Below are 288358 nucleotides of genomic sequence, written 5' to 3' on the forward strand. Positions count from 1 at the left end.
AATACTTTTATTTATAAGGAGCAAATTTTAAGGCCAGCATATGAAGTAATCACTATGAGCCTGCAGCTCAGGCTGCACTGCTCAACGCTTCTAGTCAAGCAGTTTTTCTATTCTTGGCTCTATGTGATGACCGTGGGGGCAAATATCCCTAATATGGTCATGCACACAGCACCCTCACCTACCTGTCGTTAAAGCTTGTGCTTCGAGGGCAGTCATTGAGAATAAAGTTTAAAGAAAGGATCGAGGGAATGGCACATTTCAGACATTAAATCAGACAATATGAACTGGGTAAAAAAAAAACTGTGAATGAGGCAAAGCTACTCTAGCAGTTTCCAATAACAAAAACACTGAAGTAGAAATGAACATAATGGCACCCCTATAAGGAAAGAATCTGAATGTCCCGAGAGAGAAAAAAAGCTTGAGTCAGAGTTTATAAATGTGCGGCTTTCACTTCTCTTTGAAGTAGTTAAAAACCAGCCTGCAATTAATTTTTGCTCAGTAAAGTTTCGGTAATCTCTAAAAAGCCAAAACCTCAAAGCAAAAGACTTTTGATACACTTGCCATCTACAAGATAGCTTTGCTTCTTTCAGAACTGACCTAGGCGATAAAGCTGTGTAACACTGTGATTTGACACTGCCCTGTTTTTGTTTCTAAAAGGTCTACACTCACTGTTCACTTTAAATTGAGCTCATATATTTTGACTTTATGTGAACATTATTCCTTTGTTGTTGCAGCAGTGCACTATCGGGATCTGAGAGAGTTAGTGAAGTTGGAAACTCCATTAGCAGGAGCCACTGATGAAAACCCATCAAAGGCTCAGCAATTGCGATTGAGGTCAGGGGAAAGACCTGGCAGTGAAACCACACAAAGCCATAAAGCCTAAGGTAGCTGCCGCTCATCGAGCATCAGCACTTGAGGAAGAATAACTGTGTCGTTGTCTGCAGACCTGTTGAATTAAAGGGGGCATTAACTGCTGCTTCCACTGCATTATTGATGGAGAGCTCCATTCCCGAGGCCATAATGCCTCCTATTTTTTCCCTTGCAATTTTCTGGTAGACATCTCACTGTCTTCAAACACACTTTCGTGCCGAAAGAGAGCGAGGGTTCAGGCAGAGTGCTTGCACTGTTCCCCGCAGGTTGCTTTTATTTTAAGCTCAACCACCACAATCAGTGTTGAACCACGAAGCCTCCACAACTGAAAATAATCGCAGCATGACAAGCATGGGATGATTGGGGTTATGCAAGGTGCCACCTACAGTAACAAGACCTAAAAAGGTAGTCAGGCTTCCTTAGAGAGGTTGCAAATCACATGACAGCTCAAGTGCAGCAGATATCCGTTTCTCCCTGTGTTTTGACCTCAAAGAGACAAAACCAGAGACTGTTATTAGATTTTGATGCCAAATTCTCACTAACTGGAATTTACCTCATGAGTCACCTCAGCTCCCACCTACAGTACATTTGTTGTAGAGCTCCCTAACAAAGGCTCACACTGCTGGCTTTATCTGCTCTCTCACAGCTTGAGACACCTTACCTCCCGGCTGACCTCATCCTGTCATATGATTTAATGAGCGAAGCGGTGTCACAAACCACAGTGGCAGAGGTGTGACAGGATAGGTCTATACAATGCATAGAAGATTAATGAGGCCATCTCCTCCTTCAGTGTGTGTGAGAAACGCAGCTTGAGGAGGAAAGAAACTTGATGACTTTAGAAATTATAAGATATAAATGACGCACACAGAATCAAAATAACAGCTCCTCTATTTATAGTCAGTTATGAAGCGATGCGAAGCCTGTCTCTGGTCTACATACACTATCTGCGTTGAATTTTATAGCTCAGCAGTGATAATGGTATGACATTTTTCTTGTACACTATCCATGGGTTTTTGTGTGTAGTGCCCTTTGATTTTACTTGCACAAGTGTGCTTTTGCGTTGGTGTTTATGGAGTTTTCTGTGAAGTAGATGGCTTTGGCTTCATGATGATAACACTCTCGAAGGGCGGTCCAAAATCAATCAAATACAAGTCCAAATGCTTGCATCCCATCTCCTACAGGCTATTTCAAAGGTTGGTATTGATTATTCCACCCATTCTTGCCATTCAGGAGGGGCAGACGAAAGAGCATGCTTGAGAAATGGAGAGATGATAATGAAATTAAAGGAGGGGAGGCTTTTGTAGCCCGGACAGTAATGCATGGGGAGAGTGGAAGCTGAATGTCAAAGACACAAAAATGTGTTATCGTAAACTCGATGAGTATTCACGAGCCTAATTCATGTCATAATGCTGAAGTTCTTCAGAGTGGCTGGTTCGCACAAATTGTATGTGTGGGTGGTGTGTTTGGGTAGGGTAAGGGAAGGGGTTTTGGTAAGAGGGGAGTCTTTTTTTGTGAGAACTGAGGAGGCTCTTCATCTTGTTCTTATCCTCTGATTCTATTTTGGTCTTTTTAAGAAAGAAGAAATCTTCTAGGTTACAACAAAAGATGGTGTTCATGTGTTTAACAGAGGTGTGAAAAACCCTTCAGCACACAGCTGTCTTCCTTTTTTTGTGTTCACTTGCATTTAGTGGCTCTAATGAAGGTTTTAGTAGCTTTTTCACCCTCTTTTTTTTTAAAGAATAAAAGGAAGAACATAAGAAAGGAAGTCAGGTGACATCGCAGGACAACATCAGACCTTAAAGGAGGAGAATTTAATTTTCCTATTTTTTTAAATTAATTTATTCACAGCTCTGAAACTCATGGAAGCACGAAAAGTGGATAAATAATAAATTCTTCAGAGTTATCATTAATAAAAGTATCGAGTGCTTAAATTGCCATCATTGAGGCCTACTGGCACCACTGTTTATAAGATGTTAGGGAGCTTATTGCCATTTCTTCATAACTGAATAGGTTGCGATCTTATTTTTAAATATTAACGATGCCGGGGAGTCTATATTAAAATAAAAGTATTAAAATATATGTAATACTTCTTCACTTCAAAACATTTTCACACAGTCCCTAAATCTTTTCTTGGGTCCACCCACTGACCCACAAAATAGCTCAAAGCGCTTCTTCTAAAATCATGCGGCATGATAAACTGGCCTCTTTGATTTGGTTGTGTCGCATTATGAAAGATGCTGTACTATAAAAACATCCTTTCGATAAAACATCTTAAATAAACCAATCAGCATAAAAAGCTGCAAACAAATGGCTGCAAGTGGCACTGGCGTAATTAGTGACTTATCTGATTCAGTTTTGATTTCACTGCTGTAGTTTGCGCGCTGCTGCTGCATTCAAGAGGGCACGACCATCCAGTTACCAACGTCTGAAGCTTTCTGATAAAGGTCCTCCGTCGCCACCGGAGACTACGATCCAACAGAACCGCTGGATGGCGCTAAAACACCAGCGCTGCATCAGGAGGCTCCACACGCGCTGTGATGAATCCGGCTGCTCTCATCACTCGGACAGCTCAGATCCATTTCTCCAACTGCGAGAAAACGTTGCCAAACACCCATCTGCAACCAGTATGTTGAAGGGGGATTGTAAAAATCCACTGCATCCCTGAATTCAGAAAGTATGAGTGACGGTCCGGCGTATTGTCCAGCTGCCGTGGAGCTCTGGCGGATGGGAAGTTGTGAGTCAGAGGCGGAGGACCAGTAACTTTTATAGACTTTCAAGTCCACCGCCTCCAAGTAGCCGGCAGCCCCACTTTAGACTCATTTCTCTCAGGGATTGTGCGTCTGGAGAGCTTAACATTAGACCAGTGTTTTAGGTTATGTGTTGTCCAGGGCGTCTTGTAGCGACAAGGAAATGCCATTTGCCTAAAGAAGAGGCTTCCGTTTTTTTGTGGCTGGCAATGGAGAATAAATGAAAGGGACATTTCCCGGGATTAACTGAGAGAACAACGGCAGGTAGGTTGGAATTAGAGTTTATAATTTGTTATTCCTATCTGTGGAAGTGGATACTATATATGTATATTTATATATCTATATGTATATCTATCTATCTCTATATATATGATTGCAATTAATATTCTGAATTTCTAATGCTTAACAACTCATGTGCGACTGTGAAACGGCAGCAAAATCTACGATTGACTAGGCTCATTGATAAAACTATCCATTCTTTCCGCTATGATAAATAGCTTTTTACAAATCATCAGGCAGCAATGGGGTACTGGAAACTCATGACTTTAGGTGGCGTACAGGTGTAGCCGCAGGCTGGCAAATGTTCAACTTTATGTTCTCAAGATTCAGTGAATATTAGATGTGGGCATCAACATGAATCCATCACTGACAGTTCCGATTGGACAAAAAAGTTTCCCCTCTGAGAGATCTGCCCATGTGCACAAAGGCACGAAAGGAACTCCCTTCTATGTGGAAATGCATGCAAGCAACATGCTTCTGTTTTAAGTCAGTGACGTCTGTGCTCTCATCTGCCTGCAGACAAATAGAATATCTATCTATCTATCTATCTATCTATCTATCTATCTATCTATCTATCTATCTATCTATCTATCTATCTATCTGTCTGGTTCCCCCAAATCTCCATATTCCACATCACTGGTACCTTGGCAAAGGTAACTCTAAAACAACTCTTTGCAGTGCAAAGTTAAATGTACAGCTGAATTCACAGGAGGTGCAAGTGTGCTTCCCTTTAACCCCAACATAAGAGAAAAGCAGCTCCAGCTATAAACAGCTTGTTTGTGACTTCAGCAAAGTACAGTGGTGTTATCTCATTGTATTATATTGCAAACACGCAGAAGGAGTCCCTAATGAGAATTGGCTCATGTGTTTGGTGTCAGCTGTTGCACGCAGACTGTAGATATTTATTATTATGCCTGCACGCCACTGTGAATATATTCCTTTCTTCCAGCCTTGACTTTCCACTCTCCCTCTCCTAATTTGTTTCATAAGCTCTCCTTTTTTTTTTTAAATCCACCTCAGTCTATCTACTTGTTCACCTCGTTCTTTCATTTGCCCTTCATCCTCTTGACAAGTGTTGTGTGGTCAGCTTTTTTTATTCTTCCCCTCAATTAGTGCTATCATCGCATTTCATCCTGCAGAATATGGGGATGGTAATAACCTTACACTCCTATTGCGGGGTGATACAATTCTGCTGTGATTAATTGAAGTCCCCTCAGAGAGTCAGAGGAGGTGTAGATCTTCCCTTTCACACTTGCTGACAGGCAACCCATTATATTGTTTTATAGATCGCCGTCAGTAGCCCTTGAAGCTGCCTGCGGCCCACTGTTGTTCTGGAGGGTTTTATTGTGCAGTGTTATTGGCTGGTAATGCTGACAGGCAGAGCAAAGGCCACCATGGGATTAAGGGAGATGGGATCCCTGTGACAGTTCCACTGTATTTGACAGTAAACTGGAAACTTGGAAGAAAAAAGATTTGCTCGCTCTGCAGTGGTAGTTGTAAAAAAGAAAGAAGGAGAAGATGAAGAAAAAAAAGTGGGGATTTGTTATGGAGTCACGTTCACCATAACATTGGCTTACTTCACATCTGCACAGAGTACTCTAACAAGTGGTGAAACAAAAACGTGCCATTGGTATGCAACAAAACACACTTTAGTAATGCCAAATAAGTAGCTTGTACAGGTAAGACAGATTAGCCTGCAATTTCTGTAAAGCTACCATTACACAGACATTGCAACAAACAACAGTGCCTGGAAAAGGCAGAGTATAGACTGAGGCTTGGAGAGAGTACTTGATATGCATGAGCCACCAGGTGATTTCCAGAGGAAGAGAACACCATGGATAAGAGGCTTGTGTCTAGTTTTAAGGAGCCACCCCAGGCAGTATTTGTGTTCTCTGCCAGCTTCCTGCTCACTCTGTCAGATCAATAGGGCATAATAGAAGAGTGTGGATTGTGTTTGCAGGCATGAGACAAAATAATACAAGCACTGTATTGTTTTTTCACCTCGTACATGTGTTGTGTAGTTGTACAATTAAGATTGCCTGTTTGTACTGCACGTCTTCCATTTTTTTTGCATTTCCTGATGTTTGAGCATGTCAAGTGTGTCTGCATGTGCAAGTTACATATACATTTGACAGCCCAGTGCTTTGACACAGAGAGCATTGCAGAGCAGCACCATGACTTAACCATAAAATCTGGGGTATTGCATCATTTCAGACATTCTGTATTCACCACCAGCCCTGCAGATTTGGTTTAGCGGAACAATAAAAAGTCAGCCATCTATCTACATGATTACACCCGATTTCAGCACCTCAAGATTCGGTGCTCAGTGGTGTTCATAGGCTAATGTGTTTAGAAAGCACAGTTTGTTCCACCTCTCAAAGCGCCAGCTCGAGCTGCTGGGGTGAATCCATCGGGTGTTTAAAGGGAAATTCAAAGCCCCACCATAGCGAACGAAATGCAGCATTGTGACGCTTGCATGCAGCTCTGTCATGTACAGCGGAGGAGGAGGAGGACAAGAGGACAGCACATCCCATGTTTTATAGATGCCATTTAAAGGCGCATGCCTGGGATGGGCTGGCTGAAATGAACTGTAACCACAGACTAAACACCAAGACAATAAACTAACAAATTGGTTTTCTGGAAGCCAGCAGTGTCCCACTCACTCGCCTGGGCTGATGTGTGGCGAGCTGTTTTGTTTTTTTTTCGTTTTTTTTCCTGAGAGATTAGGCTGTGAGCACAACTCCATCTCTTATTTATTCATGCTGATTTGCTGTGTGCATGTTTGGCTGTGGGTGTGTGTGTGAAAGGGAGACGGGGAGCAAGAGAGCGCGCGTGTGTGTGCAGTTGAAGTGTAGCGGTGTTTGTAAAAAAGTGGGTGTTTTCCGGAGAATTTATATGAATGGTGTGTGTGTGGGGGCACATTGTGCTTGTGTGTACAGGCTTCAGCATCGCCTACTGCTTGATTAAAATTGTGTTGTGCGTGTTGTGAGGTCATTGCATTATATCAGCTCCCTCTGTTGTTTGTTCAGTGTACATGACTGAAGTAGAGACACTCATGAGGTTCATCTGACAGTCTCGGAAAAGCTAGATCCACTTGTCATCTGTTTAAATAAATTTTTTAAACTTTGAGATTGAATCATTTGATAGATTTTTTTGGCATCACTGGTTTCTGTCTGGATACATCTAGGTATTCAATTTCACGATTTGGATATATTTTTTGTTCATAACTATTAAACAAAAATCTGCACCATGTCAGCTTGGGTGCCTTTCATCCCTCTCACTCACAGCAGGAACCATCAGGCTTGACTTCATGTTATTATTTCTTTGTAGCTAGAATAGCACCTTGAGAAAAATTTATAGACAGTTGTTATTAAAAAGTTAGATAAAAATCATGTTTGGTTATTTCTTAAAAATCTCGTGCAGCTTTGAATCGTTTGAAAACTGTATTACATCCACAAAGTTTTACAGAACAGAAGTTCGACACCCTGAAAGAGCTCTGCTGTGACAAACAACAGTGATCTTTTCCTCTATAAGATAACTACAGTTTCCCACCTCCCCTGTCAATAATATCAGCACAAAAACTGTTTGCCAGGAGTTTCATTATGTGGGTTTCTATGGCTGAGCAGGTAGGTTAGTACTTTTGTTCATGTAGTGTACGCTCCCTAACTTTGGTAGATTAAATCATTCACTTCTTCAGTGACTCCTGCAGCTATGCCACATAAGACTTTGTATACAGTATAGCAGGTGGACATTTTTTCTCATTAAAACTCATTCTGTGAAGATCCAGAGAGAGACATTTTTTAAAGAATTAAATATACATTTTCACAGTTGAATGCCTTTTTAAATATTTAATAAAATTGAAAAAAGTAATTAAAGTCCTAATCTACAGTACTGTATATTACTGCTTTGTGATTTGAGTTCTTTCTCCCCCTGCAAAATTTCTGCTCTGAGAGTGGCAATACTCTCGCTGTACTGTTCAGTGAGTGACATGCTGCTGTTTCTAAGTGGTCATTTTACCCATAAAGCTGAAATCACAGCACAGCCATAATCTTTATCTTATAGGTAATTTGGTGATTTTGTGAGATGGTGCTGTGGTTATAAAATCTGCCTGTGCTGCCTGATTCTTCACATATGCTGCTGCTGAAGGTCCAGAGCACAGAAACCAGTCAGGATGGCCCGGTATTGGAACAGCCTTACACTGTTGGGAGAGCTCTGTTATAGCTTTAGGCTACGTCCACACGAGCCCGGATAGATTCGAAAACGTCCACACTAGCGTTTTCAGTCGTTTTCACAGAGTTGTGCGTCCACATTGAAGCGGCCGAAAACGCTTACGTTCCAGTCCTGCGCATGCGCAAAAGTGAGTGAGAATTAAAGAATTTGAAGAAAAGCTATCTGAAGCATGTACAAACTGATATTAATCTTTTTTAGCGCTGTCAAAATTCAAAAGAACTGCTGTATAATGCACTCCGCTATCTTTGTTTAATTGGTCACATGACTGCATCACATGACTTTTTTTTTTTTTTTTTTTTTTTTTTTTTGCCTGTCCCGTTTGGCTCTTTTGCCATCAGAATTATTGTCTAAAGGCAAAGAAAGATGCCCAACGGATTTACTTTACCAAACTGACCATCCCAGCCTTGCCGTAATGGTCCATTTGATTCACCTTTTATTGTTTATTTTATTTTCATTTGCTGAATACGGGACAGACTTTACTGGGAGAAAGAAAAGGGGAGAAAGAAACAGGGAAAGAAAAACAGCTGAGAAGAGGGACGGGGAAAAAAGGGCAAAAAACAAAAACCAACAGAGCAAGCAGACAAAAAAATACATATATCGATCACATGACTAAAATGCGTCATCGTTTTAGAAAGTCTGCGTTTTTGAGTGTCCACACTGCCACGGGACAGCTCCGCTTTGAAATGTATGCGTTTTCGAGAGCGTTTCCAAAACGCTGCGTATTTCCTTGAGGAAAACGCCGTCTCAGTGTGGACGGGAGGCCAAAACGAAGAGAAAACGTAGTGTGGACATAGCCTTAGTCACCCCCAGCTATGGTGTCCCATCTTTGTATCATTAAAACAAAGGAAAACATCAAGTAGAGGTAGTTTTTGGAAAATTTAGCTGCAAATCTCAAGATGTATTTGAATAAAACACATGTACTGTTTATGATATGTTGAAGCTGACAATGAAGCTTTTGAGAGAACTAACATTTTAGACTTTTGCATCTTGTTCATTTAACTGTTAAAGTTTTTGGGGAGTTTTCATACCTTGTTTGATCATCTTTATCCCCTCTCACATTCATCTGGTCAAGTTGAAAACTGCTGGTGTTAATTACTTACGTATGACACTTTTAAATGGATTCTTTCAACATGGAACCAGCGCAGTCTCCTGACAGCTTGTTGTACATGGATTTTCTAAGACCCAATGGTTCTGTCCACTCAGTGAAGACGCTCAGTATAGAGCAGAGGTAATACATAACTCTGCCTGGTTAATTCTCCAGCTGACTCTCAAAGTCTTGAAGACACTGAGGACAATTAGGTTTGAATGGATCAGAGCCTCAAAAGAGAAATTCACTCTTCCATGGAGGTGGTTTTCAGCTTTGCCGGCCATCAGACTTTTCTACCAACAATCCTTTCTTTCGCTCTCATCCTTTATTCCTCCTTTTTGACGGCTCTTCTGTTGGTAGGTAGATTTTGGCAGCTCTCACTCACAGTATTCTGCCATTGTGCCTACATCTCATCAACGTCCTCCTGAGTACAGCAACAAAAAAACTAAATTCTCCAAGCCTTCAACCATCCACCTAGTGAAAAGGTTGGGGAATTGCAGATTTGAGAAGCCCAAATCCTAAATTGTGGTTCCTAGGGGAGAAAGGGTGCTATCATTTTTTTGTTGGCAGACACTTTTCTCTTGGCAGACTCTTGTGGCGCCTGAGGGTCCATAGCAGTATGTTTTTTTCCTCTCATATTTTGTATGGTGTTACTGTCAAGCTCCAAATCATGCCTGTAATCATTAGTCTACAATCTGGGTAAAAATTGCAATTATAGGGTGTCGTTTCTAGGCATGTTATTTTTATTTTATTTTTGTGGCGAGAGAACAGGATCATGGCAACCCTGTTGTTATTAAGACTAAAGAAATCAGACTCAAAAAAGAGACAATTAATGGCAAAGGTCTCTACATGTGCATCATGCGGGAAGGCTGATTTAGGCTTTCTTTTCCTAAATTCAAAGTTTCCTGCTCTGGTTTTCTTACATGAATCTAGCGCTCACTCTTTCTTTTTCTCCTTCCCCTCATTATGTAAAAATGAGATTTTGTGACCTGACATGAAGTCCAGTCAGGTTTTTCCGCCATGAGAGCCCAACAGCGGAAGAGGTGAGGACTTCTTCAAAGCAGGCTTCTATTTTCAGAATGCCCTTAAAGGTATTGTGCAGAAGCCAGCAGCCAAACCTTGGTGTCATGAACAAAATGAAATGTGGGTACTTGTGTTTTCTTTGCACTATGACAGAATTAGCTCAGAGGTAACTCCAGTTCATGTTCCTCTTTCATCCATTCAAACACGCCTCCTCTTTCAGTCAGTTATGTACGTGAACAATAAATACTTACTTCACATTTCATTTTTAATTATTCTTTTGCAGTTTCACCTTTCAGTTGCATTTGGGTAACCGATGACTAATGAATGAAGCAGACTTGTGTATGTGTGAGAGAGGAAATGGGGAACGTTTTGAAGCATGAGCCAGGATTGTCAGGCGGGGGGTCAGATGGGCTTATTAGCGCTTCTCCAGGTGGTGGGAGACAAAACAATTACCTGTAAAAACTGTTACGTAAAAGCCAGACTTTGAAAATGTTTGAAAATGATATAGCAATGATTAACTGTTTTCATTAACTGAAGAAATTAGAATTTAGAAGAAATTGTAAAGGCATGGATGACAAAATTGTGAGAAAGTACACCCACTACTGTTTGAATACCTGAGCTTAACAGATACTTTATCCGCTCTTCATTTAAAGCTAACTTTTAATGTAACCTTCACATGTACTGCAGCTTCCTCATTTAAAGCGGTAATGACAAGCATCGTTTTTATTCATCTGATATAGCTGAAGCTGCTGCATACACAGTATCTTGACAGTGTGGAGGAATATTTCATTGTAGAGTTAAATATTTGAAGTTCAGTGCTATTTGGCACCAACTGTTTCATTTTACTGTTGAAGTGTCAGACCTGAATATCGGTACCCGCTACCACATTTCTGAGATTGTGTCATTGCTTCATTACTTTTACAAACTCTGCATGTGTGGGCATCCCAATTCTTTGACTGAACTCTTCGTTTTTGTTTTGACAGAGCTTTCAGCAGTCAGCTTTAAAAGTACAAAAATTGAGCCACTTATCTTCCAATGATTTTATTTTCTAATTTGGCTACAGTTTGAATCATTTTTTCAACATATAATTTGTTTCTTTGTTTCTTTGATGCTATTAAAGCTTCATTATTGTTACTTCTTTACTTTTCCCCCTCAGTTTTTTTTTTTAAGGAAAATGACATAATACATATGTTTCTTTTCAAATCAAGCTCTTGTAGTCTAATAAAATTTAGATTAGACTATGTATAATAATGTAGGCTCCATTTAATCAGTAGTTTCAGTAGTCATGAAACAGAAAACATTTGCCTTCCAAGTAATATGTTGGCTGCAGGAGTGAGGCACAGCTTATTAATATGGACCCCTAATATGGACTACTGCATCAATCTGCTGGTGACCAAAGCAATCACAAGTAGCAGTTCCTGCTTTGCAACTGATTTTTTTCAAGGCAGCGGTTGTTGACAGCTTATCGCCCACGGGTCTCTAGGCCTGCGTGACTGGACCCTTAAGGATTCATAAATAAAAATATGAAATGAAATTCATGGCATCACTTGCTATGAAGTAACTGACATCTCTGATCATCTCAGGGCTACATACCCTGTTGTTAAATATTACTGTACACTAGTTTTTGCTCACAGATTTGTATTAAATGTTTCTGTTTTTCACAGTGCCTGTGCCATGGCTTGTTACCTTGTTGGTTTGTAAAAGGTCTGTGGAGATGACAGGCAGGCACAAAGAGACACTGTTGCAATGTTACATGAATTGATCTCTTCTGTCTTCTCTCTTATTCTTGATTACAGAAATGTAATTACTGCTACTGTGACACATGACTTTCTTAAAGTGTAAGGCTCTGCCCATGTGACCTCAGACATACATGTTGTTATGTAGACAAACAGATGCTCAATTTGAAGAATTCTGAATTGAATTTAGAATCTGTGATTGATGATTTTAAGATTTTAAGCTTAAGTGGCAGCCATAATAATAATAATAATAATACTAATAATGGGGATATAATATACATGTCCTGTGTGAAGCAATGGGAAATTTAGAGAAGCCCTCTGTAAAATCAGAAATCAAATAGAAATTAGTCTTACCCTGGTGACAGTGTAAACAAACCATCATATGCATTAAAAAACAGTGAAGGGAATTTATGAGCATCCGTAAACAATTTTATGTTCTTTGTTCTGCCAGAGAATCTCTTGGGCAGTACTATTCTGAAGTGTACACCCACATTCTGCCATAAAATAACAGAGTAAACTTCCAGAAAGGCTGGTTAATCAGTGCGCTAACTTGACTCTAAAGTTCGTACTTCTGTTTGGATTCTAGAAATAAGCATGTTTGCATGTGGATTCCATTTCCGGTCGAAAAATCACATTAAATGTTGAGAAAACTCACAAAATCTAAATTGAGTAAAAACATCACTGATCTTATTCCTGTTTTTAAGGGATTCAACTGGATACAAGAATTTGTAATGATGGGCCTTGTACCATTTTAGAAAAAGTGCCACGATGCTGCCCAGACCCTTTGTGTCTGTGTGAAGATTCAAGCTTAGGGTCTCTTGTAGATTCATTCATTTCATCCACCCATTTTCTCAGTCGCTTATCCAATTTTGTGTCACAGGAGGTGCTGGAGCCTTTCCCAGCTGACTTTGGATGAGAGGCGGGGTACATCAGTCTATCACAGCACCAACTCTATCTCTTGTAGATTCTCTTATCGTTTTCCTCTTGTGGCCACTCTTGTATCTGTACTGCACATGGACGCTTTCCTGCAATACAGTTCTCATGCTTAGATGGATGTTCCTTTTCTACACCAGTATCAATTTTCAAATACAAGGCAGAATTATAAAGGATGGATTGAAAATGCATTTTATTTCCTCTCCCTGTATGTTCTCCTTGCACTCTGTCTTTCCTTCAAATACACACTATCGCATTCACATGCACACACAATAACTGCTTCACTGCAGTGTGTGGGGTGACTAATTTCTCCTGGGCTTTGGACTTAGGCGTGAGAGAGAGAGAGAGAGGGTGAGAAGGAGAAAATGAAAGAGAGGAGAAGCAGTGGTCCACTGGCAGCTCAGAAGAAGCCGCCCACACCCAACAAGCCTGATACCACCTCTTGTGTCATCCCTTGGCTGACAGTCTGTCTGTTCTGCCTCATAAACCAGTGCATGCCCAGAGCACCCTAAATGCGTATAGCCTCTATGGGACCATATCAATTTGATCACTGTTTACTCCCCAGCTTCACATACTGGAGACAAATCACAATCAATGCACAAGACAAATTGAAATCTAAGTGTGCAGTTTTTGCATCCAATTTGAGCTATCTCTGCTGGATTCTGTAGAGTGGAACGGCTGCCAATCACTAGGGCTTTGTTTACTCTCTGTGTCCTGCTGACAACTGGCTGGTACAAAATATCAGCTGCTGTAATGTCACACACTGTGCCTTTGTACAGTTTGATAAACACTGAACTGAAATAGGCCATATGGCACTAAAAATACGTGATGCATGTTGTGCACATACAGTTATAAGAGAAAACAACAGCGCTGTAACGCTAATAGTCATTTAGATTTATTTTCGATTTATCACCAGAGAAAGCTTTTTAGAAACTGTGTGTTTAAAAAGATTTTTTTTATGTTCAAAGAATCTAAAGTAGCTCAAAGAAAATGAAGTGGTTTAATGAGTTGCAACGAGTAATTGTCCAGATCTGCAATGAATGAGTGAGATTGGAGAAAATCTGAGCAGCAGTTCAACAGGAACATTACTAGAAAGATTTTCCTCAGATATGGAAATATTACTGAGGTTTAGTACCCTTTCTAACCCCCGTATGTTTTATTAACTTTTTTTGCTTTGCAACCAAAACCCATTTATTAACCACTGTCATGAAGCCGAGTTGATATTTTAATCAGTGTATCTCTATTGGTCCACAATTGGTACATTCCTCTAGCGGTTGCCTCATGGATCTGGAAATGTGACGATGGGCAGCAAAAAGAAAGAAAACCTGGCTCTCATTTTATTTTTCAGGACTTTATCTACTCGGCTGTTCAGGCACAGAACCTCCTGGGATAGGATGCTGTTGTCTGCCTTTAGTACTGTGTGGTCTCCCGTTAGGTCTTCAAAGAACTCTCCACTCACTATTTGTCCCCTCACTGCTGATGAGCTCTCAAGAGTTAGATAAAATTTGTGTATCACATCTGATCAGTACCCACCCCAAGACACACATATGTGCTCGATTTGGGCAAAAAGAAGACCAGGAATATATTTTTTTCACCTGGTTGATAAATGAAGCAGCACCTAAAGCATTGAACTCAATCTCCACACTTGCAAAGCTAGAGTTGTGTTATATGTAACATACGCTTATTTCACTCAACTGGTGACGTGACTTGGGAGCTTTACTCCTGACAATGAACACCTTCCTGCTTCGCGATCAGAGACGTAATGGAGATATTTTTGCTGTAATTCCCGTTTCAACTTGTACGTCTCTTTACACCTCTTCCACTGGTCCTAATTTATTTAAACATTTAAAACAGGGACCTCAATTATTCACGTCCCCCAGCCGTCTGTGGCCCTGCCATGGGCTCCTGTGGCACCTCGGTGAAAAGTGTGTCTGGATGGACACATTCCCAGGCTGCTCATTAATTGATGCCTCAGTTGAGACCAGAGGGCTAATGCTCTCTTGCTCCTGTTCTCTTGCTTTCTCTGCCGATCCAGCATGTCGTCTCATCCCTCTCTGACACGCAGGGTGGGAGAGGTGTTCTCAGACAGTGTGATGTCATGCAGTCGTTGTAAAAAGGTTCAAAGGGTGCTTTCACCCCACTGGACCGTTAAGAGGAAAGACTGTGTTGGACAAGGCTTTAGATCTGAAGGAAAAATTCAGTTCACTCAGCAGGAGTCAAGACTGGTGTAAGTGGACAATGTACTTTTTTTTTTTTTACCTCTTTTTTTCTGTCCTTCCCACATGCTTCCATCTTCTAAGTCTTGCGCTTGTTTAGTTTCTATGAAGCTATGTCCTGTATTCTCATTCAGCTGAGTGTGTGGGTGATGTTTCCATCCTTTGCCTAATTTAAAGAGCAGTCTGCAGCAGAAGGGAAGGTTCAAGGGGGTCATTATACTAAACATTTGCCCCAGAGACAATAAAAAGTGTAGGCTAAAACAAAATGAAAAGTTGGGCAATTACGAACTGCAAAAATCATAGAAGACTGTATTTTTTGTATTCATTAAATGGAAAGGCTACAGTAAGAATTGGCTTCGGGCCAAGCAAGAGTTTATTATCTTTTTCATTCCTAAATGTGTAACAATCTATATTTGCCCTGAACCGAGACATTTTTGCCTTGTGAGCCAATCAGTTACTCTCAGATATCTTTATTATCTACATACTGGAGTGCCAGTAGCCAAATTTTTTAAGCTCAAGTTCAACCTGGAAGATTGTCCAGTCTTGAATGCACAGCAGACACAGTTTAATTAAACATGTACAATGTGTTGACTCACTGTAGCTGTTCATTCTGAGCTTTAATCAACTTGTACGGTCACAATCAAATAACTTTTTCTTTTAACAAGGTTGCTATGTCCCTAGTTTTTACCAAAAAGAGTTATAAGCAGTGCAGACTTTTGAATCTTTTAAAGCTGAAAATACTCAGGTGGCGTTCATCGTTAATTAAAATTGGTTATAATATTTTTATTTGATTTATTTTTGCTCAAGAGTCAGGGTCAGATGTTTAAACAGCATTCACTCAGGATTTTAATTACAGTAAGAAAGCTGATCTTTTAAACATATTTCATAAAGGTGCATCAGTAAGACTTATTTTTGTTAAGCTCTTCATTACACATTTTTAGATTAAACTAGACTAGATCGTATTCAGAGTTCTAGAAAAGTAGTTTATGATTAGTTCTATCACATTTTTAAATGAGATATTCTTTTAGAGAACAGCCTCCTCCCATCCATGCAGGACCTAATTGGTGCAACTTCTTTCTCTGAAAAATGTGTTAACTGCTTAATTTGTAAACAAAAGTTTGAAAGAGCGGGTTCTATATGTGAGACATCTCTGTACGAGCTTTTGTAACTGTAACTCTTCATTCACTCAAATATTTCCTACAACTGCCTACAAACTTCAACCTGAGAATTAGCTCTGCTTTCAGTTGTCAAACTCTTTTAAGTGTTAAATGATTGTCTTTAGCAGTACTGCTGGCTGCTGCTGTTTAAATTTTCATTAATAAAAGCCATGTCGACATTGTGTAGTATTACTACAGTCTGTCACATGCAACACACGCTTCTGGTGCTTGTTCAAGTTAACGATGGTAACAACAAATCCTATTTACATAGTTCACTATTCACTGAAAACACAAATCTCTTCAACAAAGATGCATCAGTGCGAAACACTGCCAATGTCAGTGCCACTACTAATTAAGGTTTGTTAAATGTACTACCTCCATGACACTGCATATTTCTGCTTAACTTCTATTTGTAAAATTAGTAGTTGTTGCTCCTAAAAGCCTTTGAAAAACTGTGGCTATTTTTTACCTGCCACAGAAAGTTAAAGACAAGTTTTCACTTGGATGAAGAGGATTCGAAGGCAGGGCACTCAGAGTAAAGTAACGTCCAAAATACAGTCTTTAATCCAGACAGAGATCAAACATGGAGAGGCAGTCAGGGAGAGAAAGACAGGTGAAAAGGAAAGGTCCAAAAATAAGTATAATATAAATCAGGAAGAAATAATGAACAGGGAAACATAGGAGAAGCAGGAAAATGCAAAGATATGCCTAGAATGATTACCAATTGCATTCAACATACACAAATTGACAAGTTAGAAGTGAAAAGCAGAACATAAAGATAAAGACTAATAGGAAAAAGGTGTGGCTTGGAAAACACGGGTGACTGTATTGAGGGCGGGGCAAACAATCACAAATTACTCAAGAGAAACCAATGATGACAGGATCAGTGCTCCCTGCTGTATTATTTTGCATTATTATAAAAATATCCCCTTCAAACTTGATACATTTAGAGGTCTGGACAAAGTATCTGATGAAGTCCTTTGACACTTGGTTACATTTATGAGTTACAAACCCTCTGGTGATGTTTTTCCCTTATGTATTGTTTTTTTTAACTATGTTTTCTAGAGGCCAGAAAAGATCAAACTTTATGTAAGAATTATGTGATGTAAAAAAGCACTGAGCTTTTAGGTTTTATTATTACTCCAGGTTCTGATTTCTGTGTTTAAGTGTATTTCCTGCTTTGATTTCTTTTTTCTAGTAGATTGCAAACTTTATTTCCTGTAACATCTTTGACTCCTGCTTTTAGGTTAAGGTTATGCCAGGGCAGAATTTCAGTTCTGTATCCTTTGTCTTAGTTTAGTTGTGTTTTATTTTCACTCTATTTCCTCTCTGTTTTTCTGTGTTCACAACGTTATCCTCTGGTGTTCCCTTGTCTCTGTCTTCATCTTTAGTGTGAGTCTTCCTGCTTTCATGTTCAGTATGTCGTCTTCTACTTATCCAATTCAGGGATGCAGTAATAGTATCCCAGCTGTCATTTGGCGAGAGGTGGGGTACATTGTAGTGAGACTGCCAGTGTGTCATAGGGCTAGCACAAAGAAAATGACAACCACTCACTGGTTTTTAACTTTTGGGCTAGCCAGAGAGAATCCATGCAGGCATGGGGAGAACATGCAAACTCCACACACTGGGTTTGAATCTAGCCAGCTGGTGGAATCACGCCCAGGATTTTCTTGCTGTGAAGTGACAGTGCTAACTGGTGTCATACTCGTTAAATGCTGGTACTCATGTCTGTCTCAATGACATTTGACTATTTTACAGTTTTACTTTGATTTTTTGATTTTCTTTCATTTCCTGTCTCCCTTAATGATTGTCTTAACCCTCCCTGATTGTCTTCACCTGTGTCCCCATAGCTTCCAGTTTGTCATTCCTTAATCATCAATCTGTGTATAATTAAGTTCTGGCTTTTTGTACAATATCTGTTATGCCTTGTTACACTTGCTTGCATGCATTTACCTTTTGGACTTTTTTATTGCCTAAATAAAAGGCTCCTCTTTTTAATTATATATTTTGCTTGCAGTGCCCTGCATTTGGGTCTTCTCCACTTTTGACCTTGACATTTTTAATTTACTTCAGTATCCATATGCGCTTCATCTGTAGTTCAGATTTTTCTAAAATGCTTTTTCCTTGAGGATTTTTTTTTGTTTTCATTGCTAATGTTTGACCTTGAGAGCGAGCTGCAGAAAATCAAGAGTCTTGAATCTTAAGTGCTTCTTTTTTTCTTGAAACACAAAGCCTGGAATACAGGGGCCTGTCATGGATGCCTGAGTGGCCAGCCTGACCACTGTATTAGAACTGTGCAAGAAATCAATGCAGGAAATATAGAGGCAATTATTTTGTCTCCCACATTCGCTGACAAAGTAGCAGCTAAGCGAGCCAAGAAGAAAATACAGAATTAAAGAGAAGAAAATAAATATGTCTGCTGTGGGGGTTTGTGGTTGTGTGAAGAGCATGTGGGTGATTTTCCTGTGTACTTGTGCAGAGCAGCAGTAATTAATGAGGACTGTGAATATTATTGATTTGTTGAAACTTGTACAGATATTTTTTCATGCATGTGGTAGTTTTGGAATGGCATCAAAGTCAAGTTCACGATTTTTGAGGTCAGAGTACTGTAGGTATTTTTTGTCTATCCCTGCGATGCTTGAAAAGCCAATGCTCCACATCTAGCTCTTTTGGGTATATGAATCATGCACAGGATGTGCTCATTCCAATAAAGATCATTTAGTCTCAGACAAGGCCACAATGTAGAAAACAGAACACTTCTTTGTTATCATCTTTGGGCATAAGTCAGTGTTGGTAGCATACTTTATATGCTTCATGTACAGGGTTTGCATTAAAAAAAAGGATTTAGGTGAAATGACTGTGACCCATGGGGATATTTAACATATCATTGTCCACCCACCGTAACTCACACCTTTACAACAGTAAGTTGGAACTCTTGAGCTGTATACGTGAAGTTTGTGCTACTTCTTCTGTGCTGAGGAGATTAAAGGGATGAGAGAAACACCAGGGAGTTTATTTTCTACTCCTAGAAGAGTGAAAAGAAGTTTATGCAGGCTTTACCACCAAGACAGCACTGACTCACTGTTAACTTTGTTCACATATAAGCAATGATCTGTTATAATTACATATGCGTGGATTTTAGCTGAGTGAGTTCAAGTGGTTGTCTGCCTTTCTGTGTTGGCCCTGTGACAGACTGGCAACTTGTCCAGGGTTAAATTTAAATTCATGGTTATGTATATTTACCCCTTTGAGCTGTTTTTAAGCATGTAAAGACGGTTAGTTTTAGCAGTATGATAATAATTAAACAGTTAAACATAATTAAAGATAATTAAACTAATTAAACACGTATCACTTATGTCTAAAATGCATCTTAAAATAAACCTTAACCAATGCTTAGACTTGACATGGTGCCAATATAGACCTGTTCCTGATGGGCTGGGTTCATGTCAGAAGACAGCAGTGCAATACCGCACATTTAGATGGTTAACAGACTTATTAAAAAGTTACTGAATTATTTTCATCTTGTAAACAGCACCCGTCTGCGGCTACAATTAAATCTGATCAATATTGTGAGTTTTAATTTATGAGTTCGACTCAGTGCCATAAAATCTTCTTCATCCGTCTCTTTTATAGTTCAAAATGAATCCCTTATTGATTCCATATTTCATTTCTGTCATTAACTTTGTGAGTTCTGGCATTTGCTCCTTAATCGGAGCTCGAACTTCATTACGCTCTGAGGTCTCTCGCGCAAAGCTTCCCAGTCTCTTATTTTCCCGTCAAATGAGGTGTGCAAAGATCAGCTGTAAGCCATCAGGAACAGAGGCTAAATGGAAGGGTAATATACTCCTCCTTATGCAAAGATGCACAGCTGCCATCTATGTATTAGCACTTGGGAATAACTCAAACCTCATAATCCTCGGGATAATTAAAAAGACCACTTTTCCCCCTGTATTGCGTATTATCTGCAAATGAGGTCTATGAGAAGTGAGAGACAGACTGGGGTTGGAGAGAAGGAGCTGATAGCTTGATGGTTAACAGTTTGTGCAGCTTCCACAGAATTAATGGTGTGAGAATTGACAGTGATTCTTTATTAACATATGGCATATCTCAGCCAGAAACCCCCTTGGGCACCACTGGGACTACAGAGTTGGATATGGACTTAGACATTTGCATTACATTGAGGTTTGTGAAGACATCTCCCCTCATAGCTCTGGAGTGAAGCCAGAGAAGACATGACTGAAGATATTCTGTGACACAGCTGTAAGCATCCGACAGGACATCATCCTGTCAGGACAGGAATAAATGTTCACTGAAAAGAGAAAAAAATGAACGGGCCCGGCTCTCTGGCTCTTTCATCTGTAAAGAAAAAAGGAAAGACTAAAGCTCGCTGCAAGGATCTTAGACTATGTGTCTCTTGCTCGTTCTCGTTTTTGGTATATGCTACCCAGTGAACAGAAGGCAACATGTTCTTCAAGTGTGTCAGTGTGTCATAGATGAACAATTTCAAATTTCAGCTACATCGTGATAAAAACCCTCCTTAGCATCAGAGATAGACTGTGCATTTTTAGATAGAATTCTGTATGTGAAATCACAGCATTCAAATCAGTGTATGTAACATTTTTGTACAACATGAATTTAAATTTGTAATTCTGACCATTGGTTTTCTGCATTTCCCCCATGTTTTTCCACGTTACAGCTTGTATCAGCATAACTCACTGTTACTGTAGTTCACATGGGACAGCAAAGTGATCCATAATTAGCAATTATGTTAGGCATAGATTCTGCAATTGGTCTGTCAGGTTAATGTGTCTCCAGAAACACTTCTGTTTTGTTTAATGAGATTTTCTTTTTCTTTTTCTATTGTGTTTTATTCAACTTCTTTCATGTTTCATTCTATTTCCATTATGTTTTATTCAACTTCTGGTGTGTTTTAGGGGATGTTGTTTTGTTTCTACTTCTATTCAACTTCCTTTATGTTTTATTCTATTTCTGCTCACACAGACTGACACAGTTCAGCAAAAGCAGTTTGTTTTAAAAACCCCAAAAACATCTCTTCTTTACACAGATGTTTTACCAAATATGTACCATTGCCTGCAAATTTTGTTCAGCTTCTATCTAAACATTTCAAAGTGTTTCTCCACAAATAATTGTAGTCCCAGTAGTAGGTAATATCATTTTGATTTGTAGTACTCTTCTACAATAACGCAGATAAAGAAGTAGCAATAAACATTCTGTTTTGTAATTACGCTTGTCTATTACATTGTAGGTGCTCATATAGCAAAAATGGCCTTGAAAGGGTTAAAAATGTTAAATATTGAAAAAAGGGCAAACAGAGCAGAGCTCCATAAGTGAGTGATAATTAATGATACAGTAGGTATATTCAAGACCATATTACAGCAAAAAAAGAACAAGATGTTGTTAATAATTACTGAAATTTGTCTGGGACTATGAATACATCACATAATTCTAGGATATCCTCTCACATCTTTAAAACAAAGACATAAATACAGCAAAATTTACTCCCTCTCCAAAGCGCCACATTCGTTTGTTGTTATTGATGACGTTGTCAGATGGAAAGTAAGCTAGAAGTGAACTCTTGTCCATATTTATTCATTTATTTTTTAGCTGTGAAACTCAATACCCATTGAACACAGAGTTCATCACTGATGCAACGTTTGCTGTAGAAGTTGCTCTCAGAGCAGAAAGCTGCTCTTTTAACCTTTATAGCTACTGTGTAAATAGTATTTTCTATTTGTTTACTGGTTCCTTATATAAAGTACCCATAGAATAGATTCATATGTCTACTGCATTGTTGTAGGGATATAATAATGCCACAAAAAAACCCACAACATAATTTCAGAGCCAGATTTCTTCTTTGTGAGCTTTTGTCTGAAATTACTAGAAAACTGGAGAAAACATCTCTCTTTGAGTCTTTTGCTGGCAGTACCATAATGCAGTGAAGCATTTGCAGGTGTTAAAAAAATAACGCCCTTTCAGAAAGATCTGAAAAGAAAATCTCATTCAAATTGTTCCACTCAAAAAGCGACTGGTCTTCTTTAAGTTTCATGAAGAAATTTCACCTGTCATCCAAGAAGCTTCTTCAGTTCTGATTATCAGTTATTTTAGTAGTTGAGTGCTCTATCGATTATTGAGAAATTGGATATGAAATAATTTTGCCTTATTAATGAGCAAAAATAAATATTCAAAAGAGAAAAAAACACAGGTATTTCAAAATGAACTGCTCATTGGTTTCCTTTTTAGAATTGATAATGTTTTAATAATTTAACTGGATACAATTGAAATTGATTTTTTAAAAAAAAAACAAATTTTGAGATCTGTGATCTCAAATACAGTAATGTCAAATAAAATAAGGTATACATGCAGTCTAAACTAAGGCATCCAATAAAATTGCCTATATTCTGTCTTCTTGGGAGGCTTTCTGACATTAATAGGAGGCAAAAAGAGTTCTGACAGTGTTGTATCAGCTGGATGACGTAGATTTGGTGCTTCTTTGCTTGTTTAAGTGTGCAAGTGAATGAGTGCCTTTAAAGGAGAAAGTGGTGGCTGCAATGAAGGGAAGTGAGCGTATCAGTATCCTGAAGTCTGCCCTGTGCTCTGATGCCACGTTTTTGTGCTGCTGAGAACAGGCGTTATGATGCTGCAGATGTTAATTAATATTAAGAATAATTCGATGTCCAGCCTAAGAACCATCAGCTCAGTGGCTCAAAGTTTTTCAGTCCCATCTACATTTTTATTGGTCTGTAATTAATTAAAAAAAAAAATGAATACATTTTCATAAATATTATATTTGATAATATTTCACTTTAAATCTGAAATTATGTTATGATATAAATATGGTCTTGTACAATCCATATGCCCCTTTAGACTCACCCCTGTATGTTGCAGGTGTTGCAACTCACAGCGATAGAAAGTGGGATGGCTTTTTCCAAGTGAAGGTTTTAATGGTGATTACAGAAATGGCCGACTGGTGTTTTGGACACCAGATAAATGTTTTCTTTCACTCTAGCTGAGGTCACTGCGTCTTTGATCTTTGCGGAGTGTGTAGACGGATCCGCGCTCCACGTTGAACTGTGCCAGCTTCATCTGCACTGCTGCTCTTCTGTTATCAGTGGTTTTGTTAAAAAGCTGGGTGCTGCTTGGGCCTAATGTTGTAATACTTTTTATTCACATGTTAGCACTTTACTTAGCTTCATTTTTAAGATGAGAAAGTTGCTACTTGACCTTCACAAATTCTGCGTGGACATGATTGTGTAAGCTAGAATTCAGTTAGTATCAATCTCTTATGTCTGAATAGGGACTTTGAAACAAACAGGCAGGAAACCTAACCATAATGCCCTGGTCCCTTTATAAAATTACAAATAGATTATGTTAAGTTTTAGGTTGTGCAACACGGTAGTTAGCAATGCTGCCTCACAGCAAGAAGGTCCTGTGCTAGAATTCACCATCTGCCTGGGGCTTTACCGTTCTCCCCGTTGCATGTCCTCCTTGTGTCCGGCTTCCTGCCACAGTCCAAAGACATGCAGTTAGTGCGGTTAGGTTAATTATAAATGATAAATTAGCCATAGGTTTGAATATGAGTGCAAATGGTTGTCTGACTCTGTGTGTTAGCCCTGCCAACCTGTCCCGGGTGCACCCTGCCTCTTACCCCAAGGTAGCTGGGATAGGCTCCAGCCTCCCTGCAACCCTGAACTAGATAAGCAGAAGAGAACGGATGGACGGATGGAAGTTTTGAGGTTTAGATTTTGTCACAGTAGAAGATAGGGAAAGGTACGGCATTTTCCCATCTCCTTTCTTTATGCTAAGCTAAGCTACCTGGCTCCAGCTTCATGGGCATATGTGAGAGTGGTACTGATCTCATCAAATGATTGATGTGATTCACATTAATTGTAATAAAAACACTGAAGATATGTGCCGCTCTTTTCATAGTTCATGAGGAAACTGTGAAACAAATTATTTAAATATTAATTAAAAAAATGTGGCTGTGCTTTGAGCTATATTTTTCATCTGTGTCACTGAAATCACTGAAGCGCGTTTAAACTTGTGTTTGTTGGTCGCAGCTTGGCCGTACATTAAAGCATACCACACGATTTTCTTGTCCGCTCCAGTGCAGCTTGGTTCACATATTGAGCAACCCAAGTGCAGACAGTTGGTCAGATTTTGTTGGACTTCATGTGCTCTGTGACCAATGGGCCTGTGGCTCTCAGCGAGTTCAGCCTGGTCGACCTCTGAAGATATCCTCGGCCATTTCTAAAACACATGACAGCTGCACATGCATCATTTGGCTCCATGTGGGTTACTGTGGAGAAAAAAATTAGGTTATATATATTTTTTCTCTTTCCAAATGGCTGTCAGGTTTTGATATGAACACTTCCCTTGTGTGCGCCAGTATACTCTGTGTGCATTTTTATATAGGAAAACCTCTGTGTGTATGTGTGTAATGCTGTATTCTGGTGTTATATGGTTGGCGGACGATGGTGCTTTGGAGCAGATGTGGCATTTAAATGGCCTTCTTTTTGGGAAGCAGGTGGCTGAGTGTGATAGATCATAGATGTCATCTCTGGCTCTGCTATTGTTCTGTATTAGCACTACCAGAATGAGCTCCCACCTTTGATGCTTCAGAGACGCACACATGCATGTACCCAGACGTAGAGCTGTGCTTGCAGACCCATGTGCATTATCCTCATGATCAAACTTTTAAATTCACGTGTGCACACAGACGCTCATTTTTCTGCGACGGGTAAGAGACTTTGATAAAGGAGTAGTATTTCAGTGCCAAAGTCCCACGGCGCCATCATGTTAGACCTTTCCTCTTTTCTAATGACCTGTAAAAGTCTGCCAACACCAAGAGCCAAAGTGCAATATAGTTTCATGTTAAAAATGTCCTAACTGGATGAACACAGCGCGAGACACATGACTTTCATCTGCTATCATTTGCCTTCCAGAATGCACCTATAGCACCAAAATGACTTAAGTCAACTGTAACAAATGAAACTAAGCGATTATAATTATGGTTGGATCTGATTCTATAATGATGTGTATATCTGTGTGCGCTCTCCTCGGGCTCTGTTCCGTTTCTCTTCTCACGCTGCTGCTCTTTATTCCCGGGGAGGAAAGAGGGCGTTTCGAACGAGCCCACAGCAAACAGGACTAAAAATAATGACTCTGTGGCTCTGTTTGAGCTTTGCTGCTCTTTGCCTTCCCCTCAGGAGTTGCTCTCTAAATACACACAGCGCTGAAGCCACGGTGCAGCTCTGGGCTGTCTGTATGCCTCCTTATTTTCTTAAAATATCCAAAAGCCTTATTGATCTGGCCCCCGTCAGTCTTAGATGCATGAGATCCCTCCACTGCCATTTTCAAAATAAAACTTGCGTGTCTGTGAATGTCTTGTTTTCTCCCGCTTTGGAAGCACTGAAGAAAAAAATCAAACAGAGAGCCGGGTGCAAGCAGTGGGAAAAGTGTGCTAAATTATTGTTATTATTAGCCTGTAATGACATCATCTCTCCGAGGGATCGTGAGCAGCGTTTGTGAGCAGTCTTTCCAAAAACAAGTGATTTCTTGTGCTGCTTCTGCATGTTCTGACAGCACTCCCCAATGCTCAATTAATTTTAATCAAATGTTTACAATTCACTAACAGCTTGGAATTCTGTTTGTAATAATGATGCAAAATAAAACTTATTTGAAATGATTGCCCCAAACAAACATTAATTAGTTTGCTGTATGAGGTGATGTATTCATGCTGTCCAATCGCAGGCAGCGAGAGAAGCAGCAGGATGTGTGGATAATTGAGCTCCCACTGTTCATTCTGTCTGTCGCTATAGATCTTTGTCCCATACATTGATTTCTTTTTTCTTTTAGATTCATCGCACTACATCTTTTTTTCCCTCCTCTGTCTGTCTCGCTACTTCATTTCCCACGTGTCTGTCTGTTTCTAAAATATATTAACTTGCCATTTTCACCCTGGCTCCTGCCCCTGTCTCTTGATCCCTATACCCTCTCATCCCTTACAACCCTATATTTCCTAGCCTTCCTCCTCCACTCTCTCTTCTTCATTTTCTGCCTCACTTCCCGTGCTTCTTGACTTCCTCTTTGCTTAGTCAGCCTCCCTCTGCGCCCTCTTGAGTATCACTCCTCCAGCTTCTCCCACCTGTCTTCTATGAAAGGAACCACACATGGCCTCTCTCATCTTTGCTTGAGTGTGTTTTCTGTTCACAGGTGTCTAAAACACTTTGACCCGGGGTCTAGTTACCTGGCGTGAAGCTAATTTGGTGTTCACAGGTGCAACACCCAACTCTCCACATAAATGAATAAAATATTGAGATATAAAATGCTGACATAGACCTCTTGGCTTTCTTATCAGCTTACTGCTGTGCTTTTGTGTTTAAGTAAAGGTTTTGAATAGGTACGACTACAGCTTAGAGGCTTTACTTCCTGAAAGGTGAATGTTCAGATGTTTTCCTCTAAGCTATATGTAATGTTCTCTTTTCAGAGATAGTTCGGCTGATAAAGATCAATGCGCTCTCACTCCGAGGTATAGAATACTGCTGTTCTATCAGATGCCGCTGGTGTTGCAGAGATACGCACGAGGTGTTGTTTGCCTTGATGCGCTGGCTATAGGAATATTTGGACTCCAACAGATAACGGCTACTTTTTAAAGAGCAAGAAAGTCGAGTAGAGGCTGGAGTGGTGGCGGTGGCTGCCAAGTCCCAAGTTTGGAGAGTATGGCTCTTCTCTTAATTAGAACTTGTTCTGTTAGTTTTGTTTACACTTTTAATTAGAAATCCTTGGTTTAAGTTAGGAACTTGTTGGTTTAGGAAAAAGTTGTGGTTCAGGACAAAAATATGACACTTCACAACACATTTACCCAGTGCATTAAATGTGATGCCAAGGGGACCTTCACAAGCATCTGTATGTGACGAGCTGGGTGTGAGACTTGTCTCACTGTTACATCACAGCATCAATGCCAAAAGGCATCTTGTGACTAACTGTCAGGTGTTAGCAGCAGTATTTGATACTGTGGCCGAGAGACAGGACTGCACAGTCTAATAACTTGAGTGGAGAAGGAAGTGGTTTGTCTTTTGAGTTAACCCTGATGAGCTGCCGTAAGTTCATGAATCTTTACTGAGGAAACAAACAAGCCTTTACTCACTCAAACCAAAGAGGATACATTTACATTGAAATAAGACAAAGTAGGTTTTTTTAACGTTCTAATTTGTTTTAGTTAATACAATTTAAATGTGAAAGCTACATCTTTTGACCCACATTTATCCAAAACCTCAGTTTGCTGGTGAGTTTGCAAAATTCACAAATATCCCCGTTGATACTTTTGTAGAACATTTCTCCAGCTTGTTGGGGAAAAAAATTGAGGAGTATAGGACAAAGATCACACTTTTACTGCTGAACTGAACGTGTCTTTTCAGCGTCGGGTTGCATGTGTAGGTGGAGAGAGCTCAAGCATGGTGCTCGCATAATAAGGGCACAAAAAGCTAGTGTGTGTGTGCGTGTCGCCCTCTTTTGTTTTTTATTTTTTTTAGAAAAAGTGGCAGTCGCACTGTCTGGTCAAGCCAACACTTGTCTTGTGGATCCACTCCATGCAGGCTAATAAGCTGGTGGACACTGCTTGCAGAGCCACTTGCAGTGGTTATGTGTTGACAAATCTAAAGAGAACCTTTTGTTCTTTCATTCTGAGTGACTTACACCTACAGCAAATCTGATATTTACTGTTATTGTTACATAATTTTGAGTTTTCTGCTTCCACGCTTGTTTGTAGCTGCAAATATCTAAATGTCACGTCACTTCCATTTTCCTTGGAAAGAAGGAAAATAAACCAGCAAATAACGAACCCAGAAATGTTGCAAAAATGATGCCTTCCAAGGAGCTTTTTACCATCACTTATAGATGCTGAATTCATTAAAGAACCTTTTTCAGTATCCTGCACCCTTGGAAAATGCTTTAAAAGTTTGAATAATGACTAGAATTATTATTATAATGGTAAAAAAATTTGATACTGTACAAATCTACACTAAAAGAGCTATACCATACACTGGGAATTTTTTGGTGAGATTTAATTAACTGTAAATAATAACTGAAGCAGTGGTTTACTCTCAATAGTTTACATGTACAGTTGCATATGATCTGATAGTTACTATAAATTGACTAAATTGTTACTAAGAATGACCAAATGTTTAATGGTCTATGTTGTGTCTGTTAAAAGAAGTCATAAATAAGGCATATGCATGACTGCACCTTTTTTCAGCACTATTATTTCACTATTATTATTTACCTTTAATGCAGTATACTGCATGCTTTAAATTGTGCATTACTATGCCCGTTGGACGGTGATGTTAAGTTTATCTGGGGCAAGCTCTTTACCTTGATTGTAAACTAATATTCTCTTCTAAAATGCTTTTGGAATTGGCTTAATTAGTCGTGGATGTGTGTGCGTCATTGTCATGAACAGCAAACATCTCTACACTAGTGCTAACAGCCTCTACTTGGGGTGATATAATGTTCACCTTTTTGCACCAGACTGGTTGGAGGTTGCAGATCATGAAGGCAGCAATTGGCTCCACTGCTACACTGGCTGGGTCTCAGAGGAGCTGTGTGGACACAAAGAGGAAACTGCTGCAGCATTTCCACCCCCAACACAGTTTATACATTATTGAGTTTTTCCATATTAATAAATCTTTTTTTGATCTTTGAGGTGACCCCCTGTTTCCATCTGTTGGTCAGTTTCCTCTACATAAAAAAGTAAAAACCTGCTAAATATTGATGCAGTATCAGCGTCACCTCATGGATGTGTGATGAAGTGGATTATTGAATTGGTGAGGCATGCTGAGCCTAAAGTCAGACTTTTGTCAGAGTGCTGGCTCTCTTTTTACCTGGCTAAATCAACTTGGTAACTTAGCTGAACACAAAGCCTGGTTGAGAGCAGGTTAAGTTCAGAGCTTTCATTTAAAATTTGCCACGTCGTCGCAGATTTTTTTCAGTGTACTTCAAGTGTTATATAAATTTTGTGCTGGAGGAAAACATTTTATTTATGCAACTTGTTAAATCATACCTTAAAACGCCACTGAATAAAGACTGGCTGTTAAGTTTTAGCCAAATTATCAAGAAGTTCAGTTGATGAAATTGATAATTGATTTCTTTGACTCCTTTATTAGATTATGGAAGAGTGTCAGAACTGAACACACTCAGTAAACTGTTTAAATGTATCAAGTTAAAATATCAGAGGTCTAATAAACAGCAGCGCAGTGAGTGCACCGAGCAGTAAAATAAATATATCAACTCGAATTGATATATTTGTTTTACTGCTCTGTGAACTTGTGATGACCAAATGAGAAGATCAATGATTTTTAGTAGCATTGCTGTCTTGTTTTGTTTGTACCACTGGTATTGTATTCTTGTTGGGATATATTTATGATCTATTTTTTTATTCTTGTGTTTGTGTAGGTTTGTATCACCCAGAAACATGATTATTAAACTTGCTACCATGATGAAATTCACATTTAGCTTGCTGGGTCTGTAGACTGTTGTGCGTTATCATTCTTGCATGTGAATATGCAAGACAATCATCACTTTTTAATGTCTTTTTAAGGAGCTGCACTCAATCGTCGGCTATTTTCAGCTTTTTTAATAACATTGTAGCTTTTTATGTGAGATTTAATATAGTAAGCTGTGCTGCAAACACATGGAAAAATGTAAACATCTGTTTGAAAATACATTTTTGAACCAGTGGCTCTCTGCACAGAATGTACAAACATTAAAACTCAGTCAGAACAGCCGGGACAAAGCAATCACGTCACACCATTGATTGTGTGATTGCAATATTAGCCTCGTCGACAGCTGTACTCGCTATGCCTTAACTAGCAGGAGGTAAATATTGCACTCCTTTGGGGGCTGATTGAATATGTTTATTTAATTTCTGTCCAGAAGCCAGAGAGGCAGCCGGATGTCTGATTACCTCAACCAGTACCACAAAGTATTCCTCTAAGGTTGAGAGATTTGGAGAACTGTGTGACCTCAGACACACAGGGCAGGAGCAGAAATAGGAATGCAGAGCAGTTGTACTGTGATCGTATAGATGTTATGCTTCCTTTGGCTTTGATCTTTTTTGCGGCATAATGAATCTTCTTCACGTCACTTGTAATGTGAATGCCTCCTCCAGGTGATTCACCGCCCCAGATCAGACTTTCTCTCAGTGCTCTCTCAAGCAAGACCAGCTCCCTTCAACAGATCCTTCACACAGACGATAGGCTGACAATAAAAGCAGATATTCATGCCCCGGCATAGCATTTTGTCAAAAGATAAAAGCTTTCCTTCCCTCTATCTCCCTTTTCATCAATACAGAAGAACACAGTGTGGAGGCATAGCCCCATTTTCTTCAACACTCGGAATATCTTTGCAGTGCAATGTGGAGGGTGTCATTTGTAATGAATAGCCCTGAGGTAATTAGAAACATGCTTCTCTTCCAGGAGAAAAACAAGATTGTGTAAAAGTTATGATGAATAAAAGAAAAAAAAAGGATGAAAGAGGGATGGGCCCTCCTGGCTGAGAAACAGATGCCAGGGCTGTATTGTTGATAACTCTCTGCTGTTTGGCAGAGGACACAGGGGGCTTCTGTCAATTCATTAAGCAGTCTATGAAGGAGGCTTCACACTGTCTCCAGCAGCACTCAAAACACTGCCTACTTGTCTTGTCACTCATGAGCATGTTTGGGTGATAACAGGGTGTTTGTGTGTTTTGGCATGCTTGTGTGTGTATTATGTCTGTGTTTGCACAGACTTTGAATCTCAGAAACTCGATAGAAAATGAATCACTGTAATTAAGGACCGACGCTTTTTTTCAGCCCTACAAAATGTATTTATATCCTTCTCATTTGCTTTATGTAGTACATTTAGAAGGAGTTCTATCATCCGTCTTTATCAGTTTTTTCTCCCTCGTCAGTGTAGGAAATGGGATGTTGTTGCACTGCACAACTGAATGGGGACAGTTTAGATGTAAAAAGTCTGCATAGCCCTGTTAGGATGAAAGGTATTTGTGCTTTAAAAATTAGATCAAGATAAAAGATCACGATTTCACCTTTAATAGGACCTGTAACCTGTACCGCCTAATTGAAAAACAAATTGTACAATAACCTGTTTGCATAAATATTGCACACCCTTAAATGAAGGCTTTTAAAAATCCATTCAGACTTTGTGGGTAGCAGCCTATTAGCATGGCAATATTAAGTTATGCTCACTTTTCTTGCAAAAATGCTTCAAATCTAAAAGTTTTTAGGGCTGGGCCTTTCCAAAAACTCGACGTTCTTCTGGTGAAGCCATTCTTTTGTTAACCTGAATGTATGTTGTTGAGCTGAAAGGTGAAATTCCTCGTATTTGTTGACCTTCTAGCAGTCACCTGAAGGTGTTTTGAAAAAAAAGTGAAAAAATTGATTGGAATTTGGAAACCCCCATCTTGTTTATTTCCTAAGTTCCAAAAGAATAAAAACAACCCCAAAGCATGATGTCACCACCCCCATATTTTTCTTTTGATGATGTGCTGTTTTTGCACCAAATCCTCTTTGGAATTATGACTAAAAACTTCAGCCTTGGTCTCATCATACACTAACACGTTCCTGCATGCTTTTGGTAGACTCACTGTGTTGTTGTAAAATTTAGATGATTTTATTTTTTCCTTTATAACAAAAGTTTCTGTTATGCCACCCTATCACATAGCCCAGATGCATTAAAAATACAAAGATTGTTGTCACATGTAGTTCTTGCCAGAAATCGCTGCAGCTTCTTTAATGTGTTTCATCAATTTTGGGGGGACATCCAGTTCTTGATAATGTCACTGTGTAATGTCACCATATCTTCCTCCACTTGTTGATGACAGTTCTATATCTATCTTTGCACCCTTCTCCTGGTTGATATCTTTCAGCAATGAGAGCCTTTTGATGCTTTGTTAGCTTTTTGCTGACAAAGATTCGCTGTAAGATGCCACTAAGTAAATGTCATGTGAATCCTACTAGATTTTCTGAAAAACACTACATGCACAGTTATAAGAGGGTGTGCACACCCACACGACCCCTGTTATTTGAGTTGTTTTGTAAATTAATTAATTGATTAATTTTTAATAGGTAAGAGTTCAGTTGAAAGGTCCCATTAACAAAATTGGCAAAAGTTATGAAATTATATATAACACCAAAATATAAGAAAACTCAAAAAACACTTGGTCAAACGACCCAGGATTGTGACAACTGTGGAGCTGTACCACTAAAAGCCGTTTTGTTTATATCATGCAGTTACACAACAATATGCTTTACACAACAATATACAGTATAAAAGGGTAAATACATTTTTCCAACATCTAAGGAGGCTCTTTAGCAGCTAAATGCCCGAATATGTGCAGTTGCTAGGGACTAGGGATCTTTGTCTAGCTGTTAAGGATAGCCAGTGAATGCCACACATATTGAATAATTTTGTGAATTCCTTTAGTGTTTTTTTTTTTTTCAAACATAATTTATTCACCCCAGGATGCAGGACCCTTTTGCCTCACAGCAAAAGGGTCCTGCGTTTGAATACACAGGCTGACTGGAGCCTTTCTGTATTGAGTTTGCACGTTCTCCCTCTGCCTGTATGGGATCTTTCTGGGTGCTCCAGCTTCCTCCCACAGGTTAGTTGGTGATTCTAAATGTGCCGTCGGTGTGGATCAGACCTGTTCAGGGTGTACCCTACCTTGCACCCTGTGACGGCTAGGATAGGCTCCAGTTTCCCCTGTGACCCAAAGTTGGACATATCATTTCACACCATCCACCAATGACGCAATAGCCCTGTCCCTTACCATTTCACATAATGACATGTGAAATGTGCCAGAAGCAGCATGCTATTTATATGCAATTCCAGGATATCATGTAGGTCTGCTGCTTGGTGATGTGATTGTAGAGTATAATTGATTTATTACTAGTTATTAGTTATTTCCACAGATAACAGCCACCCAAACATGATTTTATGAGAGTAGAAAATACTGTAAATTAGAGTCTGGACTGCTCAGCAGTGAGACGAAAGCTCTGTAAAGCTGACAAAAACTTGAGATTTTGGTGATAATTTTATGTAGATTCATTACTCTGAGCAGCACCTTTCACATTATATCCACACTGTCATTTGACAAACTCCACCAAGGGTTTAAATGCATCAGTGTGTCCAGCCTGCTGCTTTGAGCTGTCATGTTGTGAGACACATTGATCCCACGTCACTTAAATGCAACATGCTTCACCCACACTGACAAGGGGAGGAGAGGTAGTCAACGCTGACTGTCATAGATGGGAAAAGCAAGATACAGACACCTATAGAGAATTCAGTATTCCCCATTTTGAATGCTGAATCAGGTTCCTTGGGAAAAAAGATGGCGGACTTGATCTGAGAATAATCTTGCTGTTAGCTCGGTCCTGTACACATGTTTGGAATCTGCACAGCTGTCTGTCAGGGCTCCCCAATTGAAACCTACTGTCCTCGGAGTCCTGGTGAATCCAGTAATATATGCTTGTGTTTCTCCCGTTCCTGCATTTTCATGTGTATTCTCATGAGTGCATTTGTATGATAAGCCTGAAGGAGGCAGATTAGATATGTGAGAAAAATGTCATCATCGCACACCAGATGCCTGTGTGTTGGAAGCTGCCGTTTTCTATCCTGTGTATTTCAGCCAAGTTTGTGTCTCTGAGCGAGTCTGCAGGTGACGATCATGTGCAACCACACAAACGTGTACGCCTAGTTATTAAAGGACACTTGACTTCTACTTCCCCCCGAATCAGGATGTCCAGTCCCCATTAGTGCCTTTGTTTAACTGTCTGCGGGAAGTTAAAGACTGGCTATTACAAAACTGTCTAACTCTAAATGAAAATAAAACGGAAATTATTGTTTTTGATAGTCCCATTTCCCTGGACCAGCTAGCTAATACACTGGGGTCCTATGCCAGCCATCTCTCTTATACCGTTAGAAATCTTGGAGTGGTCCTGGACAGCTCACTCAAAGTAGACAAACAAGTGTCCTCAGTTGTGAAAACGAGTTTTTACCAGCTACATCAAATCTCCAAGGCAAAGTCCTATATTCCACATAAAGACCTTGAAAAGCTTATCCATGCCTTCATTACTTCGAGACTAGACTATTGCATTTCTCTGTACATGGGCCTCCAATTCTCTCTCCTCCAGCATTTGCAATTACTTCAAAATGCCACAGCACGCCTCTTAACTGGCATCAGAAGGTATGATCACATCAAGCCTGTTCTTGCCAATCTACACTGGCTCCCTGTTAAATACCATAACGTTTTAAAAATCCTTTTGTATACTTTGAAAATTTTAAATAACCTGGCGCCCAGTTACCTAACAGACCTTCTCGACGTGTATAGCCCCAAGCGAGCGCTCAGATCCTCTAAACAACTGCTCTTAGTGCAACAAAGGCCCCAACGAAAGACTAGAGGGGACTGAGCTTTTGAAATTGCTGCACCCAAACTCTGGAATAATCTTTCTATCGATGTCCGCATGTCAGATTCCATTCAATCGTTTAAATCACGCTTAAAATCACCTGTTCCATCTAGCTTTATTAGTTAGCAAATTAGTTTGGACTTTGACCTGGTGGGCATTTGTGCTATGTAACTGTAACTGTCACAGTAACTGTAACTATAATTGTTTTTAACTGTTTTTGTTGCCTTTGTTGTAATCTGCTTTGCTACCTTGTGTGAAGCAGTTTGATGGACACTGCCCTTTTTAAATGTGCTATAGAAATAAAATATTGATTGATTGATTTTGTTTTAGAAACATGTTATGTTTTGTATATCATGCCTTCTAAATTTAAGATCATTAAAATTACAGTATCAGTTTGGACTCTATAAAGTAGCATCATACATTATGGACACTTAGATAAAGTGACTTTTACCCTTTGTTAGCTAAACCAGTAACAGTGGCAAATGAAGTGGCTTTGCTTAAAAGTCATACATTAAATGCTAGCCTTCTGTACCCGCAAAAGCTCCCTTGCATATATACAGCAAAAATCTACTGCTCAGATTTTAGGTGGTGTTTAGTTATGATTATTTTGAGGACCATTTCAGAACCTTAAGCCTGTTTTTACAAAACTGGAAAAGCTAGCCTGTTTGCAATTTCACCTTTTTGTCTTGCTTTACAATTTCATGATATTTAGTGGATGAAAAGAGCTCATTTCTAGCTTCTAGCACTTGTTTCACATTTGGACTTTTGTGATGATGCACACCCAGGTCTACATGGAACAGTCATTAATAATAGACCATACCTTCAACCTTAACTCTACACAGAGGCATGACGCAGCTTCTTTGCAGCCATATCTTTGTTTTGCCTTTCTCTCCTGCTGACGTTCAGTTTTATTTGAAAGCTTTCTTCATCTTGATCTTGACTTAACTTCCACAGCTCCTCTTAACTGCCATTTTCTAATGACATTTCAGACAGTGGAAATGGTAAGCTGGAAGCGCTTTGATATCTTTTATTGACCTTCCCCTGCTTTGTAGGCATCAGTTCGGTTTATTATCAGATGCTCAGTCAGCTGCTGAGAGAAGCCCATTGTTATTGGAGAGCATTCTTAACCTCCCTTAAAATGGAACTTCTATGGAAATAGAGGTTATGAAGACACATAGATGTGAAAATATATATTGGGGAAAAAGATATCTGGCAGATATATTAAGCCTCAAAAACACACAACCGTTTTCTTTTGGCCAAGACAGCAGTGAACATATGGTGGATGAAACAATCAAGTGCATGTCCACAGGAGAAATGATGTTATGAAAAAATATCAGTCTTGTAAAAACAAGCCACATTCCCAAACGGAGCATGCATTCTACTTTATTTGTTGTAATCTCAGTTTTTTTTCCTCTCGGGTCTGAGCATCTGAGTGGCAAGGCTGCAGTCCTGTTTGTATCATGTTTGTGCTTGTCTGTTAGGTGACACATTTCAGTTGGCCTTTGTATTGCAGCATAAGAGAGCTGAGCATGACTCAATATGACAAGCCTCTCAGGATGGAGGATGATGTCAACAGCGAATTGCTATTCAGCTTCTTGACTCAGAGATGACCAGTAAACGTGCCAGGAATCTGTGACTTACTGGATTTCCTTTGGTAAATGAATACAGGCAGGTGGTATTGTAGCAGTTGCTGTATGTTTTTCTTATAAAAAGCAGGTGCCACAGTAATTTACTCCAGTAGCATTGCCTGATTTATGGATATTTTGCATCAAGCTGCTAAGTATAACCTTAAATAGACATTTCAAACCTATTTCATCCAGATTGTTCTGGTATGAGCTTTCCAGTTTTGGTGACACCAGCTGTAGAAAGAGATATGTGTTCTCTGGAATATAATGGAAATAGCTAGCCTTTCAATGCTTAAAGCACTAAAAAAATAAATTTGAAAACCACATGAGCAATGCTTTTTTTTTTTTTCAAAAAATCTGAGACTGATGAAACGATCCATAAACCTTGTTGCAAGTAGTTTCATGTAGGGACTATTTTCTCTTTTATCAAAATACACTGTACAATCGTATTGCTGAGCAGAAGGGATTACAAGGGGCTACACAGCATGGCAGGACATTGATTGTGTTCCCCTCAGCCGAGCTCTAATATTAAATAGCTGAATGCTCCTTTTGGAAAGCTGAGTCTAAATTAGAGACTGATTATTTTTGTATTTGTTTCAAATTTGCTTCCTGTCCCATTATGTCAGTCATCATCTTTGTTATTTTGTTCAGAATCAGTAGTTAGTTTGCTTTTACATACAAATGTGCTTTAGGTCGTGAATTGTGACTATTATTTTGTTGATGCACTTTCAGAAGTGCATAATATTTATTTGCTCCTCTTTTTTAAGAATTGTGTGTTGTTTTAGAGACTAATTAAATTCAAGGACAGCAGGAAAGAAATACTGAAGCAGAAACATGCACATTTAAAATGAGCTTTGATTTTCAAGTATTGCTAGAATACTTTGTTCTTCAAAGAAGGCAAACCTGCTCTCTGCCTGTACGTTATTTGGTTTTACATAAGAAATCTTGTATGCATATTTTATAATAATGCAGTCAGATTATTCTCTTGATCCATGCTAATTCTTTGTGGGCTTTTGCTTTTCTCAGAATAAAAAAGGGGTCATTTTCACTGTTTTTCCTCTTTCTTATCTGCACTTCTGCTGCAAAACAGTAGTGCAGAAAAGAGGCTTATTTTTGTAAGCTGCACTGTACTCGTCGGTGTCTGGAAGGTGATACCGTACTCGCAGGTAGCTGAACAGACAGCTGCCAGGGAGGAAGGAGGCCGAGAAGAAGGAGAAAAGGATGAGAAGAAAAGGGCAGAGGATACAAGGGCAAAAAGGAGATGAGAGCAGAGGAGAAGCAAGGAAATGAGGAGGAAAAAAAATCCTTGGAGTCAGCAGTCAGCAACATGTCAACTGCTCTCCACAATTCTCTGAACACACACACAAAGGGCAAGCAGGTAGTCAGTTACAGTAACGCACCTTGTGTTTTTTCTGTCAAACACACACTGTAAAGAAAAGCAGACTCCTCTGAAGTGCTGTCCTATGAGCTGCACTTTGGTGCATCTGTTAAAAAAATAAAGCAATACACCAACTAATTGGTAAGTAAGCTCATGGATCAACTTAAGGTTTAGTGTTGGTTAGCAGCAAGAATGTGTCTGTGTGTGTGATTTTAGGATGCTGTGGTGCATATGCTTACGCTGCTGAGATTATGCTAAGCAAGCTTATACAATCCACTTAGCATACAGGCTGTAATAAAGTATTAACATGCACAGTCACAGGCTAAATAAATCCTGGATTAAAAAAAGTGATGAAATTGCGACGACTATTTTAGTCACACAATGAAAGGTTGATCAAAGAGGAATCAGAAAACAAAGAGAGGGTTTTGGTTTTCTGTAATGAATCACAGTACTGATATAAAACAGCAGGTTTTAAGCTGCGTGAGCGAGGTACCCAGTTTTGCTTGCATTGCCCATTGATCTAAGATGCTGTGTATCTATGAAAAAAAGAAATATAAGGATAATCATACCAGACAATGTGAATGTCCTTCGATAAAAATAGGAAGATCTATTTTCACTTCATGGAGCATCTCATCATAATGCTCTGACGAAGACTATGATGCGTGCCATCTTTATCTTCGTCTGCATCAAGACATACTTTTAGAAAAACTGTCAATCATTCGAGCAATATATTAAAGCAACATTAAAAAAAATGCAAGTACAACACGCGTTCATTAACTTTCCATCAGCTCACATCAGCTGTCATTATTTATAATTAATATTATAAATACATGTATCAGTAGAATTTAAGTCAAAACTCACTGTCTCCTAAGGTCCTCTTTCAGTTACTTTTGTTATGTGAAAAACAAAAGTAACTAAAAGTAAAAAGTACAACCTTACCGCTTTCATAGGAATTATGCAGATAAGTAGCAACCAAGGGCTTCTAATCAAATGAACTTGTTGCACTGATCACCAGCAGGAGTGACCACCTCTACAACGCTGATCTGGAGCGTTTAGTATGTGTTAACATAATCTGCACAGGAGTGGACCTTCTGGCAAATTCACCCCAAGGTGACGCCTAGAAAAAAATAAAGAAGAAGCGCTCTATGTCAGGTAGCTTTACATGTTAAAATTTATGATAGTAAAATTAGAAAAATACTAAACAAGTGTGGCTTGTTATGAAGGGTTGCCAGGAGAAAGTGTCTTCTCTCTTAACATAATGACTCTATGGCTTACGGTGTTTTTATACTATATGAGTTTGACATCACATGTATCTGTGGCGCTTTGGCCGATCGTACAACTCGATTTTTGTAACCTGGCACGTTGCATCATGGCCACTGCAGCTAAAGTAATAACATGTGTGTGATGTTTTCATAGGCATTTTAATTAGATTCCAGTACAGAAATGTAGAGATATACAGATATACACAAGTGTTTGAAAAGTTGAGACTTTGTGGAAGAAAATTTTCAAAAAAGTCTTTGCTTCTCCTATATCAGCAGTTGTGTGGCGGAAATGTCTGAGTGGCAACACCTGTTGTTCAGGAGAATACTGCAGTGGCTTCCTGCGCCTTAATGGCAGGCATGAATACAAGTGACTGAGTGATGACGTCATGGAACAATGTTCTTTGGACTGACGGGTTCAATTTGAGATGACTGGCCGTTATGCATAGCACTGTGTTTGATGAACACAACATCCCAGCACAAACGCCTCATGCAAACTGTCAAACACAGTGATGGAGGAGTGACGATTTCTTGCAGTTATTGAGTCACCCATGTCCTTGTATAACAAAGTATTTTAGAGTACTCTAGAGCTACTGTAAATCTTGGATGAAATTGGGTCATGCAACAGAACAATGATTCCAAGCACAGCAGCAACTACAACAGAATGGGTGAAAAAGAAAAGAATCAAGGTGTTGCAGTGACCCCGAGAAAGTCCAGAATTCAACCTGATTGAAATGCTGTGGTGAGATCTTAAGCGAGCTGTGTGTACATGAATGCCAGCAAACCTCAAACAATGTTGTAAAGAAGAAAGGTCAAAATTCCTTCACAGTGATATGAGAGGCTGCTAAAGGTGTCTCTGCAAATTATTGAATCATGGGATATACTAAGTTTTTCATAGGACTGCATAGATTTTATCTTATTGTATATTTTATTCTATTTTATTCTACTGTATATAGTATTTTATTCTATTCTGTACAGTTGTGTACTGTATTTATTCTTATTTTATTTTATTCTAATTTTTGCTTCATAACTTTTGCACTGTCCACTTCCTGCTGTGACAAAACAAATTTCCCACGTGTGGGACTAATAAAGGTTATCTTATCTTATCTTATCTTATCTTATATCTGTGAAAAAAAAATGTTTGATAAGACTTTCAGTGTCACATTGCCCATTTCCTAGGAGTGGTATATTTACCTTTAAAAATTCTCAGTAATTTTTTTTTTTTTAATTTGAAGGTCATTGATAACAAGCCTGATTAAAATAGTAATTTCTACCTGTAGAATTTATAAATTTTGTTACTGAAACAACTCATAGAACTAGGCTACTTCAGTTCAATGAATTGGTCTCTGGAGGACTTTTTAGTTTTGTAGTTGGGAGGGTTTGAGTGTGTGTGGGGGGGGGGGGGGGGGGGGCAGCTAATGGGCACTAAGCTATTATGGCACATTCATGAGTAACTGATCAGCAATGTAAAATCCATGGTAATTTAAAAAAAAAATCTTGTGTAGCGCTTTTAATGTTTTACTACTGTGTTTGATTTTACTATTATAGTTACAGTTAAGAAAAATGGAAGTTTTTACACAATGATGTGCTTCTTGATTTTGTATGTAACGGCGGGTATAATTTTCTCAATAGATTTTGATGTGTGACAAACACGCCCAGATTTCTCTTTTTTTTGTAAATCAGAATTTGATCTACTGGGTCTAATGTATTTTAAAAAGCTTAAGTAATATATTTATGCTCTTTTGGCTCATGCTCCTTACTGCTCCATAATGCATCACTTCATACCTTAAATGTTTGTGTATCAATTTTGGGAAGTCAGCAAAAAAGAAACCCTCTCTAAATATGTTTATGGTGCTTTAGTGCAGCGGTCCCCAACCCCCGGGCCACGAACCGAGTCGTTTGATACCGGGCCATGAGATTTGATGCTCAGGTGGGAAATTTATGGTTTTCAGGGTTTTTAATCGGGTTTTATCGTTAACTCTGCACAAAAAAGGGTTGGGGACCACTGCTTTAGTGTTTAATATTCATAAAAACGTAAATATTTGTGTGTATATACTCTGTGTATGCGTGCACATTATTAATAGTAGTTGTTTTAGTGCAGAATTAATTGAAACAAGGCTAACTATGTTTGATACAATGGCTTTTAGAAGTCCAGAGAATCCAGGTACAGCAACACATAAATCAATTAGAGGATGTGAAACATGTGAAACAGCCTTCCCCTCTGCTCTCGCCTACCCTGAGCTATACCATTTTCTCTGTAAACACTGTAAAACTGGACTGATTAAACCCCCTTTGCTAAAACCCATCTGTTGGGCCAATCAGCCCTTACCTAATGAATGAACCAGTCGGTGTCCCAGAGCTGTGTTTAATCCAGCAGCTTATACTGAAGAGCACAAGTAGAGTGGTACTTCTCTGCCACCACTGGCCAGACAGATGCGTTTTGAGAGTAGTGGTTTGAGGAATTAGTGAGAATCATGCACAGATCTGAGCCAGAGCGTACTCATGATTTTGGGTTTAATAGCTGGTGTTATCCTTCCCAGCCTTCACTGACGCATGTTCAGTGTTTGCCTCCAGGGGGCCTGCTGAATATATGGTACACTAAGTGGAAAAGAGTGTTAAGTGTGGCTAAAAAGGAAAGAGGGGAATAGGAAGCAGGAGAAAGGATGAAATCAGCCACTGCAGCGTGGGCAGTGTTGTTCATAGTCATGGTGCAGGCTAAGGTAATATTTTAATGGGCAGCATTCAATAGGTCATCACCAGAGCCCCCTGCTGAGCCATTTCAGCTCTCAGGTCAAAGGATATTAGAAAAAAAATGCTCATAACACTTTAAGAGCATCTTGGTTGACAGAAACAATCAACATACTATTCTTTTGATGAACAGAGCTTTCTGTCATGATGAGGCAGGAAACGGACCCAGACTTGAAGAACAGAAGACTGACCTTTATTTAGGTGCCATCAGCAGCAAATCTCAGTGACGGTGAAGACAGAGATGTAATGACTCCAAGAATAACTACAGCAAAACACAAGGGCAGACAAACACTACTACATGACAAAGAACTAAAGAAAACTGAGGGCTTAAATACACACGAGGTAATCAGGGAAAAACACACAGATGGGGAAAACAAGGTGCAGGTGAACAGAATCAATTAACCAGCAACAGGGAAGCAAAACTGAACTCAACACACACAGGACAAGGGACTATTAAAATAAAACAGGAAACTAACACTGACACAAAGATTAATATACGTGAACTTGACACAAAGACAAAACTGACTAAACATGGGAAATATCACAGAACACAGACTAGGCATGGTGAACATAGGAGGACAGGAAAAACCTAATAACTAACAAGAGCAGAATGAAAACACAACCAAGGCAAAGGTAATATCCAAACATGAAATGGAAACTATCAAACAGAAAACACTGGGTACAAAACCCAGGATCATGACTCTTTCCTTTTCTTTAACTCTTGTGTTTATTGTTCTTATCTATGATAGTTTCATAACCGCTGCACCCTGGCCCTGGGGATTGAACGCCGGTGTACCCGTTTACAATAGAATTTAGTGTCTCATACAAAAGAAGAAAATAAGCATTGCTTTAGCTGATCCTTACTGCTAGACCTCCAAGACTCTGCACTGAAACAGAAAAATGTATTTCAGAGATGTTAGATGTCTGTTTTACCTATTTTATGTACGTGCTTCTTATAGTTTAAGAGCACAATTCATGTCAACCAGTCTAGCTGGTTTCCCGAGTATTTTTTAAAGCTGCTTGACATACTAGTGATCACAAAGACATATTTTAATGTCCCGTGCGGGCAGTAGTCGCTGCAAAGCTAGGATTCAACAGATTTCTTGGTCAGAAAGCATCCATAAATCATCTTCTTCCTCGCTCAGATGAGAGGAAAAAGGCAAGAAATGAGCAAAAGGAAAAAAAGAGAAAATAATAAAAGAGATTGTCTACACGTATGTTGTAGAGAGGCTCTCTGTCCTTGATCTGGAGATTAATTTTTCATTTACAGAATAAAGTACAAAGCTAAGGAAAAGCCTTCAAAGAGTCTCAGTGAAACTGATAACACAGCACATATCAACATTCACCTGACGTTAGGTAGAATGTCATTATAATATGTGCTGTGCTACCGTTTCAGGCCAAACGCAATGAAAGCAGTTTTCAACCTTGGGGCCTTGAGCTCGCCTTCCAGGCTGGCAACCATGCTGCCAATTATTTCCCCACAATGTCAAGGTTGCATGCTTCTCACATTTTGAGCACCTCTCCTTGCTAATATCTGCCTATGAAGCTACAAGAATTGAATAACACTGGATTTAATTTCCATCCCTTTAATGTTGGATTTAAAATTTTTCGTCTCGGTCTGATTGGCACTCGAGGCATTAGAGAAAATGTCTTTTGTAAAGTGGTGTCATACAGTGTCCGAGCTGTAGGATTAGACTGCGCAGTGATAAGTGAGCAGGCAGGAGCTAATTAAGTCTTGCTTATGCCTCCGAATACAGTTTCATATATCAATAATTCTGTATGACCTCGGCCACTGGAGACCAGGGATTGTTGGCTCAGGCGCTGAACACTCACTTACATATAGGATGATGTAATAGATTTCACTTTGTCCATTAACAGATCATTTGACACTGTAATTAAAAACAGCTCGCAGTGATAAATTAATCAATTCCCCCGAGTGTGTTTGTAAGATAAGCTGAGAGCACTTTTTTTCTCTCAGGAAAACAGAAGGTACGAGCGGTATTTGGATACTTTGGACAGGAAATTGACGACGGCTGTGATTCAGTTGGCACTGCAGCTGAATGAAATGGGTGAGGTGAAGCAAGACGGCCGAGCTAGCGTGTTTGTTATTCCAACACTTTTCTTGTGCACATGCCCACTTATACACCTAAGGTTGTTTATGGGAGGATTTTATTAAAAACCTGCACCTAATTTAATACATCTAGGTAATTATTTAAAATGTATGCATGACCGGAGGAGCTGTGTATTATTTTTGCTTATTACTGAGAGACTGAAGTAGCACGTTGAATGGCTAGCTAATCAAAAACATCTTTTATTCACTGTCAGCTTGACGTGAAGCAAAAGTGCAGCTAAATATTTCAAGAGATTAAAACATAGAAAGTATAACAAGCATCAAACACATGAGACTTTCAAGGAAGTACTGCATACCTCTGTCACTACGAGCAACATCATCTGGTACCTCACACTGCAAATAGGTGCACCAAATGGACAACTCCGGGGCTTATGCTGCACCATTAGCTCAATAACAAGAGACATGCTCAGAGAGGAATTCAGCATCCCTAAATGGTTGCAGTTCGCACACCGATGTGCTTCCAAGGAAGATCAGCTAAAGTGCATGCTTGCATCAATCTGTACGGTTCTAATGCCACTTGGAAAGGTGCAGTTTTTTTTAGCAGCAATCTGTGATATTTTTTGGCAAATTTGTAGCTTTATCATCTTGATCTGGCATTTATATGAAATGTATATCTCACAATAAATAATCCTAACATTTTAAAGGTAGTATTTATGCTATAAGTCAAGTCTGTGTTTCACTTGAAACATATCAGCCATCAGTGGTTCAGTTTTTCAAATTGCATTCAAGATGCTGTGCAAATTTTATACAGAATAGACGTTGAATGCTTCCTAAGAGCTTGTTTTGAATAGAAATGAGGGAAAAAAATCAAGTATATGATTCTTTACTGTAATAAAGTTTTAGCAAGTTCCAATTTATATATGGCACTTTCACTGAAATCTGTAATTGTATGCAACATTCTCAATCTGAAGTCAGTGGAGACACAGCATCATTGCTCCTGTGACTATAGGTGAAAAAAATAAAATGGTAAACTCTATTCCCACTTGCAATTGTCTGTGCACTCACCAAAAATGCGTCCTCATTTATACTTTAAATTAGCTTGCATAAATAGGCTGAAGTGTGCCCGGAAAACACAAACACGAGACTCCCTGCAGGAAAGGCACAAAGGAGCAGCACAGAACAAAATCTTTTGAAGGGACTCTAAAAGGGAATTAAGCAGGCCTGTCAAAAAATTAAACTGGCTCTAGTTTGAAAGGGGATTCTTTTAGCTCCTCTCTTTTGCCTCTTCTGCCGTTTCTTTTCTCAGAATCCATGGGGCCCTGCCAAGACACTGCAGTCCACACTGCAGATCTTTCTGCCATGGAGGAAAACCTCACACCGTCTGTTAATACGACACACTGTGTCACAAAAACAACAATTAACTCATGTTTTTCTCAATCCTGAATTTAAAGACGGATTTATAGCTTGTTATAAAAAACTGTTATTATAGTCAGAAGTTAAAATTGCTTTGCAATTATCCACAATGGGTCATCACAGCAGTTTAGTCAGAAGCAGGATCCCCAGATTTAGATTTAGATATGTTCTGATAATATATATATATATATGTGTGTGTATATACATTCAGCAGTCAGATATAATCTCATTGCTTTATCGCAGCTGGCTGTTTTGTTGTGGTGGCTCTGTAAGAACTTAAATTTTCAGTTGACTTTTCTAATTAATAGTATCAACATATAGGAATAAAGATTTCCCCATGTGTCAGAAGTCTCTGCTGCCTGGGTCTGGGTGTAAACAAGTTGTCAAATTTTGGGGGAAAATTTGCCATGATCATGGATTATTGAGTCCACTGTGTATAAGTGAAGGATGCTAGAAGAGACACTTAATTTTAATGATGGGACTGACAAAACAAAACTTGTATTCTGTGTAGAGCAGTAAAGCAGCAAGGCTATAGCCAATGCCTAATTTAATAATGTAAATACTGTTCCTTGTGCATATATATATATATGAGAAATGTGTCTACATCAAGATGATGCCAGCTGAAAGCTGAAATGAAAAAAAGAAGGATCTATCTTTTTAAAGACTGAGACAGGCGCCCTCTACTGATTTCAAAAGCTGAAGGTTATTTAAACTCTTTACTATTTACTAACCTGCAAAAGATTCCCAAACACGTTTCCAACTCCAACTGCTACCAGCATTTTCATACTCTCCAAACCAATTTAGAGAAAATAGTAGCAAGATTTGAGGCTACAACACTAAGAAATACTGGCTCTATATTTGATCTCTCCTGATTTGTACGATCTATTCATTATACTTTATTCACTAATCATAGCTGACATTATTTTTTCTAAGCTTATTGAACCATACTCTGCACATTTATTTGATTTAACCATAATGAACAATGACAGCCCTCACCAAACCCAAATAATAAAAAAAAGGAAGCACAGAGCAGCACGTAGCTAACGTTTGTGTATGACTGTCAGGAAGACACAGCAGCGGAGCTTTGTATAGAGTAAAACTAAAGTTCTAAATTGCTCTGAGAATTAGCTTGTCCAAACATGTCAGAGGACTCAGTTAGACATCCAATTACTGCCACTGCTCTCCCAGGGCTATCGGCTGGAACAACTTTTATTAACTACTCTCTTATGAAAAATGAATCCAAACAGTCTGTAAATCCTCACTAGATTGGTAAGGGGTCGGGGTTGACGTCTAATCCCATTCGAAAGGTTTGTTCATATTCATGATGGGAGTCACGACAGCCTGTGTGGAACCTTCAGCTTAAAAGAAGAATTAGACAAGTGGCGGCTGCATGAAAACATGCAATAGAGCATGTCTCAGTGCATTTCAGCTTAGATGTCGTAAGTGTCAGTAAAAGCCTCTCACTGAACATTGTAGTACATAAAATATCCATAGGAACTGGATCCACCCCTTCTGTTTTCTTCTTCCAGTCAGACAGTGATTAGATCAGCGTTACACAATGCCAGTGTGTGCTTGAAACCCCCTACAGATGCAAATTTTGCTTTGTTTTTATTGCCTTCTCATCCTTGTTGTTTCCTTGTTGTCTGGTGTTTAGTTCTCCTTAAGCGACATACTTGCATGGGCAGTGTCTTACTCTGCTCAGATTAAGCAGCCTTGTTTTATTTCATACCGTGTGACTGGGCTTCTCTTTACGCTTGCTTTTCTCCTTTCCCACACGTTGCACTGCGCGTCTATTATTTATGAATGCATGCAAAGCTACTTCTACTGAAGCAAATAGAATGGGAACCCTGCATCACTCCAGAGTAAATAATGCATTTGGCACAAACTTGCAGTCTTTTAAAAGTAGTGGTGGACTTCTAGGTAGGGGAGCACAGTGTCGTCTTGGAACCCAATGTATGCTGGCCCATCTCCCAAAAAGCTGCCCTATGGAGTCTCTGGCACCTACTCTGCTGCCCTAAAGAGCATCTAATTAGGTGCACTACAGTAGTTCCAAGTCATTCTTTTGACTCTACACTTATTATGATTCAGAGCACAGTCCAGCAGCAGAAGACTCATTATTTAAGTGCTAGTATGACTGGTAAGGGTGACTTGTTTTCCTAAAAAGAGCTGCTCTGCTCTCAGTCTTTCCGTAAACATGGCAATTCAGCTAAATCTTGCCTCTGAGAACAACAAAACAAAACAGGAGAAAACCATCACTTTCCTTATAGATGACCAAAAACTGATTATTCTGTAATGAATTCCAAAGCTATCACATCTGGTCAGCATTTATACAGAGGAACGTCTGCGCTTCCATTCACTCTGCCAGTATCTCACTTTATTAGAATCTTATTTCCTCTTACAGCTCATCTCTGGAATTGAAAACTGACCTATTTAAGACTCGGCACAGTACTGTAACTGCTGAAGTGCACTGTGTACCTCTCTGAATAAAAAAGGTGACATCATGAAACTGTCATTTCTCTGACACATACACACCAGTCACTTTTATATTGGTGCTGAATGTAGGACAGAAAATCTTTGGTTTCACCACGTCTGAGCAAAATGGAGCCACACAAGGGAAGGTTTGGTGGGAGGAGAGGAAGTTAAATCAGATTATATGTAATAAAAAATTCTGTACCATGAATTTCTGTACAAAATACACAAACAAAACCTGTAGTTCCATCAGGCAAGGATAACAATCATACTTATTATAATGACTCACCTCCTGCTTGATGATTAAATAAGCAAAATAAAACAAATTGCAACAGCTCAGAAGCAGGCTAAACAGTTTTTAGACGGTCTCTTACTCATACATTTTTGCAGCAACTTGGCAGAGAGACATGGTAGATTACAATATTTTACAACCTGCTTTATGTAAATCCATATATGACTGCACAGAGTACAGTTAGATTTCATTCACAGATTTGTAAATGAAAATGAATGCATCTTCAGTCAGTTGTAAAGGTGGACTTTACACTCATAGGGCACTTTATGACCTACACCTTTTATTTTGCTCATTAACCAAATACCTTATCAGCCATCAGCGATTCACTGCATTTAGGCAACCTGCTGAAGTTCAAACTGAGCATCAGAATGGAGAAGAAAAGTCCTTTTTTGGCATTGTTGTTGCTGCCAGACGGACAGGTCAGAGTATTTCAGAAACTGTTAATATGCTGAGATTTTCCCGCACCATCTCTAGGGTTTCCACACTTTGGAAAAAGAGAAAAACATCCAGTGAGAGGCAGTTTAGATATCAGAAGTCAGAGGAGAATGCCAAACTGTTTCAACTTGATATGAGAGCAAGAGTAACCCAAACAACCACTTGTCACAACCAAGTTAACAAGAAGAAGATCTCTGAATGCACAGCATGTTGAATCTCGAGCGAAATGGGCTACAGCAGCAGAATACCTCACTGGCTGGCACCCCTGTCAGCTAAGAACAGGGAAGTGAGGCGACAGTTTGCCCATGCTGACCAAAACTGGACAATTAAAGATTGGAAAGATGTTGCCTGGTCTGGTGAGTCTTGATTCCAGAAACATGCAATATTTCAACAGCTGCAACATACAGATTGTAGGGTCAAAATTTGGCTGCTGGTGGTGCAATGTTGGAGGATATTTTCTTGTCACATTGTGGGCCACTTAGTATCAACTAAACAATATAAATGCCACAGCCTACCCAATGTCACAGAGCTCAGATCAATCTCAACCTGGTCAATGAGTTCAGTGGGATAAAATGATCCCCAAAGTCACCCGATCTCAATCCATAGGAGTATCTTTGGAATATGGTGGAGTGGAAGATCCGGATCATGGCAAGTATGCAGTCCAAGCTGGTAGCAGCAGCGTGATGGACCTAATAGTGTATATTTAGATAAAGGTTCTCCAGCATCACTGAAAAGATGCAAAGGGAAAAAATGCCACTGCAAGTACCGTACTCCACATCTATTATATATATTATGCATTCTTGTAGATTTGATATAGATATTTAAGTGATATTGTCAGTTTGTCCTGCAAACAACAGAGCAGTTGTGATAGATCCAAAATGAAAAATAAGTCAAGAGGCATACAAATAAAACTGATATGTGCCCATTTCCTCAGTAATAAAGGTTTTGGTTTGAGGTTTGAATAAAACTCACCCCAGATACAGTAGCATTCAGCCAAGTACTCAAATGTTAACAATACAATATTTAGTATTGCATCTGGAAAAAATATGTAAGGCTGTGCATTTGAAGGTTAAAGAGGACTGCAGGGAACAATCAGAAAAGCATTTTGCTGATTGCTCTTTGTGGTGGTAAAATTCAGTTTTGTGCTAGAAATGATTCCCACTCCACTTACTCCTAAACATTGTTGGAGAGCAGCGTTAACTCCACACACAGAGATTGTTGGTCTGCTGGTTTATTGCCATCATTACTCATTTTATTTTGGCTTCATTTCTTGATAGTTCTTATCTGCTCAGTCAGTTGTTGGAGCTTAATTGTACGGGTATGAGGACCCGAGTGAATACTGTTTATTGTAGAGTGACTTATATTGCTTTAAAGCAGCAGGATAATTTTCTGCTTCAGCAGACACATTGTTGGATGAAATGTGAAAATAAAGCTTGAATATCCACTTAGCATTACTTTGATCTTATTACAGCTTATGGCTGGCTCACACATTCAGTTTATGTCAAAATACTTTTCACGGTTTTGAATATTCATTGAAGTTGGTAGTACACACAGTACCACATGCAGACACACGTGCACACACACACACACACACACACACACACACAGACACACACACACACAAAGCATTTTGTGACTAACTCAATATCAGATGTAACAACAGAGCTGCAACGGCAAAATAATTTAGAAAAATAACCAAGTAAATTTCACAAACCTGTCTTAGTGTTTAAAATGCAAATTACTCAAATGTATCCTCAAGATCATAAATTCTGTGAGAGAGACTGAGATAGCATTTATCCACATAATTTGTTTTTTGAATTGTGATTCGGATTTAGGTTTTGCATGTTATTAATTACTGGCAGCCCTACGAGTGTTTGTGACTCATACGAAGCTACAAATTAAAGGTTCAAATAACCAAAAATCAAAACTGTATTCTTCCATATTGTAACAAATAACCTGTGTTGTTTGAAATGAACCACAGATTACTGATAAATAATGCATTTTAAATGATTTACAAACTGTAGATTTAAAAACAGAAAACGCTTTAATTATATATACACTATTAATTAATAAATTACTGACAGGTAAATTGATAATGCCCTTAAACGTCTTTAGTCCTGAGATCAGAAATAGCTAATGACCTAAAGTTACATTCCATCAGTTAAGCACTTTAAAGTATGTTTATCACACATAGATTCACACACCAACTCATGTAGCTTGCGGTGGTGTCATGCACTAGGACGCACTACAGTGGACAACCTGCTGTAATAGCCACTATGGCTGTTTGACTGCATACTCCATCTACTGTTGAAAACAGAAGCTACTTTCAGCTGATCCTTTATCACAAGCAGTCACCACAGCGGGTAGCTCCACGTAATTAATTTGGAACACTTTTTATGCAACCCCAAAGGGGATATGTGTCTTCACCTGGAATTGAACCAGCAACCTTTTGCTTGCCAGGTGAATGTATAAACCCCTGATGTTACAAAAATCTTCTTCTTTTGGCTACTCCCTTTAGGATTTACCACAGAGGATTATCCAACTCCATCTCACCCTGTTCCTGAATCCTATTCTGTTACAGCATGAGCTCCCTCACTACATCAGTATATAATGCTGTAAAAATCATAATGTGATAACTCATTATGCCTGTTTATAAATGGTTAACAGTGGGTAAATAAGTGTCACGAGTAAATGATCTGATGATGAAACGCTTTGTTTACATCTTTCATCTTTAAGTAGTTTCAGGAGGATGTGCATCTCTGCTGCATACCAACAAGCACTGAATGGTGATTTATAAATATTAATGTAATTGTACAGTAAGTCAAGAATTTGTTTTGGAATTTTTTTAGCCCTCATTGTGATGCTTGACTGGAGATGTACAGTCTGCTGAATGCAGTTTGGTGCGTCATTTGCAAATGTTTTTGAGCAGAAAAGCAAATATAAGTTCTCTATGCTACTTCTGTTGTCCAAAGCCAGTGTGGCCTACTCTTCCTCTGCTCCCTCGTGCCTGTGCAATGTGATGATGCGGTAGGACAGCTATCTGATCCCTGCTGCGTTGTACCGTGTGTCCGGTGGCACAGAACATGCTGTGAGGACATAAGATGAGTCAGACGCAAGTAGACCTCACTGGACTACAATAGTGGAGGAGATGGAGAGATAGAAAAGGACAGGACTAGACACAGGGACTAGCCAACTGTGTCAGAGACTCCAGATACACTAAAACGACCTCTGCCTCTGCACCCTAGGGGATGTTTTCCAGCAGGTCGGAGCCTAATGTTGGCTTCTGGAACTAAGTACACGGCCTCCTCTGGACTGCTGCTTCCAAAATAACACCACACTAAGCCCAGCGGGGAGTAAATGCTGGAACAAGGCCACACTCCTCCACCCCTTTACCGCTGTTTTTCATAACTCCAATTTTCTCTGTCAGCATTAGGCACAATGGGAGCCTGCAAGTCACAGAGTCTGATTGTGGTGAGTTGCTGAACCAGAAATAACTATGAAAATCAAGTTTATACACAGCAGAATTGAAAATCTCTAGCTTCCTCTATCTTTCTAGCTTCAAAACATAGATTCATGGCCATGACTGTAGGGCAGTTTGCTCACCAGATATCTAGGAGCCATTCTTAGATAGTGCAGGTGTTATAATCTTCAAATACTGCTGCAGTTGTTTCTGGATGCAGAATGGGGCAAGCTTTACTGGACTAGTATAAAAATACAACGTGCTGCACAGTCTTTACTATGTGTTATCTGAACTTTTGTTGTCACATACTTCAAAATGCTACTTTTTTCTTCTTAAACTATGTTTATAGTTATATGTTGTGTTTAAAAATGGGCAGTCATTTAGAACAAAGGAGCAAAATGTAATGCAGAAACATGAGCATACAGAAAAGTGACTGTTTTGACAGTTACATACTGCTGTTAAGAATCATTATAGACCTGCACCCCAGATAAAAGTCACCAACAGTGACAGGAAGTCTAGACTCACAGTACACAGTGCAGCAGAGGGTTGATGATGAGTCCAGTTGAGATGCCCAGGATAACTAGGATGATGGGAGAAAGGAGTGATGTGTGATAGATGGCTCTTAAGGCAGATGGCAGATTAGAATGAGTTTAAAGAACATCGACAACAAGGCTCAAAGAAAGTGAGCAGATAAATCACTGGACAAGAATACTAATGTTGAAATTGGAAATAAGATAATTTTAACAGCATGTGAGCCACTCATATAGTTTCACTGATGCAGAATAGATTTGGCACAGTTTTAACTGTGTAAAGTTGGAAATATATATTCATTATCTTTACCAAAAAATAATGACTACTTAAAAAATTTTCTTGGCTCTGGGTGTCTATTTGTTGAATTTCTTTAGTAGGAGACAGAGACATTCGTCTTATCTCTGTAGATGTTCAGTTGGCACTCTGGACTGAGCCATTAGTGGAGCTATAAAGGTTTACTATGCATGTGCAAAGGGCTCGATGGAGTTGGGACTTTTTAAACTTTAAACATTTTTAATCACATTTGGCTGGTGACTCTGTGTGTGGTGTTGTTATGACCTTCTGACCATTGAAATAAAAGCTATTGCTGTCTCTTTAGTCCCACATTTAGATAGGGTCTTCAAAATGACTACCTAAATAAGTGTCTGGATAAAGCTGCTGGGTGACAAGACCTTCTTGTAGACTTGCTTCTAGAAGCACTTTGAGAACAAATCTTCTTATTAAACCTGCCTTGATAAAGGCTCAGTTTTGCATGGATTCTGCCAGTGTATAAGAAGCTTGTGGACAGCTCTGTGCACCAGGGATTTCTTTTTAACACAAAAGCTACAACCCTTGCATCTGATGCTTCTGATTAACTTACTCTCCCTGTTAACAGATTTACATAAAAACATGCAGAAAAACCTATAAAATTAAATAATGAGAAAATGTGAGATGGTGCTCTTCCACCTCCTGATATCCATACATGTTATTTTCTCTTTCATTTTTCTAAAGTGGAAATTAAACTCTTTGGTGTCTCTTTCTGTTTTCCTCGTCCGTTTGCCCGAGCTGCGCTAAGTACACAGCTATTAGTGACTGACACTATAGCAGGTGGATAACACTACATTAAATGGGTGAAACATTAAACTGTACTTAAGCTTCTTGAACCCACTGGGCCTAACAGCTTTTCTGGCAGATATCCTGGCATTCAGTTACTGGGTTTTTAAGTATACACTGTAAAAATATTTACGTAAGTGTAATTTTGTACTGCAAATTTGTATTTACAGTGGTCATGTTACCCCAAAAGCATGCCTTTTTATTTTTTTGATGTAAGACACTGTACCTTATGACATCTAAGGGGCTAAATCTAGGATGTTTGCTGGAAAGATGCTGTAGAAGACATTTTTTGTTATTCTGATAAGCATATAGTAGCATGTTGGTCAGGTCACACCTGAAACTGGAGGAGGATATTATGCTTATTTGAAAAAATATATAAAGAAAAAACTATGATGACATGATTTGGAGAAAGATTTCCTATATGTTAATATATATAGTCCATGTGTAGTTTATAGTTATTTTCATAGATATTGGTAATGTCCTTCAGTATTGCAGATAGTGAGAGTTAAAATGACATTGGCAGAAAAGAATTAAAACACGTATCACCGTCTTTTTTAATGAGCCCAAACCTGCAAGTTGAACACATCTTATTTTAAGATTTCACAGCCCCTCCTGGTGTTGTGTGATGCTGTTGTATTTACATACTTACATCATCTTGCACTTGACTGCCAACTGAGCCATATGCTGCCGTGTTAATTGTGCATTTGATTACATGCCCGAACTATTCCCTGAGAAGTTATAATTTTGTCAGGTAATCAGTCCTGCTGAGTTAAAGCTGTCACTGACAGCCTGTGTGATGCTCATCTGTCATTTCTCTTCCCATGGCGTTCAGTTGTACAACATGGAAATCTTTTTCTTCTTTCCAGTTATCTCTTGGATTGCTTGGGATTTGTGGGTGCAAAAAAACCCAAACAGAAACCACACATGCTTGGAGCAAATTCCATCACTTTATGGAAATGGCCATTCCCTCAATCCATTCATGTAGGGATTTAAGTAGCACGCTTTCCCCTTCATCCTGTCATTACAATCCTTTTGTTAAGCCGCGTTCCAGCAGCCTTTTGGATCATCAGCGTCTGTTTTTCTGCGTTTTAACTCATTATTATCGAGAGAGATGCTTAAATTAGGTATCTCGACGCAAGTAGCTAGAAAATAGCAGATCATCACAGACAGGCAATTCAGACATTAGAATTGCAGTAGCTTCCCTCAAATGTCACAACACTTGAAAATAATGACATAGTGTGTTTTACGTTTGCATCTTCTTGTTTCTATGTTGCTTAAATGACTGCAGAAGATCTGTTGTATAAGCTGCAGTCCAGCTGCCCGAGTGTTAAATTCAAATTGGCTGCCTTAAAATAAATTGAAAGATTTTGGTGTTTTGGTGCACTGAGCCACTTACTGCTAAGTGCTAACAATGATACATACTTTTCATACTGCAGTATAACATAAGTTTGCTGGGCTTATTGTTAACATAGATCACAATATTAATTTAATTCCAACATGAAATTTATCAGTTACAATGTTACCCTTACACAGCGATCCAGGTGAATACTTGACTATTATTCTGCATTGGGTCACATATTTTGTATTGTTTGATTTCAAGATTGCAACTTAGTGTATCTGAAAGTAAAAAAGAAACAGTTAACTTTTGAGTGCTGAAGTAAAAATCTTTTGTTTCATGTATGTTTTCTTTCTGTAAGTCTGATTAACAATTACTAAATCAGTTAATTAATTGACAGACTTCTAGTTTGATTTGTTTTACAGTTTGTCAGTTTTACATAAAAATATTGCTATGTTTAATTTTTTGTTTTTGCACAAAGACGTGTTCATACTTAGTTTTCTGTTAATTGTAGAAGATGCAGTTGACAGCCTAGTTTTGTGAAATAGCGCACGAGTGAAAGCAGGTATTCATATTATTGTAATACACTTTTGTTGATGTAGGTTTGGTATTTAACCTTTTAGGCCCCCAGGGGTTTTCTGAGCTTCCTGCTTGAAAATGAAATACCGAAAATAAATGAAGTATTTCTCTGCAATTACAAACTCTGTGTAAACAATCTTGGTATCAAAATAAAGCTAACACTTGTGAGATTTCATCAGAGGTGTAAATATTGCAGCCGGTGTTACTGTGTCAAAGTTACTGAGACTGGAACACAGAAAAGTAAGTGGATTTTTCCTCGCCTAATTTCTTTTTTCTTTTTTAGCATATAACCCTTTTAAAAATATGTTTTAGTTCACATTTTATTCCAGAAATTCAGTAACCAACATATCATCTGTGCAAAGATTTATGTTTCTAAAGTGAAGAAGTGAAAAATTACAGCACTGTTAATACATAAATATCCAGGCATTTTACAAGAAGTCCAATTTTGGCACACATTGGACACCATATGTCAGTTGAATTTTTTAGGTATTAAATAGCAGAAATGATTTAATTTCATTAACATGCCTAAAAATGCTTGTCTTTGAATATTTTTGAAGAAGTAACTACACATACACAGGTAATGGCCCCTTTCTGCAGGGCAGGTGAGTTTAATTTGTGGTGTCCTCGGGATTCCCATATGCTTGTTTGCCATTCACCTAGGGACCATTTTTGATTCGAGGACACCACAAGGGTTACATGTCCTCTGGCCCTTAAATTTCTGAGGAGCTGGAACTTTGGCTCCTTGTGGCTGATGTGCATAATTGACACCTCATTTTAATCGTTTGAGCCAATAGAATCACGGTAACGATGCCGCATTCACGTCACTTCAATCAGAAGTTGCAAGGCCAGACCCCACGTGGGCCCAAATTTACGACATGTGCCATCGATCCAGTCACGTGTCTTTAGCTGGGTCTAAAATGACGGTTGTTGACAATTTCTGTCTTAGGCGCTATGCTTTTTTGTGGTTTTCTTTTCTCTTTCAATGAATTTTGATCAGAGCGTGGTGAAACTTGATGTTTGAATTGGTAATAGCTCTGGAAGCTAACTTTTGTTGTGTTTGGTGGTTTATATGAGATTTTAGCTGGGATTCAGAGATTTCAGTGGATACTACACATGTCGGGACTTATATTTCTGACCCCATGTTATAACCAATTAAATGTGATCTCCTTCCTTTTGCCCCCGGTACCGGAGAGGTGTGGCTTAACTAGTTTTAATGCCATGTAATTATAACAAATACATTTCAAGTTCATCCCTTACCTAAATCTTAACCCTTCTGACCCATTTTCAGTGACTTCACACTGTAACCCTCCTCCAGTCACCCATGGGTCATGAAAGTGTGGAGGTGCTGTGTCTCTTCACTTTGTCCTCCTCCTACATGGCCTGCTCTTAGTGTGTGTGTGTGTGTGTGTGTGTGTGTGTGTGTGTGTGTGAGTGGTGAGTATGTCGATGTGTTTATGTGCTTGGTCTGTATATGTGTGGATGTGTGTTTCGTCTTTCTGCTTCTACTTTTCAAGCACAGTGTTCCAGCATTGTTACATTTCAAGCACCTACACCTGTCGGCTCTCACATACACACTGTGTGCTGTGTGCTCGGGGGTGGGACATAACTAATAAATAGTGTTGCCTGTGTGAGTTCTTATCCATCAAGATGGCGAAGATATTTTTTGCTCAGAGAACCTTGGTGATTTTAGAAGAGAGGGGAGATTTGGAAGATGTTGAAGAGGAAAAGTTTTTAGAGCAAGAGTCCTTTTGTCTTTATTGAACAGGACAATACAAACAGCAAACAGGAGGTTGGGGAATAGCACACAGAATACAGTTTGGGGTCAGACTCAAACCCAGTCCCCAGTAACGAGGACTCTAATGTTCAGCACAGGCGTCACCTGCTCAACCAGGTGATCTATTCAAAGTCGGACAGTTAGTTTGAAAAGAAGGATGAGATTGGCAGTCGGTCTGGTCCAAAACAAGCATGTCAGAAGCCAGCAAGTAATAAAATTAATGATCTCAAAAATTTGTGAAACTAAACACCTTCTTGCCCAGGAATTGAGCTACCCTGCATGACTGCCAGTGTGCCGCAGCCATAACCAACACAAATGGCAGCTTGTTAAGGATGTAAAATCTCATTCTGAACTTTCCATCCCAGATATCGTTTGAAAAATCATCTGTATCAGGTGATCCTTCCTGATCTAAATTTTGTTCTAGATTCAGGAACAACAGAAAGAAAAAAATGTAATGTAAGTAGGCCCAAGTGGACAGGAAGACACAGTATACTTCTTGCATGAAATACAACAAACAGCAAAAACATGCCCCTCATGTGTTGCATATGCTGACACAAACAAGCCATTTGGTGAATGGGACTGAAACTGTTCAATTCCTAATTAAATTAAAAGATGTAAACATCAGTAGTGGTCATTCATTTATATATTTTATTGTTAAGATAAATATGATTTTTCATCCATATCTTGGTTATGATTGATAATTCTTTTTTTATAATATTTTTTTTAATCACAAAAAACAAATAGCACTTTTATTCATGAATGTGGTCTAAAAAAGGGAAATTCCAAATATTAACCATATGTGGTTTGTAATGGCTGGAATGTATTTTACATACATTTTTTTTATTATTATTGTTGTATTGATTTACAAACAAACAAACAAAAAAAAAATCAATGTGGTGGTCCATGAGTAATCTAAACATAAAAACCACAGAAAGAAATTTTCTGTGAAATGTAAAATCACTTGACAAAAAGTGGAAAATGTGAAGACAGAACACACAAATGTGCCATAAACAATGTGTTATTTAATTGCAATTCCATAGGAACACCTAGTACTTAAATTTGCTGCTGGGAAATCTTATTAATAACCAAGCTTCATGATTTAGAAGTGCTTGATTGCATTTGTATTAGAAAACAAAATAAAAACTTAGCCTGGAGTAAAATGTACGTTTCCATGTGACTTATGATAACTTACATGTACTGTAGATGAAAAGCGTATTACTGTATGACATGCACTGAACTTAGTATTTGCTGTGTCTGGTTTAGCAGATTTTGCCATGTTTTCTGTGTCAGTATAAAAGCTGTTTATGTAATTGAGGGAAGGCTTAGCCGGAGGCATGACTACTGGAACGCAACCAGCTGTGTGTCATAATTAGATAAGAGGTAAACAAAAACGCCTAACATAAACAACAACACTGATTTTGTTTTGCCCTCCAACCGCAGCAGCCACCTCGAGCTCGTCCGCTCTGTCATGTATCAGCTGTAAACACACTTCTCTGTCTTAATGGTCACATTGACTCATTGCTGCACTAAGGCGATAGGTGCTTTAGGGTAAGTTTGTTGTGTGAAAGAGTGCGTCAGTGCATCTGTGTGTGTGTGTACATTTGTGTGTCCTTTGTGACTGTCCATCAGGCTATAATCAGAGAAATAGCTTTACTTCACAATGAGCAGCGTTGAGGATCCCTAATAGCAGAAGGAGCACTGGATCAAAGCAACAATTTTACTGCGGTTGCTATGCAACACAAAATTTGCCATCTACATGCAACATGCGTGTTTACTATCATATGGTTATCCTGATTTAATAAGGAAGATAATGTCATGAATTCACCAAGTTAATGTCTGACTTATAGAATGAGTTACTTGTTCAGTTTTGTATACTTGTAGAAAAACTATATCTAATTAGCATCTGATTCTTGAAGCCTTTGCGCACCATTTAAATTATTTCACTTTCTTGTGACCAGCTCTCACTCATTACAGCTCAGCACATTAAATCACATGGTTAGACAGGAAAAAAAACACAAACATATTCAAGACATTCATTCAAGACATAGAACAAGGTGAAAGGAAAACATTTTGCAACTAAAATAATTTCTTAAAATCAGACAGCAACAGTGTCGACTGCAGACTTATCGTTTCAGATGTTGAGGAATTCCCATAGAACTCTAACCTCCACAACTGAAAATCAAGACTGCAGGTCCTGAACAATCATCATCTTGTGAGGACTTTTGAATGGGCTGGGTGTTTATAGTGAGCTCTTGGTAATTATGGTTAAGCCACATAAAATATATTTTGATGTATGAATGATATTCATCCACATATCACTTAATTACTGTAGGCATGTGTATTTATTTATTTTTTTCATTTTTGTCATTTCTTGTTCTGGACAGAAATTATAGAGACAAGTTCAGCGTGCATGCACATTGTTCAGGAACTTCATTATAGATGAGTGTAATGTCATATTTCGTTGTTAAACACTGACTTGATGAAAGTCAAGTCATGATTGCAGACCAAAAGAAAAATCCCAAGGCAGACTCAGACTCATACCGCGATTTAATGCTTTAATGTGGAGGTAAGTAACGTTTAGGTAACAAAGACAATTCAGTTGGTAATCTGTGTTTTAATGAGTGGGCAGGCAGGTAAGTTTGCAAAGAGCTTACAGACTTTTGCTTGTCTGAGTCAAGATGGAGGATAGGGATGGGAGGCACTGTTCCGAGGCTTCGGAGCGTGTGTCGAGACATCCAGGAAAGCTTTTATGAAGCGCTCTCCGAGCCTTGCTTCTTTAAGGACAAGGGATGTCACTGATGATGGATGGATGGACATAATATGCCTGAAGTATATGAAGTATGCTACTACTATAATACTCACCAGTCATTTTTTTGTTTTTTTTACAAAGTGTTTGCTGTGTGCCAAGCAACTGGGATACAACAACACCTGATCTATGGGTTCATCTATGCAGTTGCATATATCCAAGCCTTTGCAGGCTTGCTGTGGGATACTTGTACACCCCTACCTCCTCAGTACCATGTGAAAGGGTTTTTGCCAAACCTGGAGAGGTTATTACCAAAGAGAAAAACCACCAGTGTGGAAAGAAAATATTATTTCTTAGTTTTTATCACTCCAGTATTCACAAGCACAATCCCTGTCCCATCATTTGAAAACACTGGAACACTTTTAACATAAATGTCTCGTGTCCTGTTGGATTTATTTAACACTGACTGTAATCATATGGACATTTATAGCCTTATGTTTGTTTTAATCAAAAACAAATCTGATTAAGGTGTTTTTATTCCTGTTTTTGGTAGTGATTATACACAGATACTGTTGTAAGACAGCTAAAAGGCCATGACAATAAGTTTTGAACAGCAAGGGGGGTTTGTGTGCAAATGAAGCGTTTCCTGAACCAAGTGGATGGAAAGCTTCAACGCTTCATGAGACTTCATCTGGCCATCAGCACTGGAGAGGTAAACTCCAGCATTCTGAATGCACAAGGTGCCAGTTAAACTGGAGGGCAGCATAACCAAGGAATTCCTGGGAGAGAAGGTGAGAAGGTGAACCAGACACAAGGAGATAATTCTAGAGAGTTAGGCTTAGACCCTGTCATTACCATGTATAGCTACCTAAACAATCTGGCAATAAGTGGGGGAAAAGTCTATCCTTAAGTATTACAGATGATGAGATAATGGCACTCAGGTGTGATGAAACAGCTGCTGCAGCCCCTGACCACGCCTACTGGAAACCCCAGTTACACAAACACCTGAGAGCTGGAGAGAAAGCAAGAGGCCACAGCAAAAACAGCAGGGAGGGGTACAGGGCTCTGTGGAGCAATAAGTGCTGGAAAGATTTCATGTTGCAGTTTGTTTAGGCTCAGGTAATGTTTTTTTAATAGACTTTTAAAAAAAATTGAAATAATCAATTCAGGTTTTTTCAGTTCCAGTACAATCTGCCGCGATCTCACCCTGTCCCTTGCATCTTCTTCTGCCACACCAATCCTCTTTGTGTCCTCCTTCACTGTAGCCAAGCTCCATATTCTTTATCCAGCATATCTTCGATACCTCCTCTGCGTATGTCCTCACTTTGTCTCCAAACTGCTCAACCTGATCTGTCTCTCTGATATAGTCATTTCTGGTGACTCCCAGTAAAAATCCTACAATTTTCAGTTCCACCACCCTGAGCTCGACTTCCTGCCTTTTTGTTAGTGTCACTGTTTCTTGCTCTTTCTAGTGTCACACTCTTGCTGCTGTCCTTCAATCACAAATCAACAAATATATAACAAATACCTTAAATAAGCAGACACTATAAGGGTTAAATATGTTTTGCTTTTCTATGCAGGCTTTTTGTTTATCATTGCTTAAAAACGTTTAAGCAGTAAAATTTACAGACCCCTGTGCTACAACTGATAATTGCGTACACTTTTTCAGACCCAGAAGCTACATGCATCTTTTATTTATAGGAGGTGTAACTATGTTACATATGCATGTTCTACAATGTTAAAACTGCAATGTAATATTTATTTTGGCTATAACTAAACAAAAACAAAACAAAAAACAAAACAAACAAACAACCCCCCCCCAGTGGTTCTAGTTACTTCATGTGTACCTGTGGGTTTAGTCTGCAGATGGTGAGTCATCCATCCACATGCACATTTTCCAAAACAAAAATACAAAAGATAACCATAATGCAACATAATGAATAATAATAATAATAAAAAAAATGACCAGCATGGTTTTATGCTGTTGCCTCACAGCATGAAGGTTTGAACCTTGCTGCGTGGAGTTTGCATGTTCTCCCTGTGCTCCCGTGGGTTTCCTCCGGTTGCTCCAGTTTCCTCCCACACTCAGAAAATATGATTGTTAGGTTAATTGGTGCTTTTAAATTGGCCATAGTTGGAGATGTATGAGTATGTGGTTATTTGTTGTGATAGATTCGTGACTTATCTGGGGTGTACTCTACCTTGGCCAATGGCCAGGGATCGCTGGCAAATACATTTTTATCATTGTATCATTGTGATAAAGACATCACAAAAGACTGCTGGAAAATAGTATTTAATTTTATTCACACATACCATGCATTTACGAGTGTATAGTTATTTGTATATTATCAGTAAAGTCGTGTGAAATAACACGTTTCAATTTTTTAATCAGTTGGCATTCAGTGTTTGGAGTCTCTGTCAGGAATGTACCAACCAAGCTTATTATTACTGCAGCCATAACTTATGAGATGAGGTGCAAAGGTTGGAAAAGACTTGTGGGGTGCATCCAAACTGATCAACACAACATGTGTATGTGTGTTTCCATCATGTAAAAATCTGCCTTAATGTGTCCCCAAAATAGTTTCACCCTGTTCAGGGCATTTTGTGATGAGCCACCTGGTCTCAGCGCCACATCAGTCAGGTGGAATAATTTTCTTGTTAACCAACTCCAATAAGCCACCTGAACACTACAGACGCAAGATGGAAATTGGAGTATAATGTGCTAAAATAGATTTAGATTTGGAATAAAACCTGACATCCTAGCAGCTCCAAACCAAAACTCTGCCGTCACAGACATTTCATTTTCATAAAGCACAGTGGCGTGCTCTCAAATTCCAATTATTTCTGGAGTTCAGCTGTCAGATCAGCTTTCTTGTTGGAACAAATCGCAAATAAGTAAAATAAGAGTAAGAGGCTGAAATGTTTAATGTGAGTCTAGTACTTTTTTTTTTTAGATAAACAGGGATGGAATAAATTGGTAAACTAACAGTGAGATGGAGTCCATTACAAGTGGTGTTTTTCTAGTAGTGATCCCTACTTTGCCCCAGCAGAGCAAAGAAGTGAAGACACATTTTTTAATCATGTTACCACTTCATCTGGTCTAATGTTGGAGGCGGTATGTGTTAGTGTTGCACCAAACGTCTGAGACTACAGGTGAAAATTAGTTTTCAGACTCTGTGGGAGTTAATTTAACTCGTCAGTCCCCGCCGAGCAAAGTAAAAGATCAAATCAAGCCCTTAAATTACAAAGGATGCAACGGTGTGTATCTGTTATTTAATGTCTTGTGGAAGTCACTCAAGTTCACATGGTATATCGGGTTGAGTGTGGAAGTCTGTGGAAAGCTGATTTAAATGCATTTAGCAACTCATTAAAAGTTAGGGGAATGCTACAGTTTTTTTGTACTTTAAAAAAAACTTTCATAATGGATTTTGTGTACACTTGGTACACAATATATAGTATTTAAAGGCACTGACAGGTACTTCAGCCCACCACGCAGTTAGTTCCTGATGTCACTTGTTTGCCTCACTTGAGATCCATGCAGGCTTCTTGTTTTTTGGTTTCACATAATCCCAATAACAGCAGACAGCAGCAACATAAACCTAAACCCCAGACTTCAAATAGTCCCTTGATGAATTTATGGGTGATATTACAGACACTGTGTCTATGTTTTTCTACAGTCTGTATGTGCTTATAACATCCTGATTGCATCAGCTGTCTGAGCCTGTACAGAATTAGAGTGCCGTGTTAAGATCTCACCAGCTCTGGCTGGCAGTACAAAGGCAGTCACAGTAAAACATCTCCCTCGTATGTGAGCCTCTGCCAGATAAGCAAGGGTTGATCTTTTTGCATGAAACCAAGCATTTTACTAATTTGAGTTGCTGCACTGGAACAGAGTTCAAAGCAGAGCTGTGATTTGCGGCTGCTTTCTCATGAGAGAGGAGGCCAGCTCTGTTGGCAGTAAGACGAGCCGCTGATTGTTCCACTCTCCATGGGCCTCTCAGATGAAGATGGAGAGTATTGCAGGACAACAATCATCTGAAAGTACACAAATTTTACTGAGCCGAGCATTGTAAGACAGACCACACAAATAGCAACACTCATAGATAGGAAGTAGGGAGAGAAGAGAGAAAAAAAGTACTTAATTTGTTGCTCCAGAACTGGTGTTATGAATTTTGTGAAATTATTACTGAATGCATCTGTTGCAATTTCATCCAAATTCTACATCTGCAGCTCCATATCATTGGACTGCATATCATTTGAGCTTTTGGTGAAATAAAACACTATAATTTAATACTTAAAAAAAAAACCCAGAGGTGTTCACAAGTGAATATGACTTTAAAATTATAGGCTCAGTCATACCAGGTAGTGACACAGCAAATTGATCTAGGCTTTGTTGCAGAGGCTTACAGAATTTATTGTTCTTACAAAATGACTATTTTCAGAGATATTTTATAATCTACTGCGGTTTTGAAGCTAATGGCTATTGCACAAAATGGACAAAAAGATTCTTAAGTTTGTTTGTTTGTTTCTTTCCCTTTATCACTTGTTATCGTGGAGTTCCCTCAGCTTATTCAGTTTTAAGGGAGTGGTATCAAACATATTGCATGTTGATGTCAGCATTAATATACTGAAGTGTATGGAAAGTAGTTCAATGAATGATAAAGAGGTTAAATGCTACTTTTTGTTTAGGTTTTAATTTCCTGAGATGTGGATGTTATGAGACATAATTTTAACATTGTACTTGCTCTTCTGAAAACATCTCAGGAAGCCCATCGGACGGTAAATGTAAACAGATGGTTCATTAAATATGAACATTTTTTTCAGAATTTCCATACAATAAAGGGAAAAGTGTAGTTCTCATTTTTCATGTTTTCATGCAGTGTAGCATGAGCACTAATGACTTTGAGATGCCTGCTTTAAGGTTATTGTGTACAAATCGGTGGTTTGGCAGTTAGCTGATACAGTTACTGATATTATCATCCTGGTTTCACAGATTCGAATGTCAATGCAAGTGTCATGTAATAAGTTGAAATGTGGTGGTAACGACAGCATAACCTTTGTGGAAATGTTGTAGATTTTACAGCTGTTTACCTGATTGTGTCCAAATTATTTTCCTTTACCAAACCAAACCTACTACAAAAATGAAAACTACTTGTCTGACTATTATAGAGAGGAAACCTCAGCACCAGTGAATTTCTTTGTCCAGGACTCTGCAGTCCTGTGAAAAATGAAGTAAACCCCATGATTTAAGAGCCAAGCAGATTTAAGTAATCATTTTCTTTATTACGATCAGTCTCTCACAGCATTACTGTTCTTTATAGCATTGCTTTATGTCACTGAGATTTGTAGGCATTAATTTGCATAGATCTCTCAAGAGGCACAGGAATTCATTTGGGTGAGATCTGGATTTTGATTGGACCATCGATTCTTTTTTTAGCCAATTTGTTGTGGATTTGCTTTTTTGTTGCTGATAATTGTCCTGTTGCATGACCAAGTTTCAGCTAGGCTTTAGCTGTTGGACAGATGACTTCCCATTTGACTCTTGAATACAGAGTACGGAGGAGTTCACAGTTTACTTAGTAACTGGAAGGTGTCCGGGTTCTGTGGCTGCAAAGCAAACCCAAACCCCTCCACCACTGTATTTGACTACCGGTACTTTGTGTTTCTGCTGATATGCTGTGCTTGATTTTCACCAAACATGCCACACTGTCAGACATAACCACTTATATCCCATCAGTCCAAAGAACATTGATTGAGAAGTCTTGTGGTTTGTTCATGAGCAACTTTGTAAACCTAAACTGTGCTATCTCCTTCTAGAGGTCTTTCTCTTGGCAGCCCTTCAAAACAAGATATACTTGTTTGATTTGTTTCAAATTGTACTGTCATGAACTTTTTGGAGCTGTTGGGTTGTTCTCACTTTCTCTGAGCATTGCACCATTTGACCTTTAGATAAATTTGCTGAGACGTCTGCACAATATTGTACAATTGTGTTAACACCACACCAGCAAACTGCCAAAACCTCTGTTTTTATAGATATGATATTAATTAATCAGTCCTGTGAAAACAGTTTCCCTGTTTTCATGTGACTGTGTGAATTTATTTAATAATAAATAAATACAAAGCAGTTGTGCTTGTTGTCTCCCACTACATGGAACCAATGGGAAAACAGCATACATTTACAAAAAACCAAGAAATAACTGAGCTTTGACCAGGTGTGCATATTTCCAACTGATCCAATGCTCATCAACACAACTCCATTCAAGAGAAATAATTTAATTTAGAATTTTCTGCATTTCAAACACATGAATAGATACTGGTAGACTGATTGTGTTTGTGTGTGTTGGTTTAGTTTGAGTTAATCCAGTTAAAACTCAGTAGATTCCACCTGTGACTGCCAAGTCATAGTTATGGGAATTTGTTGCCTTGAACTCAAAAGAGCCAGACTGTATATCTGGGTGTTCATATAATGCAAATATGGCTAACTCCTGATTTTGTTGTCCTGTTTTTCCAGAATGCAGGAGAGGGACCTACAGAGCATGTACGGAAGGGCGCTGCTGCTGACCGTCTGTATGGTGTCTCTCTGGGGACAGCTGACCAGTGCATCATCACATAGAAGCCACATAGGTACACTGCATGTCCTTCCATTCATTAGTTTCCCATTGACCAGTGGCTGAACATAGCCACTGGTCTTTCATAAATCATTTTCCATTCATACTATACAGAAACACACACACACACACACACACACACACACACACACACACACACACACACACACACACACATACAGCAGTATGTTCTGGGCAGGATGCCCAGAACAAATAAAGTCTGTTACTATGTCTGATCAACCTCTGTAGTGAAGAAACTCAGGAAAGCATATAGTCACTGTATTATCCCATTAAAAGCCAGCAAAATCTTGTGAAATGATTTTTTTTGAAAATAATGAGCTTGTTTGACTTCCAGATGGGCAGAAAAGCAAAAACCAGGAGCAGCAGACTGTGGCAAACACACCAGCAGGATACATATTTAAAGGCAATTCATGCTCAGTTAGAACAAAAACAAACACATGCTATCACTATGCTCACATTGTCCTTGAAATGTCTAGTTAAGTAGATTGTAATGATTATTGAGAGAAGCCAATAAATCCCCCTGGATAAACTTCTTTGTAATTTACTTCCCAGGGATTTATACCAGTACCTGTTAGGAATTATGCATGCATATTGTGTTATTAAATTTTTATTCTGAGCTGTGAATCATCACTTTAAGTTATTCTTTTACTTGCTATGATGCGCTAACATTTGCTCCCAAAAATGTAACACCTGATGTGTTGGGTGATGTGGAAGGATTACAGTTGAGTGCTTTCACTGGATCCATTCTGACCAAATTGGTACAACAGTCACAGCATGTCACACCCAATTCCTTATAGCTCAGTCACATGTTGTGGTCACATTTCACCTCAATGACTTTTTAAAAAGAAATTGATATGATTTGTTCAACTTTCTTGGCTTCTAAACAGCAAGGCAAAGATGTACTTTAAGGTTGTGTTTTCTGCACATTAAAATTCAACAGTTTAGCAGTCTTGTAAGTCAAGCATCAAATGGAAAAAAAAGTAATACCAGTACACTAAGTGCATGCATGCGTCTCGGTGTGTGTGTGTGTGTTTGAAGCAGAGGACAAGACCTTTCAAAGCGATTTCCCTTAATGGAGAGATGGCCTGATCCCTGGGCGTAACGGTAGAAACTGTGACTACACATTGAGATAATGAGCCTTATTCCACTGGAGGACAAACAGCACACAGTGGCTAGAGGGAAACAGCTCCATGTTAGCTGAAAACATATAACCAGCAAAACACTTTGATAGAGCCGAAACAGGATAGACTACACAAGGAGACTGTACATATTATATGTCACAAATGGATTGCACTACATTCCTTGTCTGTGTATGTTCAAATCAAATCAAAAACAGAGGCTGAAAAAGTTTCGACAGCAGATATAACTGTATGTCAACCTGTTTTTTGACTTTGCTATTGCTAGATTAATAATTTGATTTATCATTCACTTCTAGGCGCACGGAAAGCTATTGAATATTTTCTTGTTAACTTAAGGTATATGTTTTAGTAAAATGTAATCATTCAACTTTTTAAATCAGTATGGAGAGCTCCACCACATCTAACTTTGTGCTCCTGTGTCCTAAACCAGCATTATTCACATTTACTTATTTCACTATAACAGATTCAGTGTTCTATAAGACAAATTTCCATTACACAACCAGTGATACTGTATTGCATCTTAAATCATTTTTACTTTCTATTTTCACTTCATTGAATATAACTGCACCAACATCAACCAAACAATCAAACATAATAAAATAAAACTGATAAACATAATAAAAATATAATTTTTCCACTGTGAACACACAACATTCAAAACAAATACAATGTGAAATGTCTACATGATGTTCAAGAGTGGAAAGCAGTCTCTCCAGCTTTTCCTCAAGAAATATAAAATAAAATATGGAACATAAAAGATAAAATACAATATATGGACAAACGCTAGATGATTCACCTTTCCATACTCTTCTGTGTGCTTTGGCGTTTGACATTCTTTATTGTTTGAACAAAGACCCCTGGTACTCATAAAGAATTATTTACACATTGTGATATACAATAATGTGCTTTTAACTCTGTGACAGCAGTGTGGGACAGGGTTTTTCCTGGTTAATCATGACCATGCACAAAGGCCCATAAAGGAATGGTGCTCTGACTTTGACTGGTCTGCTCAGGCTGAGCTTACCTCACCCAACATCTTTCAGATAAACTGATACCGCAAGCCACGCATAATAACATAATTACATAGTGTATATAACCCGATCACCTCTCATTTCATGATTTTTCCTAAAATGGATATATTTACCATATAGTTAATTTTGAGGTGAATGGGGAATCTACAGACAGTCATTTTCACCCCAATAGAAAAATGCAATTGTAAAATGCTGCACTCAGCAGACCTGTTTACACACATTTTGATGTGAAGGCTGCTACAATATGAGCCAGAGCTAATGATATGTGACTGATAGATTAAATATGTAGGAAGGTATAATAAAGATAAAATAACAAATGATTATTTCCACTGCTCTGGCTGTGCAGAGCAGTTGGGGGAACCATAGATGAACTGAACAGAGAGTCCAGAGTGTGGAGAATTTACCCGAGCAAGCAAAGGGTGAACGCTGGAGCACAGCAGCAGAATTGGATGTGTTTTAGGTGATCTGTAATGATGATAATTATCTAAATCATTTCAACCTTAAAACTGAATCCTAAATGCTGACTTAGTCAAATATTTATTATAATTAGAAAAACTAGGTGACACTTAACAACTTAATTCCTTCAGGAAATTACTTCTTTGCCGTTGCTGGGGTCAAAATGTTCACATACTTGGGCCATGTTTCATATTGTTTCTGTTTTGGAGTGAGCATCAGGACAGCTCGCCTTTTCGCCTACTCGTGTAATAAACTAATCATTCGAATCAATATGTTCTGTATATATCTCTGTAGACTGACAGTAGAACACCAAATCCGACTAGTTTGAGCGCAAACATGCTGGATAAACCATTTAATCTTCAGGCTTACATTGAACTCTCATTGTTTTTGCATTTGTCACACTCATGTGGTTTGTGTGCTTATTCCTGTGATTTATTAGGAGAGAGAGAGAGGGCCAATGAAAGTAGTCTGGCCCTGTTCTGCCCGGGCTGCGCTGACACTTCTGTAATCACGTAGGCTGTCCCTGAGCTACAGAGGTCAAGCCAAGGTGGGCCCAATAAACAAACCTCTTTAGCCCTTCTGTTTACTGAGGTGGGGGCTTTGCCAAAGCAATTGAACCTTTCACCATTGCCTGACTGGAGCATGCTGAGCTTACAGCGTGCACACATAACCCCAGTAATAAGACCACTGCATCCCCCAAAGCACCATCTACATTCATTAGCCGGTCATGAAAGAGTGGAGAGGGAGAGGAAGGGCGAGAGAGGGCGCAAGAAGAAGAAGAGTGGTCCAGGGAGAGAGAGAGAGAACCAGCGCGATAACAACTACCTTTCAGCTTTACAATTTGTTTTGGTCCCATCGATAGGATTTAGACTGATGTTGTGGCCTGGTCAAATGGGAGCCTCATTACTCAGCTATTTAGATGCTTGGACACTTTTTTTTAACAGTAACTCACTCTGTCTCATTTAAAAAGCAGGAATGAAGCTCTTTGTGGATTGTTGGTCAGTGTCTGTGAGGGGAAATGTAGTAGAGAGGAAAACAGGCGTGAAAAACACATTTCCCACTGAGGCTGTGCGATGCAACTTGGCAGCAGCTCCCACTCGTCGAGAGAGGGAAAAGAAAACGCTCTAAGCAGTGCTGTTTACAGGTCGTAAACTTTGTTAGATTCTAAAATATCAAGCATTAAGCCACATGGCTCACGGATAACTACACAAATTGCAAAATGACTTTGGGGATCAGCTTTACACTCCGGTTCTATATTCACATGCACACAAGGGGCCATGCCGCCTTATTAATAAGATGAAACTGCACTGGCTCTCATTTGAATAGAGTAGAATATTTCCATATTTGCTTATGGTGGAGACTTTCTAAAAACTGCGTGATGCACTCTAATGGTTTGTTCTCGAGCTGATTTTTATGCTTTGGGGGATTTTTTTTGTATTCTATGCAAATTGGTTTCAACTTTTTTCACTCTTTCCCAAATTAATGGCAGAATCCAACAAAAAAGTTTTTGTTCCCCACACTGCCCCCATCAGAATAATTTCTGGAAAAAAGATATATTAGGATGTGTCACATTAATAAAAATTATGAATTAAAATATGCTTACTAGATAAATTAGACTTGTTTTCCTGTGCCAGCCTGGAGGGAAGGAAGACTATGAAAAAGAGCTTTTCATGCTTGATGGATCTTGATGAGAATCAGGCGGCAGCAGAGTGCTTTTTCTTAGTGTTTAAAGGCTTAGATCATTTTAGAAACTCAAAATAATATAATTTGTTACTATCCAACTTTGAATAGCCTTGGGGTAGATTTAGTCATTGTGTTTTGAAAAGTGATTTTTTTTTCTTCACAGTGGAAGAAATATTAAAATGAAATTGCTTGATTATTGAAAAAGTTTTTTTTTATCATGTGCATGTCTCTTTGGTTTATACTCATTTATGCTTCTCTCTGTATTCCCATTTTCACAGTCATCAAATAAGCAAAAAAACACTGAACGTGAAAATAAATATAAAGTTATCTTCCACTGTGGCTACTAATGAAGACTGCATGAAAAAGTGAATACAGTGTTGTAAAGATATTCGTATTCAAATATTCTTGATGAGATGAGGATTAGTCTTCTTAACTGTTAAATACCTCAAAATAGTAATATTCATGTTTATTATTAAACTTGGTCCCTTTGATATAAACACATTTTTGATCTTCCAAGTAACTTCACTAAGCTAACTTTAGAGCAGCATAATGTTAGTTTTGCAGATCTAAATTGTATTATTGTTCAATATCTTCAGCCCTAACAATGTGTTGATGCTATAGATTTATAAAAATATATAAAAAAGCCATAAATAAACAGTATCCTCCATAGACACACACACTCTCTCTCTGTGTCTTACACACACACTGACATACACTGACACACACACACACACACACACTTTATAATAAGAAGTGAAAACCTTACTCAAAGATGCACCCAGCTGCTTGAATGAAAAATGCTCACTGAGTGCAAGTTTTCATTGCCTGTGTGGCCTGCCGCATGTATAAATGTGTTTCTGTTCAGCTAGCATACTTTAAATTGTGATGACATAGTGCAAAAATTGTAATTGCATTTTAAGTCCCAGGAGACATTCTAAAAATGTCAAACACCCATGGATTAAAGATACAAATGAGTACAAATAAGAATAGCTATATTTAGTTTTACAGTGGTCGTAAATTTTATAACTGAAACATTTGGTAACATTTATTTTTCCACTTTTGGCTTAAAGGTTTTTTTAATGATTGTAAACTGACAGTGAGGGAAAGCCCTTTTAAAACTTGTAACTTGAAATAAAACATAAAAAATATATTTAAAAAAAACCATAAAAGTGGTCTATTAAATGTGATTAAAACCAGTGATCAAGGTGCGAGAGAAATATTTATGATTTTGGGAAAAAATAGTTTATTAAATTAACAAATTGCTGCTAATTTAGTTAAGTTTTTTGGTTTTTTGTTGTTTTGTTTTTGAGCTCCCCAATCCCAGAGTGGATTTGATTCTCCCACTTAAAACGAAAGACAAATATCAGGTTGAGTTAAACAGAATTTTTAGCCAAGACTGACGAATAGGCACACCAAAGTGCAGGTTTTCTTGGAGATTTCCAGAATGGGTCAAACAAAGCAAAAATAGTTAAACCTGTGCCAGTGTTAACTAGCACTGGCAAGTTAAAATATTACACAGCAGCGCTGCTTGACGCCAGTATTAGTCCTGCTCTTTCGCCAATTGGCTAATTGCTGTTTAATCCAGAGACTGCTATATTTTGTCATAATATCAATGGATTTTAAATAGAGGTCTTCTTGGGATTGATTTGAGTCTACCAAATGGACCAAGTGGATTTTTCTCTGTCATATTTTTTTAGAGACTTCATCATATGTATCTATTCCAATTTCCTGACTTGTATAAAGACCTGTAATGAAGTAAATTTACTGTATCTGGGTCTCTGTTGGTGTGTAGTAGTATTCATTAGCCTTCTCCACAGTCCACATAGCAGGTCAGTGTGGAACCCTTGCCCAGAGATAGCATGACATTATACGAAGCGGCTGAGGAACAGGTCATCCCCACCCTGGGGATGTGCGGGGATGCGGCAGTGGAGCATTTGTCCTGACATTTGGAGAGCAGGTGGACAACACAATGGTGGGGAGGTAGTAAGCAGAGGGAGATTGAGATGGAGATGTGGGGCTGTTTGAAATGCACTGTGGGGATGACGGGGGTCAGCTCGCCCCATCTCCCAGTGGCAGGTCCTGAGATTAGAAAACCATCAAACGTCCTCTGCTATACACATCTGAATGGCAGCTATAGATGAGCCGTGAGTGGCTGTGTGTGGCCTTGGTTTTATCCTCTGTGTGTGTGGTTGTGTAGCTGACAGAGGGGAACAAGGGGACACTGTATGTGCTGAGAGAATATCAATAGTTTTATTCACATACACAGAGGAATCAAAGTTCAAGCATGATAGTTGGGAATTGTAGCATTGTTACAGTAGTACAGGACATAGTGTTAAAGCACAATTTTTGGTTTTGCTTATGTGATTATCCTTATTGTCTGTTCTAAAAATATAAATGACGGATATACTATAAAATAAAACATTTTCCCCCAAATTCTGTTATAATCATCACAATTTACCATCAGGGTCTGACCTACCATAAAACCACTCAAACTACACTCTGAATCCACATATTGCTCACATCCAAGGGTCTGTGTAAAGTAAATTTGTTCAGTGCCCTCTCAGATGATGCCAAAATAACTGTTTAGACTGTAACCACCAATTCTATGTGTGAAAAGGCCTGCAAATTCAGATAACCTACAATGTGAAAAGAGCACCAAATGTGTTAGCTGTCTAAACATCTATTTTATAATACTTTACATAATTGTGAGTGTATAAAAAATACAGTTATGGTCAGAAGTTTACATACCCACGATAGCCCATTCAGAGTATTTAATGATTTCTTTGAACTGTTGTCTTCCTAAGGTGGGATGATTGTATAGCATACATCTTTATTGACTTTAAAAAACAAGAATTTATTTTGGTTTTTCTCTAATCCACAAGGTCAAGAGGGTCAAATGAATACAAATACTTAAAAATTGTACATTGTCATTTAACTTGATAAGATCTTCTCTAGCATAAAATGGTTTTGTGTTACAGCATTGATTATATTGACCAATACTCAGAACAGTGGGAAAGTCCAAGGAACTATGAACTGGAAACTGCTGGAACACCAATGTCACTGTTCACAATAAAGCAAATTTTTTATTGTCATAGACTGAGAGGGTACTGACAAAGAAAGAAGCCCCTGCTCCAAAATCAACACCTTTAAGCTCAACTTAAAGTCCACATGGACATTCAACATGACAATGATCTCCCGTAATTCAACCTATATTCAACCTATATTTAACCCATAACCAGTTTAACACTAGAACCACCAGTAGGGTTATAAATGACCCCCTTGGTTGTTCTAATGTTAAAATGAACCCAGGATGGCCAAATATCCAGCCAGAAATATGCCAGAAGCTTGTTGATAGTTCAAGGTGCAACTTGCTAAAGAACATAAGGAAATTCAAACTTGTTCACCCAATTCTTGATTTTTAAAGTCATTATAGATAGATAGATAGATAGATAGATAGATAGATAGATAGGAACTCACCCCCATTTTTACCTCAACACAGGTTTGTTTTGGTTCCCTCCCTTATTTGTTTGCATTCTCCACAGACCAGTTAGATGGGTTCATGAGTAGGACTCCATGGGGAAAAGATTGTCTCTGCAGAGAAAACACAATAGCTGTGGTGGTTCTGTGGCTGCCCATATAAATGTGGGAAAGACATGGCAATGCTAGAAATGTATTTAGGTTTGGCATCCTGACAATTTAACAGTTTACCAATAACGTTTAACACTTTCTAGTGGGTACTATCAATGATATTACATAGTACTGTGACAGTGTGTATGCAGATCATTACACTAATTTGTAATCTTGTTTGTCTGTTAATTCAGCAGACAAATGCTTGGTATGGCATTATTTGTCAGTAATAGCCGGGGAAATGTGGATAAACTGTTGGCTTGTTCACAACCTCTGTAATTGTCTCACTGAGCTGTTACAACATTCCATAGTCCCAACAATTAATTTGACGGAGAGCCAAAACAAAACAAATATAAAACACAACAATGCAACAAAACAACAAAAAAATTGTCCAAAGCTACAAAAATGAATAAGCTATACTAAAACAGAATCATAATTATTCTATATACTTTTACTACATTAGGGTTAATCCACATCTAGTCAATGGTTTCTAGAAAACAGTGTGTTCTCAAGACAACACTGACTGGCATAATAGGTCAGAGTAAAATTTGTCCCAGTGTTTTATTGCAGCAGAAAGGACACATACTGTGCCAAAATCAGATCCGCCAGAAGTCTTCCATCTCCATTCCCTCTCTAATTACAGCTCAAATGTAAACCCATTATCCCTCGCCACATTATGAGTTACCTCTAGCTATTCTGAAACTCAAAGAAATGAGGATTTTTGGATTTTGATAGAAATCGAAGGAGAGCCTGGTGATAACGATTTGAGCTGATGAATGCAATTAGTGAAGAAGTGCTAACAGCATGGTAGTAATTGGGCCTCACAAACTAAAAGCCTGCCCTTACCCAGCAATTAAAGCAACTCCCTTTAAAGTTAGTCAATTGTATTGCTGTTAATGGCCTATGCTTGGCTGAAGCTTAGCGTTAGGAGGCACAGACCCCTTTCATATTGGCAACAGCGCAGGTCCTTATCACAAGGTTTCTGTGCCGTGTTGAAATCTTAATGCGTCGAAGAATTTTTGAAGTGATTAATTTGTTTGTGATGGTGATTCCTTGCTCCACAGACTGTGTTTTATGAGAGGTTTGATGCATACTGCTACATAACATTAACTCTGAAATTAGTTACTTACAGTTTATATTTCATAAAGAAGAATAGTCCCATTGTTAAGCTTTTAACATATTGTAGTTAATGTGTGGGTAGCGTTGCTAAAATTAAATGAAGGAAAGGATAGCACCATGCTCATAACTCTGATGGTTTTTTATTTGCAATTACACAGCTTAATGTTTTAGCCCATATTGAATCCTTCAGTTTTTATACATTGTAAAAACTGGCATAATTAGTACAACATACCACACGTATAGGAGATGGGAATTAATGAGTTCACAGGGTGTTCTGGAGATAAAACTGTGAAATATAAGGGTAAAGGTTAAATAATAATTTGGTGCAGAGGTCAGACTTCGCCCAGCTGCATCATGAATTCTTTGTGATGTTCAGGCAGTTATGTTTTTTCCACTTGTTGAAAAAAAATAAATCTCTTCATCCTCCCAGTTTTTGTCAGTGAAGTCATAGCAGCACGTATACCAGAGTAAATCGCAGATTATTCACTAGTTTCTCTGATATGTGTTTTCAAAGGACATTGAAATACCAGTCATATGAGATGACGGTTCATATACACCAATCAGCCACATATAATCTGTTGCAAACCAGGTTCAGTAGCTTCTGGTACAGAACAGTTCACTATGTTCAGGGACAGCATCCTTATAAACCCGATGATCCAATCCAAAATCGACAGTAATAAGACGGATCTGTATCTCGGGTCAAAATGCTAGACATGAAAAGCAGTATGAGTATTTTAAAGGAGCAACTCTAGGCTATGAGATTATAACATATTAATACTTACTCTGAGTTATGTTTTTCAGAGTGGCTCACTCTGTAGAGTGTATCATAGTAGTTTAATAGTTTCAGAGGAGCAGACAGGAATGCCTAGTCATGAAGGAAACTGAAGCAGACAGGTGCAGCCGTACTGAAAGCAGGCTGAGATGTGTTAGTGCAGAACCAATCAGACAGAGGCAGGAGAGAAAGGAAACTGAAAAACACAGTACAGACTTTCCGTTTGTTGACATTTTGAGAGAAGGTTTTTAAATTCAAATGATGTACTTGCATAGAGCGGCATGACGTGCACACCTTTTCTATCTACTATGACAGTGCAACTTAAAGCTGTGTATCAAAAGCTAACACATATAACATTTCTGTAGTCTGAGCAGATTGCCTAGTAGTTTGAGGGGATTTGCAAATTCAGTTTTAACCACATCTATCTATCTTATCAAACACGTTTGATATTTACAACTGCACCGTTTCTATCATGTACTATGATTACAGACTTCAAAGAAAATGTTCCACTATCGAGTCTGTAGTGAACTCAAGCCAAAGAATCATAAATGAAAGTCTGCAAAACACAAAATACATAAATCTTTTTGGTATGGTCCTAGTTAGAGGTTATATAAAGAGAAATATTGGTTGATTAATTAAGAATCTCTCCTTAGAAAGCCCTAGGTGTGAACACCAGAATTCATAGAAGTTTAAGACAAATTGCCTGTAGTCAAGTCAGGTCAGTAATATTAAAGAGCAACAGTCAGAAGTAGCAGTCGGCGGCCCTTTGCTGCAACCTGTTTCAAAATATGAGTCATGTCTGTTTTTAAATTGGCATGTGCTATTATTTGAAGATGTCTGACAAGATGTCGGGAAAGTTTATTATCCTTTCTAAGAGCTAATTCCTTTTACTTAATGTTACAGATTTGCAGCTCCCAGTCATAAATTTAACACATTTCCCTTAAAAACCATCCCACGAAACCTCTTTTCCAAGCAGTTTGATAATATAAATCCTAACAAACACTTTATGAAACTCATCATCCATTCAGCTTGGGGTAGTTTCCTCTTTTCTTTTAAAGCAGTGCTATGCTAGGTCTGGTGGTTATTCACTAGAGGCTGGATACTGACTGAATAAAGTGAAATATAAGCTTCTGAAATGTAGTCTATCAATTGCTTGCCTCCATCTTCCGGCTGCGCTCCATGACTTTTCGCCTTCTGGCTCACATTTCCTCAGGAATGAAGTGCAGTGCTGAGTGTCCACATCGGACCATAAAAACAGCAACCGAGGCTGAGCATCAAGTTTATGTGAATGGACTGGAGCATAAAAAGTAATGGGTGGGACCATTGGAGTTCTTCTGAAATGGCTTTTTTAAAAGGTTTGTCGACATATTTTTCAGCAAGATGGTCTATTAAAAAGAGGAACATTTATATTGAGCTGTCAGTGGGTGGACGGGTCAGATGCTCCTTTAATAGTGTCCTCAGGCGGCCCGCAATTCAACAGGGGATCAGTGCCGGTGGCTGCCTCACCACTAACGAGATAATATTGTTTTCTAGGACAAGGTTTGATTTAGAGCAACTGGTTAAATATACCTCTCAGTTAGCAGCATTGTTAATGTAATTACATGACAGTTTGATTTAGAGCAGAATAATCTCTGATCCTCAGCTATGAATAACTGGAAACAAACCATTAGTCTTATTTTCAGACTGAGCTTGTTGCTCCACTTTTACCACAGGCTCCTATGTCTAATGAAGATGGATCTTTCTGCAGTAGAAATGATTGTGGTTCAGCCATTGTTATAGAAATGTACAATTTAACTGAGGTTACTCATCTCCTTTTTTTCCCCCTGAACCAATCCTCTGTTTCATGATGCTGTACCTGTCAGTCAGCTCTGAAAGGCATCAGTGGAATCTGCTCAACATGAAAAACATGGGAATCCAGTTGGAAAGCAGAGATGGCAGCCATTTAGAGCAGACATGACATCCACTTGACAGATAACCACCATGTGTGCATGTCAGATGAGAGACCACAGATAGGAGTAAAGGATCCCTGGCTTCTCTCTCGTCTGCCTCTGTGGAGTCCAAGAGACGTTTTTCATAGACAGCCAGTAATAATGCTTCTAGAAAAATCCAGGAATATTTATAATGTAATTATTGTAATGTTAAACATTATTGCTTTATAGGCCATGAATTAGGTTTTGAGATTGGGGATATAAACATTCTCCATTCAGAAACATCCAAGAGTTTTGTTCTTCTTTGAGTTTGGCTGCTCAGATGAAGACATAAAATACAACATTTTCTATGGATTTATTTTGATGTAAGAAATTAAATTCTGCCAAGAAGATCAGGTTTTCACAAGTACACTTATCTCTTCCTTTTGGATTCACAGCTTCAAAGTGATCTAAACTCCATGGATATCTCCTTTGGTAGAAAATGATGTTCCCAGTGACTGCAGTTTGTGCTTTCAGAAAAATATCCAGACTTTAAAATAGAAGATTCAAAAGTACAAAGTGAAATGGTGGAGTTTTAATTTTAAAAATGAAAGTATTTAAGTATTAGACAGGAGTAATCACAGAGGCCCCACTTCATTTATAGTAGTAGGATGAGGAAAGCATCTGGAAAGTGTTCCCTATAACAGCGGTCCCCAACATTTTTTGCACCACTGACCGGTTCATGTCCAACAATATTTTCACGGACCGGCCTTTAAGGTGTTGTGGATAAATACAACAAAATAAAACCAGTACCGGTAACAAAAAAAGAAGATTTATTACGAGTTAACCGAGTTAACGATAAAAACGCTGAACCCCCCCCCCCCCCCCCAATAAAAGCCAATAAAAACCATGAAAACCATAAATTTCACACCCAAGCCTCAACTCTTGCAGCCCGGTACCAAACGACTCATGGACCGGTACTGGTCCATGGCCCGGGGGTTGGGGACCGCTGCCCTGTGATACTCAGTCAAGTTCAAGTAAAGATTTGATTTTAGATCAATTTTGAAGCATAATGATAATAATAAGCCTGAAGAATGAGGTGGAAGCCACATATTACTTCAATATTTAATAAATCACCCAATCTTTCCCTGATTGTATACGTTTATGCACAAAGTAAACTAAACATTGGCCGAAAATGTGTTTGGCTTTGCTCTGATGCTTTTGAACATCTATGTGTGCATGACAAGCAATAGAAAAAAGATAAAAACTAAAAGGAGACACACTCATCAAAGCATTGCCACACAGAGATGCACAGGCGTCTTACTCACTCAGTCAGAATAACAGATACACACTCTTTTGGATGTGCCCTATGCTTTGTACACATTTTGACTGTTCACTTCTTTATTTGCTAAGCATATATTTGCAAATTCAGTGTGTAGATTTAAAAATAAAAATATTATACCACGCATATAAAGTCACTCATCTTGCAAGAAAAACCTCATAGAATTTTATTTCTGTGTTGTGATATCTCTGCTTTCTGTTCATTCTTAGTAGCACACAAAACAATTCACTAGGTAGCCTAAATCTGAATGAGAAAACAAAAAGTCTTTTTTTTTTAAAAGTTGAATCATAATTGTGACATCAGGTTATTTTTAAAGATTTTTTTTCCCTTTTCAAAGACCAAGACAACATAAAGACATTTAGCTGTTTCTGCTCATTAGACCAGACATGTGCAAATTTTTCCTAAACCTCGAACAATTTATTAGTCATTACAAATCTATTAGTCATATTACAAATCTCCGTCAGTCGCTTCAAAGCAAAGAGCATGAAAGCAAAAAAGCTTTTATGGTAATTAAACCTACATTTTGCAGTCGGAGCTATAACAAAATGCCAAATCCTAAAACACGTGAATTTAAAATTGTGCATGTTAAAATATTTTCTTAGGAAATAAAACCAAAAGTCCTAACTAAATGTTATGGAAGCAAATAGAGCTGACCAGAATGCACATAATTTAACTTTATTTTATAGGTTTCTAGATCTGAATAATCAGAGTGGCATACAGTGGTGTTATCCATAAATGCCAGACTGCTTTGATTGAAGTACCTGCAGTAGGTCACACAAGACAAAAAAAGCTTTGTATTCGATCATGAAATCTTAAGATCAAAAAAGGAACATACATGTAGCATTATATTTTAAATGTGCCAGAAAATCATGAAAGTAAGAAGAAGAATTTAATGGGTCTCTGGTGGTGTGTCTGAATATCCCTTATTACATTTCCAGTGGCTATACAGAGAATAAGTTATGGTGTAAAGACAACACTTTCTTTGCAGAAGGCTTTGACGCCGTGTATAAGTCTGTTTCTGTCTCTCTGCTGCTGCCACTGCTGTCCCTGGATTTAATAACTTCAGTAGCCTTTCACTTATAAGGCTGTATGATTCCTTGAGGGACTTCAATTGATCAGTCAGTGGTGGGCTCTTACACTGTGGCAGCTAGATGAATGGTACTGACATCGACTTCATCTAAACCACTAAAGCATACACTCTGGGAATGTGAGAGCCCACTCATCTGTTTCTATATTCTTTCTCTCTAACGATTGTCCTCAGTGAGTAGAAGATTAAATATAAAGGAAAATTCAGCTTTTTTTTTTTTTTTTTTTTTACAACAAAACTGTGCTTGGAGAATAAAGACAGATGAACAAGCAATACTAGCTTTTTTTAGTGACTATAGTCTCCGTGTTTCTCCCTTGTCATCTAATCTCAAAAGCACCATGTTGCAGATGATTATGATTAGCTTGGTTTTTGGTTTGGTTACTCTCACAAATGCTGAATATCAAACTGCAAGTGTTTTCCTTAAGAAGAAAATGATCTTTTTTTAATGTTCTTTTTATATTTCTTTTTATGTTGTCATAACATTTGGTTCCTCATCGTGTTCTTTTAATAAAAGACTAATAGAAATTGTCCAGACGTCTATCTGAACAACAAAAACAAAAAAATTAAAATCATTGCAGTCATCTCATACTCTAAAAATCAATGTGGCTGTTATTATAGCTTATTTAGTTTGTAAGCTCACATTGGACCTTGCTGGATCTGCTATGCTGTGGAGTTTGCTTCTCTAGTGCTGTTCATTTTAAACCTGCAGTAGTGATTTTTTTCGCTGCTTCAGTACAGAAAACCGCAAACAAAGCAGCGACAAAGACCAAAATATCGCATCTTTGTATGATGAGCATGTTAGCAAACTGTAGCTTCTTAATACAGCTGTATAACACACACTAACATTCATTATCTCTGCCTATCTCTCTGTTGTTCTTTTATATTTTTTTAATTAACACTTGTCTAGTGGGTAGTAGTTGAAAGTTAGCCACACTCAAAATAAAGACCCTGTTATTTACCGTTTTTAGCTCTGTTTTTGTCTCTCCCAGTTGGGAAATATCTCATTCTACTACAGACAGACATGTTGCAAATTAATGCATGATCACTACAGTGGCGGCTCTTAGGGGAACATCTTTTGGGTTCACTTGTCCTTGTAGAAGGAAGGGTCACTGCAGTACAATGTATAATGAAACATTTCTCTTCTAATTGGAGTGGGCTCTTTCAGGATGACAATTCCCCCATCAATATTGCATGAGGGGGTCACTGAATGATTTCATGAGTATGAAAATTATGTGAATTATATGATACGAACTGACAAGAGGGCTCTTCACCTCCTCAAAAAACAAATGAGGGAAATGATGCTGATGAGGGCGATGAAAATGAACCAACACTAGAACATAGTGTTCCCCATCAAAACACAAGATAAAAGAATACTTAGCAGAGGTGATTTTGGTGTTAAATGTCATCTTGACCAATGTTTGTCCCAAATATATAAGAATAGCATCCACAATGATAAAAAGTAGAATTTCTAGTTAAATTAAACTGATTCTGCCTCTCTCTCAGAGGTGAGTGTGTCTCTGCATCGTGCTGGGCCTGATTGTCAGCTCAGCAGGTTTACAGCATGGCAGAAATGAGTCGGTCTTTTCTGATATGGTAATCCAATTAAACACTGGTCTTGTGAGAGATCACTTCGTATTTCTCACCAGGCAATAGGAATGAATGTTTCATAAGTCAATACTTCAGTATGTCTCTGGTGTTTTTGATGCCACAATGACAGATTTTTTTTAATGTGGCTATTTCAATTGTTTTACCTGGATCTATTTTTAATGCCCACTCACATCTCCTTTTAATGAGTGTTTTGGCTGTGGGAAGCTGGTAGCTGTTGTCATTCGTACCCTCTGTTATACCTGGAAAATATGCTGCAGTTAGTTGTGTTCAGCATGTAGAGGCTTTTGAGTTGGCAAAAATGGGTTACCGGCCTTTGGAGCAAACAGTATGATTTGAATCATTATTAATTCATATGGTGTCTCTATTGTATGCCCCACAACCTCTAGTTTTTTTTTTTATGGCTGCTGCTGTTTCTGCGGTTGGGCCCTCTGGCCAGAACCTTACTCTGTTTTCAGTGTTTTGATCTGCCTCTACGTTTGCCAACTGAAAAAGGCTGACTAGCTGCACACTGCATGAGGCAAGATTGAAACAGAAAATACACACTGGATTTTTTTTTTGTTCCCTGTCCTTCTGTGGTGTAAGCCCACTAAAGCTTAATGTGCTTCATACCTTATTGAATAACAGAGATTATTTCTTGTCAAGTGTGGATCTTTTCACGTCACCAAGAAGATTTGATTTGATGTTAATTCAGCTTAACAATACTAGGGTCTGTCAAGTGCACTTGTTTGAACTGTACACTTGGAGTTTAGATAAGCAGGTTCTTACTCACTCTAGATGTATAATTGTTATATTAAAGCTAAAATTAACTTTATGAATTATGTATTTTCTTTTAAATGATATAAGCTCCTGTAACTACATAACTAATTTGATTTGATGGGTCATTAATAAATATCTCATTTTGTGCTATATATATATATATATCAGTGTTGTTGCTTTGATGTCGCTAAATGAGCATGAAAGCAGTGCGGCTAACGATGAAATCACCCATTTGGAATATTTTCCCACTTAAGGAGATGCCATTGATATTCAAGACTCTGTGGCGTGTCTTGTTTGTCAGTTCTTTGATGAATTGACCTCAAGCACCTTGAGGAACACTCAGTAGATTTCATTTTGTAAACAATACTCGATATAAGATAAGATAAGATAAGATAAGATAAGATAAGATAAGATGACCTTTATTAGTCCCACAGGTGGGAAATTTGTTTTGTTACAGCAAAGTGCAAAGTTATGTAGCAGAAATTAGAAAACACCGGAAAGCAATAAAATAAAATAAAATAAAATAAAATACCACATACAATAGAATAAAATAGAATAGAATAATATATACAATAGAATAAAATGGAAATACAAATACTATATACTATACTATATATATTGCATGACCTTTACTGTTTCTTTGACTGCGTGTTGATGCATTTTATGTTTATGCATTTAAATTTTTTACATTACAGGAGCTGTATGCAAAGAGATTCTGGAGGTTCAGCTCAAAAACCCTCAGTAATGGTGACTACAAAAGAAACAATAATATTTTTTTAAATGCTAACTATCATAAGATATTTTTCAAATGCTTGAAATATTTTCCTTTATTTTTGTTTATACTTGTCTCATACCTAATAATACAGTATACAGAGTTGTTAAATGACATTTGTCAGTTTCATGAGAGTTATGTTTTATATGTATTTTTATCTTGTCTTTATTTGTTATTGACAGTAGAGAGAAGGAGTGTGAAAGGAAATAAAAGTTCTAAGCTGGTATCAAAATAGAAATTTGTTACTGGCTCAAGGTGTGTTATATCGTAAGTGTCATGAGCTGGTTGTGTGGCAGGCAGAGAGAGGACCCAAAATGCAGGACTTGGCAGACAGGCTTAACTTAAGACAGAGCTTTATTTGCTGGCAACTGGCTGATTGAACAATATACTGTAACAAACAGAGTTAAACTGGAGTAAACTAACTGAAACCACAAACCCTGAGACGCACACACACATACACACAACATGAGAAGATGACAACGACGTGACAAGGAACAGAGGAAAACTAAGGACCTAAATACACAGGATATCGAGAGTCTGAGCAATGGGTGGAAAACACAGCTGGACAAAATCTGACCAATGAAACAAGGGAAGCAAAACTAAATGTAACGCACATGAAACGAGGGACTGTCAAAATAAGACAAAGTGACAAGCACACTGAGAGTCAGACAAAGACACGTGAGCTTGACAGTAGGACAGGGGATAACAGATATAGAAAGACATGATGGACTGGACACAAAAAGGGGAACAGACATGAAAGCAAGCAATAGCCAAACTAGAACATAAGAACCACACCTATGACAGGGTGAAGAGACAGAAAGAGAGGGAGAAGGACTGCTGAGGAGGACAGACAGAGAAAAGACTGAGAAACTGGACATGAAAGGGAACTAAATTAAACAAGAACTAAGAACTTAAATAACAAAAAAAAGAGGCTCCCTTAAAGTAAAGATCAGAATTTCAGTATTCTGCAAAAATGAACAACAAACTCAAAAACCTGGGTCAAAGCCCCAGGACCACGACAGTTTAAGTAAAAGATCTTATGGTCTTTAATTAAAAAAGAAACACCAACAATCACTCGGAAACAGTCGGGAGGAAACCCATTGACTAAGGGATGGTTCAGCATCACTTGATCCATCCCTAACTATAAGCTTTTTCAAAAAGGAAGGCTTTAAGCCGAATCTGAAAAATAGAGTGTCTGTCTCCTGTATCCAAACTGGGAACTGGTTCCATAGTGGGGGGGCCTGATAGCTGAAGGCATGTCTACCTATTCTGCTTTTGAAAGCTCACAAGTAAGCCTGCAGTCTGACACGAAGTACTCGGTTAGGATAATAAGGTACAGTGGAGGTTTTCGAGATATATTGGGGTCATTATTCAAGGCTATGTGCGAAGAGAACAATTTAAAATTTAATTCTGAATTTAACAGGGAGAAATATGGCGTCTCTTTCTTGTCCCAGTTAGTGCTGTCGCTGTAGCATTCTGGATCAGCTGAAAGTTATTCAAGGTGCTTTTAGAGCTTTTCACAGCACTTTTGGAAAAATGCTTACAAAAATTCTGCAACAAATAGAAACACCCTATTCCAGGATGTCATTCATAGTATTACCCCAGTTTAAGCTTTTGAACTTGTAAGAGATGATTCGATGCATTATGTGCCTCAGTTTTGCCTCTTCAAGAAGTATTTCTCCTTTTTGCAGTCTGTGAAGTCTTCCAGCCACCATTAAAATGTACACCACGTTCCTTTTTTTCATGTATTCTCTGTCGTGCTTCTATTACTGTATGTTGTGCTTGACTGACCAGGTGATCCTGATATAGCAAGTCATGCAGCTGACAGCAGGAACAGCGTGTTGTCCTGGACGCCTCCCCACCTGCATGTTAGATCAATTGTTTGATTGCTGTAGAAGCTGAAAGCAACCTGTTGCTTTCTCCTAACCCATGCGATCAGTTCTTTGGTAAGAACAACAGGAGAGCACTTACCTAGTGATTGCCAACAAGTTTTTTTTAGTAGAGAAATGAATATACAGCTCTGTTCCATAAGGTTCAGTTTGCAGTGCCATTTCTCAAGGGCTTTCTAAGCTATGACCTGATTTATTTTGGGTTGTAGGACAAATTGCAGTCTGCTTTTAATGTATATATGTGGCCTAAAAAGTGTATTTTTGCAGAAATCAGCAACACTCCAAATATAACTTTAATGTCAGATTGACCTTAGGACTAGTCAGTGGGCTTTTTTAAAGAATTATTATTACCTCAAATGTGTGCATATCATCATGTATGATCAGTTTTTCCATATTATTCATTCACGTCTCCTTATTCTTCACTGACTTTAGGTCAGTGTGACTGAGTTCTTGAATTAAACAGATAATGTTCTTATGTTCTATTTAGCTGTTTCAGAACACAAAAAACTTGCTTTTAAAAAGAAAATGCGAGAATGAAGCATGACTCATGAGGACATTTTATAAATAAAAACAGCGGCTGTGGTTCTCTTTTTCTTGCCTGCCTTTTGTCATTGTGTTAGCACTAAATAAATGAATAAAAATAAGTCAGAGCGAGTGGCCAACGTGACGGGGAAAATAAGAAAATTAGAAGAGTGCATCTGTCATCTCTTTCCTTTTTGCATCAGGGTATTCCTACTTTGCAAAGTCTCTTATTGTAAACTGAAATGGGCTCATAAAAAATGACGAGTTTACTCATGAAGAGTACTCTGAACTTCATAGTACAATAAGTGTGCAGTAGGTCAGTTTGAGTTTTTCAGCCTTTAAATAAATGTTTTTTGTGACTCTATTAATAATATGAAAATTATTCAAATTATCATCAGTATCTAAACTAGCCACAATTTGGGATTACAAGGAAGACACTAAAGGAAATGTTCATTCCGACTGAGTTTGTCAGTTGTGTTACTCACAGTCCAAATAATAGTTTTGTAAGATGACATTATTAAAGTAAAGGCTATACCAGCTTAATACCGTTAACTGATGAGATACATTCAGTCACCTGGCATTCATCTGAAATAAACATCACTTAAAACACTGAATGAGCTTTACCCTCTAAATGAGGCCACAGAGCTAGGTTTTCTCCTTGCCACCAAATTTACCAATACAATATAGTGTAGCTGATGCTAACACTAACTGACATAAGGAAATTTAGTCATCAGACTATATCATTTGTTCATAAAAATAAACAAATTCAGCTGATAAATAACCAAATAGTCATCACTATCTCAAGAGTGACTATACATCGGTTTAAGTTTCATGTTTTATGACCCACTGCTGATCCCAATGATGTTGCTGGAACACAACATAGCAACCTAGAAAAGCTTTATATTTGTTGTACTTATAATTCACAATTATTTAAATGTCACATCTAATTGTTCAACAATTGCAGTAAATTGTTTCCTCCATACTTTTGTGCAGGTTCTGGTTGAATTTTGGCATTAATCAATCAAGTTTCGATGAATATCATTGCAGAGGAGATTAGAGTGGTATTGACTGGCTGAAGGGTTGGGCCTTGTGCCAGCTCTCATTAGCGGTCTCTGTCCTTTCACCTCGGTTTGTCTCTCAGTTTTCCCTGCTGCTAATGTTTGTGCCTGCTGATTTAAACCGATGGCAGTCCTAAGTGCTTTAATAGAAATGTATTGATCACAGGGCTTGCTAGGCATTTATGTGGCTACATGGATATTTTCACACAGAAAAGACAACAGGCAACCTATTTTCTGCATGTATACATTGCATTTTATGTCTTTCATTCTGCTGTTTTACAGTAAAAAAAAAACACATAATCTTCATGTGAAACATTTGTGTTTCATGTAAGCAGTCTGAATTCGGCCTTAGCTTGAGACCTATCGCCTATTAGTACTTGGCTATTGCAAAAAGAGCTTAGTCCATTTAGGTCAGTCAACCTAAATTTTCACCCAAAGTCTTAAAGGTTTTAACTCCAAGTTTGTCTCTAGTTTTCCAGTTTTTGAAAAACTCTTTCTCTGGTATCATTATTTCCCAGGACTCCATGCCCACTATGTAGAAGCCATAGTAATCACACATTGTTGTTTCTTACTCAGCTGACCCCTACGACCTGCTCTCTGACCGCTCACCCCTTCCACACTGCATGGTGTTTTTAGAACGAGCCTCACAGTCAGTGACCTTGGTCAGCAGCTCCAGTTTTAATCAGTGGTTGTCTTCAGATGGGGAGTCCAAAGTAGCCGCTTTCTGTTTCCTTAACGAGTCTACAGTCCAATTCTCACTTGCAGCCTATGCTGTAGCTCTCACTTGCTTTGTTTCTTTTTACATCAGGGTGATTGCCACTTTATGAATGTGCCTGACCAGCACCTAAAGAAATTGGATACTAATTACCATTGCATGTTTAATAATATTAATAGCTAAGCTAGCTAGGTGGCCATCCTAATTCCCACTTAGTCATATATAAATCTGGTTTTATACGTAAAGTTTTACATATAAATCTTCCCCTGGACTGGTTCCTTACTATCTGTGAAAATATAAAATATGTAAAAACCAAAGTCACTTTCTCTCATAATATTTTACAAATTTTTATGTATACAGGGTGGGCCATTTATATGGATACACCGTAATAAAATGGGAATGGTTGGTGATATTAAAGTCCTGTTTGTGGCCCATTAGTATATGTGAGGGGGCAAACTCCTCAAGATGGGTGGTGACCATGGGAGCCATTTAGAAGTCGGCCATCTTGGATACAACTTTTGTTTTTTCAATAGGAAGAGGGCCATGTGACACATCAAACTTATTGGTAATGTCACAAGAAAATCAATGGTGCACTTGGTTTCAACGTAACTTTATTCTTTCATGAGTTATTTACAAGTTTCTCTTTGTTCACAGCCATTGACATGTCGAAGAAGTTAACACATGAGGAGCGGATCGAACTTGTGCTGATATCTGGTGAACGCAGTAACCGGGTCATTGCAGCAGATTTCAATGCAAGACACCCTACGAGACCACCCATCTCCCATGCTACAGTTAGCAAACTGCTTGCTAAGTTTCGTGAAACTGGTTCAGTGTTGGATTTGCCAAAATGTGGACGCAAGAAAACTGTCACTAATGAAGAAACATCAGTGGCTGTCCTAGCTTCATTCAGCAAGAGCCCACAGCGTAGCACTCGCCGCATGTCACTGGAGAGTGGCATTAGTCGAACATCCCTTCGGCGGATATTAGCTACTCACAAATGGCACCCTTACAAACTCCAGCTACTGCAGCATCTCAACGAGGATGACCCAGATCGGCGCACAGAATTTGCAGAATGGGCAAAACAAAAATTGGAACAGGACTCTCAGTTCACGCAGAAGATTTTGTTCAGTGATGAGGCAAACTTTTATGTGAATGGTGAAGTTAACAAACAAAACCACCGCTATTGGTCTGACACTAACCCACATTGGATGGATCCCTCCAAGACTGTTGGCATAACAAAAGTGATGGTTTGGTGTGGTATATGGGGTACAACGATAGTGGGTCCATTCTTCATCAATGGAAACCTCAAGGCCACTGGATATTTGAAATTGCTACATGATGATGTGTTTCCCTCTTTATGCACTGAAGCTGGCACGTTCCCTGAGTTTTTCCAGCAAGATGGTGCACCACCACATTATGGGTGCCAGGTCCGAGCATTCCTAGATGAACAGTTTCCTGGAAAGTGGATTGGTCGTCGTGGGCTAGTTGAATGGCCCCCAAGGTCTCCCGATCTGACCCTCTTAGACTTTTATCTTTGGGGTCATCTGAAGGCAATTGTCTATGGTGTGAAGTTACGAGATGTGCACCTGAAACTACGGATACTGGATGCCTGTGCTGGCATTTCTCCTGCGGTGTTGCTATCAGTGTGTGAAGAGTGGGAGAAGAGGGTTGCATTGACAATCCAACACAATGGGCAGTACATTGAACACATTTTATAAGTGGTCAGAAACTTGTAAATAACTCATGAAAGAATAAAGTTACGTTGAAACCAAGCACACCATTGTTTTTCTTGTGACATTACCAATAAGTTTGATGTGTCACATGGCCCTTTTCCTATTGAAAAAACAAAAGTTGTATCCAAGATGGCCGACTTCTAAATGGCCACCATGGTCACCACCCATCTTGAGGAGTTTGCCCCCTCACATATACTAATGTGCCACAAACAGGACTTTAATATCACCAACCATTCCCATTTTATTACGGTGTATCCATATAAATGGCCCACCCTGTAGAATAAACAACAAAACAACAATATTTGCTTTGTTATGCTGCCCCACTTTACAAAATAATAAGTCAGTTATAAAAGACTGGATTCTTGTAGTTGCTCTTCAAGTTGCACTGAACCTGTTTTGACCTTGATATTTATTTTATGCAATCTGCATATTGTGTTAACTCTTGTAGAGTGCGACTTTTAATAATTGTTGTGATGTCTGTTGCCCTCTTGGCCAGGTCATTCAAGAAAAAACCCCCAAACATTTTCTTTAATCACACTGAGTTTTTTACCTAGAGAAAAATGTCAGAGTGGAGATGCATACAGAAAAAAACTATATAAATGAAGCACATCAGAGTTCAGACAGGGTTTGAATGTGATATCTAGCCCTATCTTTGAGTTAATGCAATTATATTGTTTAAATGTAAGCCGTTATTAATCCATTATATACATTATATAAAATGTGTAATGACTAATCAGTTAATGCTCTATTTGTTTTCCCTCACAATAAGGTAATTTACAATGACTATCTTTCCCCATTACCCCTCTAGGGATCACCTATTGTCCGTGTGCATCTATCTCTTAACAAAGTTTGAATATTCTGACAAAGCTATTCCAACTTTTGAAATTAACTTTGACCGGGGGCGTGCTGGTGGCTTAAAGATAATCACATCAAGGGCATGCAGCCTGACCTGTTTTTGCATCAGTAAGTTTCTGCTCACTGAAAAGCACTTAATCGTCAATTGTTGTCTTGGCTTTTGTGGGAATGTGAATAGCACCTTATTGATTGGAAGCAAAATGTTTTTAATGTTGTAGATGAGATTTCAGGATTGCTAGCTAATGGGAAGATGGAAGCTCGCTGCAATTTATTTTCAAGAAGAGGCCCAAATTGGAAAATCTTTACAGACATAATTAAGGCTTATCTGATAGTATTGTCAGAACCTTTCAGATGCTGTTTTTATTTATTTATTTTACCTATGCAGCAGTGTTTGTTAGGTACCAAAACACAAACATGCACAGCATTGAGATGGGTCTATCCAGAAGAGTAATGAATGTAATGTAAAGAGCAGTATTGGTTTTTCATCAAAGCTAATGACAGTAAAAACAATGTCCTTGTAACTGGTATTGCATTTTTTTGCCATTATTTTGCCAAATAATTTAAAACTATGTCTTTTGTTGATGTTATATTATCAGTAAGATTAGGCTTACCCTAATGGAAGGTGTTACTTTTGTCCTCTGGTTGGGATTATGGGTCAGTGCATTGTGTGTGCCGCTCAAGGATATGGGTATGTGGACCAGTGGAGCTACATGAAGTTCAAAGTCAGGCTCCTCCACCTGGGGTATGACCTGGATATGAAGTAGCCATGGTGTTTTGGTGTTTCAAATAAGATTTCACTATAACAGATAATTGGTACTAGTGGGACTCTCCTTATAATAATATAGGCATGAAAGCACTCTGCTGGGGAAACATTGTGCAGTCTTCTATGGGCAAAACTCGTGTCCTGACAAAACATTAACAACAGTCTCTCTTGCACCTTTTCTCAGCACTATGCTTTATACTATCTTTTATACTGGATGACTACTTTCTCTTGATCTTTGCAGAACACTTGTTTTGTTGGAAAGAACTGTACAGTGGGTATTCATATTACTAATCCATGTAATCCAAGTAATCGAGAATTGTGGTTTGTAACGCTTGAAAATCAAAAATTTGTTAAATTATTAGAATATGCCATTCTGATCTTGAGTAAATCACTATTCAAACAATATAGCTGTCTCAGTCTAGTTCAATGAATGTAACCACAATCATAGGGAAGACTGGTGACTTCGCTGTTATCTGAATAACGATCATCAAAACACTCCACAGAGAGGGTAAGCCACAGAAGCTCAGTGCTGGAGAAGCTGGCTGTGCGACTGCTGGATTGAAGCATATTGATAAAAAGTTGAAAAGTGTGGTAGGAAAAGTTGCACAAACAACAGAAGCTGGTGTCAGACCATCAAGAGCCACCGCAAACAGATATCCTTAGGAAAGGGGCTACGACTGTCAGAGCTAATGTCAACCCACTCCTGAGCCAGAGTCAACATTGCTTATCTGAACTAAGTAGAAAAAGAACTGTGTCAGATGCCTTTTTGGCCCAATGTTATCTTTTCAGATTAAATTTTACATTTTATTGGAAATCCTTCTAACTGATCATTGGAGCTATTCTAAAAATTTAGGACACCGGATTTCTCATTTACATGAGCTATAAACCATGAGCATCAAAAGTAAAGCAAAAAGGACTTGAAATATTTTAATTTAGAGGTAACCAATAAAGAATCTATGAAATTTGAACTTTCTGAATTTAAAAAAAGTTTTTTTGAGCTGTACTATAATTTAGTAGCTGGGCAGTTGATGCCATATTACAAAAAGATGCCAGTGTACCTTGTTTATATTCATTTGGTTAGCTTTTGGGCATCTTTAAATTTCTTTGCTCTCTTGCAAAACTGATAAAACTTACATATCTGTACAGTAATATGAGAGTACCACCCGCAACTGGTTAGTTTAGTGTACCACAAATGCTGGAAATATGCTGCATTGTTTACCATGCTCATCCATCACCATAAAAAAGGGCACTTTAATTTATTTTTAGCCAGTCCCACTGCTGCCATAATTAGTCACAAATGTATATTTAAAATGATTCCCATCAACTGCACTGGAGTCTTCTGTATGATTAATTTTGTAAATGATACAGGAAAGGTAAGGACAATTAGATAATCTATATTAGAAAGTAACCTTTGCAAAGAATTACAGTTTTAGTGCAGCCACATGGGAATGGGGCAGAATATCAAAAACAAGGTTGGACATTCAGAGTGTAAAGGGAATAGAGGTTCAGTGGTTGAAAGTTTTAGCTCCATGCAAGACGGCCCTGAGTTTGTACCCTTCTGCTTGCACTTATTTTCTATGGGAGCTCCAGCTTCTCCCGCAATCACAACATGCGCTTCTCCTCTTGTGATCTTGACCAAAGTACTGGCTGAACAGATCTCCTAACACAATGCTCCTTTAAATGATTTAATGTAATTTTCAATGAATCCAAAAAATATATCAAGCATTTTCAGTGGGAGTCTCCCGCTGAAAACGCTACGTCCAGATGAACAGAATCAACTTTTGGAGATTTCCTTACCTGGATGATTGAGAATGCATCAAGACATATCAAGCATTATAAGAAAAACAAAAGACCCATATATTAAAAAATACAAACACTGTATATAAACTACCCATTTAGAGTCTTGGTATTTGTAGCTTTATTGTTGTGGTGAGAACTATTTCAGTTTGAAAAAGGCCGTCTCATACATTCTAACCAATGTGTATATTTGTGTTTCCAGTTCATGTGAAAGCAGGAACCTGTGAGGTAATTGCTGCACATCGATGCTGCAACAAGAACAAGATCGAAGAGCGATCCCAGACTGTCAAATGCTCCTGCTTCCCTGGACAGGTGGCAGGAACAACAAGAGCAGCTCCATCTTGTGTAGACGGTATGCCAAGCGTCTCATTACAGTTTTGGTGATGATTTGAGACCAAATTCTGATTAGGGTAGAAATGTGGCATGGTGTAAACCTGTCACACCTGTCACTGTGCCTCTGGTGCTTATTTCACTGATCGTTTGGCACAGGGAGTTTCTCGTGAAGCAAAAAATACAATGTTGAGATTGCTGTTGTATAACCCAAAGGCTTCATAATCTTCAAATCAAATCACTTACCAGTTCATTCACTCAGCTCTTTGTCTGCTTTTGAAGTTATATCAGACATGTTCAGTGGAGCAGACAGAAGGCCAGGTCATTTAAAATCATGTCAAAAGTGGCCTCAGTTACAGGTGAATCGATCCCTATCTCCTCTTTTCACTGTAATATCTCTGACAAGGCTTCCATATTTTGACAGTTCTCCCTTCACTTTAGAAATGTCAGGGAAAGCTGTTTCTACCCTATAGGCCTCCTTGAAGCAACAAAAAATCTTGACACATAAGCTTGCTGCACACTTTCGTTCTCCTCCTACATACAAACATTCATCCTCCACACACCTTAACACACCTGCTCACAACTCTCACTGGCTTGACATTGACCCATGCCCTGTAATTCAGGCCTGAAAACACTCCGGGGCAGGACTGACAGGTCTCCACCGCCAGCTAGAGATCAAAATGCTCTCGTTAATCACTGTGCTGTGTATAGAAGTCAAAGGCACTTGCTGTTACTTCAGCCAGAGCAGAAGAGAGCTGCATATTTAAACAGCATGGTGCTAATTGTTTTTTTATTTTCCTTTATTTCTGCTTTTATTTTACTCCCAGCATCCATAGTTGCACAGAAGTGGTGGTGCCAGATGCATCCCTGCATGGATGGAGAAGAGTGCAAAGTGCTGCCCGACCTCAAAGGATGGAGCTGCAGTACAGGAAACAAAGTTAAGACAACTAAGGTGTGTTAAGTTCTGTGTTTGAAAGTAAAAAGTGGGTTCGCTCCTTCATTCATTAAATTGCTAAAATCAACACAATAACACAGTGATAACAAAGTCACAGCCTAGAATAAAAGCTGTAAGAAAACGTGACCCTAAAATAACGGGGAAGTGCGAGGTGAAAGAAAGGAAGAAAACCTAAGAAAGCACTGAAAGTTTTTTTTTCATTAACTTCAGATGAATGAGATCAGAGTAGGCAGAGTAGAAGGCAGCAGGAGAGGAAGATGTGACTCACAGGGGAGAATCAGTGAAGTGTATCTTGAAGCGATCAGCTTCTGCACTGGAAGGGGGTGAGTTAAGTTCAGCAATCTATTTACTTTTAGACCTATTTTGTTGTCTAACTACAGTCAGTTTATTGTATTTTACTTAAGCTACTAATTTAGTTGCAGCATTTAGATAAGGTATTCGGCAATGCAGGTGGCTCTGGGGCAGACCAGGATGTATAGGGAAGCTGCTCGTTTGGACGATTTCTGTTTTCTGACTGTGTTCGATCATCCAAATTCTAGATAATGTTAGGAAAATTAGGTTGGTTTATGTGGACAAACTGCCTGGCTTGAGCTGCAGGAGGCAGGACACGGGATGATCACTCAAGTGTTGTTAAATACACCAGACAATTACATCCTCTTTTCCCACCTTGGCACAATCATTCAAACTTTGTAGGGAGCTGACAGGTTAAAATGTGTTTAATATATGATCCAACTGTGTCAGCCAGTTTAAAACTGTTTTGGACTGAAAATCTCAATCAGGCTTTCTGGAAAAGGCCTGGTTCCAAGTAAAGAAGGCAATAAAAATGCATGGTATTGTACACTGACTGGATATTTTATAAGGTACACCTTGCTGGTATCAGTCTGGACCCTCTATTGCTTTTGTGGCATAGATTTAACGAGGTGCAGGAAACGTTCCTCTGAGATTTTGGTCCATATCAACATAACAGCATCATACAGTTGCTGCAAATTTGTCAGCTGCACATTGCTGATGGAAATCCTTTCCTACACATACCAAATGTGCTCTGTTGGACTGAGATTTCGAGACTGTGGAAGCCATGAGTGCAGTTACTTTCCAGAAACCAGTTAGAGACGATTTGAAGTTGTTGTGTTATTAATCCTGTTGGAATTAGCCATCAGATGATGGGTACTACCATGTGAATTTTTCAGCAGAAATTGATAAAGAAGAAGAATTAATAAAGACCAGTTGCCCAATTTTAGTGAGTCTGTGTGAATTGCAGCCTCAGTAACCATTGCCTAGCTGACAGGAGTAACACTGATGTGGTCTTCTGCTGCTGATGGAGGTCACATACTTCAAGGTTCAATGCTGTTGTACATTCAGAGATTTGTTCTACTACTAGTGTCAATTCTTCTCTGACATCCAGCATTAACACGGCATGTCTGCCTAAAGAACTGCTATTCCCTGGATCTTTTCAGTTTTTGCACCATTCACTGTAAATTCCAGTGATGGTCGTACAGGAAAATCCCAGTAGATCACCAGTTTCTGAATTACTCAGGGCAGCCTGTCTCACACCAAGAACCATGTCACATTCAAAGTCACTTAAATGAACTTTCTTTGTACTTTTGATGCTTGGTTTGAGTCAAAAGTGGGAAGAAAGGTCCCCTTTTCTTCCCATTGAGATGTCAGCAGGTCATCTTCACCATGTCTACATGTGATTGACTGAATAGTTATTTATGTTAAGACGGAGTTGAACAGGTGTACCTAATAAAGTTTTCCATTAGTGTATACATTTGCTGAACACATAGTAGATGTCAAATTAAGAAATGAAGAATACAACACATTCATATACTGATGATAGGTATGTTATTGGACTGATATAGAGATATGATATAGAGCTACATCATAACAATGCATATAAATAGAGATAATGCATTCAGTGCCTTCACCGTGTTCTTAAACAACTTTGGAGATGAGCTGAGATAAATATAGCATATACTGTATATTTTATTATGGCTTCAGTTTATTTTATATGTAGCTCCTGTTAAGCAACATTCAAAAGTAATACGTATTTAATCAGAACTAATTGTTGTAATATTAGTCACAATTGGTTTCTTTTAACTTTTTCTGTCAGAATGTAATTTCTTGGGGATTTAAGAGATAATCTGACATATTTAAATAGCACTTGATGAATTACAATTATTAAATCATGAAATGAGCTCAGGGTTTTAATCACAAGTTGACATCTAGGCTTGTTTTAAGACAGCCAGACTGCAAAATATTTAGTGTCAAAATGATTACTGAATATTCATTTTGTGCTTCATTAATATATGCAATAAGACATTTGTCTTTTTTCTGCATGCGTAATTTCACACTCAAAGAAATTAAATCATTACAGGCTGAAAGTCAGATATAATCTTTTATATGACTAGAATAAATATAGAAATACAATTATCATGAGAGTCTGCACTGTCAGTTGGTAGTTGACTACTTTGTAAGCAAAAAACAATTATCATATCTGTAATAGACAATGTGATTGTACACCACTGAGGTCACTGATACAAGATGGAAACTGCAGCCTCTGATGAACGAAATGTTTCGCATGACTGATCAGATTCGTATACCATGTAGCCATCTCATCCTCAAGGTTTCTGCATTAAGGTTAAGTGAGGGGAGGCTTGAATCACAGCCTGCCTTTGAATAGGCTTGCATTTGACTTCCAAAGTGCAAGAGAGAAGCAAAACAAAGGCAAGCAATGGCAGGAGAAAGACAAACAAACAACGAACAAATATTCCCCCAGGAAGCAAAATTGTCGAGTGGGATATGCTGAAGGAGCCAGGAGGGCTCAAGCTGGAGCACTTCTGGAGATTAATAGAGGTTATCTGGAAGTGTGTTCTGGGTTTGAGGGTGTGGTGGACCTGAAGTGGATGGTAGGTGAGGAGGGGGGACACAGTAGGCCCTTAGCCATCCATCACGGTCCACTGTTTGACTCACCAAACGCCTGTAGTTGAGCTGCCTCTTCCATTATTCATGCCTACAGGAGGCCGGGATGAAGCAGAGCTTTTTATTTTAGCCGGGTTAATAATTCATGCCCTCTCACACAGCCATGGGAAAGCAGAAACAGAGGCACAGACGAGCAGGGGTCCAGGTGGCTAGTAGAACCCGTCAGAACCTCAACTCTTTTTTGATTAGGGAGTCAGCGGGGGTCGCTCCATGCTCATGGCCTTGCTACCTCCCACAGAGAGCCAGCCAGGGACGGCTTATGTTTGCTAGAGGGCTCTGTACCTGAGTATCTCAACAGTTAACATCATTCTGAGGAATGAAGGGAGGGTTTCCTGAGGACTGAGCTCAGGTTCTTAAGTGTGGCATTGGTGCAGTAAATGTTTCTGTGAAGTCTATTACTCTCTGAATAGAAATTCCAACAAATGAAACTGGAGCATATCCAAAAATAGTATTTCAATGATACAAAATGTAAGCCTTTTAAGTCTTGGTTACAACTTAGGTTGAAAGACATAAACTCTGGTGAAAATTGTATTTTACACTCCATTTTTCTTATATAATATGCGATTTGAAGATTTTACAACCACTTTTTTTTAGGTCTATATAAACTAACTATTGACACCATGCAGACATTTTTACAAAAACTGGACTTAAAAAATACTTTTTGCAGTTTTTAAACAGGGTAAAGTGTAAAAAGTCCAATAACAGTCATAATTACATTAATTTAAGTACGTCCATGTACAGAAAGAGAAAGGTCAGAGGTAGCCTGGTTTTACAGTACACTGCATATTGGTTTCTTTGAACTTAGGACTTGCAAGTTTACAGTTTGTTTTGGCTTCACAGCTTTTATCAGTGTCTTTACAAAACCAGTGGGCAGAAATGCTTTAGAGAACAAAAGGTAACCCCACTGTTGTTTACAATACTGCTTTTAGACTGAGCTCAGTTCAAACTCTTCAGTCTCTAAGTTATATTTCATATTTGGAACATTAAGGGTCCAGAACAGACTTTGCAGTACATGCCTCCTACAGTACTTATTGCCCAGCAGTGTTGCTTCGATTAAAAAAAAGAAGTGTCAATTCAGTTATGATGAAGTCACATCAGTAAAGTAGATGTCTTAACACCTCCCTAGGCCCCTTTTCAGACAGCTCCAGTTGTTACCTCTTTCTCAGCATGTCCAGCAGCAGCTAGTGTTATGGTCCTGCTCTTAATGTCAGGAATTATAACCTCGGCTGCTCCCGCTTTTCACTTCTCATCAATCAGAAGACAAAACAAAAAGAGAGCCTTTCCACTTGACAGGTGCCGCTTGTAGAGAAAGTGTTGAAGTGTGTTGATTGATAGCTGTCCAAGAGAGATTTTTTTTCCAGTAAAAAAATATGAAAATATCTCTTCTTCTCTCTAACATAACTGTGTAAAGTGTATGCATTTTAGCTACAATGTATCAGATAAATTATAGGTGTAGTCCAGCTGAGAGAATAAATAACCTTAGCTGGAATCCAATGTTTTCCGAGACCCCAGATAATATCCACATGAGAAAAGAAGTTTTACTGGCCAAAATATAAAATGTGTATTGTTAAAACAACAAGAAAGAAATAAGCATGAGAAATTCCATTAAATAGATGGTTTATACTCAAACACAAAGGTAAATGCATTGAAAGGTAATGGGAAAGCAGAACACTGCTGATGCTGGTTATTCACAGTATATCTAAATCCACCTTATTGGAATTTCTTTCCACAGACCAGCCCTGAAATAAACTCTCATCATTACACATCTGCTAACCGGGAACCCTATACCATCTTCTAATTGATTAAAATGACTATAAAAGAAAATATCAATGAACACAATCACTGTATAAGATGATTTTTTATGCAAAGAATCTCTGCACTTTGAGCTCATTTTTCAAAAAACTCATTGACAAAAGTGTTGCTTATAATATTTAGTTGATTGAAGGTACATATGTGCAATATAGCCCTCGAACAAACAAGTTATAAACTTTGTCCCTTTTTTTGGTTGGTAGTTTTTTCTTGAAATTGAATCCAGTTATTTATCTATTTCCCCACTATATTGTCAGTCGAAAGCATGAGAATAAAACTGGTATTTAGAGTTAAAAGGCAGGGAAATGCTCAGTGAATGTTTAATCAATAGACAGCTCCGAAAGATGAGCTAAGTAAGTTTAATGACAGTTGTTTTGCTTTTTAAATCATTGATCGAGGCTGACATCAACTGTGTAATTTGCACAATGAAAACTCGAAAATTCTCCAATATTTCTCGAGGAGAGTAAAAGGTTATTAGAACTGTGAATTATTCTTTTTGTTACTTAACAATGATGTGCAGATTCTCATGGATATGGCCATAGTGTACAAACAAATGTGCCCATGCACACAGATGTGCTTCAGTAGCTATCCATCCAAAGCAGAGTCTTAGATTCTTAATGTGACTGACCTGCGATTGAACAGTCAAGTGTGGTCTTTTATCCTGAAGCAACTTAAGCATTAAACCCAAAAGAGCTGACTTCTGCTGATTCCCCTTTGTGTGTTTACTCCCCAGTAACCATCACAGTGACACCCAGAAACCAATGAATGCTAATTGCTTTGATAAGCTTTTGCTAGGCTTCAAGTTTTTGTGACTGCTAACATCATTTTGCTTTGGTTTTACTCTGTTTAGTGTCCAAGCTTTTTTTCTCTGTCACTAGTCCTTTAAGACGTGAAATGCCCGTTAGAATCTCCTTCTGCAGTCACAAATGTGTTTGTACTTGTACTTTTCTAACTTTCCTTTTACAATAGAAAACATCTTCAGTTGTGGGGCTTTCACAGTTACTGTGCAATAAAGTGAAATGTAATAATTAAAAATTAAATATTATAAATAAGGATGCAATGTGTCATAGAAAAGACTGTGTGTGTATGGTGGTAATTTACCGACACAAATACAGGATGCAGAAGACAAGAGTAAAATATTAACAAGCTTTTAATGCTGATAAGTCAAGAAATTACAAAGTCTAACATCTGGGGATGAACAGAGAGCAAAACCAGGGATTCCAAACGTCCAATATTTATTGGAATGTACAAGAAGCACAGGGAATCCAGACTCAGATAACACTAGGAATCCCAATACAGGGAATGTTCTACTACAGGGACACACAACTACACATACAATACAACAAAGGACAAATGGGAGAAGTAATGGGTGGAGAACTAACACAGCTGAAGATGATGAACATAAGGAGACAGGGCAAGTTAAAGTCAATACCAGACACAGAACAGCTAGCAAATCAAGCAGGAAGTAAAACACAACTAAACAGGCAAAGGGATTAAGTAATTCTGATTCAACAGATTGATTTTTTTGTTTTGTTTGTTAGTTAGTTTAGTTTGTTTGTTTTTAACACTATAATAATATGAAGTGCAAATCTAATAATGGATGGCCTAAAAACAAAAATACAGATGAGTTTTTTGTAAAAATGTACCCAATGGCTTTTATATCAGTGCAAAGGACCCCCCCCCCCCCCCCACACACACACACACAAATTATCATTATCAATTTTATTAGCCCAGAAAAAAGCTGACATTCTTATCGAGCCATAGAACAAACAGCTTCTGTGCAATGATGTGCTTTAATGTTGTCAAAGCTTGAAGCATCAAGTTAGAACTGAGGGATATCTTCCAATTTACATGTAGTATAAAAACTGCAGAAAGGCTCTAAGATGTCCCTTGAGAAGGAATCATAGTAAAAAACAAAATAAATCAGTTTAGACTTGAGAAAAAGAAATGCTGATGCTCACAAATCGGGAGATGCAGTTATCACAACATTTTAATTGTCATGAACCAGTGAGAAGTATCATGAAGAAATTCATAGGGTGCTATGCAGTAGAAAACAAGCTTGAAGGAGGTTTGATGCAAAAGATTTCAAAGACTCTGGAGAGAAAAATTGTAGACTCAAAGAAGGCAATCATGAGAACCCTGAACAGAAATTACCTGGGAGGTTGCCGAGCAAGAAAATCTCCACGTCTGCAGAAGAGACCTTCAAACCGCTATCAAATGTTAAGGCCAATTTGGAGAAATACTATGCAAACTGGAAGTGTGTTGTTTTAAAACATCCAAAATAACACTAGCATGTTTGGAAAAGCTTTTGCAAAAATTCCTTGTTCTGTTTAACCGCACTTTAGAAATACTGAACTTTTCATAGGGGGCTAGTAGTTCTATCCTCATGTGTATTTGTGCATTTCACTGTAGGTCACACTAGGACACTGTAGCAGTAATAATGTGCCAAGATTTTTCTCTTATACTGTTGACAAAATAACAAGACCTAACTTCATGTTAAGCCACACCATGGATGTACTCCGTTTACAGCTTCCTGCAAAAGTAATATAAGACCTACTAATTTTCAAATTCTCTCTCACACCCGTGATTCCCGAGGATTGCCACATGGAAGTGAAAATTAAATTGTGGCTCCCCAAACAGCAAGCTCTGTATTATCAGCTGCAGCTCTAAGCAGCAGAAAAATCACGCTTCAACACAGCTTTTGGATTGCTTTGCTCAGAACACTGATTGTGTGCGGTAAAGTCCTTATTGATTCAACTGGTGAGACCCCACTAAGTTCTAACTGAATAGCACTAAAGTGCAAATATTCACACAGGAACACCTGTTCTTATATCAACCTTTCTTGCTGGCTGTCTGTGTGTTTGTATGTGTGTGTGTGGGTGTGTCTGTGTTGGTATTAAAGTGTGTCTAACATCACAGGCCAAGTCACAGAGTTACTTGTGTTCTACTTTTTAAAGGGCAAACCAACAAAGAACAGCATTCACCTCCCAGAGTATTTTTAGAGATTTGCTTAAAGTGAGAGTAGTAGCTACAAAATGCATCTTTCAATCCGTTATATTAATATTCATGAAAACATCTGAGAATACTTATTCCAGTTGTATGCCATCATGAATAATAATATTCCCTCTGTCTGCATGGAAATCATTGACGTCATGTTTTTTGCTATGTAACTGCTCAGGTTTTAGAATTACAAACATACCATGCTGGGAATATGAGCACCTTGAACCTGTCAGACTTTCAAGAGATATAAACTGCTAAAGATGTAGCATCAAAACAAGTTTTTTAATGGAAAAGCTATTATTTCAAGGCGAGTCAGATGGTAAGAATCTATAGCAATGGTAATGGATATTTTTTAATACTAGCTTGATTTTTGTATATTTAAAGTTCGATTATTTACTTTAATATTAAAGTATTATAACAATTTCTTTATTAGTTTGATACTTGGTGTTTAGTAATTCGAACCAGGCATGCTCAGCTGAGGTACACAGCAGTGGCATTACTTCTGAAGGTATTTCATCATAACCTAATTTATTTAACAGATTGAAAATTTAAGCTGGTGCTGGGTGAAAATGTAAGAAATCACTATAATTACAACAGTTAATTCTACAAAGAACCCTGTCTGGTGATTGTGCTGTGAACATCTGTGCTGTGAACATCTGTATATAATGTGAATATTGTTTTTTTGAATTATTTAAATATTTTTGTCTCAACTAACGTACTGGATCAAAAGGCAAAAACGGCCATAAAGCTCTGCTGCTAAAATAATCAGCAATCACCAATGCTAATGTTCATTAAGCTTTTTATTTATGCTCAAAATCCACATGGATTCCAAAGTCAGTGTGTGCAACTTTTAGAAGTTGTCAGTCATAAAGAAGCAAAAACATTATGCTCTTTTATCATAACAGCAGCAGTATGGTATTTTTTTCTGTGATATTTTTCACATTTTGATTATATCAGAATTTTACACATTCATCATGAGTGTCAGAAATGTATTTTGTATTTTTTAACGAATAGATAGGTTAGTCTGTTTTAAATCATCAAATGTTTAAAATGTTTAGAATTTTTTTTTTGGAACATTTTAAATATTTCTAGAACATTTTAGACAATTTTCTCAGCTATATATAGTAACCTCTGGAATCTCCAGGTCATCTTCCAATTATAATTGGAATTCAAGTAGGCAATCTACTGATAGTTTTTTTTTTTTTAGTTATATTTGCTCAACCCATCATGACAGTTGAATGAAAATAGCCTTTTCCTCATGTTTGTGACTATGAATGTCATGCTTTTTCATATTTTAATAAGCCAATACTCATTTGGCACACTTATATTTGCATGTGTGCCAAATTACAAGTCCTGATTCAATGTTATGGTAAGAAAAGCTAGTGAAATGTTTGTCTTCACTGGTTTTTGAGATATTCATGTTCAAACAATGCCTCAGATTTCAAAGTGTGAAAAATACCTGAAAGTGGGCAGATTTAAAACAAACAAACACCAAAAAAACAAACCTTCACCAACAGTTTATGCCATAACTGGCCTCAAGAGTGTTATCATTAATAGTCAAATAAGAACACGACCCATTTGCAGTATTTCCTTCTGCTTCCTAACTTCTTATTCTTTCCCTGTCTCTAGGTCACCCGATAGTCGTCTGTTTCAAGGATAACCTCATTTGAAACCAGACACTGTTTCTTTGATCAACACCGTTGGACAATTGGATGTCGTGTTTTGAGAATTGGTGGTAACCAGGGACCAATGAGGACAACAATCACGGACATTCCAGTGAATGAATGGAGGACCAGGGAGCATCGTATAAGACTACATATCCAAACAAATTCCCGACTTTTGATCTAGCATCAACAGTAGCTGCCTCTGAACTCTACTGCCCACCAAATCTCTCTTTGTATTATAGTTTTATTCCTTTGGACTGGAGATCTCAACAGTGAAGATATATATTGACTAAAGGACTCTGGATAACAGAAAAAAAATCACTCTTGAAACAAAACCATGTGATGTGAAACTTTTGTGTTATTTTCTTGCCACAAAGAGCCCCAGGACTCTTGATGCATATCTGTGTTGATCTCGTGAGATCATAAGCATTTCCGTTCCTTTTAGCCTTATGGAGCAGATATCTCTTCTGTTTCTTTTTGCTAATTTAAAGTGTCTGGCTTTTTTAAGTTTGTTAGGATGTCAAGTCTTCTTTCTGAAAGACAAAAAGACAATGCCACAACAATGAAACCAAGAAAAAATGTAAGATGTTTAGCTACAGCTCACCAAGGGTCAACATAGCTCAGTTCTGCCAAAATGTTTTAATGGTATCTGTTGCTTTCAAAGCCTGGTGACTACTATTCATTACAAATGTCAGTATTATATCAATAAATCTAACTTAATGGATATTGCTGTTTAAAAAAGAAAGTTTGATTTTATTTTTTTTTTTACAGTTTCTGTTAAGGCATTTTGCATACCAGGCCATAGTGCTGTATAGGCAGGAGCTGTTGGGACTTAAAATTAGCAGGTCAAGCAAATAATCTGACAAAAAAAGCAGGAAGAGGGGGAGAGCTCACAGCTAATCAAGGTTGTGTTCATGGTGGATTTGAAATGTGAAAATCAGCAAATGCAAAAGTAGGCCATGTTCAAAAATACAAATGGGTGAAATCGCATTGCACTGTTCTTCTCAAAATTAACAGACTTAAAAAAAAGTATCTGAAATCTGGTCCAGGGAGATAATTATCTCTTACCCTAAACAACCTTAATCCTATTTGGTTCATTTCCCAAAGTAGATGTTAGTGTCATCCTTGGTTTATTGCATTAAATTAATGCTACCCATCACAATCAAATTATAGGACTTATTTACTTGCTTTTTGAGATCCCATGAGGCTTTTTCTGTTATAAATCCAAAATCCTTGTTACTATGTGTAGTAAAATAAAGCTTCTGAGGGAATTAGACTGAGGAGTATACAACAGGAGGTTGGAAGACAATCAGTAAAAGGCACAGGATTATTTAGCCCTAGTGACATAGCCATTTGAGTGGGGTTCAAGGTCAAATAAAACGTCCGTTCATTCTGACACATATAATATAGTTATTATAGTTACTGATGGACGGGAAGCTCTATCATGAAAGTTGGTTAGAACTGTGTTTCTTTGAGAAGTCATAAGAAAGTTAGGGATGCAATTATAGTTCACCTGCATGTGATGTATACCTTAGGGACAGGAAATCACAGTATATAATGTCTCCCCCTTTTCTGATATGATAATAAAAGAAATTATAATGTATATTTCCTCTATAGGTGTCATGTTTATGACTCTAGGAAAATATCATATAATCTGTGCAAAAACGGCATTTTAGTAATTTCTTTTGGTTAAAAAAAATATTTAAAAGATCAAACATTACTTTGTGCTACACTTTCATAAATCCAGAGATTGCAAAAGAGAGAAAAAAAAAGAAAAAGGGAAAGCTTCAGTTTAGACTCAAAACAAACCCTCACTTTATGGGGAATTTCATATTTTCTAAGTCAATTTCCATCTGTAAGTGAAGCGGTACATTTGCCACTGAATGCTTCTTATACTAAACACAATTAATTAAACAAAAAATGTAAAAAGCTTGCTCCCAAAGACCAGACCCCAGGGACTGATGCTGAAGGGGAGGAATGAGAAGGTTTGCTATGGTTAAGCGATCCAGGTTGCCTCTTGTTTGGTTAGAAATCATTAAATTACAGTAATGACTAATTTCTCATTCCTGCATGCAATTCACTGGAGACCACCATGGATTTAATAAAGAGCTGGCGATGAATTACAAACAGTGAATGGCTGAGGAAAAGCTACGTGATTATACAGAGTAATTCATAAGTGCATTAATAAAACAATACAGAAACATTGCTAAATCATTTGAGATAAAGGCTATTTGCATAATTCATTAAGATTAATCAGACCAGGCAATCTACCACAGTGCTCCAAGGAAAAGAGGGAGAAGACATGAATCCGTTCCCCTGGAAAAACCCTTTCTATCTACAAACAATGATACAAATCTACCCTTGGATCAGAGAATTAACCTCTGTGCACTTACAGCCCCTGCAGTGCTGAAACACAATCCTTCAGTCATTCACCTTTATGCGGGCTAATATTCTATTAATAATGAAAGATCTTTTCATACCATTGCTCCTCTGGGTTTTGTTGCTTTGCCATAAAAGACCTTCACAGAAGTTGAATGGAAATACAGTTTTTGTGTTCGGAAACCACAGTGCAAAGCTGAGGTCTAGCTGTTTGACAATTTTGTTATTCACTTCTGTATTTCATTCTCTGAAGTTAAATAACTTGGATGGGATGTATGGGATGAGTTTGGCATTGGTTACAGATCACAGGCAGAAAGTAAAACTGCTGTGGCCCTCACTCCAGACTTTATCACACAATCAGCTCTAATTGGGCACTAGTGTGATTAAGCATACTATTTCTTTAGTAACATTATATCAGAAAGGTCATGCAGAACAACAAAATTGACATTGCTTTACAACTCTGATTGACTCTTATATTGCAGAATATATTTCTTAGCTTTCAATATATAAGGACCCAGGTAGGTAGACATGCAAACATCGAGTGAACAGTTATTGTTGTTAAATGGACTGATTCTTATACAGTGCTTTTCTACTCCAGGAGCTTTTTTACTCCCGGAGCACTTAAAAGCGCTTTTTACAATATGGCACACTCACCCATTCACACAAGCACTTTCTTCTATGCTTTTTAGTCCTTACTATCCAACATTCACACGCGTTCATACTCCAATGGATGCATCAGAGAGCAACTTGGCATATTTGGCCAGCAGACTGGGCTACAGACAGTTGTTAAATCCAAAGAACTACAAAGTCAAAAAACTCACTAGAAACTAGAAAACAAAAGGACTACACTTACCTGCCAGTTCATTAGTTACACAGTTTTTAGTACCTGGATGCATTTTTTTTTCTTTCAGAACTGCTTTAATTCTTTGTGGCGTAGATTTAGCACAGTGCGGGAAACAGGAATTTTGATCCATATCACAAGTTTTAGCTGCTCATCTGAATTTCCCATTCCACCACATCTCAATGATGCTCTGCTGGACTGAGATCTGTTGTCTGTTGAGGCCATTTGAGTACAGTGAACGCACTGTCAACATCAAGAAGCCAGCACGAAATGATTTGTGACATGCCATATTATCCAGCAGGAAGCAACAATCACACTGTGGTTATAAAGGGATGGGCATGGTCAGCCACAATACTCAGGTAGGCTGTGATGTTTAAATGATGCTCAGTTGGTATGAAGGGGACCAAAGTGTTAACCCCTCCACATTATATTGAACTATTGATACAAGGCAAACAGATCCATGCTTTCAGGTTATTGACATCAAAACACGTAACAGATTTTGGTGAGCCTGTGAAAATTGTAGCCTCAGTTTCCTGTTCTTAGTTGACAGGAGTGGCATCCGGTATGGTCTTTTGCTGCTGTAGTCCACTAATTCAAGGTTCAAGGTTTGATATGTTGTGCATCCAGAGATGCTTTTCTGCATACTGGTGTTGAAACAAGGAGTTATTTGAGTTTTTATAGACTTCTTGTCAGCTAGAAGCAGTCTCTCATTCTCCTTTAACCTTTAGGCATAGGCCTAAATATATTTAGCAGCTTCCACATGATTGGCTAATTTGATACCGGCATTAACAACCAATTGAATATGCAGTGAGTGTGCATAGGAGGTAAAGAAAATAAAGCGTAGGACACAGCAGAATAGGACACAGGAGTATAACAACACACAGCTGAAACTAATCAAGTTAAAGCCACGTAACAAAGTAAAACTAAATGTATGACACAGTAAACAAATTATGTACGGATCCCTGCAAGGGAGATGGGAGAAAAAAAGAATGAAGATGGACTTTTGTGAAATCTCACAAAACTTTTGCGAGATTTCACAAAACTTCGAACTGGTGGGTAACAGATGTCTCCGAAAACATCGGAGCACTTTTGCAAATATGTGATGTCTTGATAAACTGGGCAGATATTTGAAGTTTACACAGCTATATTCTCGCCTGAAAATATCTTAAAAGTTTATTTTGTGACCCAGAAAGAGTAATAAGAGTAATATTAAAACTAAGTAGCTGCCGCTATTGTTGGAAACTGGAATTGGCTGGGCTGCACTATGAATTCTGGGATAGGTTGGGCCACAAAGGACGCATTTGGAGCAGCCAATTGGGACAGCCTTCGTTGCCTGGCTCGTCACCTATTCCAGAATTCATAGCGCAGCCCAGCCAATTCCAGTTTCCAACAATGGCTTCAGCTACTTAGTTTTAATATTACTCGGCCGGGAGGTCGAGCCCCCCAAGAGCCGGCGAGAATACCGCACTCCTGGCACACCATGCCTCGACCTCCAGGTTAGCTTTGAGCTGGTTGCCTATTTTGCGAGATCTCGCAAAAGTTCATCTTAATTTTTTTTCTCCTAATTATGGGACGTGGGAAACCATACTAAAATATGGAAACAAAGAGATGAAGTTGACAGAAAAGAAGACATGGAAGGTTAAAACAGAGGAAAACACTGAAGAGAACATAAATGCAAACTCAAACTAAAACACAAAAATGGCTATATGACTGAGCAAAATGGAGTAAAATGAATTCAAAAGCCTAACTTTAAACGAAACTAAAAACACAAACAAAAATTCTACTGCTCCTTAATGCCAGTATCTAACTCCAAAAATAGTATCACTATAACTTCAGTTCAAGAATAAGACACACCATGACTAACCATGACAAAAATTGTAAAAATGCTCATTTTAATCTCTAGAATTGTATTCTTACTTCTCCTTGGTGCTGGCTCTCAGTTTAACCTGGAACTAAGAAAATGATTGGGATTGGATGCCCCTTTCAAACAGAAGGTTTGAACAGCCAGTGAACTGGTTATTGTGGCCACAGTTTCTTTTCTGTATGTCTGTGAGAATGGGTATAACTCTGGCTAAGCATTTACAGCTGTCTGAGACCAGAGCTTTTATATACACACATATATATATATATATATATATATATATATGTCTCCTTTAAGTATTTTGCATAGTAGAGATAGAGATGAAATGATAATCTAGGAATTTCCCTGGATAGATAGCCAGCAGCAGGGAGAGGGAGATGGGAGAGAGAGAAAGAAAGAGAGAGAGAGAGAGCTAGTGAGAGAGAGACTGACAGAGGGAATGGGAAAACACCAGGATAAAATAGTTATGAAAACAATTGCAAGACATAATTGCTTCCCATAATTACTATGAATAGAATAAAAGCCAAGGTATAAATAAAGTGTAACATTCAAAGACAGCACAGATCCCAGAACAATAGATAGCACTTAATGAGAAAATTTGAGAATGACATGGCCTATGCCATGTCTCCTGTGTTTTTCCCAGTGACCCCCTCCTACCTCTTCTCTGTCTCCTGTAGTTCCATTTGTCTTACATTGTCACCTTGCACCTTGTCACCCACCCTTCACCAGAGCATTTTATCAACCACTGGTGTATCAAATGTTTCAAGGTTTTGGTTCTAGTTTTATGTTTTGATCTTCATAGATTACTTTATTCCAGCCAGGTTAACCCTTGCCTGTTGGTCTGTATCATAACCTTAAGTAAACCATACTACCTGCTTTGCATATACAACCAACCTTTGTTTAAAAAAAACCCTTTAGCCTCCCTCCATATTCCGCTGCCATTCCAAGCTAAATTCCAAAATAATGTCAGAGGCTAGTTCCTATTTCTCTCCTCTTTCCCCAAAACTATGCTCTCCCTCCAGCAGTTACGCTTTCTACAGCTCCCTATGCCATCGATCATCTTTAAACCCAAGTTTTAGCATTAAAGTCTTTAAAGTTTCCCTGAGTCTGTTTGCTTTCTTTGCATCCACAACAGTAAACTAATTTTGCAACTGTCAAATTACCATGACAGGAATCACAGGATATTTTTAATGACAACTACAAGTAGAAATCTGCTGTGATAGAAGGAATGCATGCTTGCTTGAGTTGTCAAAGTAGCACCTTTGCTTTGTGATATTGCATTGCACTGGAATGCACTGGACAAAACACATCACACTAAATGTTTTTTGCCAAGTCATCACAAGTGTTTCTGACACCCCTACTGCGGAGCCAGACTGGTCTGATTAGCATGCCAGTTTTTCCAGGATGATGTTGGTCAGGGATGATGTTGGTCTGTACAAAACCTTTGCTGTTTTAACCTGTTAAGTTTATAATCTGGGCTGTACAATTACTATAAATGCACTGGATTTGGTTTATGTGCTTTTAAAATGTTTTAATTGAGCAAATAATGACTGTAAATCATAGCTGAGATGAGAGTATTAATCTTTGGAACCAGGTGACATCAGTTAGTGATACTGGTAACCAGTTTGAAGATTTGTTTGAAAATGAACTGAACACCTCTCATAGCTGTTGGGTAAATATATTCCTACAGCCAATAACATTTCAATTTTGTGCTGAATTGTCTTTAAATGCTGCAATTTTCCTGTCAAATTATTAAACCTCGTCCCTATTTTTTTCTTATCAGGAAGAAAAATAGCCCAGAAATTGCATTTAAATCATCCTGCACATTAAACTTCTCCAGTGTATCTCCTTCTAATGGAATTCTTTGAGGTGTGTTATAGTGTGTAGGTTATTAGCTTATAGCTGGTTTCATTGCAATTTTTACAGACTGATGCCTCTGAAGCTGTTGATTAAAATCCTCCCATAACTCCTCCCAGGAATAAATTCCCTGGTCAGCCATCTGAGGTAGAAAATAATGTCAGTAAAATGGCATTTCTAGCTCTGGTCAGGGAGATGCACACGTCTTATTGGCAGTGGATGAGACTGACTCGCCAATCCTATTTTCATTGGAAGGCCATTATTAGACCTAAATTTCAGGTAAACCTTATCTCAGAGTAGCAGCTTTCCATTGGTACCCCCCCATCCCCCCCTTTGGTAACATCTAAATGTAATAAAATAAATCTAAATAATTGAAGAGCACTAAACCAATTTGCTCGTGTTTTGGGCTTATCTAAATCAAACAAACAAACTGAAAAAAATATACAAATCTAATTTTCCTACTCATAAAAAAGAGAAACAAAAGACAGTGCATATTTAGATCTAAATCAAGCGGGGTCTTGCACTATGCAAAATGTGCTCACTGGAAACAAAGCTCTCAGTTACACAAACACCATCTGCTGGGTTTGCCCAGGCTTTATCTTGACAGGATGAATTAGTTTGAAAAACTGTCAGATACACCCAGCAAAATTAGGTTTTCTCATTTCATAATGAAAGCTGACAGACTGTAATGAAAAACTGCTCGATCTTGAAAACAGCCAAGATGAACTGTAAAAGTCTAACTGGAAAACTTTGCTGTTTTTTAAAATCTAATTGTACTAGTCTCTGTTTTCAATATCAGGGGTGTTTTTCTACCCTAAATTGGATGTTCTAATTCAGTTTTGGTCAGAGTTTGATGTTATTTCTGACGTCTGTTTTGTGTTATTCTTGTCAACTGTAAGCAGTTTATTTTGAAATGAGTTTCGCCCCTCTCTGTGTGTGCACTGCTGTGACCTGAGGCATAATGGGATTATCCTGCTCAAGGCAAGACGTAGATGCCTTGAATTCTAATATCAAAGTATTCCTTGCTGTACCTGACACCTCCTTCTCTCTGTGTTTCTCATGCCTGAGTAGACTGAGAAGCGATTAGCCCATGAATCGCAACACAGCCCGCGAGCTGTTTCGGCAAGTCATTCACACATTCTGTTGAGTTTTTTTTCTTTTCTTTTTCTGGTTATTTACAGCAGCACGTACTGTACTTTCGTATGCGCTAGCAGCAGGTTTCTGAGCAAACCAAGTGTCAGCTAATCACATGTAGTTTTTATGTTACCCAAAATGCTGTAGAGAATTCTGAACCACTGTGCTCAGCAAGTCTGAAGCTGTGCTGTGTCCTATAGGCGTCGTTTCCAAGTATGGTGTTGACAAGACATTAGTGCTGGCCAGTGCATTTGCTCTTGCCTCTCATCAGAGACCCTCTCAGCTCCCACACTGCATTATCACAATGCCCTCGGGTCAGTGAGAAGGCCTGCTGTAATTTGAAAAGGAAATTATCTTTTGTAGAACTTACTCAGACAGACAAAAAGTAGAAGGAGAAGAAGAGGACGGGTGGGTGGCTGTAAACAGGCGGTGGGGGAGGGGACTTGATAGGAAGGTGAAACGTTCAACTTCAGCGGCAGTCTCCTAAAGGGTTAATGGGAGCGAGACCTGCAATGAGCTGACATCTATCTGGATGGGCAGAGAAGGAGAAGCGGAGACATACAAAATGACATTCTGATGGATTTCTAACTGCTTTTTTTCTCCTTGGCCCCATTTTGTGATATGTACCTGCTCATTTATTTATTTATTTACCTCATTTCCTGATGCTCGAGACAGAATCCATTTTTTTGCTAATGATCAGGTTACACTGCAGGAGCAGGTGGAGTCTCAATGAGGCATTTGATGATTGAGGGGGACCAGAAGATAATGCTAATAAAAATCTTTCACTTACTGGGTCAGTGGTCCATTGCCTTTGTCTCTAAGATGAAGCTGGATTGTGTTTTAGTCCAGAGAAAGATATCATTACTACAAGCAGAGATAGGCAGTAACGCGTAATCTGATTACTTTTTTCAGGTAACGAGTAATGTAAGGGATTACTATTGCAAAAACGGTAATTAGATTACCGTTACTTTCACGTAGGAACGCTGCGTTACTGCGTTACTAAAACCCTGATTTTTTGCAAGAATGTCTCATGACAGTGACGTAAGCGAGTGCTACGTTCGTGACAACAGCTGTCTGCAGATCAACAATGGATAATATATCGAGTGCGGGAGAGAGTATGAGCATGCAGCGTTTAAAGCGTGGAAGTACTGACCTTACTTTGAGTTTGATTCCATAAAAAGTGACAAAAACATTAGCGTCCACTGTTGGGAATGGCTGGGAAGAAAACTTCTTTTTAAACCCCTAAACTTCCAGGCAAGCACCGAGTGCGCTACGACGTAATGTGAAATTCACAGAGAAACTCGCGGATTCTTCCACTGACCGCTGCGGCACACCTGCACCAGGGTAAACCTCCGCCTAACCCACTCCTGCTTTATAGGTGAAAATAGAGCAACAGGACCGCTAGTCTTTGATTTTATTTATTTTCTGCTGTGTTTTACTTGCATCTATTTGAAAGACTGAGTGTAAACACAAAAACATATTTTATTTTATGGGCTGGAATGTGCAGAAAATAGGTTTAAATGTTAAACAAATTTCTTCCAGTCAGAGAATGTTGCATATAATTTAATTTTTGCTTGATGCATAAAGTTAAAAGATTAAAACTAATAAAACAAGTTTTAATAAGAGACGTTTCCATTTGATTACATTTTGTATGATGGATTATGCAGAAAAAGTAGAATTGGGCTGAAAGATCTATCGCTTTATCACCTATTCAGGTTGTAAATTGTGTTTTTAAAAAGTAACTAAGTAACTAAGTAATTAATTACTTTTGAAAATAAGTAATCAGTAAAGTAACGGGATTACTTTTTGGGGAAGTAATCAGTAATTAGTTACTGATTACTTTTTTCAAGTAACTTGACCAACACTGATTACAAAAAATTCAAAGTCCACTAGGGATAAAATCATCTGGCTTTGGTGACGTTGTGTCATTTTGTTTTTTCATGAAGCATCTTCACAGCTATTGGATGGATTGCTGTGAAAATTATTTGCAGACATACTCACAGAAATAATTTGGAACTTGGCTTTTCAAGACATAATCATGGAACTATAAAAGAAGTCAAGCTAAAACATAAATTTCAAAAAAGGCGGGATGCTGTGTAAAATGTAAATAAATAAATCTATTAAAAAAATATTTTGTTATTAATAGAACATAAAATACATATTAAACATTTAAAGTGAGACAATGCACCGTTTTAAGAAAAATGCTCACTTTGACTTCAATTGCAGCCTCTTCTTTTAAAAACCATCTGAAAACATCTGGAAACTGAAATCAGCAGCAGGTGGACATTGGGAGAGAAATGTATTCCTGTTCTTGCCTAGTATAGGATTCTAACTGCTAAATCATTCTGGGTTTTCTCTGTTGTATTTTTCATTTCATGATGCTCCAAATGTTTTTAGTTGGTGCTAAACTGGACTGCAGACAGGCCAATTTAGAGCCCAGATCCAGACTTCTACAAGGTATGCTACATATAAAGATGCAGTATGTCCTTTAACATTTATTTGCTGAAATATACTAGGACTTTCCTGAAAAATACATCTCTGGATGAGAGCATATGTGGCTCTAAACCTTTTATATACCTTTCAACATTGATGTGCAAACTACCAATTCCATAGGACTAATATACCCCCATAACATCAGAGGTTTTCTCTTTTGAACCGAGTGTTGATAACAAGCTGGATGGTCCCACTCCTCTTTAATCCAGATCCAGTATTAATTTTTCAGTAAAGAATTTCACGTTTAAATTTGTCTGACCACAGAACAGTTTTCCTCTTTGCTTCAGTCTGCTTAAATGAGCTTTTTCCCAGAGAAGAAGCCGGCACTGTTGGATCACATCCAGATATGTCTTCTTCTTTGCATGACAGTGCTTCAATTTGCATTTGTGGATGGCACAGTGAGCTGTGTTCACAGACAATAATTTATGGGTTTCTGATTTATCATTGTCATGATTTCTGGTGTTCCTGAGCCTGTGATTTCTATGACAGAATCATACTTGTTTTTAATGTCCTGCCACCTGAGGGCCCAAACATCCCAAGCAAATATTGATTTTCAGTTTTCTGTCTTTTGCACAGAAATGTTTCCAGATTCTTCATTTTCCAGAGCCTTTTTTGCCCTGGTCCCAAACTTGAGATGTGTTCCACATAGTACATTTTATTTTGATATCTTTTGATATATTTTCCATGTTCTGTTGTAACTATCTCGGTTTATAAGATTTGTTCCTAAGTAGTAAAACTGAAAGTGTAAATCCCCTTCTTTTCCATTTGATGAAACATTCAGATGGATGTCTGCATTTTAAAAGTAAATAGAAAATTAAGCCATTCTCAAACTCTTAAGACTGGAATGAAAGAATAAACTTTAAAATTAAATCAATGAGCCTTGTCAAAGCTCACGCAAAAAAGAAAACTACAAAGGCATACCGTTTTACTTGGTTTGATGCTAGATTAATGGTTTACTACACTGGGATTGAACATTCATGTACCACCTCCTCATAGCCATATGGAAGTTTTCAGGTGACCTTGGTGATTAATAAAAACAATTTATCAAAGTAAATAGCTGAAGATGCTCATTTTTGACTCTAAGCCAATGAGTGATTTAAGATCTGCTGCCCATGAGGTACAGGGGAACTTCCTCCAGCAGATGTTCCTGACTAATTATCTATTGTTGCAGAAATCCCACAATCCCTCAGTTCCTCTGCTGTCTTCCGGTGGGAGCCTGGTCATTCCTGTTTCATATCCTTGGCTTGGTCTCCACTTACCTGGGGCACTCCTCTCCATCTGTGAGGACAACCAGAGAGACAAAAAGACTAGCCCACCAGCAGCATACAGGATTATACAAACCTTTAGCTGTCACTTTCAAGTGAAAGCTACTCTCTCTCCTCTTGTTTAACCTCAATGGAAGAAGAGTTATATAAAATGCAACAGTCTAGAGTGTTATGCTGAAGTGTGCTTGGCAAAACATTGTGATGGTGTGGTAAGTGAAAGCCATGTGGCTATTTATGGAAACACACCTTTGTGAGTTTTTAAAGCAATTTTAAAGCAATTCAGTTTCAATTTATGCACTCGGATTCAACAAGTAGATTTAACTCAACATTATCATGAAAAAAAAAAAATCTAGAATTTTTACCCATTGCAAGCAGATACATTTGAAGTTACTTTAACAGCAGCGTGCAGACTTAATGTGATGTGAACCCCTTTTCAAAAGTGTTTAGTATCTGAGACGTAAATGAGTTTTCTGCTCTTAACACTGTTGCCTACAATGAGCATGTTGGCACATTTTTAACCAATGAATAATTTAACAAAAGAGCATTAACATGGAGAGAAATTGAAAAAGTGCACATATTTCTACAAATACAGCCTGAATATTTCAGGAGGGAAAGGTCTAAGAAAATCAGTGGGTTTAGCTGCATAACATGAAACGACAGAATACTTCTGTTTCTGTCAGCTGTCTAAAACTCCCCAGCCTGTACTAGCATCTTCCATTCGGACTAATGGACCAGCTGGTTGAGAAAACCCTTCGTATGTGCAGAGAGAACTCCAGCAGCACCTCAGACAGCGCGGGCCGAAGCAGAGCAGAGCTAGAATGGATTAAGATATGCCTGGCTGCCTTTCGCAGTCCTGTCAATGTGGGCTGGGTGTCTTTGCTGCACAGATCAGAGAGACACAGGAAGGTCATCGCCACTGGGAAAAGGAGGCAGTGAAAATATTGTCCTGACAAGATGTAGAGTGACTTTTGTAACCCGAGGCTTGTGTTTTAGATTAAACCGTGTTGGCTGATAGAAGAGGTGAAGTCAAAGGAGGTGTAAGAGAGGGAATTGAAGGTGTTGATGTCGCCACCTTTGAATTAGCAACTCTCTCCTTCAAATCAGTTTTCATAAGAATTATGATGAATAACTGATCAAAGATTGTTTAATTGCTGCTCATTTCTGGACTAGAATGTTGAAAATGTAAGCCTTAAATAAGTAAGAAAATTCACAAGACTGCAATCTACGAAGCTGAATATTACACATATAAACTGTATTATGATATATTGCAGATCTCTGCAGTTGTGAATGTGTGATACATATACCCCAAAACATTGATTTTGTTCATCTGGATGTAGCATTCCCACTGAAAATGTCCAGATGAACAGAATCAACCTTTTGGGATTTACTTACCTGGATAATTGAGCATACATCAAGACACGTGATACATATATACTGCTCAAAATAAATAAACAGAATACAGCATCAAGTCAATTAAGTGGAGGCCACTGACAATTTTTCCTTCTTTAGTTATGTTGACTGTTTTTTCCCCCTAGGTTTCCATTGGGCTACGGTCAGTGTTACCACAGTTAGCACGAGGCAATACCTGGACCCTACTGAGGATGCACAGGTAGTGTAACTCTTCCAGGATGGCACATGCCATTGCCAGAAGGTTTGCTGTGTCTCTGAGCGCAGTGTTAAGAGCATGGAGGAGATTCAAGGAGACTGACAATTATTCTAGGAGAGCTGGAGAGGGTCATAGAAGGTTGTTAACTCATCAGCATGTCTGGTATTGAGTCCTTTTTGCAGAGAGGAACAGGACAAGCGCTGCTAGAGAAAATAACCTCCAGGAATCAGAAACATGGTTCATTAGAGTCCTACGAGCCCTGTGCTCATGCATGCACCTTGGAGACCATATGGCATTTGCCATACAATACCATAATTGGCAGATCCACCACTGGTGCTCTGTGATTAAGCGCTTTGTGTGCTCAGAGTAGAAAAGCGCTATATAAGAACCAGCCCATTTACCATTTACCATATGATTTACCTCTTCAGGCTAGGCACTGGCAGTCTGATTGCCATTAGGTATTGCGATGAAATCCTTGGGCACAGTGTTTGATGTAAGACAATCCTAGCCTCATGTGAGACTGTTTCCCTCAGTAATATCAATTCATGAAGGAATTGACATCATTGACTGCCCCATGTCCCGCCCCCTGCCCCCACGCTTGCCTGAACTAAATCAAATAGAGCAACTCTGGGAAATGTTTCCATCCATCCAGCGCCACCAGGTTGCACCTCAGGCTGTCCAGGAGCTCAGTGATCCCCTGGTCCAGATCTTTTCCAGTCGATATTAGTATAGATAGCATCAGAAAAAATGATTTTCTTTCTCCACTGAGAAGTTTTCTTAAGCAATCCTTTAATTTCTTTTCTGCTACCATTTTCACCTTTTTGAAAGGTGATTTCCACAAAAGTCTTTAAAAACTTCTGTCACAAACCAGCTTGCTTTTAAGAAAAATTCTTAAAATTTATTGCAATTTTAGACATTTATTTCTTTATACCTTAATAATGTTTCTAAGCAGCTGGGTATCACAGGTTTTACTCAAGCTGGATTAAATAAAAAATATTTGTAGAAGAATATTTTCAGCCACAGATTAATTAGTTTCCTGATAATTCAAAAAACATTTCCAAGTGCAACACTGTAGCCCACCGTGTTTTTGTCATTGATGGCTATATATGACACTGGCAATAGAGAATGAAACGCTTTTAATTGGATCTCTTTATTGTTTGTTTGACTCTTTTCATTTATCTGACTGATGGTAGGAAATATATACATGTTGATTTTTAGTTTTGAAAGAAATTGTGTTATTGTCATTTGGGTGGAAAGATCTGTGTGCATGCTGCAGTGAGAAAAATATGTTGTGAAACACAGAGACTTTTGAATCTGATTTCAAAGTAGCTTGGCACAAATCTTAAATGACACATTTAAATGCATGTAGACTCATTTAAAGAAAAAAATATATCCAATAATGGACCAATAGTTTTTACTTTAGAGAATACTTTTTTCTTATTCAAACTGCTTTACTGCTTATTAGGTCTGTTTTTTATGGAACCATTGTGCCGATTTGGCAGTTTAGGTGTGGTTCTGGCAAGGTCCAGAATATCTCAGCAGAAGTCTCTCGATTAGTTTGGCTGATTCAGGGTTGTTAGCCATTTTTTAATTTCCCATTAGACCTACGAAATTCTATTCATGTTTCTCTCAGGTAACCCATTAATTTACTGTGATGCATGTGAGATGGTGAGTGAGGGCTCTTTGCCAAGAGTTGGTTAGCATTTTATCCATAAAAGAAATACAGAGTGGAGCAGATGGTTACATTAGGGACTGATGATACTGACACAATGCAGCATGTGAATGTGTCTGTGTGTGCAGGTGTGACTAAATTACATACTTATTCTGTTTGTTTTTATTTAGATATTAGAATGTGATGATGTGCATAGAGCCTGTATTTTATGTGTCTCTTTGTATGTTGTATGTGCTTTAACTGTATAGGATACAGATTGAATTTGCACAACTGCAGAAAATGAAAAGTAAAATCAAACACCGAGCAATGTATTAAAATCCATCAGTGTTTTGATCTACAAAGATAGGGAATGCTTGCTCATGGAGACGGCACATTTTTGCCTGTGGTGTCTGAACAAGTGAGGCCTGACAGAAGGCTTGGCTGACTCCACGCTGCAGGACTTCACTTTCATTAAACTCCATGTGAATCTCAGCACACTTTTCCTTTGTTGTCTGCACAGGGCCACCATTTTTCATTTTGCTATATACAGTTGGTTTACCACAGCGTGACTCTGAGCTTATGAATGTGCTGTAACAGACGTTTGTGGATTTAATTATGTGATATAGCTTCACAGCGAGGGGCAAATAAAACATAATAAATCTAAACTGTACATTTCACATGGATCTGGGGTTGCAACTAATGATTATTTTTATTGTTGACAAATTGTAGTCTTAGGATATTTTTTTTATAGGTACAGGCAGTGTTGTTCAAGTTACTTGAAAAAAGTAATTAGTTACTTATTACTGATTATGTCTCCAAACAGTAATCCCATTACATTGCTGATTTCTTATTTTCAAAAGTAATTAGTTACTTAGTTACTTTTTAAAAACATGATATACAACCTGAATACTTAATAAAGCAATAGACCTTTCAGCCCAATTCTATTTTTTATGCATAATCCATCATATATAATTGAATCAAATGGAAATGTTTCTTTTAAAAAATGGTTTTATTAGTTTTAATCTTTTAATTTTATGCACATTGCATTAAGCAAAAATTAAATTATATGCAACATTCTCTGACTTGAAGAAATCTGTTTAACATGTAAACCTATTTTCTGCATATTCCAGCATATAAAATAAAATAATTTTTTGTGTTTACGCTCACTCTTTCAAATAGATGCAAATAAAACACTGCAAAAAATAAATAAAATCAAAGATTCAGCAGCACTAAGTCCTGTCTCTCCTAAATCTATTTTCACCTGTTTAGCACGATTGGAGCAAGCGGAGGTTTGCCCGGTGCCGCAGCGGTCATGTGGGATCCGGGGGTTTCTCTGTGAATTTCACATTCCCATGGCAGCGTGCTAGGTGCTTGCTCAGATTTGAAGTTCACATTCACATTAGAAAGAAGTTTTCTTCCCACACAGCGTGTACAGTGGACGCTATTGTTTTTTGTCACTTTTTACGGAATCACACTCAAAGTAATTTCAGTACTTCCACGCTTTTAACGCTACATGGTCGTACTCTCTCCCACACTCCATATTATCCATTGTTCATGTACACACGTCTGTTGCTGCCACGGACGTCACACGAGACACTCTCACAAACAAAATCACGGTTTAGTAACACAGTAACGCAATGTGCTTACTGGAAAGTAACAGTAATCTAATTACTTTTTTGTTATAGTAATCCCTTAGATTACTTGTTACTTGAAACAAGTAATCAGATTACAGTAACACTTTACTTGTAACACGTTACTGCCCATCTCTGGTACTCATCTCTGCCGTCTCTCGGTTACTGCCCATCTCTGGGTACACATATCACAATTTTTGCAAATGAAATGTCTGTTAATGATCAATAAATGATGATGTGTTTTCAGTCAGAGCAACAGCTAGGTTTGATTGACACAGAGCATTGATCTCAGATGTCAATAGTTTTTAAATAAGAGTGCCAAAGACAGAAATTATTGGCAGAGCACAGGGGTCTTTGAAGAGGAATATCATTGTACTGAATGCATGGCTAGATGGATGAGCAGACAAAGAGAAGAATCAAATAAGTGACTGAGAGGTTTATTGACTTATTTTATCCCCATTTAGTGACATTTCCCTGCTATTTAATTCCCATAAAATGATCAGAGGAACAAAATGTCATAATGCAGTCCTTTCAGTTCAAGCGCCTTTTGTAGAGGGCCAGATAAAAAATCTTTATGTCAATTGTAAGATGAATACATTTGACAATAGCAATACCTTCCCAGTTTCCATAGCCTACTCAAATAAATATGTTAGCCTGAATTCACTGCTGATATTCACTAGCGGAACAGCTAGTGCTTTTCTTATTACTTACTTTACTGAAGATGGCAGCCTATCTAAAATGTTAATAGGCATCTAAGCCTGACATGTATTTAAAGTGAAGTATTAGATTTCAATCTATCATGCAAGCCCTCCTCCCAGTAATAAAACATATATTTTCAAAGGTGCATATCATGGTGTTATGTTTGTCATAATTTTCAAAGGTGGCAAACACATCAGACATGAAAGCCGTAATCAGTGTGAAGATGAAAAGAAGCAAAGGAGCCCTCATGGAAGAACCTCTGAGGGGCTGGAGACATTGCAATTATAGAAACTATTGACTTGTGTTTCCCAAGGTATGATCAATTGCAGTGAAATAATGACATCTCTGTGTTGTTTTGACCCATTCACAGCGAAGGCAATTTATTTTGTGTGACAGGAGGCTTGCAAGGGACAACTCAGCTGATGTGTGCCAGAGATCAGGCAGAGGAGAGTTCTCAGCCGGAAAGACAGAGAAGAGAATCAGAGGAAGGTCATTACTTTGTACACTGGCCTCTTTTACCAAATGTTTTCTTTTTTTTTTAAGTACTCAGCCTCTCTTTTGATCATCTGCAGAGTTGTTGTAATTTATTGTAATTATCTATTTGCATTTTCACAAGATTCCTGTGAGTGTAGAGTGTTTATAAATAAATACTCCCCCTTTACTCTCCAAATTACACCATTTTAATGTCACTGATGTCATGTAAACACAGACTAATTAAATATGGAAATAATAATTAGAGTCAGTTGAGGAGCGTGGCAGGATCTTTAACACTGTCCCATAGTTTTGATAATCAGGATATGATAGAATCAACGCTAGGATTAACAGATCAATGAAAACCTCATCACCTCCAACCAGTCACCGCAGAAGGCTTTCCCTCCCTGATCTTGGTTCTGCTAGAGGTTTCTTCCTGTTGAAACTGAGTTTTTCCTTCCCACTTTTGCAAAAGTGCTTGCTAATCACATAATCATCTGATTGTTGGGGTTTTCTTTGTTTTGTCTGTATTATTGGTATTATTGTAGGGTCCCTACCTTACAACATAAAGTCTCTTGAGGCAACTTTTGTTGTTATCTGGAGCAATATAAATACAAGTAAATTGAAAATTCAATTTACTGATTTACTGATTATTATTATTACTGCTGTGCAAATCGAGACCTTTCAGAGCTTAAATTTAAATTTAAATGGTGTTTTTCCCCCATATGCATGCACTTTCACAAATAATTCAGGATTTAATTTAGAGATTTTCAAATATATGTTGTCTAATGTTATATTATGTTACATGTTACACACAGTTTATCTGTGATACTTGATAGGGTCCCTCCCTTATGAAAGACTGTTTCTGCAAATAAATAAATAACTAACCTGAAACTTTGACTTATGGATGGCAAAAATGTTTTGCAAAAAACTTTTTTGCAGTGGTGAAAACAAGCTTGAAGCTCTTAACTGGACACTCAGGAGAACATGGATAGATGGACTGATGGACAGATGGATGGCTCGAAGCTGAAGTACCCTTATAATAGGCTGATATAGCTAAAGGTGTATGTCAGGCTACAATCTGTGACTGGCTTGTGTCTTTCTACCCTACATCTGTACTCTCATAACCTAACTCTGTGATTTTTTTTTAGTCTTCTGTTTTACTTTGAAAGAAAAGGAAAAAAGAAAACTCTCCAAAACTTTATTCACTGTGTTATTGTATCATAATTTAACTTGTCTACCTGTCTACTCAGCATTTTCCTGTCCCTGTTGGCAGCCAAAGACCTCTGTGAATCTTCACAGCTCTCCAGAGAAGCTGAGGTTCACTGCTCTTCATCAGGTGTGTGATCTGGTCCATATTTTATATTGTGCTACATGTGAGAGTATTTGTTTAGGAAGTGACAATATGAGATTATCTAGAGTAGATTAGATAAGACTCCCAATAAATCAGCGAATTTTGCTCTTAAACTTGTTGAACTAGCCTGCATGTCATGTTACAAAAGCACCGAATGCTAGGAAAATGAACAGCTCATGGGGGGAAAAAAAGAAAGAGAAAAAAAAATGTATGCTGACTTCAGGCATGGGCATATTGCTAAAACAATCTGAAAATTAATACATACTGTATAGTATGTAGTGTGGATTTGGGAGATGGAATATCTGTGTTGTTGCTGCTTGTGCTGATCATATTGCTCTCCTTTGCCCCCTCAACTGGGGAGCCGTTCAGCTATTGCCTGACTTAGCAGATAACTGTTTATGGAGATTACTGCCCCCAGATCTGCTTGTGGTTAATGTCTTTGCGCCTACTGGCTGCTAATTTCTGCTCTTAAGCTTATGCTGATCTGCCTGCAGTGTTTTCTACAGAATTAAGTAAGAATTAATTTTCTTTGCTTTCTCCATTATATATTCTGTGATGCTCTACTGTGTAGAAGAGAAATAATGTAGCTTTGAATATTTTCCTTTTGGGCCTTTATTATGGTTTTGTACTGAATTAGTTTTGCATCATTGTCCCCACTATTGTTTCCTCTGTTTAAGAAATGCTCGACTGGTTAACTTAGAACTTTGTAATATTGGCATTTAGGACATACAAGTATGCTTATAGTCAATTTGCATTTTTTCTTCACTGTCCAAAAGGAAACTTTATTGAGGAATTTGTCACAAATCGCAGGGGTAGTTACACAGACATTTTCTCTATGTACAGCATCTGTGAAATATGGTATTTTGCTGCTCTGACACAGACACATAGACACATGGACCCATATCTGTGGACTGATGGTCTTAAGGAGCCCTGTTTGTACCTCTCATTTAATAGCATACATTTTTGCTGAATTCAAAGAAACTATTACTTTATCTCAAAAGGTCATTAAAACACATTTCTGTTTTGGATTCATTTCCAGAATCATCAAAGGCAGTATTATATTAAGCATTTCTTTCATCTATTTTTAAAAGGGAAAAAAAAGGAAAAAAGTTCCTGGGATTTATTTAGCATATTCTATGACAAATCATTATTAACTACAAAAGCTGTTATATTATGACTGACAGACTATTATGACGAATCTATTAGACCATCACCCTATGTAAGGTTTATGCCACAGCTGCCCTAAATTAATCATAAGCAGTCTAATAAATTTGGTAAGCATATATTCACGAAGCCGATCAGTGCTCTTATTCATGCATAACCTCTGCTGCCTAAAAACTTCCAGACCACTCTGTATCTGCTATCCTGCTGTCACAGTATAAGCTATATGCTTAGCCCACAAAGCTAAACGGAATTGAGGTTACTAAATACTGCAAATAAATAAATAAATAAATACAATTAATTAATTGTATTTCTAAATTAATTAAATTTATATATATATATTTTAATGATTCATGAGTTTCTGGTTGTACTTTGGCTTTCTCATGTGATCATTATTGGAACAATGTAATCATTATATACAACATATACATTAGATTCAACCTGAGAGTTGCAGCCTGAGAGTTACATGGCCAAACCCAGAACATTTTTTTCCTGGTGGAGGATTCTTTCATTTTTTTAACAATTTATATCATAATAATTTACAATTCATATTTGTGATACACAGTGTAGGCTATTTGTTTTGATAGACTAAAATAAATTAGTCTACCTGCCACCTTGCTTTTATATATCTGGATACGATTTAGAATCTATCACGTCTATTCTGTGCATGCAATATTTTACACTACACATAACTTACTTTAAATGACTTAACTGTATTAAGACTATTCCCTAACTGTCGCCTCAGTCATGGCCTCCGCATGCTTATTGGGGATGGGCTTATCTGTTGCTCTGATGCTACAGAAGCATTCCATTAAAATTAGTTATTTGATATTACACGGATCACTGGAACCTTTAACCCTTATTTATGTCCTAAAACACTAGGGTATCTATGATTCATCATATACCTACTGGGCTCTAGCAAATAAACAAGGCTAAAAATCTTGGTTATATCAAATGTTGTGCTAGCCTTATAGCCTATGCTGGTAATACGGCATTTTGCATTTTCTGTGTACTTGCTGAAATTTCACCCTTTGCCTCTCCAAAGCGTGAAATGGACATGCATGCAGTAAGCTGTAGTAAGTTGCAGTACCAGCAGAGGGAGATATTTTATTTCAACCCAACATTGAAAATAATCAGAGGAAAGCATTTAAACAGACATTATTAACATATTTACATGTAAATACATATTAGGAAATACGTATTATACCCTGGAATTAATAGCTTTTTTACTCACTACCTACTTCTTGCCTTTGAACATCTCCCCCTGCTGGTAATGCAACTTCTGCATCAGTTTCCATTTGACGCTTTGGAGAGGCAAAGAGTCAAATGGACATGGCGGACTGGTGTGTCTATCACATACATATCGGGTTGTTTCATTCTGAGCGGTGGCAGTGCACAATAAGGGGTGCAACATGAATAGCAGGAATACCAGCTAGCAATTTTCCTGTTATGGAAACTAAAATGCTAGTCTAGTAGTCTAACGTTGTGTTGTGCTTACGTTAGTGTTTCTGCACTTGACACATCTGATTATATAAATGGACTGAACACTGTAAACAACAATTTGTTGTGATGCATTTTGCTTCATCTCAAGTTTTTTCCTCATGACAAGAAACATTTGAGATATTTAAAAGCTCCCGAATTAAATGTTTTTAATTTGCTGCACTAATGTAAGGTGACCCTGAGAGTTTTTAAAGCTGCTTATAAATTTTATATTATTATTATTATTATTATTATTATTACATGTAACAAATTAACTATAGGTGCAAAAAGGTTGAATAATCTTTGTGATGGGAATAAAAAAACAAAGAAAAACACCACTCAAGATAAATGATTAATTTGTTTCATGATTTTGCTGCTTCATTTGTGGTTTTACATGTGCAGTGTTTTACTGCATTAGCTTACTGTTCGTATTGTTCAGTTATCAGGCCACATAGTCTCACATAGTTGTTTGTTTGCTTCTAAATTTAATACCACTGTCACGTAGAAGAAGTTTGAGTCCCCCCACATTCCTCTTCTTGGCATTGCACCATGTTTTTCATTTCTCTTTTACTTCCCTGAAGAGACTCACGTGTTGGGAAATCTTTCCTTAGGGCTTCCTGTAGACATTATACTGGTATCTCCAAATTAATGTAGTGATGATTTATTGATGGTAAAATGCCACATGTAGTGCCTTTAATCAAAACTAAAATGTTTATCATCAACAGAGCCTTCCTTGTGGACTGTATGTGAATTTCTGGTTGAGATGGAGTAGCAGTTCGAAGTGATCATCACTTGTGCTTTTCAGCAAAACGCTCTTCAAAATGAACTCCTTTCTTACACTCACACATCTGTATTTTGCTCTGACACAGACAAATGGGACAATTGGGGACAGTAGAAAAAGTACTCCAAGTCCTCTTGCTTCTTCACAGAAAACGATCCATCAGGCACCCCCGACCCCTCTGCCCATGCCTCTGCCTTGTCTGCAAATCGCTTAAATCCCAATCCCAGTTCCACCCACACATTCATCCTCCCTTTATTACTACTCTCTCTCATGTCTGAATGGCACATCTTGGGCACAAGAACCCTTTAATCCTTTTACAGGAAGACCTTGCAGAAAAGCTAAGGCTAACTGGTAATGTACAAGTTGATTGGTAAAAGGTTAACACAGGTTTTTAAATAAATATAGTAAAATATAGTATATTAAAATAATAATAATAATAATAATAATAATAATAATAATATAGTAAAACTGAGATTCTGTGTTAGGTTGCATTCTATCTATCTATCTATCATTATTTGTTAACTCCTTCACTACCATCTATGGCAGTGGTATAATCTTTGATTACTAGCTTTGGGCGGTATTATGCATTTGCATAATGCAGGGTTTATAGGAATCGGTATAATACATGCCTTTCTTTTGATTAAACTGAAATGGAGGTGCTCTATTGAGGTTGTGTGTTAAAAAGCTCTACAGAGCTTTCATCACTCAAGTGAAGTATCTGCTGGTGGATGAACAAAGCTGAGCTCAGTAAGCTGTGAAAATTGGCAACCATGATTAGTAGAGAAATAAACTTTGGGATTTGTTTCATTTGATAATAAAAAGCAAGCCAACATGGAGGAAGATACCCACACAACTTGCTTGTTAAAATCTCTGACTAAAGAGGGTAACACTTTAAACTAGATCTCCATTAAATGTCATCAAATCCTATGTATACACAAAGGTAGCAACTAATTTTGCAAGTTATGCAGTGAAGAAGTAAATGTTAACCTGTGACCCTAAAAGTTAAAAAAAAACAACAAACCCGATTGTGGCTAACTTTAGAAATGCTAGCACTAACAGTTTACTTTCTTTGTAGGTTAGAATCCATCACTGCGCTGAATCTATTATTGTGGTCCCAGGTCATAGGCCCAATTTATCCTGACACAGCCTACATGCAACTGTTCATTTTCTAGATCAAAATGCTGCCGGACCGCATTGATTTTACAAGATGTCATCTGTCCCGCTTTCTACCTTGTTGGTTTACAACATCCATCGTCATATCGTATACCCCTGGTGAAATGTCAAGATTGTATGAGGTATGAAAAATGAATACCACCCAAGTGTACTAGTTACTTTCTGTGACTGCTAGCACAGTCTGCCATATGTTAGCAAGAGTTTAAAGGCTGTGCTTTTAGGATGACTCTTTGCTGCTTAGTGGGCACAAATGAAAGCAATTACAAGCATTAAAAATTGACTAATTACATTGTTATTCTTTGTCTTTTCACAGTTTTACTTTTTTGAAGTAAAAATCAAAAAGTTTTACAAGTTTGATATTAGAGTTATCGTATTTGCATGCTGTAGATGATGCCGTTACAAAAGCCCAAGGTTAAAGTCACAGATACTGTGCTCCTCGCACCTCGTGTACTTGTGAAGTCGCTGCTTCTGGCCTATTTCTGTATCTGTGAATCAGAAACTGTCATGTGTCATTTAACTGCCATTTAACAAGAATCATATCACCCATCCCCTTCTTCCTATATTGCTGTTTCATAAGAGCTTTTCATAAGAGTTACTTGCATGTTATAATATGACTTGATTTGATTTATTGAACTATAGAGGTGATGTCTCACCTTTTACTGTAGATTTTGCCTTGACCCTGATGTCTGCCTCCAGCTGTTTCCTCTCATTTCCATCTGCGAAACACTGTGAGATATAATTCAAAGTTTTTCACACTTTCTTAATTTTAATACGTCTGATGTGTGAAAAACCCTGCAAAGGTCTTAACACACCAAACACCAGGAAGGATGCCTTGTCATAAGTGCAGCACTGAGACAGGGATTGGTAATCACTCTTCTGTTTTCTTAGTGGTGAAGGACTAAGGGGTGATAAAAAGGAAGCATACATTTCATGATGCAATTCCTTTAATTAGTCAGTAGAGTCTTGAGAAAACACTCACACACACAAAAAAAACCCAGACAGAGGAAAAGAGGTAGAGATGGAGGGAGATGAGGTTGTTAATTCCACTGCTGTCTGCTTGCATTTGAGTACTCATTAATCTGAGACAGGGCACACCCTGTTGTCTTGCTGAGCATCTTTTATAAAAAAGAAAGAAAAAAAAGCATTAGCACTTCTGCTGCATTGAGAAATTGTCAGTGATGTTTCACAGGAGAGCTGTGCTGAAAGTGAGAGAGGGAGAGATGGATGCTGGTAGCATACTGAACTTCTCAGGTCTCCCTCATCGCCACACTCAGGGCCTTCCACCCAGCAAGTGAATCCATAACACCTCTTCCACGCAAGTCGAGTTCCTGGACTGTGACCTTCAAAGTTTACGAATACCAATCAAGTGTGACCACTTCAACATTAAACGTATCATATTACAGTTAATTGAGTTATTGTTGGCAAAGATGAATGAGCTTGCTCCATTTGTTTTGCCATTAGCACTGATGTGATATTAGGAGTGATTTAGACATATTTTCTATTCCCTCAATTAGAGTAATGTAATCTATGTTTACAGAATACATCTCCATGCACTAAAAATATCCATTGTAATTTCAAGCCAGACAATTAATTAAGCACCCAATAAGTCAATGGAAATTGAACAAAGGGTTATGTTTGTGTCATTAACTCAGTTCAATTGGCAATTCATATTCTCTGTGTTGAGCTTGTGAACATAATCTGCGCATACATGCATATTCATTACCTTGGCAAGTCAATTCGCAGAGCAGGAAGACTGAATAAAGGTGAATGAGAGGTTGAACCTTCCTACCATCCATTATTACGCTTTAAAGAGCTATTCTAATGGGGTGGTTTCAATGGTGTGTTAAACATGATACCTTTACAGTGTTTTGTCTGTAATAGTGCCTGAATGAGGATGGAGAGAACTTCACCTCACCCAATCCTCCCTCCACTCTACCTGGGGCGCTGGCACCTTCTCCTCTCCTAGAGTCAATACCACCTCTGCTGCCTCTATTCTGCCCAGAGGAGCGCACCACTCAGCTGGTTCCAGGGTGCAGCCAGACCCTCCTCTACTACTGCCATTAATCCACTCCTTCGGCAGACAGAATCCATCTCCCCTTGGCACCTGTTTGACAGAGGGTAAAAACAGGGATGAGATAGCGGGGTGCAGATCAATCCCTTCGATCCCCGTCTCCATCTCAGCAGTCATTCATCAGCCAGTGGTTGTTGCTGGTGATGTTGGTGGTGTTGTTTTGCTTGACATTGCTCCATGTCCAGTCAGTGAAAATCAAGCAGCTGAATTATGGTAAAGCAGGGGGATAAATCAAAGGGTGACAGTATCGTTGCCCTGACATTTAGAACTAAAAAAAACAAAAAAACACACAAGTCAGTTAACCTATTTCATAAATGGTAGATCAATAACATTGATAATTATTTTTCAATGTAATTTAACCATTTTTTGCACAAATACCACAGCTTATGTTCTTCAGTGTAAATATATAATTTTAAAAATATTTTGGTTGTCCAGAAATATTTTGGCTTCTATTGAGGTTTGGATGGAGAACAAATATTTTGCCGAATTGCTAACGACTTTTGCACATTTGATTTTTATCAGATAATAATTAAACACCACATGCCGGTTTTTATAAAGATGAACTGAGGTTAAAAAAAATATACCCACAAACTTAATTGAATTAACAGCATTTGATAATCTTGTGAGAAATATGAATAGTATTCAAAACAATTATTCAGTTTAAAATATTCACTTTTGTCAATATGCCTACTTAGTTTTGTGTCTTTATTGACTTTATTTTTAGTTATCCAAGGAAGGAACAATCACCTTTTCAATTACCTTTATATGTAACCTGTATGCCCTAATGTTCCTGTCTCTGTTACTATGTCCCTTAATGATGCAGCACAGCTACTGCTGACAAGTTGCGACCTTAGTGTTGATGTTTGTCCTTTGTGTGTCCTCAATAACACATTGCTGCTTTCAAGTGACAGTGAATGGTGGGGCAGTGGCTCTCCTCTAACATAACTTCATGTTGGAAGTGAGAAGGAAAAAAAAGTATTAGACAAAACAATCAATGGGACTGGGTTGATGGGTTAATATACAAAAGTCTTTAGCCACCCTGCAGTTCTTAATATTGTTTGAGAGTGAAAATGTTTTGTGGAAAAAAGCTGCAGTGATTCATTGAAACATCTGCAAAGATAAATGGAAATATAACATATAAGGCAAAAGCAGAGTTTGTACAATTGTATCAAGCTTGAAAGTCAATATTTGGTATGACCTTCATTAAAGCATGAAGGTTCTTATAATTTGTTTTAAAAAGTCATCAGGAATAGTTCTTCAGGTTTCTTGAAGGACATTTAAAGTTCTTTTCTTTCAGGATGATCCCACAGTACTTCAGTGAGGTCAATAATGGAGAGGACAATCTATGACTGATAGCATGTGTTTTTCTATCCTTTTACTGAACTGGCAGTGTGTCAATGCCAGTCGGACCACTTCCAGATTGTACTGCAAGGTGGATCAAAATCTGACTCTACTCTTCTGCATTCATAATCCCATTCATTTTGATAAGATCTCCAACACCTCTGGACCTGTTACCACTGATTTTCAGTCTAGTTTTAGTGCTATCTGGTATTCCTCAGTCTATTCTCTCTGTTTCTTTTTCTTAAAAATGGCATCCTGATGTTTACCTTTACACTGACACATTTTCTGATGAGGCTTGATGATCAAGGCCAGATGCATCTCTTAGGTCCTGGATTTTTCCATATTTCTTAAGGACATGATATTCAGATACTGTTTATCTGCTATAGATAGTTTTTAGGCCAGTCGCTTTTTCTTTTGTCCTCAACTTGTCCACTTTCCAGATTATTCAAGGCCTACTGCACGTAATGTCAAGATAAGTTATATTTTTGGCTAATAGCTCTCTGGAAATGACATTGATGATAAAAAGAAAAAAATACTGGTTGATGCATGTGAAACTGTCTTTGCATTTTATTGTGGATTTAAGAAAAGAACAAATTAAATATAAAATGTAAATTTGGTTGTCTATCAAATTGTGTTTTGCATAATGCACACACACAAAAAACAACATTCCTCTGAAAATAGTCAGGCACAAGAGACTGGACTTAAAATGATTGAAAAAGCAGCCAATGGCCAAAAACAAACAAACAAACCTTGAGAAAGCCTGGAGAACTATTGCTCGAAACCACTTTAAAAAGTTAAAATAAACTCTGGCTCCTTGGAATCAAAAGATAAAGAATATAAAATATATATATGAAGAGCTTTGCACGCTAGTCACAAAGATCATGCACAAAGAATTAAAAAAATAACAAAAGAGTAACAAAAACATGTTAATCACTGTACACTCTCTCGAGCCATTAGGTCAGGAATTAGATGAATAAATTAGTGCTGTGATCACAAAAATAGCCTTAATGTTGGCATACAAACCAATCATCAAAAAAATAAACCAAGACAAAAAATAATTTCATGAAAACAACAACATACAAAGTTCAAGGCATCTGACAGAGTGGGAGGATAATCCTTTGTGGTTCGCATTTAATGTTTTGGATTACTCAGATTTATGTGCAAGATGCTTCTGTGGTCCCTTGCTACTCACAGGGACATATTTCTCACATCTTTCACATGTTGTGATGATAAATGACCCAAACACAAACATACTAGTCAAACACGAGAAGACACATTGAAGAAAGAAAGAAAGAAAAAGAATGCAATATAAGGTCTGATTAAAGGCTTGTGTTGCAACCTTTAGGGAGATGATCCTTGGAATCATTATGGCCTTGCAGACTGTTTCAGCTGATATGTGTGCAACAGGCGGTAGAACCAACTGGTTACAAAAAGCATGAGTCCTGCAGCACATCTTCAAAACTATCTACAGTCAAAGCTGAGCTTTGCATGAGCCTGTCTGACTGAAAAAGACTTTGAACTTTAAACCTTTGTTGGAGGGATGGCAATTAGTGTTAAAAAGGTGTAAACAAAAACAGCCTACAGTGAGTTTTGGTAGTAATTTAGAGAACAGTTAATGAAAGAGAACATTTGTCTGTGACCTGGTGAGTCCACTGCTCAGTGTGTCCAGTGTATGTATAAAAAAATAAAAGCAGCTCCAGCTTTGTCGGAGAGATCTGATTTTGTAGACATTTAAAACTGCGCTGCTCTTCATATTGTGATGTATTAAATGGCTTAATCATGAATGAATGAAAGAGTTACAGTACTCAATACCTTAGTTTGATTTGATTTGTTGGTGTTTGTTTGTATAGGGTAAATGACAGAGAATGACAAAGCTGTGTAGTTCTTGTTAGTTCTTGGTGCACAGCCTTCGAAATGTATTATATTGTTAGGTCCTCCTACACTGTTCACCAAAGGCCACAGAATGAAATGTGATCCTTACTGGATAAGTTTACATTGATGTTTTTTGAATCTTTTGCACTATTTATTATAAAAACAAACAAACAAGCAAACAAAAACAAACAATGAATGTTACTCTAAAAATAAGTCCATGTTTTGTTTGATTTTGACAGAGGGCAGGCTGTTTTCCCTTGTGTCTCTGTTCCAAGCGAGGGTAAATATGGATCATGTAGGTATTGATCTTCTGGTCTTATGAGGTATGATGGTAAACAAGTGTATTTGCCAAAATTCTACTCTGTTGCAACATTTTGGTTGATATACTGCATGAATCCATGCTCTGCGTTTAAAGGCTTTACCTCAGTGTTTGGAGGAGCAAGTATCAAAACTATGGATACAATGAAACCCGAAAAGTGTACAGATGTAGACTTACATAATACAGTAAAAAAACTGGTGGTAGTGGTAGAAGGGTGAAAGATCAGTTGACTGCTGCAGTGTTTAACTAAAAAAAGCACAATAACTCTCAGTTTGGGCTAAGCACATTTTTATGTTGGTTATATCCATCATCTAGACCGGTTCCAATACCAAAACATTTAATCATTTATACCACCTAAAATTACATGTATGACAACACAAACTTCCAACACAAGCAAGCAGTAAGTATCTTAAGTTTGTTTCTAAAAGTATTCAGTTTTCAGCTGTGTTTTGTCTGCTGCTTGTTCTCTTCTTGCAGTTGTCTGGCATTACTACTGATTGCATTGCTCAGGGAATGTATTATATACCTCCAGCAGTTTAATGCTCCTTTTACAGTACATAAGCTACACGGGCTTTTCATAGTCCAGATTTGCCATCTGGAATAGGAGGCAACTCATCTGAAGTGGTAGCATACTTAATAAATTATTAACTGTAGAGTTAATAATTGCTTTGCAGAAAAAAAATAAACCCTAATAGAGCAAATATAAGTAAAGGCCAAACTCACAGGAAATCTATGGCTAGAAAATTACATGTTATAGCTTATTTTTAAATGAACGTTTTTTTTTGTTTTTTTTTAATGGAGTGCTCGAATGTGTTTGAGTGTTGTTAGGCCTGTTTTCGGTGCATTTTATCCGAGCCTCTCAGACTTAAAAAGCTTGAAAATTCAAGAGTTTCTAATGGCTGCTGTAATGTCTTTGCTGCCAGAGTAGAAAGAAATTCATAATGACTGAAAGCAAGTTTACAGCATCCCCTGATGTCTTTACTGCAAAATAAACCAGAGAGAGAAGCTGTTCAAAGTGAAAAATGGCAACTTTTAGAGAAAAATTATTTAGAAAGAAGAATAAGAGTGAAAGTGCTTCCAGACAAGGAATGATTGATTGGTGACAGACCTCACACTTTACTGTTCCTGAGTATGTGTGACCTAAGTATGTGTGACCCTCTTCCAAACTGCCTGCAACACATAAAATTTCACTTGTAAAAATTTTTTACTAGACTTAAATACACTAGAGTATGATACTGGGTGCCAGGTGTGGAAGCACTTTATATTATAGGGTTATATTTGACCTACTGGCTTGTAGATACTTTTTAACTAGTGGTAACTAGTGTGACTCATAGGTGATAAGAATCAGATATAATTCAAACTGTTTACTCACCTCGAAAGAATCTTTGTTTCTTTTTTTGTTTTTGCAAGTAATTGTCAGTATTTCCTAAGCGACAGTGATGCAAAATATGACCAGTTTATGCATGCTAAACCACTGGAGTCTAAGATGCCCTTGTGTGACTGAGGGGGGGTCATCATCGCACCCTGGTGTGATATGCAGGCTTTCACAGTATGGTGTGCGTAAGGTGAGAAAACTGGGAAGTGCTGTGATGTACTATATCAAGAGTGAGCTCAGAGTGCTGCTTTGAGCTATGAGATGAGAAAAATGACAGCAGATGTGAAAGTGTTTCACTGTATTATAAAAAAAAGTCCTGAATAAAACAGTCAGTGAAGGAATTTTAAATTTACAATAGGCATTCTGTGTGGGTTGAACCGCCAGTGTTTCATCCTGTAGAGAAAACTAAAACTAAAAAATATCAAAAGTCACAAAAGAGGCCAAATCCTGTGGTACATCATGCACTGGAGGGTAAATCATCATTAACATAAGCTGGCAGTGGACCTTTAAAAGTGTCATAACGCCCAGTATTAGCTGTTGGGATTTACACAGGGTGTGACAAGGGACTGATTCCACTCTTTAGTAACCCTAAAGAGTTTTCCTCTGTCCTCCAGCAAAAGATCATTATTTCTCTAAAGAACATAAAAGGAATATGTTACCAAGCTTTTAATGACTGGAGTGGTCTTGTATAATACGTGACAGACTTGTTGGTGTCAGTGATAAAAGGTGTGATTGCTTCAATAAATAGAAACCTCTAAAGCCCAAGGAATAGAGTTAAATAATTGGACCAATAACTTTTGCTGAAGTTTCCCCTCTCTCCCTATACCATTTATATGCTAACCATGTCCCCGAGGGTCCCTCCCTTTCTGTTTAATTTCAGCTATCCCTTTTTAATCAGTTTCCTTTTATCTCCCAGCAGTTTGAATGCAGAAACATTCTATTTAATTTTTTTTAATCAAGGGTACATGTGTGTGAAGCATCAATTATTTGATGAAAAAGGATTCACAGAACAAGATCACACTGATTAAATAGTCTCTCACCCTGAGAAGATTATGTTTTCTTAAAGTAAGTGAATGCGATGTATGTGCGGTTCATTGGCTCAAAAGGTCAAAGTCAAAAGAAACCGTCTTGCCTTATAGAATAAAGGTAAAAGACAGGGAGAGAGTAATACAAGTGAAAAGAAAAGTGCGGGGATGAGGTAGGGATGAAATGATCCTGGATACACACAACAAGAACATCTATCCTTGCTGTTTTGATGATGGCTAGTTTGAGGATGGAGCATGCACTGACAGCAAATTGACTCTCTATAAGTGACATTAAAAAGGGTAAATGGGATCCAAATATGGAGTATCAAATGAACTAGTCGGGATATCATATGTAATATGAAGTGCCAAAAGAAAATCCCTGTGGCTCTTTTAGGTGAAGTATTTAGAGTTCTTATTGCTGGGACAGAGGCAACGCTAACATAAATACATTCTCAGGTTGCCCCACAGTGGGTTTAGGGGCAAGCCACCCACACTCATTTCAGTTCCTTCCAGTAATCATTGCTGTCTCGTTTGACCCATTTAGTGTAACATTATGCTCACCCAGCTGGTATGATTTCAGCCTTCTTTGCCCTCCCCTGCTATTTCCTCCACAGCAAACTACCCAGATGAGAAATCCAAGGTACTGATGAACAGGTAGGATGTTAAAAACAAACAAACAAAAAACAAGCAAACAAAAACAAAAAAGAAAACTTTATATTGAGCCTTCAGAACATTAGCCCCCCTCTTCTTTGCTGCTGTTCTCCCAGTGGAGGTGCCAGAGCCTTGGTTTGCGATGCAGCAGCTGCAGCAGCAGGCTGCCTCTGATCTGTGTGACCCCCAGAGAGGGGTCTATGGTCCTGGCTGCCTGTGGAGAATACAGATCAACCTCCTACATGTCCTGAACCCTGTCCCCTCCACTCATTACCGCTCACATTCACTTACCAGGAGGAGGTGGTAATGCTGAATAAACCTCCCATTCCACATATTTAGTGAGAATGTGCATGGTTGCTGGTGCACGGTGAGGAAAATAGACCACTTTGATGCAATGTAATTTTGCACAAGTGTGTCTTTGTGTTATACAGCTGCTTGAGGGTGGAGGTTTTCTCTGGTGTAGGCTTTTAACGTAAGAGTTAATAAACAGCTCACCAACGTGTCAGCTTCTCTAATAGCCTACAGGAGATCTAATTCCACAGTCAATCAAACTGATGGTTTATTTCCATCATTTGGGAGATATAGTGCATCAGCCTGTTTAGAACTGGCTCCAGGTGCCCTGCTGAAGTCCAGTGTTAACAATTAATGAATAACAATAAATACAAATGAAAGCCGTTTACTTGATGTTACCTCCGGGGTTCATTGTTTTAGTGCTTTGGTTTCATCTTGATTTTATGAAAAGTTTCTACAGATATGCATTTAGCAGTTACAGCATAAGCACAAGTGGAACAAAGTTATAGCTTTGGGAATTGCACATTAAACTTGAAGTCTTGGCACTTAAAGTAAATGGACTGCCATTTATAAAACACCTTTCTAGTCTTGTTGACTAATCAAAGGGCTTTTACACCACAAATGACATTTACCTGTATGCCACTTTATTTTACCAAAAGAGTACTTTATATGTCAAACACATGACATGCAGACTGGAAGGCCTCCTACTCTGAAGTCCCATTTTTACAGGTTAGAGAGATAGTATTATAAAAAGTTCAGTTTTTCCTTTTTAAATGGCCACTGTTACATTTTTGAATTATTGTTTCCTTGCAATTTTTCCAACTTAAGATGACATTGCAAGGAAACAAAAACATTAGTTTGATATTACCCTTTTCTGCTGATCTATTGTTCCACACTATACTTACTAAAAAAAAGTCATAGCTTTGTCAGGATATGGCCCTAGGCTCTGCTTGTGTTTCTTGCTCACTAACAAGTGTCATAAGTCACTGGTGTTAAGGTCATGAGCAATTGGTCTGTTGATGTTGTTCTGTCAAAATTTACCAAGACATAATACAGTTTGACATCAGCTACTTGTTGGTTGAGTGGTATTAACAGTAACAGTGTTTTTGGAGATCTCTTCTAACTAGAAAATGTGCAAAACTGCGGCACGCCTGCAGGCGGGGATTTGCTCTGCATTCAGATTGTCCAGCTGTGCAAGCTCAAACAAAGCCCACTTCATCATAATGGAGCTCTGTCACAGTGGATTGAAGGCCCTTGTAATGAATAATTATAGCATGGGGAAGGAACATGGCAGAATACAAAACAAAGAGGGAATGTGGGAGGGGGAAGCTGTCGAGAAAACAGGTGTGTGCCATGAATTATACATCTAGAGAAATGCCACCATACTTCAGATGAATGCATTTCGTATTGTTTTGTGCTTACTTATGTTTGCAGTGACAAACAACATTGGGTTTGGTGAGTGAACCCAACACCAAAGAGTATACAGTAATGTAGTGGTCATTTTCGAGACATGTGGCATGCTTTTTTTGGTTGCAAGTGATGCAGTCCACCTTTGGGGCATTTAATTCATTATGCTACAAAGAGATTAATTAGAGAGGGCACATGCACTGCATGCATATGTTGCCTAGCCTGTGCAAAGACACCGTCTATTAATGAAACACAAGCACAGACCACAAGCCTGTCTATGTACGCATAGCTCTATCTGGTGTCCTTGCCCGAAGCTACGCGACCCGTGTTGTGGGTTGCAGAGGTGGGAGCAACAGGCTGTGAAGGGGGAACTGGTTTTACAGTTCTCCTGGCCCCTGACATCCCCCTCTGGCCCTGATTATATACCAGCTACTCCTGAACCAAGGGGCACCTGGGCAAGCTTATGAAGAAAAATGACACTTATATGTCCTACACATCTGACTACAACAAACCAGACACACTAAATTAAAATTTCTTAAATTATTTGCTTGGTTATTTGACATTAACAACTTGATCTCATATGGATTCTGAAAACACACTTCACAAGAGATCTGACTGATAATAACTTTAGAAGACCTGGATATATATTTAATAAAAATGTTCTTCTTGGTTGTAGACCATTGTCAATCAATCTCGTGCCCCGTGTCTCCTGTACAGTACAGAATGCGTTCAGCTTGTCAAATTTACATACATCTTTGATCGCTAGCAGTGTGACTCTAAAATGCTGTACTGTATATTTGTAAGTTTTCTCCCCAACAATGTCGATGAAACGTTTTGCACCGTCAAAGGCAACCGCGGGTACCTTTGGTTTCATTCTATAATACTGGACTTATTTTCTACGAAGGTTTGAACTTTCAGAATGTTTAAACAAGAGAAAAAAGTGTGAAAATGTTCATGCCTGTCTGAGAAAAGTGTATTAAGTGTGTAGTGAGGATCTTTACAGCCTTAAAACATCTATAATAATTGTAAAAAATAAAGTTGGCTACTTCGTGGATTTCACCTATCACCTATCGCGCTGTATTTTTAGAACGGAACTACCGAGATATACGAGGGAGGGACCGCTGTATTTCTTAATATTATTGTACACAAATACAATCACGAGAAAGAAGAAAAGAGCATTCCTCAAAACCATTCCAACAAATTCTACTTTTCCTTATCTCTTTTTACTGAAATTAAATTCACTTTGAACTAAAACTGCAGCTACAGTAAAAAAAATAATCCATTAAACAGCACAATATTTTAGGCACACAGGGTCTTCATCAGGCTAATGGTCAACAATCTAGACACATAAACCCACTGGCCACTTTCTGAGGTACACCAGTTAAACTGTTTTGTAACACAATTATCTAATCAACCAGTCACGCAGTATGAACTCATTATCAAGAGTACCTGCTGTTTAAATTTAAACCAAGCGTCAGAATGGGGAAGACAAGAGATTTGTTACTTTGAACATAGACCAGCCTTTATGACACCAACAGCTATGCTGAGTATTTCAGAAACTGCTGATCTCGCTCTAGTGCTTACAGAAAATGGTCTGAAACAGAGTTTAAGGTGTTCAGGCTGCTGCTGGTGGTGTAATGGTGTTGAAGATTTTTTTTCTTGGCACACTTTGGGCCCCTTAGTACCAACTAAACACAGCTAAAATGCCAGACTATTGTTGCTGACTAGGTCTATCTCCTTATGACCACACTGTACCCATCTTCTGATCATTGCTTCCAACGGGGCAATCAAGCTGGTTTCTTGAACATGACAATCACTCCACTGTACTTAAGTGGCCTTTGGGATGCAGTGGAACAGGAGATTCACATCATTCACTTGCATCCAACAAATCTGCAGCTACTGCATGATGGTATGGTGTTGATATGGACCAAAATCTCTGGAGAATGTCAACAGTACCTTAGAATTAAAGCAGCTCTGAAGGCAAAATAGGGCAGTAAAGTGACCAGTAAGTGTAAATCAAATGAAAAATGTAATTCCTAAATTCTTTAAAAATGTATGTATCTTAAAGAAACTTTAACCATGTGTAACCCTGGTAAGATTTACAGCAATCAGGAGTACAGGGTTCTTTGAATGCATCGTAGTTCTTGTCTGATAGTTTAATTTCCGGGCTGCCCTGAAGGCATCACCTGCAGCTCGGTGCGCGTGAGGGTGTGGTGTAGAGGAACAAAGACGGCAAGGAAAAACTCCATGCTGCCGTGAAGCACAGTTTTCCAGTTAAAAGGAGAAAAAAGAAGTTCAATTAACATTTGTGAGAGAGCTGCCGTTAGCGGTGAACCACAGACGGGTACCTACCTCGAAGGAGTCGGAGTGTTTCTTCGAACTTTTTGAACTATTCTGGTGAGTTAGCCTAGCTCACTTAGCACCGCTATTGTAGTTCAATGCACTAAAAAAATAACTAACCAGTCAGAATAGTAGTAAATGTTGTTTAAGGATGTTTAAGATGTTTTTATAGTATTGCGATGTTGTGACAGGTTTTGTTTATTGAGTGTTTAGTGTTTCTTCCTTTCTTGGGCCTGCTAGTTCAGCCGCGGCCAGCTAAGTGGTTCATGTGCTGTAGCTGTAACTGCGGGTGATGCACAGTAATGCCAGTGTATTTACTTTTGCCTCAAGATGCAATTTATTTTAATATTTAAAAAGAACCAAGGACATTAGGAATAAGGACTTTTAAGGAATGTGGACATGTAACATTCTGCATGTTGTGTGCAGACTGGTTTTTTTTTGAGGGACAATTCCATGTGTGCTGCATAAGGAGCTGCCATCGCAGATCTAGGACACTGTTGCTGCTGTGGAGGCCTTCTGTGTGTCAGGACGCGACTCGTTGATGCCTGCCGTACCAGGAGGGCGGTAGGAAAAAACAAAAGGAAGTCCACCTGAGAGATACTTTACCATTTTCTTTTGCTACTTTTTTCTTCACCTGGAACTCAGGTTGTTTTTTGTTCTCAAACCCAAATAGACTGGTAACTAAATGAAACTGATATCATAAAAACTGATGGTTGACAACCAGTAAAAGTCTAGTGGTACCACATTTTCTTTTCTTTGGGGGTGTTGAAATATTGTGTTTTCTTTCCTTGTCTTACATCTGTTTTGATTGTTTCAATTATTCTTGTGATGCATTTGAGATGTTTACTGCATTTGAAGGTATCCCTATGTTGAGGATGAGCAAAGGGAACTGATCCAAGGAAAATATATATATATAAAGCAAGCCTCGTTTCACCAACCTGTGGTCGTGCGTGTTATGTGGGTTGGAAGTCTTATTGCTCTTACAGAGTTGCTACCGCCAATCTCCTTCCCAAACCTAGATTCAGATATTGTAGACATTGCACTTGGGCGAGCAGGATAGATCATCTCTTTATAGATAGAGGGACACAAGTCCAGGTTACACATGAAAGCACGCTCACTATGAATATATATTTACATAGCCCACTGTAGCTAGTGGGTTGTGGCATAGACTGCTTGAGTAATACCTGCTCATTTCTTACATCAGCTCAACTTCCATCATTTTTAACTCCTTTTGTTTTTATGAAGAACAGCAAATGATTGTAGCAGTAATTTGAAGAAAACAGCAGACAAATAAATAAAAGAAGTAATTGTTACAGTGCTAAAAACACAACTGCATGCCATGAACCCTTGTGATGTCCTCACAGCTTGTTAAATTGTCATCATAACAAAAAGTCACCTTTCTGATTCTTTTGTAATCCTGCTCTATGATACATTGTTGATGTTACCAGTTCAAGCTGGGATCAATTAAATGTATTTGCTGTATAAGCCAAACCAAGAACGTAATTATGTGGGGCAGTGTAAGTGTACACACTTTTTTATTTCTGCTCCCTGGAATACCTGCACAGAAAAGGTGCAGCTTTATAATAAATATTTTTAAGTGGCAGATTCTGAGTCTATTGTTACTTCATGCTGCAATGTGAATTTGATGTTCCATTGCAAATCCAGAGAAAAGTTGCCCTCCTTGTGTGTATTGCTATGCAGCTTCCAGGACAGAGGTCTTTTAATTGCTCCTATTGTTGAATTATGCAAGAACTTTAAATTTTGAGTGTGTACATGTAAATGTGTTTGTGTGTGGTGGCAACGGACATTATGCTGTCTGTTTCCTGTCTTACCTCTGCCCGTCCTTGACAGATCACATGGATATTGGCTGCCTTTTTAAGGAATAACACCTACTATCAAGTGGATAGAGGAGCTCTGAGGAGCGAGCTTCTCTTCCTCTCTCTCTCTCTGGGATGTTTACATCCAATCCTCCAGGTCGCCATCTCACCAATGATCATGCATTCAGTGGGGATTTGGGGGAGGGGGTGTAAGTGCTCCTACGGGAAATAAGGGTCACCTCTTTAATCTCAGATGTGGGGATCTCTCCAACCTGTGTACACGATGTATGTTATTATTCTGCACGATCTACAGCCCACCTGCCAGTTGTTAACTGTACATATTACACATATGTTGTTAATCATACTGGTAGTATGGCGCTCATGTTGATGGAATAGTAAAAGGTCACAGATTGTTTTTGTATAACACACGACTTGTTGATTATGCTCTGGATTACTGGCTACACCACAGCAGGTTTATTTAAGAGAGGTAACGGACAGCCTCCTGGTACCATTTAATTTTCTTGACTTTATCTGTACACCTGAATAAGACCTTTGCTTGGGTGGTACCAAAGTATTAACTGAAGTGCAATTTAATAAAAAGAAAAACAAATGACTGACACAAATCAGCAGGCACTGCCTCTTTTGATAATTTTATTCCACCTAGTGTTTTGTAGTGGCTCCCCTTAAACGGCAGTAGTTCATAATAACCGTTCATAATAGCAGTTCATAAAAGCTGAATTAAACCAAATGGAACTGGATATTTTGTCTAATGCTCTCATTCTTGCCTGATTGCAAATTATACACAGCTTGTGAGTGTTAAAACATGATCCAGCAAAAGAAATCATGATCATTTTAGGTGTAATTGTTGCTACACCTAACTTATTTACCTTTCCATAATGACAATCTTTCAGTGTCTACAATTAATGCTATTTGGTTTGCTTATCTGTGCCCCAGTGGATATCAAAATTTCTTCTGGAACAATGTTTTTTGTTGTTGTTTTTTGATAGCATGTTGGTAAAGTTTCAGGTACCACTGTTGAGCACAAATTGACCCCCAGCTAAGAACCAGATAAGCCCTGTTAAAAAATAGTTCCACTAATGCTGAGTATGCATTTGAGGAAAAGGAGCTCTTATATTTCAATGTCCTTGGCTGACCTTTAGTGCTTATTGGATCTCTTATATACTGTAATTTCACTGAACAGGAACTCTCACTCACTGAAAGTTTGCACGGTTATTTCTGACTTCACTTCCTCAGCTGCTTTGCAAGCTTTAGTGTGAAATCCTCAGGGAGTTGTCTCTACAAGAGTCACCAGCTTTTAGGGTCGAAGCTCTTAATTATGCTGGGTGTAAATGAGAGGACTGAAGAGAGAGCTGGTGTGGCTAGCCAGGGGCCCCATGTGAGGGTGACAAAGCTTATAGAAGCACAGTGGCACTCTCAGCCTAAGGCTCTGCACAGATGAAAAGAGGACAGAGAAAAAAGGCAGAACATAAGGCATGTATGCTAATGTGTCAACTCAGTAAGCTGGCAAGACGGTGAATAAAGCTGCTTCATCTCTAGCAGTGCGAAGCAAAGCTGATACAGTGAGCAACATATTTTTGTGATTACATACTGTATGTATGCCTTTAGATTTATATGATGTCTCTGATATGGAAAACCGTTAATTGTACATATAGTACAATTTTAAAGGGACATTTGAGAAAAACTACATTTCCCCTGACAGTAAGAGTCTTATGGGAGTTATCCAGCCTTACTGCATATCTACCTTTCTCTATCTGGCTATCTTGTTGTGCAAGGTGCAGAACCGCAGTGAAAGCAATGTGGCTTCTGTGAACGATTAGACTCGGTAAGGCAAATGGAAAAGCTGCGCAGAGGCATAATAAAAAGAGTATCATTTCCCAACACAGACATACCCTTGTAGGCCTATTTAAACATCACATAAGTGGCAATGTATCATAAAACTACAAAGGCATTTCATCATTGGAAAGAGGGGAGTTTTTTTTAAATCTATATTTCATCTACTGAATTACAACATAATAATAATGATGAACTCACAAATTTGTTGAACAGACTCAGAATGGCTGTGATAGTTTGAGCACAACCACCAACTGTACAATTTAGTGTTAATGTAAAGACATAGGCTAGGTGTGCGATAACGTGCTTATTTTCCCGCTTGACTTTTGACATTGCATTTTTTCATTTGCTTTAGAGGTCTGGCTGGTTAAACAGTGATCTCGACCAACAAACACAAAATCTGTGGGTTACAAATTCCTTCAAAGAAGTGCTTGATTCAAATGCTTTGTTTTCACAGGGCTGAAGGATGTGTGGAGTAGGAATCAGTGAGTGAGTGACAAAAAAGGAGAAAAATGCGGTGGCGAGACAGAAAGGCTGAGAGAGAGTGAGAGATGGAGTGAGAGATAGACATAGAGATGCAAGAGAGACAGCAAGAGAGAGAAACTGAGAAGTTGAGAGAAAATGTGATTTGGTCTGGGTGTTTTGGGCTGCATGCTCCATTTGCCCTCCCTGACAGAGAGGGAGAGTGACGGGCATTGGCAGGAATTGAATCAGTAGATTAAACACCCCCTCCTCCCCCTCCTCTCTTTTCCCATTTCTTCTCCTCTCCTCACTCTCCCCTCACCTCCCCTCTTTTCTCCTCTCCACCTATTCTCCAGTTCCTTTGACAAGGGAAATGTGGTGGAGATTGCAGGCAGAGATGTTCTTGCCAAGTGTAGCTAAGAATTCTTTGTCACAGGTAAGATTGATAGGGTGATTAAATATCCAGCAGTAGAGTATTAGTAGCCACTCTTGACCATTAGTGCCAGGCAGCAGAAGAGATGCATTAAGAAATTGTCTGTGGTAAAGGCAGAACCTCTGCCCCAAGTTATCAAATCCACCTTGCCATCGTGTAGAAATTCACCTCGATGTAGCAGTAAAATTGATGCATCAAGATAATAGAAGCAAAAGTGCATAGACCGAAAGCTGTCTGTGCACAAACCTGCAGCACAAACAACAACTATATAACAGACCACAATAATATGTCAATATATTAAACTACGGCCAGCACAATGTGTAGCTGGTATAATGTTTGTTTACTGCTATGTCAAGAGCAAAAACTGGATGAACAGATAACACAAGTCAACTCAACATTGTGTTAGGCAAGATTCTCACTATTTGGCTGAACTGCTAATGACGCATATGTTGGATAAGACTGGTCTTACTGGAGGATTTTAGATTTTATCAGCCTGCTTGACTGTCAGAGAAGATGTTTACACATTGCACTATATGCCAGTGTGGTCACACATGCTCACAAGATGCCAAGCACTTACATGGGCTATGAGCTTTAATTTGTTTACAGCTCAGATGTTAACTTGTGACTCATCTTAAAGTGCTGTTGATTTAAAAAGCCCATGCACACACATCAGTGATAAATGACTTGCATTGATATTACAGAGGATGAGATGCAGTATTTATAGCAGCATCTGTGTTCTTTAACTGTGCTGCCTGTCACTCTTGGTGTAATATAAGCAAAATGATTTAAAAGAATTATCTGTGGGGTAGACACATTCACTAGACACTTTATTAGTTGCATCTTGTTATTAACTGGATGGACCCCTTTTTGACTTCAGAATTGCCAGCAAGGTGCTGGAAGAGATTTTGGTCATTGCTGAAATGACTCCATCACACTATTGCTGCAGATTTGTCAGCATCTAACACAGTGAACTTATTGTCATTTTCAAGAAACCAGTTTAAGATAATCATCCCCCTGAATGCATCCACCTCCAAAGCAGGATGAATCCATTCTTTTATGGCATTTTGTCCAATTTTGGTGCGAAGCCTCAGTTTGCCTTCTGACGGGAGTGGTACCTGCTCTGGTCTTCTGCTGCGGTAGGCCATCTACTTCAAGACTGTGTTGTGAATTCAGGGATGTTCTTCTGTATATCTTAGATACTGTCGCATTCGCCACAATTCTCTATAAACTCTAGAGATGGTTGTGTGAGGAAATCCCAATTGCATGAGCAGTTCTGAAATAGTTAAATCAGCCCATAAGGTACCCACGACCATGCCACATTTAAAGTCACTTTAATCTCCTTTTTTCCCTTTTCTGATGCTTATTTTGAACTTCAGCAGGTTAACATCCATGCATCCAACCATCCATGCATCCATCCATCCATCCATGTCCTGTGTCTGGCTGGTGTCCTGATAATGCAAACCAAGCTTGCAGTCTGTACAGGGACTGAATGACCTCCATCAGCAGGCTTGATGCCAGTGTTCCCAAAGAACTTCTTTCAAATGCACTAACCATATAGTCCCTGGTAGGGTAAGCTCCCGCACACCCTCCAGTCTCCTTGAGAGGTTAAAGAAGTAGTCCATAAAAAAATTATTTTTTTCCCCCTTAAATAAGGTTAAACCAATGAACAGACCTTTCCTCTCCAGCACTCTCACAGTTCCCGAGATAAACTTTTCAAACAGGGGGCACCACCCAAGTCTGTCAGTTCAGAAACATCCTCCCTTACCTCCATGTGCACATGTATCAGCCAAGACATCCCAATAGCATCCGAGACTTTAAGCTACACAATTTAAGTCTCATCTACCGAAACTACTGTAGTGACTCTGTCCTACCCCCCCAACCATGTCCCCGACTAAGGTCTTCCTCACTGTATACAATGCGAGCAAGGCACAGCTTCTCCCTTCTGTGTGGTCAGTTTATTCTCTTCAAAGCTAACCAAAAGGGATGTTCCATACTATCACCAAAATGCTCCAATAATTGAGTTAGTGCCAAGCCTATATTGTGATTGGAACACCTCTATCTGCCATTTGGCTCCAGAGTCCCTCAAGCTAACCACATTTGATAGAACTTTTTTAGACAGACACCAGCCAACATAAGAACGATGAACTGTTATAGTGAACACTGCATATTTTGTCCTATAATCTATTATAAATCCAAATCTTTTTTAAGTCACACTATTTAGACATATGGATTTTATCCACTGAATAGCAAGGTTCTTTTCTCTCCAGTCTGTGTGTTATGTATCGGCGCAAATTGAGGTTGACATCTTTTGAAGCAGCACTTTTTTAAGATGAAAAGCCATTTTCTGTAGCAAGCCAAAGTAGTCCTGGAGCTGACAAAAGTGGAAGCTAGGGTGAAGTAATATGTCATTTGCCAGGTAGATAAACCTCTTTGCCATGCACTGTCTCCGAGTAATCGCAGAACCTACATCCTTTATACTGACCTTTTGCTTTAAGGTGGTTACGCTGACCTGGAAATTCCACAGTGCTGATTGGTTTAGGAGCTAGAGATGCAATCTGGTGATGAATACTGAAAAGGTCAAGGTAGTCTCTCTAAAGCAAAGCTGTTTCGTTGGGTTACATGCTGTCTAAAATATATCTGATAATGGCTCTTTCTCTGTGTGTATTCCATTCATTCCCTTTCTCTCTGTTGAACATTGTGTTTTAGCTGCAGCTTTGTATCCCTTACATCTACTAACTGCTCATTAGCCTCTCAAACGATACTGAGGAAGCAGAGAATGTGCTATGCCCTTGAGTGTTTCCTATCTTGATTGGTCCAGTACTGAAAAAAAAAAAACAGCTATTCTTTACATCTCATCTCATCTTGTAGTTACATATATGTAGTGTTTTTATCATGATGCAAATTTAAGTACTACTTATGAGTTTACATTCTACAGTTTTTTGGCATGATAGTAATGTAAAAAATAAATTGTGTAATAATCAGTTATGCAGTTTGTTACCTGATGGCAACATCATGCCATAGGGGGTTAAATCATTTCAGTTTTAAAGACCATTTTAACAGCTAAAACTTGTCTGTTACATCTAAACTGTTAGTGTGTATTGTTCCTATGAGTAAGTAAAAGTAAGTCAGATTTAATTTAAGATTCATATTACATTTAAAATCAGCTTTAAAAGATGAGCATTTAGTTGTGTTTTAAAAGAGAGCACCATGTTGACAGATCCCAAGCTCATAGGGCAAGAGTTCCAGAGTCTGGGGGCGGTTGCAAAAGCTCCATCTTTAGTTTTCAGCCTCGTATGATCCACAGCCAGCAGGCTCTGATTACATGTACGGATGTAAAAGTACAGTACAGTATATTATGTTACTTCTTAATCCTGATAAGATGACATTATGTCAGTGATGTGTGTCTGCAGGACTATTAGGAATCAGGTTCCTAAGGGGCTAAAAAGTTGCATAATGCAGATTTCCAAACATTATCTAGTTATAGTCATAATTTTAATACATTTTTATATAATACAGGAACATCTAAAATAAACTGTGGATTTTCTTTCATTCTACCTTTCCACCTACATGACGCCAACTCTGTTTTCTTAACATTTTCATGAAGCAATGATATTGCACCCCATTTGCACCATGTAATGTTGATACAGTATATCTCACTCAGGACCTAAATGTCACTCCAGGGAAGTCAAGGCCTTTTTGGTAATGGCATGTGGTTGCAAATGTCAAGAAAAGTGCATTGCTGATGAGTGACTGTTGTCTGGTAACCTGCGCTCTGAAGCGGCCACACAGCGTGTCTTTGATATGGGAAAAATAGTGGTTCCCGCATGTGAACTGGATGAATATCAAGATCAAAGCTCGACAAGATGTGATACGTGCTTTTCAACATGTTTGCAGGCTGATATTTCACAAATATGCAGTTTCCATGTATCTCTTTGAAAAGGGCTAATGCCATTCTGAAGGAAGGATCCTTACGCTTCCAGAAATGATATACGCTTCTTGTATACGTTATATTCGTTTCTTATTCTTATATATAAACTTTTTGTTCATTTATAGGAATTCTGCAGATTTTAATAAATGTCACACAATAAACAAGAAGTGTAACGTGTTGTCTCACAACAGAAGAGACAAATTTACAAATACAAATCTAAATTACATTTAATGTGTATTAACCTTTGAAACCAAAATGAAATGTGAGATGGCCCTCATTTACTAACAGTGTATAATAAATGAGGGCCAAATCTGTGTGTAAATCACATGTAGGGCCTATGAACATTTCATGCTCAAATTAGTGATTTATCAGTGTTTTTGTATCTCAGTTTGTTTGTACTTGATAAAGAAATGTAAATATTCCTCTGACCATGCATATAAACAAATGACATTAAGTTTGTTTTAGGAAATGTAAACACAGGTATTTAAAATTCTAAATTCTACTATGACTATTATGATACCAATGAAAGGGAAACTGTCAGGTTTTGGCAGGCTGGGTAGGACCCAATAGCAGGGCTGGGAGACAAAAGGATCAATCAAAAAAAAAAGGTAGCTTTATTGCTGTATTGAAAAGAATGCCCAAGGGGACCAAGAACCTGATGGTTACTCTGACAGAGCTTCAGCTTTGTTCTGTGGAGAAAAGCAGAACTTTCCAGCACACCCATTTCTGCAGCACTCCACCAATCAGGCCTTTATGGTAGAGCAGGCGTGCCCAATCACAGTCCTCGAGAGCTACAGTCCTGCATCCTTGTTCTGACACACCTGAATCAAATGAATGACTTGTTATCAGGCCTTTGCCAAACTTGATGGCATGCTGAAGAGGTAATCAAACCATTTGATTCAGCTGTGTTGGAGTAGGGATGCATCTAAAAGCTGCAGGACAGTAGCTCTCGAGGACTGGGATTGGGCACCCCTGTGGTAGAGAGCCCAGATGGAAGCCATGCTTCAGCAAAAGCCAGGTCCACAAAAAGCAGGTGTCTCAAGCCTGAAGCATAAAACAAAAAAAGACTTATTTTAGGTTATGTTATTTTTAATAAATTTGCAAGAATTTCAAGCAAACATTTTGACATTATGGGGTATTGTATTTAAAATTTACGTGTTGAAAAATTGGCTGGTGCACATGTGTCATTAATGTGACAGTGATTTTGTATGGAAACTAATTTTTTCTGCATGGTAAGATTGTTTCCACGCTCACAATAACATATGAGGGTGAATAACTTTTATATAACTTTACTTATGTACATATCATTTGACATGGTTGCCACAGTCCCCATATGCTTGAATTTTGCACTTTTTTTACATTGCAAAACTTTTTATTTTTTACATTTTATTTTTAAAACAGCTTTATGAAAAATAGCCTAACATTTACATGTGCCCATATCTTTATCTCCTATGGCTTAGCTGTTATTTCATGCTATGTAACAAGAAAAGTTAAATGTAGGTTTTTCTTAATTGGTTTCTTTAGTTAAAGTGAAAAAAGTGTAACTATTTCTACAATATCATGTTTATGGTTGAATGAAGATTTAGGCACCATCTTACTTTTACTCTTGGTCCCTAACCTTCTCTACCTTTACTCTGCACAAGATACTATGTTGTAATGTAATATGTTTTGAGATTTTTGCACATTTCAATCCTGACCTTCTTTTCCTGATGCTGATTGAAATTCCATAGTTGCTTAGATTATTATCTGTATAGGAGGAATAGTTTTTCTCTACTGTTCTCCCTGAGCTACTCGCTCTCCCTGAGCTACTGAACTTGCCTTCTAAGGCCTGAGAATCATTCTGACTTCAGAAGGATATCTCCTCCTCACATCCGTGGCTCGCACCCTGCCAATGCAGAGTTAGCCCTTTCTTTCATGCTGTGCCCCTGGGATTATCATATCAATCTGCGTGACCTGATTACCAGGCTGTGGTTGGCTGCCAGAGCAGTGGATCAAGTGATCCCTCCATTTTTACTGTCTAATTAACTTTAGAGATTCGTTGCTTCATTCTGTCACTAAATTCTTCTCAAAATATAGTTTGTCACTTCATCTGGTGAAGTTATGATTGGTTACTGATCACAGGATTGGACATACAATCTAGTAACAATATGTCAATCATTTATATATTTGCATAAAATTGAGTAAAGCTCCAATGGAGTGAACATGTTTCAGATGCTGCGTTATCAGATTCGCTTAAACGCTATCAGGAGCATCAGATTCCGAGTAGCAGGGATGGAAACAGGTTCACTATCCCATATCAAACTTTAGTAACAACTCTTTTGAAGTGATACAGAGACGACAGAGATACACAAATCTGCATAACACTCGGAGTATAAAATACATTGATTCATTATGTTTGCTTTTAGTTTAGTTGATAAAATTTTGTTATGAATACAAAAATCCTCATAGTATATGGCTCAACAGAAAAAGATGCCCATACATGTAAATAAATATTCACAAGCTGAATATGCTAATCACGGTTTAATCTGTACCCTTTGGTAGAAGGGTACAGATTAAAATTCAACTGCTGACAGTTAAAATTCATTCATCACTGAAGTGTATTTCAGCAAGAGTCAATAATGACAAACTGAATGGTCAAAGCTGTCTTACTGATATTTGAAATGTGTTGATTGATTCACAATATCAACTCATGCATCAAAAAATGTTGTCAGTACTGACTTCCTCCAAATGGATCAGTGGATTTTTTTTCTTGTCTATATATGAAAACTAGTAAATAAAAGAAGACAGCAAAATACTCTTTAACTTTTTGGAGCAGTTAAAAAAAGTAAAAGCCAATATTCACTAACTATGATAACAACTTAACATGAAAATTGGTGCTCTTTGTTCATTCACATGGCAACCTTTTACAATACCTATCCTTTATTTGCCTCAACTGCTGAAGATAGAAAGCTTTTGTTTGTTTGTTTGTTTGTTTTATAGGTATTATTAGTCTAGTACAGTTCCTGTATCAAAGCCTGTCTAATGAAATCTTTACTCTTCCATTAGTCAAAAACCCCTGAATTCTTGACATACTGTGGAAAACTCAAACAGATTTTTTTGAAGAACTTTAATTATTTATTGTCACTTTGAAAAATGGTCAGAGGGTTAATTAATATTTTATAAGAGTGGGGAATATGTGAAGGAGACTGAAAGAGAGAGGATGTCCACCTTAAGGGTAAGAAAAAAAACATGGAGGTAGAAGCTGATGAAGATGATCGTAGAGGCAAATATGGAGATGAAGATGAGGTGGAAACACAGACAACTTTATGATCTATTTATAAAATAGGTTTAACATAACCTACATGCAAAGTAAGCATAGAAGTAATAAAACATAGACCAAAATGCACAAGTTACAAAAACTGCTCCAGTCTCAGTCAACACATACTAGGTCTGGATATCTGGGAATTCAAATCTAGTTTCATTTTCAGTGGCTGGTGTGTGTGTGTGTGTGTGTGTGTGTGTGTGTGTGTGTGTGTGTGTGTGTGTGTGTGTGTGTTTTTAATGTATGTATATTAGTATATCTTCAGGACTGTGTAAATAATGTTTATGTTTTTAATTTTCCAAAGATGATACTGACAAAAAAATAAAGTTTAGTTCAATGGATTCTCACATAAAGATCGTGTGGTTCTTCTAACCTTAGAAAACACTTTATTTTTGTCTTTGTTTTGCTTTAATTTAAGTAAAAATAACTAACTCACTGAAAACTTAGCCCACTTTGCTGCTTGCTCAACAGAAAGCAGCAAGTTAGACACCTGCATTGCTTTTCTTGGAGCATGAAATGGGGTCTAACTTATTGCAAAAGTGCTTGCTCATTAGGGGGTCATAATATGTCATAATGCCTTGAGGCAACTGTTGTGGTCATTTGGCGCTATATGAATAAAATTGAATTGAAACTGATTTGAATAGTATCATTAGACAAAATTATATTTGAATACCTTAAGTTGTCTATTAGGCATTTGCCACTATGTTGTGGCAGAGGTAATTAATTTAATTTATTATAAGTTGAAAATAAAAATTATCATAAGCTGCAGGTTCAGTATTTCATTCAAGTATCTTATCAAGTCACTTGTAAAATGTTTACAGGTTTCACTTTATTCTGTTTATTAAAAATGTGGTTTCTGACTGTAAGACAAAAAAAAGAAAAAAAAGATTGCCATGCTATTTTTTTTTTGTAGACCAATGTGGCAAAATCTTTTCGACCAACAGTTCAATAAATAGTGTGTATTTTATTTTTTTCTAACTTATCTTGTTAGATTTACTAACCGGTTAATTAACTAAGTATAGTTATGAAGTTGGCCTAAATATTGTTTTACTATCAGATGTTGTTTATTTATTTACTGCACTTGTAGTATTTTAACCATTTTATGGTTTGATATTTTCATAATTTACTAACATACTATTGTTGTTTGTGGCATAAGATGAAGGAACTACTTGATTTATACTTGATGCATTTTTTAACTGATTGATTGTGCATGACATATTGTTACTGCATGAAACATAGTTGTTGCTGTGGTAACAACTAATAGGGACCTGAATAACAAATAAAGAATAAAGACCTTCACTTAAGATGAAAGTTTAAGCTTTATATATTTTTCACATTTTTATTTCTAAGGTTAAACAATTAATTAGCAAACTGGCAGTGCAGATAACTGCCAGGTAAAACACCATCTACATTCTCTTACTTTATTCAAGAAGGTGCTGGAAACATTTCTCAGGGATTCTGGTCCATATTTAGACATTAATATCACACAGTTGCTGGAGCTTAACTGCACATCCATTATGTAATTCTTCTGTTCGACCATATCCCAATGTTGCGCTACTAGATAGAGATTTGGTGACAGTGGAGCTCATTGGAGTACACTGAACTCACTGTCATGAGATGATTTGAGCTTTGTGACATGACAGATTATCCTGCAACAATCAGGCATCAGAAGATGATTACACTGTTGTTATAAAGGGATAGACAAAGTCTGCGACAATATTGAGGCTTTGGCATTTAAACAATGCTCAGTTAGTACTAAGGGGACAAAAGTGTCACAGGCTAATACCTCCCACACCCGCTACACCACCAGCAGTAGCCTGAACCACTTATACAATGCAAGAGTGATCTAAACAGCTTCTGTGCTGTTTGGACCAAATTGCGACCCTGGTATTTCAATATTGGAGGATCAATCTCATCAGGTCAGGCAACGCTTTTCCAAAATTCTGTTGTCCAGTTGTGACTTGTAGCCTCAGTTTTGTTTTCTGAGCTGACAGAAACGACACTTTATGTGTTGTGGCTGCTGAAGCAGTCTGTTCATTCGTCTCTGACCTCTGACATCAACAGGGCATTTTCTCCCAGAAACCTGCTGCTAACTGGATATTTTCTCTTTTCTGACCATTTTCTGTAAACACTAGAGATGGCTGTGTGGGAAAATCCCAGCAGATCAGCAGTTTCTGAACCTGAAACCGAGACCAGCTTGTCTGGCATCCACAGCCATGTCAAGTTCAAAATCACTTAAATCACCGTTCCTCCCTATTCTGGTATTCAGTTTGAACTTCAGCAGATCTCTAACCATGTCTGCATATCCCAGAAAGTTGATTCTTTTCGTCTGGATGTAGCGTTTTCAGTGGGGCAAAGGTTTCATCCCTCATCCAAGTGACGTCTTCAGTCTCAATGGACTGCAGGTTTCCCCAATCTTATAAACAGTACATTTGCATAATGACGGAAATTAGCACCACCAACTAGCAATGGGCTGTGATGTCATTTTCATGATCATTACTATGCAAAATGTCATGAACACTGAATGGCAATGAGTACTATTTACGGCTGCATTCACGGTATTATGAGATGGTGAAAGATGTATCCTCAGGCCGAGATGGTCTTTCCCTTTTAACATAAATGGCCTTCTCCGCTCATACCAGCACCAGTTCCTCCCTGTCCAGGATCTTTACATCCTCACTGAAGAAGTGGCCATTGGGCTGCAAGTGTATGATCATGAAACTGACCTCATGGGCCATGGTTAATGGTTAATTTCAGTCATTATGCAAATGTAGTCTTTATAAGGTTGGAGAAACCTGCAGTCAGCCGAGACTGAAGAAGTCACTTGGATGAGTGGCGAAATGCTTCGTCCAGATGAACAGAATCAACAGTCTGGGATTTGCTTACCTGGGTGATTGAGAATGCATCAAGACATGTCTGAATACTTAAATGCATTGATTTGCTGCCATGTGATTGGTTGATTAGATATTTGCATTAACAAACCTTTTAACAGGTGTGCCTAATAAAAGTGCCTGGTGACTGTGGCCCAATGAGGAATTTGATTCCATGCAAGAGCATCCATGCTGAAAATATATACAGTTTTGCTATTGATGCCTTACATACAGTTGATTTTATCTGAAATGCAGTAATGGCATATGCTGTAGTAAGTGTGATGACAAGCACTGTGGTGTGTTTAGATTATGAGAAGCAGCAACCACCACAACATCATGTGATCAGGTGTCATGTCCAGATGGAAATTAGGGGGATACGTTCCAGTGGTCTGTCATTAACAGGTGTGTAATTAATTCCCCATGATAGGCCAGTGTGACATTAATGCGGGTTGACTGTGTGGTGGTTTGCTCTGTGGGACTTAAACAACGACAGCTAGCCAGACGCGTCCTTGTCATCCTTGTGTCTGTGTGGCCTCATTACTTTGGCCAGTGACACTTCTCCTCCTCCTCCTCTGCTACACTCCTTTTCGTCTTCCCTGTCTCACAGTGCTACTCTCACAGCAATGCCGTGCTGCTCCACTGGATGTGGGTTTATTTGAAGAGTCGTGTGTCAGAGCTGGATTTAGTTTGAAACGTCTAAGCACAGATTGTTCAGGCTTTTTATTGGTATTGTACTATGTAAAGGTGAATCACAGCTCATAGAAGAAAGGTTTGCTCTTGTCTGTGTGTGTCTGTGTGTGTGTGTGTGTGAGGGCGCGAGTGAAACAATCAGACACCATCTCATTATATTGCATAGGTTATGCATTGTACTAAGGACAAAGTCATTTGAGATGTCTCCCAACACCCAATAAATATTTGAATTATTCATAACAAATGGAGAAATTCATAATGTCCCCCGATTAGCATTTTAGCATAATTGATTCTCAAGAAAAGATGGAATAATAAATCACTGACGGTCTCCTTTTACATGAAAGATCCCCCTACATTATCTGCCCAACCCCTCTCGCTTCTAAGCAATGCTTTTTTTTATCTGCCATTTGTATGCTTTTCATTACCTATCTACTCCCTCATGACATAGCGGTAATAGCCTTGGAGGCATGCTGGTAAACAGTTTTGACAAATTAAAATCACCAGCTCAAGTGAAGAGACTAAAGCTGTAAACCAGGAGAAGCAGGAGAGCACTAGGTCCGTTTTCCAAATGACAAGGCCAGCTCAAGTACACACCATGTACTCACTGGCTGTGCTCACATAGATTTACTCAGTAAGCTGTAGATACACAGTGATTCATTTCTCCAGTTTAAGAATGAGACAGTTGCCCACTTAAATGTGTCATCTCTGAGAATGCAAACATACCAGTGTTAAAATTATAGAATTGTATTAATGAATATCATCCTTTGCCTTGTGCTGTGGATTGTTCTGAAGTTTTTTCGTGTGATGATTAACACCTCAGGCTTCAGGGCTTTCATAATGAATAGAAATGTGGGTGATGGTTACACAGCAGCAAAAGTTATCCATTAATGATGTAGAGCACGATGAATCAACAGAAAATAAATGCATTTCTTTGGGACATATATTTTAAAAAAGGCTTATTCATTTTCAGACCACCATTTTCTCATCATGGAGTTTTATTTTTTATATTTTTTTTTCTGATTTATTTAAATTTAAATATTACAAAATAAGAAGGCTCCACTTGGGGAACTGCAATCTAAGGATAAATCAAAGTTTTTGAGCAAGGACAAAAACAGAAATGTCATAGATTATTTAAAAAAATCAAAATAAAAGCATACTTTAAAAAAAATAACCGTAATATCTCAAAATGTTGCACTCTAGGTGGTTATTTTGCAAGATAATCACAACAAAAATGTTCTTAACTTCCTGCTCAACAAAATCACTTCCCATCCAAGATGCCATCCATCTTCATTTCCGATCATGGCTCACTGACAGGGGTTTCCATCATGTGTCATTATTGGTGCATGAGGCAACTCAGTGGAACAATCCGCCACTCTGGGAAATGCATCAATCACTGACTCCTTGTCCCACCCTGACAGCTCAGCTTGGAGACCACAGGAGCTGTGTCCCACCGTAAGCACCCACTCAAACCCATGCTGGATCGGGCCGAGCAGGCCTGCATGAAGAAGGTAATTAAGATTAGGAACTCAACACGTGGCAGCAATAATACATGCCTGAATGGCTTTTAGGCTTTAGTTTGTCTGACAATGTCGACAGATGAAGTAGGAATAACTGTCAAAGCAAAGCCTGAGCAGAGACAGGTGTTAGGAACCCACAATGGGAGAGAAAAACATTGCAGTAATGGATGAATAAGTCTGTTTACAAGATAAAGAATGCCCTGTCCGCATTATGTTGGAGAGATGGCAGAGATGGATTTCAACAACATGCCAACAGTCACATCAAGTGACAGCTTAAAAGAGTTATATGCTGTTGAACTGATTGGTCGAGGAATAAAAGTAACATTGAGACAATAGCACTATAGTATTTGAATGTGGTTTATTTTTAAGGAGTAATAACATTTTCTGCTTTCTAAAAAACAACTTTTTATTCATGAGCAACAAATACATCAATGCTCAGCTCAATACATTAAGGTGTTTGGTTGATATCCTACCAAAACAAAACAAGGCTTCGTCCTTGAAGATCAAGTCAAGCCAAGCAAGATATGGGGAAAAAAAATCTCTATATCGGAGCTGTGATTTGAAAAAGTTTGAAAACCAATGTTATAGGTTGTTACTGCAGAACATCAGACATTACAAAGTCAGGTCATAGCTCACACTTCCTTGTTCTGCCACACTACACTTTCTCATTTATTAGTGTGTATTAGTTTTTTGTGTTTCTGTTTTTTTTTGCAAATTTGTTTTGACCATCAAAAAATCGCGTGATTTGATCAGCTGGTTGATTTTTGAGTAATGCAGTGTGAAAAATTTAAGATGATCCAGGATTTGTGTATCCTTATCTGTCGGTTCTCAGTCATCCAGGTCATCGTAGTCTAAGGAGCTTGGAAAGAAAAGCGTTTGGAAACTTCTTTAAGTTTGTTGAAGACATTTCACCTCTCATCCGAGAAGCTTCTTCAGTTTTAAGTCCAACTGGTGGAGAGTCCCAGATCGTCCCCCAACAGGGTCATGGACCACCTGTTGATCCTCTACCTAATCACACAAGCCAAGGTGTGAAAATCGGTGTGGGTCACAATCAGCCAAGGTTTCGGGTGAACCCACTGCAAAACCCACTCCCGCCCTATCATGTGATTTACTGAGGTCAAATGGCCCAGTATGTGAGTGGGCGTTAAGCATCTGGTAAGGGATCTCAAAACTGGATTAGACGACAGACAGTTGGTGTCATAAGCCACCGCCTTTGTTTGATGACCATCTTGGAACAGAGGCGGTCCATGACCCTCTTGGGGGACACTCCCATAGGACTTAAAATCTGGGATTCTCCACCAGTTGCGCTTAGAACTGAAGAAGCTTCTTGGATGAGAGGTGAAATGTCTTCAAGAAACTTAAAGAAGTCCAGACGCTTTTCTTTCCAAGCTCCTTAGCCTTCTAAGAAGAACCACATCATTAATCATTTCAGCAAGCACCCCAGAAGAACATGTGTTACTGATGAATTGCATAATCCTCAAGGACCTGTAGTAATTATAACGGCAAAGGAGAAGACATTGTTACCGAGTGTAGCGAAGTAGTCATTTTAACCTCAACTATAGTCTGTTCATAAACCTGCCGGAGTTGCATACCCAAGTATTAACCAGTGCAGTCGTTTCATAGAAGTGATTTAAAAAAAAATGTGTTTTCTGTAAATCTTTCTGGGGTTGTTATATCAGAAATTTTTAGTTGCATATATGTATTTTCATAATTCACCTAGAAGTCAAGATAACTGTCTTATCAGCAATGACTGTGGTCATTCTTTCTTCTTTTCTTTTTTTTCTTAAATCCCCAGTCTTTACTCCAACAAGTTCGACACTAAAACACTTTATCTAAAGATAGCACTTTTAGCTATCAAAGTTTGCATTATTAAATTATGTATATCATTGCAAAACTATAAAATAGCTTAAATTAAACAGTCGAGATTTGCCATGAAAAGTATAAGGCAATATAATCACTGAATTGCAGGAAATAGTGAGTCCTGGTTGACATTCGAACTAATTTCATGGACATTGCGTATTTCAGTAAATAAACAAATAGATGTATAGGAAGGTGGAGAAGCATACTGATAAAAACAGAGAATAAAAAATTGAGTGTTACTTGGGTCATCTTTTAGATCTAAGATGTTGTGACTTGGTTTGACTTCAATTAAATCCTGGGGGAGGCTTCCCAGTCAATCTGTGATCTTTATCAAGGCGCTGCCTCTCAGATCTCTATCTTCCTCTGTGACCCATGGGAAATGGAGACGACTTTCATGACAATGGTTTGGACTCCATTCTATTTCTAGCCAGCTCCTCTTCCTCCTCTGCCTAACAATACTGTGACTCTATTGACAACCTCAACCTTGAGCACCAGTCCCAAGTGTGAAATGCTTTTCTTCCCCTCATTCTACCTCTCTTGGCGTATAGCTTGAAATCAAGCAGGCATAGAGGTTTCATTTGTGTTTTTTAATGCATTAAATAACACACTCTTTTTTGCTTGGGTCAGCTGGGAAATTTGGCTGCATGGCATTTGATAGTTTGCAACTAGAAAAAAAAGATTACCTGCTGAAAAACAGAAAAGTTTTTACATTTAAAAAAGATTGAATACCCTTAAATATGCACGCGTAACTTGCACATAAACCGACTGAGTAGAGGACCAGCTGCTCCAGAACAGAGTTTCTTGATTTTCTCGCGGTCGTGATCGACACAGTCCTCACCAACTCCCTTAATCTCTGGCTCTTCTGTCTCACTGGAAACTGTCCTCTGATAGTTAATTACATGCTTTGATCTGGGTTTGTTCCATCTGCATGATATTTCACGTACTGTAATTGTGCTGAATATTCACAAGGCCTGTCATCTGCCGTATCCTCCTCGCACTGCTGACCTGCACTGGGTGTTTTCATTTTGGTATACAGTCTGTCTGTATTTAAGACCCAGGAAGTGTTTTGAACTTAAATTGCATCAGGAGATAATGAACGCTAAGAATTGTGGTGTTTAGAGAGCAAAGCTAAAACAGGATGAGAGACAGGTCTCTATAGACTTGCACAAAATTAAAATGACTATTGCAAACTCTATATCTTAAACTTCTCTCTACATGCATTTAATGTTCACATGAGGGAAATATAACATTTCAAATACCTGGCACTTATAATACAATAAGACTGCTACTTTTGTATCATAAACTATGTACCTACTTATATATTTTTAGGTTTTTTTTCTTTCTTTTCATACGTACAAAGTCACATTAAGTGCACATTTGTTTTTAATGTTTAATACTTGTTTAGTTCTAACTGTGAACATCTTAACAATAGGATTTATTGTGGGGTGGATATTTTCTGTTTGGTTGCATTTTGTTGTGCCTTTGTTTTGGAATATGTACAAGTGTACACATGTAACTATAAATGCAGTCCTTTAATTCTTGTTTGAAATACTAATGCCAAACTCACTTTTACTGACTCCTGTTTGTCTACACATTTCAGCTTGAAAGGTGTGCTATAGAGAATATTTCCTTTCATTAAATACTATAATGTGCATGCAGCAAAAGAGAAAACAGAAAGAAGAAGAAAATGAGGTAATGTTATTGTTTCCCCCCAAAATACATAGTTTCAGTTTAGATACATGTATTCCAGGTTTATAAAAGTTTCAATATTCATTCCCCTAAAGTATCAGTCTGAACATGACTTGCAGATGTCTATGTAGAATATGTCATATGCTATATCTCAAACTTTAAACAGATTCACAGAGCATTCCTTTTCTTTTCTTTTTTTTTTTTTAAGGCAAAAATGGAAGCTATTGTGAATCTGCAAACATGCACCATTAATTATTCCACCTGAAATTGTGCCACAAGCTCGAAAATCCCAAATCAGTCACATGTTGTTACTTGGGGGACAGCAGCTCCTCTCTATCAATGCTCCGTTTGTAGGTGGCACATGATGGATTTCAGAGTTGTGCTCTTTCCATCTCCCGACTGCAGAGATTGCTTGGGGATGCTGGCGGGTCCCTGACAAACAGGGCCTCCTTCATGCGTCACCTTGATCAACATTCAGCGTTGCCCCCTGAATCTATCACAGGCCATGACAACATGCCCCATTTTGGGCTTATTATATCATGGTGGATGATGTGGCTGCTGCTGGTGGCTGCTGGTTGTGGTGATGACTGTGATTATGATGTAGTGCTGGTCTCAAAAATGGATAGAGAACCTTTTATTGAAATTCAATGTATATGGGCGTTTTGATTAATAAATAAATAGATGCTCTCATCATTTAGGCCTGTGTCAGGAATGTAGCCGGCTGAATAATATGTTATACATGTATACATGTTCTGAATCAACCACAGCAGCAGGCTATAACTGTGAAATTTAGAGTGCTGAGGAATGATCAATACAACTGGTGGCTCAAGCATATCATACATTTAACATAAAGAAAATCGATTTAGGCACATGAGACTTAAAATATGGGAACTATGATGGAAACTTAATGATTCTGACTATCCTGCAGGAAAGTAGGATACTACTGTAAGAAGTGTTTACCTCATCCTAATTGCTCCTTAGATGTAGAAAAGGGGTTAAATAAAGATGACCCAGAAATGTTACTTCTTTGATGACCTCTTGTTTTGTGTGACATAATTATTGATCTGCTCATTTGCATGAATGTTTGTAAATGTATAAATGTTTTTGTTGAGATTAACCGCCACGATTTACCTCATTAAGACCGACATGTCAGATGGCTTTGTCATCAGTGGGGACGTGCAGTTTGTGAGACAATTAAATATGAATCAACATCATGCAAATGCAATTCCTAATTATAACTGTAAGTTTTAAAAAAAAAGCATGTTATTTGATTGTATCCCCCACAGACTGGACCGTTGCTCTGATGGGATGACTGATACTGCAGCGGTAAACAAAAATCTGACAGTTGATACATGAGTTGTCATTAGTCAACCACTCATTTGGAATCAAGCTTGTACAATAATATTTCATGTAGGAAGATGTAGCGTAAATCACCTCCCCATTAGTGTGTTTTACACAGTCGCTGATGTAGAAAATGAGCATATGACGACTGAATCGTGGAGTGAACGGTTTATAATTGCTCGGAGAACTGACAAACTAATTTGATGCTGAAGGACAATAAAATGCGACGCTTGGAGATTCCAACCTTTTAAAAAAGCACAATGTTACCACCTCATCCAGCACCTTGGAAGGAAATAATACACATGCTGCCTTTTCAGAATGAACACGACTTGAAATAGCCCAGAATTTCCTCCGTAAATACCATTGACTTCAAAGACAAATTTCACTCTCCCTCTGTGTGTTGTGTTCCCTCACTGCAGTGTCGGTGCCATTCCCTCCAGATGACTGCTTTTATTTGATATCAAACTAATGAGATTTCCATTCTCAAAGCATATCCTCTCGCTCCCTAGTCTTAAAGAAGATTCCATTTATGTATATACCCTGGAATGATATTTGTTTTGCATATTTACATAAGACATATCCACCCTATCTATATGTTTTCCAAATGCCAATGTTTTATTCATATATTTCTCTATCATTTGCTTTTCATATCCTCTGCCACTTAAACCGCATAAACTGTCAAAAAGAGTGATATCTATTATTGGTGTATTGAACATATAATTTAGTTTGGAGCTTATGTGGGCGAAAGCTTATACGCCTGAATACACAGACTCTCAATCAAATACTGTAGAGCAATTATAATTGATATTCTTTGAAGAGAAGTTATTGAAAAATACTTTGCTCTGTGCTTTTACAAGAATGCCGTTTTCTTTGTCTCTGCTTAGAAGAACTACAGATTAAAATTGGTGCAATTAATAACACAATATCCTTATATAATCGAATGCCACTGTCTGATATAGTGTACTGTACTGTCTTTGGCAGCAAAATAACTCAAAAATGAAACCCCTCAGAGCTCCACTCCACTGACAGTCAGCGAGCATGGTGAACTTATGCAGCAAGGGTGATTGACATTCCAGATGAGCACATGATAGTGAGTGCTCAGCCACGCTGCCAGAGTCTCGGTCAGGAAAACATCAGTTTGTGAGTGACAGAAATCATCTTTAATATTCATCTTTCTTTGGAAAAGCAGATACAGAGTGCACAAATGCATGCACACACACCTTGGAGTAGTCTTGCATCGACTGATGAAGAATGTCAGAGTGGGAAGTGTCCAAAGACTAAGTATAAAATATGTCCTCCATAACGCCTGGAAGATGTCCAGGTTGTACTCTACTCACGGCCACACTTTGTTTCCCTCCATATGTCTGCTCTCCTTGGTATATCATACGCTCTCCTTCGTTACACATACACACACAAACAAGCACACAAGCACTGAATTATGGATGAACTCGGTGACACTGTGATGATACATTTGTCACATCTACACAAAGTCATCCTTTAAAGGGTTGTCCCTCTTTATGCTGCCTAGAGTTCACATTTTGTCACTTGACATTTACAGAGAGGCTTATGACGGCCCTAAGCACTGATGTCTCACTGCTGCTGACACTGAATCTAGACTCCATGGACACAGACACAGACAGCACCTGAGGGCCTGAAACACTGCACGACGCAGGCTCCACATTCGGGCTGAGTTTTTAGGTCCTACTGAGTAGTTCTTTTTGCAAAGACAAACCCAGTGTTGTCAAAACAGGTGCACTTAGTATTTGCTCTATTATTAAAGTAGAAAAGGATGTTTTTCAGATAATATCACTTACAATGATGTCCGTCTACATATGAGCAAATATAATTAAAGTGACATTCCACTGATTCAGGACATGCAGTTCAATTTAATTGTCATGACTTGTGATGTCACTTACGTTTGGTGAAATACTAAGTCACAGTATCACTTTGAGGGTATTCTCAATTTTCAGTTTCAGTATAATTGTTAAACAACAGGCCTGAATAAAAGAATACTGTGATGAGGAAAAGTGGGAGGTCAGTGTTCTAACAGCAGGTTAGTAGTAGCACAAATTTACCTCATCATGATTTTGTGCAGCTTGTGTTTTGTTTTTTTTATATATGCTGCAGTCTCCAACATAGTCTTACTTTCTGCACTCCTGCCTGGTTGAAAAACTGTAAAATATCTTACTTCTATACATAGATAGACATAGATGGCTTTTTATTTTGGCTTTAACTGATGTCTATTTTTAGGCTTCACTGGACAAGCAGTGCTTGCCTTGCTTGCCCCGACAGGATAACACTTAATTAGCATAACCACTGTGATTTCATATCATATCTGAAAATAGTCCATTTCTTGAAATTAGAGAGTGAGAATTACTGCAAGCTGTTTAGACAACACCTGAAAAGCTGAGTTTAAAGCTGAATTTAAATATCTGTATCTAAATCTAAGTATTCTTAAGTGGCACCAAACAGAAAAGAATAAGAGCAGTGCAGGAAGAGAAGAAATATAACAGGATTCACAATAATTAAATTCCACATCCTACTATTTAAAAACAAAACAAACAACAAAATAAACAATAAACTGTCCCTGTTAGAGGTCCAAATGAGGTCATTTTCACAGCTGAAAAGTAGATTAAAAACTATACTGTAAGAGAAAAATTTTTTTACTGTAGTAAATACAAAATTCTAATGATCAGAAGAAATAACAACTGAGAAGTCACATCAGTCATTTAATTACATATAATATCCAAAGAAGACTGAAGATTTTTGGGATTCAGTTTGTAGTTAAGCTTGCAACGACAAGCTTTCTGTCTGTCTGTCTGTAATGTTAAAAACAGGGTTACATGTGGACAGTTGAGATATGACAGGACCCACAGTGATAGTCACCTCACTAAAGCACGCAAAGCACAGACTGATGCAGACACTACAGTAGGTGAGTAGGAGAACTGGAGGCAGAGGAGGATGAAGCAGCTGTCGCCATGACGGAGTGGTTAAATTTAAAGTAATCACATTTTCAAACATTCATCCTTTTTAGTTCAGACCAGCACTGAACATAAGTCATTGTGTGGGTTTTTCTGGCACATAAATTTGACTAGCTGCACATGTTCTTTGCAGGGCACAGCTGCAAAATGTCTACAGATCTGTGGCATCATCAGCTTCAGTTTAGTTTATCATAAATAACGGGCTTGCTCTGATGAGAAAATCAATATAATGCTTCCTAAAAATGCTCCCTTAGAAATTATTGTAACACCTCAAAAAGTTAAAACTTTAAAGAAAGCGAAAAATTCAAGTTGCATTATGATATATATTTTAGGTTATAATTCTTAGTAGTTTCAGTCTTGCTTAATTTGGTGACCCCACAGAGGTTGCCAAATCACTATGTACAACCGGCAGAATTTTGGGAGGGTAAAGACTTGATTAGCTGCTGTTTATAGCACAATCAAGCAAACTCATTTTTTAAAACAAGGCAATAATTAGATCCAGCCTTCTATCCATGTAACTGCTTGCATTTTCTTTGATGTTCCTATCAGTTACTTTAATTAAGTTGCTTTTCATTTCATGACAATGTTCAGAATTATTTGCATTTCACAAGTAGCCATATAGTTTGTTTTTGAAAAAAATCCAAATTCAAATATGGGAAACTTTTTTTTCAAGCACTGAAACAAAAAAATTGGGTGTTGGAAGATACTTGATGAGAATTTATAGGGCTGCACTTCTATGATGGGAAACTTAGATGCAAACTGATGCAACTGTTATATATATTCTTTGAACTAACACTTTGGCTATAACTTACTGGTGATGAAAATAATAGGCTGGATGTTTTTCAACTCTTCACTGCAATATCTGCCACCAGTTTGACTTTTTCATATCTCCTCCTTTAATTTGAAGGATTAGTGCTAATCTTTAGTTTAGTGTCAAATTAGTGTATTTGAAGAAATTTAAACATATATAAAAATTATATGTTAATGTACATCCGGATGTATTTCAGTTGCATGACACTGGCAGTGGTATAGGTTTCTTGTATGGCAGTTTTATCTTCCAAGCCTTGTGGTAGTCTTAAACAAAACCAAGAGATTCATGATTTGACAAGACATGCACAAGTCTCTTTTAATGAGTTTCTCTCTTAATATGCAGTGCAGGTAATCTGCCATGACATGATCATTTAATGTCATGACATGACAAAAACAGGAAAAATAGACTTTTAAAAAAATATAAAACACGAAAGAATTAATTATGCTTCAATATCTATTATTATTCACCGACATTATGCTTTAATTTAAAAGAAAAAAAAAAGAAAAGAAAAATGATATACTCCAGTACTACTTCTTACTACATAGTGGTAAGGAAACATAGTAGCACACATACCCAAAATGGGGCAGCAGACCTTTTTCACTTCTTCATGCTCGGTGAATGTTTGCATTAAGAACGGTTTCTTTCATTTTGCCAAATGGGGCCCTTCTCAGCGTCTCCCGGCTCACAGATGGCCAGTATGGTTCCCGACTGGCTCTGCAAAGAGGCGTTGATTCAAATGAATTTCCATTACAGAAAACTGGCTGGCTCGAATAAATCATAATAAAAATGGAACTTGTGGCCTGTCATCTCTCAGAGATCGGGTACCTTGGGACAGTGCTGAAACCTCTCCCATCATATGCCCCAGTGAAGCAGAGATGATCGGGAAGAGCAGAGAGAGGATTTCTCTGCCAGAGGGAAAGATTTTCAAAAGAGATTAAAATACAATTCACTTTTTAAAGACTCCCTCTTCTTCTGAGTATATACCCGGCTGGATACAGCTGTGAACGTTTCCCCTGAAAGACTTGAATTTAGTGCATCACTCCTGAATTACTCTGATAAATCATCCTCCACATATTGCAAATGGCCACATACACTGGAAGCTTTAAATGGTGGTTTCATGTTTAATCACATCCCTGACTTTTTAGCTATTGTCTTGAGGTAGAATTGGGTTTTATGCTTCACTGAAATACATAGAAATCAGATGGAACTGTTCACACTTCAGAAGAGCTAGTTTTTTTAATTTAGTGAACTAGTCTGGACTAAATTCCAGCTAGTCGAAATTAATGTGTCTAATGCACTCAACTAGAGTCAGGCCCAAAAATATTTGGACAATGACACAATTTTAGTGAATTTTGCAGACTTTCAGCTTTAATGCAAGGATCTTTGTAGAAATTTTACAAAAATTGCATCCATGTTGACACGTATATAGTGAGCTGAAATGTGTCAACATGTATATGTTGATCAATGTTGGCTCATATTATAGTTTTTGTTAACGTGTTACTAAATTCAGTAATTACATTACTGTTGCAAAGATTCTTCTCTATCTGCAATGAAGGTAGAAAGAAGACAACATCAAACATGTTTTTTCTTTCAGAGCACTAGTGTTACAATTAGCTGATTTCAGATCATGTGCAGGAGGAAATAGTGGAGCAGTACAGCAATATGTTTATTTTTATTGAACAAAAGGTCAAGAGTGCTATGGTAAAGTGGAAAATGCTTCCAAATAAAAAAAAACGTCATTACGTTCCTAACAAACCTTCATCTGTTTGTGAGTTTCTGCACAGACAGCATGCGAACGCAAAGCTAGCAAAAGTGCTATTAAGCTGAGTGCAAACCAAGCCCAGCAAGCACAACTGCAGCAGGTAACAAAAGCAGAGACGAGCAGTCAGGCTTGTAGTCTCTGTTTCTACTTGTTCACGCTTTTAAAGTCGAGTTACTTTGGGGACTGCTTTGAAGTCGTTTTGAAGTTTGGGCTGGTTTTCGTCTTTGTTTCGTGTTGTTGGTTTTGTGTTCATATCTAAAAAACTAATAGAAAGATCATATGTGTGTTGGTGTGTGGGACTGTAGCATTGTACGCATTACCTGGTAGTTATTTTCGAATGTGTTTCAGATTATTGTATGGAGTAATGGCAAAGTAACATAACAAGTAGTGTACTAATGTACTGCTTGACTTTTAAGAGAAGTAACGAGTAATGTGCGGTACATTTCTTTACCTGAGTAATGACCTCAACACTGATGTTAACAGATATATAAGTATTTGATCCTCCACTATAGTCTGCCATTTTTGGAGGGTCAAAAACTAATTAGCAAACTAACATAAGCTCAAACATAAGGCTGTTTTTAAGAATCCCTCATCGTCAGTGACACTCTGTGAAGTCAAATATGTGAAGTCTGTAACCCATGCCCGTGCGATACTCTGCCTGGTCTTTGCAGGAGCTGCCTTCACCTGCTAATTGTTTGCAGGTCTTTCTGCCTTCAGTTTTGAGTTTAATTGTTGAAAACCATGCTTGGGTTGAGATCATGTGACTGAGCCATTGAGAAACATACAATTTATTTGCCTGAATCTGAGCAGAGTATAGCACTGCACACTCCAGAATTCACCGTATTGCTTCTATTGACAGTCATATTATCAATTAACATTAGTGATCCCGTTTCTTGTAGAGTACATGTCATTACCATACCAATGGCTTAATCATGTCTGATAGATAATATAGTACGCTTCAGTATGTTTTGCTCCTTATCTATTCTTTGTAAGAATGCATGTACCAGAGTTTTTGCAATCTCTCTGATAGTTTAGCCTAATTACTGACAGCCTTCTTGATCTGCTTAATTTGTCATGGAATAATGATCAGTCCTCACCTGGTCATGAAAATGATTTTTAGTCAATTACCCATTTATACTTATACTGTCTTGTTGTTTACAAGATACAGTTCCCATTAGCCTGATGCTCATGTCACGTTATTTAGTTTCAAACATATAGTTTAATTTCATTTTTGAATGAAAATATGAAAATATGATTTTAGCACATTCAGGCACAATACTGTTGATGTGATGGAGAAATACCAGTACTAGTCTGAATACCATTTCTCAGTTCCCTGAGAGATTAAGCATTTCTTTGTGTCACTCTGCTACTTTCAAAGTGGTCCTCTGGCATTGCATTTGTGTATTTCTTCCTGAAATGTCAAGATACTGGTCACACTTAATCAAAAAATACATTAATCACCCCTTCACAGCTCACCAAATCTTTAAGAGACAGAAGAGCCAGACCTATAACTTGGACTGTTGTAGAGTAATATAAACAGTGGATACACAAAAGTAACACCTGACTTCATCTTGAACAAGCTCCTTTCATGACTTCTAAACTGACATTCTGCTATTTGAGACAGTGCAGCATTGTTTGAGCCTGATCCCGTTTCAGAGTCATTTCAGTCAGGCCCACATGAATAGCTTAAGACAACATAGCTGCCACTTTTGATATTTCACTTTCTGGCTTTTTCCTGTGACACACATTGTCCTTCTCACCACTGCGTACTGTACATCGTAATCGGAAGAGGAGTGGCTCAATGAATATCACAAACCCAACTACGTTCTTGTATTATCAGATGATGAATGATTTAGCCAATAATGTTTGTGAAGTCTTGAAAGGCTATTTGGTATTATTCCCCATTTATGAGTGAGTGGAACTTGAAGAAGGGGTCTGTTTTCACTGTATTTGCTCAGAAAGAAACTTCCAAGATTATCAGTCCTGCTTAAAACATCCATAAAACCTACTGTCAGTACATCTGTAAATCTGAGGAGGGAAGTAAGCTGATCATACACACACATACACACAAAAAGTGAATATAGTTGTTAGGGTTTTCAGCTAAATGTTCAGTTTTGATATTAACAGCTAGAAGCTATCCTACAGCACCTGGAAATTTAACTTTGTAAAATATTTTATATTATATAGACCAAACACTTAGAACATATTTTCAGGCAAGTTGCTATATCATAACATTGAGAATCTGTTTGGATGTTATGAGATTTCTTTTTGACTGCAGCACACACAGACACACACATACATACATATCACAACCAAATCATAATATTGCTTTCCCCTCAAGAAACTTGAAGAGATGCTATAAAAGAAAAACAGGAATGAAAAAATAAAAACAAACGCCAAAAGCAAAATGAACTGCACTGAAAACACACTCTCGCACTTTAAAATCTATACCCAAAGGATGTTACTGCTGATGCATTACTCATTAACTTGAAGTTATAATGCAATATTTTGGCTTGACTCAGCAAAGCAGTCCCACCTTTATCCACTTGGATGAATATATGTCACTCATCTTGATGATGATGATGATGATGATGATGATGTGTTGAAGCCTGAGTATTCAAAAGTTTTTGGAAGGGATGAATTAACAGAAGGCAGGCACAGAGAATATGGCGTTATCTAAGGACTAAAAATAAACATTTTATGGAAAATGAAATACATCTAGTCCTCATTTTGGCCAGGTGTTATTGTCTAAGAATAAAGTGACTTTCATTTGCTATTTGCTTTCTTTTGGCTCTGGCTGCACATTTAAAGCACAGTCCAAATTGCCTATAATGGGATTACAATTGTGTCTTAGATCCTGTTGTCGAATAGAATAGTAAAATGTAATTTAAGTAATATTTTATGCAGGAATTATTAGCGTACACCGACTGAGCATATACTCAGATATTCTCAACTTAAATCTCATCAAAAGTCCATTGAAAGTGATCGTGGTTCTGGAGATGCAAACCTGATGAAGTTTATCTTCATAACTTTATTTTGCAATGTTGTAAAGTTGTTTTTGCTGTATTTGGTTTTCATGTTAGCCAATAAACACGAGTGTGTGCGCGCTATTATGCTGGCTCCTTTCACATTGAGCGTAATGTGGATAAACATCATCAATTAGCAGAACAGCTCATTTAGTTGTGAGATGTTCAACAGAGACATCATACCACATTAAAAACCTGTTATATACATTTATTTTCAAGTTTAAAAAATATATGAAACAGCAAAATAAACAAGCAAAGAAAGAAGATTTTCCAGAAGATGATAGGTGGATCCAGCTTTTGAGAAGCAGCTTGAAGCTGAATCCAAGAAATGTAGTAGTACAAGCTGCTACACTGTCCTATCTGCTGGCGCCACAAGAAACATGAGTGGAGAGACAGAAACAGAGAAATTGTAAGAAGCAAAAAAAAAGGGAGTGGCACCTTTTGTCTTCTTCCCCAGATGTAAGCATCTTGCGTAAAGCAAATTGGCAACAGTTGGTAAAGAACACAGAAATATGAGGCAGCAGTGAGCACAGGCTCACCAAAACCGGGTAGCTGAAAACTGGAAAAGTGTAGCCTGATCTGATGAATATTGATTTCTGCTCAGGATGCAGGTGGGTTCAAAATTTGGCATAAGCAGCGTGAATTCATAGATCCCACCTGTCTTGTGCAACCAGTCCAGGTTAGTGGTTGCGGAAGAATGGTGTGAGCAATATTTTCTGCCATATTTAGCCCTTTTAAAACTAAACCAAATAAATTCTGTTGATCTCCTCTACCATGATTCTGATCTTGTCTTATAAAATGTTAGTTTTTTTTCTTTAGCCTGTGGCTGTTCCTGACTAAACCTTCACCTATGCTGACATCATATGTGAAAATCAAAAGGCAGTCATCATCATGATATTAAATTATATAGATCATTAGCTTGCAGGTCACAAACATAATTCTTGCTTAAGCAATGTTATTAGGTTCAGTTTATTATTATTATGATTTAAAAAATCTCAAAAGTAATAACCATGTTTACATCTTATTATGTTCTAATAAATGAAGCCTCACATCTGAGTCCAGTGCAAACACCTTTGCAATGAGTAGAAATTAATGCAATATAATCCTGTTGTGGAATCTATGACAAATGCTTGGTAAGTGGAAAAACACAGCAACATGTAGGCCACTGTCACTTTAACTGGAACATTATTTTCTTCATCTGTGTGATTACAGAAACATGATATATCATCAATCATGTTAAAATATGCTATACATGCTTTTCAAAGACTGAGATAGCAACACTGTGACTGTGTTGAGTACAGAATTGCCGCTGGGTGGATCAGACTTCTCTTATTGAATTCTGCTGTGAAAAAGGAGCTCATCAATCTCTGAGAAAGACTGAGTGCTACTCAGTGCTACTTGTAGCTGAACTGATTGTGATCATGTTACAACTGTTACAGGTCTTACAGTACTTACGTTTTTTAAAAATTCACTAATACTACTATGCTCACTTAGGATGCTCAATTAGTGTGTTTGAAAGTGAGACAAAATGTGAGTCTCACTCACATATTTTTGTGTCATTGGCGATCATTTTGAAATCAGATTACTGTTTGCAATAGCACTGATTACATTTACTTCAATTTAATGATTTACAAGTTTACCCAACAGCAAATAGGTGACATCACAAATGACTCATTTACAGTTTGATATGTATTAAAAATACAATCCTCACCTGAAAATATGTGTCCCATATACCAGTGAAAATCTTATATAGCACATTCCCATCAGATGTAGAACCTTTGCTGTGACTGGTACCTCCTGGATTTATCTGTGGTATAACTGTTCGTTGTTTTACAACAGGGACATTTGAAATTTGTTGATTCTTTGATTGTCAGGATAGGGGATATTTTTGCTGCAGACATATGGCAGAGAAACAAAGAAAAAATGGCATTTACACTTACCCAACATGTATTTTTCATCATCTAAATGAGACACTGTGTACAGATTCAATAGTATATTTAATGCAAATGGAAATGCCTTATCACTTACTAAAATATAAGGTTCTAAAACACGTGCCCCATCTTTACAGTGGTTGAACCAGAATGATCAGGGTAAATTTAGCTGCTTTCCCTTTAAACGCCCCCTTTTTGACAAGGATTTAACAGCGATAAGACTCTACTCTACCTCTCTTAGCTTTGAAACATTATGGATACAATCATGTAATTGGTTCTTTTTGTAAGTTTAGACACAATAATGGTTTGTTCACTTGTTGGGATCAAAGACATCCTGATGGATTATTTTCTTTGTTGCCAGAAAAAACAAGTCCTCAAGCTTGTATCAGAAATGCCTTCCAGCAGTCAGGCCTTGTCCTTTTTGCCACAGTGCAATAAAATGAATGATCTTATTATCTTAATAGCATAATTTCATGCACAGCCGGTTACTAATTCTGTTGTTTGTTGTATTGCTGAGCCGGCAATTCTCTCTGTTATAAATCACTTGACCATGCAGGAAGTTCATCCCAAACCAGTCATCACTCTAAATATTCTCTGATGTGTGTCGCTCACAAAGCACTTACACTCAATTAGATAATTCCCAACAGCAGAAATACGAAAGAGAGGCAACACTCACAGGAGGCGACTGACCACATGGGCCTCTGGCCAAGATGTATCTCTCTGTGGTATCATGGATAATTGAACAACAAAATTGTAATTTCAGGGACCGGTGCTCAATGTCCACCCTGTTGCCTTTTCAAAGCAAATAGCTGATTATACACATCTGCTGTAGTTTCAGTTTGCTGACTTATTGTTGGGTTAAAAACAAAAATAAAAACAGATTACTGAGCAAAATAAAAAGGCGTTCATTTTCCTGCAATGCATGACTTTTATTTTAAACATGTCCTCTGCTTTTTTGTCTTACAGCAAACTCTTTAACAGTTACGAAGTAATATGCAGGGAATCTATTTTACCGTTAATGTTACTTGCACTATGCAAAATAAATTGCAGTCTTTGGACAATAATTCAAAAACCATGTTTACATTATCAAAGCAAGACAAATTATGGTGAAAATGTTTTATTATCTGAGATATGAAAAATGTACATAACTGTCCTGATTGTAATAAATGTCAACACGTATTTGTGTCAATCAGAATGCAAGAAAGATCAAAACAGACAGACTCTGTGTTTTAATCATATAGTAAATGTATTAAATCTACTGCCTGTCACAACAGTAAATAAATCAATGGGTGAACATTGACCTAAGATAAAGCAAAGAAAAAATCCTCCCTGCATTTTGAATGTCTGGGGTTACACAGCGGGCAAAGCTGTTGCAAACGCTACAGATGACATCATGAAATATTTCAGTCTGAACTTTAAATGCACTGTATTCACAGTTATCCATCCTGTACAGCATTGGGCCGTATGGATAAACAGAAATCAGATGAGGGAGGCACAAGCAGGTGGGAGAAATAAAAAAGTCCTTTCAATTTTAATTCAATTACTTTTTAAATAAAAATATCAGAAATAAGTGATAATAACATTCGTGATTACTTCAAACGTAATGAAATTATTAATTACAAATCTTTATTGTAAATTATGTTTTTCAGCCAAAATTGCGGCACCTTCAGGTCACATTTGCACTAATTCAATACATTTGGAATTCAAAACATTGGTCTAATAAGTTAAGAAACAGCTAAACTAGGTATAAACTTTCTCACTATCAAAGGCTTCATCTCTTTTACTGTACACTTTTACTGCACTTTTACACTTTACTGTAATCATATTATATTTACATTACACTTATAATTGTTATTTGCATTACAAAGCTATTCACTTATCTTTACAATGGTGGATAGAAAAAAAACCAAACTATCAAACAAACATGTTTTTTCTTTCAGTGAGCTCAAGCTACAATCAGTCGATTTCAGTTTGTGCACTGGGAGGAGGAAGATGGTAGACTGATCTACAGTATTTCTTTTTTTAGAAGAGGGGATATGGACATAACTTTTATTTTTATTGCACAAAAAGACAAGAGTCTGATGTTGAAATGTAAACTCCATCCAAAACAGAACGAGCTTCATTATACTGCTAACAAAACATCTTCTCTGTGCAAGCATCTGCACAGACAACATGCTAGCACAAAGCTAGCCACAAACCCATAGTGATGTTAAAGCTGAGCGTATGCTAACCCCGTTCCAGCTGCTAGACCCTGAATGTCAGCAGGTAACAGGGTAATGTAAAAGTAATGTAATGAGTAGTGTTTTTTTGTTTTTTTTTACTTTGACCTTTGACTATGCTTGAGATTTATATATTTTTGCATGTAAGAAGATGTTTTTTTAAAATCTAATTTTAATGTGGCACATAAATACAATCAAAGGGTTTAGTTGTTTGTTTGTTATTTAAATCTATCTGATTGCCCAATTAATTGATAGAATACTCTATTACAAAAATAAGGGATAGCTGCAGCCCAACATTGGTGTATCTACTAAAAATCTCTTATGAGTTCAAATCTCAGTGACCTCAGCCTCAAGGTCAGGGGTCAGAGGTCAAGTTTTCTGAAAATCTTGTAAGTGCGATAACTTGAGAATGAAGCGACGTAGGAATTTCAAATTGAACAATAGGTGTATCTACTAAAAAACTCAACAAGTTTGAATCTCAGTAACATCGACCTCAAGGTCAGAGGTCAAATTTTATGAAAATCTTTTGAAGAGAAGGAAGTCATCTAGGATTTTGAAATTTTTACAATAGATGTATCTACTAGGGGCTGAGGGGTACTACTAGCAGCCACCAGTACTTTAAAGTCTATGTTGTTCTGGAAATATTCCAGTATTCCACTGACTTTTGTTACATGTTATTTGAGTTTCACAGCATGTTGCCCTGCCGCATAGGGTGCAATGGGCAACATGCCTGGACCAGCTGGCAAGTGAGCGTTACATAATGGAACTGTTGTACTATTCAGCACCTTAACAGACCTGTGAGAAACAAAGCAAGTCCTCTTACTGCTGCAGAAGCAGCAATCTAGGATAAGCCCATTTAATACCAGCCTCTTCAAACGCAGTGCCAGTATGAGTCAAAGGTTAATGAAAGGGCACCTGGTTTGGAGGATGAAGACATGGCAGCAGCCAGAACTAGAGGGATTAGCCCTATTCTCATATCAAAGGGATCCCAAGCCAGCAAGGCTCAATGAGGATTTTGTGTGGAAATCTGTCTCCATCGCTGAGATATCGTGTCCAAGAGCAGCTAGTTGGGCTCCTCATTTTCTCTCACACCCTCCACTCTCATTCATACTAAAGATATCACCATAGTATAAGTCAATAGGCTGCAGACAAACTTTGACTCTAGTCATTTCTCTAGTTATGAGTTCTGGTGGACAAACACATAATGCACCACAAACCCTTGAACTACACAGCAGCAGCTTGAGTAGCTCCAGAAAATCTCTCTAAACTAGAAAAAAACTAACTACATATTTTTGTCTAATGTAACACTTGCTGTATTTTGTTAATTTTCATGAATTAATTTTCAGTGCAACAAAAGCAAATCACTGTACTTTGTGTACAGTAAAGATTTATAGTATAGCCACAGACTGTCATGTATTTGATTTATGACCCAAATGCAGACTTAGGGAGGCAGACGGGATTTAACAAAAAAGCAAAACTGTTTATTGAGGCTGTTTGCAAAGTCCATGAAACACAGAAAATCCAAAAAGCAAGGCCAAACTAAATCCACAAGAACACAGTAGAGGATCACAGAAGCGCTGACAAGGAACAAAGGGAAGACATCACTTTAAATACACAGAAGGTTTTAAGGGAAGTAGACACAGCTGGGGAAACCTCACAGGTGCATATATTCAAGGTAATGAGACAGGGAACTAAGACTAAAACAGGAAGTAAAAACGATGAACAGAGAAACACAGACACAGTAAACTTAACAAAGGAGAACTGATACACGAAGAAGAAACAGAAAATATGGAGGGGCCAAAATAACTCTTAATGCAATCAAGGACGGGACAAATAAAGACCCAAAAGATTTAAGCATTTGTTCATTAGAATAAAAATGTAAGCAATAAATAAACTAAGAGCCAAACAAAGAATATTAATAAACAATAAACAGTAATAGAACTAACATCCTGGGTCCAGCATCCAGTACCATCACACAGGCATTCCCATTAAGATGGTGCAGAAGTGTGTTACCATTTTGCTTTCATTGATATATGCATATATATATTATCAGTGTTAGGGGTCCTTACTCCAAAAAGTAATATATTACTCACTGTAGAAAGCAATCAAAACACTTTATACAACTTGCCTCAATTATCCAAGCATTTTTTTAATGCTTAAGTGCTTTGTATCAACACATACATTCACACACTGATGGATGCATTGGAGAGCAACTTGGGATCAGTATCTTGCCCAAGGATATTTGGGATGCAGACAGGAGCAGCCAGGGATTGTACCACCAGCGTTTCGATCAGTAGGTGACCTGCCCTACCTACTCCTCTGTTCCACTGAAAATGACCTGAAATGCTCTGTCACATAATTGCCAGTTAACAACATAAACCTTAGGCTGCAGCACACATCCACACATCAGCACAAACACCTATCTTAATGAGGGCGATCTTTCTTTTAGTGGTTACATGTGAACATACAGCCGACAACACAAAGCAAGTTAAAAACCACCCCAAAGAGACTTAAAAGCAATTGTTCCACAATTCTACTGTAGAAACAAGTAGAAATGAAGATTACAATGCTGCACGTCTGACTGCTGATTACCTCCTTTGTTGTCTGTTAAAGATCAGGCTCTGGTTGCTGGACTGGGTTCAGCATACATGCAGTTTTAACATCATTCTGGGTTCTTGGCTAGCTGTATGTTAGCCCGGTTAATCTGACCCTGGTCTAGCTAACAAATGTATCCTTGAATACTTGATTTCAAATCCTTCTCAGCTGTAGAAATGGCTAGAAACTGGCTCTAATGTGTTTTCTGATTTTAAACCTGCCGTTTTCACAGTTGTCATGTTGACAGACAGTGACAAAGTACTTACAAATACAAATGTCACATCTAGAATCAACTCTAAACATATTGGTTAGCTCCTTTATACACAAAATAATGGTGACGTGGAGGCATTTGAGCAGCCAATCATCCAGTTAGTTTGGAATAAATAGGGTTACTGTTCCAACAGTGTTTAGATCAATGTTGTCAATATTGATCTAAACTTCATCTTAATTAAAGCTGAAAGACAGAACTTTAACCTTCCAGCACTTATTTGACATTGGATGACGTCCTATATGTGTGAGTGTGGAGTGGTGTAAAGAAAGTTTCTGTGTGTTTCTGTGTGTGAAGACTGATGGGAATTGTTGTGGCAGAGATGGATCAGCTGCTCTATAGCCATCTTTATAAATTGGATACGGCAGCATAATACGGACCTACTTAAACACTTCGCAGGCACTCCCTGTGGTCCCACTGTGTGACAGCTTTTCTCCAATATGCTCTTTAGAGATAGTCCTACTGGATTTTCAGAAAAGCGAGCCCTGTTGTTATGAAAAGATTTTAATGGATTTACAGCAAGTCATTAACATTAGGCCTCAGTGTTTGTCTAAGGTGTTATTATCATGGGATGGCCACAGAATAAATAATGTCTTTCTTATCTATCTTTCTGCTTAGTGCCTTGTGAAATGCTGTAAAACACACTAAAATGTGCCTTGCAATGTTATGCTTCAGATGCATTGGCTCTTTCGTGACAGTTTAAATAAATTGTGATTGCTCATAAATATACCACAGTGACAGATTACTTGTGTAAGGCTGGTGCTTAATCAGACTGAATTCTTCATTAATTTGCTGTAGGCTATATTTCTGTAATCCTTAGGCAGCATTTAGCTAAAATGTGTATAATATATTGTAAAGATGAATTTATTTGCATGGCATGTTCCTAAGCCAAAAAAAGAAGTGACAACACACAAAAATAATTCCCACACTTTTTTTTTAAAATTTTCATGATATGGCTGGACAAGTGTGATGGCTGTAGCTCAGGAGGTAGCACAGGTCACCTACCAATCAGAAGGCTGATGGTTCGTTTCCAGTCTGCATGCAAAATATCTTTCGACAAGATACTACAAACCTTGCTTAGAAGGTTAACAAGTGTCATACAGTACAGAGATGGGATTATCCATCTCCTGGTTTCATAATTACTTCTACTAGATGAGATGTAGATGATTTTGTTATTTGAATGTCAAGATACACATTTTGGGGAAATTTTGAACAACCCAATATGATTTTGTGTATTTATTCTTAGAAGATATTCTCCACTGTTATTGAATGACACAATGTTTTTTTTGTTTTTTTTTTTAGTTATGATAACTGCTTTTACAAAAATGTGAATTTTCATTTTATTATTTCATTCATTTCCTTGAAGATCTCTGCTGTATTAACGTTCATGGACCCAAACAGGGTAAAATGAACCAGGTGTGAAAGTACTCTTAGGCTTGCCACAGAGGGAATTTAAATATAGTCTCATTTAAACCAGTTGGAAGCAATTTATTTCTGCTAATTTGTCAGCTGTGCAAATTATGAAATTTTGTCACAAGGTCTCAGCAGTGTTTTGCTCAGCTTTGTTCTGGCTTACAGTTTCTCTCTGTTTCTCCATTCTTGCAAGACTCATTTATGTCAAAACAATGTTATTTAGAACAAGGAGACTTTGTTGTGGCACTGCTTGTTGAGTTATTATAAGAAGATCAGAGAACAGTGGATAAGATTGAGGGGACAGGGGAATAGTGATTTTTGCAACTTGACGCATGTTGTATGCCAGCCGATAATTTATCAATCAAACACATGTAAATCTTGTCTTGTCCTCTTTTTTTCATCCTTTGTGTGGTTGTCCCACAGTTTACAGATTTTTCTTCGAAGGGCACGAGATAGGAAGGCATAGCCTGGAGGAATAAATGTGTGCTCAAACTCAACATAGAACAAATTTTACAGGCAAAAATATCAGTGCAAAAACAAATGCATGTAAATCATTGCAAATTTGCCCAGGGTTGGAAAATTGTGGCAAAGATGTAACTGCACCCAAGTTAAAAACTAGAGATAAAAATTTACTCTTATCCTGAGGCTGCATGACCTGCTTAATTAATCTGCAGAGAGAAGAAGAGAGAACAGAGAAACAGAAGAAAAAGTGGAGTTCCTGGTGAGCAACCTCTTCTGAGCTTTTATATGAATAGTCATTATTACTCCAGATGATATTTGTACAATACGAAGCATAAAATGAGTCTGAAATGAAGTAGTCAATGAAATTTTGGGGAATAACAAAAATGTTGTTATTCATTCAGAAAAATTTACTGATTCCTTTCATTATTTTTCAAAAGATCGGATCAAGTCTGGTATTGGAGGATTCTTAGCGAAAGTACTGAAATTAAAGTTATTGTACACTTAACTTGCAGACACAGACCATTTTCCTGCATCCCTGCATGCAACATAACACTGCTTGAATGGGTTAAGTAAAAAATGCTTTGAATACAAGCAGGCTTCATCAAAAATTTGCCTTTTCATTTGTATTTATTTAGCTTTCACACCTAGTGAATAATTGTAAAATTTGGGCAAAGCCAGGATTAATTACCACCAGGGGCTTTGAAATGCTTCAAATGTAATGTCAGTTGTTGACTAGATCCACCTTTAAGCACCCTTAAAAAGGTGATTGTTTGTGATAGTGTGCATCACAGATAGTAGCATTCACCGTGTTTGTCTGCAGATCTCATTTGAGGAAGTATTTTAATTCCTAGATTTGAAAGGACTCTTTAAGCGGGACACACTTGTCTTTCTCTTTACTCCAAACACTCTTACACTGTATTTCAGTGACTCTACATATATGAACACACTGTGGCAATGTGCAGAAATGTATGAGGACAGTTTGAAGAATCTGCAGAAAGAAGACACTTTGAAACTGTGGAGGAGGTACACCTGCTCTATTCCTCAGCGAAGTCATTCTTGGAGGCCATATGTTAACACTGACTGAAATACTCTTTCTAGGTTCTCGAGTGCCAAAACTGGCTCTAATAATTTCTTGATACTTCGAAGTGAAGGCAGTTTTTTTTTCTTACCCCCTACAGAATGTAAAGGGGTGGATGGAGAACAGGTATTAGCCCCATAGATCATGTAAAATTAGCAGCAGGAACCCCTGTCAGCCCAGACATCGACACTTAATCTTGGACTTTTGGCAGACTGTTGCCTTAACAGGTCAAATGATATCTATAAATCAAGGATCCCCTGGCGGAGAGCGAGAGGGAGCCATGGAGAGAAGGGAAATGCATAGAGCTGGCACTGAAACTCGAGGGAATTAAATCCTGGCCATAAAGCCTAACCCAAGGAAATAATCCAGTCTATTTCATAAAGGATTAAAACCTTTAAAGAAGATTGATTGCCTCTTTTTTCCTTTTCTACCCGATGTAATCCTAGATTATAGAGACCACTCGGGGTTGGATTTTAAAGAAATTTGCACAGGATTAATGGTGAGGGGGGCATTCATTTTTAAGATTGTCTTGTTGGGTTGTCACAGAAAAAAAGATATTCTTTTAGCTTGGGAATGGAAAAAAGAAAGAAATGTGTTCTTTTTGAATTTTGCTCTACATTTTTTTCCTCTTCCTCTGTGTCCTCACATTGTGTTTGTGAAGACTCAAGAAGACAGAGAGTTCTTATTTTAGCATTTCCTCAAGATCTATCTCTCAGGAGAGACTATAGAACAAGACACATGCCCACAATCCAACAATCAAATGAATTATAAATCAGGCAATCGTAGAAGTAACCCGGACATCAGTTTGTAGTTTACGCCACATAAAGGTGTAATATTCTAGATACCAAGAGAGCGCACAAGATTTCATAACTCTTTCCTTGAAACTTTGTGTCTTGCATGTTTTTCACACCAGCTATTATATGAGAGAAATCTAAGTCCTGCTCCTGCCATACTGTGTATGAGTGATTTCTAGAAATTGTTGCAAGGTGGGCTTGTGGATGAGGTACTGGGATATGAGTGTCCAATGTTTTGGTGAGCCAACACCAAGCCCTGCAGTCATATGTTTTGGTCCTCACTGGGGTATTTTTAAACATGGGCTTTTGATACTATTTCAAATGTATAACATGTGGCACAGCTATTGATCCTAATCATCTGACAGCCATATTTGGAATGCTCCCAAAGGACTTGAAAAATAACCACTAACCAAGCTGCTGCTTTGGCCTTTTCTTTGCACTGATTGCTCAATGAGTAAGTGAGTAAGGAGTTGTCAAATGGAAAAAGACTGTGTCTACATGGATGTAGTGGTACACTTAAACTATAACAGTAAACCACACTCAGCTCAACAAAGTTTGATTAAAACTATCAACTTTTGCAATAACATTTTCGTTTAACTACATATTGAAAATCTATACAAGTACTTATTTTTTGAGGAGCACAATGTTCAACATATTTCCTTTTCAAAATTTATGAAAAAACAAGACTACCATAACCCCAACCTCCAAAAAACCAGTTAAAACTAATTAAGGCTTGTAGAAACCTAAAAGAAACCATAAAGCAGGCTGTGGAAGGGCAACCATTAAATGACTGGTTAGAGGGTAAGGAGAGATAGAAGAAGAGCACAGAAAGTTGTAAAGAAATTTGTAAAGAAAATAGATTTGCGGGTTGGTGGGTTGAGCAGCAGCGTGGAGTATCTGGGTTGCACCCATGAAAAACTTGTCAAATCTTCTCTCTGTTTTTTCACCGTTGTCTTTTTTTCCCTTGGGACTGGATTATTGAAGTCTGATAAAAACAAGGCATATTGACAATTTAACTATTTATTAATTTACCACATGTTTCTGTGAAGGTCAGCCATGACAGGTCTCCTGCCAGTCCTATGAGACCGGAGATTAGCTGTGTGCAGTCTTTTCCAGATTGTCTGGGTAGAGAACCATCGACCACATTGTCCTGCAAATCTGTAAAAGACTGCCTACAGTTCCTATGTGCTGACAGAGTGAAGAAACGGTCTTCCTGTGTTGTCATCTTCTCGGGGCGCCTACTTTGTGGCCTGTCTCTGACATACCTCGTTATATGGAACTTGGCCTCAATTTTGAGATGGTACTACGGCTCACTTCAAACAATGCTACAACTTGGTTTCACAGAACACCAGCATGAAAAGACTCTACGGCACAGGTTCTATCCAGATCTGTCTGTGGAGAAACTAACTGACCACTGTAGCAGGGCCCATGCTCACAGCAGCTGCTAATCAGGTGCCAATCAGGTACCAGAAGCTCAAAACAAGAATCAATAGCAAAATAAGATGTTGGCATTGGCAGACAAGATTTGGCAAGGTTTTCATGGGCGCAGCCTACATACTCAACTCTGCTACTCAACCCACCAAAGCATTTTTTTTTTTTTACACATGGCACCATTTAACTGGATATAAACTGGCTTTTCAACAATATAAGATTTCTTGCCAAGAAACATTGTTATGACAAAAAAATAGTCAACCAAACACAAATTTCCTTACTCTTTGTGCTAAGTTTTTAAATGTTATTTGTAGAGACAAATTTTTAATAAGAATAACATGTGAGTTATATCAGTCACACCAGATTATTTCACTGCATGACAATTGTCTTTTTGATACTCAAGATAACAGTGTGGCAACTATCTTGTTCACAGTGGGACAGGAGGAGGACTGTGTCAGACAGACTAGAATATCAGGTGGAAAGAGCCATTAATGATATGTAATTACAGAATCTGGTTGGCAGTGGCAGCCGAAGCAGAGGAACTTGAGGTGGAGATGGAAATAGAGGTTTCTGGGGTATGTGTGTGTCTGTGTCTGTGAGTGTGTGCATGTTTGTGCAGAGTGGACCTCAAGCGAAATGCTCCACCACCCATGGAACTAATTTAAAGTCCTCGTTTAGAAGCTGTCACACGAAGGGCTCTGATGACCACTGATCTCTGCACATTTAACGGCACAGGCAGCTGTCAGGGGTTTGACAGACAGGCCCCACCACTGACTGATTACATACAGGGCCAGGGTGAACTGTGATCTGGTGAACTTTATTTTCCCTGGCAGGTCCAACGTGTGGCGCATACCTCAGCTTGGCCATTCGCAAGCCTGCTCTGTCTTGGATAGACTTTCCCATCTACTCCATTAACACCATATATCCATGACCTGAGTTATATTTAGGTTATGATTTATTAAACTGATGATGGAGAATATGCAACACCTTTTAAAATGAAAAAATAAACACTTTGGTACACTTTCAGTGACAGCAGAGGAAGAAGCCTTCCAGGCTGAGTGCCTAGTATGCAGGTATTAGCACTAAGCATCCTCCACATCACTTATCCTAAATGATGCATATTTTATACCTTGGTACAAATGTCTGAGTATTAAATAGGATTCAGTTTTATCAGAAATGTTGTGTCAGGAAATTTCAAATTACAAAGAACTGTGCCAAAGTCTTCACCTGCTGTGGTGCTGCCATTCTGAGTGAGGGAGACTATAAGATGTAAGGATATTCAGGCACAGATTTATCTGCATCTGACTGGGGATGGAATCATATAAACTAATTTTGAGATTAATCAGTAATTACTTCAAAACTGCACATTTCCCAGTTGAATGCACTTTAGCAGATTCACTAAAGTTGTTGAACTGAATTCAAAGAGGCAACCTTCTGAGTACGACATAAAACCGCTGGATAAAAAATTCAGGAATAAATACAGCAATGCCATTTTTAATGTGTTTTTATGTTCATAATTGCTTTTTGAACTTTAGAATATACAGTTATTTTAAAAGCTTAAATGCAAAGGTGTTTTGCTTAAAATTCCTGCATACTTCAGGTCTAGTCTGACACTAACATATGTTGCAATGTTATACCACAGTATAAAACACACACACGTCCACCAGCACATTTCATCCCATTGTTGTTTCTTTATTAACCACATTATAGTTCTCTCTTTGTTGAGCATTTGCAGATTGATTGCAGAGGCTCACTGGTATGTAGCTTTTTAGTTGCTTTTTTCACTAGTTTAATAAGAAAAACAGAAAGAAAGAAAAGGATTACTGGTGTTCCTCAAACCACTGCTGCTAATAAAGCGGGGTCCAACTCCTCGTCCGCTGGAGCGAACTGCTGGGAGAGAGCATCTGGCTTCACGTTCCGCGAGCCGGGCCTGTAGGTGATGGAAAAGTTAAAACGTGTAAAAAACAAGGCCCACCTGGCTTGCCGGGAGTTAAGGAATGGTTGTGCGGCACCCTCCAGCCAGTGTCTCCACTCCTGCAGAGCCAACTTCATGGCTAACAGCTCTCGGTCCCCGATGTTGTAATTGCGTTCAGCTGGGGAGAGGCGATGAGAGTAAAACACACAGGGGTGGAGCTTGCTGTCCCTCCGTTGTGACAGGACTGCCCCGACCCCGGAGTCTGATGCGTCCACCTCCACCACAAACTGTTGGCTGAGGTCTGGCTGTCGCAGAATGGGGGTGGTGGTAAAGCGGTCCTTTAGACGAGAGAAGGCTTCCTGGGCTGACTGGTCCCACTGAAAGGGAACTTTGGGAGAGGTTAACCTGGTGAGAGGCAGAGCGATTTTACTAAAGTCTCTTATAAACTGGCGGTAAAAATTAGCAAACCCCAAAAAGCGCTGGAGCTGTCGGCGATTTGGGGGCACTGGCCACTTGAGCACTGTTCGTACTTTAGCTGGGTCCGGTTTTAGATCCCCCTTCTCAATAATGTATCCCAGGAAGGCCACAGAGTCCATGTGAAAGTCGCATTTCTCTCCCTTGACGAAAAGCTTATTTTCCAAAAGACGCTGGAGTATTTGCCTGACGTGGGTTTCATGCTCAGCAAGAGTCTTCGAGAATATGAGGATGTTGTCCAAATACACAAATGTGCAGCAGTTTATAAAATCCCGAAGGACATCGTTAACCAATGTCTGGAAAACGGCAGGGGCGTTAGTGAGCCCGAAGGGCATTACTAAGTACTCAAAGTGCCCCAAAGGCGTGTTAAAAGCCGTTTTCCATTCATCACTAGGGATGGGTATCGAAAACCGGTTCTTGTTGAGAACCGGTTCCCACTGTTTCAATTCCTTGGAATTGTTTGCCATTTTTGCAAACGATTCCCTTATCGATTCCAGTCGCCCCGAAAGACGTCACCACGTTGCGGAGCGTCATTTACCTGGCAGGGCGCCTAAGCGGCTCAAACGCTCAAAAGTTTGGTTATACTTTACGAGAACGGATGACAACGGGGCAACTTGCAATACTTGCAAAGTAGATATTTCATTTAAGGGAGGAAACACTACGAATATGCAAAAGCATTTGCTCACAAAACACGCGATAACCTTAAATGAATGTCATGTTTTTAATTCCGCTCCGGACTCATGAATCTCAACCCAGCAGCAGCGGTAACGTTTGCACGTCCTCTCCCGTTAATACGGCAGGTAAATAATCAGCTAACAGTGCATATTATGTTAGCGCGATCTGCCTTATTACAAAACCTGCCATTACTGTGCGCTGCATTTATGTGACTATGATGAGACAGACAGACAGAGTCTGGCTGGCAGTTCTCGCTGCAGTCTACTGGTAGCGTCTCCTTTCAGGCGAGGATAGTCGAATGTCACCGAGCAGTGACTAAGTTTGTGGTCAAAGGCTTGCACCCATTTGCCACAGCAGATCCCCCCGATTTTCGGTAAGTGAATGTGTTTAATTGTAGGCAGGGACATTACTGGATATTCTTGTGTAATTGCTACAGAAGAATATTTATTTTATTATTTTACATTTACAATTTTTTTTCCCTGGGGACCCTGTGACACCCCATTGAAGAGCCCTAGGCTGTGGATCTCTTAAGATCTCACTGTTGGGTTTGTAAGGCCATGTTACTCCTAAATTTCTATCTTGTTCAAAGAGAAGATATAAAACAAAGTTCTAAGCTAATCGACCTGTGTGTTCTCCTTTTTAAAAAAATAAGAATCGATAAGAGAATCGATAAAGAATCGAATCGTTAAACAGAATCGAAAATGGAATCGGAATCGTGAAAATCTTATCAATACCCATCCCTATTCATCACCATCTCTAATCTGCACCAAATGATAGGTGTTGCGCAGGTATAAATTGCTGAATACTGTAGCACCTTGGAGCAGCTCGAAAGCGGAGGAGAGGAGTGGCAGCGGGTACTTATTCTTTATAGTGATTTTATTGAGACCGCGGTAATCGATGCAGGGTCGGAGAAACTTGTCCTTTTTCTCAACGAAAAAGAACCCTGCAGCTACTGGCGAGGAGGACGGGCGGATGATGCCGGCTGCCAGCGATTCAGTTATGTACTTTTCCATTGACTCTCTCTCCGGTTGAGAGAGGCTATACAGTCGGCTAGACGGGAGTGGAGCTCCGGGCAGGAGATCAATGGCACAATCATAAGGCCTATGAGGTGGGAGGGAACGCGCTCGGTCCTTACAAAAAACTGCAGCGAGATCGTGGTATAAACTGGGTACTGCAGATAGATCGGGATTCCCAGGCACGCGGCGGGGCTCTACAGGTGACGCAGGAGGTGAGGCCGCTCGTAGGCAGTTCATATGGCAGTCCAGTCCCCACCCCAACCCCCACCTTCCCCTTTTTCCAGTCGATTTGTGGATTGTGTAGCTGCAGCCAAGGGTAGCCCAGAACGAGCGGAGTGAGCGGAGCTTTGAAAACGAAGAAACGGGATCTCTCAGAGTGGTTACCGGAGAGGACGAGAGTTAATGGCCTGGTTACATGTGTAATATCCGGTAAACGCTGGCCCGACAGAGCAGAGACACGTAGGGGCTTAGACAGAGCTTCAGTGGGCACATGAAAATTAGCAGAGAGGCATCAATGAAGTTATGTTCTGCGCCGGAGTCAATGAGAGCGGACAGGGTGTGTGTGATGGTATCGATCGTGAGCTTAACAGGAAGTATGAGGCGTGGAGGAGAGTTGTTACTCGACAGGTCGCCCACCACTATCCTCTCAATTACTGGTGGGCACGCTCTTTTGACAAAGATGGGCAGGTGGCGACAAAATGGCCTTTACGGCCGCAATACAAGCACTCACCAGCAGCATGTCAGCGGTTGCGCTCCGCAGCTGAGAGCCGTGAGCACCCCAATTGCATCGGCTCTTCCTCTCCCCCACCGTGGCCGAGCTCATCAGGAGTCCGGGGCTCCCTCATAGCTGCCCCACGGGCAGGGAGGTCCCGAAAGGGGGGGTCCTGTGTGCTCCAGTGTGCCCGAAGGTGTTCATCCACTCGGATCCAAAGAGTCATTAGGGCGTCTAGAGAAGAAGGCAACTCACGTAACATTAATTCACTCATCAAGGCTTCACAAACATTATTTAGCAGTGCTCTCATGAGAGCCTCCTGCCCCCACCCAGTCTCCTCCGCCAGAATCCCGAAGTCAATTGAATAATCCGCCATGCTCCGCTTACCTTGTTTTAGGTTCAATAACCAGTGGCCGGCTGCCGCCGCGCTGGATCCCTTGTCAAACACGCTTCTGAACTTAAGCAGAAAATCAGCATAAGAGATGTCAGGATTAGATTTTAGCACGACTTGTGACCACCGCAGCGCCCGGTCGCATAATAGCTGAACAAAGTAAGCAATTTTTGCACCGTCACTGGCATACAAGTGTTGCTGCTGGCGAAACTGGAGGGAGCATTGCATAAGAAATCCTGCACATTTGTCCAACTCGCCCGTAAAGGGCTCAGGAGTTGGGAGAGATCTCTCAAAAGTGACGGGAGCAGGTGTGGATGTGGGCTGAGGGTCACTTACAGCCAGGGCAGGTTCCTCCAGGGTGGGTGCATTAGATGGTGGAGACGCAGGTAGCGGTATATGTTGAGACAGTGCTCGAGTTAACTTAACCAATTCTCCTTGTGTAGACGTGATCAGCTGTTCATGACGGGCCAGTCGCACCTCCAATGCCGCAAAGGCCTGAGCCAGCGGGTACGAGCCTGCTGAGTCCATCGTGGCTGGAATATTCTGTCGAGGCTAGCGGGACGGACTCAAGCGCAGGCAGCGGGTTGCGTTCACAGTCTTTTAGCTTTATTACACACCAGGTGCTATTTACAAAAGTGAGGGATTGGGGAAGGGCTTCCACGGGTCCACGGGTAGATGAGGAAAGGGACGGATGCTCCAAACACACGGGGTCTCAGCCACTCCTCACACTCCGCTCTCACTCTCAGCTCACTCATGCTCAATTCCCCAGATTGCGGGGAAACAGGAAGGGTCCGGGGATCTGGAGACAGGAAGGGAAGCAATCACTAACGATGCGTAATACAGTTCACTAATCTACAAGCTGGGATTCTCACTAACGTGGTGATTCAATATTCCAGCGACGAGAGGCTCTGAGCTGCTGCCTTTAGTACGGTCCAGGAACGGTGATAAGCTACAGGTGAGTGATTAGTGGCAGGTGTGCATGCCAAGGGCAGGAGCCCGAAGAGAGCTCCGCCCCGGCCGAGTGCTGCAGGAGCAGGAGGGAGGAGAAATGAAAACAAAAACACAAACACATGTAGCCTAGCAGGGCTGGCCGGGGAGACACAGGGACCATGACAGAGAATGAAGTGATTTAGGACTTTCACATTTATACCACAGGTGTATCTACTAAAAATGTCGGACGAGTTTGAATGTCAGTGACTATGACCTCAAGGTTAGAGTTCAGATGTCAAGTTTTCTGAAAATCTTGTGAATGCGATAACTTGAGAACAAGGCAACGTAGGATTTTGAAATTCATACCATAAGTGCATCAACAAGGAAGCTGAGGGTTACCAATCACTGCTGTCAACATCTGTTTGATTAGGCAAAGGAGAAGATCATTGTTTGGCTTAAAAATCCAACATAAAGCACAAAGTCCAAATTTCCATTTGCTTGCTTAACACAGTTTTTATCACCTACTACATAATCTGCTACCTCTGTTTGTCACTGATTATAGCTAGAGATGAAGGTATACTGGCAACTGACTGAACTGACTGAGCACTGATAACTGACATTCAGTGGGCTGGTATCAGAATCATTTGCCTGGACGAACATGGCTTTTGATATGTGACTGGGTAGTTGTTTGTTTTGCTGGTTTCATCAATGTGTAGATATACGATATACATTTAGAAACAAAGTTGTTTACGAATGGAATTCTATTGAAATCACTTAAATTTGTATATATACTGCTTTGTTATAATATTGTCGTGGTTTTGTGTTTCTTTATAGTATTTTATGTTGTTGTTTATTCTGATTATGTATTCCATTAAGTTTTGCCATTTGTTAGGTTTCTGTTCTGTGCCTGCCCTGGTCCCACTTCTCTGTGTTCCCTCTGTCTGTCCATGATGTTATTATGTCTGCTCATGAGTCTGTGTCTGTTAAGTTCTGTGTCTCGTCTGGATCTCTGTGTCTGTCGTGTACTTCCTGTTTTACTTTGTAGGTCTGTGCCTTATGTCAGTGCGTTCAGCTTTGTGCTCTCCCTGTCTCGTCTGTGTAATCAGCGTCAGCCGTGTCTCCCAGCTGTTTCCTCTCAGTCCTGATCACCTCTTGTTTTTAGTGTCTGCATCTGCCCCTGCTCATTGTCGTGTCGTCCCTCATACTTCACTGTGTGTTCTGTTTGCCAACTTTTCTGTTCTGTCTGCTACCCCACAATAAAGCCGCATGTTTTGAGTTAAATTTGCCTCCGCGAGTCCAGCTCTTGGGTCTACCATTCCTGCCTACCTTCACACAACCATGACAAATATCAGTTATCTCAAAGTGTTTCATTTTGTAACTGTAACCTCTACATATGTGCAAATGTAATTGTTACACACGTCACAGATTTCACTCACTGTCTTTTATTTGCATTGCAGTATTTGGATCAGTCAGCTGGAGAGATTAAGTCAGTTAAGATTAGCTACACTAACTTATTAGCATAGCACCCATGTTTCTTACTTACCCAATTAAGTAAATAGGAAACATTCAATAATCAACTCCTCGGTTAGCTTTGAGAGTTTTTAAAGTTATTGTCGTAAAAGCCAAACTAAATCTAAAGTACACTAAAGAAACTGTAAAGAAACGGCTTCAACCATTTTTAAAATCACTTTTTGTCAGGTTCAACTCTGATTCACAGGGTGTGTATCTATACATAAAACCCAAGCCCATTGTATTATTCATTCAGTTCATTAACTGACTGATAAAGATTTGTAGCAGCAATTTCGATACAAGTAGATTTAGCTCTATTTGACTTTATTAAAACTGCACAGCAGCTCTGTGACATCCTTGGACATGTAATGTCTGATTTATATTTGTGGTTTCATCAACTTTAAATATATGAAATTAATCTACTGCAATTGTGACATGTGCAAAAGTTTGGAGACCCGTTAAAATTTTAGAACTTCATTAGCCCTAATTGACTTGCTAGGGCTCATAAGGCAGGTCAACAACTGTCGTTAGGATTGTGAACTAATGACAGTTTTTAGAGCTCATAAATTCTCGACTTTTCAACCATAGGCTCCTCTCAGCAACTGACTGAGCATCCTAAGATTAAGCAAATTGATGCCTGCAAAGCAAGGGAAGGGTATGAAAAAAAATATCAAAGCACTTCCAGCTTGCAATTTCCATCCTTTAGAATGTCTCATACAAATGGCAGGTAAGATTAACTATGACAGATTTAAGAGAACAAGAGCATTTTCAGGAAAGGTGCACATCTGCCCAGCAGAAATGCTGCAGGGGAACAGCAAGAAGTTTCGATGAGAGGTGGTGAGGCTCTGTTGCATTGTGCAACATTAAAGAACAAACACAGTCTACATGGACTGTGGTCTCATCACTAAAGTAAACACTAAAATATATTCTGGATGGGCTTGTTTCAGAAACCGAAGAGGGTAGACTTAAGTGTTGTGACCACAGTAACCTAAGGTTATACTTAAATAAGTAATGTTAAAAGATCATGTCGACAAGTGTTACATTAGAAGTGGACATTTCTACTTCGACGTTGTGTGCCAAGTATGGGCCCAGGAAACATTGCAGTACTGATTCCTTTTTTTTAACTAAATTTGCAGTTCTAATGATTTGCCAAAACCTTTTCATATACCTGTGCATATTTTCTACTAACACTTAAGGTCAGAGCAAATAGAAAAGCAATGTTCGTTGTCTGTCACTTTGTAAAGAGGTGCTACTGACATCTCTCTTTGCTTGGACAAAGAAAGCCGTCAAATAAGAATTCTAGCCTGTCTACCTGCAAATCTCCCTCCATCTGTGGATTAGATATAAGTCCTCCGAAATCTTGGGCTGGTCCTACATCAGAGGATGTGCGGTGCCAGGGAAGTTACGTAACTCATTAAGACCTCACTGCTCTCTCCTGGGTTGGTTTCTTATCCCTCTAAACTTTCAGCCTTTGAGCAAATAAAGCCATATAAGAAGGCTGAACTATAAGACCCCCACAAACTCTGTAAAACTTTCTGATCTAACAGCTTGAATTCAACTTGAGGGCAGCCCATTTGAACTGCGTCATTAAGCATCATTACACTCAATGTTCTGCTTTCTAATCAGCAATGTTATTCTCATCCAAGGTAGTGGGGATCTTTTGTCATAGAGGGAATAGCTGAATAGTGGTAATGTTTTGTTTTTAATTGCAGATATATCATTATTTGTCACTATCTTATAGACAGACTAACTACAGACTGACACAACTGATTAGCCTATCTCTATCATTTCTTCTTTTCATTCATTGTAGATCTCCATATACATAAATCTACATCTGTAGAGATAGATATAGGTCTATAAAACATAATTTACATTGTATCATATTTTCTTTACCACAGTCCACTTCTGTCAGCCTTTTTCTGTTAATAACTTTTTGTCCTTCAGGAAGATCTTGGTCTCAGGCTTCCATTACCTGTCTTTCATACAGCACATTAGAACAACATTGCTATGATTGGCATTCTGCATTAGCAATCCCCTCCGTAGCCCTTTTCCTATTGTCATTCCACAGCAGCACTGGGCTGCAATGTTCTCCCTCACTCTCTCTGAACTGCCATGACAACGTGCTGGAAAAGCCTGACGAAGCCCGAAGGCCTCCTCAGTCAAGAGGGCTCTGCTCGCCTCTGCAGATGACTGCACTGTTTCATTTATTTTCATGAAGGAAAACAAAAGGCAAGATTGAACAGGGGATAAGGCAGCCCAGCTAAACACGCCTCAGAGACTGACCCCACATACTGTTGCTGGCAGCACACAATTTGCCACAAGAATCCTTCCTGTCTGCAGAGACCAAAAATGATAGAAATATTTCAGTGTGGGTTTAATTACAACCTCTGCTTTGGGTACTGGAATGGTGTAGGAGCTTGCAGCTCAGGGTTTATGAAACCTTTTGATGCATATTAAAACTGAATATCTTAAATCTTTTTTTTTGTGCAAGCAGCCATTGATATTGTATTGCTTACAAATAATGAAATACAGTACTTTGCCAAACTCTTGAACCACCCTTCACTTCTTTATATTTTGCTTCTGAGGAGGCAGACTGTTTTGTACATTTTATTTAAAGTTCTCTTGAGCAATAGCTCTCTGGTATTTTGGCCTTTGAAACTTTAAAACTTTGGACATTGGCTGTTTTTTTTTTTTTTGTTTTTTTTTCACTCATTAGTCCTTCCATTTCACAATTTTCAGAGGAATTATTTTTGTTCATTAAACCACTTAACACTGACCTCAATGTTAAAAATAAAAGAGGCACCTAATTTAAGGGATAAGCTAGTGTTGTGTTTTTACTGGCAGCCTGTTGCAAAAACATACAATTTTTTACCTATTTCTGTAGTTTAATCTATGAAAACATACACAATATTTACAGGCATGAAAAAGTATTTTTTACTACCTACAAGGGAGGAAAAAATACTGTTTTATGCTTGCAAGGTTATTCCTAAAGTGCTACTAGACATAAACTCAGGCATATGTTTTGCACTGTGTCCTTAAAAGATGTGAGAATATGGAACAAATAGAGGACAAATTTGTAGGCATTCATTTAATTTTATTTCATGTCTACAGCTTCACACATAAGATTTGAAGGATCATATCTGTGTTTTATCATCTGGGAAAGGGTCTCCCTCCCAAACAGTGCAAAAGTACAAAGGAATGAGACAACATGGTCGGCATCTGGAAAAGAACTTTAATCTCTTGAACTGAAGTCAGAGCTCTAGCACACAAATATGTGCATAAACACGCTTATATATCTGATTAATCTTAATCTACAGACAATTAAAACTTATTGTCAGTAGATTACACATGTGACCTTCCCATCTCTAAACAGCTGACAACATGCCAAACAACAACAAGTGGTTATAGGCTAACATAGCACTTACCAACAGGATATCATCATCATCTAACCTTAGTATCATTGGACAGAAGTGAGCTTGACAGACTCCATTCGCAAAGTTTTACAGCCTCCTACACAGTAAATAGACATGGACACATACTGGCAGCTGATGTAAAAAGCAGACTGACAGCGACCACTCACAACAGTTCAACATGTAGAAGAATATGTATTTGAATTTAGAAGGGTAAGAAAACTCCCCTCCCCTCCATTTGTGTGTCCCAGGGATCCCAGGGGCTATGTTATCGGGGGGCTTTCACCCAATGGTTGGGTCTCCTATGGCAAATTGGTCCTGGTTAAAGGGACCAGACAAAGAGCGAACTAGATCTAAGGGAAAGGTCACCCTGCCTTGGATAGGGTTACCGGGTCCCAGCCCTGGAGCCCACCCTCCTGTAGGCCCACCACCCAGAAGAGGCTCTGTACGGATCAGGTGCAGTGTGTGCTAGTGGCTGGCCAATCCATGGCTACTGACTAGAGTTTGGGACACAGAACGTTACCTCTCCGGTGGGGAAGGAGCCTGAGCTAGTGCATGAGGTTGAGAGGTTCTGGCTAGATATAGTCGGGCTCATCTAAACACACTGTTTGGACTCCAGAACCAATCTCCTGGAGAGGGGCTGGACTGTGCCTCAGTCTGGAGTTGCCCTTGGTGAGAATTGCTGAGGCTGCTCCCTTTGACTGAGGACTATTGTCGGGCAGTAGAAGGAATACTTCGAGGACCTCCTTAATGACACTGACATGTCTTCCGTAGGGGAAGCAGAGTGTAGGGACGAGGGGGATGACTCCTGCATCACCAGGGGCGAGGTCACTCAGGCAATTAAACAGCTCCTTAGTGGCAGGGCCCCTGGGGTGGAAGAGGTTCGCCCTGAGTTCCTGAATGCTCTCGATGGTGTAGGGCTGTCTTGGTTGGAGCGTGGAGTTTGGCCAACCAGTCTACATGTGTTTTGTGTACTTAGAGAAGGCGTTCAACCGTGTCCCTTGGAGTCTTCTGTGGGAGTGCTTCAGGAGTATTGGGTGTCAAGCCATTCAATATTTATACAACCAATGCAAGAGCTTGGTCCGCAGAGCCAGAAATAACTCGGAGTCATTCCCAGTGGGCGTTGGACTCCGCCAGGGCTGCCCTTTAACACCAATTCTGTTCATTATTTTTATGGACAGAATTTTTAGGCGTAGCCAAGTGGCAGAAAGCTTTCATGGGCCATCTCAGAATCTTGTCTCTACTTTTTGCAGATGATGTGGTTCTACTCATCAGACCACCATCTTCATCAGGTGGTGGTCTCATGATGTGGTTCTACTCATCAGACCACCACCTTCATCAGGTGGTAGTCTCCAGCTTGCACTGGAGTGGTTCGCAGCTGAGTGTGAAGTGGCAGGAAAGAGAATCAGCACCTCCTGAGGGCCATGGTCCTCAGCCAGAAAAGGGTGGAGTGCCCACTCTGGGTCAGTGAGGAGTTATTGCCCCAAGTGGAGGAGTTTAGGTATGTCCGGGTCTTGTTCAAGAGTGAGGGGAGAAGGAGATCGATAGACGGATCGGTGCTGTGGCTGCAGTGATGTGGATGTTGTACTTGTCCGTTGTGAAGAGAGCTGAGCGTAAAGGCGAAGCTCTCAATTTCTACATCCCTATATATACAATGTAAAAGTAATATTCATTTTTTCAAAAAAACCCAACAGAAATACTCAGTTTCCTGAGGGTCAAACATTTAATTAAATTTTTAAATTAAAAAAAGAATTGGAAGCTTTCAACAGTCGCTCGCCCATGCCCACTCATTTCTGCTTTGATAATGATGCATCTGCTAGACCATCAGAGGAGGCACAGAGGAGGCCTCTCTTTTCTGAGATCCCTTGCTGCTTTGATGCCTCAATAGACCTGCGGCCAATAAGACACACAGAGAGGTGGAGAGATTACTGATGCAATATATCTGAGTTTATAGCTGGATGAGGCACTTCAAGACTCCAGAGATAAGTCAGACATTTGGACTGAGAAGAATTTTCACATATAACTTCAATTATGTGGTTGTATCATATAATTATTCTTCATGCTTGTCGAGGTGGTGAGATTTTGCTTTTCTTTTAATTTGTTTAATTTGATCTCTTCCAAACTGTATTACAAAAACTCTTGGTCATTACAAAGACAAAAAAAAGTTTGTTTGCATAAAATTGGTTCTGTGATGTCATTGAGAAAATTTCCTTACAATTTGGAAGGAATTTGCAATTTGAAGTTGATGTGTCAAAATTTGTTAATTCTAATTTGTATTTTTATTTGTCTTGTATGAACAAGGTTATGAACAGAATTACTGAGATTTATTCATGAAGAGAATTATAAGGTCTGTGCTACACTGAATTGATTGACAATCTATATGAGAGATGAGATAGCCTTTATTTGTCAGTTGCAGGTCTTTTGCCCACAACCGAGATGACAGACCTTGCCGACCGTACATACAATACAAACATCACATTGGGGAGACAGGTCAGGCCAGGTAGCGAGGAAAAAACATTGAAATGTGTAACACAAAAGGATAATACAGGAATGCACAGATATCAACAGACATAACACAATAAACACAGACAAGCAACACGGGAAAGTGTTCCAGTGCGTACATCTGATCTGGGACCGCTGCAATCTTCGACTGCGCCTCCAGCTGACCCGATGTCCACATCATGGGGGAGGTAAGCGTTGGAGGTGGCGTTGGGTAGGGAGGGTGATGCGTCAGTGAGTGCTTATCAGTATCAGTATATGTATGTGTGTGCGTGTCCATAGTTCAGCTGAGACAGTGTCCTTCGCCCTGCCAGGCTAAGTAAACAGTCTTCCAGCCAACCCAGGTGGCCTTGTATGGAATGGGAAGGAACAGTCTAAACACAGTCGTTATCAGGGAGTTTTTGTTCAGCTCCAGCCTTGAGCCCACAGCTGGCGCCGAAGGGGTAGCCGCATTATGATGGTGATTTTTCTTTTTTCTTTTGCAAACAACTCATGAGAATTTCTCTCCGACACTGGTCTCTCAATCTCCCTTTGAATAGCTGCGAGTTTCTCCATGATGTTATTAACCGTCGATCCCGTGATCTTGTCACTCTATTGCTCACAGAGCAGATTCTGAGACCTCACGACCGCAGCCAACTGATCCGAGATGTAATCTAGCTTCCGCCCTGAGTGTATATTCCTGAGTGTATATTCCGATATTATGCTCAGATAACTCATGTTTCATTTGCTGAGAATTTATTCTGCAAAGTAACTGTCCATTTTACTTGAATATAAAACCAACCTGAGAATGAGATAAACGAGAAGAGTAAAAAAAAGCTGAGAAGTGCAGAGGATGTCTAAGTGTTACTGTAGATAATCTTGGGGATATGACTGTGGCTGCGCTTTTAGCCAATGTACCCTCTGCTTCAACCTTGCCCGAAGCTAGTGTAGAGTTAGGGCAGCATGCCTGAGGCCTGGCCATGTCTGAGTGATTAGATAGAGCAGGAGAGGCCAAGCAGTAGGAGCCTCAGCCAAGCTTATGCTGCACTGACCACTCTGAGACCAACACCACATCGGTGAGCACCACAGGAGGCTGTCATTGCTTTTATTCATTTACAACACCTCCAAAGAAAGTAAATACCACAAGTAACCACATTGAGTCGTGCAAACATTTTCACTATCGATTAATTTTCCAAAACATTTATGCTCATTTTGCGGAACATGTCATGTGTCCACCGTGAGCGATGACAGCACAGCTGGCAGGGGGGGCACTGTTATATATTTCATGCTGCGTAAATGTGCCTTTTTCTCTACCATGCTTTATGGTAATGAGATTCACTGAAGTGTCAAATGCTGCTCTGGGCATTTTCCATCTCCGAGTTCAGGTCAGAAGGCACCAAGGCTTTGACAGTTGCAGATGTAGCCAAGTCATGTCTGACATGACAGTCAGGTTTTAAAACATTGCAGCAAAACACTTTCTCCACGCAAATAGGATGTCCTTTAAAGACCCCAATGCAACATAAATGAAAATGGCTTCTCATTTTAAAGACAGACTTTTATGTGCCCCTGAATCCATTAAATCCATGTTATCTATCCATCCATTAAATCAACCCCTCAGGTGCTGAAATGGATTTGGGGGAAAAAGTGAAAATCAGGGAAACAGCAACAGCAATGTGTGTTTTGGTTGCAAGTCCTGTTTACTTTTCGGAAAGCTGACTATCAAGCTGAGAGGAATGTTTTTTAATGGGATTCACACTACACCAAATCAGCAGTCACGAACCTCAGAGTTTGTCCACAGTGGACGCTCAGGGGAGTGATGATAGCAGGAATGAGGCCACACATGCCAGCATTCCTCTCTTCTTGATTTGGTAGTTGCAGTTCCAATCTTTGAAGGTAACCAAATGACAAATTTTGCTGGGTGGATCTAAAGCCACCATGTGCGAATTCAGATGTCTGCAAAGTCTGCATCTCATCTCCTGCACATAAAAATAGACACGATTTCCCTTGAAGAAAACAAAACATAAACAAGCGCTACCTTTGATGTAATAGCGTTTTTTTTTTTTTTTTTTTTTTTGCATTTTAACTCAGATGATTCATAAATCTAGGTAACCTGCACAGATAGAAACATGTACAGAATCTGTCGTGTACATTACCATGGCAATTTTGAAAAATAAATGGTTTTATTCCCTGCAATTTCTAATTGACAAGTTGTAATGACAGAATGTTTTTTTCTTTGAATTCCAGCCAAAGTGCCTCCACACTCTGATGCCTGCAGCAAAAGCACCATCTGTACCACATTTCATGAATGTTTTGTCATTTTCATTTTAGAAGAATGCTTTCCTGATGAGCAGGTTTTTATTATCTGCCTTAATGAGTCAAAGGTTTGGTCCCATAGCTTTGTTGACATGTTTCTAACAAGCTGTTCGCTTTGTTTTGTAGTGAAACATAAATTATAATAACTCTGACGCCTTCTGTGAGTCTGATTGATGGCTTTGTGAGTGCTTTACGTAGTCTATTTATGAAGTGGTGTTCTTTTCTTATCAGGTAAATTAGCCATATAGGTTCCCAAGCCTCTTCTATCCCAGGTCTTTTATTTTGCAAATGCTTCTTTTCAGATTATGTTTCGCTAAGCTACATTCTTTTTAATCCCCTTGCCTTGCTCCCTGGCAGATGTTTGCTTTGGTTGGCTTGAACAGTAGTAATTTATTTATTGTGGAAGCCATAATAGCACTGAGCTGGTAAACAACAACTGCCTCTTGAAATATAAACAGGGCTTGATATAGGCTCTAAAGGCTGATCAGTTGTCAGGCTCTGGCTGGAATATGCCATTTTTCTGTAATGTATGTGTTGCCATGTATGTTTGTCATTGCATGCGACTGTCCTCTCTCAGCCCCCATGGGAACCATAGCATGGACAGTGCTCTTTTTACTTCACAGATGGAGTTTGCAATTGGCTACCTCTGGTGAATAATCTTCTCATTACTTATCATGATGAACTGTGGCATGCAAATATCAATAAGGGACTGGTGAAGCAATCCAATTAAGGCCTAAAACCATGAGTCTCATTAGTGCTGAGTCTCTGATAATGCAAATGACACCCTACAAGTAATCAACCTTGAATATAAATGGCCTTTGGAAATCCACCACTACAGGTGATTCTGCCTACCTGGGGGTGATTAAAGACTCAAACACTGCTCTGTTTGAAATTTTAGAATAGAAATTAGCATTTCACAGCACAGGGCAGAGAATGGTGCTATGTAAGGGACGATTCCCCTGGTATCTCAGTGTATGCACATATGGCCTAGTGATATATTATCATTTTGAACCAGAGCACCAGAAAACACTACAACTTAATATATGATGCAAATTTATTATTAAAGTTGTTATTATTTTAGGATGATTATTATTTATACCAAACCTGGGATGGTGGCTGGCATTGTTTTCTTGTCTTGCTTTTGGGACATGAATAGATGTTATTAACATGACAGTTAAACAAGATGTCTTTGTAAAATTGTACATCAAAATTAAATCAAAATGAAGGCAGAAGAATGCTGACTAAGTAAAAAGATCAGTAAGTCAGTTGAGTGGTGACCCATCCAATGATGCATTCCTGTCCCGTTTTGTTTTACTTTTTTAAAAATACTATAAATCTTTCATGGTACAACTGGAGTATGTGGTTTAAATGACTGAGATCACATAACTTGAGGTGAAGCTTAACAAGGATAGGTTTTAAACATCTCTTCAGTCTTTATTGGTTTTAAAATGGTTAATGAGGGGGGTTTTTTATGGCGAGGTAATTCTATGGAGAGAGGATGGGTCGGCACAAGTAGCCTCTAACCAGAGAAGCATGGAGACATGATGCAACAAAAATGTAACCAGACAGAAAAATCCCTGGGAGATATTAAAGTCTGCCTTGTGCTCCCAGTGGCCACTTCACACCAGCTGCGGCAGCCTATTGAGCTTCGGGCACATAGACAGACATGACCATTTGTTTCGGCATTGTTAACAGTTAATTGGTTCATACATTCACAATAAAGTATTGGTTGAAATGAAAAACATTTAAACTTTCTTCCAGTCATGCACTTTTAAAGTACTTGCACTCTGTTTGTTTAATTCACACTTGATTCTGTACAGATTATATAGATGTGTTATAAGCTTTTATTTAAGCTTTAGTAGATTTTGTCATCTTTTAGTCTAATGGTAGCTATAGATGAATATATGAATGGGGATATTTTTCAAAAAAATGAAAAAATATTGTGCTAATGCCTCTTAGATGAAAAAATATGATTTTATCAAATCACATAACCCACTTCTTTATGGAGAATGTTTTGCACCCTTTCCAAGCTCCCCTATCAGGAAGAGTCTCATTCAGCTCTGCTATGACAAAGAATAGTAAAAGGAATAATCTCTGCCTGCTATGGTTACAGTTATTTTTAGGAGAATATTGCAAGACCTGAGAAACGTAGCGCAAAGTGAGTTTAACAAAGTCAGGCTTTCTTTCCACTAACTTGCTTAATAAAACCTAAAATTCAGGGATAATGACTATTACAATTCTTGTTTTGAACGTTCTTAATTACCCAGGCTTTATGCTTCCAGGTATGTGTTCAGCACACGTTGCCATGATAATCAAGCCAGCAAAACTTTAGCTTTATTCTCATTATCCCTCTGAAACCCATTTTGCTTTGTAGTTCATTCTTCAGGTCTTCACTCATGTGTATTTTATTCAAAAGTTTGTATGTGTTTACCCCTTCTTACTATTAAGGTCCTTTCTACTTTTATACCTCAAGCCAGTCTGACTGACCTTTTAGCATTTACAGACATAAATAGCAGCCTGATAGGACAAGCTAGAGCAAAGGTCCTAGGGTCATCGGCACGGTGATGTAATGTGCATGACCTCGAGGAACCTGACCAAATAAGGAGAGGCCGTCTCTAAAAGTACTAGTACTTTGATTTATCATGTCATCCTTTTTTCCAGAGTAATTTGTTCATAATCTTATTGATTATCCTATACATTGTGTCAATTATATACACACATTATAGACATTCAGTCTGTAGTCATTATTACCATGTATCATAATATGTCACTGTCACTGCACAATGCATATTGAGCATATTGATATTCAAACTATGATTCTTCCTTTAGTTCATTTATATGTTTATTTGTTATTTTTAGTTATTTTCTTTTTTAGTCACCTAACTTATAACTTAACAATCTATTGGAGAGTAAACTAAACTAAATATCATGAAAGCTAGAGAAGACGCCAACTTCCTCTATATCACTGCAGTTACCAAATTATATGCAGTTGTATCCACTATATTATCCACAGCTGGAAACAAAATACAGTATATTGTGTAATTGCATAAATTCAACTGTTTGCTTGAAAACAAAAGTGTTTGTAAGTAAGTGTCTAGGAAACCATACAACTGGTGAGTACATGGTTAACCTGTTGTTCAAGAAGTAATTACATTTTTATGCTGTTTTCATGTGTTTTGTTTTATTGTTGACAAACAAGGTAACAAGGTATAATCCATCCACAAGTCTGTCACCAAAAAAAAGTCTTGAATCACTCTTGTTTTTACTATTTCTGGCTGGATTGTCTTAAATGTCTCTTTTTATGCACTTTCTGAATGATTTCCTCAGGACTAGTCCTGTAATGCAGGCTTGCAAAAGATTAAGCTTTCCAGGATTTGGCAAGAGTGACATCAGAAATCCGTCCAGCCAACAACCAAGGGCGGTGCAGCTTTAGTGGGAGGAAAAGACAATGAACCGTAAGAAGTAATTTTTAAACACTCAGAAATTCACTCAGAAATGCAACATCAATATAGATTGCCAGATTCAGCTGCTCCGCTCTTAATTTTACATCTTAATTCAGAAAGATTAAAAAAAACAAAGGAAAACAAGAGTTTACTGGTGGTAAAACTGTAGAAGTTTTATATGTATTTTGCCTGCTATCGCCTAAATTCATACCTCTGCTGCTCTCCCAGAGCTTGATTTAGCCTAGTGTATAATTGTAATAAAACACAAGTTTGAGAGACCACAACTGTGAGAGAAATAACACTGCTGTAATAGTGCTTCATGTGTTGCACCATTACAGCAATTTTCAAAGCCCTTCAAAATGGCACTACTTCAGATTATAGCTACCTTCTTCCATAACTGCCAAGCTGCCATCTGCTTAGACACTGGCAACCACCTAGCAGAGATATGCTGCAGCTTCCCACACAACCGATTACATCAATAAAACCTTAAAAATAAGTAATGAGATTCACTTAAATGTTACATGCTGAGAAATTTCAACATTTAACAATTAAAATTAAATTAAGCAAAAGCTATTCCATTAATTCCACCTTGACTTTTTTATCCCTTTAATAATCAAACTAATGCTTGATTTAACTTTACTTTGAAAAGTCACAAAAATACCCTGTGTGCTTTATGTGACTTCCAGTGCAGTTACACCTTTGTTACAGTAACAAACTCCAGTGCAATTTCTCAAAGTAGACAGTAAATGTTAAATGGACTTGTTCTTACACAGCGCTTTTCTACTCCAACTGAGCTCTCAGTGTTTTTATACAACTTGCCTCATTCAGGTGTGTTTTTATCCACCATTCCACAAAATTATACTCCAGTGGATTCAATGGAGAGCAACTTGGGATTGGTATCTTGCCCAAGGATATTTGGCATGCAGACTGGAGCAGACAAAGAGCAAACTACCAACCTTCCGATTTACTAGATGACCTGCTCTACATCCAGAGCCACAGCCACAAGATCATTATAATTGGGTTTCAATTAATAAATATTTTACAGCAAACTTTAAATAAAAAGAAAACTTGCATGGGAAAATGAGGCGCAGGTCTGAGATGTTTACACTGTAAAGGAAGACATTTATTCTAAAGTTAACTTTCTTTTCTGATTGATACATTGTCGTCTTATCTAGCAGCCTGGTTAAAACATCTGCCGGTGTCAGCATCAAGGTTAAAAAAAATCTTTATAATAAAACTGTATTCTATAAAATCCTCCATCTGTGAACCTTCAACACATTAGAAGTCTGGTAGAGCTTATTAGCAAGCTGTGGTCTGAAGAAGAGGGATTTGACATGTCAGAAAGCTTTCTATACCATAGGTGTTAACTTCTCAGGGTATTCATGTCTTATATAACCTGCAATGCTCCTCTGCCCTGTTAAAGCTGTATTGTCAGTTCTTTTTTTCTTTTTTTTCTTGTAATCCGTTGCAGCTTTCTTAAGTAAATTCTGTTTTGCAAAACCTGTATGAGCACACTACAAAAACCATAGACGATCAATAATTGCCACATTTACAAAGTTTTTCTGTGCCCTGTCCATTAAGCAGCGTGTTGTTGATTTCTTGTTGGGGTAGACAAAAGTAAGCTTCACATTTCTATCTGTCTTAAAAGGCTGAGCTACTTGATTATTATTCTGGCTTATTATAAATTAAGAATTTTGTAAAAGCAGTTTTGAATAAACTTGATTGCAACCAGGGGCGATTTTAGAAGCACCCCCCAAAATGAATCAAAGCACCCCCAAAGATTTCTTACTTTTTTGGGACAATATTTGCTATCTGTGTGACACACTGCTAAAAATATAAAAACCATACAGTACTTGGTTGAGACATAACATTTTAACAACAAAAGTACAGCTAACCCCCCCCCTTCCCAAAATGGTTTGTTCCAGCTCGGCTCTCCCCTACTCTGGCTCTAGCTCCGTTGCTGCCAGAGCGATGGTGGCTGAGACGCAGCAGAGTGGAGGTGTGAGTGCCTGGCTTAAAACATATTAGCTGCATTAAACCTTCAGTTACTCTTATATCGTTAGGTAGGAGTCAGGCCATGTTTCTTTTTAGCTGAAAAACATTACACCCAGGTAACCTGCAGTGTTGAAAACGTGTTTTCCGACGATGTTCGCTACCCTACAATCCCTCCTGCTCTGTAGTAAAATCAGCACATTTTATGTCCTGTTGCTCCCATTGAAATGTATATAGCTAATTTAAAATCTAAAACTTAAAATTGTCCGTAGCCTACTGTTGTTACCACTGTCCTGTTTGAAATGGATACTAACTAGCTAACTGACTGAATGCCCATTAACCTTATAACTCCTGTTGTGTGTGTTTGTGTGTGTGTGTGTGTGTGTGTGTGTTTGTGTACAGAGAGACAGTCAGGTTCATAAGGGATATAAGGAAGTTTTTTCAAAAAAAGGAGCCACATTCAGGTAAAAGTGTAAAATCAAATGAGCCGTCAATCAAAAATAATGTTGGATCAGTGTTTCAATATTTATATCTTTTATTAGATGTTCATGTGGTTTGGTTATTTGCCTTTTGGTTGAAAGTACACTGAGAGAGGACTTTTTGTTAGTGATCTTAATAGTATTTTTTCATATTAATGTAATTTTTCATCTAATTGAATACAATCTATTTGTGTATGATTGTCAGTCCAAAGAGGGAGAGAGGAAAGAGGGGAATGTGAGGAGAAAGTACAAGGTCAGGAAGAACCAGGTAAGAAAACAGACAGGGAACAGTGACAGGCACAACAGAAACTGTTAAACTGACAGAGAAAAAAACTGATTTTACTCATAATAAACAGATTTCCTCAGTTTGACCAGAAGTTTTTAAAAATTATGGGGGGATGAGTTCTGCTCATGTGGCTTTCAACATTTTACCAGGAGTTTATGTCGGTGTGTGGACAAACTTTTTTCCCACAAAAATAGCACAAGTCATTTGAGATGCACATGCAAAACTATACAGAAGTCTAGATATTAAAATGAATGCCAAGTTCCAGAATATAGTAATGAGCTGATTGGACAGTCAGCATGTTAATCCAGTTTCAAGATGGTCCCATTGACACAGGCTGTTACATCATAAGACCACATCAGCCTAGAAAAACAAATACAATGTTTTGTAAGGATGCAAAATCAGGAGATGTGAAGCAGCCATAAAAGAAGAAAAAATTGTTACTTTCGTTGATATAAAAAACTCAAAACCTTGGGTCTACGCCCCCTGAACCACGACAGTTCAGTTCATGCATAATGTGTCAGCATAAGGAGAAGTTCAATACTGCCATTATGTTTTTGACGTTAAAACTCTGCCATCACTGTTTGGTGGAGGGATTAGGTATCTGTCAGCTTAGTCTTTTACTGTACTCAAGAATAAGCCTAGGTTGTGGGAAAATATATAGTTTTTTATTCCTGCTCCTCCCTTCTTCTTTCTAATCTTTCATATACTACTCAGTGTACGTACTGTGAATCCATTTAAATGGCTAAACGTCTTAGGAGGATTTTTTGTGATGGTGCAGTCATTGCAGTTGGACTTAAGTTAAAGGTGGGCACCTGTAGCAGAAACAATTTTTCACCTAGCTCACTCGCAAGCTCAGTCAGCTTACAATCATTAATATGGTAGTGGGCTGAGACTCCGAAAATCTTTGAGCAGCCTTGAAGAAAATCCAATTATGATCTTTGATTCCTTTCCAGAAACAGATTACCTATCTCACTAATGACATTTTCCTTCCCATTCATGCCCTCTCTAAATGTGACGATTGAGAGACTGTGTGGGTGTTCCAAATGTGCAGGGATGATGATGATAATCTATTCCTTACAGGTCTATCAGATGGACAGCTCGCATTATGTATAAATGCTTTGCTTGAGATTCCCAGCTGCATGAGATGAACTTTATAAGGATTATTCAAACCTCTCCATATATTAAGTGAGGGCAAGAGGGAAAGCGGATTTTTTTCTGTCTTTGCATGGAGTTTAATTCAAATGAAATGAGGGCAGACTGACATCCAACCAGATTTTTATTTAAAACTATTGGGCCTGTCATCGGCTGTAACAGATGGGGCAAAGCCTGCCACTTTCACACAGGCCTCTGTAGACAGAACTGTTTCCTTCCTTTCTTCTTTTTCATTTTTTTAAAATTAAAACAGACATTTTAAATATTATATAATTTACTTTTATTAATTTAAGTTATTAATAATATTTATGAGTGGTACCATAACTTTTATATAAGGTTAAAAAGAAGTTTTTCCCCTTTAAGTGAAACAAATCACTTTTTAGCAATAAATAATTTCAAAACCCTGAGGGCATCATAATAATAATTAGAATATTGGAAAGCTGTTTTCACAGAGGTCAGTCTGATATTTTGTACAGCAGAGATATAATGTATCACTTTCTTGATTAAATACATTAATCTGACACTTTATTCAGTACTTCTTGCTAACCTTGTATTGTAACATATTTCTTCAGGGAATAGATCCTACGGTGCTGGAATCATTCCCAGGAGATCCTGATCTGTATTGACATGACAGCGTCGCAAAATTGCTGCTCTCCCATTCTGTCACATCCCAAAGGTGCTCTATTGGATTTGGGATCTGGTGATCAGCATTTTCTCCCACTGGATATTCTCTCCTTTTCAAAATATTTTCTTTACCCTAGAGATGGTTGTGTGGGAAATATTCAGGAAATCCACAGTTTTTAAAATACTTATACCAGCTTATCAGGCACTGCATTCAAAGTCAGTGAAATCACCTTTCTTTCCTACTGTTTGAACTTCAGCAGGTCATTGTGACCATGTCTACATGACTACATTGATTGAGTTGCTACCATGTGATTGGCTGATTAAATAATGAGAAGTTGGACGGGTGTACCTAATGAAGTGTTTCGTCTGTACATCTGCTGTGTTCATAGCTTCAGTATTGACACTACTCTCTGGCAATGATAAGTCAGTTATTAATGGCAGGCACACTGTGTCCATAGGAATTATACATTAAACATTGAAAAGAAAGACAATTGCTGCAAATATTGAACTTTAGGAATTTGTAATTTCTTCTTGTGGGATTTCATGTCATATGTTGCTGGAGGATAATATGTCACTCACAGTGTAGTATACCAAAGTGTAAGTACAGCACCTGCACAGATAATCCTGCCAGTGTGCATCTGATACTACCTCCAAAGCTCTGGCAACATTATGGGCACATTGGCACTCAGGTGGAGTTTTTGCTGCCAACCATTAGAGCTCCACACCTGAGGCTAAGTGAGCAGCAGTCACACAAGCCCCAAAAGAACCAGTTCAGCTTTTCCTTTTGGTGACTTTTTGCTGTTTCTGCATTCAGACCACGTCTAATTAGAGGTTCTTTCTTATTCCCTGCCATTTACTTATGTGTGCCACCATGTGTTAGTCTTACAGAACAAAAGGCTCAGTATGTGTCTTTGGCGATTTCTTACAATAAATGTCAGCAGTGTTCATCTTAAAATTTTCAAAAGATAGCACTGATTCAGCAGGCTTTCTAAGAATGAACACAAAGGCATGTAAGTTGTAGATTCAAGTGGAGAGGCAGACCAGTGGTCACATGAAAAGATGGACACATCAACGCGCAGAGGGCATGGTTAACTCCTTTTTTCTTGCTTGTCTTGAAGGATCAGGCTCTTCATTGGAATTCGGCAACGTACACGGCCGGGTAGTTAGCATGTCTCCAAGGTTAACATTTTTAATGCAAGACTGAGGGATTCAGCGAAGTGCTCCTTTGAAGTTTCTTGTTGGAGTCAGAAGGGAGGCTGCGAGGCTGTTGAAGACTGTCTGCGATATTGACATTAAAACTCAACACATAGAATGATGCCAATTGAAATTTCATAGTGTTCCCTTCGGGAAGCTGGGGAGTTGGGCATTCCAGTGTGATATGAATAATGAAACTTCCCTCGCTTTGCTCATTTTTTATTTAATGTGGAACTCTCCTTTGTTGCTCCCTCAAGTTCCACGGGTGCTGGTGTGCGAGAAATACAGGTGTAGAGAAAAAAAAAAAAGAGAGAGAATCAAGTTCCTATTTATATATGCATGAAATTAGGCATGAAGGTTAAATGCTTATGACTAGTCTTTTTTTGAGGATTTTTGCATTACTGCTGCTTTTAGTGTAGTTTGTAGTAAAGCAAGTTTTGGAAAGAGTTTGGATATTGTTTTCTAAAGGATATACAAATGATACCTCAGGGTATGATTGAGTTATACAGTGGAATACACACAGAAAGAAAATGTAGCGTACATTTTCACAACATATTTTTGTACATTCAGGCAAACAGGAAAACTTGCTTTCTGTTAACTTACTGCTGGTTTAGCCTACAATTCAGTAAGTGTAGCCACTTGAGGTTACATGTGTTTAGTCTGTCTGCTGGGTAGAGGTGAGTAATGAAATAAAAATAGTTTGTTTTTATACTTTGTACTATTTTAAATTTTCAGGTATCTGTTACTTGTCCATTTATTTTTCTGACAACTTTTTACTTTTACTCCTTACATTTTCAAAACAGGCTCATTTAGGTTTAAGACAATTGAGGGAAAGTATTGATTATTTCACATCAATTTACATTTTCACTAAGTCAGATCAATCAGATCCAAATGGGAACAATAACACATAAAAGAACAGTTTGTTGGTCTAATAACCTCAGTCACTGGTGTTTGTGACACATGACATAAAAAAATGTACAGGGAGTGCAGAATTATTAGACAAATGAGTATTTTGTCCACATCATCCTCTTCATGCATGTTGTCTTACTCCAAGCTGTATAGGCTCGAAAGCCTACTACCAATTAAGCATATTAGGTGATGTGCATCTCTGTAATGAGAAGGGGTGTGGTCTAATGACATCAACACCCTATATCAGGTGTGCATAATAATTAGGCAACTTCCTTTCCTTTGGCAAAATGGGTCAAAAGAAGGACTTGACAGGCTCAGAAAAGTCAAAAATAGTGAGATATCTTGCAGAGGGATGCAGCAGTCTTAAAATTGCAAAGCTTCTGAAGCGTGATCATCGAACAATCAAGCGTTTCATTCAAAATAGTCAACAGGGTCGCAAGAAGCGTGTGGAAAAACCAAGGCGCAAAATAACTGCCCATGAACTGAGAAAAGTCAAGCGTGCAGCTGGCAAGATGCCACTTGCCACCAGTTTGGCCATATTTCAGAGCTGCAACATCACTGGAGTGCCCAAAAGCACAAGGTGTGCAATAGTCAGAGACATGGCCAAGGTAAGAAAGGCTGAAAGACGACCACCACTGAACAAGACACACAAGCTGAAACGTCAAGACTGGGCCAAGAAATATCTCAAGACTGATTTTTCTAAGGTTTTATGGACTGATGAAATGAGAGTGAGTCTTGATGGGCCAGATGGATGGGCCCGTGGCTGGATTGGTAAAGGGCAGAGAGCTCCAGTCCGACTCAGACGCCAGCAAGGTGGAGGTGGAGTACTGGTTTGGGCTGGTATCATCAAAGATGAGCTTGTGGGGCCTTTTCGGGTTGAGGATGGAGTCAAGCTCAACTCCCAGTCCTACTGCCAGTTTCTGGAAGACACCTTCTTCAAGCAGTGGTACAGGAAGAAGTCTGCATCCTTCAAGAAAAACATGATTTTCATGCAGGACAATGCTCCATCACACGCGTCCAAGTACTCCACAGCGTGGCTGGCAAGAAAGGGTATAAAAGAAGAAAAACTAATGACATGGCCTCCTTGTTCACCTGATCTGAACCCCATTGAGAACCTGTGGTCCATCATCAAATGTGAGATTTACAAGGAGGGAAAACAGTACACCTCTCTGAACAGTGTCTGGGAGGCTGTGGTTGCTGCTGTACGCAATGTTGATGGTGAACAGATCAAAACACTGACAGAATCCATGGATGGCAGGCTTTTGAGTGTCCTTGCAAAGAAAGGTGGCTATATTGGTCGCTGATTTGTTTTTGTTTTGTTTTTGAATGTCAGAAATGTATATTTGTGAATGTGGAGATGTTATATTGGTTTCACTGGTAAAAATAAATAATTGAAATGGGTATATATTTGTTTTTTGTTAAGTTGCCTAATAATTATGCACAGTAATAGTCACCTGCACACACAGATATCCCCCTAAAATAGCTAAAACTAAAAACAAACTAAAAACTACTTCCAAAAACATTCAGCTTTGATATTAATGAGTTTTTTTTGGGTTCATTGAGAACATGGTTGTTGTTCAATAATAAAATTATTCCTCAAAAATACAACTTGCCTAATAATTCTGCACTCCCTGTATGCATTATTTATAGCACTATACTCCAGGGTTAAAACGGGCTGTAACGATCAAGAATGGTATTTTTGGTGTGGATGTCATTATGTTGTGGTTCCAGTACTTCAATAGTTGTACCACAAAAGAGGAACAATCATGAAGTTTGTTTTAAGTAGCAGGTAATTTTAAGTCCAACCTTTCTAACGGCTCAACAAATAACAGCAAACTGTGTAGTTTGTCACACAATGTCTCTGGGAGCTAAAGGTGCGTTCGTTGTATTTCCAGAGAGAAAAAAGACTGAGATAACTCACTCAGACGTAAAAAAAGATGTAAAAAAAGACACTTACTTAATTTCCTCATTCATTATAGAGGGTTTTTTTTAAAGATACTATCTACAGCCTACAAGATGTGTTATGAAGTTATGTCTTACAAAACAAACTGAAGTATACAAACTTTGTGTTATTCAAATGTTGCATGAAAATACTAGGCAGCTTATTGGTTAGTCTGCAGCACTGTGGTGAAGTCTGGCCTGGCAGTCAAGTCATGGCCTGTGTTAGATTACGTTGCAATCAATTTAAACACCATCATCATCTTTAATTTAGAGTCACTTACAGAATTTGAGGTAGGCAGGGGACTATGGATCGAAAATCAACTATGATAGTGCCTGTATCATCTGTTTATAGCTTGTTGAATTCGGTTGTGTAAATCCACAAAGAGCAGAGAAACTCAGAGAAGTAGCAGCACAGCTCAGCTGATCACAGCCTGTATACAAAGAAAAATCTGCTGAGGCTCACAATGCAAAGTATTCTAACTTATTTCGAAGTGATTCTCCTCAGACTCACTTAGAAATAAGTCAAACATTTACATTGTAGGTAAAAGCAATAAGACGTTCTTTTTAAAGAATACAGACCCACAGGCTGTTACCCCATACAGGTTTACCAGAATATTTTTTAAACACAACTGAAGAATATCTGTATGTTTGCCACCTCTGTTGCCAGGTACTTGTTCAGTCCATGGAAAATTGTTGTTTTGACAGCAAACTCTGGCATTCTTCTCTGCTCAGGGTCAGGCTTTGTTTTGTTGCCAAATATATCTGAACACATACAAATAAAGGCTTTTAACCCTTTCATGCATGAATTATGAGAACCTCAGTCAAGATGTTTTTTTCCTGAGTGATTTTATTCCTCTTTAGGCATGAACAAAAATGTAGTTGAAATTTTTGTTTATGAACCAAAGAAATGTTTGTTTAACAAACCAATTAAAGAAAATTCTAAACTTTCATAAACCTATGAAATAATTAATGTTGCTAATCTGTTGTTTTCTCACACTTTCACATATTCTAATACTTTTCACAATAATGCAAAAATGCTGAACCTAACTCTTGACCAATGCACCGCTGACATTTTAGGATATTTTACAAAACAAAACAAAAAAACTCCAAAGCAACAAAAACCTCTTTTAGAAAGAAGCAAGTCTTTTCAGTATTACTATCATTTACAATAGTTCCAGGGTACAAACCCCAAATAATATGTTTGCATCAATTTACAGGTGCTATACATGTCAACTACAGTATGCTGAGCTGAAATGTCTGGACAAATGATTTGTTTTCATCCTCTTGCATCATCGTGCCCCTCTCATATCCCATCTATATTTTATGAGAACTGGCAAAGTTGTTTTTCATGTGCATGTAGCATTGTGGCATTTGTTGGCACTTTTTTGTAACACTATGTGTAATACCTGTTAATCTAGCTTTTTCAGAATGGGAAGAAAAACAATTTCAGTAAATTTTAAATTATAGCATGATTGTCGGTTCTGTGCTGATGATGAAGGTCAGAGGACAGTGGTTCGACTGATAGGGAGAAAGCACAACCCCAGAAGACCACACTGGGTACCACTCCTGTTAACAAAGAACATCCCATACTTGCATGGACCTTCCGAAGGTTTCCTCTTGCTGTCCAAAGACAAGTTCATTAGGTTTGCTGATAAAATTAAATTGGTGTGAATGACTCAATGGTTTTTCCTCTGTGTGTTAGCTCTACAACAGACATTTCAAGGAAGTACCCCACATCTTGCCTTCTGATGGCTAATGTTAGGTTCCAGTTACAGCACAACTCTGTATTTAATAAATTGGGTGGATTATTATAAGACATCTTTTGATTGTTTTTGTATCTGTTGGAGAGCACAGCTTATTGTAATGGCATCTGACCTTTGTGAGAGTTGTGTGCCTATCACAGAGGGATAAGCTGAGATGTAGACTTGGCAAAGGCGAGCTAAACCTCCTGGTTAAATCAACAAGCTCTTTGCTGCATTAGAAGCCAGACTGCAGCTCAGGTAGAAGAATGATTTCCAACTGTTGATGTGTAATATTAATATCTATCCAGACAAAATAACACTTTTTTCATTCCTCTGTGAACAGTTGCTGTTGGCTTTATGCATTCAGGCAGTGATACTGAGACTTTTTAAACATCTGTTGTTTTCCATTTGTCAGAAACACCTGCCCTACCTGCTCTCCTCTCATCCACTCTTCCTTCTTTTTCTCGTTACATATCCTGTGTTCTCTTTTTCGAGTCATCTGGCAGTGTTGCGGTGCAGCCTCCAGGGACTCCATACCCAGTTCTGAATCATAGCTCACCTCCTGAAAGGCTAATAACCTAATGAAAGTCAAGGGCATCTGTTTGAGACATGCCATGGCTGAGTGCTGGGGAAGAAAAAAAAACAGGAGGGAAACTGCCAGGGCATTGTATTGGATTTTGATTTAAGTAAACAGAAGTGCTCACCTATTTCAACCCCCATGTGTAGTGACAGTGAGAGCAGTGGAGCTTTTGGCTTTTGGCTTTTTTATGAGATCACAAGGTCAAGGGGCAAGGCAGTTGTTTGTGTCTCCCATGATACTGTCCATGAAGTATTTGACTGTCATCCAGGTGATGTGTGCTACTACATATTATGAGAAATATGTCTGCAGGCTGTAATTTTGAAAGAAAAATTATTCCGTTAACCTTTTGTGATAAGGATGGATTTTTTGTGTCTGTCTGGTGTAGGAATACTTATAGGTATGCGCACAGTGCTACATCATGAGGCACTTTTCATTTCAGCTCCCAAAAGAGAGGAGCGCTGGCTGCTCACATTTAGGAAAATTTGGTATTAATCTAATGTCTTTGTTCATGAGGTTTCCTCACTTTTAAAACCCTCTGAGACTGAAAATGATCCACCTGCGAGACTGTAAAATCAGTGAGTCATGCTAATTAGCAATTACATCCACAATCACCCATGTTAATTCACTTAGGAGGAGGTCAGTGTAATTCATTCTCATTTTCAGAAACTAGGACCGACATTAAATTAATGCACCCAAAGTAAGTGGCATTTAAGAAGAAGAGAATTCCACGCACACACAGTTACCTCTGTGCCATTTTAGTATTTAATTCAAGAATTACTCACACATTTTTGGACTCTCCCAGGTTCTATTGTTTAAAAAAACTTCTACCTTTAGCTATATTTATATCACCATGTGAACAGTATAATAAGAAGCATTTACTTGATTTACCACTTCTTTCTTTTTCAGCCAATTACAACATCTTGCATTTATATCAACTGCAATCTTCAATAAGGGGCAAATTAAATGTTGTGAGTTATCTTAAATAAGATTGCTAACACCTCATCCAAAGTGTTGCCCATATAGGATCAACAATATATGTGTTCTGATTATTAATTGATTTTTCATCAGAAGCAATTTGTATGTTTTAGAGCAGAGGTGGCCAATTAATTTCCCCCATCTATAACAGTCCTAGTTTCTCATTTGGCCCCTTGGGAAAATTAATTGCCCACCTCTGTTTTTAGAGGAATTAGTTATTTAATTACTTATTTGCTTTATTACCAAAAGTTAGATGATAAAATTGGCACCGCCCTCATTCTAAATATGAAGCCACCCTATAATTAAATACTGCATGCTTGTTGTTGTTGACTGAAATATGTGTCAATAGAACCACCTTATATGGATGGGGGAGCATGTCTTCCAATGCATGGATGACTTTGAAGCTGAATGATACGGAATAAAATTTTTAAAAAAAAGTGTTTTTATACTTAAATACTTATGTCGATAATAACCATCACAGTTCTGCAATATATAATACAAGGCAGCATGGATGTGGTTAGCACTCTCGCCTCACTGCCACAAAAACAAGCTTCAGCCTGTCTATGGTAAGTTTACATGTTCTCCCTGTGCCTGCATGGTTTCTGTCCTGATGCTTCCTCACATCATTTAAACAAGTTGTCTGAGTCAAAATCATACTTTATACAGCAGTCATGGATGACTGATAAGTCATTTCTTCTCAGTGTCATTATCTATATCCAGCTTCTAAATTTCCATGCTTCTGTTGCTATAATCCAAGTACAAAGATTAACATGATTTAACTTTAAATTGACAACTGGATGTTACAGTTGACAAATATAATTGACATCTTCCTGATCCTTTGCCTGAATAAAATGTTCTTTATTTATATTAATTATATTTTGTTTGTTAATCACATTTTGATCAGCTTAAAATATGGAGTATTAAATGTGACCCATAAAATTAAACACATTTGCTACAAAGGTAGCTCTGTTGCTTAGTTTTGGCATTTCTTATACAAGAACATCAAAAAGGAGTACAACAGTTTGGCATTTTAAGTAAGTGCTGGTCAGATGCAATTGTCAGAGCCGGAGATCTGCAGAGAAAAATCCAAAATAGACCAGATGTGGGATCACTGAGGTGAAGTATTTCATTTGCACATCTGCTGTTTGCCTGGTAACTGCAGAATGACAATCATGGTAATGAGAGTGTCTATGTGGTTACTAGATTTAAAAATAAAGTCATCATGGTTCATTTGAGATGAATAAAGAGGGGCACACACACTGTCAAGAACTGGAAAACAACCTAAAACCAATCTAAAAATGCAATTTGGGAAACGTTTACTATGTCTTTTCTGTAGCAACGTCTAATTGCAAGGACCAATTAAGAATAAATTCTGAGAAAATAAAGAAGGCGCACAATCCATCAAACCGTACTATCAAGAGATCGCTTGATAAGTTGCCCTGCCTAATCTAGTCAACATGGTAATTTTTCAGATTTCATCAATTTCCTTAACAACACCCAGTCTTTGGGCACTCCTCCTTCTCAATGGAGAACCAGCAACAGTGATTGCATTGAAATCCAAATTCTTCCCCCTCTGTGAGTGCCTTCTATCTGGAAAACAGTTCATTAATAGACTTTCTAATCTCTAAAGCCATATTTTTCTTACATTTTTTAGATCCAAATATTGTGCTTAGTCTTCTTTTCCAATCAGACAGTATAATTATTTGAAGTTTCCATTTGTCATTTACACAGCGCACATCCTAAAACTTATTTCCATCTGTATTTGCAGATAAACAAAAATCCCATCCACAGTCTTTGCTTTTAAATCCCAGAGTTATATTCTAGCTGACAGATTCACAGGAGATTTTCTTTGGAACCTGTGCTTTCACCATCAACCACAGAATGTGAACCAACAACCCTGGACAAGGAGTAAATTGCATCAGATGCTATCATCAATCACTATCTGTTGGCAACATGTCTTATAAACTTACTAGAGCCAAGGAGCTGTAGTTGGCTGGATTGTGTTGTATCTCAGTCACACAGGTCTCCTCAGAAAGTCTTGTGTGACGGGCCATGAAAGCTCTCATTGACAGACCTTCTGTGCTTCTAGGATTTTCAATTTAGAATTAAAAAGAACAACAAAGAAACAACTAAATGCTGTGAAATTGTGATAATTGTTAGTTAGGTGGGGGGGGACGGACGTTGTATTCGTTTTTTATTATACTCATATTTGAATTTGTTTCAATAAGTAATAGGCTGACTGTTACCTTTATTTCAGGCAATCTGGAACACAACTTTTGGGGTTGTAGTCAGTCTTTCACACTGGCAGTTTCAGTATTTTTAAACTGTGATGGCATTGGGGTACACGATAACTGACCGTTAGCTCAGAAAACAGTTGGCAGAGTTTTCCAGCACTTGTGCAGCATGCTGTGCCTTAATACAGATAATTTTACATTACATGAAAAGCAGAACTGCACAAGGGTCTAAAATCTGAAAGCAATTCTCCAAAGCCACAGCTTGTCTTAAAAGACAATGGTGGGTGTCCGTACTTTGGTTTACCTTGTAATTTCCTGTTCGTTTTATTTTGGAATTCTTGGCCTGCTTACACTGTTGTCTGTTTTGCTTCCCGTCTTGTTAGTTTTTCCTTCATTATGATTTGATGGCCACCTGTGACTCACCTGTGTGGTGCTACCTGTGGAATAAGGCTCTTTGTATTTCTGGACAAAGATCTGAGGAATCTATCTGGATTGATGACACGATCTTCCAAAGAGCTGATTGGTCAGTAGGCATGATTTCTTATATCCTGATTGCTTATCTAAAACATAAACAACATAAATGATCATAATGCAATAAAATTCTTGTTATCATTTTCAGTTCACATTCCACTTAATATAGTATTCATTCTTACAGCATTCACCAGCCTACCATGCTTTAACAGGCATTAAGTGAGTAGTCATATGGAGACATCGCAATCAATCACTCCTCAAAGAAGTCCATAGAATTCCAGAATTACAAAGATGATGGTTGTTTCCCCCCAAAAAACCAATCAGCAGTCAGAGTATGAAATATGTAAGCCAGTCATGTTGTTGCACTGATTCATATGCAAATACACAAATGATAAATTGATATGACATGAATGATGAAGGTCATGATGAACTACGTGGCCGAATCTTCTTGATATAATAGTGCAGATGTTGTTAGCTGTACTGTACTGCATAAATGAGCATGGCCTTTGTTTCAAGTGCTCTGGTTGGATAAGTTAATAATGCTGTTTAACCTGAAGCACTGTCGAAGCATAGATCACAAGCAAAAAGCTTTTCAAACCTTATTATGGGCAAAAGTCAACAATCCTATTAGTCTTTTTTATGTGTTGATATCCATTTGAATGTTAGAATATAGACGTCTTATCTCTATTTTTTTTGTACTGTCCATCATTTCATTTCACTCAGGTTGACTGCTCCTAACGTTTGTGATAGCTTGGGTTCATAAATATCTTACACTGTTACTTCTTTCTTCCTACACTCATTCATAATAAATTACTTACAGTGCTTGAGAAAAGAAGTATATACTGTATAGGTGTGCATGTTTATTTAGGTTTTGCGATATTCAGCCAGAATATTTGTTATAAGAAATGTGTTTCTTAGCATCCATCCATATGCAGCAGCTATTTCATTCATTCATATCAATCACGTCACATCAACATTTTACATAATGTGTTTATTTCTTCTCTCTTCTCTGATTTATTTCCGATATAATCTAGCTTGTTCATATCCTTTGTCTCGCATTTGTCAAATTTAAATGAAAAAAGAAGTGGTGAACGCCCATTTAAATGTTATAAAAATAATGCCAATATATACAAAAGCCTGTCACTTTAATCTTTTGCATTTGTGCAACACATAAAATGTGTTCTGTTAGAGGTTAGGTGATAATTTTGCATCTAAACATCTGACTTTTTTCTGTCATATGCAAAGAGATGTTATTTTGAATAGCCTACATTATCATTTAACTTCGTGTCTACGTCATAACAATTCAAATCCTTCATCTTGTATCGTCACTTATGGAAAAAAGTATTTTTCCATTAAGTTCTCTGCTTTAAAGAATAACAGCAGCATTCCTTTTAATCAATCTGACTTAAAAGCCCTTCACAGCACAAAAACAGCTACCCATAAGCTCACTAATGATCTACTGGCTGCCAGTGTTGAGGATTGTTCTATTTTAATCCCTCTTGATCTTAGCACATCCTTTGATACAGCTGATTGCTCCATTTTGCTTGACAAAAAATGAGCTGACACCATGGGCCCAGCGTTCATACATAAATCACTGAGAGGTCTTTCTTTCTCTGTGGTTTCGGTCAATACATTTTCATTTTTGCTTCTCACAGGTCAGGTGTTCACAAAGGTTTGATTCTAGATTGGTAATAAAATAAATACCTGATATAATGAATTCATCAATCATTCACTAAGTAGACAAATTTTAATTAAGAGCATTCATCATAATCATGTCATTTGACAAGGAAAAATCCCAACAAATCATTAATTCCAGTTTTTGAGCATTTTGTGTCACTTTTATTTTGGTCTTGAAATAAAAGGCAGGTTTTGTAAATTTGAAACCTTAAGTCATAGGAGGCTGAGAAGGCCAACAGCCGGGGCTGGAGACACTGCATTTTTTGCTATGTAAAATAATTATTTTAATACTCTCTCATCTCATCTCAATTCTCAGTTTGTATATCCGCAATTCTTCAATTCACTGACTCAAGAATGGACTGTATAGAACTTTATTGTCAAAGGAAAAAAAATCACAGTTGCCTCAAAAAGTAGTTTTTATACACTAATTATAGGAATACTTTAAGATTTACTATACACTGTACAATGGATCAGTTTATTTGGAAAACTGCAGTATTTTGGTAGTTTAACGAGTTATTGAATATTTATGAGATATAACTTTATAATTACCTTATTTTTTTCATTTACAAACCAGAAACATAAATATGCTTGGACTGCACCTTTGGGTATTTCTGTTCTTTCAATAGATCATTTAGTATTGATTTTTCAAATATTAGCGTGCAGACTTTCTTTAAGTTTCACTAGGTATGCATCTGTTCAACATCTGCCAGCTTGCTGCGATTTGCCAGAGTCTGAGCACTCAAGCGACTGTGAGAATTTTACCAAGGCTGTCCACATGCTCGCTTTCGGTGAAATGAGGCTCAGTTCAGCAGTTACTACCTGCTCCACATTGTTACCCCGAGAGGATCAATATCCAATTCAGACTACACTTGCTTTTGCAATAACCACCTTACAGACTGAATCACTTGTCCTAAAAAATCTGTCGCACCTCCACTGGCTTTATCTGCGTCTGTCTGGCCTAATGAGATGTCTCTATGACAACGCCCACTCGTGCCAACATCGCCACTTTCACCATCCGTTCACCATCTTCACAGTGTCTGCATTAGTCAGATGCAGCAATAATGCTTCATCGCATGCATCCATGATCAAAATTGTGCTTTTCTTTCAAGTATTAATATATAAAACCGTCAGAAATTAGATGAAGACATGCTGTGACTAAGGGCAGGTTTTGCTTTAGGCAGGGATGATACAGATGGATTCATAAAGGGAAAACAAGCAACTCAATATTCTGTATATTCATCCATAGGAACTAATTTTGGTCAAAATTAAATGACTTGTCAAACTGTAACAAATTGCACCGCAGATGAGAGCCAATTTAGGGCTATGATGAAGAATTATTTGAGCACTTTTGAACACATTTTTTAAATTATAGAACAAAGTGAAAATGTCACACTGTATGTGGTTAAATGATAATGGCTCTATGAAATGATACTAATTGACTATCTGAGCTATAGAAATATAAATGGTAAAAGCTCTGTTTTAATGTGAGCAGCTTTGCAGAATATCTTTAGCATTTACATATTGACACACAAGCTGTCATTTAGGGCACCTGTCTGCCAGGAAGAGCAACTTGATGTTCAGCCCCTTACCCAGTAACATTGAACTGATCAACCTACTAATAAGCTGAGGTAGGTTAATGGTAAGTTAATAATTATTCCCTGTGTTATTAGCACTAAACCTCTTGTGTTCTTTTTTTTTTTTTCTTTTCTTTTTTTTGCTCACAGCTGCCTGCAAATCCATTACATGCTATATGCAGAAGAAAGGGTCGAATACTTTTGGTATTTTTATGACTGGCACAGGTGATACATAAAATATCAACCAGCTTCCTGTTGTGTAGGTACATTTATTACAGCTGATTGTTTAGTTAGAATTATTTTTTTTGTAAATGTCAGATTGCTGATAGCCAATAAAAATTTAAAGTTGCAATAAGCACCCATAGCTTAAAAGACTTTCTTAAATTACTCAGCAGCTGAGATGATGTAATACACATCCATCATGTGCCTCAAAAATTACACCAACTTACTTCAGATAAGCACATGCTCGAACTTTCTACCAATATGAATCTGCATATTTGCATATCATGCTTTTTTGATTGGCCATTGGACTCGTTTTGCCAACAGCACAGCCTTCCAGCAGCAGCTAGCCTATCCTCTTCAACTACACACAACACAACTTCATCACAGAAGTCAAATTCTCAAGAGCAGAGTTTACAGTCGTTAAATTTTAAATGAAATCAGGTGAGAACTGGTTGACATTAACAAGCAAGCCAAGAATGTTTAAATAAGACCACAGAAGAGAGTGCAAGGATAAAAAGTTTTCTTTAAAAAAACTAAAATACTCATCCATCCATTGATTGATTCATTTTCTGAAGCTTATCCAACACTTTGAATGCTGCATATTACTTTTTCAGTACAGAGGGAGTTCAGTGAGCTTAATAACTTCCAGTAACTGTTCTTTACTTTGACATCTTGCTGTCTTGCAGGGAGCCAACACATGTAGGGTTGTTATGAGCTTGGCTTTCTGCCTGCAGACAATACTAATGTGACAGTGTCTACTTGTATGAGTCAGTTTTTCTTCTAACTGTATTAGTTTTACATGTCATTTAATGTAGTTGGTTCTCAGATGACTGCAGAAAAGGTTTCTTAAAACACCACACTCAAAGGTTAATCTGTTCCTGAGCCCATGGTTTGAAAAATATGAAAAGAAAAGCCAAAGGTCAGCAGCATGGGGATGTAAATATTAGTTTCGTGAGTCAATTTTCCAGCAACAGACACAGCAATGGGACAGGTGACAAATCCTTGTATGACCAAGTATTTTGACCTGGTGCAATGCAGCACAGAAGAGGCATCAGTGACCACAAGAGGGAGACAGACCGTTACATGTTAGCCGTATACGTACATTCACTTACGGTAAGGAGAAAGTTGTTCTTATTCAGGTTAGCATCACAGTTTGACGTAGTTAAACAAATATTACCCTATACTATAATGCTGTATTACCACAACTATCCCATCCATTTAGTGCTGCAATGTAGTCACGAAGACTGTAACTGTTAATGCTATAAAAAAAAATTATTACACATACTGTGCTGCTCGCTCTACACTAAAACACATATTTATGTGTGCTACTGCAGAACATTACCATTATGACGCTCTTTCAGTTATCCTTTAAATAAAAACCATAGCTGTAAGAGTGTCAGTGTTTGCAGAGAAACACTTTCCTTATAGCAATGACAAGGCAACTAACCACTTGTACTGATGGCACTGGGCTCACTAGAACTGCAATTGCAAGACAGAATGCAAGCTTTGCATCAGCACTGACATCTCCACCCAGCAGGGCATGACCTTTTAATTGAAGTGCCTGTGGTGCTAAAACTAAGTCATGGAACAAGAGATTGCCTACATGCAGTTTTTTTTTTCTTTGCACTGAGAACAAGTTTCAAGTTGTTAGAAAATGTTTAAATATTCTTCAGTGATCTTCAGTTTGCTCAGATAACAGACAACATATCGGGCAAGGATCTGCAGTCACTGCAGAAACATTTTTCTATAAAACTCCTCTTGATTGCTTTGCCTTTTAAAAAAAACTAATGGGTTAGACTCGTTTTGACATGTAAGAAAACAGGCCATAATCAGGTCACCTTAAGTCTATTACTGATTCGAAAGCTTAACAGGGATCCTCTTTGACTGTTTGAATGAGCTGAAATTCTACATGACAAAAAAAAAATCGCTTCAACTAAATGACTAAACCAATGACTAAAGCAAAACTGAACTTATTTTATTTGCGCCCCCAGCCTCTACAAACATCCTCACTGGGGCACTTCCTTTATTAGGATACTCCCAAACTGCAGTTAAAACTCTTGGGGTCTTTATGCATAGTTCCTTATAACCCATTAAAGCCTGAACTGAATGAATGAAATAATTAGCAGAATTTTTTTTTTTTATTAATTTTTTGCAAATGGAGTGGTTAAAGAGCCTTTGAACAGAATACATAAATAAAATAAGATTTTACATATGAGTTTTATTTTCTTTCATATTTTTCAAAGACAGCATTTTTTGCAATTTATTGCTTAAAACTGTTTTGTGCAACACACTGATGATTAAAAAAAAACTCACATCAAATATAATACATGAGACATTAGAGGTTAACTCTTAACAATCAAATCAAGAATGTTGCAAAGCCATTGCTATTAAAGCCAGATTTGTCACTAAAGGATTTAGAAGTTATCCATGCTTGTATTACTCCCTTTTCATAGGATGGTCCACTCTCTCAATTGCAGATGACTCAAAATGCAGTTGCTGGACTGGAATTGTTCAAAAAAAAAAAAAACCAGCACATGGCTCCTGTCTTAGCTCAGCTGTCCTGGCTACTTATGAAGTTTTTAATAGATTTTAAACTTTAATTATTTGTGTTTTTTAGCCCTTCGTGGTTTAGCTCTATAGTATTTTACAGATATTTTAACTCTGGATTTTGCCTCTGAGGTCCTCATTCCAACAATTTCTCTCTGTGCCCCCTTCTCACCTAAAAATGAATGCAACCAGGTTATGCTATTGTCCCTACACTCTAGAATATTCTGCCTTCCTATATAAGAATCGGTTTAGCAACTGACAATTTTAAATCAGCTCTAAACAATTACCTATTGTCAAATACTTTTAGTCACATCTGAGTTTGCTCATGGTTTGGTTAAGCTCACTGTAAATATTGTCTATTTCTCTTTTAAATGACTGTTTTTACATTGTTAGGACTCAGTTGTGTGCGGGGTTTTTTTTCTTATTTCAGTCATTATTTTATAATGTCGACTATTTATGGGAGTTCCATGTTTTGTAATTGGGATCTTGGAGACCTGGGTAGCAAATTTGGTGTGCCGGGAAAGTACTTCAGGTTTCCTGTTGCTTTAAGCATTACATAAATAAAATTGACTTGACTGGACTATGTTGATTTTGTTAGACATAGCTGTTCTTGTCTTCAGTCCATATTTTTTACAGGGATTAAACATTTCAAATTTATAGCTGCAAATATTAAGGAGTATTTAGGTTTTTGTCAGTCTCCATACAATTTACAGGCTAATGTTTAATGGGCATATCTTACATACTGTACAGCTCATTTTAGTCTGTTTATTATAAAAGCCTAGTCAGGCTCTTGGAAGAGGAGAAATTTGTTTTTTCTAGCAGTTAGTGGGGGTTTTTTAGATTCTCTATTTCAGCAGCTCACAGGCAGTGCCACTGGTAATACTTGGTTGTTTCAGAGATAATTTTTTCCCAGGTGTTTTTCTGCATTTGAGAATCTTTTTTAGTGATTTTTACTCATCATAAATGTATTTCCTCTGTAGCACCAACACACATTACACCAGCCTTCAGAAACCTCTGTGGTAAATTATTGGGCTAACAAAGGCTCATTAAATCTGAATGGTTCAATATAAATTAAGGTGAAGTTTTGAGTGTAAGAAAATTGATAAGAGATTGAGTGAGATTCATCTTATTGTTTGATGGCATCAGATACATAATGAATTTAAAGTTACTGTATAATTATTATTGCTGCAAAGAAACAATCCTTGACACGGAGTATGTTACACAGGGGGGAAAAAATCCTTATTATAACAAATACGTAGCATCTTTTTTTTTCTTCTATTTTTTACAGTGACCTTTTCAGTCAAATCCAATTCTCAGGTCCACCTCATCCCCCTGATCTCAGCAAGCTGAGGAAAGCTGGAGTCATCATCTAACACCCGCACCAGAAAGCCAGATCCTGACATTTAAATAAAAGATGGTGCTTCTCAAAAGAAATGCTGGACTTCATAGAAAATCTGATAACACCGAATGGCTTTTTCCTCGATTTCATAACAAGATTCTCACTTGAAGGAAGCATTATTTTTATCTCCTGTGCTACATTGCCAGAAAATTAAATATTTATGGGCTTCTTTCCCCATATTTACATACAATGTGTTTAATCTCTGTAGGTTACTCTTTTTCAAGGGCAGTTTTTTTTATCATGCCAATTCACTAACCTCTCAATTTAAATGTGCTGTTGAATTTCAAGTGTCTACTTGGCTTTGGCACTTCAGCACTGAATGAAACAAGCACAAATTATGTAAGGTAAGTTCCCTTTCGGATTTGTGCACCTTAGACATTTGAAAGTGAGACCATTGTCATGTAATGTCATTGTCAAAAGACAGCAGCTGATGAATATTTCATCCCTCCTGCCTACCAAATCTTTCCTGCATGCATACAGATGTTCACTGCATTAAAACATTGTCGTGGCCCGCGGTGTTTCTGGTATAGAGGGTTTGGTATGTTCATGTGTGCAAGTCAGTGATAAAGCCACAGTTGGCTGCACAAAGTAAAATCTTATTTTCAAGTTACTGAACAAACTGAAAGACCAGCTTTTGATTTGATCAAAGCAGCTGAATGTGGAAAAGCTTTTTCCTTTTACAATATGATAAAATTTATAAATCACTCAAACTTTAGTTCTGTGAAATATTTTATGAGCCAGATAACCTGGGATTGGGTCAAATTGGGCAAGAGATGTGGTTCATTAGCTCATAAAAAGGTGACGTATATAAGTCTCAACCCAAAATGATTCCTTGCTTGTGTACTCCTTGCTATTAGTACCGGTAATCTATTTCTGAATGTGTAAAAATGCCCTGTCCTTCTTGGTTCATAAAGTACTACAGATACATATGAGCATGGTGTCCGTTCATTGGTTTCCTCCTCTGCACCACCATTCAGCTGCCTCATTCCCTGGAGGCCACCTTGGCATTATGAGGTATGAGCACAGCTCTTCTGGAGCCATTTGGCCTCTTGCAGAAAGGTTGCCACAAATCCGCCATGCACAGGCGGGAGAAGCTGTGAAGCACAGGCGGGAGAAGCTGTGAAGCAAGCCAGGATTTTACAAGAGATTTGTTGATGTCATTGTTGTTTTTTTCCAAATAAATCCTCAGGCTATGAGCTGTTGTCTCATGCCTCTTTTCGCTGATGAATATTTCATGAATTCTAACTTCACTGGCCAGCGAGCACCAGGCCTTAATAAAATAACTGTGAAATGGTGAGGTAAATTACACCCTAAGTGCAGGGGCACCAATTAATTATTTATTAGGAGGGGTTTTTTTTCAGACTGTCCAGCTTCATACCTTTACTGACAAAGCTTTTGACGGTAAGGCAGAATTAGCATTCAGAGGAAGTTCTCGGAGGCAAAAATAAAAGATTGTATGTACCTGTCATGGAAACAGATGCATGAAATGCAAATGGAATTGTATTACAGGGTTCTTCAGTTCCTCAAAATGTTGTTTACTTCGTGTTTGGCTTCAAATTAACATTTTTATTTTCTGAAAAATGTGAAATTATTATGATAGATGTAGCTGTGTTGCACACTACCACTCTTAATGTGAAAAGGACCAGCACATACACATTTCACACAAAACCAGTACATATTTATGTGCAGTGATGCATTCAGGGTTTTAATTTAATAACTATGCTGACACTACAGTAAAAGTGGGCTGCTGAAATAAAATGCAATGTAGAAATCTGTTTATAAATCTGCATCAAGGTTTAATTAACTACAACAACATGTCGAAGAAACGTTTCCATGGCAACAATTCTTACCCTAGGCATATACAGCGTTTTTTTATTTTTGCTCTAAACTCCATTCTACTTTTGCTACACTCTTCAGAACATTAATGAAAGCTTGGATGCTGATGTTATTTTTATTTTCAGCATGGACACTTGAGGTCCATTGTGGAAAGGCAAACGTACCTGTGCCACACTCTAATGCCCTGTGTCTAACCATGTGAGTGGAAAGTGCAGCTACTTTGCATGGAGCAATTCTAAGTCAATTTTCCCAACTTCCTCAAGCGGAAAATGAGCCGAGAACAGATAAGATGCAAAAATGCATTTCCAACTGTGTAGTATATCTGCTTTATGATGGCACATAGTGAAAATCCTGTAGGCTATGAACAGGGGACTCACTGTAGTTTGAGTCACATAGCATAAATATTCGTCCACAATGTCCTTGGCAATGTACCTGGTTCATCAGACCATTTCTGGATTTGATTCAGTTTTGTTGTCCTTTTATTGGCTATTAACCCACTATGTATAGCCCTCATAGAGCTACACTGTTAGACATTCATGGACAAATGGATTTAGTAAAGCCAGGATAAATTTTTGTGATGCTGTCATAGCATTGTAAAGAGAGTCTTGAGTGCACTAAATACCAGCAGATGACTAAAACAAATTAGTCATTAACCCAATTAGTCAACCAGTGATGACATTTGAATTATAATGAGATAGGAAAGGTTTAGAACTTGACAACACCTGGATTGCTGCCAGGACCAGTAATTAAAAAAATTAATAAAAAACGATATTCTCTGATTTTAACACTTGAACCACCAGGGGTCACTGTATACCTAAAACTACCAGTGTGTGAGAACTACCCAGTATTACAATGCACTGATTTTCAAGGCCAGACTTCATTAGTCATTATGAAACACAGAAAGTATTACGAAATAAAAGTTGTTGTCATTTGAGCTATTCAGAAATTGCCAATATACAAAATTGTACTTTTCTTAAGGAGTTTACAAACTGTATGTGTTTGGGTTGGTCTTTTCACTCCTTTACTTCATGTGTGAGTGGGTGGTATTGTGTTTGAAATACAGATTCAAACACATCACAGAGGTTCACAGAAATTAACAAGGAAAAACCCATATGTTATATCTCAGTAATTCCAAGCCATAATGTAAGGTCACAGGTGGTTAGAAAAACATAAACAGGGAAGTTTACATTCTGTAAATGCTTTAAGCTAGAGGATCCATCTTCAAGCAGATGATGAAGATGGATCCTCTGTGCGAAAAAAAAAAATAATAACAATAACTTTTCTGGGGATATGGACAGCCAGTAAAACCCCTCCACGATCAGATTTTTCTTCTTCTGCTAATACACACTGAAAGTTAAACTGCCACCGATACGGGCTGAAGAAGTGTAGTTGGATTGTAACAAAGAGAGGGATGGTAGTCAGAACTATGGGAATGCATTACCATAAGGCAATGCTGGATAGTTAAAATTACCTTGGAATCCCACAGGCAAATGGGAAGAGGTCAATGGGAAAGTGGAGCACTCCGGCGGTGACCCCCAAACTGGGCAAGTGGCTCCAGCAGATCCCAGGAAAGACATCAGAGATCTCTGTCAAGAAGAGCTAACAGGCCTATGGTAGGGGACACAAGCTTGAAGGATAAAGACCATCCACAGGGCATGTGGGGAATTTATAGATTCAAATTAAAACTAAACAGACATAAGAAAACAACAATAAATTTTAAAAAAGTAATTACACAAAATCAAAACAACTCTTAGGCAGAGACATTGTATAAAATCATGTATTTTCTGCCATATTGAATAAAAAAAATTTGAGAGTGATATGATTTTACAGTTAGTTTGTGGATTACCACAAACTAACAGTCACCGTCATGCTTTGACAAGTCCCAGTGAGTTTGAAGATTGCCTGACCTTTTATTTGCCTATAGTTATCAGATGTGATTAAGTACAAATATTTACTCAGACTTAATAGTGTATAACGAAAACTTTTCCCTTAACTATTTTTTATATATTTTGTGCCATCATCAATATTTTTAAGACTTGGTTCAAGACCAAATTCCTCCAGGGTCAATGCCATGCAACCTCAGTTTTATTTAGCGAAATGCATTTAACTAAGTTGGTGAACATGGTTATCACCCAGAGATCAGCGTGTGAGTACTGTCATAGTGAGCATTTTAGCATTTAGCTCAGAGCTTTGCTGGGCCTAATTATAGCCTCACAGGGATTTATTGCTGTAGCTTGGAAGTCTTTTTTTGTGCGTTATACAACAAAGTAGGTCAGAGGAATACCTCCTTTTTGTCTGCTACAGTAGAGATTACACCAATTATTCCGTCTAATACATAATCACTTCCACTGTTAACACTGTTGCATAAAAATTTAGTGTAACGAATTTCAAGAAAAGTGAACTACAGCACAACTAAACAAATAACAGAAGTAATAATGTCAAACAGATTTGTATTAAAGCTGAGGTGGAAAACATGGTTCTTTGTTTCCTTTTGTTTACATTTTTTGTTTGCGTTTTTTCTTTTCTAGAAGTTCTAGAACTCTAGAAAAATAACTGAGTTTGAAATTTAGTTGGTCTAGAGAGACACAAACCCCCTGATAGTTTCTAGTTCCAGGAGGGAAATTGTGAAAAAGTTCATATAGAATGTTTAATGGTGCAGTGCATTAAGTGGTATGCCCCTGCTGAGGCATGGTTTGAATACCCTGTGAAGCTAAATGCTAGCATTGACATATTATTAGCCTGCTTGTCCAGTAGGACAAGGTTCAAGGTTCAAAATGCCTCTCTTAAAATAGAGACGGGATAACTCAAAGTAGGGTATAGTACTTTCCCTAGAAAATTTAAGTAACAGTAACCTACAATATATCTGCTTTATACCTAAAGTACAGTAATATAACTAAAGCAAGTTAACCTTATAACTCTTTGTGAGCCATCATAATAGTGCATGTGTAGCTACATCATTAATATTATAACAAGACACCTTCATATTGTGTTAAAATGAAATATTGTATCGTCACAAACATTATAATATGTATATAATACTGTATCGATACTGTTGCCCAATGACAGTAGCTCCTTGGAAAAGAAAAAAACAAACGAAAGTTGACTTTCATTTTGTTTGCACTGTTAAATAAAATCATGACCATGTGTTTAGTGTTTTTTTTCTATCACCTGAAATATTAGGTTATTTGTTAGGCAAGTAACACACTGAATTCACATTTTATACCCAAGATTTTAGTCAGCACATCTCTGAGAAGTCAGAAATGAATCAAGCTTAACCCCTAAAACAAATGTTCCGATTCAGAAAAGCAAATACCTGTAATTTGGCATCTTAATTAAAAAAATAATTGTCATTTGGCTCATTTGTCCCAGTGTATGTAGTCAGTTCTGTCTCTGTCAACCTTCCTGTCTGTGTCTAGTTACTGTGTTCTGTACTCCCTGTCTTAGGTTGCCAGTCCCCCATCTTGTGTGCCTCGCTGTCAGTTAAGTTCTGTCAGTCTCTGTGCCCCCATCCTCCTGTGTCGACTCCTTTTTATTTGGTCTATTTGTGTGTATATTATCCTTCCATTTAGACATTTTCCTTCCCATCTGTCTCTCCCATGTGTGTCATCCTGTTGTGTCTCCTCCATCAAGTTTGTATGTTTTCATCTTGGTCTTTGTCTTCTGCTGCTTCCTGTTTTATTTTGGTGAGCTCTTGTCCCTTGTGTGTTTAAGTTTTGCTCCCTCGCCTCATTAGTTGTTGTTCAGTTCACCTGTGTTCCCATGTGTTTCCACTTCCCTTAATCACTTGCTGTTGTATTTATTGTCAGTTTTTATCAGTCTCCCTTAGTCCTTTGTCAGAACGTCCATTCACCCTCCCCTCGTGGTTCCTAGCTCCTGTGCTCCTGCTACCTAGTGTTTACCTCCAGTTTAGGTTTCCATAGCAGACCTAATTAAACAGCTTGTTTTGTGTTTAACTCCGCCTGCCTTTGCGTTTGGGTGATCACTCACCCCTTCATCACATGACAATAATTATGTGCTTTACAGTTTTTTCAGCTTTTTTTGTAAACTAGTACATTTGAAAATTCATAGATAACCGCAATGATTCTATTTTAGCATTAAAACGATCACTTTGGTCAAAGAGCTTGCTCATAATAGTGGATCAACCATTACAGAAACCTAAAAGATTTTGCTATTACCAGTACTGTTAATTTTGGACAGCTGTGGTATAATTACATTGGGTGGTGGTCTAATAAATATTGCAAGCACTGTATATCCCATCACAAAATTAGCCCTGCATATTGAAAAAACAATATTTATCCAGGGGTTTTAAATTTGATGTGATGTCAGACTCTTTACATTCCTCCACATGTGATGAGTTTCTAATAACAGAGCCGTTTATTATCATAAACCCGTCATATCACAGTACTGATGCCAAAGGACAACCTGCACTATGTGTAACTGTGAGATACGAATAGTTTTAACAAAACAGCAGCATTTGATGTTCTGGAAATAGATGGTTTACCTGTCTTGGTAATAGTCAAGTAAATGGGAAAAAAAAATCCTTGGAATATCTTGATGCCTACACAACATTTGAAACAGTTTGTGGGTGGACATGCCATATAAATCACAATCTCCATTGTACTGACTTGCCGCTCTGTGAAAACAGCAGAACATCTGAACTAGGCTCAGTCTACTGACCGCGCAGGAGGTGAAAATAATGAAGGGAATTCAAATGTTCTGCTGAAGCTATGTGATTTTTCCAGCCTCCATTGAAGCTGGGGCCTGAGCCAAAGTGTCTCATAGTGTAATGGTGCTCTTGTCTCTCAAATTTTAGCGCTCAATAGACCTGCCATCTGTCCAGTCTCAGAGGTTCAGAGAGACAGTGATCCAAAATAGAAGCAGTATTAGAAAAGGTCAGATGCTGAGTAAAGGCATCTGTAAAATTACTCTTGGCATTGTACCGTTTTGCAATGACAGATTTAGTTCAGGTCTTTAATGTCTTTTCTATACTGAGGAGGAATATGCTCAGTCACAAATGAGGGTAGCAAATATAAGGGAGCATTAAGAAAATGCCTCTTAAAAAAGATTTGATTTGGACTAGAGCCAGAGCAAGGCCACAAATAGCAGGAGATAAATCTGCCGATGCACATTTTTCTGCATCTCTTGTATGTTTTGTGCGAAAGATTTGCCAGGGCTTGATCAGCAGCTCAGTCATTCAAAAATGAATCTATCCTAACCCCATCCACATGAAGGCACGCTCAGGCCTGAAAACTCTGATCTATGGTGCTGCAGCAGGAATTGACCCTCATCGGATAAACTGCTCCAAATTGCTTCCCTGATATATTGCTAGCCCTTGTTACCGCTCTCCCCCCTGTCAATTTTCCCCATTCCCCTCAAGGTCAGCTCTGCGTGATGTTGGACAAAGTAGGAGAACAGCGCTCCTGTTACTGCTCGCCTGCTTCACATCCAGCTCCCCAGATCTCCATCCTCCACCCCTCTGCCCCTGCGCTCCAATCACATTTCAGATACACTAATGACTACAACCACCTTACTGCAGCACCACAGGGGTTAGAGGGGAAAGAACATGTTGACAACATAAAATGGCACCAAATCAAGGAAATACAAGGTTTAGAAATACTATTAAACCCTAAAGACATTCAAGTGAAATGAATTTGAAGCCTTGAAGGAAAAGGCAAAAAAGTTGCTGACTGACACTTTGTCCTTTCATCCATTCACAATAGTTTACACTTTTGAAACAACAAGCTGTTTGACTGCTGTCTTTATGAGGACAAAAGTGTATCTTACGCCATGAAAAAAATCCAGGTAGCATTTCAAATGGTGGACATAAGACTGACGTGACACCATGATGAGCATGAGACATCCCTCGTGAATGTTTTCGCTCCTGTCATGAAGTGTCATTCCTTTGGTTATGTCATTTTGAGGGCAGAGTTGACACTGAGATGTTTTTGTTATAACAATTAGAGGTTTCTCTGTCACTTTTTTCCTTTGAACTATTCTCCTGCAAACCTTGAAAACCATCAAAGAAAATCTATCAGTAAATTTATACCAAACCCAGCCTTATAGAGACTTCTGTCCTGATCGAAAGATCAAAGAGTCAATGATGACGAAAGAAACATGAGAAAGAAAAAAATTTTAAAAACTGACAAGACTACAAAAAAAGAAGTAAATATTAACAGTACTGGTGACATCTCTGTGCTTATGTAACCAAGTATTATGCCCTGCTTGAGGATAATTGGCAGAAACTCACTGAGTGTAACTACAAAAATAAAATATAAGACAGTTTAAAACAGCAAACTGCTTTTAAGTGATATAAAAATGCTCCCTTGTGATAGCCACTACTGTAAAAATGTGTTCTTTTGGAGAAGAAGGCTCGTTATTTTTTGGCAATAACCATCTAATAGCAATTCTAATGCTGAGATATTTAACAAGTTAGATCGTATCTGTGTAGCATACTATATCTTTTTTTTTTTTTATCTGGAATTACTCAGAACAAATGAAGAGTTCAACACGTATTCCCTCATTAAATAACAGCTTGTTGTTTACAATTTGCTTTAGATTATTAAAATTTTATACACCATGTTAATTATTGACCTTTTGATCTTTTATTTGACGTAGAGCACTTTGATATAAAGTAAAAGTATTGAGCCACCTTTCTTTATATTTCTGCTTCCAAGAAGTCAGATCTTCTTGAAAAAATGTTTTGAAGTAGTCTTGAGCAATTTTCTAGCCCTCCTGAAGGTCTTTTAAAGTTTTTACTTTGGGCACTGGCTGATTTTTTTATTTTTTTATTTTGGTAACATGTGAAATGTAACACAAGCAAAGAAGTGATTTTAAATTTTATCTTTAGCCACTTTGATAGTAGCAGCCTGTAACAAAAAAACATCATTTTTTCCCCCATTTCTTTGTTTGAATGTACAAAAAACACTAGATATAACACATTTGACGATCACAAAAAAGTATTTTACGCAAACAAGGTGATTCCCAAAGCTGAAAGCTTGACATTTCTTGCCATGGTGTCCTTAAAAAATTGGGGGAACCTGGACAAGTGGAGAACAAAAGAAGAATTGGCAGACCTAAAATGTAACCGCTGGTGAACTTTATCTGACAGTTATGTCTTTTAAAAAAAATAGGAAACAAAAGGAATTGTCTCAGTGGAAGGGTAGCTGTCAAGAGCCCATTTTAAGGAACAAGAGGAGAAAAGTTTGAGATATATAAAATTACACAAGAACTGTACTGAAAATCTGCAGCAACAGGGTTTGTGAGGTGATGATGGGGTGATAATGATTTCTGTTCAAATCATTGTCCATATGTACGGAGGAGTTCATGGGAGAGGTATAGCAGTGATTGTCTACAACCATCTGTAAATCAAATGAAGCGTCTGTCATGGGTTGGGGCAGCATTGGCAAAATTGTTGGAATTATGAACTTAGAAAAGCACTATCAGATTTTGATCCACGATGCAATACTATCTCGACATGACATGACAATGACCCAGGTATGCATTTTTGCCAGTACAAGAAAAGAATACCTGGAATGCTATTAGTTATGGACTGTTCTTCCCAGAGCTCAGACCTCAACATTATTGTAGCAGTGCGGGATCATCTCAGCAGAGAAAGGAATAAAATGCACCGAACATCCAAAGAGGAGCTTTGAATGTCCTACAAGAACTATTCTTGAAGACAATTTAAAGAAAAAGGTCATACACAATATCAAATTTCAAGCTCAATTGCAGAAACTGCTGTAGCCTTATATACTGTATTGCCATGCATGTTTGTACATGTTTCAATAAATCCCTGCACCTATTTTCCATTTTCCAATCAAAATGACAAGTAGTACAGAGTTGTTTTGTTTTTGTTTTTAATATTCTACAGACATAATAGTGATATCATTTTAAAGCTTCAGTTGTGCATGGTCCATTATAAGTGTTTGCAAGAGAAGCAGTGTTTTTCTCAGAAAATATCTAATGTAGCATTTGTTCATACATTAAAGCAAAATGATGTATCATGCTATTCTGCGACCATAAGTGACAGTTAGAACATAATGATAAATCTGTCAATTCAAATGCAACAAAGGAGCATTTACTTCTCAGCACAGCTTGTTGCTTGTAAAAGGGAAACATGGCTTTTTTCTCAAGTTTTTCCTTTAAATTGATATACGAAGACAGACCTAGGACATGTTATTGTTCAAAGACAAATCCCAATAATTTAGCTGTAAGCAAAACAAGGACCAGGAAACAAGAATCAAAAGGGACTTTGTTGCTGTCCCTCCTTGTCTATCCCAGGGGTTCTCACATCACTTCCTAAAGTACTGCTTCATCAAACAATGGGACCCCTGCAATGAAGGAACATGCCACGCCATAGGTACTTTATCTGTTTACACAGAAACCTACAGTACTGAATGTTTGATCTGTGTGAAATCACCACCATAAGAAGAAAGACATTCCAAAGAAACCTGATATAACTCATAGTAACTTGTGTTTTTTTTCTTTGTGCTCTAATAAACCATTTTCCCCACAAGAAAATTAGGTTATTGTGGCTGAAGGAAATCAGTTATGCATCAAGAACAGAGAACATTAGAGAAAGTACAAGAGGAAACTTTAAGATAAAACAGTGATATGGAGCAACCATTTTTAATAACTCTAATTGGATTTAGATTAGAAATACACATTTTTTAGTCTTTAATTTCTTAGATTTTTCTTGTTAATTTGCATAACTATCTGTGCACTCTATCAAGCCAAGAAGACATTCACCCACATGTCTACTAGGCTGTGATTTCTTTGGGAATAAATTTTGTATATACATATACACCAAATATGCATAGCTGTATGGATGTGTTCTCACATTATCCTAAACTGTATCAAACATTCTTATTATTCATTGATCATTATCAATCTCGGTGCTAGCAATACACCATATAAATCCCATCAGACTTTTGCATATACAGGTGAAAATATGGAGTCAATTTTTTATATACATATGATCAATAGACTGAGACTATACTCTGAAGCTCACAAAAAACTTCTAATAGCACTATAGAGAAATGTTTGCATAACTGGGTTTTTCTTCAAATTATATGGGACTGCACATTCTTACATGTGATTTCACAGTATTCCACTGATTAACAGCTGTTGTCAGTGATATTTTAAAAAGCCTGTCAAAAGCATGATAGTGAACAAGCAAGTATGGGTGTGAACAATGGGCTTTTTTTAATGATTTTAATTACAGAGGGAGAAAATCCATGTAACACAATTAATAGACCTCGAAATTTAGCACTTTGTCCCAAAGGTATACTTTAATTTGAAGTGAAATGTGCATCTAGAATATGGAAAAAAGTGCTTGTCAGATCTTAATTTAAAATGAAAGTGAGAATGTAGCTAGCAGACATGTGGCACATGTACAGAATGGTCCATGTCTTCAGTACAGGCTCAGACTTTTCATGTGATCACTTCAGTGTAATTTAAAAGTCTGAGCCAAAATTAAAGTCTTAATGTCAGGAAGTACTGTATAGCCGGATATCTGTCTGCACAAAGGAGTACTTGAAGTACGCCATAGGAGACAATATACTGTATGAGTGTGAGTGTGTGTAAGTGTTTGTGTTTGATGGGAGGAAAGGAATCTTGTAAACCAACCAAAGATCAAAACAAAGCTCATGTGACTTTTTGTTTTTCTAGTCTATCAGAATCTACTTCAGACTTGTAGCTTCTAATCATTTTACCAGTCTTTGGTGTGTTTTGCTATGTACACTGTGCATCTCAGAAGCGTGTAACAAAGTATTCAAATACAAACCAAAGACCTTTTTTGTAATTTAATATAATATCTGCAGGATGCAGGAGCTCTGGCACAGACATGGTTATTGGTCTATTTGTTCACATTAGGATGCACAGTCAGGCTTGTGCTTAACCGCACAATTTAGTACAAATGAAAAAGATTAAATAATGTTATGACATTAATGCAGTCAGGTGTATCTAGAAAACAACTGTGTGTGACTGCAACTGTGGTAGCTACTGTAATCATTATCCAGGATATGAACCAAGAAATCCACTGTAGACATGCAAAATGTAGTTGACTAGTGAAATAATGGACTGCATTAATGGTAAAAATTATTTGGGATGACAAGCTTTTTAATTTTTGTCTTTAAACTTTGAAAAGAAGTATATACAAATTGAGAGGAAATGTCATAATATTGTTGCAAGTACTAGCAGTTTTTTTTCCATCCTAGTTATGTAGCTGTTGTGGGCCATGGTAACATTCCACTATATACTGGTCTGAGCAGCACAAGCCAGTTCACTGAATCAGAAATGGAGTACACTAATATTTGTACTAGAAACTGATGGAGGCAAATCAATAAAAAAGTTTGTTTTACCTACAGATGTTTTGTATCTTTTGTATTTTTTTTCCCAAAATAACCAACTGTATAGTACAAGTTGTTCTTTTATTATGTAGAAAAAGATTTATTTTTTACCATTTGAGTTACAGTTACACTTCTTAAGGTAAGGGTTACAGAAAACACTGTAGACCAGGCAGGTTCTTGGGAATCAGTCACAGTAATGAACAAAGCACAATGCCAGTGTATGTTGTCTGAGAGTGCCCTTGTTCAAATGAGAACATATAGTGCTCTTACTACAGCTTATAAAAACTCTATATAGGCTGTGTCTCACATAGCTGAGCTAATCAATTCTAATCCCTTTGACAATGAATAAGGTATTTTACTGTAGTGCTCTCTAAACCCAATCGTGACCTCAGACATTTTTTTCTGCTAAACAGTGTGGAAGAATTATGACTTACAACAAAACAGCTCATAAAAGAATGATACATTATAGATTATTTTTTAAATCTATCAATCATTCCGTTAACACAAGGTAAATGATTTTTTTAACTCAGCGGATCATGCTTCACTTCATGCATCAGTTACCCAAGCATGTGAAAAAAAATTCTATAAATAAAGCAGAGTTTAAATTCATTATTTACCACACTGAACAATATCAGCATGCTACTCAGTTTTACTGTACGTGGCTGATAGCAGAACATGCTATTATTATTACCTAAGAGTGCAAACACACTGTACTTTGCTGCTGAAACTGAAAATCTTGTTTGTTTTACACGACTGCTCTTTCCATTCTGTATAACCTGCAGCCTGCTTAGTAAACATAAACCCCTCGTCATGCTCAGAAACTTCTCTGCTTCTGACTGTTTATACAATAGGATTAGAACAATTAACTCCCAAGGCAACGGCTGGTCTGACACGTAGACACCGATAACCAGATATTCTAGGATGAAATAGAAGACAGTGTGACGTCATTGTTCCTGAGCCTTTGAGTTGAGAGTTGGCTCTCTGAGAGTGATTATGCTGATAAAGGCGGCAGGTTCTGTACTTGACAGAGAATCCTATTATTTCTTTGGAGGGACTCCATAAGGAGACATAGAGATTGTACAGGCTATTGCAGGTCACATAAAAGATACAGTCATAGCAGCAAGAGAAGAGCATGCTGTGGTTTAATCTGACAGAATCACTTGAGTCCTTTTTGGACTGAAAGCAGAAAAAGCAAGTAAAATAGGCATGCTAACACCCCTGAGGGGGCTAATTCAAGTCATATATGGTGATTTTCAACATTTCCTCCTTTATCCTACTATGTGGTGCTAAATGACATTGTTCAAAAAGAACAATTAAAGCTTGAAATGTCATGAGTTTTGTAGAGATGTGGTCATAACACATTTTGAATTGATGCCAGTGTTATTCAGTCCTTATTATTTAATTCCATGATGACCATGAAAGTATAACAAAGTCATTCATCTTTCATTAAGAAGCTGTTGAGGTATATTTTTTTAAAAGCAAGAAAAAACAACATATCAGTCTTGTAGAGAAACTAAAAGTTTGTTTGACTTTTTATTTTTATTTTTCATATTATGGCAGTGATGATATGCTATGTGCCAGTTTATTGTGAGATGTTTCTCTGAAAAAGTAAAAACTCCTCTATTAAACTTCTTGTGGGAACAAAAGCTTAATTGTACATTGTTCAAGTAATGCCTCATGTACATGGCTCAAAGTCAAAGGATGCACTTAAATGTTAAAGAAAAAGATCCTCTGTTAAGAACTGTGTATTCAGCCTCTGTAGGAAACTAGCAGATACAAATTTGAATGTCTTTGTCCCAAAATCCAATTCTATTCCTCACTCTCTGCTCCTGTGAATAAAAACCAGCCCAGGAGAAAACACTGAATTGTAGGTGTTGCTCTATTGCATCCTCTGTTTGAAAAGCAATAAAAAGCATTGGAGGATGAAAAATGAGGTGAACTACACAAAACAAGTTAACAATAAGAAATAATGTTTCAAGGGTGTCAAGAATTTGAAGGCACTTTGGAAGCACATGCTGTTTCAGTTACCCAGTGTACTCAGGCCTTTCCTGTCCCAAGCCCTGATACAGACTTATAAATAGTTCCTCAGGGAATCTGGGAGAAAGGTTCAACAAGGAATGACACAAAAGTCTTTCTTTCAGGTGGCTGAATAAACAATGTCTGTCATATTTGTAAAATTGATTTCCTATAAAATTCAAGTGAATGGCACCGATAAGAGCATCTAATCTTCTGGTGTGCAGACATTATTATATCCTCTTGGACCACATACAGTCATGGATACTATAGAGTTGTGCAGTATGCAGGGCCTTAGTCTGACCTTGTGTGTCAGCTCAGCACATGACAGAGGGGTGGAGAAAGCACCGTAGGGGCATGGCACTACGTGTTGCATAGCCAATAAGATCTTGACTGGCCTCACCATTTAGCACCGTTGTGTCCAGATTGTCCAGCTGTTTGATTTGGGCACTGAATGAACTCTACTTTATTCAGAGGAAACGGTGACACTGTTGAAACTTGTAGGCTGCCACAGACCCACTGATTTTTTGTGGACTGTCTGTGAAACAAATGTAGTATTTCTTCTTTGGGTTTTTTGGAGTTTTTTTAAAAATATATATATATATTCAAAGCCACTCAGTCCGATTTTGTGATGTTTGCACTGTGTTAACGTCCCTCAGAGACTTTATCTGCAGAGCTCATCTGTCCCTGTTCAAGAGCTCCTGCTAAGGTAAGATCCTTGATATACATATAATATTTGCCAGACATCATTTTTAAAATAATTACTTCAAGAAGTAGTCTATTTCCAGTTGGATATTCATAAAACATGGATTGCTTTGTCAGTGTTATAACAATACTTATTATGTGAGAATGCAATTTCCCTGAGCAAATATTTAACACATTATTCTCATCTATAATTAAACAGACAAATTCATTTCTGTCTAAAATTGGTACTAGAAAGCTGGGGTCAGAAAAGGCCTGAAGCAGGCAGAATGAATGAAAAGTCTTCCGCAAAAGAGCCCAATTTGGCACAAATTTAAAATTGTGTGGTTTCTCAACCGTATTAAAGGTACTTTCATTTTTATTTTCATTATTCTTAGTTTGACAGTTTAATTCAGGCAACATATGGGTACACAGAGTTGAGACTAAAATTAATTTCTAAGAAAAGGAGATACATTTACCAAACTTAATCTTATGAATTCAAATTAAATCAGTTGAGCCTCACATCTTTAAGCAAAGACACCAAATCCTTTTGTATATCTGCTGATGTCCTCTGCTGAGCCCACCCTGCTTTGTGCTGGTATGTGTGTTGTCAAGTGGCACTTTCAGGCCGCCCACTTTGGCTACTTTATTTAGACCTTTACAGCGTGAGGGGAGTTTGTTTTTATGCCTCTGCCTGTTTGTCTACTTCTTCCTGGCTTAAATGAATTGACTCTGCAGTTTTTAATGAATTGTTTGATATTTTGCTCTTTATTTTAGAGCCAGGCACTCAATCCTTAGTGAGAACTTATCTGTTTTATTCATTATTTCTGCAGATTTACTATTCTATCCGGGGGTCCTGTCTGTCTTAACTTGTTCCTCCATTCATCATTTAATGTCAACTGCTGAATTTTTATTCTTTAAAAATACAATAGCACTGTCTCTGTTGTAAGAACATTTCCCAGCATATTATCCTGTTTAAGAGTCTAGACTTCATTCAATCTTTTCATTCCCTTTTCTCGTAATTTCATAGTTTCCAAAGGGGGAAGGCTCCTTGATCGATTAAAGGTTAAAATTTTTTAAAAACTGTTAAACTTAACCTAAATGAACTCAAATTTTATTGTTACCTACAGTGTATTAAACAACATTGATTTTAAAAGTAGCATTTATTAAGAAAGGCCAATAAAATATGTGGTGCAAACTTAGACATTTAGGCTTTGTAAAATAATATTGCTGTATTGTGGTCACTTCATGGAAAAATCTGTGGGCTGCCATGATGTTATTGGTAAAACATGATTAACTTTGATATGAAGCTAACCAATGGACAGGTAACATCAAACAACACTGAACTTTCTATGGATATGAAAACACAAGATTAAACTGGAAGCAACACATTAAAAAAGAAGATAAAATATGACAAAATATATATCTATTTGGAGTATAAAGCTACGTAACTACGTTTTCTAATGCAGGTTGGAGAGAACATCATCAGAGTACAGAGCTGCAGTTAGGACACCTTTTTGTTTCCATGTTTGTGTCAGTTTGTGTATGTACTTGTCAGTGGAGAGTCCATGGAGAGGCTTTTCTCTCATGCAGCCTTCCCAAAATCCCAATTGCATGTTTCTAAACATAAATGAATGCTCATTGGTTGACAAGTCGGCCAGAACATTGAAGTATGAAAAGTACAGACAGTTTATCCACAGTGCAGTTGGTTGATGGACCAATTTAATGTTCCTCAAAAACAACAGTCATTTAGCATTTTTGTTTACATAAAAAAACAAATACTCTTTGTTAGTGATAACTTTTCCAGTAATGTAACACACACAACTTATTTCTTTGATATGCAAAACTGATTAGATTTAGTGGCAGTGTAAGTTCTTATTTCTCTGAGTGTATTGCTGCTACAGGATAAAGAAGGAGGCACATTTACAGCTGCACAGCAGACGCTAAAATCCCAGCTCAATAACAAAAGTTCTTTAAAACATTAAATATTCACTACGTGCTGCACACAACTGGTTTATCCAATAAGTTTTCAGAGTCCTAAACCAATTCATCAACCAAATCAAGTCCTCCTTGGCTGAAAAACGCTACATCATCAGCCATTCCAGAGCATAGCCCTGAGCTATTGAGCAGTGTGAATTCAACCTGTGTTCGTGGTCTGATCGATGTTCTCTCTGGATAGTCTCCCCTGTGTAAACAATACAGTAAGTTGTTTGACTCTGCCGATGGACTCTTATTCATCATTTCTAAAGTGAAACTGTGTGAGATCAGCGGGTGGGAGCTTAGTAAATGCATGCAGAGAGCAATTCAAAGCAAAGCAAGGCCAGAAATGCCATGTTTAATCTTGAACACAGTTATTAAAGTTGGGGAAATATTTTTGCAACATAATGAATCTTTTCATATACATATGTGGTATCGTCAAAGCAGGGTTACTCAGAAGTTATAGGTCAGTATAGAAGGTTCGTACTGTATGATGCATGACAAAGCTATATGGTGAAGTGGCCAAAAGGGCTGAAATGGCCAAAAGGGCTTCCAAAGAATAGAAAAGCCTAGTTAACGCTGAGACCAAGGAGCATGAAATGCATGAAAACATTTTGGAAAAAGGAAAATCAAATCAAGATTGTGAGACAGTACCTGATGTGTATTTTTTCTAGCTTTCTAAAAAAAAAAGTAACTTCCACTTAGTGAAGGTTAAAAAAAAATAAAAGCAAATGTTTATTTGATAAACACAGTGTGAAAATGTGAAAATTACACCTCTGGTAAGAAATTTGTTAGTTTGATTTTCCTTCTTCAAAAACTGCCATGATAGGCAATGCCAAAGTAAAATGTACTGACAATATTACTAAACAAGAGAGGTGAGCCGGAAACAAAACCACTGCTGGTGTTTGGAAATACTGAAAACATCAAATCTGAGTTCTGTTTGCAAGGTCATACTTGTTAAGATCAACTTGAATACAAAGTTGATCTATTGCTGACAAAACTGATATAAGAATGTTTTATTGATGTCAAATGTTTCAAAGCTGAGGACAAAACATCAAGTTCAAAGAGGACACTAAATTGAACAAAGTATCACAAATGACTGTGCAGCTGTATGAAATGGGAAAATGTTTTGTAATTTTATATGTTTATTGATGGGTTGAATATTTATTAAGCACTTAACTAAATAAAGTTTTTTTCAGCTTGTTTGCCGAAGGTCTTCTGTATTCTAATTCATAAACACAAATATATATTTTTTAAGTGTTTTAAGAATTACAAGCAACTAATCAAAGGACTTTCTCTGTCACTTTTTTCTCTCCTAAACAGTCATCGTATCTGTAAAACCTCTTGAGTTTAAAGAGGAGATTTGCAAAGAACAATGCCGCCAGCCGTCGGTGGTCCTCAAGGTTACACACCACCTGAGGGTGGCTGGGGATGGATGGTGGTGATTGGAGCCTTCATCTCTATTGGTTTCTCCTATGCATTTCCCAAGTCCATCACTGTCTTCTTCAAAGAGATTGAGGTGATCTTCAATGTGACAAGTAGCCAGGTGTCCTGGATCTCCTCCATCATGTTAGCCGTCACGTACGGCGGAGGTGAGCTACAGTACCATCCAAGACAAGCTGCTGAAATCAATACCCAGCTCTTAGCATGACCATACTACATTTATTCCTGTAGTGTTCTGTTCCAAATAAAAACAATCATTTATTTTTGGTGAAATACAGGCTTACTGTGTAGCTTTTCAGTCACAGAGAGATCACACATCATCATAATTACTGTGCTGAAAAATTTAAACATTACGTCCTGACAAAACAAAAGTTCAAGTGTTCCATTGAAATGCTGTTGCAACATTATTTGTCTCTGGAGCATATGAATGAGTTTAAGCCTTGCACACCTACCCATTCTTTTCTCTTGTGCTTTGAGACTGGAAGACCACCAGGGGTTTTGTTTGTGTTCTTGCACTGATGAGATGAATGAGACACTTCATGATGTCACTCCGGGCTGGTCAATCAGATGATGATAAAGGCCTTTTCAAGCTCATGATAAATAAACAGAGAGAGATCAGAGTTCAAAGAAGTCCTTCTTGTCCCACAAGGCCATCTCCTCTGAAATCAAAACACTGCTGTTCTCTTTGCTCTAGTGTGTGATGAACTGGAAAAATGATGACTTAGGCATCTAGTCTCAAGGAAGCTTTGGGAAAGCTGCTTTAGTGTTCCAAACTAATGTGTGAAGTGGGAAGTGTAGCTCCATATAAAATACACTGTCAGTCAAATTTTATACATGGGGCTATGTGTAAAGTTGTTTGTAAGATCTGCTAGTAGTAAAATAAAATTGGAAATATGGCCTCACTCAGCTAGCATTACACTGTGTGCATATTGGTGAACATATTGCATCAAAACATCCCAGCGTATATATTTCTGCTCGAGTGAAATCAAGGTGCCACATGTCTGTTATTTACTCTGAGTATTAAGTTCCTAAGGCGAACAAAACTTCACATTCAAGTTAAGTCCTCATTACTGTACAACAGAAGTATCATGTTCCCCATGGAAAAAATCAATGCTGCTTATTGTTCAGCAACACTTAACAAGCAGCTGCTTCTGGAGAGTGACATTCAGGCATGCAGGAACAATGGTTAAAGGTTATTGAGTTACACTGTAACAGTATCTGATTGTTCTCAGCTTGCCTCTGTCTTTACCATGGTGTTGCTTTTGATTTGTAACACATAATGGACCAAAGTGGATGTCTGTTAATCACTTCTTTTTGTTTTACTTGGCTCTTAGAGCCTCACATGCCCTAACAAGTTATGAGCTGCAGTGTCTTAGTATACATGGATATGTGTAACTCCCTCAATTAATGCAAATGTTTGATGTAAATATACACAGATGAAGGCAAGCTATGCATAGTAATTGAGAACAGAGAATAAGCAAGGCAATGTTTGTCAGTGCCGTGAGCAGATGACAGCTGAGCCTCTTGCCATCTCTATGTTAAACATTCAGAACACATCAGCAGGAGAAGTTCATTAACGGCCCACTGTTGCGTACCTCTGTACTCCTTCAATTTTTGATTCATTATATTCATAATATTCTACATTGGTTTGTCTCCAACCTTTTTATCATAAGCAACCCACCCTGCAACGCAGAAGGAAAGAACTCATTGTTTGTCAGGAGACTGCCTGCATTACAATTTAAAAACCCTTTGTCTTGCACCGTGCTGGCAAATGAGTCTGGACAACCTCTAAACAAAAACTGTCAGTTTCCATTTGGGTTCATTGGCTAGTGCAGAGATTTGGCAGGAAGGCAGAAGTGTCTTCCATGTGGATCCTCATACTCATTTAGGCTGGTTGTTACATGTCTTAGATGGAGATGGTGTTTTGCGACCCGAGCCCTCAGTGCATTTTAGTCATTTGTCTACTAGTCATAGCAATTTTCTTGAGCTGATTTTGAATCCAGTATGCATGAATCTTAATAAGCTGGTTACTGTTTGCACAGTCAGTCTTTCTTTCTCTATAGCCAGTATCAAAATCTAATATTTATATATGTTATATATAAATATATATATATATATATATATATATATATCAAAATATATAACAGAAGATTCAGTGTTATTTTAACCCCAATGTACACACCAATGAGAAAATCACCCCCAGTACACTCACACAAATACCCCCACCCACTTGTCTGAGCTGAGATATTTCTAATGATCATTTCAATTGTGTTTGGAGTACATTAAAAAGAACTCCAAAACAAATTATTCTTCTGTCAATTTTTATGAATATCAGGATCAAATAAATGATTATTTCATTGCAGCTTTTGTGGTTTTTCTGACAGATCGCATTATTAATGGCTTGGGAGCACATCTACTGCAGTGCAGCACTGACAAAACTGATTGCTGAAGTTGTTTGAATTTGCTGGGACACAGCTGTGGCACTAGTGCTCTCTGGTGGTTAAAATTAGAATTGTGCCTTTGAATAGATGAAAAACATGCAGAAATATGATATATATGCTATATTTATATATTTACTATATTTGTTCTTTGTTTCTTTTGGTTCAGGTCCAATCAGCAGCATCCTGGTTAACAAATATGGGAGTCGTCCTGTTATGATGGCTGGAGGATGCCTGTCAGGATTGGGCCTCATTGCTGCATCTTTCTGTGAATCTGTTCAAGCACTCTACTTTTGCATTGGTGTTCTGGGAGGTACCCAGTTTTTAATATTTTCAAGTTTGTTTGTTACTAACTTATTTTTTTTTTCGTGCACTGTTGTTTTTTCAAACACTGTTTCATACTCATTTTTATACATATTTTTACTGAATCTTTCAGGTCTGGGATTGTCCTTGAACCTTAACCCTGCCCTCACAATGATTGGAAAGTACTTCTACAAGAAGCGACCTATTGCTAATGGGATTGCCATGGCTGGCAGTCCTGTCTTCCTTTCTACCCTGGCTCCTATTAATACTTGGCTCTTTGATCAGTTTGGCTGGAGAGGAAGTTTTCTGATCCTGGGTGGCCTGCTTTTCAACTGCTGTGTTGCAGGTTCCCTCATGCGGCCTATAGGACCAAAACCCAAACCTGCAGAGAAGACCACAGAGAGGAAGACTGTGTTGCAGACCATTAACAGCTTTATCGACCTCACTTTGTTCAAGCACCGTGGCTTTTTGCTCTACATAGTGGGCAATGTTGTCATGTTTTTTGGCCTCTTTGCACCACTGGTGTTCCTCTCTAATTATGCCAAGAGTAAAGACATTGCCAGAGAGAAGGCAGCTTTTTTACTGTCTATCCTCGCTTTTGTTGACATGTTTGCCCGACCCTCAATGGGCATGGTAGCCAATACCAAGTGGGTCCGTCCCAGGATACAGTACTTCTTTGCTGCTTCAGTACTGTACAACGGCGTGTGTCATGTCCTAGCCCCAATATCAGAAGATTATACAGGCTTTACCATTTATGCCATCTTCTTTGGGTTTGCTTTCGGCTGGCTGAGTGCAGTCCTGTTCGAGACGTTAATGGACCTAGTCGGAGCTCAGCGTTTCTCCAGTGCTGTTGGGCTTGTCACTATTGTTGAGTGCGGTCCTGTATTATTAGGTCCCCCGTTACTTGGTGAGTACCCCACTAATGATAATAACTACTTACTATATACTTATATACTTACTATAACTACTTACTATAAGTTTACTAATACACTTATATATATAAAAGATTGAAAGTTAAGCCACTACATAAGTGCTTAATTTTATTTTTTAACTGGCCAACAGAGGGCACTCCTTAAGTCACAATAAGAAGTGCAACTTATTAAGAAAATGGCCTTGTTGGTCACTCGATCTTTTACTTCAATGAAGACTTCGCTTATAGGTTTATGGTCTCAATCTCTAGTTTCAGCTGTTACACAACACAATATTGTCTTCATTTAGTCATTTTGATTTAGACTGCTAGATTGTCCATCCATTCCAGCTGTCACTGGGTGCGAGGCGTGTTCTCCCCGAACAGGTTACCAGCCCATCACAGGGGCAACACATAGACCCTTACACTGTTCCACTAGAATAGACTATCGCACATTATGTCATTGAGTGTAGTACCTTGTGATTGAAAAGCCATGAGCATGTAGGGTCTGTAGTTTTTCAGTCAGTACCAGCGCTCGCTCTACTATCAAAACACACAGAGGGTAACAGCTAAAATATCCATCTGAAGGATTCATTAATGTCATGGTGAAGACTTCCATTTTTTATATACAGTTTATGCACAGAAACAAATGATCCTGTATGATGTCTTTTTGTCTTCACAGGGAAGTTCAAAGACGTCTACCATGATTACAAGTACACCTACCAGGGCTGTGGGATCATCCTCATAGTTGCTAGTGTCTTCCTGTTTGCAGGAATGGGGCTGAACTATCGGCTGCTGGACAAAGAGAAAAAAAAGGAGGAGAGGAGGGGAGGGGTGGGAGTTGGAGAACAAAAGTCCAACAGGGACAATGCTGCCAAAGAGGTGGCAGAAGCTAGGAATACAGAGGACACTGTATAAAGTCCTGCATCAAGTCAATTTACAACATGGGTCAATTTATTGTTCTTAGTGAGCTAATTTTTCATCAAAAGAAACATGCTTTTTCAACAGGCAACAATAGCATTAATTCCTCATCAGTTTGATTATGCATTGTTTTTGAAGCCCACCATAGAACTCATAGCCACAGATATTAAAGTCCTTTAAACACAAATACACAATCCTCATTAAATATATACCTCTTATATTTGTACTTAAACCTCATAAATATATATAAATAAGCAATTTAATTTTACTTAATTTACTTCTGTCTTATTGGTATTATCATTATAACATTTTTTATAACTTTATTTCCTTTAGCATGTTAACCTTCTGAAATGTACAATCACATAATGAAAGTGTTTTGCTCTTGTTTGTTTGTTGTTACCAGTAGAAAACTTTGTTTTTAAGAGACACTTGCTCTTTTCTCACTTCTCTCTCACGACATTTATAAAGACAGTATAAGATTTCCAAGCACATCACAGCAAAGTGCAATTTTTTTTAACTTTTAGAAGTATCACCCATGCCACTTTGTTTATTCTATGAGCACATTCATTCTCATTCTAAATTCTTTTAAATGTTATTTTTTCTGGTTCATTGTTGATAATGCATTATGCCAATTATAAAATAATTCTAACATTTAGCTGTTTGCCTTATGATGGTAAACATGCCACTGACTGCAAAAAAAGGAATTTTGTGAAAAAGTCAAATAAAAGGCTGTTTAACAAGGATGTAATACTCCACTGTGTCCTGTGTCTTGTTTTTTCTTGAATCTAAGAATAGATCATAGAAATAGATAGAAATAGAAATAATCATTGAAATATGATAATGTTTTTGTTTTGTGCTGACATAATTTATTTAAAAATGAAATCTTAATGTCAGCTATAGTCTTCAGGAAAAAAAGAATAATTATATAGTATTATTTTGTTTGTAATATTTGTTGCATATCAGTTTTGATACAAGAGTTCAGAGAATAATTAATATTCTCCACAATGTACCAAACTAATTGATGGTTTCAAAGATACAAAGTGCTGTTCTTATATGACATATATCACCTCCAACTGCATATCTGTGCTAAATTAGACTGCTGCTTTATTTTGCCAATTTTACACATTAAGTATTAATTAAAGGGACACATAATAATAATAATAATAATAGTAATAATAATCATAATAATCATAATAATAATAATACGAAGAAGGAAAAAAAAGAAAATAAAGTATGATATTTAAATAAACCTGACGACACAGAACAGTTGGCCAAGAGTCCTTCCTCGTGCAGGGTAGTCGTGTTATAACCGTTAACCAAGTTTAACAAGGTAAAGTTTAAAAAAAATGTCATAGTTTACACGTAGTACCTAGTAAATTACCACATTGATGATTATTAAGTAACATTCTAAACTACTGACTATTATTATTGTTTTTTTAATCTTATATTATGTGGGAATTAACGCTGACCTAATATACCGGAGGTAACTGTTAGCTGTTGTCTGCAAGCTAAGGTGATGCAAAGCTAATTACCGTTAGCTAACTAGCTAATGTTTAGGGTTATTTGACTTATGAATATTAGGTAAAAGGGGGAAATAATAGTTATTTGTAGTCTTCTGGAATTTCTGTAGTGTTTATTAAAGATGTCTTGGTTTAAAACACCGCTTATTAAATAACTAGGTATTGCTGTATGGCTATTCCAGAATGGAGAGAGATCAACGTTTTAGCTTCAAGCTGTTGGTGCCTCCCAGGGTGAATAACGGACCAATATCTGCGGTTCAACCTCGAGAAATAGTTGAAGACAGAGGCGATTTCATGAAAGCATTGCAACCTGTAAGTCAATAAACAGTTGGTTATAATTAGTTAATTATTAGAAGCTAAACATTGATGAAAAAACTAAAAGCACCACTATGCTAGCTCAGCAGTAACTATTTAACCTTATAAGCGCAATGACCATTGTATGTGTGTTGTCAGCAGCAGTCTATGAGGCAGTAATTATTAACACACATGACATTAAATATTACTGCTCTTTTCCACTAGAGTTACAGTGAATGCTTTGACAAAGAGAAAAACATCCTGTTCCCCAATACAAACGTGGTTGCACCAACTAAACCACCCAAACAAGGTATTTGTGTGTCTTTGTCTGTGTTATTTAACAACACCAGCTCTATCACTTCCAACAGAAGAACTGCACTATAAATATTAACCTAATTATTGTTTCCCACTAAAGACTTTCTGAAGATGAAACTCATGCAACCAATGGAGAAAGACGAGGTAAATATTTCTATTGCACAGAAATATGCAGCATGAATATGTGTGTGTGTCATTTTACTTCCTAAACTGTGGATGTTTTCCAGAATAATTGCAATCCTGGTCAGCTTTATTCAAAGCTGTTTGATGAAGTTGAGAAAATTAAGTGTTGGAAGGTTAAAGTTTATTCTGACACTGTGGAAAAGGAAAGAAGGCTACAAGATAACAAAAGAACAATTGAAACACAGCGCAAGGCAATTCAGGAGCTGCAGGTGTGTACCTCACAGACTGATCTTATTTGACCTTACGTTTATCTCTGTCTATCTACTTATGTAAAACACTTACAATAGGAGGAGATAACTTTGAATTCTTTAATGTATTTTCTGTCTGCAGTTTGGAAATGAAAGTCTCAGCATAAAGCTGGAGGAACAGATTAGTGAAAATGAGGAACTGAGGAACAAGTATGTGTGATTTGTGAAACGAAGATAAATATGACGGTCTGATTACATTTAGCTTTGTTTTGTTCCTATAATTGTGAAATGCTAAAAACTCAATTTTTAAAATGCAGAAACAATTCAACATGGAACTTGTGCAATATACTCAAGGAAACCTTTGACTCATCAGTTGAGAAAATACATTTATGTAAGTAAAAAGTGTCTTAAATAAATTCTGCTGATCTGGAGAATACTTTTCTTTGTCAGCTTTAGTAAGTGCAGAAAAAAAGGTACTTTGCTTTGAATGTTTTGCAGTTGAAGCTGAAAGAGAGGAAACCCACGACCTCCTTACTGAAAACAACGAAAGTGTTAAGGTAAAACACCACAAAATGTTTGCCAGTAATTTAGCTTTTAATTTATTATATTTTGTTGATCAAAACATCGTAAAATGCTGAGGTTTGATTGCCAGTTTATTACTTTTTCATTTAGAAACTGATTGCTGCATTTGAAAGCCTACGTGTCCGAGTAGAAACTGATCAGCAAGAGATGGAGAAAGGTATATATATACATTTCTTCTTGCTGCTATTATGCCAAAATGTTATGTATTTTTCTCAATAAAATGCCTTAAATGTATTAGCGACACTTTGACCATCAACACAGCATGTTTTATTGTTTTTCAGTCAAAGAAGACTTACTGCAATTTGACCATCTACAAAAGAAATACCAGCAGGAATTTCAGATAAAACAGGAAGAGGTTAGTGGGGGCAAAAAGCCCTTCCATCAGTTTATTTGTGGAGCTTTTGACATGTAATTTATTTCCACAAATTTTACAAATTTTGAGAGGTTAATGACTGACATGTTCTTCACAGATAACCATGTTTCAAATGAAACTTAAGGATAAGGAAACCGAACTGCAGAAACTCCTGCTGGACTTCGATGAAACTCAGAAGCACTGCAATGAACTTCAACAGTCAACAAGTAACATCATAATTAGATCTGAAGATAAGCTGTGCATGTTGATTTTTTAAACTTTGCTACACTGGTATTAAAAAATACATTGTTTTCATAACATTTTTTTAAAATATTACTCAATATTGAATATTACTCTATGCAGAAGTATTTCTTGTGCGTAGAGTCATGACATTATATTTGGATAGTTGCTCATTAAAATGAGAATAGGTGCTTAGTTTTAGGTGAAAATGTTTTATTTCTTTTCCAAACTTCAGGTCAGGTTAGTACACTTTGTTTTGGGGATACCAATATTGTATATGTGCTTTTACAGATCATCAATTTGAACTTCTCAAAAGTGCAAAAGCTGAACAGGAGTCTCTTCTTCAACAACTGGATATTGCTGAGCAGCGCTGCAGGGAGACTGAGGTGAGTATCTTGAGATTCTTTTCTTTGTACTGAAACTGGGCTCTTGTGTTGCATGCACTGTGCTTTAACTGAAATATTAACACCCCAACAAAGAAAAATCAGGAAACTACTGCTGCAGCCTTGGAACAAAGTAAAAAAGAGTATGCGGAGATCATCCAAAACAAAGATCTCAGTTTACAGGAGCTCAACAAAGTCAAAAAACAGCAAGCAGAGGAGCTAGAGTGCATTCAGTCAACCATTCAAGAGCTAAAGACTTCACTAGCACTAGAGATACAGAGGTATATGAAACTCCTTCATTCATAGTGTTTTCTAGATAAAGTACAGTGTTTCCTTTTGTCATTATATTCTTGTTTTTACTTTTATGAAGGGCCAAAGAGCTTGAGGATAAACTTATAAAAAACAACACTGAACTTGAAAGGAGAAACACAGTTTTAGGTAAGTCCCACCGGATAACATGTATCGATAATTTTAGGTGTTGTGGTTTCAAGCTGAAAGAAATATTTTACTCAACAGGAGAAACCATCGACCAGGCTACAAAAAAAGATGGCCTAATCCAAATTCTCAAAGATGAATTGGTACAGTTTATTTGAATGAAAAGTGTATGATTTCTCTCTAAAACCAGTCCTTGCATGCCCCAGTCTGTTACATACCTTCAAAACAATATGTGTTCTTGTTATTAGGACACAAAATCTAAATCCATTGAGTCAGTGAAGGCTAAAATTCAGTTCACTCAAGCTAAAATGGAGGAACTCATGGCTGAGCTTTCAAAGAAAACTGAAGAAATCCACTTGATTAAGGTGATATAAGTAGATAAATAGATACTTAATGCAAAAGGAAAAGACGATCTGTATCAAATAGCCTAATAAGGATACTTAAAATTGTTTGTCCCTTTTCCCTGATACAGAAAGAAGCAGATAATGCTTTTGCTGAAAATGACTCACTGAAAAAGGCTTGTGAAGCTGCTGAAAAGGAAAAAGAACATTTAAAGGAGAAGTCCACTTTGACTCAGGTTTTTACATGTTTTTAATTTTGTTTCTCAGCCCCACTAGAGAAAGCTTTTTATGTGTTTGGTAGTAAAATATATTCAGTGACATGGGTTGAAATATGCAATGCATTGCTCCTCTGCAATATACCTCCAGGTCAAAGTGCAGGAGCTGGAGGAACAGCTGTGTACTGAAATGAAGAAAAATAAGGAATGCAACTTTCAGATGGAGCAGATGAGGAAAGACATTTTGCAAAATGAGTGAGTTGTTAATAGATAGCCATTTCATCATATTAGTATATATAATATTTTATTACGCTGTTGTAATATGTTTCATTTTTTATTTATGTCATTTTTAAGAGTAAAGTATGAAGAGCTATTATCAAACTTTAATGAGCTGCAGTCTGAGAAGACAGCCATTCAAGAGCAGTTTGAAAATGGATTCTCTAATGTGAAAGCTATTGAGGCAAACATGAAGGTCTGAATTATGGGGTTGATTTTTTGTATTATTATTATTATCATTATTATTATTATTATTTGTATTACTATTAAAATATTACATTAATCACAAATTCTAAAAACTGTTTTGACTCAGGTGAGTGAGGAGAAGGCATTAAAACTCAAAGGAGAAATTCAAACACTGGAGGAAAAAAACAAGACTTTACGGTGAATCTGCACTTCAGAGGCTTAAAGATGCTTTTTCTGATTGGAATGCGCAGTTTTTTAAATTTAAATATTTACTTTCTATACAATAGAGATGAATTAACTACAGTCAAAACCCAAATCCTGGGGAAATGTGTACAAACAGAAACTCTGCAGAAGCAAATCAAAGAAAAGGTAAGCATCTTAACTAAATTATTAGTAGAAACAGGACTTTATAAAGATGCCTATTCTAAACATGTTCATTATGGCTTTTTTATTATCTGTGTGAACAGTATGAGCAACTTCAGGTAAAAATCACAGAAAAAGAAAAACAGATCAAAGCTGTGGAAACAAAGGTGAGTGAAAGCAGTGAAATTGCAAATACTGTTGTTATTGATCATTTTCTGGAACTAAACAAAAAATCTTTGCTTTTTAGCTGTGCAAACTCACAAAAAAATATGAAATTAAATTTAAAGCCCAGGAGGAATACAAGAAAGAGGTTTGTAATGACCATGAAACTGAGTTTCTATAAAAGGAGTGGAATGGTATTTATTGTCCTCACTTGTATATTTTCAGAATAAAATGCTTAAGAAACAAATGGCACAGGAGATTGCAAAATCCAATGACCTTGAAACAACGGTATGGAGATGGTTTGCTTGGTTGTTTGTGTTTTTATTTTCCAGTTGTTAATATGTATGTGAACTATTTAAGCTAATCAGTATTAGACTAGGAAATTAAGATGCTGCTTTAATCTTTAGATCAACAGCCTTCAAAATGAGTCCCAGTACCTTAAACAACTCAAAGGAGAAGAACATGAGAAACTGCTCAAGGATCTTGAGTCAAAATCGACGTTTGCAGCAGAACTTGAGAAAGAGGTTACTCTTTTACTTTTCAGTTTGTAATTTCAATTTAATTAACATTTACCTCCTACAAATTGAATTTACAAAAATAGAACCAATTTGTGTTGTAGGTCCAGAAACTTAGAATTACAGCAGCAGAAGCCATTAAGAACAAGGAGGCCACAGAACTTAAATGCCAGCATAAGATTGGCGATATGGTCACTCTGATGGAAAAACATAAGGTAAAGTTATTATAATGGCCTTCTTGCTGTCTGATAAATACCTCTCATGTGTATTATGTTGGAATGAACCCAACTTGTCACTACCAGAGCCAGTATGACCGGATGGTCCAAGAAAAGGATGCAGAGCTTGAAGAGAAGAAGAAGAATGAGATGGAGGCGACTGCCCGTGCAAAATCACTGGTATAACACTAAGAAACATGCTAAGTAGCACTAATAATAATTAACCAGAAAATATGCCATATCCTAATATTTGCACCACAAAATTCTCTAAATCAGGAATTGGACCTCTCAAAGCATAAGACTGAAAATGAGAGGCTGAAGAAAGAGCTGAAGGCAGAATCAAGAGAGAAGGTATATCCTAGTTTAAATCAGTTTATGTTGGATTTTTTTTATACAGCTGTCATACTTCTGAGAGAGACAGCTCACAATGTAACAAACACTTTGAATTTAGGAAAACCTCAGGAACAAAATAAGTGATCTGAAGCAGGAAATGTCTGTTGTGAAAAGCACTCTGCTGTCACAAGGGAGCGACAAACAGGTACAGTGCATGCAGCTTATAGGCTGCCACTAGATGGCATTCTTTGTCATTACTTTTAGTTGACCAAAAATGTATGTGTACTACTACAGGCAGCTGCCATAAACTATAAACAAGGGAACAGTTCCGAGCTTCCAAAAGAGAACTCTTCAAAGAGTCACACATTTGACTTCTTCAAGGCCAAGAAAACTTCCTCCTACAGCAAAGATGGTCAGAGTTTGGCTGCTCGTATGATAGATGTGAGTTTTATCGACCAAAATGTTCTCAACAGATTAAGCACGTTTTGTTTCAGACATTTTTGTTTAAAGTAAGCTTAGAAAATCAGATGATTAAGTTTTTATAACTACGGATTTCTCAAAATAGCCTTTTCTACTTCAGATATAGTACATCCTTGGTTTTGGGTGTTATGAAAAACAAATACAACCACAATTGAATTTGCTGAACTGGTATTTATTAGTAAAATAATCCATGATACCAGGCCATAGGTAAAGACAAAATAAACAGAACATCCAGCTGAGTCAGGATCAGCTGATATTTGGTCTAAGTAATTGGTGAATCAAATTGGATAAATAGATAAATTTAATATTTTTCCATAATATTTGCGAAGATTTTAATTCACATTTTTTTGGTTTTAAAAGGGTTAACTATGGTGGACATGGTGTATTACCCTTTCAGTTTGTAGCCATATAGCTATTCATAATGTTTATTATTCACCTGGATTTTATTTAGAAAAACAAAAAGGATGTATTTGTTGTGTATGAGTAAACAAAGGTATATATTCATATGTTTTAATGAGATTCTCAAATGTGCTATGGGAACTAAAAATGCACCAGAGTTGAAAGATTTATTTAGAAACCATTAAATAACAAGAACAGCAGTGTGAATATGAGCATGGGTGTTACTCAATGGAGAAAACAATCAAATTCATGGAGAGCATCTCTCAGAGATTAGTAAGCTGGCAGCTTTTATAGTGACTGGGAATACTGGCCCCAGATACTATTAGTCGGTTCACATGGAAGAGTCTGCTAATAATTGCCTATACCTGTAGGAAACACCCACAAAACTTTGTGTGTGAACGTAAAGCAGTACAATATAACCATATCACTACAGCCTTTTTCTAAAGCAACTTTGTTTGAATTGTTGTTAAGGAATCTGCCAGTGAATCTATCAGAGCATCATGTGGAACACCAAAATCCAAGGTAGACTGCAATTTAACCTATTCATACAGTAGATATATAAAAATGGCTATAGACAGAATAAATTATAAAATAATTCGTGTATCGATATGCTTTTATTTACTTTAAGTTTTATGATAAATTATTATGAGACTTGCACTGACTTTGAATTGTAGTGCATCAACAGTGAAGACATGAAAACCCCAAGAAGTCTTACAAACCATACTGCCGGAACAACAAAGATCAAAGTAATATAGTATACCATTCTGACATTTTCCAAAATTAAAAAAATATGAATATATTCACTGACATTTACTCCCCTATAGTCCTACAGAATAAGGACTCCCCCTTCTGAAAAGTCAGCACAGTGGGGAAAGAGCGCCATTGAACTTGACCCCAAGTCTGACAGCTCAGATCAAAATGATCTCTTGGTAAGCAATGGAGTTTTTTTTGCCAATGCCATAAGCCTTGCAGGTTATGTGAATGTGATTTTACCATTTCTGCAAATTTGCAGGGCAGATTAATGTGTATTCTTTTGTTTTTTGTCTTGATAGACCTTTACAAATGTACCTGAACGTAAAAGTTCAGATTCACAATGTAAACTCCACATTCTCAAAAAGGTAATGTGCCATTATGATCAGACAAAGTGGCGTATAATACACTTACTTTGATTTTTAAAAATCTCTATGTGTGTGTTATTTTTACAGAATCAGAGCCCACTCGTTCATAAATCACCAGGAAACTCCTTAAAGGTGGCTGCAATGAAAAGAATGAGAGATGCTGGTTGGACTGCTGTTACTGGCTGTGACAAAAAAAAGAAGAAGACCAATGAGAAGATTTTTGCCTAAGTATGGCTGTTAGGTCAGATTAGCAGTAATAACAATATTGGTAGAGGTGGGTGACTTAAAATACAGTTCTATTGAGAATTAATAAATAATAGACAATTGACTGAATAACAAATAGACTAATAATAACACAAAAATATGCATGGAATATGTTTCTACAGTTCAACTAAAACATAGTGTCAATGAGAAGAAGGTTTTGGTGTTAAAATGCCAACTTTTAGTAAGTTTATTTATAGGTGTTTAGGGGTGTATTTTAACTGACTACAGAGTCACTGTTATTTATTACTTTGTTGTTGTGCTGTTTGGAATAACCCATCTTTAATGTTAACATAAAATCTAATATGTTTTATCACAAGGTTATATTGCTGGTCTTTGACAATTTCTAGTTGTTACAAGTTACTCTGTTAATATATTTATGTATTCTGGTTTTGTACAAGTAAAAGCAATGTTCTCAAAAATCAGTTTTCTACTTGTTTGAATGCCCTACCTATTTTCATTTCCCTTTTCTCTTATAAAGACCATCATAGGAGTTATATTTCCGTCTTGAAAGTATATTGGTTACATTGGTTTAGTACATTGGTTTTATCCACTCCTAAACTGCAGATTTCAGACTATAGAAACTCTGTGTCTTTAATGGAGAAACTCGAGGTGGAATTGAGACTGGTCTGCAGGAGCTGTTGGTACATTATCGTAGATTGGATGGCCATCATAAAGTCCTCCAGAAATAACGAGTGTGTCATCATCTGCCACAAATGTATCTGTGTAAAATTAGATTGGGATTTTTAATTGCCAATAGTAAATAAAAGGGTTTGAACTAATTGTTTGATGAAGGAGAGTTCCTTACCTGTGTATTCTGCATTATTGAGAGGTTGGTGCAAGTATTGTATTTTCTGTTTGCATTTGTGAAACATTAGAAAAACCAACAACACAGCAAATGCTCCAAGTACAGTGCTGAAGACAATAGTCATATTCCTTTCAGAGACATTGAGGCCCACATCTAGCGACAAAGTAAAACAGCAAGAATTGCCATTATCAGCAAATTATATAAAAAATGAACAGTTTACTTGTTGATAAAACTGCAGATAAGAATGGAGCCTTATGCTTACCTTGTCTGGTTCTGTTCATGGTAGCATGAGTTGCATTTTCAGTTGTAATTACTGGAGTACTTGGTGTACTTGAGTTATCTACTGTGGTCTGGATACCTGCTGTTGTTTGTGCAGTAAATGTTGACATTTGAGTGCTAGAGGTTGTAGTCCTCAGAGTTCTACTGTTTGTTAGATGAGTCAAGGTGGTTGCTGACTGAGAAGTCTGGCGGTGACTTGTCCTCTCGGTTGTAGCTGCAGTGGTGCTAGCGACAGTTTTGTTATCCAACTGTGTGCTGGTATATAGCATTGTCTCCTCAGTCAAATTTGAGATTGGTGAAGTAGAGTCAGACTGAGTTAGTGTCGTAAGGGTCGTTAAGCTAAAGGTTGGTTGAGGAGTGTTAGTCCCATTTTCTGTTTGGGCCACACTGAACAAAAGGGCCAGATGGCAGTAAGCCAGGGCAGTAAACTTTACATCCATGGCCTTTAAATCTGGTACTGGAAAGAAAAACATTAGCTGAAAGCAAGACTAAACAAGACTAGATGTGATCTTTTTAGTTACATTACACAAACATGTATATCCCTCTTGTGAAATTTTAAGTAAATCCAAACAGTTTAAAAAACTAATTCTAGAAAAAAAAATGAAAGAAAAACCAGCTCACCTTGTTTAGCTAGTGAAAACAGCAGCCTAGTTTAGTTTAGTTTCTGGTTGAAAGTGTGCCTCCATGCCTCAACTGACTGTTCACTTCCTGGAGAGAAAAGGGCTGATACTATGGCAGGTGAATGTGGGCAGGGCAGTTTTGCCCTTAAACTTCCTCTACTGTTTGTTTAAAGGAGACAAAGGCATTGTTGTCAGTCCAGTCCAGAGATCAGCGTCTGTTTCTTTATGGCAAACATATTTTATAAGCCTTAAAGAGACAGTTACCAAAGTAATAGACAATATCTTTATATATATATTTAGAGAGAGAGAGAGGGGTGTGTGTACAGTTCATGCACTAAAGTTTTTAGAGTCGTTTGTGTATGTGTGATTTCAGCTTTTTTTACTGAGTACACTTTTTTACAAAATATTTTATTGACAAATTTGTTACCAGCTTTAACAGGCAGCTCATAAAGACTGCAATAGTTTCCGTAAAAAAGCAACTCTGTAATAAACAAACAGCCATTGTTCATGTTTCAAAACACTTCCTTCAAAACAGTAATCACACTGTACAGTAAAAGTGAACAATACTCCAATATGTATCTCTGTGTCACCATAAAATTAAGTGCAATGTTCAGATAGATTATTAAACTGTAATCTGGTATCAGCAACTGAATATAAAGGACAATAAATGGAATTACAAGGTTGTCTAAGTGAACATGAAACTGGAACATCTCAGCCCATGGAGAGCAGAAGGTGTGGGCATCTGACTTGAATAAACAAGTCAGATTTTCCATCATTGTATTACATACACTGTTTCTGTCTTGTTGAAATACCCATGTCAGTAACATAAATACAATGATTTCTTGAGTGATTCAGTTTTAGATTTTCCACACATGATTAGTATCAATATAAATACCATTATCATCAAATGCTAATAATGGGGTTTTGCTTGTGCTTTTTGTGTGTGCGTATATTTTCTTAAATTTAATTAAAATGACCCCAAGACAGAACATGTCATTGATAGACTAGTATTACAGTTTTGTGTTTTTTTCAACATCTTTGCTCATCATGTCGTCTTCTTTGAATGCTGGGTTGTCATCTCCCATGTAAATGTTTGCTGAAGGCTTCTCTGTGATGTCTGATTCCTGTATTGGGTTAAAAACATATTATATTTATAAAACACCAATTTTTTGTTGATTTTGGAGAGGGTTACTGATATGTTCTTCCTTTGTTTGTTAGGGGTCAGCATCATACCTTTGATTTATTGCACCAGCTAAAGCAGATTAAGTCATTCTTCCTCACAAACAGCTCTGAGTTCATCTCTTCTTGCTTACATCCACCTGTATATGTATAAAAAAAATACATACTCTCTTGGTTTTATCCTTGTTTTGATATAATTGGAATATCACAATATAATGGATTAGATTTCTGCAGTGAAAGTAAAGGCTAAGAAGTAATATCTCACCTGTGATCACGCTCACAAGCAGGCCAGACACAATTGTGGTCAGAACGCCCAACAGAGCGAAGTAGACGTAAGACAGAGAGTACCAGGTGTCTGCTAAAGGAGGCCTATAACTGAAATTAAAAAAAAAATCACGAATCTTAATATATTTAGACTATATATAAAAATTAATGTTATGTCTAAAGCATAAACAAAATGCTTGCAAAAAACCCTACATTACAGGTAAGAGGTTTTAGAGGTTGGCTCAGATCTTAGTGATTTGTCTTACCTTGACAACTGTTTTCAGAGAAGTTTGTACTTTTTGTAGTTGATTTGTGAAATTTAATTATGTCTTTAGAGACAGCTTTTAATTTCTTTTTTTTTTTCTTTTTTTTGTTAAATAAAAGTTTACTATGATTTTTACTATGTTGCTGAGTAGCAGTTTTGCGTCAGTCTTTTATGTAAAATGACTCACTCGGGCTCTGGGGTCAGAGTCACTGGACTGGTCCAGGGAGTTATTGTTGTGTAGTTTTGGTTTATTGTGTTGTTGCAGCCTGCAGTGTTGAGTGGAAGAGGATTTGTCTTTTCAGCTGTCGGTGGGTAAAGCTGGCCTCCAATTCCCACCCACAGAGTCAACACTAGACCAATGATCATTCCCATAAGTCCTCCCTGAAATATGTAAATATGAACACAGTGAACTACTTTCTTGAGGATGTTACATTTGTATTTCTTTGGCAACATTTTTTATGTGTTGTCAGATTGTGCAGTTGTGCTAGTGGAAGTCTGAGTGCAAGGAAATACTCACTATTGAGTTTGATGTGCGAAACAACATGCCTAATAGATAGAGACCAAGGAGCGGTCCGCTTATCATGCCAAATATGGAAAGAGCGGCCTAAACAGAAAAGAAAAGAAGTAGTTTACCCTGTAGTTTGCAAACTTCACCTCATGGTGAAGCTGTAGAGCAATAAATGACTTCAGTAATTTGTGTTCATGGTGATTCAGATTACCTGCAGAACACTTCCCATCAGGGAAGCTATTCCAGCCATTCCAATACACACTCCTCCAAAGAAAACACCTGAGAGCAGAAATATATCAAAGATACAGATTGCAACTTTCACAGCGCAAATTCAGTTGTTCAGATAGGCAACATGTTTTACACAATTTTCTAGAACAAATGTTATTATGGTTATGCACACTTAACTCTTTTCTGAGTTTCTACTTGAAAGGCTTAGCTTTTTTGGTTCAGTGTAATTTAATAACAGGTTGTTTAAAGCATATGTTTATTTGTTTTTTCATATAATTCAATGTGTCGTCATAACTTATGGAAAACGTATGGAAAAATAAGTCCACAAAGGTGATGTGAGGCCAGTAGAAATCATGTTTTCTTTTCTTTTTACTACCATAAATAATATAGCACTTAAAAATGGACTGCAATGAACAAGATCATTGTGACTTTGTGCAAAAACAGCATATTGATCCATACTAAAAACTGTCTGTATGACATAAAGAAGAAAAAGATAAGTTGTGTGCTGCAAACGTATTTTCACAGAAAATGAACGACCCACACCATAATTACACCTTCTGAAAATAACAGTAACAGTACCGACTGTCCTGTTAGGTCTGTTAATATAAATTATTAACAATTGTGTTTTATGACTTCATGACTTGTCTATTTGCTGAATTGACAAGATTTCCTTTGTTCAGAGGTATTACGCAGGCTCAAATGGCTATCTATGATATATTTCTAATCATGTCATAACTTATATAGTGGAAATGCTTTGAATCACTTGCTAAAAATAGCAAGATAAGATGGTTATCTTGATGTCACTCTCTTGTAATCTCAAAGGGCCTGAGATAATAGGAGTCTGAACAGTTGTTGGTGACTACTTAAAAACAAAGAGCTGTAAAGAGCTGTAAAGTCCTATTATTAAGCTGTGTTATTACAGACACGATGAAGCTTTTATTCACAGTTTTCAATTCAATTCACTTTAATTATATAGTGCCAAATTGCACCAACAGTTGCCTCAAGGCTTTTTTGGGCTATTTTGGTAGTTTTTTGTTTGTGCAACTTACTCAGGCCCATGTTCATCCAGCTCACTTGCTTCTGTGTGAGGTCTTTGTACACCGGTAGAATAAAGTCTTCTACCGTGACAGCAACTAGGGCATTAATGCTGGAAGACACTGTGCTGAAAAATATACAAAGGTAAGCTTTTAGACTTGGAACACAACAGTCAGGCTGATGCATTTAAAATGCTAATTACACACAGAGAAGGCTAGTTTCAGGCACCAGATGGTACTTTATGGCATTATCTATGTCTCGTAATGCAAATGCAAAAATATCTTCCTGTTCACTACTTAGTGACCTTTTCTCTGGCAGCAACAAAGGCCATTCTTTTCTAAGAATCTTAATTTATCAGCTCCTGATCCCTGCACAGCTCTAAAATAACATGTTTTTGCATGTCTAAGGCTCTCACCTCAGGGTACCACTATATGCTGCAGCCACAAACAGGCCTGGAACTCCAGGGAAGTCTGCCAGAATATCCATCACAAGGTAGGGGAACAGCTGGTTGATAAATATAACCCATGTTTTGTTACACATAATGCTTTGTTGCACAAGAAAAGGAAAGGTGGTGAGGACTAAAGAGAAAACTGCAGGTTTACTTACTTGGTCAGGGGTGGCAACATCACCGTTTGATAGTGGATCACAATTCTTGTAAATGGAGTACATGGTGAGACCAGAAAACACAGCCAGAGTCACAGTTATCCACAAGCCAACCATATTCACATACAGAGACCTGAAAGATGAAAAAAGACATGTCAGCACAGAAAATTTTGCTCAGACTCAGCAATGTACTGTTTGTATTGAATTACAGGAACGCTCACATTTTGGCATGTCCCAGGGTTTTGCAGGAGATATAACGCTGCACCTGGGACTGGTTGATTGAGTAGATTGACGCCCACATTATGCTACCGCCAACTACGATGCTCCAGAAAGTATGTCGCTTCAGGGGATCTGGATCAAAACTGTGATAGAAATGTCAATAATATGAAAATATACTGAAGGTTAACTTTGAGGACATCAACGACAGAAACCTCTAATGTGGCATGGCATATAGAAGCCAATTAGCAGGATTCCCATCCATGATATTTATTTTTGGATACAAAATGTTTTTAGTAAATTTTCTTGGAATTAGTAATCACAGTTTGTGTGATTCAAAACACCCTGCCCGTTTTTTATTGTAAAATAAACTCACTCACTATTGGACATTAGTCTGCTTGTGTACTTACTCAAAAGCTTGTAGACGGCCTCCTTCACCAGCATCTTCCCAAATCTTTGTCAGGCCTCCCTGCAGTACAGCTCCTCTAGCTATAACAGCCACAAAACCTGCCAGCATGACTACCATCTGCAGCACATCTGTCCAGATTACTGCTTTCAGACCACCCTGGAGAAAACATTCATGTTAGAGTAAGCGTCACATTGTAAAGGCTTTTTGCTGAATTTGTCGAACTGATTCCTTGGTAAGATTCATAATAATGTTCAGATGTGTTCAATTATTAATTATCAATGAGCCAATAACTTTAATTTCATTCATATGTAAGTGGTTATTAAAACCTCAATGAACCAAAAAGTTTATCATTAGAAATGAAAGCATGCTCTGGGGTAACAACGTTTTTAGTTCATGCTTGTCTAAAGCAGCTAATTAAATAAATATAATACTTTTTTACATTAGATGGTACCAACCAAAGTGCAGTAGATGATGCACACCACTCCCGTAGCCACCAACACTCCCCACAGATCCAGTCCAGTGACTGAGTAGTAAGAAATAAGCTTCATTATGGTTCTGTCTACATCCTTTTTTTGGGGGGGGTTTTGGGGTTTGTTTGTTTTTTTAGATTAAGCTTTTTATAGGATAAACATGAAAGAATCATTAGTATATTAACTCAGGACTAACATTCCACTAAGAAGAAGTAGAAGTTGTATGAGCAGGTGACAGTTTAGTGAGGCTTAAAGTTAAAAGTCCTACATTTATCAAGATGTGTTTTATGAGCTTTTCGGCTTACTTTGATTTAGAGCAAGAGCTGGAGCATAGATAACCAAACCGGTGTACAGAGCCTGAGGAGAAATGTCACCATTAGCTGATTACATGGAAAAACAACAAGCACATATTTTATATTAATGCTTTCTTGGAAGTGGAAGAATCAGTTTTACATATAGTCAAAAAGAAAAAAAACAGCAGGTGCTGTTATCATTTTACCTTTAACATTTTAATCATTGGTGTTTGCTCAACTTTTCATTCCTTAATAATTTCAGTTTTATTAGTCAATATACATAAAGTAATTGATCATATATTTAATCATTTAAAACTCTTTGTTTACCGTCTGGACGATGTACATTGATGTCCCAATTATCCGAATGGGGCGGCTGAATCGCAACTCCAGGTACTAGAAATGAAAAGGAAACCTGGGTATCAATAGAAGGATCTTTTGGTCCACAAATTTGCTATATTGCTGTACTGTGTACTGTATTTTTTAAAATAAAACTTCCAAAAGAAATACTTTAGATATTTCTTTGCATACTATGTTGGAATCACTTTTAACAAGGCATGTCACCTGTAATGAGTAACCTTCATTAACCAGCACCAAGCCGTGTACAGTATTTTTGCTGTTTGCTTTATTGATCTTTGGCATTTTAAGTTATTTCCTGATTCATATGTTCACCAGCGTTTCTACCATCTCCCTACCTCATAGGCACTGGTGACCCCCAGTCGGTAGAAAAGAGGAACAAAGATCTCAGCACTGATTGCAGACATGATAGCATAGGCGAAGCCAAAGATCCAGTAAGCAGATCCAAACCGGTAGGACTCAGCAGGTGTACCAATGACTGTGATGCCAGACATAAAGCTGGCAGTGAGTGACATGGCAACTGGCACAGCTGTCATTTGCCGTCCACCCAGTAAGAACTCCTCGCTGCTAGTCTCCTTGCGACCTCGGATAGCCTGGAATAGGCCAACGCCAGCTGCTGCCAGAATTATTCCAGCAAACACCACATAATCCCACACAGAGAAAGTTGCCACTGGACCTCCTGTACCCACCATGGTTGATTCAGCAGGAAAAGCAAAGGGTCTTCCTTTGACACACAATATTGAGCTTCTGTCAGAATTCAATAACTTTCAATCTTGCAAATCTAGTCCTTCCCCTTTAAATTATCCTGAAATTGCTCTTAAATCCAGTTGACATGCAGTGCATTTCAGAATCAATTGTCAGAAATTTAAATCCGCTGCGTAGTGGAAAAGTTATCGCTTGACCTCAACAGATTTTACGAGAGTTTTCTTGGTCTTCAATTATTTGCAGCTTAGCCACTTTAACTATCAGAAAAGTTTCTTTGACGGATGAGAACATTGAGGTAGTTCAACTGTCTCCCTTGTCTTTGACAGAAATCTGGTCCACTCTGGTGGTTCCTAGTGACTATAAAGATTAGTTCACTTTAGTTAATAATCTATCAGGGCCACTAAGTAGTAAAGCCTTCCATAATTTTCCTGATTGTAAAAACTGACGAGCCTCTGGTGTGTCTTCTTTTATGACACGTTATGACGTGGTCTATTCTTTTCGGACGGAAAATTATTTTTTTATGTTATTATGGTGTCACTTCTTATTAAAAAGAAATGACATGTTGACACACCTATGAGGAGTCTGTGTGCAACTCATGGTTGTTCAGTATTTATTGCTCATGTTAGGAATTTCAGGAGGAGGGATGCGGGTTAAATTTTTAGGGTTTTGTCACTAGTCCTAGGGTGACATTGTGTTTTATTTGCCATACATGTCATATGTGATTGCTAATGGCTTACTAAGCATTTCAGTATTTGATTATCTCTCCAGTAATGCATAGAAAAGCACAAAAGTCACACATCTAAGTTTCAGTGAAAAGTATAGCTACAGCAAAAAATACTGCAGACTCGAGAGAAAAAGTAAGTGTAATCATTTGCCCTGGACCTTTATGCCAGTTCATTAAATATTAGCGGTTTCATGGATGGTTTCATTCAAGACATCTTTTATGAGAGAATCAGTTACTCTAAATTTTTAAAAAGTTAATGTAAAATGCACTGATTATGTATGTGCATTATACTGTTTATGTATGTGCATTTGAACAATAGCTGGGGAAAAAGAATGATCCTTTTAAGGTGGAAGCTAAAATTTTATTATACTGTTTAAATTTGTCAATGTATCGTAATCATTTTGTGAGCAATATTCCTGGTCACTGATAAACTAAATGATGATAGCAGGTTAACCATATACATATACTTTAATGATAACTGTAATAGATAAAACACTTTTACTCTAAAAAAAACCCCTTTGACTAAAATAAAAAAGAAATCAGTATATCCAGCTCCTGCTCTGTACTTCTTTGTTGTCTAATATTTGTATATTTGTATTGACCTTAGTGGGCTACAGATACACAGAAACACAACAATGGCATTCAAAACAGTTGCAAAATCACTTAATGTGTCTGAGACTTTGACTATGTTCGACAATCATTAAACTAAATTACAGATAAGGAGACACAAAGTGAAGGTGGAAAATTGCACTCTTCCTTTTTTTTAAAGATGTTATTGTCAGGAATTCATTCTCTCTATCTTTACAGTAACCTTTGCTTTAGCAATACAAAATCAGGTTGTATAACCCTTTTTTGATTGTGTTATACCAGTGTCATTTCTGGACTGTAGCTGTTGTGATTTTTGACCTGCTCACATTGTTGTATGTTCTTTGGTGTCACTTCAACACTGCCGGTGTGCAACTCTGCATTATAAGAAGTTTTCAAGTTAATTTTTACATAAATGAGTAACAGATTGGCTTGTTTGTTAAAGAAAGTACATCTCAGGTTAAAATTTGAATGGCCCTCTAATAAAAAATGCATTCTTTAAAGCAGAAAATAAGCTTTTGTGTGTTTTGTGACATCTAGTGTACACTAGCTTAGACTACTTTGCACAGAGCCACATGGCTAATGCACAAACTTTGTTTACCAAGGAAATCATTATTCATGTAATCCACATAATGGACTGAAAATTCAACAGATCGTTTTTTGTCACAGATAGATAACATGCAGTTTATGTAAAGGTAGATTAAGATATGTTTGTATAAATACTGCTTAGCAGAGATGTTTGGACTCAGAGCATCATTAGGCCTGCAAGTGTCCACATCTATCAAGCAGGTGACTCACGCTTACAGAGGGTAAGAAAATAATATTCAAGAAACCAAACCTCTGATCTCTCTGGTATGTTGTCGACTGGTCTCTTCACCTTTTCTTCCCAAACAGGACCAAAATAGACTAAGATTGACTGAGACACATAACATGGAGGCTACAGTGTTCAACTGCTGGCTCTTTTTTCTAATGTTTAGCCCTGCTGTTCCCATGTGTTTACCCACTGATTTCACCCTGTATGTGGAAAAGCCAGAATGTGAGTTCTGTGTGGCAATAAACACAACCATCTGCATGGGATTTTGCTACTCGAGGGTATGTATGTATGTCTAATGTAAAAAAAAAAATGAAAAAGAAAAAAAGTCAACAGGTTGTTTTTGTTTATTGAAAACTGGAAGTGCTTAGTAAATAATCGTTTTTCCATATCAAAAATTTTAAACAAAATTATATGACAAGAAATATGAAACAAAATATTAGAAAGAGATATTTAAAAGGTAGTAAGAATATGTCATTTTAGCATATTTTTACATAGTTTTATTTAGTTTTATTTTAGCATATTTTTACATAGTTTTATACATGCTTTGGAGACATTATTCAGATGTTGGATGGGCTTTACACTGAAATGAAAGCTTACAATTTCCTTTGTGGTTTTAATGTTGTAAATTACTAAGAAAATTGTACAAAAGCTGGCAAAACAAAATCACAAAAAGGCACTTCATAATTCATCCATTGCAAATATTCGTCTACCAACATGCTGAATATTTGGGCATACATAAATGCATATGAAGACACACTTCTTTTTAGCCAATGTTATCAGACTTTAAGCTAGATAGTCACATTAAAAAAAATATTCCCAGCACTTTTTCCCCAATTTTATCTATAATTCTATGTAATCATCATTCGTTTAGTTTGATCTCTGTGCTTATATGTGATAACCAGGACAGCAACATGAGGGATATTCTGGGCCCACGCTTCCTTGTCCAGAGGGGCTGCACCTATGATAAGGTTGAATACCACACTGCTATTCTGCCTGGCTGTCCCATTGAAGCCAACCCTGTCTTCACCTACCCTGTGGCTCTCAGCTGCCACTGCAGTGCTTGCAGGACTGACACTGATGAGTGCGCACACAGAGCCAGCATGGATGGAACAAAGTGTACCAAGCCTGTTCGGCGTATCTACCCATATCCTGGCCACAGCAACTACGTCATCCCTTTTTGACTCACATGTTCTTGTTCCCATAATGTCTGTTTTAGTTGTGGAAGTGCAGAACATCAATGTTCTGAGAAAAGACAAGCGTTATCATTTACTGTCAGATCTGTACTGTCTGTACCTTTCCCAATTGTACCAGCTTTTTAAATTGTGCCTTTGTTAGCCAATATGTCTGTGCTGCAGGTTTACTTCTAACTTTACAATAAGAGTTAATCCTAGTGAATTTTTTCTGTTTTCAGCATCATTATATATCCATTTGTACTCTCTTGTGAGCGTGACTCTCAGACTTATTGTGCTCGGAAAAGGACAGTCTGATTACAACTGAATTAAAGTCTCTAAATAGCTCTCTGACTAAGCAGTGCTTGACTTAATCACATCCTGTGCAAGACTATAGCTTTCTGTTTACTGCACAAGGCCATGACACTCCACAACATCACCGACTATATTTACCTTGATAGTCATTCTGGAAAGCCGCGGACTGTTGACACAACTAAAACTCTGTTTCCAAAAAAGCTATGACATTGTGTAAAATGTCAACAAAAACAATGCAATGATTTACAAATCATTTAAAGCCCATATTTAACTGAAAACATTCAAAAGAAAGCATAAGGAATGAGGACACTGATGGTGATCACTTTAGGAAACGTCTAACAACAGCTGAGGTTAATTTGTAACACAATTGGGTATGAAAAGAGCATCCCAGATATTCAGAGTCTTCCAGAAGTAAAAGTGGGGATGGGTTCTCACTCTGTGATTCATCAATACATCGTTCTTTTTCTTAACTGCTTATCCAGTTTAGGAACCATTAATACTCAACACTCATACAGGAATTGGAACACCGTCCTAACATGAAGTCTTTTTCGGGGTAAGCCGAAACAAAACAAAAAAGAAAAAAGCCAAACCAGAGTCTACATATTATTTCCAAAAGAAAGGCTTAATGAAAGAAATGACTGGGTGCTAAAGTTTTAAGCCTGCAGTCCAGACCATTCCCCGACTAAAACCATTTTAATTATTAAACAAAAATATTGTCACCTTTAAAAGATTTGCAAACTTTTGCATTCGGTTTTTATTGAAATTTTATAGAGACAAGGGTTAAATGTCTTGTCCTTGAGGTTGTTAAAATATGTTACTAGATTTTTTGGGAGACAATATAACTAAAAGACTCAACAAAACCAAATTTAATGTGTGACTTTGTCCACTGTAACTATCAGTTTGATGCAGTGTTTATGTGTAGTCATGTGTAGTTTCCAGTGCACAGTGGGGAATTTGGGGGGACAGCTGCAGCTTATTTATAGTCCAGCAATTCAGTGTGTGAGAATGCATGATAAGTCTTTCATGTGGTGCTATTTGACATTTCTTTTTCGTGATCTTATATTCAGTCTTTACATATATAACAAGATTTCTCTTTTTTTCTGACAGCTTCTGTTTAAAATGTCATTGCACTGATGGAAGTTTTTTTATTGGCTCTGCAGCCCTCACTGATTTTAACACTTTACAACATTTTAAAGAGAAGTGAGTATAACATGAACTACAAAAGAAGTCCTGTGACCTAAAAGCCAACAAAACATCTGATTTAAACACCTTTAACGGCTGTTTCTCACTTTTATTCATCAACATAACCCCTTATAAGAAGTTTAACTACACTAATGGTTGACATGATTATGGTGTTTCAAACCTTGAAGTAACCTTGGAGCATTTAGAATTTTGGAGGAAGAACAGGATATGACCCTCTTATCTCTGTGAAGGGAAAACAAGGAAGCAGGACAATTTACACAACAATGACACAGGTGTTCTGAGCCACTAGTCGGCTTTGAGCTTGTACAGGTTCTCACAACCTGATACTCCGTTTAACCTTGCAAAAAGTCAGCTGACAAAATGGCGCAGTGTTATCCATTTTGAGATGAGGCATTTCAATGCCCTGACTTTATCACTAAATATGAAATATTGTGCTACATATGCCCCCCTTCCCCCCTAATTTTGATGTGTTGAGAAGGTAAAATGTTTTTATCACATTGAGTTATTTTTGTTAGTATAAAAATTTGACCAGACATGACTCCAGAATAATCAGTCTGGTATGGCACAATGGTCTGACGTGCTTGGCTGAAATTTTGTAGTGGTGTGTAGTTTGTCGTGTAGTTTTGAAAACCTGAATACCCTAACGGATAAAAGCATGGAATTTGCCTCTGTCAGCATTACAAAGCAACCAGCTATGTTGTGCACATGCCGATTACGCAAAGTTTTGCTTGTGTTGTGTTTATTCAGCTGGATAAAAATGTGAGAACTTTTTGTTGCAATGTAATCATCAGTGGGTCCAGGAAAAGTCATTGGTGGTTGGTCTGCTTATCAAACACTTCAGTTTAGTATAAAATTAGTTCTCAAAGTTTGTAGAATCAGTCACTTTGTTTAGATCAATTCTTAAAACACATTTGTACAGAAATGGGTTCATGTGAAGTTGTCTTTTTTTGTCTTTTTATCTTCATTTAACTGTTTTGAGCATGATGAAAGAAAGTATTATGATTTGTTCTAGTGACCTTTTCCACTGACTCTAAACTTACTTCCACTTCTAAAATGACATTCTACTTATTCTGTGAAATATCTTTATTCATGGCATAAATATTACATATCCACCTGACTTTGGTGATCCCTAACCTTTTCTTTGGAAATTCTTGTAATCCAGTTTCACACCATGTTACCTGTATAAAAGATTGTGGTTTTCTATGTTTCAGTAACACTAACATGTATGATTCAACTTTACATTTTTTCAACATCATTGAGTGACCAGATGATCATCACTAGGGCATGTTGTTACAAGTTATTACAGTGAACAGTGAGCAGAGAGGAAATGACTATATGGTGGTTATGAAAGAGACAATCGCTTGCCCAAACTGACATGACATGCGAGGTATATGCACCTCCCACTATTATGAATTTTTTTGGCTGTATGTGTCAGAGGTAAACGACTTCCTGGTTTTTGGGATGTGTCCCAATGACTGTATGTGTCCACACCTTTAAAGCCTCTAGATCTTTTACTCCGTAATTTTCCAAATGATGTTGTTAAAACATACATTGTAAAAACCTGAAGCCTTGGCTGTAGAATGTACTAGATGCTCAGACTAAAACCAGGAAACATTCCTTTGAGTAATTTGATATGCTGCCTTTTGTTCCTCATTTAAACTATAAGGCCACGTTAATTTTACCATGAAAACCTTTTATGAATATAATAAAGGGTTTACTGACAAAGCTTTTCAGTGAAACTCTGTATCAGATTCATGCAGCTGGACACAGTCAGACCTGCTCATCACAGCATGGTTCAACCTATTCTAGGACTGATAAGAGAAAGGGGTACATTTTCCCACCCACGGCTATCTTGTTGAAGGGAAGTAATGAGAAAATCCTGACTGTGAGTGGTGATAGTAGAAAATAGAAAGCAGAATTTATAAATATTTCAGTCCATGAGCTTTTATAAACAATTCATTTTATTTTTTGAACTAATGATGTGTTTTCTATTCAACATATTGATCTGCTCAGCAGAAAACAGTGGCTAATTGTGATGAAATAAAAACAAGTTCAGTCATTTAAGGAAGCACCATAGTTGCCCCTGAGCGCTAGAATAGAGTAGAATCGAATCGAATCGAATAGAATAACACCATTAGCAGTCGGGCAGCACATTTCACAGATCTCAAAGCCATGACGATTTTAATGGGATTGATCCAATTTTAACTTGAGATTATTCTGAGAAATGGGGAAGGACTTCTTTACTAAGAATGGGCTAATCTCTCACAACAAAAAACTATTTTAAATTAATCTAACATTAAGGCTTTGTTTCTGTAAAACTGAATGTTTAAACTCGACGAACAATAGGCTCTTTCTTTTGGGGCTTAAGCTGTGTAAAGCTGTGATTGGTCAAACAGCTAATGATTGATGGACCTATCTTCCAATCAAAATAAAGTGACAATATAGAAACTTGTGATTGGCTTTAAGTCAAGCGGCAGTCAGATAAGCGCCACCCCCTTAAAAAAAAGCCAGTGGAAAATTCCAGTTACTCAGGCCCTCAGATATATTAGCGCTTCAACTAGCGGAAGAGACAGAAGTACTGACTATTCGCTCGAAACAATCAAACAAGCACCACTGCGAGATCATTTATTTGGTAAGTTGAGCCGTATTAATTTATATTCAGTTAGTTTAGAAATTGTTTTAAATTCACTGCTTGGCTCTTTGTCTCCAGTTTATTCGTTATTTCTCATAACGTTGATGAATGAATGGGCGTCTCAATGACAGTAGCCTTCAAAAGCCACTTTCTTTATGTGGAACTGAAAACAATGCGGTAGTCAAGATCTTTTTTTCCAGAGCGTGTATTATAAATAGTATAAACTCCATTGGCCAGTGCAGTTTTTTAAATTATAATTTTTAATGCAATGACTCTGTAGTGGGATATATTTGCATGGAAACGCCATCTCGTTGATTTGTATAGATATTATCCCTGGTAACTCACATTAATACAACGTATCTGCATTTCGGCCTGCAGAAAGAGTTACTTAGAAATTCAGCAGTAGCCGCCAGATTTGAATCTTAACTTTATGAACGATGGTTACGCCCATATATGGAGTGCTGGTATGTGAGCTTAAACACGCCCACGGGTTGCACTACTCATAGTGCAAGTATAGCACATCCGCTGCATCATGGTCCTGTGACTGTGAGGCACATAGATAACCTAAAGTCCCTCGTGGGTGGGATAAGCTTCTCTGTAAGGTCTGTGACTACTTGGAAACCTACTTAGTAACTCCCTTTACTTTCTCTGTCTAGGACTCTACTCATTCACCTCACTGAAGAACACCTGAACCTACATCACCTGATTTTTGCTTTTACTTTTTTATACATCTTCCTTTGTCACTTTTTCAAACCTTCACTTTATCATGTCTCAGCAGCAGATCAGGTAAGCTTTGTGCATTCTTTTATTCTGTGTATATGTGGTATAGTGGTATAAATGTTTTCATTATTTCATAATGGTTAGACAATCTTGGTGACTTGTTTTAGCATGATTTTCTGCTTTTGTGTTTCATGTAATTGTAAACTGATGATCTTTGGAGTATACCTTTTTAGCATTCTAAACAGTTTATAATCATAGTCTGTCTTTCAAAATTCTAAGAATAAAGACAGCATCATTAAAGTTGTGACTTTATTTATTTATTTATATTTTGCTGTCTCTTTTTAGCCTCCCAGCCAAACTCATTAATGGCGGCATTGCTGGCATTGTTGGGGTTACTTGTGTCTTCCCCATTGACTTGGCAAAGACCAGGTTGCAGAATCAGAGACGAGGTCAGCAAGTCTACAAAAGCATGTGAGTATTTCTGCTTAATGTTTATTTATGCAACACACAACCCCTAGGTATTATACCTACCACGCCCTAGTGTAAGTCAGGGCTATTCATACTGATCTCACAATGACAGCTGTGCATTGAATTGTAATGACTGTGTAGGTTTTAAGAAATTCCTCTCCAGTGAGGTCATTTTACTCACTTTGCATGGCTTTATAGAGTGGAAATTTACTGAACTGCGTCCTCTTGTGACACTTAAATTTCCTTAGTCCAGCCCCTGTTGCCTCAATGAACTATTGGCGTGTTTTGTCACACCGGTAATATTTACCTTGCTTTCTTCTGTAGGATGGACTGCCTTGTCAAGACAGTTCGATCAGAGGGATACTTTGGAATGTACAGAGGTAAGGCTTGTACATATCTGAATATTAAGAAGCAGTAGGATAGCAGAGGTAGAAGTTCTGCAAGAGGATTAAATATAGGAGAGGGTAAGCTCTCTGTTGTGAGGTTAACATTGATACGGTTACCACTGGGCACACTTGTTGTTTTAACAAGTAGTGAGAGACTGCATTTTAGCTGTGTTTGGATGCTTTAGATATATATATATATATATATATATATATATATATATATGTATATGTATATGTATATGTGTATATATATATATATATATATATATATATATGTGTGTATCTTAGTCCAGTTGTAAAGGAGAAGTTGTCAAATTTGGTCTCATGCAAAGTATTACATTCACTGTAGTATAGTATGTAATATTGTACTTGTTAAAAGAGAGCACATTCTTTCATTATTAGTGTATCACTTATAGAAAAGGAAACATGAAGTCTGCAAAGAAATTGGAGACCTTTTAGTTTGGGTCTCAGTCTGTGTGAGGAATGTTTGTTTGCATCTGTGTTTTTCATATTACAGACTTGGGTCCCCCTGGGATATTGAAGGCTAGCCGATAAGGCGCAGCCACGCTGGAGGCAAATCATTAAATGGTTCTTACAATATTGCTCTATTTAAAACTCTAGGCTCAAGTTTTTGTTTTGCCATCTATTTGTTCTGTAATTTGACTTGTCAGTAACTACTTTGCTGTCTTCTTGCTGTCCTGTCCACTTTTGGATTATTGTTGTTTTCCGGACTATGAAATGTCTTTGCAGACTTTGGTTGAGCTTGCAAACAAATCTGTGGTGAACTAAAGAGAGATATATATCTTCAGTCCCACAGAACATTTAAGTTTGCTCAAAGTCTTCACATGCATAGTCAAGGATTCAGTCTGTCTTTTCTCTAACATTTATTTATTTTATCTGTCATCACTAACCTACTCACTGACATGCAACCTGTCACTAAGATATATTTCCTTTCTTGAAGTCTTCTCTACACAGTGTTCCTTGTTGTCACACCCTGACTCTGTTTACTTCATAGATTTCGTGTTTGCATCTTCCTCTGGATCTTCATCGCCCTATTGTTCCTTATGTTGTCTTGTTATGCTTGTTTCTCATTTTCCTCCTGATATTTTGTTTACATTCTTTTTTTTGTTTTGTTTTGTTTTTAATTGACATAATCCCCCTCCACAATTATTACTTAAGTTCAATTAAGCTGTGTATATGTCTTGTCTGTGTGTAAATTAACTGTACAGTTAAGTCTTTACATTCTGATGTTGTAATGATAGTGGCGGGGAATGTTTTTGTACATGTGCTGGATTGTGTCTTCAGTGCTAACTTTGTTTGTTTTTTTTTCCTCAGGTGCTGCTGTAAATCTGACCTTGGTTACCCCTGAGAAGGCAATCAAGCTGGCTGCCAATGACTTCTTCCGGCACCACCTTGCCAAAGACGGGTAAGCATACTCATCATGTGAGAGGACCTTCTTGGAAATGGACTGAATTAATTAATTAATTAATTAATTTTAAGTTGGTTTACTTAAAACATGTCTGATCTTTTAACAGAAAGGGGTTGACAGTGTTCAAAGAGATGCTGGCAGGCTGTGGTGCAGGCACGTGCCAGGTCATTGTTACTACCCCCATGGAAATGCTCAAGATACAACTACAGGATGCAGGCAGACTGGGTAAGGAGCATGCAAAGCCCTTTTTAAATGCATCAGTGTCAGTAATTTACATTTATAGCTTTCTTCCTCATTTATAATTATATATCTTATGTGTTTTGTTTTGTTTTTTACACAGCGGCCCAACAACAGAAACCAGTCATGATGACTCCCACAAAGCTTGTGGCCACTAATGCCGTGCTCAGTCGCTCCTTCAATTCTGGCATGGTCATTTCTGCACCAAGAGCTGTGTCGGCTACACAGATCGCAAAAGAACTCCTCCAGACGCATGGCATCCAGGGGCTCTACAAAGGTCTGGGGGCCACACTGATGAGGTAAATCACCTCTACCGTCCTGATGAGAAGCTATGTGGGAACCTGACAGGGCAGTTGAACTTTGTACCAGGATTTTAGTCTGAAATTTTTTTGTTTACTTTCTTCCAGAGATGTCCCCTTTTCTATTGTTTACTTTCCATTGTTTGCTAATCTGAATCGCCTGGGCAAACCCAGTCCTGAGGAGTCGTCACCCTTCTATTGGGCCTTCCTCTCAGGCTGTGCTGCAGGATCCACTGCTGCGGTGGCTGTTAACCCCTGTGATGGTGAGGTGTTTTGTTTGGTTTTTTTTTTTTTTCTTTTCTTTTCCCCTCTCTCTTTTGCCCCCCCCCCCCCCCCCCCCCCCAGCTGGTTCACCCAGTTGTTTCACCCAGTTGTCTCCTGTTGAGTTTTCTTAGCAACACTGGAATTTTAACAATCCCACCCACCCCTCTCTCTCCTTTCAGTGGTGAAGACCAGACTGCAGTCATTGAACAAAGGGGCTAGTGAGGAGACTTACAGTGGAGTGGTGGATTGTGTAAGGTATGACAGTGAATCACTTTTACAGTTGTGTAAATTGCACTGTTTTTTTTGTTGTTGTTTTTTTTTTTTTTTTCCTTTCTTTTCCTTCCTTCGTGTGTATGAATAAACACGTTCCTCTGTTTTGACAGTAAAATAATGCAGAAGGAGGGGCCCTCAGCATTCCTGAAAGGTGCCGGCTGCCGGGCTCTGGTCATCGCACCTCTGTTTGGCATTGTACAGGTTATGTACTTTGTTGGAGTTGGTGAATACATCCTTGACAACTCACCCCTGCGCTTCTTAGGACCATGAGACCTTATCATCATGCTGACTAGCTATGCATGGGACCTGGTAGAAGACCTAGCTGCTACATGTATTCAGTTTACAGCAAGAAAAACAAGTAGACAGAAAGACCTATGATTTCACTATCTTTACGGTCAGAACATGGTGTTGCACTTAAACCCTTTTGTTACTTGTTCAGTAGGCTGAAGCCAGTGTTTGCGCTTGAAGCTGTTAGCTTTACTGCATTGGGGCCTTTCTTGACCCTAAACAGTTGTTTTGTTTCCCTCTGTGAGGGAAGGGAGCTTGCTCCAAAGAGACGGACCTTTTTTTTTTTTTTTTTTTTTTTTTTTCTTGATCACGACTTTTCTATTCTTTTTTTAAAACTTGTATTTGAGGTTATTTAAAGTAGTTTGTTATGAGAGTTTGTAGTACTTTATGTGTTTTTTCCTTCTTTGCTGTCTCATGTTGCTGAGCCTTAATCTAGAAACAAAAGTCTGAAAAGTGATTCACAGGGCCCAGTTTACACAACTTGCTGGAAAGGCTTTATTTGTGAACTGCTTTGTGTACATGTTTACTTTAAATGATCATGAACCTTCCTAATGAAATGGGGACCATACGGCTTATCAAACCATAAGCCGTGTCCTACACTTGACATTAGTGCTGTACTTGGTTAGTGCTATGTGAACTATCATCAGTCATAAACTTGAGATGCAATCATGCACATTTTATGTTTGTCCACGTACACATCACACTTGTTATATTTCACCTGAAATGTTACCCAGAAGGTCCTTTGTGATTCATGCCTTAACAAAGCAGTTTGAAATGTATTTTTGATTCTGCAAGGCAAAATTGACAGAATATAAGCATTATTACAGTTACTGTGAGCTTAATTTTTAAAAAAGGAAAAAAAGACTGTTACATACCAATGATTGTAATGGCTTTTTGTACTTGTGTATATTATTAAAAATTTGAAGTACCCAGTCTGTACTGATTGACTAAATACTGAGGGCTATGAAGGTATTCTGAATAACTGCAGTAGTTAAGAACTATTGCTTTATGACATATTCAGTAATGTAAACATACTACATTCGATTTTTCTAAATGTTACTTTACGAAGAGTCTGTTCAACTCTGGACTCCTGCTGACATGGGTGAATACTGATATCCTTAGTAAGGCCATCTCATGCACACACCCAATCAGAAGAAAGTTGCCTTGTTTCAGAGTGAATGAACTGAGGGGGGTGTACCAAGGCTCACCATAAACATTGTATTAAATAAATCAAATATCTGGAGTCCCAGATGCTGAAAATTGTTTTTAGTCAAACGACAGCCAGAACTTGAAGCACACAGCGCTATTTTCTTTACAAATTTGTATCATGCAATCCAGCTACAGTTAAGGCTGTGCTATTTTTGTTAAAAAGGCTGACTGAATCTGATCCACACATTCAGGAAGCTTTACCACCAGGAGGGCATCAAGTCACGGTTGAGCGAGTTCACACGCTGGGGTGAATGATTTAGTCTAACTAACGGCAGATCTCAGCAGAACAAGTGAAATCAAAACAATATTGAGTCACATTTTTCATATAAGAAAGTTTTTAAAGATACTAAGTGGATTAAGCAAAAAAACCTATTGGTTAAAGAGGGTTAAAGAGGTATATTAGCCTGCTTAGGTATAAATTTAAAAACCTTTACAAGTGTAAAGTCCACAGTGGGGTCAATTTCGAGCTGGTGGGCTGTGGACATCAGGTTTGGGTTTAAAGTGGTTTTCAAAGGTATTAAATATAACAGTATTTAACACCTACTGTCTTGCAAAAGACTGTTTCAGTTGGGGAAGTTGAAGTCAGAGTAATATTTCACTTTGACGGTTCATTATTGTTTTTGAAAATTGTAAAACATGCCTTGATGTGGTGGAATTCCCCACTTCTCTGTATGAGCAACTAAGCAGGCCTTGTGTAGAGACATTTTGTCCAGTCCATGCAATATTTTTTTTTCACAAATCCCATGACACTTGATATTTTCTATAAACTTGATTTATAGACTATACTACCATCACTAGTATTTTCAGTAAATAGTATTATCGGTCAACATCCTTTAACTCTTGCTCTGTATGTGACTGAAATCTGTCATCCGTGGACCTAAGCAGAACATTGCTGAGGTGTTTAAGAACTTTACTAACCACAAATTACAATGAAGTTCCGCTCAGCTTGTTCCACTTATAAGAAGCACACGTGTTATTCACCTCAGAGGACAGAAGCTGAAAACATGTAAATAAAAGCACCCAATGTTTTTATTACGGTTAACAGTATGACAAACTATATTATTCTATAATTCACATCTTATTGGCACACCAACAAAATTTACATCCACAATAATTCACACAAAATGCAAACTAGCTCACTGTTACATCCCAAACATGCTCAAGAAGAGGTCAGCACAAAGCATTATTTAGCTGTCAGATGAATTTGGAGATTTACAACACCGCAGTTTATCATGAGACCATCCTAACCCTTTGGCTTCATATCATGTCTACACTTCAGCTATTGTGCTTTACGGTAGAAATACTTGAAAGTGGTGACAGGAAGCAAGCACTGGTGCAGTGTACATATTCAAATCACAAGATATAGGCAAACAGTCCAGTAGTAGGAGGCTTGACCGTAACTAAATAAATAGGCACATGACGGAATTTTACTCTGCAAAGGCAGGCTAGTCCTCAAAATGCTAAAGCACACAAAGTGAAAATAAGGATCCATATTTACAGCAATACTCCCCAGTCACAACATTCCTGTGTCAAAGAAGGCTTTGTGTGCTGTGTTGCATCTACAACTGCAGCACTTTGGCCTTTGCGGAGCACCGGCAGTCTAACAAAGACATGTTAAAAGTGAGGAATGTCACAGAGTCGAGCTAAAAGCAAAGCACGTGTTATGGAAAAGAAGAGGGAAATAAATTTCAGTGCTGGTGGACTCAAGAAGAAGGTGTGACGTTAACGATCCAGCGTATCGTGTTGAATGTGGTCCGTGGATAAGTGGGAGCATTGAGATTTGCTGTTCTCTCTTTGTGATACTCGGAGGCCCTCCCCACCGCACTTGTTTGGACTAAGAGAAGTGACTGTGAAATGTAACTTTGGTGTTTCCCTTCCCATGCAGACAGGTTGATTATGAAGGGCTGTATAACCATATGATCAGGTGACGGTTGGGGGAGGGGGGTCAGCTCACCAATTATATAACCTCCCTGCTGTTTCTGATGGCACAACACAGGACCATACTGAAGATCATTCCTATAATCTGAAATTAGAGACACATATTGTGGTTACCTGAGGAATATCGGTCACAAATAATTAAAATTTTTTAAAAAAAAAAAACATAAACTCAAACTTTTCTCACCATTACTCCTGCAATACCAATCCCTATGTATCCAATGATATACAGCTTTTCATCGAAGAAGTCTGTTATTGCAGTCATGCAGTCCTAATATCAAGCAAAAAAAGCAAGAAACATTCATAGTGATCATATTCTGCACACAGCAAAGCAGGTTCATCAAAGCAAATAGTGCTTCATTTTAAAATGGTGTTATACTGCCATCATGTGACTATGAAGTGTCACTGCAGGCAGAGGGGTTTACCTTGACATCTTCTGGAAAGTCTGCACACAATTCACCTTTTGGCTCCACTGTGGAAGCTCCACAACAGTTCAGCTGCAAATATAATTAAAGTAAAAAAACACAACATGATTTTAATGGTATTGATTGCAACCATGAACATGAGGGCGAATTTTTACTCACAGCTTTATAATAACTCGTTACTATTGCAGTTCCGTTTGGACTGGTGTCGAGGGTGGAGCTGCTGTAAAACTTTTGGACTTCTTCAGAAATCTGTTATTAAAAGAAGAAGAAGAAAGGTTGTTTGTTATGGGATTTTAAAAAAACTGAGAATATTTTTGTTATTTTTGCATTGAATCATCAAATAACTCCACCTGTTCCTTGTTTAAGAATCCAAACACACCAGCAGTGACTTCTGCTCCAAAGATTATCACAAGGCAAGCAAAGAACTGCAGAACAGAAACAGGGACTATTATCGTCCTCTAGTGGGAGTCATCCACACAAGCCCAACACAAAAACTAATCAGTGATTGATTGATTTATTGGGGAAGAACTTTTGGCCAAACAATCTTGGGGGTTGTTCCTGGTGATTTCCTCTGAAATTCCTTAGAAAGAAATGTATAATTCTGCTCTTTTGCACAAATGGAAAAAACAAGGGCCTTGTTGTAAAAAAAATAAATAAAAAAGATTACACTAAACTAAAGTTAATATTTGTCTATTATTCATTTGTTATTAGACAGCCTAATTCTATACATGTTTGCGATCATTCATCAGAAGCATGCACATCAAGCTATTTCAGTGTTAGTACCAATTTAACGGTACTATCAATTTAAGCCTCAATGAAACAAATATAAAAATAATACAAATGCAATGAGAGGTGACGCTTTTGAGCACTTGAACCCACCAATGCAAGAAGACACTGAGACTCACGAATGGCCCCAAAACAACCTAAGAACCCCACGACCATCATCAACGCACCGGCACCAAGAAGGATGTACACGGCTGAGGAGAGAGACCAGACGATGGATCAGTGCATTTAAAATGAAAAAAAAGGAAAATTCACTGCCATGTTTTATAAACAAGAAGATTGTGAAAGACATATGAGAAGAATCTGATCATGGTGTTCTCAGTATCACGTGGCTGCAGTTTATAGTTTCCACTGAGGGTGGCAGCGTGATGCAACGGTTGCCTTTGCTGGAGCAGAATTTATAAAAGGATTGTTTGTGTTGTGTTTGTAGGTGGAAGCATCTTTGGTAGCAGAACATCTCTGAATAGACTCCCACAATTCAGTTTATTTATTAGGCTACTTTAAACAAAGAATTTGAAGTCTTTCATGATCTGAAACATAGAATCTCTGGCACAAATGAATTATGTTCTTAATGTTACATTATAGCATCTCTGATCACTTAAAAAGTGGGTTGAACAAAACACAGTTCTGGACTCTTTCCTGCTCTGGGCAGCTACAGAAATAGCTTGAAGTCCTGTCCATATATAGAGTAGCTGTCTAAGGCATAGCAGAGTCTGTTCAAAATCATAATCAAATCTGAAACAAAACTAATAGGCCTAGAGAGCCCACTGAGAAACAATGCTTCCAATTTACTCTTTTGATGCATTAGTAAGGTTTCCAGTTACTTAGACTTTGTCCATTCATGCTCCTGCAGGGTGAAGCAGTAAACAGATGCCATCTGTCCTCCAAAATCTAATTTTCAGAGGGCTTGATTGCTGCAGATTTCAACTGCGTCTGCCACCATCTATGCTCTCCTCAAGTCTGAGTGACGTCACCCTCACAGTCTACTCCCCTGCTCCTAGTCCTTGCTACTGAGCCCCCTCACACTGTAACTATACACCAAGCAGGTCCCTTAGGTCCATGCTAAGGGCCTAATCGGTGACACAGGCAGCAACCACTGCAGCAATTTAATTAATCCACATGGGGCAAATGCAAGCTGTTGTTTTCTTGCTGTGCGACAAAAGGGAAGGTAAAGATGAGGCGAATACACTGCTGAGCTGAAGGGATCTAGAGGGATACAGAGCTTCAAAGAAAGTTGTCTGGGTAAGCAATGGAAAATATAATGGACCATGAAAGCTTTCAATTTATATACAAATGGTCTACACAGAAGTGATCTCAGCTGCTCATTTTTTCCCAACACTTATACACTGACTTTAATATTTGCTCTTTGCTCTTTACTTATTAAATCCAGAGATATCTACCATCTACCAGACACATGCCAAGTGCACTTCCTGCTTCACGTATCTTTTAGAAATACAAATTATTGAGTATAAACATCTGTAACATCTCTCAGTTTAGCTCCATCTCTATCTTATATACACATGTAATGGCTGTTTACACACTAGAGAGTAACAAAGGTGATAGAATGGAAAGTGAAACCCTCAGAGAGAATGCTGCCACTTTGCCTTATTATGGTATCACTCTGTTTAGTCTCATTGCTAGAAGTGGGAGCAACAGTCAGTTGTTTTGCCCAGGAAGCTTATAATGTTTGGCTGCAAAGGCACAAAGTGATCCTCTGCAGAACCCAAGTGTTTCCAGTTAAACGCCGGATTTATGGGCTTGTGTTGTCCATTTACAGAAGGAGGAATTGTGGGAAATCAGCCCATGCAGAGGCTATGGAGGTGCACTTCCATTTATTTCCCCGAAAGACAACAGTTAGTTTGATGACACTGAAGGAAACAACTGTGGAATTCACCACAAATAAGAAAACATAGCAAAATTTAAAAAAACACACACAAAAAACCCCAAAAAACCCCACACACAAGTAAGTCAGACTGTGGCTTGGTCAGCTTTCTGCTTGACTTCACTACAAAGAAATTCTTTGTATGCTATAACCTCAGTTTTTTCTAGAACAGAGACTAAGCTTAAGGGAAAACACTACACAGTGTAGCCCACATTGCTGGTTTATGTGGACTACCAACAAACTATCTTGGCGCCATCTTAACACAGCCACAAACATCTGCATTAGAAGGCGGGAGGAGTAGAAGATTTATATGATGGAGACACGAGTTTTGGGTTTGGGAGCCCACTAGTATTAGAGGATCCCTACTGATGATATCAGCCATGCAATTGGCTCATAACTGGCTGACAACTAGACCTGCCATCAGCATACTCCTCTACCCAGTTTGTGAAGCATGTTTGTCTCGTACAGTAGCCAGAAAAACAAGATTTCCAGATCACACCCACCCTCTGAGATTTTTTTTCCGCACAGTTACAAATTAGTCATAGCATCTCATTTTAGAGGTGGCAATAACAAACTCTCTGTCTAGCTCTCTCCTTCCCTTCTGAAGCCTTCCAGGGTTTCTGCCAGTTCTTTAATCAGCTATTTTACCTCCAAAATATTGATCAGACCAACATATGCTCCAGTTTTAACTGCACTCCTAATGTTCTTTAATCAAGAAAATCAAATTCACATTACATTTGATTTGCTAAACCTAAAGTGAGAAATATAATCACTGCAAATGGGAAAGTGAGGAGGGGACGGTAAAGAACAGTGGGACAGAGAATTTGATTAAAATGACTCATAATGATGTAACACAGTAACAGAGAAATTCCAGGATATTTGTATATCAAATAAAACCAAGCTGGAGAAAAGTTACCTCATCTGGAGTACACTGCATCAACAGATGACTTGAGTAACATGGTACTTTTTATTTTCTACTGTATCTTGAAATGTTTTAGGTTGTAGTTTTGGCAATATGATCATAATTATAATCGAAAACACTGCCTTTGGTTGCCCTGTGCTGCTTCCCCCTCCCCTCTTCTGTGCTCTAATTTCATTTTTTACTAGGTTTGCCAGCAGGATATAGTCTTTTGTCACTGGCCCCACCCAACCTGCTACTCATGTCCTGAGAGAGGCAGCCAGTTCCACGAAGGCAAAGCAGAGAGCTGATGAAGTGAAGTCACCATTTTAGGTCATGGCTTAAACGGGAGTAACAAGAATAGGCTTCATTCTAATCATCAGCTCCCACACACTGTCAGAGAGAAGGCCTATTGTATGGAGTGCTGAACACTAGCTGTTTGTCTTGTCTACTGTATGTTTTAATAATCTACTGTGTGAGCTTTGCAAAGACACTCTTATACGATATTTCAGCAAACAGACAGAGCTGTTCATTAATCAGCTAAAGGCATGTGCATCGTTTGTACATTTTTCTGACTGGTCATTTTTATGTTATTTCAGTCGAATCAAAACCAAATAAGCATTTATGTCAAGATTTGAATTTCTTCGTATCCCACGAACAGGAGAATTGCCACTAATGGAAAGTTTCAATCAGTTTATCACATTTCACTTCCTTTGTGTGCATACTTTAGCCACTTCCAAAGTGAAAGTGAAGAATTGAGGGTTTCAAATGACAAATTCCTTTAAACAGGTCTAGTAACTGCGGACATGTTTTATTAAACAACTTTCCTTGTGGTTTGTGCAAAGAAGTAAAACATCTCGATGCGCTGAAGATAAAATGTGGCTGTTAAATGTCTCAGTGTCGTTAACACTAGCAGTACTTGAAGGGTTCTTCAGTCACAGTGGCAGTGGTGAATATCCTGGGAAATTCACCAGGGTTTGTAACTTTATCATTACATTTCATCAAAATACCCGTAAGGGACAACAGTAGTTATTCAGTCTCATCCGCATGTGTACGCATGTGTACACGTGTATTTACTTATCTGTATGTGTGATTTTTTTAGAGCATCTTTAAAATATTACACATTGAAAGTTTATGTGGATAAACATGTAGGGATGTAACATCTCATTTTCAAGGGGGTCCATGTCATCAAGATGGTGTAATCAAGATCCATCAAGATGGTGAACTGCTGAGAAGAAATGAGTACGAATAATTGGATCCATTTTAAATTTTAGCCTTTTTTATGTGATGAGATCAGATTTAAATCATCCACATATATTTTTCTATTCTGCAGAGGATGAGACAGGCATATGCATGAGGCTATAGAATCTCTGACATACCTATGAAGAAGGTGTAGGGGGCGCCATCGCCTGTCAGGACCTCCACTGTGTTTGGGTCAAACCTAAGCCACAGTCCCACCGCCAGCACCAACAATCCAGACACCTGGGGATTGATAAATTATAAAATCAAAATTATTTGTGACTTTATAGTACTGCTGAATTCGATGACTGGTGAGTGGCAGTTCTTCTGTTTGTGCAGAAATAGTTTCACAGTTAAACAGTGAGCACTTTCATGTCTTTTTTTTAATCATGAGGTAGATACGATTCTACAGGTGATGCTAAAGTGGCTAATGATACTCACAGCCATTTTTTCCCCTCCTATTGAAAAACTTTCAGAATGTTGATGCTTCACCTCTCAAGAGACTTTTCAAACAAAACCAACTGGGGGGACAAAAAAAGTATCTATGCTGAGTAGCATCTTTCCTCTCCAGGAGAGCTTGACTTACCATAACACATTTGATTGAAATCAGGTTTTACTCTGAGAAAATTAATCCTTTTGACCTCCTACATAACATTATTTAATTTAAACATCCAAGAACAAAGCCAGAAAGAATAAAGGACAAATGTGGATTAAGGGTAAAAGCTGTTGCATATGTCATAGTTATTTATTAATCCTAACCATATTTCTTATATGTTCTTTCAGGACAAGTATCACATGTTTAAGTAATATGCAGATGAAAAAAAATTCAGCTTCAAAATTTTGTAAAAGCATGGAATCCCACAGTTCTATGAACAAGCAGCACATCTTCAGTAACACTCTGTTTGGTGAAGATATCTAAGATCCTTTTCCTGACTTGCTCTTCAGATTCACCCACACTAAAGAGTGGAAGTGTCTTCTGTTAGTGAAGTACTCTGACAATAAAATGATTGAAAATAAGGCCACGCTGCACCACAGCCCATGCATCCTCATGGCCCATCAAAGTACCACATTTGAACACAAGAATTAGCATCAGAATCAGCAGTCCATCTCCCATGGTGCATTTCAGCCACAGGCTGTGCCAGCCTCACAGTGCCTGGGTGATGTAACTCACACTGGCATTGGCTGCTTGTTGGCTCTGCACCCCAAAATGACAGCGTACTGTACGCCCCTTTTGGCTACAACCACAACAGCTCTGCTTTCAGTCCCAAAACTGCCAAACAAAGAGGCTGCTGTCACTTTGGATGACACAAGTGATCGTCTTACAGAGCACAAATGAGTCAATGCAGCCAGTTAAACTCACACTGTATCATTTAGCAGTAAAATATTAAGTATCTTTTGCAAGAGACCATAATGAAAACGAAACAAGAGTAAACCCAAACAGGCTCTTCGTTAATGACCTAATAAATTTATCTATTTATCTAAACACATCACTGATTGAAAATGATAATAGTTAAACAAGGGGTTTTTTTTTTGCAGCCTCAAGTAGGAGTAGGAGTTTTCCTTGATGTTGCACTCTAAAACAGTGGTTCCCAAGCTCATGCCTTGATAAGTTTATGAGATACATTTGTGGGGTGAACAGAACAGAAAACAAAAAAGAGAAACCTAAACCTTATTGGAATACTTATATTCTTTTATTCACACAGAATAATTAAAATAAAAGAATACAAAAAGAATGAATCTTGATCCAATGTTTAAGGTTGCATACTACAGCCTACATTCAAACTGACAAAATATTGGAAGCTTAAAAGTACTTCTCTGACACATTTAGCCTTCTAAATACCAAGAAAAAAAAAACTTATGTCATATGAGAAGTCATTGGCAGAAAATCGAAAGTGAATTTGAGTCACAGGCAATCTTATCTGAGCAGGACTGCAGACCAAAACAAAAACCTTTCATGATGTTCCCCAAATAGATTAACCCTGCATGTAAAAAAAGCACCCTTCACACTCCTGCAGCAGGAAAGTCACACCTCAACGTCAAATCATGAACTGGGATCTGTGTTGGAAAAGTAGCTCTGATGTATTTGTTGCAGCATGTACTTGGTGCAACAATAAATCATGACCAGCTCTAAAGCAGCAGCCACTAATGAACGGAGATGAAAAGAAGACTGGGTTATATAACTGAGGTTTGGTTTGAGAATTTTGGGAAACAGTGTGGAGTCAGAGGGAGACGGTGTGAACAGAGCAGGTGCATTGAGGCGGTCTGCCAGACAACATTAACTCCTAACTCTGTACGGAATAACAAAAGCGGTTGTATTTAAAAGCTATACCAAATAATATCAATAGACGGACTTTTAGCCTTCGGGACGTTGAACGTTTAAACAAGGCTGAGAACAAACAGGTTTTTCACATGGCAACTCCATGTCGCTTAAAAAATAAAGCGAATCAATTTCACCTCCTAAAGAGAAAACAGCAAAACATAAATAAATAACCATCAAACATCAAAAACGGTGATCCGGCTTTTTCAGACAGAAACAACGTTAATTCTTGGCAAACCGCTACCGAAGCGGACTTACCCAGAAGATGATGTTGAAAGCGAAAAGCAGATATTTCACACATTTCATCCCACCCTGCACTTTGCTCATGATGCCACCTGATTTGTCGGAGTGTCCGATCTATTGCGCGATTCCTTCTTATTTTGCAGCTTCTTCCAGCTGGACATCAACCCATGCAATGAAGACTTGCGCCGTTACACCATCCAGACATGAAACATGCGCACAAGTGCTGCTGCACGCCGTCTGCACACGCCCATAAGCGTTCGCGAGTGCCGAGGTACCCAAGGTGGGGTTCGGGGACGATCTGGGATCCCTGAGAGAGCAGTGATAAATACGGGTTCATTTGTATGTGCGGCACCAATGATTTGGGGTTAAAATAAATAAATGAATAAATTAATGAGGGGAAAACCAGTGCTATGGGTTAACTAGTATTGTTATAAAGATAATATTTCTTACAATATGATTCGATCTTTTTTTTTTCCAAGTAAAAAGAATTATTTTGTAATCATGACTAAATACCGAATTACACAACAATACATGTGTAACTGGTGAAAAAACTGCCATATGTTTGCAGTCTTTATTTTAAGTTCTACTTTTAAGTGAATATGGTAGATTTAAACTTCAGGTTAGTAAAGTCTTGAGGAGCTACTGCACATCTTGGCATAGTCTTGTTAGGATGCCTGGGTCATTGACCCAGAGGTTTTGAGTTTATTATATTATTTATAATTTCTAGTCTTTGGTTTCTTTGTTAGAGTTCTGTCTTTTGGTTTATGTCTCTGTGTAATCCTTAGTTGCTGTCTCCCCTGTCGGCTATATCCCCGTGTCCAGTCAGTGTCTGTGTCTGCCCTGGTCCCACGTCTCTGTTCCCTCTGTAGTGCCTGTCT

General features: G+C 38.0%; 8 protein-coding genes and 3 long non-coding RNA genes across 21 annotated transcripts; 7 read left to right on the forward strand and 4 right to left on the reverse strand.

The window, feature by feature from the left end:
• Positions 1–2718: 2718 nt before the first annotated feature.
• tafa3a (TAFA chemokine like family member 3a) lies at positions 2719–108297 on the forward strand. 2 transcript variants are annotated; one of them, XM_005458391.4, is made up of 5 exons: positions 2719–3881; positions 66476–66588; positions 93427–93576; positions 94382–94506; positions 103927–108296. In XM_005458391.4, the coding sequence occupies exons 2-5, from the start codon at positions 66477–66479 to the stop codon at positions 103936–103938; spliced, it is 399 nt and encodes a 132-aa protein (XP_005458448.1). In that variant the 5' UTR covers positions 2719–3881; position 66476; the 3' UTR covers positions 103939–108296. The 2 variants fall into 2 exon arrangements, with proteins under 2 accessions (XP_005458448.1, XP_025763132.1); XM_025907347.1 differs by lacking the exon at positions 2719–3881 and adding an exon at positions 60996–61083 and having other exon boundaries at positions 103927–108297.
• A 31940-nt stretch (positions 108298–140237) lies between these two features.
• LOC102078662 (uncharacterized) lies at positions 140238–141592 on the forward strand. The gene is made up of 2 exons (XR_266950.4): positions 140238–140546; positions 140916–141592. It is a non-coding gene; the product is annotated as an uncharacterized LOC102078662 (long non-coding RNA).
• Positions 141593–204978: 63386 nt separating this feature from the next.
• LOC109202142 (uncharacterized) lies at positions 204979–225473 on the forward strand. The gene is made up of 4 exons (XR_002062066.2): positions 204979–205024; positions 216777–216916; positions 220086–220169; positions 224173–225473. It is a non-coding gene; the product is annotated as an uncharacterized LOC109202142 (long non-coding RNA).
• Positions 225474–238883: 13410 nt separating this feature from the next.
• On the forward strand, positions 238884–247901 carry slc16a1a (solute carrier family 16 member 1a). The gene is made up of 5 exons (XM_003453646.4): positions 238884–239190; positions 242463–242731; positions 245190–245333; positions 245457–246230; positions 246913–247901. The coding sequence occupies exons 2-5, from the start codon at positions 242515–242517 to the stop codon at positions 247146–247148; spliced, it is 1371 nt and encodes a 456-aa protein (XP_003453694.1). The 5' UTR covers positions 238884–239190; positions 242463–242514; the 3' UTR covers positions 247149–247901.
• Positions 242621–248503, reverse strand: LOC102079527 (uncharacterized). Of its 2 annotated transcripts, none has more exons than XR_003220101.1 (5): positions 248402–248503; positions 246954–247025; positions 246707–246773; positions 243035–243172; positions 242621–242761 (listed from the first exon to the last, which is right to left on the reverse strand). It is a non-coding gene; the product is annotated as an uncharacterized LOC102079527 (long non-coding RNA). The 2 variants fall into 2 exon arrangements; XR_266951.4 differs by having other exon boundaries at positions 242677–242817.
• On the forward strand, positions 248385–256929 carry sycp1 (synaptonemal complex protein 1). 7 transcript variants are annotated; one of them, XM_005458395.2, is made up of 35 exons: positions 248385–248481; positions 248854–248983; positions 249191–249275; positions 249381–249424; positions 249508–249672; positions 249794–249861; positions 249969–250042; positions 250150–250208; positions 250324–250390; positions 250515–250588; positions 250704–250812; positions 251117–251211; positions 251305–251489; positions 251579–251646; positions 251725–251786; positions 251892–252008; positions 252116–252220; positions 252351–252454; positions 252554–252671; positions 252789–252859; positions 252949–253030; positions 253129–253191; positions 253272–253334; positions 253412–253474; positions 253594–253710; positions 253806–253916; positions 254004–254096; positions 254193–254267; positions 254368–254454; positions 254544–254690; positions 255600–255650; positions 255803–255874; positions 255953–256057; positions 256181–256246; positions 256334–256929. In XM_005458395.2, the coding sequence occupies exons 2-35, from the start codon at positions 248855–248857 to the stop codon at positions 256472–256474; spliced, it is 3135 nt and encodes a 1044-aa protein (XP_005458452.1). In that variant the 5' UTR covers positions 248385–248481; position 248854; the 3' UTR covers positions 256475–256929. The 7 variants fall into 7 exon arrangements, with proteins under 7 accessions (XP_005458452.1, XP_013132081.1, XP_025762942.1 ...); XM_013276627.3 differs by having other exon boundaries at positions 248421–248481; positions 248831–248983; XM_025907155.1 differs by having other exon boundaries at positions 248462–248550.
• Positions 256930–257073: 144 nt separating this feature from the next.
• si:ch211-105j21.9 (cell wall integrity and stress response component 2) lies at positions 257074–258474 on the reverse strand. 2 transcript variants are annotated; one of them, XM_013276629.2, is made up of 4 exons: positions 258216–258474; positions 257578–258051; positions 257316–257468; positions 257074–257229 (listed from the first exon to the last, which is right to left on the reverse strand). In XM_013276629.2, the coding sequence occupies exons 2-4, from the start codon at positions 258032–258034 to the stop codon at positions 257102–257104; spliced, it is 738 nt and encodes a 245-aa protein (XP_013132083.1). In that variant the 5' UTR covers positions 258035–258051; positions 258216–258474; the 3' UTR covers positions 257074–257101. The 2 variants fall into 2 exon arrangements, with proteins under 2 accessions (XP_013132083.1, XP_019214582.1); XM_019359037.2 differs by lacking the exon at positions 258216–258474 and having other exon boundaries at positions 257578–258207.
• A 129-nt stretch (positions 258475–258603) lies between these two features.
• Positions 258604–265082, reverse strand: slc5a8l (solute carrier family 5 member 8, like). Its single transcript, XM_013276628.3, has 15 exons — positions 264377–265082; positions 264012–264077; positions 263697–263748; positions 263377–263444; positions 262923–263077; positions 262518–262658; positions 262300–262429; positions 262109–262197; positions 261708–261820; positions 260642–260709; positions 260440–260526; positions 260110–260303; positions 259659–259768; positions 259448–259533; positions 258604–259338 (listed from the first exon to the last, which is right to left on the reverse strand). Exons 1-15 carry the CDS (start codon positions 264728–264730, stop codon positions 259225–259227), a joined length of 1827 nt encoding a protein of 608 aa, XP_013132082.1. The 5' UTR covers positions 264731–265082; the 3' UTR covers positions 258604–259224.
• A 1667-nt stretch (positions 265083–266749) lies between these two features.
• Positions 266750–268382, forward strand: tshba (thyroid stimulating hormone subunit beta a). The gene is made up of 3 exons (XM_003453648.4): positions 266750–266861; positions 266947–267144; positions 267769–268382. Exons 2-3 carry the CDS (start codon positions 266983–266985, stop codon positions 268045–268047), a joined length of 441 nt encoding a protein of 146 aa, XP_003453696.1. The 5' UTR covers positions 266750–266861; positions 266947–266982; the 3' UTR covers positions 268048–268382.
• A 3650-nt stretch (positions 268383–272032) lies between these two features.
• slc25a55a (solute carrier family 25 member 55a) lies at positions 272033–277481 on the forward strand. Of its 2 annotated transcripts, XM_003453649.5 has the most exons (10): positions 272033–272185; positions 272842–272971; positions 273251–273376; positions 273698–273753; positions 275095–275185; positions 275295–275413; positions 275529–275724; positions 275833–275987; positions 276168–276243; positions 276372–277481. In XM_003453649.5, the coding sequence occupies exons 2-10, from the start codon at positions 272952–272954 to the stop codon at positions 276529–276531; spliced, it is 999 nt and encodes a 332-aa protein (XP_003453697.1). In that variant the 5' UTR covers positions 272033–272185; positions 272842–272951; the 3' UTR covers positions 276532–277481. The 2 variants fall into 2 exon arrangements, with proteins under 2 accessions (XP_003453697.1, XP_005458455.1); XM_005458398.3 differs by lacking the exons at positions 272033–272185; positions 272842–272971 and having other exon boundaries at positions 273290–273376; positions 274277–275185.
• A 1284-nt stretch (positions 277482–278765) lies between these two features.
• Positions 278766–287731, reverse strand: tspan2a (tetraspanin 2a). Its single transcript, XM_005458399.4, has 8 exons — positions 287496–287731; positions 285061–285163; positions 280998–281095; positions 280469–280543; positions 280278–280367; positions 280119–280190; positions 279881–279964; positions 278766–279781 (listed from the first exon to the last, which is right to left on the reverse strand). The coding sequence occupies exons 1-8, from the start codon at positions 287562–287564 to the stop codon at positions 279716–279718; spliced, it is 657 nt and encodes a 218-aa protein (XP_005458456.1). The 5' UTR covers positions 287565–287731; the 3' UTR covers positions 278766–279715.
• Positions 287732–288358: the final 627 nt, after the last annotated feature.

This window comes from Oreochromis niloticus, linkage group LG5 (assembly GCF_001858045.2).
Source record: "Oreochromis niloticus isolate F11D_XX linkage group LG5, O_niloticus_UMD_NMBU, whole genome shotgun sequence".
Taxonomy (NCBI): domain Eukaryota; kingdom Metazoa; phylum Chordata; class Actinopteri; order Cichliformes; family Cichlidae; genus Oreochromis; species Oreochromis niloticus.

Excerpts from the sequence above, each read along its gene's own strand:
- sycp1 (XM_025907155.1), top strand. Across the intron at positions 253,917-254,003 it reads CTCTGATGGAAAAACATAAG|AGCCAGTATGACCGGATGGT; the intron begins GTAAAGTTATTA and ends TGTCACTACCAG. Across the intron at positions 256,058-256,180 it reads CAGATCAAAATGATCTCTTG|ACCTTTACAAATGTACCTGA; the intron begins GTAAGCAATGGA and ends TTGTCTTGATAG.
- slc25a55a (XM_003453649.5), top strand. The coding sequence starts at position 272,952 with ATGTCTCAGCAGCAGATCAG. Across the intron at positions 272,972-273,250 it reads ATGTCTCAGCAGCAGATCAG|CCTCCCAGCCAAACTCATTA; the intron begins GTAAGCTTTGTG and ends GTCTCTTTTTAG. Across the intron at positions 275,414-275,528 it reads ACAGGATGCAGGCAGACTGG|CGGCCCAACAACAGAAACCA; the intron begins GTAAGGAGCATG and ends TTTTTTACACAG.
- tshba (XM_003453648.4), top strand. The coding sequence starts at position 266,983 with ATGGAGGCTACAGTGTTCAACTGCTGGCTCTTTTTTCTAATGTTTAGC. Across the intron at positions 267,145-267,768 it reads TGGGATTTTGCTACTCGAGG|GACAGCAACATGAGGGATAT; the intron begins GTATGTATGTAT and ends TGTGATAACCAG.
- slc16a1a (XM_003453646.4), top strand. The coding sequence starts at position 242,515 with ATGCCGCCAGCCGTCGGTGGTCCTCAAGGTTACACACCACCTGAGGGT. Across the intron at positions 245,334-245,456 it reads TTGCATTGGTGTTCTGGGAG|GTCTGGGATTGTCCTTGAAC; the intron begins GTACCCAGTTTT and ends TGAATCTTTCAG. Across the intron at positions 246,231-246,912 it reads ATTAGGTCCCCCGTTACTTG|GGAAGTTCAAAGACGTCTAC; the intron begins GTGAGTACCCCA and ends TTGTCTTCACAG.
- slc5a8l (XM_013276628.3), bottom strand. The coding sequence starts at position 264,730 with ATGGTGGGTACAGGAGGTCCAGTGGCAACTTTCTCTGTGTGGGATTAT. Across the intron at positions 264,078-264,376 it reads GGGTCACCAGTGCCTATGAG|TACCTGGAGTTGCGATTCAG; the intron begins GTAGGGAGATGG and ends TTTCATTTCTAG. Across the intron at positions 263,078-263,376 it reads GCATCATCTACTGCACTTTG|GGTGGTCTGAAAGCAGTAAT; the intron begins GTTGGTACCATC and ends TGTTTTCTCCAG.
- tafa3a (XM_005458391.4), top strand. The coding sequence starts at position 66,477 with ATGCAGGAGAGGGACCTACAGAGCATGTACGGAAGGGCGCTGCTGCTG. Across the intron at positions 66,589-93,426 it reads ATCACATAGAAGCCACATAG|TTCATGTGAAAGCAGGAACC; the intron begins GTACACTGCATG and ends TTGTGTTTCCAG. Across the intron at positions 93,577-94,381 it reads AGCTCCATCTTGTGTAGACG|CATCCATAGTTGCACAGAAG; the intron begins GTATGCCAAGCG and ends TTTTACTCCCAG.
- tspan2a (XM_005458399.4), bottom strand. The coding sequence starts at position 287,564 with ATGAGCAAAGTGCAGGGTGGGATGAAATGTGTGAAATATCTGCTTTTC. Across the intron at positions 281,096-285,060 it reads CCCCTACACCTTCTTCATAG|CCGTGTACATCCTTCTTGGT; the intron begins GTATGTCAGAGA and ends CTCTCTCCTCAG. Across the intron at positions 280,368-280,468 it reads GATTCTTAAACAAGGAACAG|ATTTCTGAAGAAGTCCAAAA; the intron begins GTGGAGTTATTT and ends TTTTAATAACAG.
- si:ch211-105j21.9 (XM_019359037.2), bottom strand. The coding sequence starts at position 258,067 with ATGTTTTTCTTTCCAGTACCAGATTTAAAGGCCATGGATGTAAAGTTT. Across the intron at positions 257,469-257,577 it reads CATGAACAGAACCAGACAAG|ATGTGGGCCTCAATGTCTCT; the intron begins GTAAGCATAAGG and ends CTTTGTCGCTAG. Across the intron at positions 257,230-257,315 it reads CAATAATGCAGAATACACAG|ATACATTTGTGGCAGATGAT; the intron begins GTAAGGAACTCT and ends AATTTTACACAG.